The sequence below is a fragment of the Mobula birostris genome, chromosome 4, assembly GCF_030028105.1.
Source record: "Mobula birostris isolate sMobBir1 chromosome 4, sMobBir1.hap1, whole genome shotgun sequence".
Classification (NCBI taxonomy): Eukaryota; Metazoa; Chordata; class Chondrichthyes; order Myliobatiformes; family Myliobatidae; genus Mobula; species Mobula birostris.
In genome coordinates, this window is record NC_092373.1 from 33,539,391 (window position 1) to 33,827,748 (window position 288,358).

General features: G+C 41.1%; 3 protein-coding genes across 3 annotated transcripts; 2 read left to right on the plus strand and 1 right to left on the minus strand.

The window, feature by feature from the left end:
* Positions 1-209: 209 nt before the first annotated feature.
* On the minus strand, positions 210-156,051 carry LOC140197008 (anosmin-1-like). The gene is made up of 14 exons (XM_072256940.1): positions 155,875-156,051; positions 123,361-123,408; positions 85,956-86,018; positions 78,760-78,967; positions 68,744-68,928; positions 66,358-66,487; positions 57,350-57,555; positions 26,202-26,337; positions 25,269-25,424; positions 18,933-19,027; positions 15,805-15,976; positions 12,828-13,069; positions 3,465-3,527; positions 210-350 (listed from the first exon to the last, which is right to left on the minus strand). Exons 1-14 carry the CDS (start codon positions 156,049-156,051, stop codon positions 210-212), a joined length of 2,022 nt encoding a protein of 673 aa, XP_072113041.1.
* A 46,661-nt stretch (positions 156,052-202,712) lies between these two features.
* LOC140195881 (alpha-2-HS-glycoprotein-like) lies at positions 202,713-225,597 on the plus strand. Its single transcript, XM_072254527.1, has 7 exons — positions 202,713-202,978; positions 206,491-206,601; positions 208,202-208,289; positions 209,577-209,743; positions 211,217-211,312; positions 219,391-219,477; positions 225,029-225,597. The coding sequence occupies exons 1-7, from the start codon at positions 202,787-202,789 to the stop codon at positions 225,362-225,364; spliced, it is 1,077 nt and encodes a 358-aa protein (XP_072110628.1). The 5' UTR covers positions 202,713-202,786; the 3' UTR covers positions 225,365-225,597.
* A 6,843-nt stretch (positions 225,598-232,440) lies between these two features.
* Positions 232,441-245,741, plus strand: LOC140195882 (fetuin-B-like). Its single transcript, XM_072254528.1, has 7 exons — positions 232,441-232,657; positions 233,436-233,546; positions 236,669-236,756; positions 238,597-238,763; positions 240,285-240,395; positions 240,612-240,698; positions 245,250-245,741. Exons 1-7 carry the CDS (start codon positions 232,445-232,447, stop codon positions 245,541-245,543), a joined length of 1,071 nt encoding a protein of 356 aa, XP_072110629.1. The 5' UTR covers positions 232,441-232,444; the 3' UTR covers positions 245,544-245,741.
* The last annotated feature ends 42,617 nt before the right edge of the window (positions 245,742-288,358 follow it).

Consider the following 288,358-nt stretch of genomic DNA (forward strand, 5'->3'; position numbering starts at 1 on the left):
CTTTATGATCGAACTAAAAATGTCTCTGTTATTGAAGTAGTATTCAATTTATGCACTATTATCAGACTGTGCTGAGAATAGAGTGCAACAGACAGTGTGTGTCTGTGACGCAAACAGTAACCTTGTCTCAACAATTGTTATTTTCAGCTTGATGTGCACAAATAATTTGATTCACAGCAATTAGACAAAATACAAGATATGACCAACCTTTATAAGGCTATGCTGTAAACTTGTGGTGTTTGAAAACTTTTAACAGTTGCTGGGCCTTTCCCTGTTGTAGTCAGGATTCGAACCTGAATCCAATATGTCGTTGAAGGCTGAAGACTGGGGATTGTTACAAACGGTTGATCCTGTAAACAACAGAAGAACTGCAATTTATAATCTAACCAAGTTCTCAAAAGCATTTTAATATGGAATGCTGGTAAACTGATTAAATTTCCAATGGTCCCCAAACACATTAAAGTAGCTTTGATACAAATCTCCAGCAGCAGAGGTCACTCTCAGAACACAAAGAAATAAAAGTGCAGATAGGAGTAAGGGAAATTAATTAATAAAATTAGTAAATCAGCTCTGACCCTCTATTGCCATTTACATTTGAGTGGCTTAATGATTCTGGACAGAATTTATAGTAGAATGAACCAAAAATACTGACCAAAGGCAAGAGTCATCAGGACAGTACCAGCATATATCAGTCAAATTATGCTGGTGCTCTTTGCAACTATAAAGGTGCATATCAGCTTTAAAAACCAGTAAGTATATGTAGATTAAGGCCTTTGATTTTACCCATAAAGAAAATGTTGAACATAACCTGAATTATCAAGGATTATGCTTTTGTTATAGTAGGAATACAATCTGTATATGTTGTAGTCAGAGAGGAATGATCGTTAAAGTTTCCAGGGATTGAAGTCTGTTATTGGATTTTGCAAAAACAATTAAAAATTAATCTTATTTTTAACATGGAGAGAATGTTTCCTATAGTGGGGGAGTCTAGGACCAGAGGGCACAGCCTCAAGCTACAAGGATGTCTCTGTAGAACAGAGGTGAGGAGGAATTTCTTTAGCCAGAGGGTAGTGAATCTATGGAATTCATTGCTACAAACAGCTATGGAGGCCAAATCATTAGGTATATTTAAAGTGGAATTTAAAAGGTTCTTGATTTGTAAGGGTGGCAAAAGTTACAGGGAGAAGGCAGGAGAATGGGATGGAGAGAGTTTAAATTAGCCCTGATGGAATGGTGGAGAGGAGTCAATGTGCCAAATGGCCTAATTCTGCTCATATTACTTAGGTCTTACTGTGTAGCTTATGTTGTTGTGTCTGTTCTCTTTCAAAGATCTGTCCATTAAAAGATGCAACATCTTTGCTTAAACTATTTCCTGTGGTACAGAATTTATGCTCTGTCGTCCTCATGCCTAAAATATTTTCCTAATTTCTCTCCCCCATCTCTTGCAGAGTTTTAAAAATGTTGACTACTCATACAAAGTACAAAGTAAATTTATTATCAAAATACACATACAACACTGTATACAACCCTGAGAGTCATTTTCTTGCAGACATACACAGTAAATCCAAGAAACATAATAGAATCAATGAAAGACCGCACCCAACAGGATGGACAACCAATGCGCAAAGAACGACAAACTGTGCAAATATGAAAGAGGAAAAAAAATAAACTAATAAGTATCAAGAACTTGAGAGGAAGAGTCCTTGGAAGTGAGTCCATAGGTTGAGAGGTGAGTGAAAATGAATGAATTTACAGAAGTCCTTCTGATTAAAAATCCTGATGGTTGAGTAGCAACTGTTCCTGAACCTGGTGGTGTGGGTCCTCACATTCCTGATTTCTTCTTCCTGATGGCAGCAGTGAAAACACAGCATGGCCTGTGTGGTGGGGATCCAGCAACAGTGCTTCATGTAGCTCAGCTTAATGGTGGCAATGGCTTTACCTATGATGGACTGGGCTGTATCCACTACTTCTAGGATTTTCCATCCAAGGGCATTGGTATTTCCATACCAGGCCATAATACAACCAGTCAATATATTCTCCACCAAACATCTATAGAAGTTTGTGATGTCCTGCTGAATCTTTGCAAACTTGAAAGGAAGTAGAGGTGTTGCCATGCTTTCTTTGTAATTGGACTTACTTGTTGGGCCCAGGATAGATCCTCTGAAATGATAACACAGAGGAACTGAAAGTTGCTGACCCTCTCCACCTCTGATCCCTTGATGTGGACTAGCTCATGGACCTCTGGTTTCCCCCTCCTGGTCAATAATCAGCTCTTTGGCCTTGGCGACATTGAGTAAGAGGTTGTTGTGGCACCATTCAGCCAGATTTTCAATCTCCCTCTTGTATGCTGATTTATTACCACCTTTGATTTGGCCAATGACAATGGTGTCATCTGAAAACATAAGATATGGCATTGGAGCTATGCTTAGCCTCATAGTCATAAGTATAAAGTGAGTAGAACAAGGGGCTAAGCACACAGCCCTGTGGTGCACCTGTGCTGATGGAGATTGTGGTGGAGATGATGTTACCAATCCAAACTGACTGGGTTTTAGAGCATCCAATTGCACAAGGAGGTATTAAGACCAAGGTCTTGGGGCTTATTGATTAGTTTTGAGGGGATGATATTGTTTAATGCTGAGCTGTAGTCAACAAAGAGCATGCTGATGCATACACCTTTGCTGTCCAGATGTTCCACGGTTGAGTGAAGAGCCAATGAAATGGCATCTGCTGTGGACCTGTTGTAGAAGAATAAAGGATTATTTGTCTGATAGCACCAGAGTTGGTAGTACTTTTCCATTATAACCCTTAAAGTTATGAAAATATGAAACTTCCGTATTCTTCTGGTGTTGCTAAAATTTTGCATGTTGTCAGCCATAAAATCAGTCCAGACTAGCCAGTTGAAGGGTCAGCAAAAGGGTTAATGAAGTTTCATTTTTCTATTTGAACTTGGTAACCTAAATGACCTTTGTAACCCAATGTCCTAACCTTAGACTTACAGCAAACAGTCTTTTGTAATCAGGATGTAACAGTACAGATAAAGGAAATGTAATATTCATATGACTTAGTTACTCTCTGTTCTATGATTAAAATGCCTTTGCTATGGATGTACCTATTTGGTTGTATGGGTTTTTTGTGTGGTTAAGACTAAAATTATGAACATCTTGTTTCTGTACTGTATAAAAGAAAGAGCTTTCCACTGCTTATTTGGAGTCCAGGACACCCTGATTGTGAGGCAGACTCCCTGTGATATATCTCGTGAATAAAGTGAGTTTGATCCTAGGCTGCATTTATTTGTCTGATCAAGATAGTTAGCTTCGCTTACACCTGTTGTGCTGGGAGGAAAACTGGAGCAGATCCAAGTCACTTCTCAGGCAGGGGTTGATATGTTTCATCACCAACCCCTCAAAGCACTTCATCACAGTGGATGTAAGTATTGCTGGAGGATAGTCATTGTAGCAGGTTACCTTGTTCTTATTAGGCACTGGTATAACTGAAGCCTGCTTGAAGGAGGTGGGTATCTTAGACAACTGAAATGAGAGGTTAAAGATATCAGTGAACAATCCAGTCAGTTGATCACCACAGGTCCTTAGTATTCAGCTAGGTACCCATCTGGGCCGGATGCTTTCTGTGGGTTCACCATCCTGAAGGATGCTCTTATGTCAGCCTTAGAGACTGAAATCACAGGGCCTTTGGGGGCTGTGGGAATTTGTGAAGGTTCTTCCATGTTTTGATGGTCAAAGCAAGCATAGAAGGCATTGAGCTCACCTGGATGCAAAGTCTTGTCACCTATGCTGTTTGGTTTTACTTTGTTAAAGGTAATAGCATTCAAGCCCAGTCATTGTCATCAAGCATCCCGCAGTGACTTTCCGAAGGTCGTACCTGGACTTGTTGTTGCCAGTCCTGAATGCTTCTGATCTGGCCCTCAGCAGATTGCTGATCTCATGGTTCGCCCAGGGCTTATGGTTGGGAAGGACTCTGAATGATTTTGTGGGGCATACTAGTCTATGGCTGCTTTAATAAAGTCTGTGACATCCATGGTGTATTCTTTCAGATCCTCTGATGAGTGCTTGAGCACAGCTCATCTGCCTTCTGCAACCACTTCTTTGTTGTTCTCATCTCTTTAGCCTGTGCCTGTGTTCAGGTACGAGAAGGAAAGTCAAGTGATCAGGTTTCCCAAAATGCAGTCTAGATGTAAAATGGTAGGCATTCCGAATTGTAGTATAGCAGTGGGCGACTGTGTTGGGACCCCTAGTGCTGCAGGTTATATGCTAATGATAATTGGGCAGAGATTTCTTCAAGTAAGCTTGACTGATGTCCCTGACTATGGCTTGAAATGCTTCAGGGTAAGCTGTTTCTCATTTGGTGATGGCAGCATTCAGTATCTTGAGTGCCTGGTTAACATCTGCCTTTGGTGGTAAATTGCTGTCAGGGTCAAGAAGAATTCATCACTGATTTGCTACGTACAGGAAGTAGTCTTTCCTTAATCACTACCAAAACTATAATCATTTTTAAAACAACTGGGAATTCTCCATGGAAAAAAAAATCAATCACTTTAAATCTTCCCGTCACATCCTGACTTTATCCTGATAAATCTGCTAGAAATATTATCTGTTGGTTTCAAATTTTAATAAATGAGATAAACATATCAAAAGAGCCACAAAAATATAATATAGGAAAGAAAGACCACGGTGGATATCACTGAAGTGAAGATGATTTATATTTATAAACTTTGCAAGCAGAAACTGAACCTAAATTTGCTATTAAATGTGTTCAGAGGATGAATTTATTGATGACATCTTATTCCCAGTTTCCAGTCAGACACCCAACTGTCTGTCTGACTGGGATCTGTCTGCGTCATAGTATTCAGGGCAGCTCCATGAAACACAGATGAACCTGCTGTTGAATCCAGCAAACTCAGAGTATTTAATCTGTTTATTCTTGGTTTTACAATCGCTCTTAAAAGAATGTCAGAAACCAATCAAAATTAAGCAGTATTCTCTAATTTTGACCTTAGACCCAAGAATTTTCCTTGACTAAATTTTAGGCTGGCAATTTTGAGTGTATGTTCTTCTAGACCCAATTGGTACCCGTTTTGGAAGTAAAATTACTTCTGGTTCCTTTAAATAAGATCACTATCAAGAGAGCACTTATATCTCTTTAAAGATGTTTAATATTTACCAGCATCTATAAAAAAAAAGCAAACTTTCACCATAGGAGAAATAGAAGTTGAAGGTTTTTCACCCTTTCCCATAATTCCCATGAGCACAGCATCATACTGCTAACTTACTGGAGACAGTATTTGATATTGGGAGATGGCCTTCTCTGGTGTGACAAATGGTCTGTTAGCAGTAGATATTTCTGACCAATTCATTTGGTACCCAGTGATTAGCTGATGATGTTGGCTTGGTGAAACCTGCCAGTGAATCTCTCCACTGACTGTGCCATTTTTGACAACAAAAGTAGCAGTTATTTTTTCAACTTTTAATGTAACCTTTCCAGAAGTTTTAATGGATGTCTGGCGAAGACCTGAAATCCAAAACAAATGAGTGTTAGCATCTTTCACTGACATGTTCATATCTTAACACACAAATATACATTCACATGTATTTTCTCTTATCCTGAGGTTCAATTCGGAGTTATTTAAATAATCTGCAATATAAACCAAAACTCTTGCTGCTATGCATTTAAGTGTTTCAATCTTCGTTCTTAAAAAATTGAAAGAAATTAGAAAAACAAAAAAAAATGAAGCTAATTAGAACCACACGTATTGTCTGCTGCAAGGAATAAACACCCTCTATAGAATCTACATTCAGACAAAACCATACTTTGTTCCCTTTTCTTGCATTTATTTATTTAGTGTATGTGAACTCATGCATCTAATTCCAACATCGCCGAATACTATCATCAATAGCATGCAAAAGATAATTTAGATAATGCCCATTAATCAGCATCACGAGACATTGGTTTGTCTTCTAGATTTGAAGCTTAAAGTTTGAAAATGGCTCAAAAGTATGTGGCTACCAAAAACGGTGATGTATTGTAAGCCATATGAATTATCAGAAAAAAACAGTGATCCATCTAGTAGAATAAATGAGAGAAATCTTAGATCACATTCATGTAGTTAATAGTGATGCCCTTCAATGTTGGACAGAGACACTGAATAAAACTCTGCTGCATTACTGATTGAAACATAAAATATTTATGAAGGACAGAACATGGATTTAACATGGATAGAATAATTTTCTGTGGTGAAGAGCAGCTGCTGTGCTGCACTGGTGTTTGTGATAATCTGCTTACCCTGAATGATTTATACTGCTTGACATCTTCTTGCCAGCCACCAACCCGAAACTTGGACAAATGGCTGCATCTATTTGAAACAGCAAGACTGCACAGATTTAAGTCTAAACTCAAGATCCTTTTTATAGATTGCATTCTTCCACTCTCTAACTTTGCTAGAGAGTAGCATTTGAGTAATATTGTAAATATATTGTTTGATTAAGCGTTCTTGTTTATTTAAATAATTCATTACAGGTTATATATAAACATAAGTGAATTGTATACATCATCACGTTACCATGTCATATGTGTGCAGCTCACTTTAGACTCACAATGAGTAGTGGAGGACTATTTAGAACTGAATCTATTGTTGATTGCAGAATACTTTAGTGGAATCAAAAGGAAGGGGAATCCATTTCAGTTTACAAGACAAGATTGAAGAGATTGTCCAAGCATAGTCAGTTTGGGATTAATGATGCATTGAGAGATTGTTTAGTTTGTGGAATCTTACAAGAAAGCACGCAAAAATGGCCCCAAGCTGAAGCACAATTTACATTTTAAAGAACAGTTGAAATTGCTGTATCAATGGAAACAGCAGACAAAAATGCATTTGAGTTGCAGTAAGCAATGAAAGTGAGTGTGAATAAAATTGCATTGTCTGAACAGAAACCAGATTGGCTGAACAAATTCTGTTACAATTGCAGCATTTCAAAGATACAGAACTGAAGCCTGCGGATAGCCAAGTAAGAACTTATATGAGAGAAAAGCTAATTCCTTTGGGAATGACATTCATAACAGTGAAATACTGCAAAAACAGGAGGGCCAGCATTTTGGGGGTGTGATTGCCTGAGACAATAACAACTTCTTTGGAAATCCATCTACCATTTGCATGCCACATCCCTGCAATAAAGCCAACTGAAAGTGAATTAAGAAAGGTATTGGTTCCTGGCCCTGTGACTCAGAAGGGTAGGGAAAGGAAGAAGGCAGCCGTAATAGGGGACTCTATAGTTAGGGGGTTAGACAGGAGATTTTGTGGATGCAGGAAAGAAACACGGATGGTAGTTTGCCTCCCAGGTGCCAGGGTCCAGGATGTTTCTGATTGTGTCCACGATATCCTGAAGTGGGAAGATGAACAGCCAGAGGTCGTGGTACATATTGGTAACAACAACGTAGATAGGAAAAGGGAGGAGGTCCTGAAAACATACTATAAGGAGTTAGGAAGAAAGTTGAGAAGCAGGACCTCAAAGGTAATAATCTCAGGATTACTGCCTCAGCCATGCAACAGTGAGTATAGGAATAGAGTGAGGTGGAGGATAAATGCATGGCTGAGGGATTGGGGCAGGGGACAGGGATTCATACTTCTTGATCATTGGGACCTCTTTTGTAACAGGGGTGACCTGTACAAAAAGGAAGGGTTGCACTTGAATCTGAGGGGGACTAATATCCTGGCAGGGAGGTTTGCTAAGACCTTTGGGGAGAGTTTAAACTAGAATTGCTGAGGGGTGGGAACTGAACTGAAGAGACGGAGGAAGGGGGCGGTTGGCTCATAAATAGTGAAAACTTGTAGAGACAGTGTGAGAGGGGGGATAGGCTCAGTGATGGTTCGAGATGTGTCTATTTTAATGCAAGGACTATTATGAACAAAGTGGATGAGCTTAGAATGTGGATCAGTAGTTGGTGCTATGATGTTGTGGCCATTACAAAGACTTGGATGGCTCATAGGCAGGAATGGTTACGTAGAGTGCCAGGCTTTAGATGTTTCAGAAAGGCAGGGAGGGAGGCAAAAGAGGTGGGAGTGTGGCACTGCTGATCAGAGATAGTGTCACAGCTGCAGAAAAGGAGGAAGTCATGGAGGGATTGTCTACTGAGTCTCTGTGGGTGGAAGTTAGAAACAGGAAGGGGTCAATAAATCTGCTGGGTGTTTTTCATAGACCTCCCAATAGTAACAGGGACATCGAGGAGCAGATAGAGAGATTCTGGAAAGGTGTAATAATAACAGGGTTGTCGTGGTGGGAGATTTTAATTTCCCAAATATTGATTGGTATTTCCCTAGAGCAAGAGGTTTAGATGGGGTGGAGTTTGTAAGGTGTGTTCAGGGAAGTTTCCTGACACAATATGTCCATAAGCCTTCAAGAGGAGAAACTGTACTTGATCTGGTATTGGGAAATGAACCTGGTCAGGTGTCAGGTCCCTCAGTGGGAGAGCATTTTGGAGATAGTGATCACAATTCTACCTCCTTTACCATAGGATTGGAGAGGGATAGGGACAGACAAGTTAAGAAAGCGTTTAATTGGAGTAAAGGGAAATATGAAGCTATCAGGCAGGAACCTGGAATTGTAAATTGGGAACATATGTTCTCTCAGGGAAATGTACAGCAGAAATGTGTCAAATATTCAGGGAATATTTGCGTGGTGTTCTGCATAGGTACATTCCAATGAGACAGGGAAAGGATGGTAGGATACAGGAACCGTGGTGTACAAAGGCTGTTGAAAATCTAGTCAAGAAGAAAAGAAAAGCTTACGAAAGGTTCAAAAAAACCTGGTAATGATAGAGATGTAGAAGATTATAAGGCTAGCAGGAAGGAGTTTAAGAATGAAATTAGGAGAGCCAGAAGGGGCCACGAGAAGGCCTTGGCGAGCAGGATTAAAGAAAACCCCAAGGCATTCTACAAGTATGTGAAGAGCAAGAGGATAAGATGTGAGAGAACAGGACCAATCAAGTGTGACAGTGGAAAAGTGTGTATGGAACTGGAGGAGATAGCAGAGGTACTTAATGAATACTTTGATTCAGTATTCACTACGGAAAGGATCTTGGCAACTGTAGGGACGACTTACAGCAGAGTGAAAAGCTTGAGCATACAGACATTAAGAAAAAAAAGAAAATGGCAGAATATAGTATTTATGGTAAGAATCTTGGCAGTGTGGAGGATTAGAGGCATCTGAGTTCATCAGATACTCAAAGGTGCCGCGCAGGTTGACTCTGTGGTTAAGGAGGCATACAGTGCATTGGCATTCATCAACCATGGGATTGAGTTTAACAGCCAAGAGGTAATGTTGCAGCTATATAGGACTCTGGTCAGACCCCGCTTGGAGTACTGTGCTTGGTTCTGGTCACCTCACTACAGAAAGGATGTGGAAACTATAGAAAAGGTGCAGAGGAGATTTACAAGGATGTTGCCTGGATTGGGGAGCATGCCTTATGAGAATAGGTTGAGTGAACTTGGCCTTTTCTCCTTGGAATGGCGGAGAGGTGACCTGATAGAGGTGTATATGATGATGAGAGGCATTGTCTGGTGGCCCAAGAAAGATCAGCAGATTGAGCAGCTTGCCATGCACTGTTCAGGAGGCCAGCATGTTCAGAAGCACTGCCTCTCCATTCCTGTGAAGGCCTACATTGCTGTGGCAGAGGATCTATGGGTTTTGCTGGACCACTCATGGCACAAAATTCTTGGTAGTAGTGAATGCATCTACAAAGTGGTGAGAAGTATTCCCAATCGGCTCCACTATAGCCTTGCACACTGTTGATGTGATGAGAAGGTTTTTCATGAAGACTGGTGTTCCAGAACACTTAGGACAATAGACCAAAGTTTGTGGTGGAACAGCTTCCATAATTCCTGAAAATGAATTGAATAAGACATATTACATCTGCACCATACCATCCAACTACAAATGGCTTGGAAAGGTTTGTCCAGAGTCCAAAGAACACACTGTAAGCACCGCCAGTAGAAGCTTGCCAATTTCCTTCTTCAATATCAAAATGCAGCACACTCCATAACCGACAACTCACCAGCTAATTCTGTTCCTGGGTCATCCCTTATTGTCCATTTATTAATTAATTATGGTTTACATGTAAAAATAAGTGAATTGCATACATCATGACACTACTATGTCATACGTGCATACCTCATTTAGAGTAAAATATGATGTTACATAGAAACATAGAAAATAGGTGCAGGAGTAGGCCATTCGGCCCTTCGAGCCTGCACCGCCATTCAGTATGATCATGGCTGATCATCCAACTCAGAACCCTGTACCAGCCTTCCCTCCATACCCCCTGATCCCTTTAGCCACAAGGGCCATATGTTAGTTGATTCATATTCCCGGCTCTCTTGTTTTCCTTTTAACTAGTCTTATATTTTGGAGTTACAAAACATAACAGTTAGTGATGTGATTTTTGGGTATGGTGACATGGTGATTGTTACAGAACTAGTAGACAGGGTTCTAGACTGTTAGTCCCGAGGCATAAATTCAAACTCCTTTGTGGAAGCTGAGGTATTTAAAATCAAGTAATGAAGTGAACCTGAAATTAATCACGCTGTTTCAGTAACGTTGAAATTAGTGGAATTCGTGTTAGCTGCCTTAGCTCCCACTGAAGCATAGACCTCCCGCCTCCATCATCCTCTAAAGTTGGTATGGTTGGAGTTCATCAATGTTTCTATAGTCTATTGTATCCACTGTACAGGGGATTGGCCTGTATAGCTTCACTAGAACCCCGTTGGCTAGCCTTACCCATTTCCGCCTCTCATGATGGGGATGTAGGGTTGGACTTCTGAAAGTTAAATGCATCTAGTTTTTTAATATTCTTCAACAGTGTTCACAATGAATAAATAAAAATAATATGCGTGCAGTTTAAAAAAATACACCTTTTTCCAATTTACCATTTTTACATCTTGTAACAAGTTTGAATCGGGAGAGGAGCAGTACACCAAGTTGAATTAGTGAACATCAGGATGTTGACTATATTTCTGATGATGTTAACTTTAACTAGTTGTTAGATTTGTATGGTGGTTTCTATCAGAATTAGTTAAACTGGGAAAGAGTATGTTACATTGAATAAAGAACAGTACAGCACAGTAATAGGCTCCTCAGCCCATAGTGTCTGTGCTGACTGTGCTAATTTTAAATAATTCCCTTCTGCTTGCACATTCTCCATGTCTCTGGATTCCCGGTTAATGTGCCTCACTGCCTTTTAAAAATTACTACTGATTCTGCCTCTACCAGTCCCCCTACATGATACTTTCCAGAGATCTCATCAAACGTTTCCCCCTCACCTCAAATCTATGCCCTTTAGTATTTAATATTTCCACCAGAAAGATTCTTGGCTATCAACACCTCTCCTAATCTGAATTGAATTGAATTTACTTTATAACTTACATCCTTTACATACACGAGGAGTAAAAATCTCTACGTTACATCTCTATCTAAGTGTGCAACTTATAGTAATTGAAATACTTCTATCAGGTCACCACTCAGCCCATGATGCTCCAGAGAAAACAATGTCAGTTTATCTAACCTCCCCTTTTCACTAATATAAGCTGCATCCTGGTGAACCTCTTCTCCACCCTCTCTAACGTCTCCACATCCTCCCTGCAAGGTGCTGACCAGAACTACATATTAAATTCCAAATCTGGTCTAACCAAAGTTTTATTCATCTACAACATGACCAGCCCGAACAATGAAGGCAACAGGCCTCCTTTTTCATCATATGCACCTGTGAGGGAGCTACGGATTTGCACCTCAAGATCCCATTGCATATCAATACTCCTGGAGGCCATGCCATTTACTGTGTATTTCTCTCTCACGTTTGGCTCTACAGAGTGCAACACCTCACAGTTACCTGGATTAAACTCTATTCACCATTTCAAACATGAGAAAATCTGCAGACAGTGGAAACCCAAAGCAACACACAAAGTGCTGAACTCAAGAGGCCAGGTGGCATCTTTGAAAAAGAGTAAACAGTCGATGTTTAGGGCCAAGACCCTTCATTAGGTTTGCAAAGAAATAACAACCTTCCTCACTATCCAAAACTCTCCAGTTTTTGTCATCTGTAAACTTATTAATTGTCCTACCTTCATTGTTGTGTACACATAAATGCTATCACAAACAACAGTGATCTCAGCACCGATTTTTGTGCACACCTTTGATCACAGTCATCAAATCAGTACACCACCATTATTATGTCTTTTGTGTCTTAATCTTATGAATTAGCCTATACATCATTCATCTTTGCCAACGCTTCAGAAAACTCAAACAATTTTGTAAGACATAACCTCCTCAACACAAAACCATGCAGACTTTCTCTAATAAACTTATGATTTTCCAGATCCTCTTCCCAAGAATTTCTCCAATAACTTCCTCACCATAATAAGGTTCACCAGCCTATAATCTCCTAGTTTGTCACTACTGTCCTTCATAATCAGAACAAAAATAACTTAAAAAAAAATATTTTTGGTACTTTTATTAGACAATGAAAACTGACATGACGAAATTAATGGTTGGACTTAGCCACACGTTCCAGCTCATCCTGCTTCTTAATGACACACGAGTTCGAAGAGCCCTTAGCAGCATTGATGAGTTCATCTACCAAGCATTCTGCAATGGTTTTAATGTTCCTGAATGCAGCCTCTCTGGCCTGGTGCAGAGCAGCCAGGTAGCCTGGTTGACGCGCCGCAGAGGGGACACGTCGACAGCCTGCCTCCTCACAGTGCTAGCGTGTCCGATTCGTGTGGAGTCTTCCTGGGGTCTACTAATGATGATGACATTCACCAGTACCTGCAGGGGGATCTCACCGGTTAGCAGGTGGATGATCTTGAAAATGTGCTTAACGATGCGCACAGTCATCAGCTTCTTTCCATTGTTGCGGCCGTGCATCATCATGGAGTTGGTGAGGCGCTCCACGATGCGGCACTGTGCCTTGCGGAAGTGCTTGGCAGCGTAGCGGCCCAAGCTGTGGGGCAGGTACTTGGCGTACTTCTCCTTGATGGCGATGTAGTCCCACAAGAAAATGTCATTGACTTGAACATCACCAGTGCTCTATTTACCAAACAGCTTGATTTGGATCCGCCGGCGAAAGGACCTCCTTCGGGTTGCACCGTGATCAAAAATAACGATCAGAGCAAAAATAACGGCTATTCTCCAGTACTCGAGGACCTTACCAGTGGCTGAAGAATTCAGTCAAATCCCCCAGCAGTTTCTACTCTTGCCTCCCCCAATAACCTGGAATAAATCCCATCAACACCGGCAGATTTATCCACCATAATATTTTTCATGAGTCCCAACACCTGCTCCTACTTGATATTAATATACCCTAAAATATTGACATTCCCCTCCCTGATCACACACCACAGATATGAAAGCCTCAGGTTTCCGCTCTGTTCGATTATAAACAAGGTGGGAAACCCGACTGGATGAGGACTAAACCAATCACAAGGGAGAAAGTACAGGGGTATAAATACCACCGGACTAGACATGCCCAGGCATCATACCTAAAGAAGACAGCAAAGTTTGTCATCGAAATATCAGTTACAAACGATACCTGTACCTGGCTTGAAGCCCAAGAAGAGTTTATTCGAGTGTTCGAATCTTTTATGAAGTTTGTATTTCCCTCCAAGTGTAAAATGTTTATGTGTCAATACTGATGTTACAGGTAGAAAATACAGTTAGACCATAAGACATAGTAGCAGAATTAGGCCATTCAGCCATCGAGTCTGCTTTGCCAATTCATCATGGCTGATTTATTAGCCCCCTCAATCTCATTCTTCTGTTTTCTCCCCATAACTTTTGGTGTCCTTACTAATCAAATACTGATCAACCTCCACTTTAAATATAATCAATAACTTGTCCTCTGCAGCTATTTGTGGCAATGAATTTCACAGTATCATACCCTCTAGCTAAAGAAATTCCTCCTTAACTCTGTTCTAAATAGGCACCCCGCTATTTTGAGGCAGGGCCCTCCGGTCCTAGACTCACCCACTATAGGAAATATCCTCTCCATATCCACTCTATGCAGACCTATCAGTATTTGATGTTTCATTGAAATCGTCCCTCATTCTTCTAAACCAGCAAGTACAGTCCAAGAGCCATCAAGTGCTCCTCATATATTAACCCTTTCATTCCAGGAATAGTTTTCTTGAACCTCTTTGGACACTCTCCAATGTCAGTACATCTTTTCTTAGATTATGGGGCCTAAAACTGCTCACAATACTCCACTGGGGGTGGTGCGGTGCAGCGTCCAGGCTGGAGTTGATGCTACCCTCCAGTGTTCACTCGGCAGAAGACAAGCTCTATTGTGGTCAACTGCAGATTTCTGCAGCATTGATGACTCGAGTTTTGGACCCTTTTATTGAGTGACTGTAGCTTACTGATACATTTATGTGCTTGTTACCTTGTACTTGTGATATGTGCTTTGTACTGTGTGTGTCTATTGGTATTGTGTTTTGCACTTTGGCCCTGGAGTAATGTTGTATTGTTTGGTTGTATTCATGTATGGTTGAATGACAATTAAACTTGAAATGAATTGAATTGATTTGAAGTGCAGTCTGAATAATGTCTTATAAAGCCTTAGCATTACATCCTTGCTCTTATAATCTAGTACTCTCAAAATGAATGCTAACATTGCATTTGCCTTCCTTACCACTGACTTATCATGCAAGTTAACCTTTAAGGAATCCCGCACAAGGACTCCCAAGTCCCTCTGCACCTCTGATTTTTGAATTTTATTTCTTCTACCAAAGTGATGACCATACACTTCCCTACACCATATACCAACTGCCACTTCTTTGCCCATTCTCCCAATCTGCTTATGTCCTTCTGCAGCCTCCCTGCTTCCTCAACACTACCTGCCCCTCTACTTATCTTCGTATCACCTGCAAACTTGGCCACAAAGCCATCAATTCCATCATCCAAATCACTGATATATAATTTGAAAAGAAGTAGTCCCAACACCGACCCCTGCGCAACATCAGCAGTCACTGGCAACCAACGAGAAAAGGCAGCTTTTATTCCCACTCTTTACCTCTTCTATGCATACTAGTATCTTTCTGGTAATACCATGGGTTCTTATCTTGTCAAGCAGACTCACGTGCATCACCTTGTCGAGGGCCTTTTGAAAATCTAAGTAAACAGCATTCACTGACTCTCCTTCATCTATCTTGCCTGTTGTTTCCTGTCAGGTAAGATTTCCCCTTAAGGAAGCCATGCTGAGTTTGGTCTATTTTATCATGTGCCTCCAAGTACCTTTGTGTCCTCTAAGTTACAGGCTAATTGGCCTGTAATTTCCTTTCTTCCCTCGCTCGTTAAAGAGTGGAATGGCATTTGCAATTTTACAATCCTCCAGAATAATTCCAAAATCTAGTGATCTTAAAAAGACTATTACTAATGCCAACACAATCTCTTTAGCTACCTCTTTCAGGACTCTGGGGTTTAGTCTATCTGGTCCAGGTGACTTATCTATCTTCAGACCTTTTGTCTTCCCAAGCATCTTTAGTAACAGCAAATACCTTCACTTCTGCCTGAACACTCTTGAATTTTGTGGACTGATGCAAAGACTCTCACTTCTGCCTGAACAGTCTTGAATTTTGTGGACTGATGCAAAGACTCTCACTTCTGCCTGAACAGTCTTGAATTTTGTGGACTGATGCAAAGACTGATTGAAGTTGTATGCACGAGGTACAGGATGGAATGCAAGTTAGATAGAAAAGCTTAGCCAGAATCACATGACAACCATATTGCAAAATCTTTTCAAACATACCAGTCTTTGTACAAAATAGACGTTTTAACACTTTGGCTGTAATGGAACTGCTGCAGTGAGGAGTTGTCACATAGATCACGGCCTGTGGAGCCTGCCCCTGGAGAGTGATGGGTTGCACTGTCACCTTATATTCACAAGCAAATAACAGACCACTGATAATGAAGTGTGTGCCCTGAAGGAAAAGAAGAAATACATAGCAGGATGAAGAATATATTCTTACTTTCCCATTTAAATTCAACATCTGACACAAAGAGAAGCAACTGATAAAGCTGAACCGTGTCTAATCTTTAACAGACAACAAAAGCAAATGAAACAATCTGTTCTCTGGCTTCATAAATGTTGATGAGTAGCCTCAATAATTTCAAACACATCAGTAATCCTACACATGAGTTATGCTGAAAATAATGATTTAGAAAATTTACGTATTTAGAAAAATAATTAAATGGGTCAATTTCATGACAACATCAAGGATTATATCAGAACATATAGGATAGTGAAATCAAGGTGTGGGGTGAAATCAATTGAAAGAACCTCTAAATTGCTAAAAATACACAGCTCTGGTCACCTGTCGTTGGGAAAGCACACTGACATAAGACTGGTATTCAGTTTTGTGAAAATTGTTCTCCTGGATAGATGGGGAGACGATATAACTAAAATGATACAAAATTCCATAATGTCAAAAGAACAAAGGGACAGTTGACATTTTGCAGTGAGCACATCCTATGATTGTAAACTCAGGGACTGTTGGGTTGCTGCAGTGGAGAGATGAGGGGCAGTAAATTATCTTTAAGAGATCTACCTAATTCACGTTCATAGTGGTACTCCAGAGTCTTTAAATTTTGCAGAACCTGCTTCTACATGAGTGGCCTGCAGATGGCGCAGATAAGCCTCAAGTCAATGAAAATCTAGAAATGGCATCCAAACACAGATTTCACATTGCTGGAAGCCAGAGTACATTTCCTGATCTGATGTGCATTATATACCAAAGTTACTATTGGGACCTTCGATTTTTATTATTGCCTGTTTCGTAGAAATTGAGTTACAGAGCACAGAAAAGACTGTAGCCACTTAAGTTCAATTTTGGGCGTAAGCATGCAGTGATCCTTGAATCTCATACTAACACTGAAAGCGAATGGTTAATTTGTTTTTGGAACAATTGAAGATGTAATATTTTCCTAATATTCTAAAAAAGTAGAGTTTATTGAAATAATTTGTTGTTTTTGTGGTAAGGAAGACAAACTAAATCTGTAAGTATCATAGATAGGAACACACACAAAGTCTTGGCGTAACTCCAGCAGTCAGGCACTATCTATGGAGGGGAATAAACAGTCAATACTTTGGGTCTTCATCACTTTGTGTGTGTTGCTTATGATTTCTAGCATCTGCAGAATCTCTTGTGAGTATCATAGATAGAATATTTTGTAATCTGCTTTCAGATTTACTTAATCTTGACACTCTTCTTTTACATTTTTAGGCTGATTTGCACCACTTGAGTTAAGAATCTAACTTCAAACTGATACCTGTACCAGATCAACAACAAGCCTGCAGCCTACCTCAACACCTTCAAACACATTCTGCCAAATTGCCTGTGCACACGCACACACACTTAAAATGTAATGGAAAGAATGCTATTTGTGATCAAAAGACCAGTTTTTTCTATGTGACTAAATAATTTACTTTACTAGTTAGGTAAATCCTCTGTCAGCATAAGGATGATGGATGCATAGACTGAGTTTTTTAAACGGTGTAGTATGATAAGTTTCAGTGAACAAGTGATCCATCTGTACTTTATTATAAACAGATGCCAACTTCAAACATGTTGTAATAGGACCAACGTTACTTGCTGCAATTTCACAGTAAACTGTGAAAATAGAAGCATTGCTCTTGACAATTGACTAACTTACCATCATAAACCAAGGATATTTTTTCAAAATTTGTCCAGGAACAGAGCAATTCATAATAGAAAGTTCTAACCACAGCATTTAATGAAGATTTCCTTGTTAATTTTTGTTATAAATTATAATTCAAAGGACGTAAACACGAGAAAATCTGTAGATACTGGAATTTCAAGCAACAAAAGTTGCTGGTGAACGCAGCAGGCCAGGCAGCATCAATAGGAAGAAGTACAGTCGATGTTTCGGGCCGAGACCCTTCAGTCTCGGCCCGAAACGTCGACTGTATTTCTTCCTATTGATGCTGCCTGGCCTGCTGTGTTCCACTGGCATTTTGTGTGTGTTGCTATAATTCAAAGGATTTTGTTTCAATCCCACCTATTGTACAGGTTGAAATTTATTACTTGTTTTTAGGAGAACTATTACAATTTAATACACAATTAAAACAGTAAGTGGTAGGAAGCAAATTGCAAATGTGCCTGCCACATGAGAAAAATGAATGACAATTGATTGAAGTCCAACCACACACTTATATGGGACTTAATTAAGGAGGAATTACAACATTCCCTTCATGAAGACAAAAAAAAACAATTAATAGGATAATCAGCCACCTAAATAAATAGGTATTTTTGTGTTGCTTTAAGTTTAGCAAATAAATTTTACAAAACAGCTTTTAATTCAGACAAAAATCTTTTGAAGTCATATCAAACTGAAATTAAGTTAATCACAGTTTCAAGTTTTGAAACTAGCCATGATAGTGCAGACTGCAGAACATCGATTGGATGAATTGAAGTAGGTGATCATTTTACAATATCACAGTGGTGTTTTTTAACCAAGGCTCTGAAATGTAATGCAGGACTCACACCGAATATTTTGTTGAACCAAGTTAACTCTAGGTAACCATCCAACTGCTTCATGTCCTTTTCCACTTTAAACTTTTGTTTTGTATTTTCCCTTAAGTGACATAAACTTGGTGTTCAACTTAAAAGTGTGTTGTCTAGGTGATCAAAAACCTCAAGACATCTGACATCTTTAAACGTATTTATGTTTTCATAAGTTATTTTATAATAAATTAAATGTCCAGTGAAAAATGGTGCAAAATTGTCTTCTTTAAACTCAAGGGGAAGCAATGAAGAGGAAGATTCTTTCATACAAAGCAATAGAAAAAATGGAAAAAAGTAATTTATTCTCTTATTTTTACAATATTTAGAAACCAGTCAGATGTATTTTACTTACCTTGACTGTTGCATAATGTTGTATTTGTGAGTTGTTCACAGCACAGGATTCTGGCACCCATGTTAGCAGATAGGTATTGTGGTTCTTGAGACTCTCTGGGGGAATAAGGGAAGATTGTAGGTTTATTAGACACACACACAAACACACACAAATGTCACAACCTACTTCAACCTGCCTATTTAATAGAATTATCCTGATCTCAGGTGGATACATGAATGGCAAGATAGACTACATAAATAGCATTCACCGCACCAAGAAAAATGGTGCAGTGGTTCACTTCCAACCTGGTTAATCTTTTAATGTTAGGAGGCAATGCTATCTACTAACATTAAAGTAATATAAAAATTAAGTTTAAGAAGTGCAGAATTCATTCATTTTGAAGTGTGAGTTCATGCTAGGGCAACACACAAAAAATGCTTGCGTATCTAAACAGCTAGGACGCCATATCCATGGTCAATTCTGATTGATGGGGGGGCCTCCTAAATACGCTAAGATCCCTTAATGCTTCAGAATGTTTGAATATGATTAGACTACTTATTTCATAATATCATTAGTTTTAGTTTCATTAGTTTTTTTATCTTTACAAGGTTGTTCTTCTTTGCTGGTTTCTTAATAAAGTATCGAATATACAAACGTACTTCCCTCGACTTAGAACTTCATTATTTGAGGAACATTATAGTGTCAATCTCCCTGTGATTAGTCTCTGAGTGGTTTTCATTTGTTTAAAAGTAACTGCTACAGCCCAGATACAGAAGAAAAAGTGTTAAGATGTAATTTAGTTTGGAGTCCCTTTGGATATTGAACCTGACTTTTAAATGATAGCCCAAGTCACAAAACTAAAATTATGTTTCCCATTGTAGAATAGTTAATGATTTTGACAGTGCAGAAAAACACATGTGTAACCAAATGTCTTTGAAGCTATCTTAATCAACCACAAGCTAACAATAAATGTCCTTCTTTCTCAACCATAACATATCCTGTGTTTCATATCTGATTAAGGCTTAAAGAGAAATAGTTACACTTACGTAAGTTTATATGTAAAAATCCACCCCTACAACCCTCTGTTGTGGCCTTCCTTCTATTGGTGCTGTTCCCATGCAGATCACTCATGGATATAGCTCATGGCAATGATTGTCACCTTATAATGATGAGGTGTGCTGAAAGCAGGCCAAATACAACAATCTTGGTACATGGAAAAGAGTAAACAGTTGACTTTTCAAGCCAAGACCCTTCATCAGGTTAACTGACCTATAATTTCCTCACTTCTGCCCCTCTCCCTTCTTGAAGAATGGAGTGACACTTCCAATTTTCCAGTCCCCAGGAACCATGCCACAGCCTGGTAATTCTTGAAAGGTCATTACCAATACCTTCACAATCTCCCCAGACACCTCTTTCAAAACCCTGGGGTGTAATCCATGGTGAAATCTATCTGCCCCAGGTGACTTATTCACCTTCAGTCCTTTCAGCTTTCCAAGGACTTCTCCCTAGTAATAGTAATTGCACTCACTTCTACCCGCTGACACCCTTGAACCTCTGGCATACTGCTAGTGTCTTCCACAGAGAAGACAGATGGAAAATAATTATTTAATTCATCCGCTATTACTACTCCTCCAGCATCATTTTCCAGTAGTCTAATATCTTCTCTCATCCCTTTTTTACTCTTTACATATCTGAAAAACTTTTTGGTATCCTCTTTTATACTATTGGCTAGCTTACCTTAATATTTCATCTTTTCCTCCCTTATGACTTTTTTAGTTCCCTCTTTTGGTTTTTAAAAGCTTCCCAATCCTCTATTTTCCCACAATTTTTGCTCAATTTCAGGTAATCTCTTTTGCTTTTATGTGGTTCTTGAGATCCCTTGTCAGCCATGGTTGCTTCATCCTGCCTTTCATACCCTCTCTTCTTTGGGATGTATCTATCCTATGCCTTCCTAACTTCTTCCAGAAACTACATTGCTGTTCTGTCCCCTATCCCCTCTGCCTACCTGCCTGTCCTTTCAATACAATGTGTATCCCAGGATGTTAAGCTCCCAACTATGATCTCCTTTCAGCCACGACTCAGTGATGCCCACAATGTTATTCCTGCCAATTTCTAACTGCACTACAAGATCATCTACCTTATTCTGTTTACTGTGTGCATTCAGATATAACACCTTCAGCCCTGCATTTGTTACCCTTTTAGATATTTTCTCCGTGTTGCACTGCAACTCATCCCACAGACTGCAATTTTGCCCTATCATCTGCCTGTCCTTCCTGACAGTCTCACTATACATTGCATCTCCTTGCATACCAACTGCCCCATCCTTAGCCCTATCACTCTGATTCTTATCCCCCTGCCAATTTAGTTTAAACCCTCCCCAACAGCTCCCTAGCAAACCTGCCCACAAGGATATTGGTCTGCCTCGGATTCAGGTGTAACCCATCCCATTTGTACAGGTCATACATTCCCCAGATGAGATCCCAATGACTCAGAAATCTGAAGCCCTGCCCTCTGTACCAATTCCTCTGCCACCCATTCATATGCCAAATCATTTTATTTTTGCCCTCAACAACACGTAGCATAGACAGTAATGCTCAGATTACTATCCTGGAGATCCTGCTTTTCAGCTCGCTATCTACCTCCCTAAGTTGTCTCTTCAGGACTTCCTTCCTTTTCCTACTTAATGTCATTGGTGCCAATATGTACCAAAATTTCTGGCTGCTCACCCTCTCCCTTTAGAATGCTGTGGACCTGATCTGAGATGTGCCTGGCCATGACACCTGGGAGGCAACATATCATCTGGGTATTTCATGTTCACAGAATCTTGTGCCTACTCCTTTAACTATGGAATCCCCTTTCACTACTGTAGTCCTCTTTCCCCTCTTCCCTTCTGAGGCACAGGCAAACACAGTCACTGTGGCATCCCACTCGGCAGGTTCTCCCTCTCAACAGTATCCAAAGCGGTATACTTATGATTGAGGGGAATGGCCACAGGTGTACTCTGCACTGGCTGGCCATTTCCTTTCCCTCTCCTGACAGTCACCCAGATACTTGCCTCCTGCAACCTAGGGACGACTACTTCCCTGTCACTCCTACCTACCACCCCCTCAGTTTCCCATATGAGCCAAAGGTCATCGAGATGCATCTCCACTTCCTTAACATGTTCTACAGGAGCTGCAGCTATGTGCACCCGGTTCCTTAAGAGGCAACACTCATATCTTCTACTTTGCCTTCGTGAATAAAGTAGGATTGGCATGGTGAATTCCCACGTGAGAAAGCACCTTGTTTGTTGCCAAAATGCTGGACTAGAATATTGATTTACTACCACACATCTGCTGGATATTGAAGGACTGGAAATATTTCTGACTTCAGTACAAAACAGAATATGAACCAATATACAGGTAGGCAGTAGGATAAATTACAAATTTATCTCTATCTGCCTTCCAGGTCTTCACAAAATATAATGAAAATGTAATTCATTCTCTCTGAGTACTGAACTTCAATGATATGATGTCCTACCACCAAGCACATCTTTCTCTCTCTCTCCCCCAACTTTCTGCTTTCCACAGGGATCACTCTTAATGTGACTCCCTTGTCCATTTGTCCCTCCCCACTGATCTCCATCCTGGTACTTATCCTTGCAAATGAGACAAGTGCTACACCTCCTTCCTCACTACCATTCAGGGCCCCAAACAGTGCTTCTAGGTGAGGGGACACTTCAGCTGTGAGTCTCCTGGGGTCATATACTGTGTCCGGTGCTCCCGGTATGGTCTCCCGTATTACAGTGAGACCCGATGTAGATTGGGAGACCACTATGTTGAGCACATATGCTCCGTCCGCCAGCAAAAGTGGAATTTACCAGTGGCCACCCACTTTAAATCCACTTCCCATTCCCATTCCAATATGTTTATCCATGGCCTCTTCCACCGTCATGATGAGGCCACACTTAAGTTGGAGGAACAATACCTTATATTCCGTTTGGCTTGCCTCCAACCTGATGGCATGAACATTTATTTCTTGAACTCTGTTAATGTCCCCTGCTTCACCATTCCCCATCCCTTTTCGCTCTCTCTCACCTTATCACCTTGCCGGTACTTTGCCACCCTCTGGTGCCCTTCCTCCCTTTTCTTTTGTCCATGGTCTTCTGTCCTCTCCTATCACTCTCCCCCTTCTCCAGCCCTGTATCCCTTTCACTGATCAACTTTCCAGCTCTTTACTTCATCCCTTCCCCTTCAGGTTTCACCTATCACCCTGTGTTTCTATCTCCCCCTCTCCCCACCTTTTAAATCTACTCCTCAGCTTTTTTTCTCCAGTCCTGCTGAAGGGTCTTGGCCCAAAATGTTGACTGTACTCTATTCTATAGATGCTGACTGGGATGCTGAGTTTCTCCAGCATTTTGTCTGTATTACTTGGTTTTCAATCATCTGCAGATTTTCTCTTGTATGTGATGTAAATAAATCCAGTTTCAGCCTGGAAGGGTTAGATACTTACAAGTTCATTGTCATAACAGCTGTTGGCAATGTGGTGCTTACCATGCTATGAGTTTGCAGCAGTAGCAGATGTACTATAATTGAGACTGTTCTTATTGAAGTGTTGACATTTCTTGGTGAGGTTCAGGTAAGTGAATGGCTAAGGTTCAAACAGGAGAACCCCTTGGGTAGATACAAGTTCTTCCCCACTCATCTTCATTCCGATTCTAGCAGCTCATCCTACTCTACCCTCTGTACTTATTTTCCCAGTTGTGCTATAATCTCAAGTGAACATCGATAAAGTACCCATGTCAGGCAACAACTGGGTCCATGTGAATGCACAAAGTCAGTAAAAGTCCTTCAGCACCCACCCCTGCAGCCTCTGTAGATTTCTGCAACTTGAATTAGGCTGACTTTCTAGAATCCCAGCAACTGGCCAAAGAAGTCAACCAGAAGCTAACCAGACTCACTTGTTGGGGGTGGGGGATCTTCTGTGCGACTGAACATATGATCACTCTCACAAAGTTAAGAGCAAGTCAGCTGGAGCTTGGATCCAAAAATAGGAAAGTTGGCATCAAATTATCTTGACAGAATGACTGATTCCATTGACACCTGCCACGAGTGCCTCTGGGGCGGGGGGGAGGGGGGGTATACACTTTGTATCTGTTTGTTTTTGCCTTCATTAAGAATTTATGGTTTAAGATGGTGCCGATAAAACACAGTGATGACTTGCTGTCAGAAAACAAAATTACTAATTACCAATCACACTTTTTCTTGAGAATGATCACTCAGTCAATAGCCCGTAACTTCCCTTTTGGAGTTGAGCTGCCTGAGTGACATGGCATTTTTGCGGTGTGAACTGAAGTCTCAAAGGTGCGGTACCGTTGCGGCGTGGCACGCATGGCTGAATCAGGGTGGTGGAGCCCAGGCCCGAGAACGGGGAATGAGACAATGTTTAGCCATTGCTGGAGTGGACTTGGAGCCAATTGAAAGTGGCAGAACTGAGGCAAGGCAGGCTCGAGGTGGTGGGCCTAGGCCCAAGTGCAAGGAGAAACCAAGGTTTAACCGATTTAAGCATCGGAAAAGTCGGGTACAGGCCGAATCAAGGCAATGGGTCACGGTCCCGAGAGTGAAAAACAACCTGCTGTTTGGCTGGTTTAAGCGCCAGGCCAGATTGAAAAGGTCAGGGTGTGGGGGTCGGAGGCGAGGCACAGGCTGGTGTTCAGCTCACTGCTCAGTGAAGTTTACTCATCTCTGCGCTGAACTGAGGCTGTGGCCTGCAACGAATGGGCTCCTGGATCGGCTGAGACTGGCTTTGTGGCTGTGAACTCACTTCCATGAAATTCAGTTCTGAATGCCACCTGCTTAGTTTTATTGTTTGCAAGCTCTGTTTTTTTTTCTGCTCGTTGGGTGTATGATGGTCTTTTTTAAAAATAATTTCTATTGAGTTTCTTTGTTTTGTGGCAGCCTGTAAGGAGACAAATTTCCAGGTTGTAGTATACTTTGATAATAAATGTACTTTGAACTTTAATAAGATTTATGCCCAGATATGTGCATGGTGTGGACGTTGCTTTGGAACTCCCAAACCTGACACTGACAATCCTAATTTCTCACTATAAGGGAGCAGAGATCTGTTCCAGAAGACATCCAATGGAATCTATTTGAAATTCTGATTGTGTTCTTGCTTAATGAGAGTCCTATCTCAGAATGTTATCGAAAAAGAAGTTCCCAGTTTGCAGCTGTAAAGCATAAAATTGGTTAACAAGTGATGGTACTAGTTATAGCACTAACTGTAGTTGTCCTTTCAATTTACATTTACAGAGAAATCTAAAGAACAAAGTACCATTAGAACAATTAATTGCAGTCAAGATTTGGTTGGAGGTCTTACCTTCTTTAGCTTTTTTCCAATGCACTTTAACTTGCAGCTGGTTGCCATGATAATAGGGGGCTGCTGCCTCTAGACTTCCAATATCCAGCATTGGATGAGTAGGTAGAAGTTCATTGGACACTTCTGTAGTAGGGGTGGCATAATTTGTTTGGCTGTCTAAGATAAAAGAACTCAAATCAAGGCCAGTTTTTCTTCCTATTGCCCAACCCTCCCAAACTTTGGTTTTCACATGAAAGAGAGATTTGGATAGAATTTAGTATGTAACAATTGTTGTAAACATAACAATTACAGTACTGAAATGACTTTTGGACATGTACTTGGATGGGAAAGGCTTAGAGAAACGTGAGTCAAACACAGCCAAATGCGGCTATCTGAGATAGGCAACATAGTCAGCAAGGATGTGTTCGTCCAATGGACCCGTTTCTATGACTCTCAATCAGCTTAAGATAGAAACATGAACCTAGTCTCAGCCACACCTTCAAGACTGCTACTGGAATGAAAATACATTTACTGTTTCATTGCTGCACGCGGACATGTCTTTCTAAAGACTGTACGCATCTTTGGAAGAATCCGCAGTCCATCACATTCACTTTCAATGTTATTTTGTTGCTCTCAGAGTTTTTTTAACAACAGGTAAAAGCAGTATGTGAACTGATGGAGTGACAGATTTCCAGCATTTTGTTATTCTATGGTACAATATTTTGAAGTATTTTGGGATATATCATTGAACAACTACGTTTCTGATCTCTCTTGTACTACCTGGGCAAGGAGATGGGGGAAGATCATAGGGATTTGTCATTGGTCATAGGGGACAAACTTTTAAAAATTGTCCACGCTGTCACTGAACAAAAATTTCAGCATTATAAACAACATTAGAGAAAGGCAGAAATGATTTCAGTGTTTTAATATCAGGGAGGGTTCAAGTGTTCTTACCTGTGGAAGGAGTAGTAAAGAAAAGCATGGCTTTGCTGCTTTTTAAGCGTTTTTGTCCCCAATTGGCCACTGCCTGTACTTGGACCAGGTACTGAGTGTTTGGTTGAAGATCTTCAATTTCAAATTCATTTTTCACCTTAAACAACAGCATAATTTGAAAGGGTTTAAACTATTAGGAATGTTAACAACATTAATGTAGAGGGTATTTCCTAATGATATTTATGCTCACCATAGATTAGACCTGCATTTCTATCGAACTTAATTCTCTACAGTTGGAGGAATGGAATGAGCCAGAAAAGAAGAACTGTTTGCCTTCTATAAAGACAGCCCTCAAGATATTCAGAGGTTGATTCATAAGAGGTACAAGTGAAGCAAAGCATAAAATGAAGGTCCCCTTGTAGGATGTTTAATCTGCTGCTCATTCTATTTTGGTACTAAGGAAGACAAACTATACCTGTAAGTGAGGTAAGATATTTTGTAACCTACTTACTGCTTTATTTAATCTTTCTACTTCCTTATTTTACATTTTCTTTATTTTCAGGCTGATTTGTACCAGATAGATATTTTAAATTCACAGCTAAATTTCTGGTGGTAACATCAGTGCACCTTCCAGAATCTCTTATGCTTTTATACTTTATTAGTATTTTGCCAAAATACTTTTAATTGTATCTCTAAACCTTCTTTCACTTTAAACCTGATTTTCAGAAAAACACAAATGCTGCAATTTAAAAATGTCACTTATGGCCAGATTCAGATATGACAGCCTGCAGCACAATTGCAATATGATCATAATATGGAACTCCAAGTTTGCAAAGGTAATCGTGATAGATTATGATCTTGCCACCCACCTTTCCACTGTCCCTCAGAGACAGGATTTAGAATTCAGCTTGAAATTGGAATGGTGGCAGCAATGAAACGAAAGTAGGAATGAATCTGAAACAGAAACTTAAGAGCTGATTTGAAGTAAGGCCAGACAGGACTCAAAAGAAAGGCAAGGAAGTATTCATCTACACCTTAATATTGACACGAAGAAGCTACACAAGAATAAAAGAGTACATAAATTATACGTAACATGCTGTAGGGTTTCACTGCTGTGTAACATGCTGTAAGGTTTCACTGATAATGTAATGGTTTCTCTGTAGCAGCAATGTTTGGGTTATGACTAGAGATAACAGGGTTTGGAATGCTGTTCTTTCTTGTGAGTCTGGAAGACGGATTTTTGCGGTCTTGGCCGGGGAGAGATGAGGAGAGAAGATGCAAATGGAGAGAGTTGGCAGACCGCCGGACGGGGTGTACTTGGAGTGATGATCCAAAGGGCAGTGACGATCAAAGGAGGTCAATTTATCAGTGATCGGCTTATCAGTGAGCTCCAGCATTGCATATAGACTATTTAATAAGATTGGCCCTTTTTTTCCTCCTTTGTTTTTGTTTTTTTACAAACCATATAGTCAAAGTAAGAATTATAAAGCTTAATCGTTTAATCGCATATTGTGTACTGTTTGTTATTTCGGGTTACTGATTTCTAACAGGGGACACATCGCACAGCATCCACCCAAACGAGGTTTCTTAAGTTTGGCCGGGCCGGGGGCTATCACCCACTATATTAAGCTGCGAGCCGAAGCGAGAGACACCATTGTGGGGGCTACGTTCGGGATTGATTCCATTGGATGCTGTGTGATTACCCTGAGCAATGAACCAGTCGGGCAGATATTTGTACTCTGGATGAGTTGTTAATTCCACTGTTAAGCACTGTTGAAGTTGTGATTGTGCGTGGAGGTTTGATAAAATGGCTGGCGCAGCTCTCATTTTAATGCAGACCAGCGCTGAGGTAGCGGTAGCTGGGGGGGCGGAGATTTCAAAGACAGGGTTCTCTCGATTCTGAGGAGTGAGGGGAAAGAGTGGTCGGATTTGAAATGTCTAATTAGTCCACGTCCCCGGAGAAGAGTGAGAATTCTGAGTTAGTACCCACCCTTACTTCTCTGGTGAATAAATGGAAAAGTCAGCTTCCACCTATTCTCTGGAATAATGCCCATCCCTAAAGGGGAGGAGGAGGAGTTGGGTGGAGTGGACCTCTCAGTTGTTAGATGAGTGGCAGTGCTCTGATGACATAAAGTGACAGAGATTGGTTGATGTGCGGCCAGCCTGTTGACATTGTGAGAGCCGTCAGGTTGAAATCTCCTGTAGTGACAGCTGTCAATTATCTGCAAGCACTGGATAATGCTTTTGGCCCAACTGGAAGCCCAATGGAGCTCATGGTGGGGTTTCAGAACATGCGTCAGGAGAAGGGGGAGAAGCTTTCAGCTTTTATTTTTCGGCTAGAGAGGCAGCTAAATTGCTTGCAGTGCAGAGGGGTCATTCAGGTGGCTGAGGTGGATCAGTAAAGAATGGACCAGATAGCCAGGAGCGCCCAGTCCCGGGACCTGATTGCTTGGGGTCTCCGACAGTCTTGTAAGATGTGCCCCCCTTCGTCTTTGGTTGAGCTGATCAGAGAGGTACGGGAAGAGGAGAACGCGGCAGGAGTGCGGGAGGACTCCGTCAGCAGGGTACTTGGTAGTAGTCCCCTGCGGTGAAGCGACCACAGATAGCCTACCCTGGGGAACGGTAGAGGAGATTGGGTCAGAGTTGAGAATAGAGATATGTTGGCTGTAATCAGCAGGTGTGACCCCCCCCCCCCAATATGATGGAGCTGATGTGGGGGTAGATTCCCCAAGAGGGCTTACAATGCAGAGGGCTGCTGGCAGCAGGTGTCACGCCAGAAGGAGAGTGAGCATCCGGGTACCTCAGCAGGTAGAGTCGTTGGGAAAACCTAGAGGAGACCCAGTGAGGGAACGGCCTGGTGTCTCTGGGGGAACATGTTCCTAGCAATGTACCAAGGAACCCCCAAAAGCGAAAGGCCCAATTCCTGAAGGCTTAGTGGGTCCATCCTCCAGTGTGTTGCTACGAATAGAGGCTATGTATGCTTAAACCATACTCAACGCCGGGTCACAGGCCACGTTATTGTACTGTTTGTTTTACAACTGGTATCTGAAGCATTTACCATTTGACACCATTCAAGGCACTGGAGATCTGGGAGCTTAGTGCTAGTGATTATCCATACAATGGTTATTTGTCACTGAAGTTGGAGTTCTTGGAGGCCGATGTGGGAGTGTCTGAGGTCCTTGATACATTGGTGCTGGTTTGTCCGGACCCTGTTGAGAAGGGCGGTGTTTCAATTCTGGTGGGGACCAACATCGCTCTTGTGAAGAGGCTCATGGGAGCCTGCAAGGAGAAAGCTGGGGAGAGCTTTCTGGGAACATTGTCCGTGCACCCGGGGCTTCGAACTGCTTTTGAGGAAGTGCGTGGCAGCATTGGGCCAGATACCGAATTTAAACGAGGGACTGTGTGCTTCACCCAATCGAAGCCAATGGTGGTACGGCCCGGGGAAGTAGCGAGAGTGATGGGGACCGCTAAATTTTCCGAGTGCCTGAGGGCAAAGCCCTCTTAGTGGATGTTCCAGGAGACCACGAGGGGGAGTCGGAACTTCTTGCTGGGGTACTGGTGAGGCCCGAATTGCAGAAACCCTCAGTTGTACAGGAATGCAGGATGGCAGTGATTGTCAGGAACACTACGAAGAGGGAGGTCACCTTCAAGCAGGGGATGCCCCTGGTGCATTTGTTCCTGGTGACGGTAATGTCCAGTGCCCCTGTGAGCCGTGCCGGGGACAAACTATTGGAAAATGGGGGAAAGTTAACCGCTGAGTCATTCAACTTCGGGGACTCCCCAGTTCCTGCAGGTTGGAAGAGGAGGCTGGTAGAGAAGATGTTGAAGCTGGAAGGCGTCTTTTCCACTGACGAGTTTGATGTGGGTTGTTCCAAGAGCACGTGTCACACTATCCGGGTGACTGAGGATACCCCGTTCAGAGTAAGGTCGCGTCAACTGGCCCCTGCAGAGATGGAGGACGTTTGGCAGCATTTGTGTAAGTTGAAGGGAGCTGAGATCATCACTGAGTCCCGAAGCCCCTGTGCGTCTCCAATAGTGGTGGCCCGAAAGAAGAATGGGAAGGTACAAATGTGTGTGGACTATAGGACTCTGAACAGGCGCACCATCCCTGACCAGTATACGGTCCCAAGCATTGAAGACATGCTGACCTGTCTGAGTGGTGCGAAGTGGTTTAGTGTGCTGGACTTGAGGAGTGGATATTACCAGATCCCCATGAGTGAGGCTGACAAAGAGAAAACGGCATTTATATGTCCACTGGGATTCTTCCAGTTTGAAAGGACATCTTCGGAGCTCCTGCAACCTTCCAGCGGGTCATGGAGAAGACAGTGGGGGATATGAACTTGCTTGAGGTATTGGTCTATCTGGATGACCTCACAGTATTTGGATCCACCTTGGAAGAACATGAAGCGAAGCTGCTGAAGGTGCTGGGCTGCCTGAAAGCTGAATGGTTAAAACTTTCCCTGGACAAGTGCCAGTTCTGCCAAACGTCTGTTAGCTACGTTGGGCACATAGTATGGGGTAGCTACAGACCCAGCTAAGATTGAGGCAGTTACCACTTGCCCAAGACCTCAAGACTGTGAGTGCTCTGCGCTCGTTCCTCGGATTCTGTGGTTTCTATCGGAGGTTTGTGAAAGGCTACGTGAAAGTGAGTCACCCTTTGAATCAACTTCTGTGCGGTTACCCTCCCTTGGGTAAGAAAGGGAGGGGGTGAAAAGGACAGGAGGGTGGAGAGTATCTTAGCCTGTCGGAACCCTTTGGATCGAGGTGGAATGCAAAATGTGAGGAGGCCTTTCAGTCACTGAAGGAGCTGCTGACCCAGGCGCTGGTGCTGGCTTTTGCGGACCCCCGATTATCGTATGTACTGCACGCGGATGCCAGCTGAGAGGATTTAGGGGGCACCCTGTATCAGGATCAGGGCACTGGGTTGAGACCCATTGCGTTTGTCAGCCAGAGTCTGTTGCCCTCTGTGAAAAACTATCCCATGCACAAGTTGGAATTTCTGGCGTTGAAATGGGCAGTGGTGGATAAGCTGAGCGACTACCTCTACGGGGCAAGTTTGAGGTGAGGACGGACAACAACCCCCTAACTTATATCCTGATCTCAGTGAAACTGGATGCCACAGGCCATCGCTGGTTCGCAGCGTTATCTGCCTATGATTTCAGCCTGAAGTACTGGCTGGGAAGCAAGAACGTTGATACCGATGCTTTGTCCCAACGGGTGCATGAGGGACTGGACAGGGACGAGGAAAGGGAGAGTGTTCCTGCCCCGGAGGTGAAGGCCCTGTGTCAGTTTGCCATCACCATGAAGGCAGAGGAAAAGGAGGGGCAGGAGCAAGCGGTGGATCAATTGGGAGCTTCTGATGACTCCATTCCCCAAGTTTATTGTAACCTGACTGCTCTGAAGACAAATGACCTGCAGGAATTGAGTTCTGAGAAAGTGGCAGCTGCTCAGCGAGATGATCCGGGCATTGGCACCATTTGGGTGGCACTCGAAAAGGGAGACATAGCTCAGGCGGAGAGGATGAAACATGCTTCGGTGCCTCCATTACTACGAGAATGGCCTCGGCTGGAGTTGAAGAACCAGATCTTATACCGGGTCACGTCACACCCAGACTGACCCCGGCGTTGCCAGCTGATTCTGCCCGAGAAGTATCAGAGGATGGTGTTGAAATCACTTCATGATGATTCTGGACATTTGGGGGTAGAAAAGACCTATGGATTGCTCAGAGACCAGTTTTACTGGCCCCGAATGATGTCGGAGGTCGAAGAATACTGCAAGTTATGCATTCGATGCGTAAGGCGGAAGACACTGCCTACGCAGGCAGCTCCCTTGTCCCACCTGCAGAGTGTGGGGCCTCTGGACCTGGTGCGTATGGATTTCCTGTCAATAGAACCCGATGCCAACAACACGGTGAATATCTTAGTCATCACGGACCACTACACCAGATATGCTCAGGCTTTTCCTACCAAGGACAGAGGGTGTCTATGGTGGCAAAGGTGTTATGGGAGAAGTATTTCATTTATTATGGCCTTCCCAGGTGACTACATACTGATCAGGGATGGGACTTCGAGAGCAGACTCATCCATGAGTCACTGGGCATGCTTGGAGTTTGAGGAGTCGAGGACTACACCCTATCACCCACAGGGTGATCCCCAGCCAGAGAGGTTTAATTGGACCTTGCTAGACATGCTCGGGACCCCAGAGATCAGCAAGAAGAGCAGGTGGAGTCAACATATTCGGCATCTGGTTCACAGTTATAATTGTACACGAAATGAAGCTACTAACTCACCATATTATCTGATGTTTGGGCGCAAGGCAAGGTTGCCCATTGACCTTTGTTTTGGGACTGACGAGGGTGACTTACCACCGAAGAGTTATCTGAAGTATGTGTCTGACATGAGAAGAGAGTTGAAAAGGGCTTATGAATTAGCTGGGGTCGCGGCTGCTCAGCAGACTCAAGGGAATAAGAGAAGGTATTATCCAATGGTGAGGTTCTCCTAACTCCTGTCGGGAGACAGAGTCCTCATAAGAAATTTGAGGCTACCTGGAAAGCATAAGTTGGCTGACCACTGGGCAGCTACATGCTATGTGGTGGAGAGTCAGATGCCAAACCTACCAGTTTTCTGGGTGAAACCAGAGGATGGGAATGGGCCTGTCAAGATTCTCCATCGGAACCACCTGCTGCCTCTGGGACAAGAGGTGCAGGTAGACCCAGAGCCCGACTTGGAGCCTACACCTAGTAAGAGGACTCTTCGGAAACACGGGGTGACTACCGGGCCCCCACCTCTGAGAGGGATACTGATTAGGAGGATGAGGACCTGGATGTGTGGTATATGCTGCCTTTTGCTAACTCCCCAGTGATTGAGAAGAGACTCCCGGCCCTTCTCCCATTGAGACAGGTGAAGGGGCGGGGGGCTATCTGTGGGCAGCCTGGGTTGCAGCGGGACTCTGCAGGGGAGGAAGAGGGGTTTGATCACGGAACAGAGGGCTCCAAGTTGCAGGTGGGCACGTGTGATAGATTGGCGGAGACCTCGCCAGGTAGACTGGAAGTATCCCCGGTAACCTGAAGAGTTAGGTGAGGGGGTGCGGAGATCTCAGAGAATTAGGAGACCACCTGATAAGTTGGCCTATGTAGTACTCAGGGGAACAGAGTGTTGGGGAGCTATGTCACTACCTTTTACACCTGGGTTGGGCTTTGTGCTTTGCAGGAAGGGCTGGCGAATTATCGAATTATGAGGACATGACTAAATTTGGTGGGGGGAGAGTGTAACATGCCGTAGAGTTTCACTGCTATGTAACATGCTGTAAGGTTTCACTAATAATGCAATGGTTTCTCTGTAGCAGCAATGTTTGGGTTATGACTCGAATGTTGATGTTCTTTCTTGTGAGTCTGGAAGAGAGATTTTCACGGTATTGGCCAGGGAGAGATGAGGAGAGAAGGTGCGAATGGAGAGAGTTGATAGACCGCCAGACGGGGTGGACTTGGAGCGAGGGTCCGAAGGTCAGCAACGATCAGAGGAGGTCGATGGTGGATGAATGGCTTATCAGTGAGCTCCAACATTGTGCATAGACTATTTAATAAGATTGGGCCCTTTTTTTCTGTTTCTTTACTAACCAAATAGTCAAGATAAGAATTATAAAGCTTAATCGTTTAATCGCATATTGTGTACTGTTTGTTATTTCGAGGTACTGGTTTGTAACAGGGGACACATCGCGCAGCATCCACCCAAACGAGATTTCTTAAGTTTGACCGGGCCGGGGGCTATCACGCCCTATATTAAGCCACTAGCCAAAGTGAGAGTCACATATAAATAATTAAACAATTATAAAATAGAACTAAAATAACTCAAATCCATATGTAAATCATAATTTTATATAAATAGTAAATTAGTTCACATCAATACTGATAATAATAAATAACTTAAATATATTAAATAAATCTGTAATGTAACCTGGCTGGACGTGCAGCGTATAGACACTTGTTGTGTTGATTCTATCATAGATTATAGCTCGGAAACATCTATGTTGTTAAGCATTCTGTCTCAAATTTGTAGCACAGTGATTAGCAAACACTTTACAGTACCAGTGACTGGGTTCAATTCCCACCACTTGCAAGGAATTTGTGCATTCACCTCATGACCGTGTGGGTTTCATCTGGTATTGCTCCGGTTACCTCCCTTACTCCAAAGACCTACTGGTCAGTAGGTTAGTTGGTCATTGTAAATTGTCCTGTGATTAGGCTAGGGTTAAATCGGAGGCTTCTGTGTGGAGCAGCCAGAAGGGCCTACTCCACACTGCGTCCCAATAAATAAATAAATAGATAAAAATTCCCTGGAGTAGAACTCCAACAGACAAAGAGAAAGAATAACCTAGGTTTATTCAAAGAGAAAGAATAACCTAGGTAGCATTGTTTCAGAACTTAGTTGCTCAACAGAGAAGAATACAGGCATTGAATGAAGAATGATGGTCAACAGGGTAGGGTAAGCTATGGTAGGTAGAGAATGCAAAAAGTGCAAAGACTGATTTAGGATGCAATAGGGATAGGAAGTAGGATGATTAGAACGTTAATAGAGCACTACAGATAGAAAGGAAATCTATGGTGTAAATAGGGTAGCACGTTGCAGAACCTCAAGGTTATATGGAAAATTCAGTTATTTTTTGCATTTATAATTAAGAGTCTCGATTAGTCGAGAAAGAACTGGTAAAACAGAGGAATTAATTGTGATGCTAGGACTAACTGCACAGGATAGACTGGGAATGCCTGATATACAACGCAGTAACACTCTCTCCTCAATACCATTGGCTACCATTTCCACAGAAGCCCACCTAGACGTCCATCTGTCATCTGACCTCCTCCATATCTTCATTGCATTGATCTTTCTCCCCAGTTCTCCTGCTGATCTCCTGGCCTAATTCCTAAGTCCAAATCCCTCCCAATCATCTGATCTTATCTTCAACCAACTTCCTGCTCCATTCTCCTTAATGAACCCCAGTCTGATCCATACTGCAAATAGCCCTACCAATTCTTGCCACAACACACAACACCACACCTCCTCTCAATCCAGTACTTCATACTCTACGGAAATCTAAAATTTCCAATTCTCACAAACTGATGCTCATACCCCCATCCCCTCAATGACCTGAACTTAATTTACTTGATTTCCTTTGTGCATCTACAGTGGTGAAATACACAAAGGAAAGCATTTTCAGAGTATGAAGGTTCTCCAATAGTACGTGGCATTTTGGACCTCACAGGCCATGAAGTTCTGGAGCAGAGGGTCTAGACAGCAAACATTTATTGGCTTACTAGACAACCTCTCATTAATGTGCTCAGACTTTGGATACTGTTGTTTTGTATTTCAAATCAATTTAATTGCCTTGATTTAGGCTCAGAAAACATTAGAGATACAACATTAAAATCTACAAAAGATACTAGACTGGACCACATCTGAGAATTTATGCAATTGTACTAAAATCCAACAAGATGCAACAGATTTGGTGAATGAACAGATAAATGGCAAATAATAATTCATCAGCAAATGAATTTGAAAAGCCGGCCGGTGGTGTAGTGGCATCCCCCGCACTTCAAGGTGAATGGTCCTGAGTTCAAACCCAACTGACTCCTTGCTTGTTTTCCATCCACGCTGGGTTCAGTGTTGAGCTAGCAACTGAGCCTCATAAAAAACAGGTTTAAACAATGGTGAAGAAACAAGAAGGTTGTCACAAGGTGCAGAGAAGAATTTAAATAAAGTCCCATGAAACAAAATTCTGGAAGCAAGAATAATTTGCAAACGAATTAGAGTGAGTTGAGTTTTGTTAAATTGCCAATCTGGATAATTTAGATCGAACTATTGTAAAATTCTCTGCAATTCGCTCAATTACGTGTATAGTTTAATTGAGTTTGGGCGTGTTTAGCTATGATTGTCATTTATGGACTATTATGAGAGACGTCCTCAAACTTCTCAATGTTTTACTATTGGAAACAAATTACTTTAAGATCGTTGTCATCTTTATTCCACTGGAATCTGCATATCAATTGGGTTTTGATATACCAATTTGCCAACAACCAGTTAGAGCAAAATACCACACAATATGTACTGAATTCATGGGCAATGTCAATATGCATTTCCCTGAATGCATATTTACAAATGAAATGGAAGATTATATGCTTCATCCATAGCCTCCTGAGGCTCCATAGGAAAAACAGAGTCAAGTTGAAAACTGTCCAAATAAAACAATCTATAAAAATAGTTGTTTCATGCCAGTCGGTTAGTTAGCATTCAAGAATTAGCATTTCAAGACACTAATGTTGAACATCTGGTTGAAAATTTGAAAACCAAAATAGTCAAGAGAAAAATGGCAGTTATTGAAAATAACAACTCACTCTTCCATTATTTATCGCCCAATATTCCCTAGTCAAAATATGAAAGCACCAATCCATCTCTAATGAGCCACAGGGAGAAACTAGATTTTAATACATCAATTTGAAATAGCTACAAAGAACCAGTGAAGGAGAAGTTTAATTGTGAATGGCAATATATCCAGTTTCAGTTCAGTGACTGTAACCTGAGGCACCAACACAGGTGAATATTAGAACCTGGGCTGTAGGAACTGGTCAGTAATACACTCAAAAATACTAATTTTTCTTCATTCTTTGGTTGTTGAGGCAGGAGGAATAACTTAATATTTCATCAACTATCACGTGTCAGCCTCAACAAGCCTTTGAGCTGTAAGCAAATGAAACAAGATATTACTGATTTTTTTTCTCTCTAAATTAACACCCTCCTGTTTGGCTTGCTGAGATTGCTGACACTGGGTGTGAAGTATAACCAGTGTGGATTCCCCTTCTATGATGATATGACATTGTGCCTTATTGCTGCACTTGCATATTATTTCCAAGTACGTTAAATAGTTGTGCTCAACAGTTACACATAATTTCACTGTAATAATGCCACATTTTGTAATGTAACACAACAGTCTGAAATTATTTCTTATATTTTTTGTTGCTTCAGCCATGCCCACTACCCTGTGCCTCAATTTGACAACATATAACAATATAGTTTACTAATCATGCATGAAACATCTAGAATGTCACTGGCTTTATGCACCTCCTACCTTATTTATTCAACTGCACTGAATGCTTTGGCCAGTCTCTCATCAAAAATGCCTACTTTCAATTCTGGTCTATGCCAAATATTTCACCTTCCTCAGCTGACACAGGTCAAACAACATTAAAACAGGCATGGATGCAACAGTCTTGTAACAGATACTTATGTGAACCTTTGAATTATGCTTACGCGATTATTTTTTTACCCAGATGTGCAGATGAAAGACGATAGTGGAATAAATCAATAGCAAATGCCTAAAGGGTCTCAAAGGTTTAATTTTTTTTAACCAGTTTCCATGGTAGCATTTTGAAAATATACTTTCCTTATTCACTTAAAGAACTATTTTTCCCTTCTGACTTTTGGCCATCAGTGCACAGGGTCTGACGAGGGACAAGCAGGGCAGAAGACTACCTCATTATCTGTTCCTGGACCTGACACACGTGGAAGTGGGTGGATGGCTGGAGGTGGGCAATCCGCATCAGGCATGCATAAAAAGAGCTACTTTTCAATCAGTACGGTGAAAGAAAGGCAGAGTTTTGCTGCAGTTTCTCTGAGTTGAGAAGTGACCGTCAGCAAGAGGCAGTGTGTGAAAAGAGCTACCTTTCAGTCAGGTCCGTGTTCAAGACTTAAAAAGCGGAGCTTCGAGCCAATTTTCTCTGAGTTGGACAATTCACATCAAGGGTGCATAAAAAGAGCTACTTTTATTCAAGATGGTGACAAGATTTTAAAGGCAGAGTTTTGTAGCAGTTTCTCTGATTTGAGGAGCAACCAATCAACAAGAGAGATACATTACAAAAGGACCAATAAGAATAATGCAAGTGCAAGCAGAGCAGCCATTCTTCTGAGTGTGCCAGCCTTTAGAGTGGCTTTGGCTTGGGTGAGGTAGATTGTCTTGTAAGTTACTCTCTCTCTGTTCTTATTTGTTCATTCCTCATCTATTAGAACACAGAACATAGAAATCTACAGCATCTTCAGCCCATAATGTTGTGCTGACCATGTAACGTACTCTAGAAACTGTCTAGAATTACCATACCACATAGCCCTCTAATTTTCTAAGCTCCATATACCTATCTAAGCGTCTTTTAAGAGACCCTATTATACCCGCCTCTACCACTATTGTTGGCAATGCATTCCATGCACCCACCGTTCTATATGTGGAAAAACTTCCCTCTGACATCCCCCCTGTACTTTCTTTAAAGCACCTTAAAATTATGCCCCCTCATGTTAGTCATTTCAGCCCTAGGAAAAAAGCCTCTGGCTATCCACATGATCAATGCCTCACATCACCTTATACTCCTCTATCAGGTCACTTCTCATACCCTGTCACTCCAAGAAGAAAAGGCCGAGTTCACTCAACCTATTCTTATAAGGCACACTCTCCAATCCAGGCAACATCCTTATAAATCTCCTCTGTACTCTATAGTATCCACATCCTTCCTGTAGTGAGGTGACCAGAACTGAACACAGTACTCCAAGTGGGGTCTAAGGTCTTATATAGCTATAACATTATCTCATGGCTCTTGAACTCAATCCCATGGTTGATGCAAGGTCAACACACCATATACCTTCTTAACAACACTGTCCACCTGCTCAGCAGTTTTGAGCGTCTGATGAACACGGACCCCAAAATCTCGCTGATCCTCCACATTTCCAAGAGTCTTACCATTAATACTATATTGTGTCTTCAAATTTGATCAATCAAAGTGGATCACATCACACTTATCTGGGTTGAACTCCATCTGCCACTTCTCAGCCCAGTTCTGCATCCCACTGATGTCCCGCTGTAACCCCTGACAACTCTCCAGACTATCCACAATACCCCTAACATTTGTGTCATCAGCAAACTTACTAATCCACCCTTATACTTTCTTATCCAGGTCATTTATAAAAATCACAAAGAGAAAGGGTCCCAGAACAGATCCCTGAGGCACCCCATTGGTCACCGAGCTCCATGCAGAATATGAGCCATCTACAACCACCCTTTGCCTTCTGTTGGCAAGCCAGTTCTGGATCCACAAAGCAGGGTCTCCCTGGATCCCATGTCTCCTTACTTTCTGAAGGAGCCTAGCATGGGGAACCTTATCAAATACTTTACTGAAATCCATATACACTACATCCCATACTCTACCTTCATCAATGTGTTTTGTTACATCCTCAAAGAATTTAATCCGTCTCATAAGGCACCATCTGCCCTTGACAAAGCCATGCTGACTATCCCCAATCAGATTATGTCTTTCTACATGCTCATATATCTTGCCTCTCAGGACCTTCTCCAACAACTTGCCCACTACTGAAGTAAGATTCACTAGTCTATAATTTCCTGGGTTATCTCTACTCCCTTTGTTGAACAAGAGAACAACATTTATAACACTCCAATCCTCTGGTACTTCTCCAGTCCCTACTGATGATGCAAAGATCATCGCCAGAGGCTCAGCAATTTCCTCCCTCGTTTCCCACAGCAGCCTGGAGTATATCTCATCTGGACCCAGCGACTTATCTAACTTAATGCTTTTCAAAAGCTCCAGCACATCCTCTTTCTTAATGTCTACATGCTCAAGTGTTTCAGTTTGCTGTAAGTCATCCCCACAATTGCCAAGGTCCTTTTCCCTGGTGAATTCTGAAGCAAGGTTTTCATTAGGTACCTCTGTTACCTCCTCCGACTCTATGTACATGTTTCCACTATCACACCTGATTGGTCCTATTCTAAAGTCAAGTCAAGTCACTTTTTATTGTCATTTTGACCATAAACTGCTGGTACAGTACGCAGTAAAAATAAAACAATGATCCTTCAGGACCATGGTGCTACATGAAACAACACAAAAACTACACTAGACTAAGTGAGACAACACAAGGCTACACAAGACTATGTAAAACAACACAAAAACTACACTAGACTACAGACCTACACAGGACTACATAAAGTGCACAAAACAGTGCAGGGCAGTACAATAAACCAGACAATAGGCACAGTAGAAGACGAATTACAATATAATAATAAATTACGTAGATGTCAGTCTAGACTCTGGGCATTAAGGAGTCTGATAGCTTGGGGGAAGAAACCGTTGCACAGTCTGGTTGTGAGAGCCCAAATGCTTTGGTACCTTTTGCCAGATGGCAGGAGGGAGAAGAGCTTGTGTGAGGGGTGCGTGGAGTCCTTCACAATACTGTTGGCTTTGCAGGTGCAGCGTGTGGTGTAAGTGTCTGTAATGGCGGGAAGAGAGACCCCGATGATCTTCTCAGCTGACCTCACTATCCGCTGCAGGGTCTTGCGATCCGAGATGGTGCAATTCCCAAACCAGGCAGTGATGCAGCTGCTCAGGATTCTTTCAATACAACCTCTGTAGAACGTGGTGAAGATGGGGGGGGGGGGCGTGGAAGATGGACTTTTCTCAGCCTTCACAGAAAGTAGAGACGCTGCTGGGCTTTCTTGGCTATGGAGCTGGTAATGAGGGACCAGGAGAGATTCTCTACCAGGTGAACACCAAGAAATTTGGTGCTCTTAACGATCTCAACGGAGGAGCCGTCACTGTTCAGTGGAGAGTGGTCACTCCATGCTCTCCTGAAGTCAACAACCATCTCTTTTGTTTTGTTCACATTCAGAGATAGGTTGTTGGCTCTGCACCAGCCCATTAGCCGCTGTACCTCCTCTTTGTATGCTGACTTGTCGTTCTTGCTGATGAGACCCACTACGGTCGTGTCATCGGCGAACTTGATGATGTGATTCGAGCTGTGTATTGCTGCACGGTTGTGGGTCAGCAGAGTGAACAGCAGTGGACTGAGCACGCAGCCCTGGGGGGCCCCCGTGCTCAGTGTGATGGTGTTGGAGATGATGCTCCCGATCTGGACTGACTGAGGTCTCCCACACGGCTCATCCTTTTGCTCTTCACATGCTTGTGGAATGCCTTGGGGTTTTCCTTAATTCTGCTCACCAAGGCTTTCTCATGGCCCCTTTTAGGTCTCCTAATTTAATTCATAAGCTTTCTGGCAGCCTTGTAATTTTCTAGAGCTTGAACAGTACCTAGTTTCTTGAACTTATTGTAAAATTTTCTTTTCTTCTTAACTAGAATTTCTACACCTTTGTACACCATGGTTCTTTTATCCTACCATCCTTTTTCTGCCTCAATGGAACATACCTGTGCAGAACGCCATGCAAATGTTCCTTGAACATTTACCACATTTCTGCTGTGCATTTCCCTGAGAACATCTGCTCCCAATTTATGCTCCCAAGTTTCTGCCTAATAGCATTATATTCCCCCCACTCCAATAAAATGTTTTCCCAAATTGTCTGCTCCTATCCCTCTCCAGCGCTATAGTAAAGGAGATAGAGTTGTGATCACTACCTCCAAAATGGGCTCCTACCAAGAGATCTGACACCTGATTTCCCATTACCAGATCAAGTGCATTGTAGTTAGTGAGAATGTCTCCAGGGCTGTGTTTTGTTCTTTGTGTGGGATGTGGGAAGTTAGGGAGATCTCCAGTCTTCCAGATAAACACATCTGCACCAGGTGCACAGAGTTGTAGCTCCTGAGAGAACGTTTTAAGGAACTGGAGCTGCAGCTCGATGACCTTCATCTCATATGGGAGAATAAGGATAGACAGGACTTCAGAGAGATGGTTACCCCTAGGTTCCAGCAGACCAATAACTGGGTGACTGACAGGAGAAGGAGGGGAAATGCACAGCCAGTGTGTCCATCCCCTCAATCATCCGTAAACAATTTTAGATACTGTTGAGGATGACCTACCAGGGGGTACCCCAGTGAGCAGGTCTCTGGCACTATGTCTGGTGCTGTGGCTCAGAAGAGCAGAGAGGTAAAGAAGACTGCAGTGTTGATGGGAGATTTCTTAGTCAGAGGAACAGAGACGAGGTTCTGTGGGCGCGATAGAGACACCCAGATGGTATGTTGCCTCCCTGGTCCCAGGATCAGGGATGTCTCGGATCATGTCCATGGTATTCTCAAGGGCGAGGAGCCAGAAGTCTTGGTATAGACTGGCACCAATGACATGGGTAAACAAGGTGAGGAGGTCCTGAAGAGAGATTTTAGAATGCAAGGTAGACAGCTGAAAATCAGGTCCTCCAGCGTAGTAATCTCTGGATTGTTGCCTGTGCCACGTGCCAGTGAGAGTGAGAACAAAGTGATGTGTGGCCTACAAACTGGTGCAGAGGGCAGGGCGAGGGGTTCAGATTTATGGATCATTGGGATCTCTTCTAGGGAAGGTATGACCTGTACAAAAGGGACGGGTTACACCTGAACCTGAGGGTGTCCAGTATCCTTGCAGACAGGTTGGCTAGAGTTGTTCAGGCGGTTTAAAAGTAATTTGGCAGGGGAACAGAAACCAAAGTGATAGTGCTGAATGTGAGATAGTTGGTTTACGGAGGAAACGCATAGTGAAACTCCTAGCAAGGAAGGGCTGATGACAGGGCAAACTTGCAATCAACATGATGAGTTGCAACGTAAAAGGCAGACAAAATCGAAAGGAGTGAATACAGAACTGAAGGTGTTAAATTTGAATGTGCGCAGTATAGGGAATAAACATAGAAAGAAACATAGGAAACCTACAGCACAATACAGGCCCTTCAGCCCACAATGCTGTGCCTACATGTACTTACTTTAGAAATTACCTAGGGTTACCCACAGCCCTCTATTTTTCTAAACTCCATATACCTATACAGGAGTCTCTTAAAAGACCCTATCGTATCTGCCTCCACCACCGTTGCCGGCAGCCCATTCCATGCACTCGCCACTCTGCGTAAATAACATACTCCTGACATCTCCTCTGAACCTACTTCTGAGCACCTTAAGACTGTGCCCTCTAGTGTTAGCCATTTGAGCCCTAGGAAAAAGCCTCTGACTATCCAGACAATCAATGCCTCTTATCATCTTATACACCTCTATCAGGACACCTCTCATCCTCCGCCGCTCCTAGGAGAAAAGACTGAGTTCACTCAACCTATTCTCATAAGGCATGCTCCCCAATCCAGGCAATATCCTTGTAAATCTCCTTTGCACTCATTCTATAGTTTCCACATCCTTCCTGTAGTGAGGTGACCAGAAATGAGCACAGTACTCCAAGTAGGGTCTGACCAGGGTCTGATACAGCTGTAACATTACCTCTTGGCTCTTAAACTCAATCCCATGGTTGATGAAGGCCAATGCACCATATACTTTCTTAACCACAGAGTCAACCTGCACAGCAGCTTTGAGTGCCCTATGGACTCAGACCCCAAGATCCCTCTGATCCTCCACACTGCCAAGAGTCTTACCATTAATACTATATTCTGCCATCATATTAGACCTACCAAAATGAACCACCTCACACTCATCTGGGTTGAACTCAATCTGCCACTTCTCAACCCAGTTTTGCATCTCATTGATGTCCTGCTGTAACCTCTGACAGCCCTCTACACTATCCACAACACCCAACAAACTTTGTGTCATCAGCAAATTTACTAACCCATCCCTCCGCTTCCTCATCCAGGTCATTTATAAACATCACGAAGAGTAGGGGTCCCAGAACAGATCCCTGAGGCACACCACTGGCCACCGGCCTCCATGCAGAATATGACCCGTCTACAACCACTCTTTGCCTTCTGTGGGCGAGCCAGTTCTGGATCCACAAAGCAAGGTCCCCTTGGATCCTATGTTTCCTTACTTTCTCAATAAGCATTGCATGGGGCACCTTATCAAATGCCTTGCTGAAATACATATACAGTACTTCTGCTGCTCTACCTTCATCAATGTGTTTAGTCACATCCTCAAAAAATTAAATCAGGCTCATTAGGCACGACCTGCCTTTGACAAAGCCATGCTGACTATTCCTAATCATATTATGCCTCTCTAAATGTTCATAAATCCTGCCTCTCAGGATCTTCTCTATCAACTTACAAACCACTGAAGTAAGACTCACTGGTCTATAATTTCCTGGGCTATCTCTACTCCTTTTCCTGAATAAGGGAACAACATGTGCAAACCTCCAATCCTCCAGAACCTCTCCCATCCCCAGTGATTATGCAGATATCATTTCCAGAGGCTCAGCAATCTCTTCCCTCGCCTCCTTCAGTAGCCTGGGGTACATCTAGTCAGGTCCCGGAGACTTATCCAACTTGATGATTTCCAAAAGCTCCAGCACATCCTCTTTCTTAATGTCTATATGCTCAAGCTTTTCAATCCACTGTAAATCAACCCTAGAGTCACCAAGATTCTTTTCTGTAGTGAATACTGAAGCAAAGTATTCATTAAGTACCTCGGCTATCTCCTCCGGTTCCATACACATTCTTCTACTGTCACACTTGATTGGTCCTATTCTCTCACACCTTATCCTCTTGCTCTTCACATACTTGTAGAATGCCTTGGGGTTTTCTTTAATCCTGCTCGCCAAGGTGTTCTCATGGCCCCTTCTGGCTCTTCCAATTTCATTCTTAAGCTCCTTCCTGCTAGCCTTATAATCTTCTAGATCTCTAGTTTTTTGAATCTTTCATAAGCTTTTCTTTTCTTCTTGACGAGATTTTCAACAGCCTTTGTACATCACGGTTCCTGTACCCTACCATCCTTTCCCTGTCTCATTGGAATGTACCTGCAGAACATCACACAAATATACCCTGAACATTTGCCACATTTCTTCTGTACATTTCCCTGAGAACATCTGTTCCCAATTTATACTGCCAAGTTCCTGCCAGATAGCTTCATATTTCCCCTTACACCAATTAAGCACTTTCCTAACTTATCTGTCCCTGTCCCTCTCCAATGCTATGGTAAAGGAGAAAGAATTATGATCACTATCTCCAAAATGCTCTCCCACTGAGAGACCTGACACCTGACCAGGTTCATTTCCCAATACCAGATCAAGTGCAGGCTCTCCTCTTGTAGGCTTATCTACACATTGTGTCAGGAAACCTTCCTGAACACATCTAACAAACTCCACCCCATCTAAACTCCTTGCTCTAGGGAGATGCCAATCAATATTTGGGAAATTAAAGTCTTGCACCACAACAAACCTGTTATTATTACACCTTTCCAGAACCCGTCTCCCTATCTGCTTCTCGATGTCCCTGTTACTATTGGGTGGTCAATAAAAAACACCCAGTGGAGTTATTGACCCCTTCCTGTTTCAAACTTCCACCCACAGAGACTCAGTAGACAATCCCTCCATGACTTCCTTCTCTTCTGCAGCCACGACACTATCTCTGATCAGCAGTGCCATGCCCCCACCTCTTTTGCCTCCCTCTCTGTCCTTTCTGAAACATCTAAGTAACTATTCCTGCCCCTGAGCCGCCCACGTCTCTGTAATGGCCACAACATCATAGCTCCAAGTACTGATCCATGCTCTGAGTGCATCCGCTTTGTTCATGATACTTCTTGTGTTAAAATAGACACATCTGAAACCATTGGCCTGAGCTTATCCGTTCTCTATCACCTGCCTATCTTCCCCCTTGCGCTGTCTCCCAGGTTTCTCTATTTGTGAGCAAACCGCCCCTTCCTCTGTCTCTTCAGTTCAGTTCCCACCCCCCAGCAATTCTAGTTAAAACTCTCCCCAACCAGCCTTAGCAAACCTCCCTGCCAGGATATTGGTCCCCCTTGGATTCAAGTGCAACTCATCCTTTTAGTACAGGTCACACCTGCTGCAAAAGAGGTCCCAATGATTCAGAAATCTGAATCCCTGCCCCCTATTCCAATTCCTCAGCCACACATTTATCTCCCACCTCACTCTATTCCTATACTCACTGTCGCATGGCTCAGGCAGTAGTCGAGATTACTTTGAGGTCCTACTTCTCAACTTCCTTCTTAACTCCCTGTAGTCTGTTTTCAGGACCTGCTCCCTTTTCCTAACTGTCATTGGTACCAATTATGTACCATGACCTCTGGCTGTTCTCCTTCCCATTTCAGGATATTGTAGACGTGATCAGAACCATCTTGGACCCTGGCACCTGGGAGGCAAACTACCATCTGTGTTTCTTTCCCGTGTCTATGGAATCAGCTGTCTGACCCTCTAACTATAGAGTCCCCTATTATTGCTGCCTTCTTCCTTTCCCTACCCTTCTGAGCCACAGGGCCAGGCTCTGTGCCAGAGGCACAGCCACTGTTGTTTCCCCCAGGTAGGCCGTCCCCCCCAGCAGTACTCAAACAGGTGTACTTATTGTTAAGTGGGACAGCCACTGAGGTACTCCCTAGTATCTGACTCTTGCCCTTCCCTCTCCTGACTTACCCACTTATCTGTCTCCCAAGTCCCCGGTGTGACTACTTGCCTATAGCTCCTCTCTATCACCTCCTCACTCTCCCTGACCAGACGAAAGTCAATGAACTGCATCTCCAGTTCCCTAACGCGGTCCCTAAGGAGCTGCAGCTTGATGCGCCTCGCACAGATGTGGCTGTCCGGGAGGCTGGGAGTCTCCTGTACTTCCCACATCTGACAACCAGTGCAGAACACCGGCCTCACAGACATACTTCCTGTTTCTATTCCTCACAGGTAACTTACCTCGTCTCAACCTGTTATTGCCGAAGCCCGAATGAGCCAAAGTCCTACCACTCTGCCTCAGATCACTCCATCGATGACCGCTCCTTTGATGATCGCTCTGCTAGGCAGTGTCTCCCTTTTATGCATGAACCATCCCTGCTATTTAGCTCACAATTGGTGCTCCAGTTATAGCCACTGATCGGCCACGTACAATGGACAAACACTCTCAAAGCTCCCTTCTTAAATAACCACCACCAACCTGTGAGAAATCCCTCTTGGTAAAGCTCTGTTGATGACATTGATAGGCCATGTACAATGGACTAATGCTATTGAAGCTCCCTTTTTAGATAACCGTTGCCGACCTGTGAGAAATCCCTCCTGGTAGAGCTCTGTTGATGCCGCTGATAAACCCATGTACAAGGGAGAAGAACTTGCAGCACAATTACAGATTGGCAGGTATGATGTAGGCATCACTGTCTCATAGAAACAGAGAAAATAGGTGCAGGAGTAGGCCATTCGGCCCTTCGAGCCTGCACCGCCATTCAGTACGATCATGGCTGATCATCCAACTCAGAACCCTGTACCAGCCTTCTCTCCATACCCCCTGATCCCTTTAGCCACAAGGGCCATATCTAACTCCCTCTTAAATATAGCCAATGAACTGGCCTCAACTGTTTCCTGTGGCAGAGAATTCCACAGATTCACCACTCTCTGTGTGAAGAAGTTTTTCCTCATCTCGGTCCTAAAAGGCTTCCCCTTTATCCTCAAACTGTGACCCCTCGTTCTGGACTTCCCCAACATCGGGATCAATCTTCCTCCATCTGGCCTGTCCAATCCCTTTAGGATTTTATACATTTCAATAAGATCCCCCCTCAATCTTCTAAATTCCAACGAGTATAAGCCTAGTCAATCCACTCTTTCATCATATGAAAGTCCTGCCATCCCAGGAATCAATCTGGTGAACCTTCTTTGCACTCCCTCTATGGCAAGAATGTCTTTCCTCAGATTAGGGGACCAAAACTGCACACAATACTCCAGGTGTGGTCTCACCAAGGCCTTGTACAACTGCAGTAGTACCTCCCTGCTCCTGTACTCGAACCCTCTTGCTATGAATGCCAGCATACCATTTGCCTTTTTCACCGCCTGCTGTACCTGCATGCCCACTTTCAAAGACTGGTGTATAATGACACCCAGGTCTCGTTGCACCTCCCCTTTTCCTAATCGGCCACCATTCAGATAATAATCTGTTTTCCTGTGTTTGCCACTGAAGTGGGTAACCTCACATTTATCTACATTAAATTGCATCTGCCATGAATTTGCCCACTCACCTAACCTATCCAAGTCACCCTGCATCCTCTTAGCATCCTCCTCCCAGCTAACACTGCCGCCCAGCTTCGTGTCATCCACAAACTTGGAGATGCTGTATTTAATTCCCTCATCTAAGTCATTAATATATATTGTAAACAACTGGGGTCCCAGCACTGAGCCTTGCAGTACCCCACTAGTCACTGCCTGCCATTCTGAAAAGGTCCTGTTTATTCCCACTCTTTGCTTCCTGTCTGCCAACCAGTTCTCTATCCACATCAATAGCTTACCCCAATACCGTGTGCTTTAAGTTTGCACACTAATCTCCTGTGTGAGACCTTGTCAAAAGCCTTTTGAAAATCCAAATATACCACATCCACTGGTTCTCCCCTATCCACTCTACTAGTTACATCCTCAAAAAATTCTATGAGATTCGTCAGACATGATTTTCCTTTCACAAATCCATGCTGACTTTGTCCGATGATTTCACCGCTTTCCAAATATGTTGTTATCACATCTTTGATAACTGACTCTAGCATTTTCCCCACCACTGATGTCAGGCTAACCGGTCTATAATTCTCCGGTTTCTCTCTCCCTCCTTTTTTAAAAAGCAGGGTTACATTAGCCACCCTCCAATCCTCAGGAACTAGTCCAGAATCTAAGGAGTTTTGAAAAATTATCACTAATGCATCCACTATTTCTTGGGCTACTTCCTTAAGCACTCTGGGATGCAGACCATCTGGCTCTGGGGATTTATCTGCCTTTAATCCCTTCAATTTACCTAACACCACTTCCCTACTAACATGTATTTCCCTCAGTTCCTCCATCTCACTAGACCCTCTGTCCCCTACTATTTCCGGAAGATTATTTATGTCCTCCTTAGTGAAGACAGAACCAAAGTAGTTATTCAATTGGTCTGCCATGTCCTTGTTCCCCATAAGCAATTCACCTGTTTCTGTCTGTAGGGGACCTACATTTGTCTTAACCAATCTTTTTCTTTCCACATATCTATAAAAGCTTTTACAGTCAGTTTTTATGTTCCCTGCCAGTTTTCTCTCATAATCTTTTTTCCCTTTCCTAATTAAGCCCTTTGTCCTCCTCTGCTGGACTCTGAATTTCTCCTAGTCCTCAGGTGAGCCACTTTTTCTGGCTAATTTGTATGCTTCTTCTTTGGAATCGATACTATCCGTAATTTCCCTTGTCAGCCACGGGTGCACTACCTTCCCTGATTTATTCTTTTGCCAAACTGGGATGAACAATTGTTGTAGTTCGTCCATGCGATCTTTAAATCCTTGCCATTGCATATCCACCGTCAACCCCTTAAGTATCATTTGCCAGTCTATCTTAGCTAATTCACGTCTCATACCTTCAAAGTTACCCTTCTTTAAGTTCAGAACCTTTGTTTCTGAATTAACTATGTCACTCTCCATCTTAATAAAGAATTCCACCATATTATGGTCACCCTTACCCAAGGGGCCTCTCACGACGAGATTGCTAATTAGCCCTTCCTCATTGCTCAATACCCAGTCTAGAATAGCCTGCTCTCTAGTTGGTTCCTCGACATGTTGGTTGAAAAAACCATCCCGCATACATTCCAAGAAATCCTCTTCCTCAGCACCCTTACCAATTTGGTTCACCCAATCTATATGTAGATTGAAGTCACCCATTATAACTGCTGTTCCTTTATTGCACGCATTTCTAATTTCCTGTTTAATGCCATCCCCAACCTCACTACTACTGTTAGGTGGCCTGTACACAACTCCCACCAGCGTTTTCTGCCCCTTAGTGTTATGCAGCTCTACCCATATCGATTCCACATCCTCCAGGCTAATGTCCTTCCTTTCTATTGCGTTAATCTCCTCTCTAACCAGCAATGCTACCCCACCTCCTTTTCTTTCATGTCTATCCCTCCTGAATATTGAATATCCCTGAATGTTGAGCTCCCATCCTTGGTCACCCTGGAGCCATTCATGGCTGAAAGAAAATTATAGCTGAGAGCTTACTGTCCAAGGATACACATTGTATCAAAAGGTCTGGGAGAAAGGCAGAGAGTGGTGTGGCTATGTTGGTAAGAAATGAAACTAAGTTATTAGAAAGAAGTGACACAGAGTCAGAAGGTGTTGAATCGTGTGGATAGAGCTAAGGAACTGCAAAGGTAAAAAGACCCTGATGGGAGTTATATACAGACCTTCAAATAGTAGTAAGGATGTGGTCTACAAGTTATAACGGGAGTTAAAAAATGAATGTCAAAAGGGCAATGTTACAATAGTCATGGGGGATTTCAATATGTAGGTAGATTGGAAAAATCAGGTTGGTACTGGATTCAAATAGGTGGAATTTCTAAAATGCCGATGAGATGGCTTTTCAGAGCAGCTTGTGGTTCAGCCCACTAGGGGATCAACTATACTGGATTGGGTGTTGTGCAATGAACCAGAATTGATTAGAGAGCTTAGGGGAAAGTAATCATAATATGATAGAATTCACCCTGAAATTTGAGAAGGAGAAGCTAAAGTCAGATGTGTCAGTTCTATGAGGCTTTGTCTGGATGGAGTTTATTGGATACTAGGAGAAGCTGGACAAACTTGGATTGCTTTGGAGTGAGTCAGGATCTGAGAGGAGACCTGATGGAAGTATATTATGAGAACTGTAGATTGTATGGATAGTCAAGGACATGTTGTCAAGATGGAAATGTCAAATATTAAAAGGTAAAGGGTTAATGTGAGAGGAGGAAAGTTTAAAGGAGATTTGTGAGGCAAATCTTTTTTTTAAAACACACAGAATCATAAGTCCCTGGAATGTACTGCTAGGGAAGTGGCAGAAGCAGGTACAATTGCAATAACTAAGAGGCATTTAGACAAACACATGAATAGATGAAATATGAAAGCAAGCTAGCAAACAATAATCCAAATGGATAGTAAGAGATTTTTGAAGTATGTAAAAAATAAAAGAGAGATGAGAGTGGACATAGGACCGCAAGAAAATGAGGCTGGAGAAATAATAACAGCGGTCAAGGAGAGGGCAGATGAACTAAATAAGTATTTTGCATCAGTCTTCACTGTGGAAGACACTAGCAGTGTGCCAGATGTTGAAAGGTGCGAGGGAACAGAAGTGAGTGTAGTTACTATTATGAGGGAGGTGGTGCTCAAAAGGTTGAAAGATCTAAGGGTACATAAGTCACTCGGATCAGATGAACTACACCCGAGGGTTCTGAAAGAGGTAGAGGTGGAGATTGTGGACGCATTAGTAATGATCTTTCAAAAATAATTGGACCTCTGGCATGGTGCCAGAGGACTGAAGATTGCAAATGTCACTCCACTCTTTAAGAAAAGAGGAAGGCAGCAGAAAGGAAATTATATACTAGTTAGCCTGACTTCAGTGGTTGGGAAGATGCCGGAGTCAATTGTTAAGGATGAGGTTATGGAGTACTTGGTGACACAGGACAAGATAGGACAAAGTCAGCATGGTTTCCCTAAGGGAAAATCTTGCCTGATGAACCTGTTGGAATTCTTTGAGATTACACGTAGGATAGATAAAGGGGGTGCAGTGGATCTTGTATATTTGGACTCTTAGAAGGCTTTTGATAAGGTGCCACACATGAGGCTGCTTACCAAGTTAAGAGCCCATGGTATTACAGGAAAGTTACTGGCATGGTTAGAGCATTGGCTGATTGGTAGGAGGCCGTGAGTGGGAATAAAAGGATCATTTTCTGTTTGGCTGCCAGTGACTAGTGGTGTTCTGCAGGGGTCGGTGTTGGGACCACTTCTTTTTATGCTGTCTATAAATGATTTAGATGATTGAAAAGATGGCTTTGTTGCCAAGTTTGCAGATGATATGAAGATTGGTGGATGGGCAGGTAGTGTTGAGGAAACAGGTAGTCTGCAGAATGAGGAGGAGAAGATGGCGGCGCGACGCAGTGCGCGCAGCCGTTCTGAATGAATATCGATTCTGTGTAACTAGGGGGCCGTGCACAATCTGGATTTGATGGAGACAGCCGTGAGAAGCGCAGAGGAACATCTGGAGTAACTTCTGAAATGCCTGCTTCGCTGTCGCTGCTACTGTGCGATCAAGAATCTCCGGAGACGAAGGACCCAAATCCTCGGCTTTGCCTATCGCCTGTTGTTGGGGCTGGGGTTGAAGCGCTAGGCAGAGATGGTGCTCGGTGCCGAAGAGGTGGTCGGAGGCTTGGAGTTTTCGGACGGACTCAGAGTCGGACTGTGGTCGGATGCTTCCAGGATGCTGCATCGGCAAGTTGGCGGCGCTGGAGGTTTACCATCTGTGTGAGATGATGGGACTTTCGACAGACTTTGAGACTTTTACTGTGCCATGGTCTGTTCTTATCAAATTATGATATTGCTTTGCACTGTTGTAACTATATGTTATAATTATGTGGTTTTTGTTAGTTTTTTAAGTCGGTTTGTTTGTCATGTGCTTTTGCGATATCATTCTGGAAAAACATTGTATCATTTATTAATGCATGCATTACTAAATGACAATAAAAGGGGACTGCTTGTCGTCAATCATAATAATAATCACAATCATAATAATCATAACTTAGATTAGGAGAACAGGCAAGAGAGTGGAAAATGAAAAACAATGTTGAAAAATTGGTAGTAGTAGTAGAAATAAATATGCAGACTATTTTCCAAATTGGGAGAAAATCCAAAAATCTGAGATGCAAAGGGACTTGGAAGTCCTTGTGCAGAACACCCTGAAGGTTAACTTGCGGGTGGAGTTGGTGGTGAGGAAAGCAAATGCAATGTTAGCATTTATTTCAAGAAGTACTGAATACAAGAGCAAGGATGTGATGCTGAGGCTTTATAAGGCATTGATGAAGCCTCACCTTGAGTATTGTGAACAGTTTTGGGCTCCTCATCTTAGAAAAAATGTGCTGGCATTGGAGAGGGTTCAGAGGAGGTTCACAAGAATGTTTCCGGGAATCAGATGGTTATCATACGAGGAATGTTTGATAGCTCTAGATCTGTGCTCGCTTGAATTTTGAAGGATTAGGGGTGATCCCATTGAAATCTTTCAAATGTTGAAAGTCCTAGACAGAGTAAATGTGGAAAGGACGTTTCCCATGGTAGGTAGTCTAGGACAAGAAAGCACAGCCTCAGTATAGAGGGGCATCCATTTAAAACAGAGATGCGGAAAAATTTCTTTAGCCAGAGGGTGGTGAATTTGTGGAATTTATTACCACGGGGGCAGCTATGGAGGCCAGATCATTGGGTGTGCTTAAGGCTGAGCTTGTTATGTTCTTGACTGGACACGGCAACCAAGGTTATTAGGAGAAGGCTGGGGAGTGGGGCTGAGGAGTGGGGAAAAGAGATCAGCCTTGATTGAATAGTGGAGCAGACCAATGGGCCAAATGCCCTAATTCTGCTCTTATATCTGATGATCTTATGATTAGAGGGACATTCGGTATGTGCATGCAGATGGGATTAGTTGTTAGATTGCCATCATGGTCAGTACAGAAATCATGGGCTGAAAAGCCTGTTCCTGTTCTATGCTTAGTATACTTTATGTTACAATAGTGCCTTCACCCTTTGTTACTCAGCCCCTTCTGAGCAGATAATCACATTTATTGGTAGTTTCTGGGAGACAAAGCAATGTCCTTGCTTTGATTGATAGATATCAAATAACATTGGTAATCAAGAAGACCACTGCCTTAGGAACACGTAAAACATGTTTGGTTCTTAAAGAGGTCTGCAAGATGCTTGGGTACAATGGCCAGAATTCTACATTGCTGTTTTAAAACTAGCCAATTTTGGCTGCACATCTATTTCTCTCTTCCTGCTTCCTACACCCTTTATTCCAATAATGCTCATTATTGTTGTCTATATTTTTGTTCATTTATATTAGTGGTTATCATTGCGATGCTAAATATATTGCATTTTCTTTTAGTATTTACCTGTTGCAACTCATTTGTTTTTAAAATAATTTTCATCACTTGTTCTTTCTTTGTCTGGTCATTAACCAATTTCCCCAGGGATCAATAAAGTATGACTCTGACTATGACTATGACTATAAAACAACAAATAAACTTCAGCTTTCCAAGTTGATGCTTCAGCAACAATGCTGTCTGTTGTAATTTGCAAGTGTAGTTGTCACTTAAATTTAGGTTTGAGCTCCCTTAGCTGTCCATCCTCTATTTGTTAATGCATTCGTATGAACTGAGTGCCTTTGTTGTCAGCAGTGGCTCAATGAGCAGAACTTTTGCCTATGCGTCCAAAGATAGTGGGTTCAAGTCTCATTCAAAGATAAAAATCTAGGCAAAGATTTCATTGTGATAGATCAGACTTTTGATTGAGACATTAAACCTTTTATATTCCAGTGGACTTAAAAGATACTACGAGAGAGTAGAATTCTTTCTGGCAATAATTTCTCCTTCAAGTTATCCTGTTATTATTAGCTTACTATTTGTGAAAGTTTCCTATGTACAAAATGGCCAAGACATTTTCTACATAATATCTGCTTCCTCTGACTACAAGGACAACCTGGGATAAAGTCATACAGCAGTACAGTATAGTACAGAAACAGGCCCTTCAGCCCACTCATCTTGTGCATTCTGAACTGTTATTCTGCCTGGTCACATCAACCTGCAACTGGACCATAGCCGTCCATACCTCTCCGATCCATGCACTTACCCAAACTTCTCTTAAATGTTAAAAACCAATCCTGCATCCACCACTTCTGCTGGCAGCTTGTTCCACATTTCCACCACCCACTGAGTGAAAACGTTTCCCCTCAGGTTCTCTTTAAATATTTCACCTTTTAGCTATTAACCTATAACCTCTAGTCCTAGTCTCAGTCAAACTCAATGGAAAATACCTACTTGCATTTACCCTATCCATACCCCTCATAATTTTGTATAACTCTATCAAATTTCCTGTCATCTTCCTATTCTCCAGGGAAATACGTGTCCTAAGCTATCCAACTTTTCTCTGTAATTCAGGTCCTCAAGTCCTTGTTTATTTTCTGTGTACTCTTTCAATTTTACTGATACCTTTCCTGTAGTTAGGTGAGCAGAACTGCACACAATACTCCACATTTGGCCTCGAAGTCTTCTACAACTTCAACAAAATATTCCAGCTTCTATACTCAGTACTCCGATCTCTGAAAGCCAGTGTGTCAAAAACTCTCTTTATGACCCTGTCTACCCGTGATGCCACTTTCAAGGAAATATAGACCTGTATTCCCAGATCCCTTTGTTCAACACACTCCTCAGGCCCTACCAATGTCTTGAGATTTTTAAATACATAATAATAAGAGAAAAGGACTCATGTTTATCTAATTTATCATCTATTTGAATAATGCAAACCACAATTATCTCAGTACAAGTATGTTGTGTATTGATTCAGTGTAAAACTGACATTTATAGGTCTACTGCAGATATCTACTGAATAATTGAGATAATATCTCATGCCAAAAAAGCATCTTTTTTATTTTGTAAGGTGAAGCCAGGAGATGGTCTGTCAAAATCGTGACCATTTTATATTTTCAGCAGGACAGAGCTCCAAACTTTAATAGAAATTTGTATAAAGGAAGGAAAGACAGATCAATGCATGCACAAAGTACCGTAGATGCTGAAAATCCAAACTAGTACAGAAAATACTGACATAAGGGATTCTGTGCAAGCTGGAAGTCTTGAGCGACACACATAAAATGCTGGAGGAACTCAGCAGGTCAGGCAGCATCTATGGAGGAAAAACAATCGACATTTGCAAACTGCAACTGTGATTTACAGTTTGGAGATTGTTTAGGTGTTTCACCACTCTATAGTCTGCAAGAGGACTCTGGGAGGCAGGAGCAGCGTGTGTGAACCTCATGGCAAGAAGGCTGTGGGGCATAAGTTGATGTTCGACTCTATTTTGCCAATTAAAGTTTCCATTGATTAAAGTGATGAGGAAGATTGAAACATCAAGGCGAATATGGAAGTTGAACACCGGCTGCTTGCCTGCCTTTCGATTGCTGGTGGGGTCACTCTGCTGCCGGAGAGGGAAGCCTGCCTTTCGATTGCTGGTGGGGTCACTCTGCTGCCGGAGAGGGAAGACTGCCTTTTGATTGCTGGGAGATCGCTCTGCTGCTGGAGATAGAAGACCACCTTTTGATCACTGGTGGAATCGCTTGGCTGCTGCAGAGGGGAAGGCCTGCTGCTCTGCCCAGAGAATGTTACCCAGGCTTTCTGCTTTTTGGATATGGACTTTTTTTTCCAGTCTTATAGTTTTTTATATTCTGTGTTTCTCGCCCAATCTTTCTTATTTTTTTTGTGTGTGTGGGAGGGGATTTGGGGGTTGATGTGTCTGTTTCATTTTTGTTTGTTTTTTTGTGCAGGGAAGAGGAATTTGGGGTTGATGATTGTGCTGCTGTTCTTCTCTTGGTTTTGTGGTTATCTGGAGAAGAAGAATTTCAGAGTTGCATATTTTGATAATAAATGAACCTATGACATTTTGGGGTGAGACCCTTCAATAGGACTGAAGGGAGAAGCCAGCAAAGTAGGTATGGTGGGGGAGGGGAAGGAGTACACACTGGCAGGTCACAGCTGAGACCAGGTGAGGGGCAAGTGGATGGGTGGGAGAGGGGGTATGAAATGAGAAGCTGGGAGAGGATAGGTGAAAAAGCTAAAGTGCTGAAGACAAAAGAATATGATAGGTAGACCATGGGAGAAAGGGAACCAGAGGGAGATAAGGACAGGTGAAGAGAAGTGAAGGGGTGAGAAGGGGTAAGAGGGGAATCAGAATGGAGCATGGAAAAAGAGAGGAGAAGGGAGGAATAGAAATAACTGGAAGTTGGATAAATTGTTGTTCATACCATCAGGTTGGAGGCTACCCATGTCAAATATAAGGCGTTATTCCTCCACCCTGTGTTTAGCCTCATCATGGCAGTAGAGGAGTCCTGGACAGACATGTCATAATGGGAATGGGAAGCCGAACTGAATTGCGCAGACACTGGGAGCAGACAGAGCAAAGGTGATTGACAAAGTGGACCTCCAATCTGCATCGGGTCACAAAAATGCTGGGAAAGCTCAGCCGGTGCAGAGTTCCCTATGTACTGACGCTGATTAAATACTCATAATGTCTCTCCATCTATACAAACTGCCTGACCCAATGAGCATTTCCAGTATTATTTTTAGTATCACGCCCTGCATCACAGTCCACAGTTCAGTCCGAGTGTTTGAGAATTAGTCAGTGCAGCATTTAGCATTTCCAGGATAGATACAGGAGAATGAAAAAGGAAACTGTTCTGGAGTGGGGGTTAGGCTTGAGACACAAAGAAGTCCTCCCATCTTAAAAGTAATTAAAAACTTACTTCATTAATTATCTTCCAGTTTTCTTTCTTTGTAAGGAAAACACTTTTTCTAGAAACCCATTGGCTCCAGTACATTTTGTAGTGGTGAATGTAAAGATCTTCCTCCTGTGGTGGATCCCAGTGAATTCGCAGACTGAAAGTACCATTGTGCCTGGCAGTGAAATTGCCTTTCCTCAAATTACTTGGTGCACCTGGTGGTGAAGGATCTGTAAGGAATGTTAAAGTAATAGGAAATTAGGAAATGATACAAGAAAGAAATTGAAAGAAAGGATTTGAGGGGAGCTGTTCATGTACAAATATCACAAAGCATCTGATAAAGAATCCTGGTTCAATGTGTTTGATGTTCTCCTTCTGCTAAAGGTTACCGGCATTGTTTTGGACTGTTCTATCACAAAATCAGGATCCTAGGCAAGTCTTAGTTATTCCAAAACATTTAACAAGTGCAGATCTTCTAAATGAAATCACTATCCACCAGCTGCACAGAATTTTAATTGAAAATTAAAGTTTAATCCCTCGAACAGGTTGCACCGTTTCTAGTCTCCTGATATTAAGACATGGACAGCATTAAAACTCTACCACTTTCTGTAACTGTGGTCCTAGAGGATTGTAGCTGAGATTCAAATTTATTTATCACACATGCATCAAAGCACAGTGACATGTGTCATTTGTATTAACAACCAACACACCCAAGCATGTATTGGCGACAGCCCACAAGTGTCACACCATATTCTGGCACTAACATCATATGCCCACAATATTCAGCATGTGCTGTTGGTACGATGAGAGAATGGGGATGAACAGTGAACAAATAAGCCTGGTGTACTTCTGGAATCTTTCAGGAGTGTAATTTAGTTTCCTGAGCATGATGCAGCAAGTGATCAATTTGTTCCATGAAAATGACCTTATGAAGCAGGGGTGCTCAAGACCTAAGGAAGAAGCAGTGATATCCTTCATTTTTGGCTACTTATGGATATTCAGTAATGCCATAAAACAGCAATTCAGATTCAGATTTATTTTTCGTATTTACATTGAAACACGAGTGAAATGCACCATTTGTGTTAACAATCAATACAACCCAAGGATGTGCTGGGGACAGCCTGCAAGCCTCTCTGGTGCCAAATAGCATATCCACAATGTTCAGTAGAACAACACAAATAACAACAACCCCCAAAGAAGCCCCCTTTCTCCCTCCCACCGACTCACTCACTTGGTTTACTTACAGTATGCGAGAATAATTTATGTGATTCAAAAAATCAATACTGTGGCTTCAAAATGGGAACATGTTGTACTTTTCTTTATTCAACATTTTGTGCAAGAAAATGGATCTTTTCCCTCCTAGAATGAAATATAATTATGATAATTTCTAATTTGAATAATACCACTGGGCAATTTCATTGGGAAATTAAACTGGGCAATTCCATTGGTGTACTACACTTGTCTGTTGTCATGTTTTCCAGGTCAAATAAGAGGAATAGATAGAGTGGATAGCCAGCGCCTCTTCCCCAGGGCACCACTGCTCAACACAAGAGGACATGGCTTTAAGGTAAGGGTGGGAAGTTCAAGAGGGATATTAGAGGAAGGTCTTTTACTCAGAGAGTGGTTGGTGCGTGGAATGCACTGCCTGAGTCAGTGGTGGAGGCAGATACACTAGTGAAGTTGAAGAGACTACTAGACAGGTATACGAAGGAATTTAAGGTGCAGGCTTATATGGGAGGCAGGGTTTGAGGGTCGGCACAACATTGTGGGCCGCAGGGCCTGTACTGTGCTGTACTATTCTATGTTCTGTGTTCTATGTTAAATGTGCAGAAATGTCATTCTGTGTGCTTTAATGCACATGTGATTGGTGCATGACTTCACAAACACATGGAAGTCAGCCAGTTAGAACAGCAAGAAGAGCTTAAAAGCGAGAAGAGTTTAAAAAGAGACGGTTATTTCTTCAGCGGTTTGATCGGGGCATGACTGCGTAAGCACATGGAGGTCAGCCAGGTAGAATAGCGAGAAGAGTTTAAAAGGAGACAGCTTTATAGAGTGGGCGACAGAGTAGGAGAGCTTTGGCTCAACGGGGCTTCGGTGATAACAGGCATTGCCTGTGTACAATACAGACAGGAAGTATGTGTGTGAGGCTGGTGTTCTATGCTCGGTGTCAGATGTGGGAAGTCTTGGAGACTAACAGCCCCAGATGGCCACATCTGCGCCAGGTACGTCGAGCTGCAGCTCCTTAGGGACTGCATCAGGGGACTGGAGATGCAGCTTGATAACCTTCATCACGTCAGGGAGAGTGAGGAGGTGATAGAGAGGAGTTAGAGGCAGGTAGTCACACCAGGGCCTTAGGAGACAGATAAGTGGATAACAGTCAGGAGAGGGAAGGGTAGGAGTCAGATATTAGAGAGCACCCCTGTGGCTGACCCCCTTAAAAATAAGTACACCTGTTTGAGTACTGTTGGGGGGGGATGGCCTACCTGGGGGAAGCAACAGTGGCCATGCCTCTGGCATAGAGTCTGGCCCTGTGGCTCAGAAGGGTAGGGAAAGGAAGAAGGCAGCAGTAATAGGGGACTCTATAGTTAGGGGGTCAGACAGGTGATTCTGTGGATGCAGGAAAGAAACACAGATGGTAGTTTACTTCCCAGGTGCCAGGGTCCGGGACGTTTCTGATCGTGTCCACGATATCCTGAAGTGGGAAGGAGAACAGCCAGAGGTCGTGGTACATAGTGGTACCAATGACATAGGTAGGAAAAGGGAGCAGGTCCTGAAAACAGACTACAGGGCATTAGGAAGGAAGTTGAGAAGCAGGACCTCAGAGGAAGTAACCTCGATTACTGCCTGTGTCATGTGACAGTGAGTATAGGAATAGAGTGAGGTGGAGGATAAATGTGTGGCTGAGGGATTGGAGCACGGGGCAGGGATTCAGATTTCTAGATCATTGGGACCTCTTTTGCAGCAGGTATGACCTGTACAAAAAGGAAAGGTTGCACTTGAATCCCAGGGGGACCAATATCCTGCAGGGAGGCTTGTAAAGGCTATTGGGGAGAGTTTAAACTAGAATTGCTGGGGGGTGGGAACCGAACTGAAGAGATACAGAAACAGGCAGTTGGCTCACAAATAGAGAAAGGTTGGAGACAGTGTGAGAGGGAGGATAGGCAGATGATTGAGAAGGGACATGCTCAGACCGATGGTTTGAGATGTGTCTATTTTATTGCAAGGACTATTATGAACAAAACAGATGAGCTTAAACTGTGGATCAGTACTTGGAGCTATGATGTTGTGGCCATTACAGAGACCTGGATGGCTCAGGGGCAGGAATGGTTACTTCGAGTGCCAGACTTTAGATGTTTCAGAAAGGACAGCGAGGGAGGCAGAAGAGGTGGGGGCTTGGCACTGCTGATCACAGATAGTGTCACGGCTGCAGAAAAGAAGGAAGTCATGGAGGGATTGCCTCCGGAGTCTCTGTGGGTGGAAGTTAGGAAGAGGATGGGGTCAATAACTCTACTGGGTGTTTTTTTAATAGACGACCCAATATCGAAGAGCAGATAGGCAGACAGATTCTGGAAAGGTATCATAGTAACAGGGTTTTTGTGGTGGGAGATTTTAATTTCCCAAGTATCAATTGGCATGTCCCTAGAGCGAGGGGTTTAGATGGGGTGAAGTTTATTAGGTGTGTTCAGGAAGGTTCCTTGACATAATATGTAGATAAGCCGACAAGATGAGAGGCTGTACTTGATCTGGTATTAGGAAATGAACCTGGTCAGATGTCAGATCTCTCAGTGGGAGAGCATTTTGGAGATAGTGATCACAATTCTATCTCCTTTACCATAGCATTAGAGAGGATAGGAACAGACAAATTAGGAAAGTGTTTAGCTGCAGTAAGAGGAAATATGAGGCTATCAAGCAGGAACTTGGAAGCATAATTTGGAAACAGATGCTCTCAGAAAAATGTATGGAAGAAATACGGCAAATTTTCAGGGGATATTTGTGTGGAGTTCTGCATAGTTATGTTCCAACGAGAAAGGGAAAAGATGGTAGGGTACAGGAACCATGGTGTACAAAGTCTTTTGTAAATCTAGTCAAGAAGAAAAGAAGAGCTTAGAAAAGGTTCAAAAAACTAGGTAATGATAGAGATCTAGAAGGTTATAAGGCTAGCAGGAAGGTGCCTAAGAATGAAATTAGGAGAGCCAGAAGGGGCCATGAGAAGGTCTTGATGGACAGGAACGCATTCTACAAGTATGTGAAGAACAAGAGGATATGATGTGAGAGAATAGGACCAATCAAGTGTGACAGTGGAAAAGTTTGTATGGAAACGGAGGAGATAGCAGAGGTACTTAATGAATACTTCACTTCAGTATTCACTACGGAAAGGGATTTTGGCGATTGTACTGATGACTTATAGCGGACTGAAAAGCTTGAATATGTAGATATTAATGAAGAGGATATGCTGGAGCTTTTGGAAAGTATCAAGTTGGATAAGTCACCGGGACCGGACGAGATGTACCCTAGGCTACTGTAGGAGGCAAGGGAGGAGATTGCTGAGCCTCTGGCGATGATCTTTGCATCATCAATGGGGATGGGAGAGGTTCCAGAGGATTGGAGGGTTGTGGATGTTGTTCCCTTATTCAAGAAAGGGAGTAGAGATAGCCCAGGAAATTATAGACCAGTGAGTCTTACTTCAGTGGTTGGTAAGTTGGTGGAGAAGATCCTCAGAGGCAGGATTTATGAACATTTGGAGAGGCATAATATGATTAGGAATAGTCAGCCTGGCTTTGTCAAAGGCAGGTCGTGCCTTTCGAGTCCGATTTAATTTTTTGAGGATGTGACTAATCACATTGATGAAGGTAGAGCAGTAGATATAGTGTATATGGATTTCAGCAAGGCATTTGATAAGTTACCCCATGCAAGGCTTATTGAGAAAGTAAGGAAGCATTGGATCCAAGGGGACATTGCTTTGTGGATCCAGAACTGGCTTGCCCACAGAAGGCAAAGAGTGGTTGTAGGCGGGTCATATTTGCATGGAGGTCGGTGACCAGAGGTGTGCCTCAGGGATCTGTTCTGGGACTCCTACTCTTTGTGATTTTTATAAATGACCTGGATGAGGAAGTGGAGGGATGAGTTAGTAAATTTGCTGATGACACAAAGGTTGGGGGTGTTGTGGATAGTGTGGAGGACTGTCAGAGGTTACAGCGGAATATTGATAGGATGCAAAACTGGGCTGAGAAGTGGCAGATGGAGATTAAGCCAGATAAGTATGAGGTGGTTCATTTTGTAGGTCAAATATGATGGCAGGAATTAGTATTAATGGTAAGACTCTTGGCAGTGTGGAGGATTAGTGGGATCTTTGGGTCTGATCCATAGGACACTCAATGCTGCTACACAAGTTGACTCTGTGGTTAAGAAGGTGTACGGTGCATTGGCCTTCATCAATCATGGGATTGAGTTTAGGAGCCGAGAGGTAATGTTGCAGCTATATAGGACCCTGGTCAGACCCCACTTGGAGTACTATGCTCAGTTCTGGTTGTCTTACTATAGGAAGGATGTGGAAACCATTGGAAGGGTGCAGAGGAGATTTACAAGGATGTCACCTGGATTAGGGTGCATACTTATGAGAATAGGTTGAATGAACTTGGCCTTTTCTCCTTGGAGCGACGGAGGATGACAGATGACCTGATAGAACTGTATAAGATGATAAGGGCCACTGATCGTGTGGATAGTCAGAGGCTTTTTCCCAGGGCTGAAATGGCTAGCACGGGAGGGCACAGTTTTAAGGTGCTTGGAAGTAGGTACAGAGGAGATGTTAAGGGAAAGTGTTTTTTTTTTTTTTTTTTTACACAGAGAGTGGTTAGTGCGTGGAATGGGCTGCCGGCGACAGTGGTGGAGGCGGATATGATAGGGTCTTTTAAGAGACTCCTGGATAGGTACATGGAGCTTAGAAAAATAGAGGACTATGGGTAACCCTTGGTAATATCTAAGGTAAGGACATGTTCGGCACAGCTTTGTGGGCCAAAGGGCCTGTATTGTGCTGTAAGTTTTCTATATTTCCTAAATCTGAATTTCAGCTACAATTCTTAAGATTGCTTGTCGTTTATAACCCTCAGAACAACCCACTTCAAATAGCAATAAAATAAGCTTCCTCAAGCACATCTCAATTTAACTTGGATAGGTCCTCTTTAACATGATTATTTATCTACGCTCCTTCAGGTCTCCCACTTCTACCCACCTTTCCTAATATCACCCCCTTCAACTGACCACTCGCAAGGACTGGTCTCTCAACCTGCGACTTGTGACTCTCTGTCCTTGATCTGTGACTTTTCTGTCTTATCAGACAATGATTCACAACTCCGTTTAAACCTTACACCCAAATCTCCAATTCACAGGCCATCTCAACCCTCTAAGTACCAACACGACCAATCCAAGTCCTGATCCAGGCAGCCCTCTCAACTCCAGACCCGTTAAGATAACCTGATTTTGACCATTCGACTTCACTCCCTTACATCACCCTGGACTTGCTATTTTCCTTCATGCGCTCCTCAATGATGTGGTACACAGGCTATGTTGTGTTTAGTATTTCCTACTGTGAGGTATTAATGAGTTTTTAAGAGGCACAGCCATAACCAAACCAGTTGCCAACCCCAAGCTCTGCAGCGCTGATAAATAGATGGTTTTGTAGCTCATGTGACATGGCAGTTCAGGTATGCACAATAATAAATGAAATTCAATATCCCAAATTAAATGAACTTTAGAATCCGGTCCCCACATTTATCTTTTTTTAATGTGATTTATCAGATGGTGCTGACTAGTAAAAGGCTGACAGCTCCTTTATCACTCAGATTGGGGCACTAGAATTATACAGAGGTCTATTGTCAAAAATCCAGCTTCAAGGCTTCACCCTTTTGCTCAAATTTACTGCTTATTTTTCCCAGGACCAAAGTTTGTTAGAATGCTGTCTCAGAAAGCAACCAACTGACTGAGATTTACCATTATTTGAAAAATCATCAATGAAATCTTTATATGGTTAACAAGGAATCCTCAATCAGTAATTCTACAAAACTTGTACTGCACCTGTTTAGGTTGTGATCCTTATTCAAGTCAGGCTGAACTCAATAACCTTTAACCTCAGGGCAAATGTTTCATGTGATGAAAAAGAGCAAGTCAGTGCTGGAACAAAGGCCTACTTTATATTAAAAACAGTGATAAACCTTTGATAACATCAAGGCCTGGTGTAGTTTTCAGACCAAAATGTCCAGTTGTCAGCTGTTTCTTTTCTTCACCACATTATCAGCATGGATGTCTTTCATCAGGAGGATTTTTTGGGGTTATATGTGGGAAGCTGCTGTGCAGGACCTCTGACCTGTCATTTTCTTATTTGTACCAAAGGAGAAGTATAGAAACAGCTGGGATATGGTTCACTCTGTAGGTTCTGCCCTTATACCTCCTTAACATCTCCCACACTTGGCCTTCTTGCTTTGCTCCCACCCAATTCATGCAGGAAGAATTCGACACATTAAAAAAAAAACAAAGCCTTGAAACCTTAATAAGTGAGTTCTATTTATGTGAGGTAATTTGCTTGGATTAGACAATGTGAAGAATAAGAGGAGGATGAAGGTTGAGAGTAAAGTAGTGGAAGACAAAATGGTAAAAGAGAGGCATAAAAAAGGTATACAGAGTACAGGGCAAAATAAGAAAGAGCTGGGAAGAAAGAAGCACAAGAAATGTAGTGAAAAAGAGAGTTGGCTGAGAAAACTGTGATTAGGACAGTAAAATGTTTTAAAGAGGTAAGCAGTTTACATAGTTTCTCCTGCTTCTTACTGGCATGTAGTTACTACATCACATATTTTGTGCATACAGAGCCCAGAGTTAAATCCAGTGTTTTTATATGTAAAATAAAACCTTCATCCCATTACACTTTATGAAGTGAAAAGACAAATGAAACAAAGGAAGTTAAATTATGGTGAGGGAGATTAAGAGAGATCAAAAGGATTAAAAGGATTTAAAAGGATTGTATATTTAGAATTTTAAAAGAAACAAGGTGGAGAAGTGATAGGTAGGGACTTCCAAAGAGTTAAACTGAATATCAAAATGTTAGAATTCAGACCAATGGTTTATACAATCCAGTGAGCCTGTTCTACCATCTAAAAGGACTAAATATTGGTGGTGCTGGATATATAAACTGAGCTGTCAGATGAAGCTGTAGAGGCAGATACAATTATAATGTTTTAAGAACACAGGCAGTTAGGTGGATAGAAAAGGCCTGGAGAGAAAATAGCCAAATGCAGACAACTGGGACCAGTTCAGGACGACATGCTGGTTGGCATGAATGTGTTGGGCCAAAAGGCCTATTTCTGTGCCTATTTAAGTTTTCTTTTCTATTATCTAATGCCTCATTTTCAGTAGCAACCACTGAATGGCAGATTGGAGTCAGAAGGAGCACTGAGGCATGAAGAAATGAAGAGTTGGAGATGGGGAAAGGAAAAGAATGATACAAACTTACCACCCTTCAAAACTAACTTTCCAGAATTTCTGAGGGAGTCCTTTAACTCATAAAATGTTACAGTATAGAAGGAGGCTATTTGATCCTCTGTAATAGTGTTTGATATTTGAAAAATAAATTCAATTAATCCTCCCCTTCTCATTACGCTGAAGATTAATTTCACATTTTGATTTCTTTTTGGAAATTAAAAGATGCTTTTGGGCAGCACATTCTGTCCTCAGTGCTCATTGATTATTTTAAAGCAAAGGGTTTTGTATCTGCCATCATTCTTAAATAATATATTTTGCTTGTACTATCTTGAGTTTTGCAAACTATACAGAAAAAAAGAATCAGTGTGCACTGGTAAATGTGGCCATTCCTTTCTCTGTTCCAGCATTCAATTCAATTGATCACCATAACCTGAATGCGCTCTTGGTTTCAAGGGCTCTGCAGATCAGAATCTGAATGCTCTGACAAGGGAGCAGTTGATGTCCGATGGTTCTCCTATCCAAGTAATAATGGTTATTATCACTATTCAGCACCAATCACTCACCTCGAGACGAGTGGAAATGTTTACTAGGAGTGGTGAAACCTCGAGTTCCATGAATGTTGACTGCAGCCACTCTGAACTGGTACCATATGTTTGGTCTCATATTTTTCAGAACAACATGCTCCTCAGTTGTCTGGGTTTGTGGAAAAGGGAAATGAAGACCAATTATTCATTGCGGACTTATAGTGCGATATACAGTATTCATAAAACCCACAGGGACCAAGATAATGAATGATTTTTTTTTGTTTTGTTCTATCTAAAGCATTCCAAAATTAAATGTGTATTGCGGCTTAAAATATTTCATCAGAATATGATGATATGTTTGAATGGTATATTTGTAAAAATGCTGGACATAGACATTATGTCTCACGTAGGATGGAGAGGTACATTTAAAAGATATGTATGGAAGAAAGACAGCAGATTTTAAAATATTATTTTATAGAAGTTTACAAGCACTAATAGGAATGGTACATTGTAGAGATTGTCATTGGTGTTCTATAAATGAGATTGCAATATCTGTAGCAACCTGGAACATCCAATATTTGGGAGAATTTCATCACTGTGCGCTGTATTCTGCTCAATTTACCATTTTAAAATCAGCAGTCATTGGTAGAGGAAGAGCCACGTGTAAACCACAACTGGAGGGACATGAGGCAAGGCTGAACTACAGCAGGTGCAAGAGAATGCTGAAGGACATTGGGCAAGTACCAGTAGTACACCAACAATCTCATTTCCTAGCGAAGGAGAGGGGCATTGTTCTGAGCCTCTCACTTAAAGTGACACCGTTTTGACAAGTAAACTTTGGATCAATCCTTGGACCAGCCAAAGACCTCCCTCTACAATCCTTAACATCAACAAAATAATGAGCTGAGAGAATGCAGATTACATATGACAGCTTCTCACATTTGGTTTTGGAGGGTCACTTGGACAGACCATAATTCATCAATGAATCAATCCACAGTCCAGTTACTGAAATAGCTCTTAACAACCATTTTCAGTGGTGTGCATTGCACTCCCACGTATCTTGTGAAGATATGATATTCAGCTTTCACTTTTCTTGAGGAAGTGGCAGTTCCCACACCTTGAGAAGCTCTTGTGGGACTCTACCTGCAGTGGTTCTTTTGGACATCTAGGACCTCTTTTCAGGCACATATCTCAGTAAAAAAAAAGTGCCAGATCGTATTCAGTGATCTTAGGAAATCTGTCCCTCATTTCTTTGGCTTCTCCCTCCTCCATGGGAGGAATGGTACATATTGCTGGTGTTTGACGGCCCAGGGAATATGTCTGTATGGCTTTAGAACTAATAAACTTAGATTGCTATACAGTGAATTATTGGAGGTTACATTCAACTGTGTGTTGGATATACGGCTGCACATTCGGTTTTAGAACATCTACGAGTGTAAATCCACCCAAAGCTCTTTCAATCATCTTTATGGCCAATTTCACAATTTTTGCAGGGAAACTGAACAGGTGATAGTGCTATACTCAGTTCCTGATTTAAGGTGACAGATGTCCTTCTCTAGTTAATATTATCCCATAATTGGGTTAACCAGGACCAGTATATGAATTTTGGACTCTCTTTATTGCAAGACCATGGCTCTTTAACATTCAGTTATTTTATTTATTTACTGAAATACAGCACAGAATAGGCCCTTCTAGCCTTTGAGTTGTACTGCTCAGCAACCCCCGATTTAATCCCAGCCTAATCACAGCACAATTTACCAATTAACCTATCAACCAGTATGTCTTTGGACTGTGGGAGAAAACCAAAGCACCCAAAGGAAACCTACAGGGTCATGGAGAGAAAGTACAAATTTCTTACAGACAGCAGCGGGTAGCAGTACAACTTTTATTTAAAAAAGGAACCCAAAAACATCATTTAATTATTGGCTGCTAACTGTATTCAACTTCTGCAAATCCGGTTCTGCTGCACTCATTATTTCCGTGTTGCTTGTTCCTCTCTGCGTCTTGTGGTGCATCGGGTGGCAACCTTGCTGTTTCTCTAGCACTTGTGTGCTGTTTCTTTAAGGGGCTCAACACTCAATCCAACACAGATGGAAAGCATACAAGGAGCCTGCCGGATTCAAACCCAAGACCACTCACCTTGAAGCCTGGTGCGGATGCCAGTACACCACTAATCGGTGTCCTTGTGTTACTTGTACCTCATTAATTAGTTATAGTGACACTGCATTTCTAGTCACGAAAACAGAATTAACACTGACTTTGAAAATAAGATTAGGAATTCTCAGTTTCTTATATAGATGGTGGACAGAGAATCTAAAGTAAATTTTCTCACTTTTTTAATAAACACCTTTATCATTTATAACTATTTTAACAAAATGACTTGGGCTATATAATTTGTGAACCATACATCATATAATAAGCTTACATAGGCGACTGTTTCCCATTTGCTGGCATCATCTTCACTTGGATACATTCCTGAATTCCATCTTCTCTGCAGAATATAAAATACTGGTTCCATTGAAACATTAAACCTGGACATCCATGCAACTGACAGCTTTCCATTTCTGTCTTCCACAAAGCTCAATTCTTTCTTGGGCTTTAAGGGGACGCCTGAAAAGCAAAGAAAGAACTTCACCAACACAGGTTCCTAGAAAGTTATACTTGGTATATGGGCACCAATGAAATGAATTTTGGATGCAGAATAGGATGCACAGATACTCTTCTAGCCTCTAGAGGCGCTGTTTATTTCAAATGCAGTTCATTTTGCATGAATGTCACTTCCTATACGTAAGTTGTTTTTATATCTTTCCCTGCATGACAATGTCAGCTTCAATTGCAGAGATCTGGAAGTCAGGTCAGAATGTGACACATTGATCGCATCTTCGTGATGCTCAAGTGAATCCTCGATTAGCATAACTGCAGCACGAGCCGAAGTGGCAAGAATGAGAGTGGCTTATGCTAAACACCAAGTTGAGATGCAAATGGAGAAAGCTAAAATTGACATGGAGAAAGCATGTATAAACATGGCAAGAGCAAGTATAGACATGGAGAGAGCAAGTATAGAGGATACATTGAATGTGCTCATGGAAGAGCATGAAGCTGAGGCTGCCTTAGTAGAGGCAAAGGTGTATGAAGTAGCAATTAACTTAGAGAGTGGTGAGTCTATAACCAGAATCAGTCATGCTTTGCCATCACAACAGCCAATGCAGCTTACTAAAGAATACCTTGTATCGAAACACATTTTAGCTATAAAAAAGACAGTGCTCTAGCTCTACAAGGAGAGGCTGTCCACACCACCCAGCCAACATGCCTTTCACATAGTCCAGGTAGTGCCAGACAAGGTCTACAGCAGCACAGACCCACAATATCTCCTTCTACAGTTTCATCACAGCAAAAACCTCAGTCAAAAGTTGCTACCGATACCAACCCTATTTGCATAGATATGGACAGACTGAGCTTCCATCTATCCCAGGGCACACATTTGGCAAATCAGTCTGCACAATGTTTTCATTCAGGAGCTGAAGGTGCATTAGCTTTGGCTTGGTATCTGGCTCGTCAAGATCTACTTACAGCAAGACTTCAACAACCAATATGCCAGTTTTCTGTTCTGGAAGTCAAGCTTTTACAATGCTTGGAAGGACTAAGTCTTTAACCTAGTGAAGAGCTAGACCTTCTCTGTAAGTAGCTTGATGGACTTGTCAGAACAACATGCAAGAGGGGTGAGGGCAGTTCACATTAAAAAAGCAGCTACGGCTTTGCAAATATCAGAGTCTAGACATATGTTATGGCTCTCCAGAGGCAATCAAAGGATTTCTCTTCAACAGACTCACACAAAGAACCACAGAACCTACAGGAGCTTGCACATCTATTGTTGGAACTGCAATCTGCAAAAAACATGGGTTATGTACTACTCGAACACTGCAAGAGGGATAAACACTTTAGTAGAGAAACTACCGAACAGCATGCAAGAACAGTGGATAACGAAGTGTCCAAGTATAAAACGAAGCATCATGCCCACTACCCACCATTTTCATTCATTGCAGAATTTGTCTGCCGCCATGCAGAAATGCAAAATGACCCTCGTTTTATGTTCTCAACTTCCAGTAACACCTCATTCAAAGAGAGGTCTTCAGTAAAAGGATGGGAAATCAAATCCTCTTATCACGGTGAGCACAAACTGAAGTAGAAAACTCAACCGCAAACTCCTATGGACAATGCCTGGTCCATAAGAAACATCATCCCTTAAGGAAATGCAGAGGATTCAGAGAGAAAATGTTCACAGATCACAGACACTTTCTAAAGGAGTACTTAATATGTTTCAAATGCTGTGCTTTAGCAGCACACCAGGCAAAAAGCAGTGTAGCTATCATACACTGCACTGAGTGCAACAGTGTATCAACTCTTCATTCAGGGTCAACAACTAGCTACTAGTGGTTCCAGCATGCCTGCAGCAGAGCACGGCGGGGAGTCAGCTGAGCTTCCATCAGACATAGCTACGTCCTCATGCACAGACGCATAAGGGAAAGGTTTCCAAGGCAAATCCTGCTCTCAAATATGTCTTGCCAACATCTACACAAAAGGATACCCTGAGCAAAAAACTAAAAACATATGTGATATTAGATGATCAGAGCAATGTGTCATTGGCAAAATCAACATCCTTTGACACATTCAGTATTCAAAGTTCTGTTTCCCTGTACGCTCTAAAGACATGTTCAGGAAGATCAGAAGTTGCCAAAGGAAGGGCCAATGGGTATTTCATGGAGTCAATATGAGGGGATGAATGCTTACCCTTGCCAACCCTCATTGAGTGCAACTGTGCTCCTATCAACAGGATGAAATCCCAACTCGCAAAGCTGCGTGCGTTCATTCCCAGCTTAAGGGCATGGCTGACAAGAGTTCCCCTCCTGACTCTTCAGCTGAGATTCTCCTGTTGCTTGGCAGAGACACTATCTGTGCACATAAGGTACATGAACAGCGCAATGGTCAGCACAATGCACCTTATGCCCAACAACTGGATCTGGGTTGAGTCATGGGGGTGAAGACTGCCTTGATGGTGCTCATCAGCTCATTGTCAGCACATTTAAGATCATCGTCCTGGGGCATGGGTGCACAAGCCTTTTCAGATCCTGTGAGCAAAGAATCTATATGAAGGGGAAGACTGTAGATAAGCAAGCCAAGCACCCTGACATACTTACCTCTGTTCAACTAGATTTAGACAAGCAAGTCTTCTATTACTCAGAAGATGATTATAAGCTGGCACCTTCCATCAAAGGTGATCCCTTCCTTCAAATCATGAAAACTAGTTCAGTAAAGACAAGTCAAACAGTTAGATAGTTCCCCTTCCTTTTTATTCGCCACAACTCCTACCAAATAACAGAGAGCAGGCCCTCAGTCGCACATTAGAAGGAAACTAAAAAGGATAGATCATTACGCAGCGTTCATGGAGAGGCTCTTCAGGAAAAATCATGTTGAGCTAGCACATCCACCAGATCTCAACAAAGAAAACTGGTATTTGGCCAACTTTGGTGTTGATCAACCCCAGAAAACTGCACAAATACGGTTCGTCTTTGATTAAAGTGCGCAGTTTAAAGGCGTATCACTGAACAATGTGCTCTTGTAGAGCCCAGACCTTAATAAGTGTGCTTGGAGTCCTAATGCTTCAGATCTGAGTCTGTATCAGTGATGGTAAATATCAAATAAATGTTTCACAGCTCCCTCGTGAGAGAGGATCACTGAGACTACCTCAGATTCTTGTGGTTTCATGACCACCAGTTGGACAAAAGGATTCTAGACTACCACGAGACTGCATTTATTTGGTAACTGCTGCTCGTCAGCTGAGGGAATCTATGTCCTTAAGAGGACAGCTATTGTGGAGAGGAAGGAATTCGGGACTGAAGCAGGGAGCTAAGTAGAAAGGCATTTCTACGTAGATAATGGGCATAAATCATTTTCTAGTGCACAAGCAGTCAGCATGCTAAAAGCAGCGCAAAACATGTTGACACAGTCTAATCTCAGACTGCATAAGATCACATCCAACGGTGCTAATGCCATGCAACGTTTATCATTTGAAGATCTATCTAAAGGTCTACAGAATCTTGATCTTGGACAGGACCTCCCTCCTATGCAGCGTAGTCTGGGCCTTGGATGGGAACTCATTACCAATACCCTTACTTTTCATGTTGCTTTTACCAAAAGACCCTTTGCATGCCATGGAGTGCTATCAGCTATCAGTCTGTTTGACTCTCTTGGATTTGCTGCTCCAGTCAGTATCCAGGGATGCTTCATTTCAAGAGAGTTGACTTCAGACAGTTATGGTTGGGATGTCCCACTCCCAAAAGAGAAAAATAAACAGTTGCTGCCATGATGTTCTTCCCTTCAAGATGTTTAAAGGCTTGAAGATTTCATAACAATTCCACTATCTACAATGCAGAGCTTCCTTAAGGTTGTTATAGTTGGGGCTGATAATGGGGACAAGCTCCCACTATCTATTAAATGCTCCCAATGGTGTGCATCTAAAATAGCCTCTGACAACCAAGTCCAGCTCCTCGCCTTCACATGTAGCTTACCTAATAAGCCCAGAAGAACCATATCTACTGACAGGAGAAGAGGCAAAGGCGGGTTACTAGCACCTTAAAACCAGTCACTTCGGGCAGATGGGGCTCTTTAGCTGTGGTTGGCAGCTCATCTAGGAGAAGGAAAACTCTGATCTCAAACCTCTGCTGCCTTGTGGCTCTACCCACTCATGGGGAAGGCTTCTGGAGTAAACCCTGAGGGAAAAATCCGAAGCTGGAGTCCCTAAGTCAGTCCTACATTGAGTTCAGTGTTGACTGGCAACACTGCGATGCTGCTGGTACCAAACTGTATTGGTCTCTGCTGTTCCTTTGGGTTCATCAGATACGTGGAGAGGAGAAGCTTGCTACATGGGCAACAGCTTGCTCTCCATATCATACTGCCCTGGCTTGTATATCTAGACAGCGAGGATGCAATATCCATGGTCAAGTCTGACCGACGGAGGCCTCAGTCAATGCAGAAGAGCCAACTGAACTATGTTCCTGCTGATCTCAACCCCGTTGATTATGCCACAAGAGAGCTTTAAGCTAATCAGCTCACCCTCTCCTCATGGTTAACTGGCCCAGATTTCTCACTGATCCTCACCAGGAATATCATCAAACTGAGAACAGTTAAATACCGTTTTCAAGACCAGTCTCTGAGACTGTCCTTCTTTTGTCAAAGACTTAATGAAATGATTACTTAACTTTCGTTTCACTAGTTAATGGTTGCCAGGTGGGGAGTATTCTGGCCTCTAGGGGTACAATTCATTTCATATGCAATTTGTTTTGTATGATCATCACTTCCTCTATGTAAGCTGTTTTTTTTATACCCTTTCCTGCACGGGTCAATTTAGATTTCAACTTGAAGTGCATGGTGGAAAGACATCCATCTCCATCTCCTCTTTATGTACCCTTTGTGACGAGAATACACATAAATTAAGATGTTTGCTGGCCTGGGCTTGCACCAGTGGCATCAGCAGTTGGTCTGCCACCTGTCCTCAGGGGAGGGAGGGATAAGGCACACAATGAAGCAGCATTTGGAAGTGTTAATGAAGGAGCCATCAGTCTGGGTATTGTAAAGAGCGGCTCCCCCTTTGAACCCTGAACTGTTTGAAGTGATGGACAGGCGATACCCCAGCAGGGGGATAAAAAGGGACGGGTTCGCTAAGGCAGGACACACACGACACCCGAGGTAACGAGACCCTGGAAGCGGTGTGCCTCTCACAAGTCGGTGGGAAGTACTGGGCCATAAACGCACAGGGTGGAAAGGTACGATCAGCGGGAACCCGGTGTGTGTCCACCCTCGCTTGGGTGCCGGGTTCACTGCAGAGGATCGACTGCATCTGGAGGAGGGGTCACAGTCGGTGACCTCAGGTGACATCACAAAGGACCCGCCCGAAAGCTGCTTGTGAGCAATATCGCCGGTCTGTGAGTGGAAGCCGTTCTGAATGATCAGTCGTTCTCGTTCTCTCTCTCCCTCCCCCCACGTTGTCCATCGCCATGGCAACGATTACTGCGAACTGAACTAAATTGGACTGAACTTTGTGTCACTTTGAAATTGGTCATTTACCCCTAGACAACGATAGAGCTTGATTGATGCTGTTACCTTAATTCTGTGCACAAGTGTGTGTTTATCATTGCTGAACTGTTGCATTTATTATCCTTTCGATTATTGTGTTGCTTGTTTCTTTAATAAAACTTTCTTAGTTCTAGTAATCCAGACTCCAACTGAGTGATCCATTTCTGCTGGTTTGGCAACTCAGTTACGGGGTACGTAACACCTTGAATCAGTAATGTCTTTTCACAAGTAAGATCTCATTAAAAAACCCTTTGTCTCAGATGATTTTTGAGAAGGTGTTTAATTCATTGCATTGCTTTGTATATATGCACTGCAAGGGCAGTGGATCTACTTTCTGTTTGGTAGTTAGTACTACTGACCAGTGGATGAATTTCTAGGCAAATTGCATTCATGAAGATGATGTGATGATGATGATCCTTGCAACTTCCCTGACCACAGATTGGAGGATAGCAAATGTTGTTCAAAAAAAGTAATAGGAAAAATCCAAGGAATTATAGACCAGTGAGTTTTACATAGATGGGTAAACTAATGGAGAGGATTCTTAGGGACAGAATTTACAAGCATTTGGATAGACATAATCTGATTAGAGAGTTAGCATGATTTATGAAGAGCATGAGCTTGACTGAGTTTTTAGAGGAGTTAACAAAAGAAATTAATGAAGATATAGCAATGGGTGTGATGTTTCTGAATTTTAGTAAGGCGTTTGGAATTGGTTTGTCCACACAAAGCACGGTGTGGTAGAAGAGGAAGAGTATTTTGCCTGGAGGTCAGTGATTAATGGTGTTCAGCAGGTATTTATTCTGGAACCCCCTAGCCTTTGTCATTTTTATAAATGACTTGAATGAGGAAGTGGAAGTTTGGATTAGTAAGTTTGTAGATGACAAGAAGGTTGGTGGTGTTGTGGATAGCGTAGAAAGTTGTCATGGGTTACAGTGGAACATTGACAGGTTGCAGAGCTGGGTGGAGAAGAGGTAGATGGAGTTCAATCCAGAAAAGTATTAACTATTATACTTTGGAAGATTGAATTTGAAGGCAGAATATAAAGTTAATGGCAGGATTCTTAGCAGAGTGGAGGAACAGAGGTCTAAGTTCATAGATTCCTCAAAGTTGTCGCACAAGTTGAAAGGATGATGAAGAAGGTATGTGGTGTGTTGGCCTTCATTAGTCAGGGGACTGAGTTTAAGAGCCATGAGGTAATGTTGCAGCTTTATGGCTAGACCACACTTGGAGTATTGTGCTCAGTTCTGATTGCCTCATTGTAGGAAGGGTGGGGAGGTTTAGAGAGGGTGCAGAGATTTTCCAGGAATGTTGCCTGGGTGAAAGAACATGTCTTACAAGGAAAAGTTGTGTGAGCATGGGCTTTTCTGTTTGGAGTGAAGGACAACGAGAGGTGACTTGATAGAGGTGTATGAGATTATGAGAAACGTAGATAGAGTGAAGTCTGCACTTTTTTCCAGGGCTGCAATGGTCAATAGCAGAGGACATCTACTTAAGGTGAGTGGAGTAATATTTAGGGATGTTATCATAAGCAAGTCACAGGCATGCACTTCTGGGTATGGTGGTAGAGGCTGATGCAATAGGGACATTTCAGAGACTCATGGATGTAAGAAAAATGGCAGTAAAAATATTGGCTAGCACATTGATGTAAGAAAAATGGAGGGTTATGGGTAGTGTAGGAAGAAAAGGTGAGACTGATCATGGAACAGGATTTATGTAGGTCAGCATAACATTGTAGACTTAAAGGCCTGCACTGGTCTATGTTCCATATCTGAGATATGATGAGGGAGAGAGGGGAGAGGGGGAGAAAGAGGGGGGAGAAAGGGGAGGGTGAGGGGGGCGAGAAGGGGGGTGAGAGAGAGGGGGCGAGGAGGAGAAAAAAACAGATTTTTAGGTACTTTTAGATACAAGGAAATTAAAGGATATGGAGTTAGAACAGTAAGTGGTGTCGATATCCTGATGAAGGGTCTTAGCCAGAAGCACTGACTACTTATTCCTCTTCATTGATACTGAGCTGATGATTTCATCCAGAATTTTGTGTGTATTGCTGTGGACTTCCGGCATTTGATGAATCACTTCTGTTGTGGTAAAAGCTCAGCCATGACCTTATTAAATTGTGGAGCAAATATGATGGGTAAATGGTGTATTTCTGCTTTTATTTTTAATGATCTTCTATAAAATGGCACATATTCTCATTCATAAATATTGGAGATGTGTTTTCTATATAACACATCAATGCAGTTAAGATACTGATTAATTATTAGTTAAGCTACTAGTATTCCATGCTCAAGTACCTGTTCTACTGCTAAGAAAGGAAAGGAAGTTATGCAATTAGGATATGTGCATAGAACCTCTTGCTGAGCCTTGCAAAAGAAAAATTACAGAAGATAGTTATTAAAGCAAAGCGTATAATTCAGAAATTAGCTTGTTCATATACATATGATATAGAAATTGGGTGAAAACTGTCAAAGGCTAATTTCCCCAAAGTGAGATTTATCCGCTGAAGGACATTATATAATTTCTGTAATAATGAGAGAGCCATAAAACTCTGTGTTCAATATTATAGTGAGAGTAACACATATGATTTGCCATTCTAGACATTTAGGAGGTGTGAGGATATTTAAAAGGAGCTTGCACAAGCTCTTTCAGCGAAACATCAGAGGGCATGTTGCTTGCCATATGGTCTACCTCAAATGACCTGCTGGCTTTTATGGGACAGTGTCAAGGACAAATATGTGGGGCATATATCTGGATGTATTACAGTGTTCTGGCAGAATTTCTCAGTTCCAAAGGAGAACAAGAAGGTTGAAAACTTGACAGTGTATATCAGTGTATACCTGGGCCTCTATCATAAAATCATGGGCCATCTGCTCAGCTTACTTAACAGCAAGTTAATGCAAAGAAGATTTTGAGGGGTCCTTTCCAAGTGCGAAATCTACCCAGCACTGTGTGTGATATAATAGTTGGGCTTACCACAGGACACTGTCCCTATTGCTATGAGAAACTCAATATAAAATAAATTAGAAATTAGATGGGTCAATTAAGAATGCTCCCTGGGAAATAAAATTAATGTGGAAATTCTGAAAGCATTGTCACCACTTGAACCATTTTTAACTGTGAACAGAGAAATATTAAGTAGAAGAAACTACACTCAGTGCAACTTCAATAGGAAGAACTGCTCATTAAAGCAAATATTTAATCAGCCAGACATGTGGCAGTAAGTCAATGCATGGAGACATGGTTCAGGCCAACCATCAGAATGGCCACCCTAACTGTGGAATGATTGTTGATGCCAAGCAAGGTGGTTTGAGTACCTCAGAAACTGCTGATCCCCTGTGATTTTCACACAGAACAGTCTCTAGAGCTTACAGAGAATGGTGCGAGAAACAAAAACATCCAGTGAGCAGCAGTTCTGTGGGTAAAAAAGCCCCTGTTAATGAGAGAGGTCAGAGGAGAATGGCCAGACTGATTCAAGCTGACAGAAAGGTGACAGTAACTCAAACAGCAACGCTTTATAACAGTGATGTGCAGAAGAGCATCTCAGAATGCACAACACATCAAACCCTGAAGTGGATGGGCAAAAGACCAGAAACAAACGCTCAGTAGCCACTTTATTAAGTTCAAGATGTACCTATTAAACTGGCCAAAGAGTGTATTTTCTCTACACATTTCCTGAAAGTATTAAGAATCTAGGGGAAATTAGACTTTTGCATTTAGTTAGCCAGCAGGAGAGACAGCTAATAACCTGAGTTTGTTATCTATGCTATGCTTTAATAGCAGTCAAATAATCTTAACTATGCCCCTATTTTTCTGGTACAGTCACAGACAGACGATTAAAAAAAGTAAACTTTTGAGATGCATATCCAATGGAAGTGTGTGGTGAAATAGGGTCAAAGACTAATGAAACAATACAGCAACAGGCTAAGCAATTCATAAATCCTGCACCAATGGACTTGCGATGTGACCTGACTTAAACTGTTTGCTCCTCACACTGTACCTCAGAATATAGTGCACACCCTATACTATTAATTAATATAATTAAGGATATTATAAACTTGTTCAAAAGATCAAATTCTCCAATTACTTTTATAATTTGAATCTAAATTTGGGTAATGTTTTGATTTCAATGTATTTGCATCTCTGCAAAAACAAATTTTATTCTACAATAAGTGAAGAGATATTTAAATATACTGTATACCCAGCACAGACACCTCCACATTCTTGAATGAAAGGTATTTAAAGCCCTCTAGATAAATAACAATTCAACAGTGAACTAAGGGCAATTACTTTATCTCAAAACTTCAGTGACCTTACCTTTGAACATATTTGTTGGTGCTTGACAAGTTTGACCACAACCATTTGAGCAACACTTCCTGATACTTGGGCACTCAGTATCTTCACTGCAGCTTTGGATACATGCTGCAGCAAAGCCTGAAGCTTTCTGGGGTGCTGGACAGTTACCTTGTTTCACTGTTCGAATGGATTTCAAAAATTCACAGCTGGTCAAACATTCATGGTGTCTCTATAACACAGAAATGAGATGCAATCCACTGAATTAAAAGAAAGTTTATTCAAGATCAATTGCTTATTTATCATATTAGAAACAAAATACACAATTGTATTTCTCTCTCAGTGTATATGTTATTAACTCAGGGAGATTCCAAAACATAAAACAGCATCATTCAATGGTTTGTGGTAGATGTATGCACTCAGGTACTGGTGGACCAACAATGCAGGAGCAAACTTTAAGGTCTGCTTCAGAGATACTTAAAGGGGAGCTATCTGAGCTGACATGAGGGACACCAGGCACCAATTGCAAAGAGATGCCTTTAAGTTAAACCTCATTATAGATCTCCTTTGAGAATCAGCCTCTGTATCCTGGCCTGGCCATGACTGGACCCCACCTCACTAACACCAAATAAGACCTTGGCACCCTTCCACCCTGTCCCACAGCAATCCTGCTGATTGCTTCACCTGATCTCAAGATCCTGATCTCCCTCTGACTGACACTTTGAAACTCCACTCCTCAACTCTACTAACATCAATTCCTTCAGCAACTTCAAAACAAGTGATAGAAAGTTTTTTGCGCCTGCTAAATGTACTCTATTCTGTGCAAACCTTGACAACACAAGCACCTACATCAGGATGCTGTCATCGACTATAGCTCAGCATTTAATACCCTCCTTCCCACAATCCGGATTGAGAAGTTGCAGAACCTGGGTCTCTGTACCTCCCTCTGCAATTGGATCCTCGACTTCCTAACCAGAAGACCACAGTCTGTGTGGATTTGTGATAACATATCCTCCTCGCTGACGATCAACACTGGTGCACCTCAGGGGTGTGTGCTTAGCCCACTGCTCTACTCTGTGCATACACATGACTGTGTGGCTAGGCATAGCTCAGATGCCATCTACAAATTTGCTGATGATACAACCATTGTTGGTAGAATCTCAGGTGGTGATGAGAGGGCGTACAGGAGTGAGATATGCCAACTAGTGGAATGGTGCCGCAGCAACAACCTGGCACTCAGCGTCAGTAAGATGAAAGAGCTGATTGTGGACTTCAGGAAGGGTACCACACACACACACACACACGTTTACTGCATCTTCATGATGCTGAAGCATTTCTAGGATATTAACTTTTATATAATCAATTTCTACACTATAAAGTTAAACTATCAAGATATTCTTTGCAGATGCTCAAGGGCAAGGGTTTCCCAATGAGTCTATGTGGGGAGTATTTAAAAACAGTAACATACTTTAAGTATTCTTTGTCCAAATTTCTCCAACTAGCTGGAAATGCATCAAAATTCTACACAATGTTGGAACTAAATTAAATACTTAACAAGAATAGAAAAGCTAAAGGAGCAGATTACAGTATTTTTGCAGACACACTAGAGCCCAGTGCCACTCAGTAAGAATAACTGAGCTTTACTTTGTTCTGGCTTGTGGAAAAACTGCTGAAAGACAAGTGTAAGTTTACATTATTCAGGTTGCAAATTCCATTAAATATGTGAATACAACCTGAACGGTTAGCAATAGAGGAGCTGGTACCAAGCAGTAATTGAGAACAATGAAAGAAGTGGGCTAGGGGATAAAGCTTCTTTTTGAAGGATGGAAGGAGAAACGGAGAAATACAGTACAACAGGGTAACAGTGATTTTTGTCTGTTAGCACTATGCATCCTCTCAGTGTAATTCATGGGTATCTGTAAAGACACTAGAACAGGAAACACATTTTAAATGTTCAATCATCAATTAACCACTATTGTATATATCAAATGTGCAACTTTTACTCTGATTTAGTGCATATGATTACTGCACAATAACTGCTGGGCTTTACAAGTAGACCCAGGTAAGGCAATGGTTGGATTGCCACTGTTCATCTCGTCTTGGTCAAGATGTGATAATGTTAGCTGGAGATTTTCTTTCAGTGCAGTGAAAGATCCCTAACATTCAGATGTGCTTACAACTGGAAAAATCTTTGCAAGTTTACAATATGCTGCCATTTTAAATTGCTGGTAGGTATGGTTTCATTCTGCTCAAGTAATGTGGTAGCTGCCCTGAATGGCTTTGTGAATTTTCAAAAGCATGATGAATCATCAGGGCACAGATACACTAAACAAAAGGATAATGGCAGAAGTACATTTAAATGATTGCCACCTAGGAAACTGATAAAAGATAGCTTGCGTGTGTTGGAAGAGGATTTTTCTAATCCACTGCTAAACAAAACACAATTTTGGCCAGGAGGGTTTAAATTGGTGAGGTAGAACTTCAAAGAGAGCAGAGTGTAATACAAACAAAGTTACAGCCAATTTAAGGTGGGTGATTGAGGAAAGCTAAATTGAAAGGTGAGCACCTGTGTTAATAAGTTAAATGGAACAACCTGAGTTCAAAGCCACAAAAAGTGAAGTAATGACACACAACAGCACCTGAGTAAAGTTAAACGATAAAAGGAAGCAAACAGGAAGAATGTAAAAAGAAAAAGACATCAATCCCAAATCAAAGAGGAATATCAAGAGTGTTGAAGACAGCTATATAATCCTTTAAAGTCTGAAAGCCCTTCTCAGGACATTAAGGAATGAAATCTGCCATTCATATCTGGTGTAGCCTAAAAATGACACTAGAGCCAGAGTAATGTGGTTGACTCTTGAATGTCCTGGTAAACCACTCAGTTGTATTTGGTGAAAGGGTATGAGGCAACTGGGGAGGGTAGAAGGGGCAGGAAGGAGCAGGGAAAGGGAATGGGAAAGGAAGAGAGAAGAGGGAGGAGAAGAAGGGGAAAGTGAAGGTGGTTCCCAAGATTATAAAGAAATAAATGAAGCGACTAGAAGACACCTCAACCTTAGACAGAGTTGGTAGGCTATAGAATTCTAGCAAATGTTATACAGGTGAAGACTTAGGAATATTTTAAGAAATAATTGTATCATCGAAGTTGAGAGGGGAGTGAATTAGTACATCTCTCCGTTGATGTACTAATAGGGAGAAACGATCATCTACATCTTCTGATAACTTAAGTAAACACATTCACTTCAATTTCAACCAATTAGTGAATAACAGAAAGAAACTCGGATTTCCTATGAAGCAGTTGATACTGGTAGCTTAAAGACGAGAAACTAAATTTTTAAAAATTAGAGATAAAATCACAAAGATGTATCAAACATGCAGCATCTCTTTGCTTTTTAAAAATTTAACGTCCCTTGGAATTTGAAGCCCAGTATGGATGTTGTGATTAAATATCGCCACCAGAAGATGTACCTGGGCTAAGACAGCAAAACCTCAGTGAATGGTGGTCCCTGGTTAATAACCCTGTAGCAGACTTAAAGGCACATTTGGAGGTGTGGCAGGTATGCAATGTCAAGCAGGAAACATCTTCCTATAAATTTTATTGAACATAGATCAATACGACACAGGAACAGGCCCTCTGCTTCACAATGCCTCTGTTGACCACATTGCTAATTTAAACTAATCTCTGCATATGGCCCATATCCCTCATCCTCTGCCTGTTGAGGTGCCTCTGTAACTGTCTCCCAAGTATTGCTGTTGTATCTGCTTTCACCACCTTCCAGGCAGCACATTTCAGGCAACCCTGAGTCAAAAAAACTTGCCTGGCAAACCTTCTTTAAACTCCCCCCACCCCCGACCTTAAATCTATGTCCTCCTGTATTTGACAGCCTGGACAGAATGATTTCGACCATCTATCCTATCTATGCTTCTCATAATTTGCCCCTCAGCCTCTGACACTCTGAAGAAATAGTGTTTCTTTCTTACCATTCAACACAGTGAGTGACATTGTATGTCCGACCAAGCCTGTAGATTGGTATTCTGTTTTATACTTTTCTGACCTTGTGGAAACCGGCATTGGCATGCATGCCCTCCCTCCACACAAAACAAAACTCTTATTGACTGCAGTTTGAAAACCTATGAATGAAGACATTCAAAGAACCTACTGTCTAGCAAATCAACAGATTAATCAAAAGCAATTGGAGATGTCCAATGTGACCTTCACCACCCCAGTATAGGTAAATAGTTATTTTAAGTTTAGCATGTTGCATAGTGACCTACAGTTGACCATTCTTCTCAAATGTTTTTGACCTGGTTCTGACACAAGGATATGTGTTGTTCTCATTGTAAACATTGTATTTGAGTTAAATGCAAAGTACCTTCAGAATACAAAACCGTCAACAGACACGAGAAACATTTGTACACAGTCAGCTTAATTCCAATTACTGGTTGCCAAGAACCCAGAATTCCAGCAACGTGCTTAAACAGCTGTAAATTCTTCATACATGCACAATTAAGTGGCATTCATTATCGAAAATATAAAAGGAAGATTGTCTAGAATTTGTAACAGTTCCCTGTAAGTCCTCAGCGCAGTCAACAGGCTAATCGGGCATTAGGTGTAACCCTCATTTAATAAATGCTGGACAAGATATTTTTTCCACACTGCCCCAAATTTAACTTAACCGATAAAATGGTTTTGCATATAGTCGATAACCTTATGTCTACCTATTCTGAAATCTCTAGGGTGGGGCATTCAAACACATCAGGTGACTTTCCCATGCTCCTTTTCCACTCACTGGTGCTCTGGTTTCATGGACCCTTTCTACTCACTGGGGAATTTGTTCCCATATTTCATCTCCAGTCACCAAGATCCCGCATTTCAGCACTCTTTCCATTCACCGAGGTCCTGGCTCCTGCATTCCCTTTCCTTTCATTTAGGCCCTGGTTTCCACACTTCATCAGTAATGGGGATCAATTATCTTGAGCAAATATTTTTGTGCCACTTCATATCCTTTTCGCCTTCTCTTTTGTACCTGCGTCCAACAGGCACCCACACTTTTGACGTATGTGTACTTAATAGGACCAGATTTTGTTGGAGCCAGTGACAGCTTGTTTTACCTCTCACCCAAAACCCCCATAACTCTGTTATCACACATATCGTTTGCAGCCTCGTGACTCCTAACTTCTTTCCAACATTGCTTCTGTGGGTTTCTTGTGAACTAGGCCTCAAGTAAATGAATAAGTGCTCCAATGAACTTCTGTCAATTTGTGCTTTCAGGTGAAGATTATAGGAATTTAGACGCAATAGCAAAAATGTACATTATTTAAGATAATTAAAACACTAATATTAATAAAGATAAAGATTAATTTTATCTGTTACATGTACATCGAAGCATACAGTAAAATGTGTCACTTGCATCAAATCAAATCAGCAAAGATTGTGCTGGGTGGCCTGCAAGAGATGCTATGCTTCCAGCACTAACGTAGCGTGCTCATAATTCACCAGCCCCAACCGTACATCCTTGGAATGCGGGAGGAAGCTGGAACATGAGGAGGAAACTCACTTGGTCATGGGGAGAACATACAGACTCCTGATAGACTGTGGTGAGAATCGAACCCTGATCTTATGGTTGGCACTGTAAAGCAACGCGCTAACCGCTATGGTAATGTGCCATATCAGATGAATAAAATATATAGGACAGGTACACTTTGTATGTGGCCCTCAGCTTTATTCTAACCAGAGTGTACTGATATTCCAGATTTCTGCACGCTAATCCTTTGTTCTCTATGGAATCATTGTTTAGAGATCAGCATGACCTGGTCCAATATCAAACTGGTCACCTAACTCTCACACCTCCTCCTTCTCCTGTAGTTGCAGTAAGGCAGGGGATAAAATGGTGTACTGACAGAATAGAGTGCAGACACTGTAGAATCTTAAGCTGAACAAAATCTTTGAGAGCTGGACTCCCCTTTGAATAGCCTTTTCTGAGCATGGAAATTCAGTAAGGCAAGAGTCAAGATGAAAAGCTGACAGTGACCATACACAGACGTAATGAAGTCATCCAGGGTGACCATGGCCCTTGAAAGCCTAGCAACACACATAAGATGCTGGAGGAACTCAGCAGGCCAGACAGCATCTATGGAAAAACATAAAGTTGACATCTTCTTTGTATAGTCTTTGTGTTTAAGCCTGGAAACCTAAGTCACTAAGCATACCAAGACAAAGTAAAGATGCAAATGAAAGATTCTAGGGCAGCACTTACTAACCAACAGTTACCTTATCAATTTTCAAGTATTATTGGCCTATAACACAGATTTAATTAGCTATTAACACTTGAAATATGTATTATGATTGGTATTTAAATATGCAAATGATGGGATTCAGATATGCACAAAGTTTTGGTTGGATCAATAACCTCACAGATATTTATTTATTGATATACAGCGGGGAACAGGCCCTTTATCTGTATATAACTAGTCAATTCCTGTATAAAAATGGCATTTCTTTGTTCAAACTTCAGAACAGTTTGGTGACAGGGGCTAGGTGTTCTCCTTGTGCACAACTAAGTAACTGGTGATGGAGGAACAAGTACAAGTTTTCAGAGTTCAGTTAATTGGCAACAGCACCACCATATTCATGCTCTCATCCTTGTTCATCAGAAACTACCTTTCACTGGGCTGGCTCCTTTATTGTCTTTCCATGTGTATGCTTTGATGGCCATCTTTCTTTCCCCACTCTACTCCATCATTCTCTATGCTGCTTCGTCCATTTTCATTTATTCCTATTCTCCACTCCTTCATCTTTCATCCCCTCAATTCTCCCTTTTCTATTATACACATCAACTATCCTGTTGTTATCCTTTTGACTCTCATTTTAGTCCAATATTGACCCTAATCAGTTGTAGTTAGCATATCTAGCCATCTTTGTCAGGGCAATATGTAATGTTCCTTCCCAGTTCTTCTTGTTGACAAGGTGAACCTACCTACCACTGCTTTTCTAATGGGTATAGCTCATTTGTGAACTGAGTGTGGTCTTGATTTTCTGTTTCCAGAGCCACAGGAGGCCAAAGAATATAAAATAAAATAAAATTGCATTAAAAATGTTTTGTTTTTATTTTCTACTTATAATGAACTCAAATGAACACAGGCGTAGTTGTCATGGGAATGGTCCATTCCTTCTTCAGAGCAAACAGAATTCTTTCAATATTCTCCACTAAAATTTTTCCTACCTCACACTGTTGACGGCATTGGGTTTTCTTCGTATCCCACAACTCCTTGCAAGGTTGCAGACACTGTAATAAAGGGGGAAAAGTATTCCTTAGCTCACTAGTTTTACCACAACAAGACAGACCCGCTCCCAAACCATACAGCATCTTCTTCTTTTGTTTCTTACCCAATTCAAATCATTATTTTTATTGCACATTATCATACGATACAGAATATTCCAGTACTGTAGCCTTTTTAATCATCACCAAGCTGGACACAAATACACTTATGAAAATACAGTACACATGCAATTACTTGACCCAAGCAATCGATGCTGAAGTTACACAACACCTTTATTAATTCAAAGGTAAAAAATAATTCCGATCACAAATAAAATAACTAGTCTATATAAAATTCTTCATGCAAGTCATGCAAATCAAATGAAAGATACTGACAAACAAATCAAGAATCTAATATCTGCAAGGACCCATAAGCGAGAGAGTGTCTTATCACTTTTGCTGAAACCATCAGCAAGCTCACCTTTTCTATTCTCCAGTGTTTAAATATTTCTATCAACCTCACTTTCTGCAGTTTCAAAGTGGGTTAAAGCAAGTGGTTTGAGATTTGAAATGTAATATTTAAAGTATGTTTTGAGGAATTGAATGACAAAACTTGTGTGGTGCAAATAACAATTTGGACTAATTATTCAAAGTTGTATAAAATGAACATCTGTTTTGCATTATCAAAGCAGACCATGTGTCACATATCTAGACTTTATATGAACCAGATCATCTGAGGGCTCTAAATTAAGCTGTCTATCAGAAGAAAATGAAATTTAATGAGATTGCTATTTAAAAATTTAAAAATTTTAAACATTCTCCTTTATGCCTCTGAACTAAGCAAGACGGTAAGAAAGTCTAACAACACTATTCTTCTGATGACATAAAATTCTAAATGTACACCTTACATTAACTCGTATTGACTAATTTACAATATCAATGATATTGCATTGTTTGGAACTACCACAAGTTTACCAAAAGTTTTCCATTATTTATATATTTGATACAAATCTTGTGCATAAATTATTTAATGTTTAATATTTTATATTTTATTCAATGAAGAGAATACAATAACATTGTTTTTAGATGTATCAGTGATAACTTTATACAGAACAACACAGACATGAAGTCAGTTCAATCATTTAACAGAACTGTTAATACATATTTACTTTTGTTTCATGTAGGTTTTTATCAAATTGAGGATGGTGGCACCAGAGAGGTGTAAAAAAAAATAAACCCATTGTCCTGATCACTCCAGACTTGCAAGCACCAACACAGGACCGACACATTTGGAAAGTTAAGCAGTGTCAAGACATTGAAACAAAGGAAAAGAAAATCAGTTGTTTCATGATGGCTTCTTCTGATTTGGCCCTGGAAATTTTCGGGTAACTGTCAAGGCTCAGACTTTGTTCGACAACAATAATTAACCCTCAATTGGCCTCCAGATGTCATACATAAGCATCAGTAAAATTATTTTACCTCAAAGGAACAGATCACGTCAACTGTGACTACTGCGCCTTGGTGTAATAAATTGTGTGCATTATATAATGTAACACCTTTCGTTAAAAAGTATTTGTTATTGAAATGTTCATGAGTCATGCCAAAAAACATGTGTACAATATACTAACGTCTTGGATCTAATACGTTTCCCAGATCCTACAAACATGTTTGCAAGCATGAGAAAAGATAAATGAATCAGTTTATTTTCTCCTGTTTCTTAAACTTCGATGACTTGCTCCTCCCATTTGGGAAAAGGACCCTTAATGTTTCAAAATATGAATTTCAGCCTTATATTATAAAGGAAAAAAAAACTGGAAACAACATTTGGAAAGCAGAGATTAAAATATGGTTATTAAATGACTTGTTAGAGTTTTTAGTTTAGCAATCTTCTGGAGTATCCATGAACATGATGCCAGAGGGCAGAAATAACTACAGCTCAGCTGAAGCCACCAAAAGGTGAATCAACCTTAGTAACTGTAAGAATGTCCTGAATTTGAAGAATGATACTCCAAAGACACAAAAAGCTGATGTAATGCTTCTCATGTGGAACTACTTTGGCAAAATTCTCCTTTAGGAATTGAAGATGGATTATGAGGTACATTGTTTTCTGTAATTCTATCAAGCCCATGATGTTTTTCAAAATTCCGCTCATTCCACATATAAAATATGGTTTCATCTCCTATCTTCTTCATGTTATTCATATATTCTTGGTTGGTAAGTTATTTCCAACCTATTTCTTGGCTGTTAATAGTGAAGGTATTCACTTCTAGCACACAGGTTTTACATCTTTATTTACAACACCTGGTTCAGCATTAAGAACGATTTCCATTGAATTGATAACCTCCATTGAATGGATTGGGACAATTTGTTTTATGGGAATGATGTAATAAAGAAATGGAGGTCATTTAAAGGTGAAATTTTGAGAGTACAGAATCTTTATGTTCCTGTTAGGTTGAAAGGAAAGGTTAAAAGTTTGAAAGAGCCATGGTTTTCAAGGGATGTTGGAAACTTGGTTCGGAAAAAAAGAGAGATCTACAATAAATATAGACAGCATGGAGTTAATGAGGTGCTCGAGGAATATAAAGAATCTTAAGAAAGAAATTAGAAAAGCTAAAAGAAGATATGAGGTTGCTTTGGCAAGTAGGGTGAAAATAAATCCCAAGGGTTTCTACCGTTATATAAGTAGCAAAAGGATAGTGAGGGATAAAATTGGTCCCTTAGAGAATCAGAGTGGACGGCTATATGTGCAGCCAAAAGAGATGGGGGAGATTCTTAACAATTTCTTTTCTTCGGTATTCACTAAGGAGAAGGATATTGAATTGTGTGAGGTAAGAGAAATGGGTACGGAAGTTATGGAAACTATGATGATTAAAGAAGTAGTAGTACTGGAGCTTCTAAGGAATATAAAAGTGGATAAATCTCTGGGTCCTGACAGGATATTCCCTAGGACATTGAGGGAAGTTAGTGTGGAAATAGCAGGGGCTCTGACAGAAATATTTGAAATGTCATTAGAAATGAAGATGGTGCTGGAGGATTGGCATATTGCTCATGTTGTTCCATTGTTTAAAAAGGGTTCTAAGATTAAACCTAGCAATTATCGGCCTGTGAGTTTGACGTCAGTAGTGGGTAAATTGATGGAAAGTATTCTTAGGGATGGTATATATAATTATCTGGATAGACGGGGTCTGATTAGGAACAGTTAACATGGATTTGTGCGTGGAAGGTCCTGTTTAACAAATCTTATTGAATTTTTTGAAAAGGTTACTAGGAACGTTGACGAGGGTAAAGCGGTGGATGTTGTCTATATGGACTTCAGTAAGGCCTTTGACAAGGTCCCACACGGAAAGTTGGTTAGGAAGGTTCAATCGTTTGGCATGGATTCAGCAGTGGCTGGATGGGAGACGCCAGGGAGCGGTGGTGGAAAACTGTTTGTCAGATTGGAGGCCGGTGACTAGTGGTGTGCCTCAGGGATCTGTACTGGGTCCAATGTTATTTGTTATATACATTAATGATCCGGATGATGGGGTGGTAAATTGGATGAGTAAGTGTGCAGATGATACTAAGATAGGTGGAGTTGTGGCTAATGAAGTAGGTTTTCAAAGCTTGCAGAGAAATTTAGGCCAGTTAGAAGACTGGTCTGAAAGATGGCAGATGGGAGTTTAATGCTGATAAATGTGAGGTGCTACACTTTGGTAGGACTAACCAAAATAGGACATACATGGTAAATGGTAGGGCATTGAAGAATGCAGTAGAACATAGGGAACTAGGAATAATGGTGCATAGTTCCCTGAAGGTAGAACCTCATGTGGATAGGGTGGTGAAGAAAGCTTTTGGTATGCTGGCCTTTATAAATCAGAGCATTGAGTATAGGAGTTGGGATGTAATGTTGAAATTGTACAAGGCATTGGTAAGGCCAAATTCGGAGTATTGTGTACAGTTTTGGTCACCAAATTATAGGAAAGATGTCAACAAAATAGAGAGAGTACAGAGAAGGTTTACTAGAATGTTACCTGGGTTTCATCACCTAAGTTAGAGAAAGGTTGAACAAGTTGGGTCTTTATTCTTTGGAGTGTAGAAGGTTGAGGGGGGACTTGATAGAGGTATTTAAGATTATGAGAGGGATAGATAGAGTTGACGTGGATAGGCTTTTTTCATTGAGAATGGGGGAGATTCAAACAGGAGGACATGAGTTGAGAGTTAAAGGGCAAAAGCTTAGGGGTAACATGAGGGAGAACTTCTTTACTCAGAGAGTGGAACGAGCTTCCAGCAGGAGTGGATGAGGCAGGTTCGACGTTGTCATTTAAAGTTAAACTGGACAGCTATATGGACAGGAAAGGAATGGAGGGTTATGGGCTGAGTGCAGGTTGGTGGGACTAGGTGAGAGTAAGAGTTCGGCACGGACTAGAAGGGTGAGATGGCCTGCTTCCATGCTGTAATTGTTATATGGTTATATCAACTTAGTGGTTTTGCATCTTTATGTTATTTTGCTTTTTATTAAAATCCCCATTCAGCAAAGATGCTGGGTAGTGGAACTGCTCCACAACCGCTCTGATACACTTGGCTTAGCTGAGCTCAAATTGTGTAATGCTTCAGCTAACTTTACTATCAACAAATAAGCATCATGAATTCGATCATAGTTTAACCCCACAATCTTTTCACTCTCTGGCAGACAGCATGCCACTTGGGTTCTTTTATAAATTTAAAGCCAAGTAAATCTCTATCTCAGACTTTTTCCTTTGAATAAGCCAGTTCTTAGAAGGGTGTTAAATATACATGACTGATTTGGAATTTGTTCAGATATGAAAATGTGTTTCAAATAGGAAAGTGATACAATTAAATAAAACTTTAGATATAAAGACCATAAGATATAGGAGCAGAATTCGGCCTTTTGGCCCATCGACTCTGCTCCGCTATTCAATCATGCCTGATCCTTTTCTCCCCTCCTCAGCTCCACTCCCCACCCTTCTTCCTGTAACCTTTAATGCCGTGTCCAATCGAGAACTTATCAAGCTCTGCCTTAAATACACCCAAAGACCTGGCCTCCATAGCTGCCTACGGTGACAAATTTCACAAATTCACCATTCTCCGGCTAAAGAATTTTCTTTGCATCTCTGTTTTAAATGGACACCTGTCTATCCTGAGACCCTTTTATCATAGACTTTTACCTCCACCATGAGAAATATCCTTTCCACTTCTATTCTGTCTAGGCCTTTCAACATTCGAAAGGTTACGCGCAAATGTTAATTTATCTGGCAATCCTTAACAATACAGAGCCAGCAATATGCAGCATGTACACAGTAATTTTCTCATCACCATGGGAATAGTTTTACTTGGCAATAGGTACACTTTGCTCCTGAAGACTATGTAATTTATATCCACCTCTGTTTAATAGGCTTGATGAACTTTCAAAGCCAAGATTGGACTCCATAAGCCACTTGAGAGCCCATAAATAGATCAACGGAACGAAGACCATCATCCTCGACCCCGAAGGATAGCCACGACAACGAATAGGCTTGATAGTTCAAACATCACTATAATAGACATGACTTCAGTTGAACAAACATTACAGCAGTTCCAATTCATGAACAAATCTCATCTTCCAAAAAATTGTTACGAGAAAGATATTGGAACAAATTTCAAAGTAACTTTTAAAACATTTAATCATTCAAATATGACCTTATTAGTAAAGTGATAAAGACGTCAAAGGGAATGGAGAGAATGCATCTGTAAGTAACTTAGGGAGATTGACATGAAGGAGCATAATTGCCTAGAAATTAGATTTCCCTTATCTTTTGGTGTGTTAAACTGTTATTAAATAATTATCAACAACCTTGAAATTTCCTGTAAAAAGCTGTGAAATTTGTCAAATAGACATTTGAAATATCTCTAAGGTGATATACACCAGAAAGGATGTTTACAGTACATTTCCTCATGGGGACTGCAGAGAGTTATTGCAGTGGTCACATATTTACCAAGCTTTGTGCAGAAAAGGTCAACAAATGTTAAAGAACTCATCCCCATGGCAGTCACAGACTAGCTGTGTAAAAGATTGCCATGGAAAGGAGGAAAGATGAGGGTCGGGGTGGGAGAGGGGATGGTGGAGGATGAAGTGTTTAGTGTGTGTATCCAAATAGAATGCTCTGTCATGATTGGTCCGATGCTATTTCAAGTTGCAGGTGAGTGATGAGGTTGGAATTACAGCAATATGTACTTAAATGATAAACTAAAAGTACAGTGGATTCCAGTTAATTGGTCCATTGGTTAATTGGGGCAGTCACTTATTTCGGGAAACTCTTAAAGGACAAAACTAATTGAGAAAATAGCTAGGATTCCATTTATTTATTTGGGACAGTATGCCTCTTAATTGGGACAGGAGACTGTTGCCAAACAGTTTCTAACTAGCATCAGTTGCGTGTACTTGTGTGGCTGTTAAGACACTACGTTGTGCTCAGACAGAATGGTTTTTAAATAGCATCAGTTGCGGTTGTTTGTGTTCAAAAAGCAGAGATTTTGTCACTGATAGTTGGCAAGAAATAGGCAGTAAGACCATTCAGAATAGTTGTGCTCACTGCAGCTTCAAGGGATGTTTTCAGACATGGAGATGCAAAAAATGGTCATGTAGTGAAAATGAAACAATTTCACTAAATCAACAAATTAGGAACAATGAAGAATTAATATTTGGAGGATGCAATCGTCAAATGTATTGTATGAAGGCATTCCATTATCTGCATTGATTTGATTCATTTAAAGTTAATCAAAAGAACATGGCAGAGTACATGATGAATTCATCCATCAGTAACTATTTGGAACTAATACATGGTTTAATAGTACTGTAGTAGTATTAACAGCATTCCAATTTGTTCCGTATTTTATTTAAATACATAATTTGTTTTTCAGTTAAACGGTAGTTTGTTTATTTTATACCTTTTTAATTATTTCCGTGGAACTTGGGGCAGCCACTAATTGGGCCAAATTGTACTGGTCCCAATGAACCAGAACCCACTGTACTGCAAGTGAAGGATTGTAAAAGCAATTTGATAATTGAAGTATGAAGATTAGAGATGATATGATCAAAACACTTATGTTTAAATATAGATCCTTCAAATCACATCTCATTAAGTATGGATTTCATTATCTTTCCCACTTCTGACATTAACGGTCTATGGTTCCCTGGACTTGTTCTAACTCATTTTCTCAAACATAAATCATATTAGCCTGTCTTCCGATAGTATTACTGAACCTTTACATATCTGTAGCAGTGCCTATTTTATCTCTTCTCTTACTTCTTTTAATAAATGTGAATACAAGCCATCTATCTGGGATCTTATCTAAAGTAACACACATGATGTTCAAGGAATTCACTGGACCAGGCAGCACCTATGGAAGGAAATGGTCTGTTGATATTTAGGGCTCACACCTTTCCAATGGACCTTATTTTGATTTATCAATCTTCTCCTTTTCAAACCAAAATATCTTTCACATAATCTTTGTTCCTTTCCTGCAAAGCACCTTTGCCATGTTAATTTCAATAATAACTGCTAAGAAAAAACAATTATTTAAATGGTTGAAGACACCTAGTATTTACTGGCAGTTTGGAAGACAACTGCTGGTGAGGTCCTCTTCATGGTTTTGCACTTGCCTGACTTCTGTACTTACACACTGCGGAGTGGTAGTCAGGCAGGAACTTCTGTACTTACACCCTGTGGAGGGGTAGTCAGGCAGGAACTTCTGTACTTACACACTGCGGAGTGGTAGTCAGGCAGGAACCGGAAATCTGGTCCAACTACATCTGACCTCACACTCCGCCCTATTAACAAATAGAAAGGATGTAGTTCATATCTATCCTCGGCTTTTGATGCATCTAGCCCAACCTCATTCATCATCCATCCTTAAGGACACCCACCACACAGGACATACCCTCTTCTCATTGTTACCATCAGGAATGAGGTACAGAAGCCTGAAGGCACACACTCAGCGATTCAGAAAGAGCTTCTTCCCCTCTGCCATCTGATTCCTAAATGGACATTGAACCCGTGAACACCACCTCATGTCTTTTTTATTTGTACTTTTTATGCTACTTACTTAAACTTAACTATTTAATAGACTGTAATTCTATTTTTTCTCTATATTTATTTATCATGTATTTCATTGTACTGCTGCCATGAAGCTAACAAATTTCACGACATATGCAGTGATATTAAACCTGATTCTGATTCATTTGAATGGGTCCACCAATCTGATTGGAAAAAAGTCAGTGAAGGTGACTGGTTTGTTTTACTTTAATATTAATATGTTTAAACAATTTTTATAATCTAATTATGTTTCAGAATGTGATTATTTATGATTTTTAAAGTTTTTAAACTATTTAGACCTACCAATATTTCAACTATTGTACAATACTGTGTATGATCATTTAGGACACTCTCTCTCAAACATGTACTAGTGTTGCTTATTTTGCATAAGTTTTGTATAATTTATGTTAATTTAAGTTTATGCTAACTATGTCTTGTTACATACAATGCTGCTGCAAAAAGATAATTTTCATGGAAAGTATGTCCCATGTATGTATGCCTCTGACGTTCATTCCAGTGTGTGAAGAGCATTACCGTGAACTTGGATGTCTTTGGAGATCAGGCTTCCAGTTCAAATGGACTTGCTGGGCAGTGCGTTTATGTAGCTACCGAATATGCAAGTTGGTGAATGCCAAGTGTCTAGCACAATCCAGCCTCGTATCCTGTCAAATGAATACAGCAGGAGTACTGGAGGAAGAAGAGAGGATAAAGGAGAAATCAAGGCAGGAAAGGAAGAAGGGACTAAAAGGAGAAGGTAAGAAATCCAAGAAGAACAAAAATGCTGATGATGAATAGAACAAAATGATTTCAATCTTCAAAACAACAGCTTTTTCCCTTCCAGCACGAGATTTCTGAATGATTCATGAACCCATAATACTACCCCACTATTGCTCTTTTGCACTATTTATTTTATTTCTTATCATAGCTTAGTTGTAATATTTTATCTCTTGCACTGTAGTGCAGACACAAAACAACATATTTCACAACATAAACCTGATCCTGATCACAATACTTCATTAGGAGTTTGAAGAGATTTGGTATGTCAACAAAAACACTCCAAAACTTCTATAATGTACAGTGGAGGGCACTCTGACAAGCTGCACACTGTCTGGAATGGGGGGGGGGTGTCTACTGCACAGGACCGAAAGAAGATGCAGAGGGTCATAAATTTAGTCGGCTCCATCTTGGGTACTAGCCTACAAAGTACCAAGATCATCTTCAAGGAGCAGTGTCTCAGAAAGGCAAAGTCCATTATTAAGGACTCCCAGCATCCAGGACATGGCCTTTTCTCACTGTTACCATCAGGTAGGAGGTACAGACGCCTGAAGGCACACACTCAGCGATTCAGGAACAGCTTCTTCCCCTCTGCCATCCAATTCCTAAATGGATATTGAATCCATGAACACTACCTCATTGTTAAAAATATATATTATTTGTTTTTGTACAATTTTTAAAATCTATTCTATATACATATACCATAATTTATTTACTTTCTTCTATATTATGTATTGCATTGAACTGCTGCTGCTAAGTTAACAAATTTCACGACACATGCCGGTGATGATAAACCTGATTCTGATTCAATTTAACTGATACATCAGGATTAACTAACATCGATGTACTGAACATCAGCTCTGAAAAACCTGTCGGCAGAGAATATTGTCATGTGAAATGTGAAACTCGATTTGTCTGTGAAGTCATCTCACTTTTCCTAGCCCTCTGAGGTTATATTGCAAACATGTTATTCTAAAACTGCACAGGACTTCAATTTGTTTGGGGTTCAACTTGTTAAGGAGTTTCAAAGCCTTTTGGGATTTCTGCAGTTACAAATATCTATCATGCATGTCCCCTGAAGACTGTTAGTAACAACATTTCATGACAGAAAGGGCAGAAGCCACAAAAATATTTTGACTATAAATTACTGAGAAATTATAGGCACTATATATACACAAAAATGGGAACCAGTGAACTGGCATTATTGAGCTTCCATTGAGGGTTGGGGGGTGTAAGGAACAACCAGGCAGGGAAGTAGGCCACTTAAGTAGAGTCTGATCTTGAATAGAATGAGATCCCTCCTCCTTACATGAGCAACACGTTGAACACCACAGGGGAAGGGACCAACAGCCAGGTTGTCAGGCAATAAAGGGCAGGCAAGTTCTAGTGGTGCACACACTTGTACTCACTTTAGGCTTCTTTCCAAAATCTTGGCAGGATTTATTCTTTCTACAGGGAGGAGTTTAATGGGTTGATCTTTAACCGCTTATGCAGATCGCAATGGCTCTAGGACACGGACCAGGCTGTGAAATAACTTAATATGTGAGGCGGGTTGTGGTGTTACTAATGATAGTAGTAATCAATTCCTTTATGGAGAGGTCCAAAGGAACGCACTTGACAGAATGGATTGCATGAGAATAAATCAAATTTTAAGACAATACAAAAATAAAAACTAATTTTATGTACAAGAATGAAGGTTATTGAACTGCCTCTCAATACTATCTCACAACCCATTTTTCTGCTTCAATAATTTAATGACACTCTTTTGATAGTAATTAAGATTAATTCCATACTTTTTGCTTGATGTTCGATAACCTTCAAGCTGATCTATTACCCAACCATGGTCAGCACTGAGATGGATTGGTGGCAACTACTGCTTTGTATTGATTCAATATTTCATCCCAGCATGTGACACTATGTTATTTGCTGTGTTATACTCCTGTCTCAGCCAGGAATTAGGATTGAATTTAGTAAAGACTGATGGAAAGAAATTCTCTTCTATCAGGTGCAACCATCATCCATTCATTCACTTAATGACACAAGAAATTCTGCAGATGCTGGAAATCCAGAACAGCACACACAAAATACTGGAGGGAACTCAGCAGGTCAGGGGGCATCTGTGGAGATGAATCAAGAGTTGATGTTTCGGATGAAGGGTCTTGGAATGAAATGTCCGCTCATTATTCCTTCCACAGAGTTCCTCCAGCATTTTCAAGTTTAATTATCCTTTAACCATACATGGTTGGACTCAGAGCCAGCCAGAGAAAGACAGACCATGACCCTCAATGCCGAGTCTCCTCCTCCCATCAAGGCATATGGTGTTGACTTACCTAGCACCACTTACCTGGACATCATCATTTGGCAGGATAGCGTGACCAAGGATGACATCCAGTGCAGACTTAGCAAAGCTAGAAATGTCTTCAGATCAACAAGCACCATATGGGGATCAACCAAGTACAGCATCCACACCAAAGTGAAGTTGTACTAGAGCTGTGCTCTGTCCACACTCTTGTATGGGTAAGAATGCTAGGACATGACTGAGTATGATCTTGCCAAGCTATCATCATTCCACACCATGAGCCTCTGGAAGAAACTCTGCATTTTCTGGCCAAGAAAGATCTCCTTCTGGCCCTACTCCTTCAGTGTCACAAAGAGGACATGGCCATTATTATCAAGAGGAAACAATGGAGATGGATTGGGCATGTGGTGAGAAGAGAAGCCAACTCCATCATCAAGGCAGCACTTCACTGGATCCCTGAAGGGTAGAGAAAACGTGGCAGACCAAAGACAACTTGATGCCGTACCACTGAGGCAGAAATGAGGACCCTGAACCAAACCTGGGGCAATAGTTCCAACATTTCGGTACTTTATAGTTTTTGCAGACGGCAGTTACATGGGAGATCTATATACAAGTTCTTCTCTCAGTTACATGTCTTATCTTGGAGATATACTACCATTCCTCCATAACCACTGGAATCTGCAACCAAATAAACTACCAATGTGATATTCACTGCAGAAATCCAAGATCTGTGTGTAATACCCTCTCTTGGCCAAAAGACTCTTCCCAAAGTTTGGTGCTCTAAACTAAACGCAGTAGTTCTCATAATTGCAGATGCACAATGCAGACATTTTTGCTGCTCCGAAATGCCTGGGCTCAACCTATCTATCACTCTTGGATACAAGATCCTCATTCTCATCCTTCCCACCGAGATCTTCCATAGTTTCTATCTCAGTAATTACCTTCTTTCAACTTACCATGATCCCTAACTGGGTGTCATCTACAAATGTGAATGTACAACTCTACTCCTTCAACCTTGATATATTTAAAGGACATTTGAGTAGGTCCCTGTGGAACACTACAATAGGACTGAAGGACCGCGGAATGCATGACTGATTACGGAGGCAGGGTTTCAGAAGTTTAACAACCAAGGTTATACTTTTTGTATAAACTAGACTATAATGGCTGTCTTGATCATTACTGTTTATTCCATATCACCTACTTAATATGAATGATGATAAAGGAAAATAAGAAGTGAAAAACGGCAGTGAAAGAAGCAAGACGAAAGAAAGGCAAAGAAAGAAGAGGGGAGACAGAGGCTAAAAGGAATTTTACAGCAGGCAAGTTTATTGACCATATGCTCACAGTGTGTAGTGTCGCAGGAGATTTACTTTTGCGTTTGAAAATGGTTCTGCAACATGAAGGTTAAAGGGTATTTCACAAAAACTGAAAAAATAAGCATTTAATTTAGTTTAACAACCTTTAGAAATCAAACAGCTAGAATATCAATCATCCTCTCATGGTCTCATCTGGTTTGAGTATATGATGAATAATTCTTCAAGATGCAGCAGTCCTGGTGAACATGTCCTTGTGGCCCAATGACCTCTTCCTAGATAAGCCGTAAAAGAGGCTTGATGATAACAATTCACTGCTTCCAGAGGAGAAGAATGCTATTTGAGATTTTGTTAAATTAATGGAAAATGGTCATGATGTCCTTAATCTCACATAACATTCAAGTAAACTGTTAATAATACCCCACGTGAGCAAAAACTATGAAATACTGAACTATCAGAATTAAAAAAAGAAACGTATCCTTGATCATTAGAATTAAATGTACAGCATTAACTACAAAGGAACTGAATTTCATAAGCAGAGTATAAGATGGTGGGGACTATTCATTTAGTGGTGGTGATGGGTGAATCTTTACTCCAAACTCAAATTTCCTACGTATGACATACCGTTCTGTGCAAAAGTCTCAGGCACACACACACACACACACACACACACACACACACACACACACACACACACACACACACACACACACACACACACACACACACACACACACACGTGTGCAATGGAAATTAAACAGCCAACAGAATGCCGAAGCCTTATGCACAGTACTGGAGTAGGTTTATGTATTGCACTGTACAGCGGTCACAAAAAAAAGATTTCACAGCATATGTGAGTGATGATAAACTTGATTCTGATACGGGTCTCTATTGTGGACTGAGAGTGGGAAGGGGGCAGGGAGAGGGAAATCATGGTTGGGAAGGGAGAAGGGAGGGAGTGGGAAGCACCAGAAAGACATTCTGTAATGATCAAAAAACTAATTGTTTGGAATCAAATGACTTTCCCTGATGTTTCAGGGCAGGGTGTACATGTACATGAACCACCCCAGCCCCTGGCATTCCTTCTCTGCCACCTATCCCACACCCCTCCTGTGACACTCCACCCTCGCCATTCCCAACATTCTTTGCCCCCATCAGATTTACAAACTCACTCTCTGCTCCACATTAACAAATACAGTATTGTGCAAAATTCTTAGGATCTCTGGCTATATATATGTGCCTAAGACTTGCACAGTAATATAGGAGAAGAGAAAATCAGGAAAATTTATCACATGGTAGGAAGTTACTTTGCCCTTTAACTTGATGCAGGTTAAATAAAACAGACAGACACCATTCTTAAAAACTGCATCTGAAATTTAATTTTTATCTTCCATTTTAGATACTGTCAGAACTCGAGTATGCATCTACCATATTCTGCATTTTGAAACTTTACCTTGTTCTAAAACGCTAACTACAAATTACTTTTTCTGTGAATGTTTGGGATTTGTGGATTTGAAGATGTAAAGGAAACTAAAATCAAATAAAATTGCCACCCAATTTAGAAAATCAGAAGGGGGGAGAATATAAGCCGGAGCTGACTATGCTTTACCATACCTTGTTTGGTATCTTTTACAAAAACTTACACCTTCAATCTGTTTCTCTGAAAAATACAATCGATTGTTAAAACAGATTTGAATTCAAAAACAACTCCACCAGAGAAGTGAACATTAATGGCAATCACGATATTGACATCTCCTATGATCCAGTAACCCTAACAGGGGTGTTGTGAGATAAAGACAAGGTCTAGTCATATCCCCTAATGAATGATTTAATTTAACCAGCATTGACAAGCTTTGGTGACTGGTGTTAGTGTTAAGAAATATTACTGCACGTCTGCAATACATCAGCTTAATATAATTCTCAATAGAGATAAGGGCTCACCAATATCGTATCTGTATGAATTCTAAGAAATTGGCATCTGAGGCTGATGGTAGTATTTGTATTTACATATTTTTTGCTTTATGTAAATTAATTGCATTAACTTCAATAACAATGATCTAGGGTTCCCAAAGCATCCAAATGAAAAGGCTTTTATGGTGGAGGCTAACAAGTATTTTGATATGTTTGCTCCCAATTGCCACTCATTGCAAATTTAAGTAGTTATGCAAATTTCTGCAATGGAAATTACACTGCCAACAGAATCTTTATCAGGGAGCAGATCTGTGAATTGTGGAAAGAGAGATGTAGAAACACAGACAGATACAGCACAGAAACAGGCCCTCAGCCCCAGTGAGTCTGTGACACCCATCAATCATCCATCTATACTAATGTAATTTTAATCCCCCTCACCTTCTCATCAAATTCTACTACCCACCTACACGCTAGCGGTGGAATTTACAGTGGCCAATTAACCTATCAAACATCTTTGGGACGTAGAAGAAAACAGAAGTCCCCAGAAGAAACAAAGGAGTTCTTATGTAACAAATCCAATCACAGCAGAAACACACAAGCTCAACACAGACACGCCCAACATCAGGTTGAGTCTCAGGTGCAGTGAGGCAGTGATTCTACTAAATGTGCCACTGTTTTGCACATCAATTTACAGGGGAATCAACACTGTGATGGGAGTGTTTTACTAAGACACTAGACATTGCAGTACCTTCACCAGCTTGTTTATGTCTACTAAGATCAGAGTGTTCACTGATGGTGGTGGAACCATAGGTGTTTTGAATCCATCAGAACATCAAAGGTTTTAGTCTGAGATTTGCTGGATTTTGAGTGAGCTCCAAGGATGGATTGGTGTTTGTGCTTTTGGGGTACAAACTTCAGCATTTATTTATAATTTGACTTCAGGGCACTCCAGTATTCTTTCCCCAAGCAGATTATAAGAACTGCGGAATCCCTGTACAAGGGCAATGATGGCATCTCCTTGAACCATTGGTACTCTCTTGGAATGAAACATTAGTCATCTCATCACCGACACTCCAACAGAGGCCTCGCTGTTGTGTACCAACCAGCTAGCTCAAGCCTCTAATACTTGGAAATGTTACCATACAAGCAAAAGTTAGAATGATAAATTAAAACAACTTTAGGCACCATTCATTGAAGAAGGAATGTTCCTCCTTACACCTGAAAAATTACTAACTTTTTTCATTCAACTTGGTCAGACTATCTTCACCCAAAACAGTGGATTAGGGATTTCTTGAGTAATGGTGGACTGTTTGTCAATTTATCAGAATCAGAATTGGTTATTATTAATCGAGTGATACCTAATCTTAGGGATTGCAATGAAATCAAGCTTCATACACCGCTCATTTTGCACCACTGCCTAAGAAATATCTCAAACTAGGAGATAATAGATATGTTATTAAAATTTTATGATATCTGGGGTATCATAAAGGTTTGTTAATATTGCACGGTGAGGTTTAAACTGGAGTTGGAGGGGGATAGGAACTAGAGTGCCAGAACAGTTAGCGGAGAGGTTGTGGAGACAGATGTTGATAAGACCTGAAAGTCAGGAATCAAAAGGTTAAGCATGGTGCGACTAGTGTCCTGAGCTGCATATGTTTCAATGCAAGAAGTATAATAGGAAAGGTGGATGAACTCAGGGCATGGATCAACACCTGGGATTATGACATTGTAGCCATTAGTGAGCCTTGGTTGTAGCAGGGGCAAGATGGGTAGCTCAGTATTCCAGGGTTCCATTCTTTTAGATGTGACAGAGTGAGAGGGATTGAAGGAGAAGGGGTGGTATTACTACTCAGGGAAAATGTCATGCCAGTGCTTCATTAGGACAGACTGGAGAACTCGTCTAGTGAAGTGTTATGGGTGGAATTGAGAAATAAGAAAGGTATGACCACGTTAATGGGGCTATATTACAGACCACACAACAGTCCTAGGGACTTAGAGGAAGAAATTTGTAAAGAGATCACAGACTATTATAAGAAACATAAGGTTATGATTGTAGGTTCTTTTAATTTCCCACATATTGACTGGGAATCCCATACTGTAAAAGGACTAGATGGGATAGAGTTTGTCAAATGTATTCAGGAAAGTTTCCTTCATCAGTACATAGAACTCCCAATGAGAGAGTGTGCAATGCTCATTCTGCTATTAGAGAATGAGACAAGGCAGGAGTTGGATGTTTGTGTAGTGAAGCACATTGTATTCAGTGACCATAAAGCTATTAGTTTCAAAGTAAATATGCAAAAAGATAGATCTGGTTCATGGATTGAGATTCTAAAGGCCAATTTTGATGGTATCAAAAATGATCTGGCAAGTGTGGATTGGCTGTTTTCTGGCAAAGGTGCACTTGGTAAGTGGGAGGTCTTCAAAAATGAAATTTTGAGAGTACAAAGCTTGCATGTTCCTTTGAGAATAAAAGGTAAAGATAACAAGTGTAGGTAACCTTGGATTTTGAGAGATATTGAGGCCTTAGTTAAGAGCAAAAAGGAGGTGCATAGCAGATACAGCCAAGCAGGAGCAACTGAGGTGCTTATGAAACATAACAAATGCAAGAGAACACAAGAAAGAAATCAGGAAGGCTAAAATAAGGCATGAGGTTGCTCTAGCAGACAAGGTGAAGAAGAATCCTAAGGGATTCTACAGATATGTTAAGAGCAAAAAGAACTGCAAAGGACAAAATTGGTCCCCTGGAAGACCAGAATGATAATTCATGTGTGGAGCCAAAACCGATGGGGGAAGATCTTACAATGAATTCTTTGCATCTGTATTTATTCAGGTACAGAGTCTATAGAAGTGAGGCAAAGTGGCATCAACTTTAAGGACCCTGTACAGATTACAGGGGAGGAGGTGTTTACCAGAGGCAAGTGCAGAAATTGCCATACCTATATCATCCTTAGCGACAGAGGAGATATCAGAGAATTGGAGGAGATCCAGTGTTGTTCTACTGTTCAAAGAAGGCTCTAAACGGAAACAGGAAATTTAGGCCTGTGAGTCTGGCATCAGCTGTGGGAAAGTTATTGAAAGGTATTCTAAAGGATTGGGATAGACATGGACTGATTAAGGATGTTTGCATGGCTTTGCGTGTGGTAGGTTATGGCTAACCAGTCTTATAGTGTTTTTTGAGGAAGTTAACAGGAAAGTGCATGAAAGCAAGGCAGTAGATGTTGTCTACATGGACTTCAGTAAGGCATTTGACAAGGTCCCATGTGGGAGGCTGGTAAGAAGTTTCAGTCGCTTGGCATTCAGGATGAGGTGGTAAATTGGATTAGGTCTTGGGAGAAACCAGAGAGATAGTGGATGGTTGCCTCTCTGACTGGATGCCTGTGACCAGTGGTGTGCCACAGAGATCGGTGCTGGGTTCTGTATTGTTTGTCATCTACATCAATGATCTGGATGATAATGTGGTTAACTGGATCAGTAAATTTGCAGATGATACCATGAAAGGACGGTGCAGTAGACAGTGAAAAAGGCTGTTATTGAGGGATAGAGGGATATAGAGGGATCTGCATCAGCTGGAAAAATGGCAGATGGAATTTAGTATAGACAAGTGTGAGATGATACACTTCGGTAAGACCAAGCAGGATAGATCTTACACAGTAAACGGTAGGGTATTGAAGAGTGTGGTAGAACAAAGGGATCTGGGAATACAGGTCCATAATTTATAGAAAGTGGCATCATATGTAGATAGGGTTGTAAAGAAAACTTTTGGCTCATTGGCCTCCATAAGGAGATGGGATAGTATCTCAAAGTTGTATAAGATGTTAATAAGGCCTAATTTGGAATATTGTGTGCAGTTTTGCTCACCTACCTACAGGAAAGATGTAGACAAGATTGAAAGAGTACTAAGAAAATTTGCAAGGATGTTGCCAGGTCTGGAGAACCTGAGTTATAAGGAAAGATTGAATAGGTTAGGACTATTGACAGGAGATTTGACAAAGCTATACAAAATTATGAGGGATAGTTCCGGTGATGTCATCGCTCAGACTGGCAGCTTAAATCAATAGTTCCTCTGGAAAAACACATATTTTGCCCCGTTAATCCATCAAATATAAGATGTTTCGAAAATATCTGAATTGATAAGGGGGGCAAGAATGGGGAAAAAGAATGGAGATAAAAAAAGCATCACTGCGGAGCCTATGGAAGAGAGAGGTGCAGCGCTCGGCTCTCCTACACGTGCACGTGGCGGTGAGGCTGACACTGGGCCCCGTGCAGGTGAAGCGGCAAATATGATAAGGATTCTGGAAGCGATAAGGGAAGTCCAAAAAGATATAGAACAGCAACTCAATAATATAAAGTCAGAGCTCGCCAACGTCAATCAGAAAATAGCGGTGGCAGAGACTTGAATTGAGAAGGTGGAAGATCGCGTGCAAAACGTGGAACAGATACTAAGTAAGACGATAAAAATATTAAATCAACAGGAAAGTAAATTGCTTGACCAGGAGGGAAGATTGCGACAGAAAAACATCAGGATTTATAATGTTCCCGAAGGAGCGGAGGGATTATCGATGATGGACTTTGTAGACAAGCTACAGTGGGACGCGCAGGAGGTTCCCCTGACTATGAGGTTGAAATTGAGAGGACGCATCGTTCACTCGTCCCGTGGCCTCCTGGAGACAGAGAAAGTAAGAAGCGCTCAATAGTATTTAGATTCCTTCGATTCAAGAGCAAAATGGAGATTCTACGAAGGGCCTGGGGTAAGAAGAGGGTGTTTTGGAACAGGAAGTTAATATACTTCGATCATGATTACCCTCAGCAGTCCTACAGAAATGGAAAGAATATTCTGAAGTGAAATGAATATTAAAGCAAGAAAAGATTAAATTCCAAACCCTGTACTCTGCTAAACTGAGGGTATTTTACCAAGAAGGGATACGACTATCAGATGGTGGAAGAGGCGACTACAGGCATGAAGAACAGAGAACTGCCCATTAGCGTGGTCAAACCAAGGGAAAGCCTGGCTGAGCAATTATCCTGATCTGCTTGGGAAATAGTAAGAGAACCTAGAAAGCAGGAGACGGGAGCAGGACGAGAGAAGGATATTGGGAAGAGACTGTGAGTTCTCCGAGGGCAGCCCTCACCTCCTCCAGAAGAGCCCTAAGGTTTGGTTAACTTTAAAAGTGCTGATAAACTAAACGGAAGCAAAAGTAGATGGTGATACACCTATCTCAAGAACTACGTATCATAATGTGGATCTTATATTACTCAATTTTTAAAAATTCATTTATTCATTCCTTTTCCCCCACCTAAATGAGAATATATACGTGGGAGGAATACACAGGGAAATCATTTCTGTGTAATGGACATAGTTTTTTTAACTTACTTTTATAGGTACTGCAATGGGGGCCCTCAACACACAGGTAGGAGGGGCTATCCCCCACCGCTAGACTTTTCTTCTAGCTCAACCCAGGGTCATCTAGAGAACCCAGCCTTGGAATCACACCTTCGTTGCCTTTTTTTTAAAATTATAGAATAGACTATTTCATAACATTTGGAAAAGATAGAGACAAAATGATCACCTGTGGAATTGGGACAATAGATGTAAGTGACCATGTACCTATATATTTATCTGTTTATTTTGACATACAACCAAAGAATACTATTTGGAAACTAGATTTAAGTCTACTCAATGATCCCTATTTTAAGGAACAAATTAAAAAAGAAATTGGTCTTTACATGGAATTCAATGATAATGGAGAGGTTTCATCTCCCATTCTATGGGATACTCTGAAGGCTGTCTTAAGAGGGAAAATTATAGTGATATCTTCATATAAGAAAAAAAAGAAGAAATAAAACATTAGAGGAATTACAAAATAAGCTGAAGGAACTAGAAGAAAAACACAAATTGAGTTTGGCACAGGATACACTACAGGAAATTTAAAAAATTAGGAATGAAATTACTAGTTTGGCTACATAAGAAATTTGAAAAAATTTAACATTTCTGAAACAGGGACACTATGAAAGTGGATCTAAATCTAGGAAAATACTGGCATGGAAACTTAAAAAAAAGACAGCAGAATATACAATTCATAGAATTAGGGATCCAAGAATAAAAGTGATAAAAAATAAGCTAAGTGAAATTAAAGAAGCTTTTGAAATGTTTTACAAAACTCTATATTCCAAAGTTCCAAGGGGAAGCATAACCCAAATTGACACTTTCCTGAATTCTCTAGAGTTACCCACTTTAAGCAAAGAACAAAATAGAATGATGACTGTTGACATAACTGAAGCTGAACTAAAAACTGCAATTAGTAGGCTTAAATTAAGCAAGTCACCAGGATCAGATGGATATATGGCAGAGTGATATAAAAAGGTTAGAAGTGAGTTAATTCCTATTCTACTCCCCACACTGAACTGGGCCCTAAGAAAGGCGCAAATGCCACCCAGCTGGAAGGAGGTGATAATCTCAGCTATACTGAAAGAAGGCAAGGATAAAATGGAATGTGGGTCATTTAGACCAACATCTGTTCTTAATGGAGATTATAGAATATTTACCTCTATCACGGCCAAACGATTGGAGGAGTTTCTACCCACACTGATACATAATGATCAGATGGGTTTTATACAACAACGCCAAACACAAGACAATATACGAAGGACACTTCACATTATGGATCATATAAAAAAATGAAATAGGAGCAACAGTGATAAGCGTGGATGCTGAAAAGGCATTTAATTCAGTTAATTGGAATTTTCTTTACAGAGTTTTACATAGATTTGGTCTACACGACACAATTATTAAAACTATACAGGCACTATACGACAATCCTACTGCCAGGATTAAAATCAATGGATATTTATCTAAAAGTTTTACCCTAGAAAGGGGCAGGAGACAGGGTTGTGTATGGTCACCACTACTCTTCGCATTATATCTGGAACCATTAGCTCAATACATCAGACAAAATGAAGATATCAGGGGAATTACTATTAAAAGGACAGAGCACAAATTGGCCTGTTATGCGGATGACATTTTGATCTATCTAGGGCAACCAACATACTCTTTACCTAAATTGATGCAATCCTTTCAACAATATGGCTAATTATCAGGATACAAGATCAACATAGATAAAACCCAACTACTTTCATATAACTAGAGCCCACCAAGAGAAATTGGAAAGTAGATATCCTTGGGCATGGCAAACAGAGTCTGTCAAATATTTGGGCATCATTATACCAAAAGATTTGGCAAAATTATCAGAATGCAATTATCAGCCTATATATATATATATATATATAAAAAATTAAGGAATATATAACAAAATGGAACCCAATTCCTTTTCTTGGTCTCAGTTCAAGGACTGAATCTACTAAAATGAATATACTGCCCAAACTACTATATCTCTTTTAGACCCTACCAATAGAGATTAATCAAAATCAATTCAATGAATGGAACAAGATGCTATCAAGATGTATATGGCAAGGTAAAAGGCCTAGGGTTCATCTCAAATCTTTGCAATTAGCCAAGGAAAAGGGGGGATGGGGCCTACCTTCTTTTAGAGATTACTATTTTGCAGCACAGTTGAGAGCTGTGATATGCTGGTGCAACCCATCACATGGCGCTCAATGGAAAAACATTGAGGAGAGGATACTTTCCATCCCCATACAGGCAATTTTGGCTGATAACAACCTATAAAGTTACATAAATAATATTGACAACCTGTGGGTGAAATGGACTCTTAAAATATGGAAAACTATTATAAATAATACAAGGAGGAGGAGAAGATGGCGACGCGACGCAGCGCGCAGCGGCCACTCCGGTGAATGATATCTGTTATCTGTCGAGTAGGGTGCAGTGCACAATCCTGATTTGATGGAGACAGATGTGAGAGCACGGAAGAACATCTGAGAAACTTCTGAAATGCCTTCTTCGCTGCTGCTGCTACTGTGTGATCCAGAATCTCTGGAGGAGAAGGCCCTGAGTTCTCGGCTTTGCTTGTTGCTTGGCGGCCGGGGCAGGGTCAAAGTGCTCAGCAGAGATGGTGCTCGGTGCTCAGTGTCGGAGGCTCGATGTTTTCGGGCGGACTTAGAGTTAGCTGTGGTCAGGAGCTTTCAACGCGTTGGCAGTTGTCGGTGCCTGGAGGTTTATGGCAGGGAGAGTTTCTCCCTTTTGCCGCCTGCTATCGGGACTACCAGGAGTCAATCGGAACTTTGAGACTTTTTTTTACCGTGCCCATGGTCTGCTCTTTATCAAATTATGGTATTGCTTTGCACTTGTATAACTATATGTTATAATTATGTGGTCTTGTCAGTATTAGTCTTTGGTTTGTCCTTTTTTTTGTGATATCACTCTGGAAGAACATTGTATCATTTCTTAATGCATACATTTCTAAATGACAATAAACGAGGACGGAATGTCCTCATAATCTAAAAAAAACTAGACAGAGACATTGCAATTCTTAAATAGTGTGCATATGACTCGGATTTTATGACGAATAAACTGGATGCTAGATTTAAGGACTGGACAGCTAAAGGAATAACAGCTATTTGTAATATAATGAAAGAAGGAACATTGTTCAGTTTTGAAATGCTCAAAGAGAAACACTTATTAGAAAAACAAGACTTTTATGGGTATTTACATATGCGACAGTATGATAATAGGACAGTTAAAAATGTAACCAAGGCAAGTACATGTCTGATAGAGCTATTTAGAAAAGCATACAATTCAGACAATGGTAGTAGAATAATTTCAAGCATGTGTAAGGGTTAGTCAAATCTTAAAACACATTCGACTTCATACATCAAAACAAAATGGGAGAAGGAAGGAGGGATAATAATATCTGAGGAAGACTGGACAATAATATGGAGGTATCAATGGAAGTGTACCAGTTCACAGAAATGGAGGGAGTTCAGGTGGAAAAAGTTGATAAGGTGTTTTATTACACCCTCTCAGAAATCCCATTATTATAGTAACCCCACTGCTTGCTGGAGAAATTGTGGAAATCAAAACGCAAATCATTACTGTATCATATTTTCTGGGAATGCCCCGTTATCAAAGACTATTGGAGTGGGATACATAATGCCCTATGAGACATCTTTAAATGTGAAATACCCTTAGAGAGTAAGACCATATATTTTGAGTGTATACCTTAAGAATGGTTGAAAAGAAATAAATATTTAATGAATGTACTGCTGGTGGCTGGTAAAAAGACCCTTACCAGGAAATGGTTATCACAGGAGAGCCCAACTTTAAATGTATGAATGGAAATTACAATGGACATTTACAAAATGGAGAAGATAACAGGATCTGTTAATCGTAAGTTGGAACAATTTTATTCATACTGGAAAAAATGGTTTAACTACATAACACCTCATAAGCCTGATTTTATTCTCACAAGTCAATAAATGTTGTAAAAAAAAATCACTCCCTACTTTGTACATAGTTTTCTTCTTTTGATTGTTCTTTCTTTCCTCTCCTTTCCACAAGTGCATACCTCAGATAAATATTATGTGGAGATTTGTGACAAATATGATTATATGATATATATGTACAGTATCTGAAATACATCTTATGGAAATATTTGTTTGATGATGAAATTCAATAAAAAATAAATTACAAGAAAAAAATTATGAGGGATATAGACTGAGTAAATGCAAGCAGGCTTTTTCCACTGAGGTTGGGTGGGACTATAACCAGAGGTCATGGGATAAGGGTGAAAGGTAAGAAATTTAAGGGGAACATGAGGGAAAACCTCGTCAGTAAGAGGGTCATGAGAGTGTGGAATGAGCTGCCGGCACAAGTGGTCCATGTGCGCTCGATTTCAATATCTAAGAAAAGTTTTGATAGGTACATGGTAGGGGTATCGAGGGCTATGGTCACGGTACAGGTCGTTGGGAGTAGGCTGATTAAATGGTTTTGGCATGGACTAGATGAGCCAAAAGGCCAATTTCTGTGCTGTAACTCTATTCATCAAGATTCTATAGCTTTCTTTGTTTTGAGCAAAGCCATAATTTCTCAGTAACTTCAACAGTTAAAAGTAATTCTATTGTCGAAAAGATGAAAGCCTAACCTATTTTAATTCTCTTTAAAGTAGAAAACATTAGATACAAAATCACTTGGTGTGACTACTTCCATGTTGTTCTTATTTCAAAGCCAATTGTCAATGGTACCCAGCTAGGTGTAGTGAGTAAATAAATCTCTAATTATTTTAAAAATGAGACAGAATGCACATTCTAGACTTACTCTGCTGTGTTGGAAAGAACCAATCTGCCTGAGATCAAGCTATACCCAAGAGTCTAGTATAACTTAAAGAGCACTAAGTGTTTAGTGATGGATCTGTGCATACAATCCACCAGATGGTAGAACAATATGATCTTGCAACAACTTTTATTACATCAGGTTCTGATATTTGTATGGTAATATTTTATAAAATTTGAAGTGTCATCAAGGCCAGGAAAAAAGGCAAACTAAGCACTAGTGTTTAGTTCTAGAGGGATAAGCTGATATGGAAGTCATGTAAAAAAATTCCATCAAACATGACTTGTTTATACTGATGTAGAAAAAGGCCATTTGGCCCATTGGGCTAATGCAGGATCCTGGGAAACAACCTAGTTCCAGTCCACCTTTCCATATTTGCCTATATCACAAATGACCTTCAACTCCACTTTCATTCTTTGTGCCTGAGCAAATTGTAAAGCAGAAGTTCTGTTTGTGTCATTAGAAAAAGAATATTTAAGCACTGGAATAGAAGAAAAGGATGAATAGAAATGGTCCTTTTACATCGAGTTTTTTAAAACAATGAGGAATTTGTCAAATTGAATTCAAAGAGAATGTTTCTGCTTAGGAGAAGATCATAACTGGAGATCATCAATATTACAGAAACAAAAGTATGCAACAGAGGATTTAGAAGAAACTTCTTTACCCAACAGTGATAGTAAAATGATGTTCACTAGCAGCTGGAGTGGTTGAAGTGAACAACATTGATAACCTTATGGAGAGACTACACAGGTTGGAATAGAAACGGGAACAGAGGATTATGCTGAAATATTTGGATGGTTAGTAAATGAAGGAACTAGTGACATAAATATCATGTTTCTGTGCTTCAGTTATCTTCCTTCTGTAATGTACATCCTACATAACACTTTGTAAATACAAACCATTCTGCATGCATTACATTCAGCTGATCTAAGAACACCAATTTAGTGACCAAGGATCAAAAGCAAATAATTCCAGCTTTACTCTGTTTCTGTCTCCACAGATACTGCATGTCCTACCGAGTACCTCTGGTACTTCCTGTTTTTGTTTCAGATATACAGCATCTGCAATTTTTTGCATGAAGAGCTGTCATAAAGAATATCTCTGTAAAGAATTAGATTAGAATGAACCCCTGTTCTTTTGACAGGAACATACAAACAGCTTAGGTATGTTTATATAAAATTTCATATTGCTGTTTGGATAAACACCATGATAGAATACCGTACATTGGAAGTTCAACTGATAACAGTTTTATATGCTTAGTGCCATAACATCAGCTGAAACTCCTTTTTCAAATGTTAAGGATTCAAAATTGATAGAATTAAGTTAGTTTTGAATTTATAATTTTATATGCATAATTCAATTTTTTTCCAAGGACATATAAAATTATAAATTCAAAACTAACTTAATCCTATCAATTTTGAATCCTTAACATTTGAAAAAGGAGTTTCAGCTGTTGTTATGGCAGTAAGCATATAAAACTGGAGAAAGTGAAGGAAGAGGAACTAATTGCATTATGGTATAAGTTCTATTAACAATTCTTCTAACACAAAATGGAGAAATTATCATTATGGAAGAATAATGGAAACAGAAACTGAAATCATTTTATTAGGAGGTGTATACTGAAATCTGTCTATATACCACAAAAAGAACTCAGAATCTGCACAATTTATCTATGACTGAAGTAGTTTTACCCCTTCCACATTGACTTACAAAGAGAAGTGTGCTGCAAAAGAAAGAAGAGCGGTGAAAAGGTGAAAAGGTACAACACAGCATTCCTTTAATTGGTGTGAAAAAAATTGGTGAAAAATTTCTAATCACACTTAAAAAGTTTTGACATAAGCAATATTGGAACTTAGATGCAATTTTTAGCTTTTTTAATACAAGTTAAAAGGAAGATAACATACTGCTCTTCAGAGTGGTACAACCTACTTAGAATCTTAATCTATAAACCATCACATGTTGCAAGATACTTTTAATAGCTCAAAACTGTCCCAGAAAGTTTAGTTTTATTATGCTGTTACTGGACAAGTCAAGAATGAGTGACTTCAAAGTTTAAAGGAATTAAGATTAACTTTAATTTGCTTATACTGACGAATTTGCAAATAGAAAACAAAGTTGGTGAAAAAATGTACAAGTCATAGTAGAAGTACTCAAAGCGGGTCCAGCTGCACAGCAAAAGGCTAACATTGCTATGGCATTAACCAGAGAGAAGTAGAGCCCATCTTGATCAAAGTGGGTTTTGGTATATGTCTGGAATTTGTATCTGGTTGCAGATTTTATTGCAATCATTATAACAATTTCAAAGATGTCAGATGTTGATGGAGCACACTGTCACAAAACTCACACAGATGGAAGATTTGTTGCATTAGTAGCTACAGGTCATTCCACATCTGCCACCCGATCATGCTCAATAGATGATAATTCCCTTCCCTGTCAGTGTGAAGTGATTTACCAGCTTGAGGTAATAGCATTTTTATTAGAAAAAGGCCGCACAAGAGATCATGCAACACTCAACACAGAACCATGAGAAGACCAGCAGCAACTTTTGCAAGTCGTAATACCCAAATTACCACAATCTGCATATCCGGTGGAACCATCTCTCCAATTTGTATACCTACTATAGTGCAAATTAGATCATTTTTAATGAGACAGAATCTTTTAAAGATGAAAAAATGATTAAAGAAGATAAATAATTTCTAAAAGAGACCTTAATCCTCTTTGAAAGCCATGACATTCTGAAAGAAGTGCTGAAAATCTGACTTTCAGATTTTGCAATTCTAAATAGCACTTTCAGTGTATAATTATCTAGTCAAATGTCTCTCCCACCTACCTCCCTGTTTCTTCTGCCATGCAACTCTTTTTATCCACTCATTTGAGAATGCCACAGTAAAAGCCAACTACAATGAAATGAAAACAGAAAATATCCCCACTTCTCCAAATTAATACACTTCCTTTAAAATTGTGTTTAAGCTATAAAGGTCTTAACAGCTGCAAAAATTGGGAATAGAGGGACAAAAAGCAACATTGGACTACCTGCTTTCACATTAAAAGTATTTGACATTCACTCTTGTGGACCCCTTCAAAAAACTTTATAGCTTGTATTGTTTATACCTGGCTACAGGGAAGGACAAAAAGTCTGCACACTACAACAAAATGACTCAGTAACTCACTGTGGTGTGGAGGCTCATTATGGAGTTCAATTACACAGTGTGGGGACTCAGGAGGGGTGAGAAACTTTGACCCTACACAAGGTTCACTGTGACAGCATTTATAGCTGGTTTTGGGCAATGTGTATAGCTATAAAGAAAGTGTATTACATCAGACATCTTTGTAGAGTATTCATGGATGAAAATACAGATTCAGAATATAATTATTTTGCCTCTCCACTTCAATTATAGGATCAAATCCTGATATTCAGTGCAGATCCAAACTTTCTGATAAAGAATTAAAATGAAGCTCTGATAATTCTCTGGATTTTAAAGACTCCGTACCACAATATGATGAAGCCCAGGTCCGATAATCTACTATTCTGATCAAAGCTCATTGCTTATTTAACATTACAAAACAGGTCATGACCCCGTTGTTTATGTGAACTTGCTTGTTGTGCTCAAATGACCATGTTTATAATTTACACCAATGACTGCCCTGAAAAATACTTCTTTGGCTTACAATGCTTTAGGGTGTCCTCTAAATGAAATGAAAGACGCTACATGAATGGAATTTATTTTTATGTTTTACAGCCTGTCCACCACCCTACTCCCTCAAAACAAGATGCATAAGAGCACATTAAGATTCAGCACATTACAATGCTTAATTCCCTTGGTAATTCTTCTCGAATGATTGAATCCACTATCCAGACAACTGCAAATTAAGACTTAACCACAAATTTGTTTACTTTTAGACTGGTCTAGACAAAACGAATAATAATAATTTTAAAATGGAAACTGATAAATTGCAGGCAATTGATGGTAAGGTAACTCCTGATTAAAATCTCCACTGCTTATGCTCATAACACTTAAAGTCACCCCTTCACTTGCCTTGAACATAACAATTAAACTATATGATTCTGAATTCTATCACATACTCATGATATATGGCACTTTTTTCTTAAAATTTTGTTAAGACAGAACAAATCAGCATTTTAAAGTAATCAGCTTGTTTTGATCAGAGGCATAACATTTGGTCTCCTTTCGTTTTTCACCAGTTTAAGATATAGAACTCCATTTGAAAGCAACCAGGCTATCTCTGTCCTTACTTGAGTGGTACCCATAGCCCTGTAATCTACGAACAGTGGCTGTGGCAGCAATTTTAACCCAGTGTTAGGTGGCATGCTGCTAAATCAGCCCAGAAGACTTCTGGCAGATACATTATTCCATCTCTCTTGTCTTTATTATAACTTGCTTTTTGGATCAGGCAGCTTGGTAAGTGGAGTCCATATACATAATTGCTTCTAATCAGTACTTGTATGCTTAAGCTGCAGGTGTCTGTAAGTTCAAATAATAGATAGAACTAAAACCAGGTTTTGAAACACAGATGCATTACTAGTAGAGCACCCATTTAATAATAGTATTCATTTCATCAACTAACTAACAGAGGAGTTATAATACATTATCAGCAAAGCATGTATGGGAAAGTTTTGTATTTTATAAAATAGTTTGCATGGTTTTACTGTTTTCATTTTGAAGATACTGTTCAATTATACATTTATTCAACTTCTGTAAAAAAAAATTTAACAATTTAAACGCAAAACAAGGCCCTGTTAACTTAACATTCTTCATTTGGAAGGAGAACCCAAGCAGTGCAATATATTATTAGACATTTTCTGCTGCACATTAACCTAAAGTAGATGTGCTATTGAAAGTATGCCTAGGAATCAAGACAGCTAAAGATACACTTAAAGATAATGAAATCATGTAAAAAGATGACCATAGATTAAAAAATTCATTATCCAAAGGAACATCCTGAAAATAGAGAAAGAAAATTGAAACACTTGCTGCTCAGGAATGGCAAATTAATTTCTGATTATTTTCAGTGTATCTGATCTAATATCAAAAAAAGAGATAAGAATTCAAAAGGAAAATGATATGTATGGCTATCTATTTGATGATAACTGGTTCCAGACAAAACTTTTCATCATTTTCCTTTCCAACTTCTCAAAACTAAATTGTTATACATTTCTACAATGATACAGCAAAGAAATTCTGTATGAAATTGTCATGCTACTGTATTCAAATTGAAGATACTTGTACACTCTTTAAGTACAGCTGGAATAGAAGAGTGACAGTGTCAAACAATATGGAATAAATGCAACCAGCTCCAGCCGAGATATTCACCAGTTTACCACAGCAAACTACTTACATTCAAGATATCATGTACATGAATGTGTGATTCTCTGACAATTACTAACTTGGTTAAAGCAGAGTCCACTGACATATTACTGAAATTGGGAAATTCTCTAGCTTTTTTTGATCAGTACTGAAGTACTGAAGCAAGGAAATTTATTTTGAGCAATCCATACGGAGGCTAGCATAATATTCTTGAAATACCAGCCATTATTCCCCAAATTTAAAACAGAGGCCAAATGGCCTCCTTCTAGGTCAAAATGAAACAGAACATAGAATAGTACAGCACAGTACAGGCCCTTCAGCCCACAATGTTGTGCCGACCCTCAAACCCTGCCTCCCATAAAACCTCCCACCTTAATTTCCTCCATATACCTGCCTAGTAGTCTCTTAAACTTCACAAGTGTATCCGCCTCTACCACTGACTCAGGCAGTGCATTCCACGCACCAACCACTCTCTGAGTAAAAAACCTTCCTCTAGTATCCCCCTTGAACTTTCCACCTCTTATCTTAAAGCTATGTCACCTTGTATTGAGCAGTGGTGTCCTGGGGAAGAAGTGCTGGCTATCCACTCTACCTATTCCTCTTAATATCTTGTATACCTCTATCATGTCTCCTCTCATCCTCCTTCTCTCCAAAGGGTAAAGCCCTAGCTCCCTTAATCTCTGATCATAATGCATACTCAGTAAACCAGGCAGCATCCTGGTAAATCTCCTCTGTACCCTTTCCAACACTTCCACATCCTTCCTATAGTGAGGCAACCAGAAATGAACACAGTACTCCAAGTGTGGCCTAACCAGAGTTTTATAGAGCTGCATCATTACATCGCAACTCTTAAATTATCCCTCGACTTATGAAAGCTAACTCCCCATAAGCTTTCTTAACTACCCTATCCACCTGTGAGGCAACTTTCAGTGATCTGTGGACATATATCCCCATATCCCTCTGCTCCTCCACACCACCAAGTATCCTGCCATTTTCTTTGTACTCTGCCTTGGGAGTTTGTCCTTCCAAAGTGTACCACCTCACACTTCTCCGGGTTGAAGTCCATCTGCCACTTCTCAGCCCACTTCTGCATACTATCAATGTCTCTCTGCAATCTTCGACATTCCTCTACACTATCTACAACACCACCAACCTTTGTGTCATCTACAAACTTGCCAACTCACCCTTCCACTCCGACATCCAGGTCATTAATAAAAGTCACGAAGAGTAGAGGTCCCAGAACAGATCCTTGTGGGATACCACTAGTCACATCCCTCCAATCGGAATGTAATCCCTCCACCACGACCCTCTGCCTTCTGCAGGCAAGCCAATTCTGAATCTGCCTGGCCAAATTTCCCTGGATCTCATGCCTTCTGACTTTTTGAATAAGCCTACCATGTGGAACCTTGTCAAATGCCTTACTAAAATCCATGTAGATCACATCCACTGCACTACCCTCATCTATATGCCTGGTAACCTCCTCAAAGAACTCTATCAGGCTTGTTAGACACGATCTGCCCTTCACAAAGCCATGCTGACTGTCCCTGATCAGACCATGATTCTCTAAATGCCCATATATCCTACCTCTAAGAATTTTTTCGAACAGCTTTCCCACCACAGATGTAAGGCTCACTGGTTAATAATTACTCGGATTATCCCTATTACCTTTTTTGAAGAAGGGGGACAACATTCCCTCCCCCCAATCCTCCGGTACTATTCCTGTGGACAACAAGGACGTAAAGATCCGAGCCAGGGCTCAGCAATCTCTTCCCTCACCTCATGGAGCAGCTTGGGGAATATTCCGTCAGGCCCCGGGGACTTATCCGTCCTAATGTATTTTAACAACTCCAACACCTCCTCTCCCTTAATATCAACATGCTCCAGAACATCAACCTCACTCATATTGTCCTCACCATCATCAAGTTCCCTCTCATTGGTGAGTATCGAAGAGAAGTATTCATTGAGGACCTCGTTCACTTCCGCAGCCTCCAGGCACATCTTCCCACCTTTATCTCTAATCGGTCCTACCTTCACTCCTATCAAACTTTTGTTCTTCACATAACTGAATAACGCCTTGGGGTTTTCCTTTACCCTACTCGCCAAGGCCTTCTCATGCCCCCTTCTTGCTCTTCTCAGCCCCTTTTTAAGCTCCTTTCTTGCTACCCTATATTCCTCAATAGACCCATCTGATCCTTTCTTCCTAAACCTCATGTATGCTGCCTTCTTCCACCTGACGAGAATTTCCACCTCACTTGTCACCCATGGTTCCTTCACCCTACCATTCTTTATCTTCCTCACCGGAACAAATTTATCCCTGACATTCGGCAAGAAATCGCTAAACATCGACCACATGTCCATAGTACATTTCCCTGCAAAAACATCATCCCAATTCACACCTGCAAGTTCTAGCCTTATAGCCTCATAATTTGCCCTTCCCCAATTAAAAACTTTCCTGTCCTCTCTGATTCTATCCTTTTCCATGATAATGCTAAAGGCCAGGGAGCGGTGGTCACTGTCCCCCAGATGCTCACCCACTGAGAGATCTGTGACCTGACCTGGTTCGTTACCTAATACTAGATCTAGTATGGCATTCCCCCTAGTCGGCCTGTCAACATACTGTGACAGGAATCCATCCTGGACACACTTAACAAACTCTGCCCCATCTAAACCCTTGGAACTAAATCAGGTGCCAATCAATATTAGGGAAGTTAAAGTCACCCATAATAACAATCCTGTTATTTTTGCACCTTTCCAAAATCTACCTCCCAATCTGCTCCTCGGTATCTCTACTGCTACCAGGGGGCTTATAGCATAACCCCAATAGAGTAACTGCTCCCTTCCTGTTCCTGACTTCCACCCATACTGACTCAAGAGAGGATCCTGCTACATTACCCACCCTTTCTGTAGCTGTAATGGTATCCCTGACCAGTAATGCCACCCTCCTCCCCTTTTCCCCCCTCTTTATCCCTTTTAAAGCACTAAAATCCAGAAATATTGAGAATCCATTCATGCCCTGGTGCCAGCCAAGTCTCTGTAATGGCCACTACATCATAATTCCATGTATGTATCCAAGCTCTCAGTTCACCATCTTTGTTCCTGATGCTTCTTGCACTGAGGTACACACATTTCAGCCCTTCTACCTTACTACCTTTACACCGTTTATTCTGCTTCTCTTTCCTCAAAGCCTCTCTATATGTTAGATCTGGCTTTACTCCATGCACTTCTTTCACTGCTCTATCGCTCCGGGTCCCATCCCCCTTGCAAATTAGTTTAAACCCTCCCGAACCATGCTAGCAAACCTACCTGCAAGGATATTGCTCTCCCTCGAGTTCAGGTGCAACCCGTCCAATCTGTACAGGTCCCACCTTCCCCAGAAGAGATCCCAATGATCCAAAAATCTAAAACCTGTCCCCTGCACTAACTCCTCAGCCACACATTCAACTGTCATCTCCTCCAATTCTCACCATCACTATCACATAGCACTGGTAGCAATCCTGAGAACGCCACCCTTGAGGTCCTGTTCTTCAGCCTTCTGCCTAGTTCCCAAAACTCACACTTCAGGACCTCATCCCTCTTCCCACTTACGTTGTTGGTACCAACATGTATCACGACTTCTGGTTGCTTTCCCTCTTGTACCAGGATGTCATGCACTTGGTCAGAAACATCCCGGACCCTGGCACCCGGGAGGCAACAAACGATGTGGGTGTCCTTCTCATGTCCACAAAATCTCCTATCTGCTCCCCTGACTATAGAGTCTCCAATGAAGACAGCTCGCCTCTTCTCCGTCCTACCCTTCTGCACCACAGGGTCAGGGTCAGACTCAGTGCCAGAGGCCCTGCCACCATGGCCCGCACCTGGTCATCGTCCCTGCCAACAGTATCCAGGATGGTAAACTTATTATTCAGGGGAATGGCTACAGGGGTGCTCTGCACTACCTGTCTACTTACCTGCACTTTCCCCCCTCTGACTGTCACCCAACGACCTGCTTCCAGCAGCCTAGGTGCCACTGCCTCCCTATACCTCTCACCTATGACTACCTCATTCTCCCTTACGAGTCGAAGGTCATCTAGCTGCTGCTCCAGATTCTTTACACGGTCTTCCAGATCGCCCAGCCGTATGCACTTCTGGCAATGTGACTCTGCGGGAGAGGGGAGTTTCCCCCAAGACTGCCACATCTCACATGAGAGGCACATCACCGTCTCAGAAGGGATAGTAAAGACTAACCGTGAACAAGCTGGTCCTCTGCCTCTTCTCGTCGACGCCTCTCGAGTCAAAGCCTCAAAGCTCCACTCCTTCACTGGCCCGCCCACTCACTCACAGGCTGCTGTGCTTGAACTACCCCTCTTATTATTTGCCTGAGCTTTTCAAACCGCTTGGTCACCTGACCTCGAGTGCCCAATCAGCTGCTTTTTGCTGAGTCTGAGCTATTGAAATCTTGATTGACTTGACTGCACAGTCCAACTGCCAAAATTGCCAGAATCTCTCGAGTCAAAGCCTCTAGCTCCACTCCTTCACTGGCCCACTCACTCGCTGGCCACTTTTATAAATGTAAAAATTATATTAAATATTAAGTTATTTTCTAATTATTGCTGGAAAATATTTAACTAATATTGCATAGCACAAGATGTGGTACAATAGACTGTTTTAGTCTGGGCCTCAGCTTAGTTGTTGCTTTTGCTCTAGAAATCTATTTGTTCACAGTGGATACGAAGTAATTGAAAAGAGCAAAAAAAAATTATAGGACAGTGAGCTAGCAGAGTTAATATAAAGTTTATGATAATACATTTTCAGAAGGAGAACCAAGAATTGGTTTATACTGAATGTTTAATGTTCAAGGTTGCAAATGAACAAAGAAATCTGAAGCTTCAAATATAGAATTCCCAATATCATAAGTAACAGGCAGAAGGAGCAATTAAAGTAAGGCCATAAGCTGTTTGTCTCCTATAAACCAGGTGAGTAAATCAATTGCTGCTAATTAAAAACATTTGATATAAAATCTACATATTGAATTGGTGACAGCTAAAGCTTACCAACATCATTTGGGGAAAAAATATGCTAAACGTTTCCAGCCCATATATGACTTCATAAGCAGAAATAATGGGTTTTGACTTAGTTCCATTAATACAATTAGGTACCACAGAAGCTTCAAAACATGGGCCTCCATATCTCCCTCTGCACTGGATCTTTGACTTCCTTATCAGGAGACCACAGTCACTGCAGATCAACAATAATAGCTCTTCCTTGACAATCAACAAGGCACACCTCAAGCCCAGTGCTCTATCTCGACACTCATAACTGTGTGGCTCAGCACAGTTCAAACGCCATCTATAAACTTGATGATGGCATGACTGGTATTGGCAGAATCTCAGAAGGTGACAAGGAGGTGTACAGGAGTGAGATTTATTGAATGGTTGAGTGGTGTTGCAACAACAATCTTGTGTTTAATGTCAGCAACATCAAAGAACTGATTGTGGACTTCAGCAGCAGGAAATCAAGAGAACATGCACCAGTCCTTATTGAGGGGTTGGTGGTGAAGAAGGCGAATGCAATGCTGGCATTCATTTCTAGAGGAATAGAGTATAGGAGCAGGGAGTTGGGGCTCTATAAGGCACTGGTAGGACCTCACTCGGAGTACTGTGGGCAGTTTTGGGCTCCTTATTTAAGAAGGAATGTGATGACGTTGGAGAGGGTTCAGAGAAGATTCACCAGAATGATTCCGGGAATGAGAGGGTTAACATATGAGGAACATATGTCCGCTCTTGGACTGTACTCCTTGGAGTTTAGAAGAATGTGGGAGGACCTCATAGAAACATTTCCAATGTTGAAAGGCATGGACAAAGTGGATGTAGCAAAGTTGTTTCCCATGGTGGGGGAGTCTAGTATGAGAGGAGATGACTTAAGGATTGAAGGGTGCCCATTCAGAACAGAGACGCGAAGACATTTTTTAGCCAGAGGGTGGTGAATCTGTGGAATTTGTTGCCACGGGTGGCAGTGGAGGTCAAGTCATTGGGTGTCTTTAAGGCAGAGATTGATAGGTATCTGAGTAGCCAGGGCATCAAACGTTATGGTGAGAAGGCGGGGGAGTGGGACTAAATAGGAGAATGGATCAGCTCATGATAAAATGGCGGAGCAGACTCGATGGGCTGAATGGCCGACTTCTGCTCCTTTGTCTTATGGGTCAGCGGTGGAAAGAGCGAGCAGCTTCAAGTTCCTGGGTGTCAACATCTCAGATGATCTATCCTTGGCCCAACAAAGTGATACAAACATAAAAAAGGTATATCAGCAGCTCTACTTCATTAGGAGTTGGAGGAGATTGTGTATGTCACAAAAGATTCTTGCAAATTTCTACAGATGTTTGCCATCACAGACTGGTACGGAGGCTCTAATATGCAAGACTGCAAGAGGCTGCTGAGGGCTGTAGCCTCAGTCACCTCCATCTTAGGCACAAAATTCTCCCCCATCAAAGACATATTTAAGAGGAAGTGCCTCAAGAATGCAGTATCCATCATTAAAGACCTTCAACATCCGGGACATGCCCTCTTCACATTACTACCATTTGGGAAGAAGTACAGGATCATGAAGACCCCCTATTAATCTTTTAGAAACAGTTCTCCCTGCTATCAGATGTCCAATAGTCCCGGTTACTGATACCCACACCTCATAACTGAGTAAAATAAATTTGCCATTGTAGGTGGAGGCTCACATTGATGTGGCTCTGCCAACTTGTTTAATGATTTGCTATTGGCCCCTGCACTTTAAACTGTGACAATATTGTAACTAAATGCCTTTTCAGAGACTCAGCCCACTTAAATCCAAAACAAATTACTAGCCTTTCAAAAATATCAGTGGATTAATGGCCTTTCTCTAGATGTCAATACAGTTGGAGAATATGTAGTTTGTGTCTTCTTACTTAAGAAGTGATTTTCCGCTATTGAAGGCACTCCAGAAGATTGACTAAGCAACCTGCAAATAGTAACTGCACACAGAAATTGGAATGCCCCAACTTCACAGTTTAACAAAACCAATTGAAATAATGATTAGGTCACAATATGATAAATCACTTCCAGGTGTGTGGATGTTCTGCACACTATGATGAGTGAGACTGGGTTGCAGTCTGTAAATTTGAAGCAAAGGATATGCTTAAATATAAAACATATAAAATAATTTCTTTTGTCTAGATTCCTTCTGTTCCACTACCAGTTTCCCATCATTTTATCTTCAAGTAATCCATCTGATTCCATCAGTCAATTTTAACAAACCTGTTATTCTGCATGAAAGCAGACCACTGACGGACAGATACTATGTTAAAAAGAATTAACAGACCTAACAATTTTAAAAGCACACATCAAATAGGTATATTTAATGTAAAGTTGCAGACTGGGATGTGGTATAGTCGAGCTCATTGCAACGAAAACGCTAGCAGTACTCACCTGGGTGCACCTCCTGTGGCCCTCGCACCAAGTTAGAATCTCATCATTCTGCAAAACAAGATCAATTCATCAATTTTCTAATACACTCCTGAAAAATTAATAATGCAATCTGATGAAACAGCTAGAATTTAAAAAATATTCAATAATATTAAAAATTTTACTCTTTGCCTCAAATACACTCTTAGTTATGATTACATATATGCAAATACTGAAATACACCTTGGAACTTTTTAATAGAGTGAAAAGCACTACACTGCTTGATCATAAAAAGGTTTATGAAATCTTCCCTGCCAAATCCGTTGGAACTCTTTGAGAACATAACAGGAAAGGATAAACAAAGTGGATGCTGTTTACTTGAATTTTCAGAAGGCCTTAGACAAGGTACCACACATAAGGTTGCTAAACAAGAGCCCATGGTATGACAGCATGGACAGAAGGTTAGCCTACTGGGAATGCATGGGCCTTAAACACAAGGGATTCTGGACTGATGAAGGCTCTTAGCCCAAAAAGTCAACTCTTTATTCCTCTCCATCGATGCTGCCAGGCCTGATGAGTTCCTGCAGCATTTTGTGTTATAAAAGGGGGCCTTTACTGATTGGCTACCAGTGACTAAATGTTCCACAGGGATCAGTGTTGGATCCACTAATTTTCATGTTATATGTTAATAATCTGGAGAATGGAATTCATGGCTTTGTAGCCATTTATTGATGATACATGATATGTGGAGGGGCAGGTAATGTTGAGGAAACTGGGAATCTGCAGAAAAAATTGGACAGATTAAGAGAATGGGCAAAAAAAAAGTCAGATGAAACACGGAAAAGGAAAGTGTATGGTCATGCACTTTAGTAGAAGGAATAAAGACATAAGCTATTTTCTAAACATGCAGCAAATTCAGCAAAAAGGATTGGGAGTTCTAGTGCAGGATTTCCTAATGGTTAACTTGTAGGTTGAGTCGATAGTATGGAAGGCAAGTGCAATGTTAGTATTGCTTTCAAGATGACTAGAATATAAAAACAAGATGTAATGCTGAGACTTTATAAAGTATTGGTCAGACCACCTACGCAGTATGATGAGCAGTTTTGAGGGCTATATCTAAGAAAGGATGTGCTTGCATTGGAAAGAGTCCAATGGAGGTTTACAAGAATGATCTTGGGAATGAAAGGTTTAATGTTTGAGTAGTGTTTGATAGCTTTGGACTTGTGCTCTCTGAAGCCTAGAAGAAAGGGGGGATGGGAGGAATCCTACCAAATATTGAAAAGCCTAGATACAGTGAATACAGAAAGGATGTTTCTGATAGTGGGAGAGTCTAGGAACAGAGGACACAGCCTCAGAATACATGGATATCCTTTTAGAATAGAGATCAGGAGGAATTTCTTTAGCCAGAGGTGGTGAATCTGTGCAAGTTATTGCCACATATGGCAGTGGAGGCCAAGTCATTGGAGATTAGTAAGTTCTTGATTAGTAAGGGCATCAAAGGTTACTGGGTCTTCGAAGGCAAAAGATTAGGGTTGAGAGGGAAAATAAATCAGCCATGATTGAATGGTGGAGCAGGCTTGATGGTGGTGCATGTGATTCCTAATCTAACCATCAAAGTCAACTGCATTTAGCTTGTGATCTTCTTGTTTCCAAATCAGAAACTCTATCCCTATGAAACCGTCATTACCCTTCACTGGATGTAAAGTAATTTGAGCCTATTAGAAGCTACAAGCAAACTACATAACTTCCTCAAGTAATATCTTCAGATTTTATTTGTATTGATATTTAAATATCCTGTTACTTCACACAAGGTTGTGTGCTTAGCCCCCTGCTCTACTTCTGATTGTGTGGATAAGCACAGCTCCAATGCCATATTCAAGCTTGCTGATGACAACACTGTTGTAGGCCAAATCAAAGCTGGAGACAAATCAGCATATAGGAAGGAGATTGAAAATCTTGCTGAGTGTGGTGCCACAACAACAACCTCTTACTTAATGTCAGCAAGACCAGGGAGCTGATTATTGATCAGAGGTTCATGAGCCAGTCCTCATTGGAGGATCAGTTTGGAGAGAGTCAGAAACTTTAAATTCCTACATGTTATTATTTCAGAGGACTTGATTTGGGCACAGTACCCAAGTGCATTTACGAAGAAAGCATTGTAGCATCTCTACTTCCTTAAGAGTTTGTGAAGATTCAGCATGACATCTAAAACTCTGACAAACTTTGAAAGATGTGTGGTGGAGAGTATATTGACTGGCTGCATCACAGCCTGGTATGGAAACAACAACACCATTTAACAGAAAGTCCTGCAAAAAACAGGTAAAGCCCTTGCCACCATTAAGCACATCTACATGGAATGTTGTCGCAGGAAAGCAGCATCCATCATCAGGGACACCCACCACACAGGCCATGATCTCTTCTCACTGCTATCATCAGGAATAAAGTACAGGATCTCAGGATTCACACCACCAGGTTCAGGAACAGTTATTACCCCTTATCCATCAAACTCTTGAACCAAAGGGGAAATTTCACTTAATTTCACTTGTTCCATCACTGAAATGTTCCCATAACCTATGGACTCACTTTCAAGGTCTCTGCATCTCATGTTTTCAATACTAATTGCTTAGTTATTATTATTATTGTTGTTATTTCTTTCTTTTTGTATTGTCTTTTGCAGAATGGTTGTACACCTCTTTGGTGTAGTCTTACATTAATTTGATTATTGTTATTGGATTTATTGAGTAAAGCTGCAAGAAAATGAATCACAGTTGTACATCGTGACATATACGTACTTAAAAGTACTTTGAACTTTGAGTTGAAGCTAATAATGAGCTCAAAATATGCTATTCATAACTGATGCAGAGATCTTTGATTACTATGGTAACTTGAGATTAGAAGCATGGTGACATAAATGAAAACAATGCAGAGTAGATTCCAGTTAATCGGGCTTTTGTGGCAGCCACATATTAAAGATGACTCTTTAAGAACAAAAACTAATCCAGAAAATAGCTGGAATTCCCTTTGTTTATTTGGGACACCATGCCGCTTAATTGGGACAGGATACTGTTGCCGAATAGTTGTATGCACTTGTGTGGCCATTAGACACTACACTGCTACTTAGAGCGAACAGTTTTTCAATCACGTCAGTTTCGTGTGGTATTCAAAAAGCAGCGATTTTTTTCACTGATAGTTAGCAAGAAATATGCAGTAAGATCACTCAGAACTGTTTTGCTCACTGCGGGTTCAAACATCCAGGTTTGATAATATCAAAAGTGTCTGGGAGTGAAAATGGAACAATCTGACTACTTCAACAAGTTAGAAACAATTAAGAATTTCAAGGTATCGACAAGCATCTTGAATGTTGCAATGAAAATGAAAATTTGGAAGATCAAATCATCAAAAGTATTGCATGAAGCCAGTCCATTATATACATTAGGTGTCTGTGCTGATTTTGTTCATTTACAGTCAATCAAAAGAACACAGCAGAATATACTGGGTTAGGGTTAGGGTTATTGGTATTGTTCTAATTTGTCACTTAAATACATAATTTGTTACTCAGTTGAACAGTAGTTTGTATTTTTATATCTTTTTAACTATTTCCATGAAACTTCGGCTAATTGGGCCAAAATGTAGGGATCCCAATAGGTCCCAATTAACCAGAATCCACTGTATGTAACATAAGTTTAGCACAAGAATTGAAAGATGGCAACCTGCAATCCACCTCTCAGATGATTTTCCAAATGCACACAGTTACTTACATCTACCGTAATACTATAATTCTACTATTCTGGTAACAGAATTTGTTAGCATTTTGCTGGTGATTTGACATACTTTATTTTAAAGGAGTGAAATACAAAATCTTCAAAATAGTTGGCTGTAATGTAATAAGTATCACATCCAGGACTGAAGAGCTGAGGACTGCAGAAGCTTTCAGACCACAGAGTATTGGACGTAGTCCACAGCCATGAAGGAGGAATCCCCAGAGATGAACAATGATTGTGAAGTGAGTCCCTCAGTCAGAGCATTGACAGTTTTTCTCCTGTATTTAATCCTTTTGATCTGATAATTAAGGCAAGCCCACCAAAGTACTACTCATGTTTCCACTTGAAACCTGGATTGCTTAAAGTACTGGTACCACTTAGTAAGTTAGTATTTTGCATATGTGACACAGTTTTAAGGTGACCAGGCTTTAAAAAAGTATGATTATTCAGGTATAGGCTATTAAAGGTCATGCATCGATGTTATTAAGATGATGAGGCCAATTTCCAAACAAATCACCCAATTTCTAGTCGTAGCAGGGTGGCCAGTTTGGGAATAAGGTGAGAAGCTATTCCTAGTGCTCTTCAGCATCTGCAGTCAACTCCAGAATGTTGTCTTTAAAATGACTGCAAACGCTGATTACATTTTTCATTCTTTGATGACAGAGAATTAAGACTTGGCTTGTTATGCTCATTGGGCAATCCTCTCATGTGAAAGCAATTTACTGAATCTTCGCTGTGCACCCTCAAAGAGCTGATAATCATTGATTCTGATTTATGGAGAATACTCTTTCAGGACACTGGGAACACCACCTACTCCTCAAGATAGAAAAAAATGAGTTTGTATTTCCGATGACATCGTGGCTTTTTATTAAGTGTTGTTCACAGATTGCAGGCATAAATTAAGAGGTTGTTCTCACACCCCCATCCACGTAGAATAATATGCTGATAATTCAGCTTGTTAGGATTTTACAAGACACTACTGTTGTTACCAAAGAAAAACAAATTTAGAAATAGGGCAAATTGTGAGAAAATTGGCTTTATCACCTTGACCACATCAATGCGTAGTGTACAATGCCAATAATTCCATATTATCATTTTTCTTTAGTCAGCCTAAAGTTATGTCATAAATAAAACATATAAACTTATGTTGAGCATGGAGAGGTAGATTTAAACACAGGCAACAGGAGTAAAAGTACCCGTCTGATGTTAGAAAGATAGATAATAAATATTGATGAAGAAACAAATAGACAACACACGCATTCCTGAAAACGGCCATCCTTGTGGAAAAAAACATATTGATCCTTCCAGAGTAGATAGGGCAGTGGGATTTGAAAAAGGGGATGAGAGAATAGATTTGTATCATTGAAACTAAAAATTTAAAGGGAAATCATAACTTCATTGCAGAAATATTTTACGCCAATTTGTATCTAATTCATATTATTTCTTATTTCTGTCCTAAGTACTGTAATTTTTCTGTAGAGCATAAATCCTATATTAATTGAACACGAGCAATTACAGAAACAAAAACACAAACATTTCCTTGAGGAAAAGATCAAAAAGTTAGTCTTCAAAGACACAGTTTAATAATCAGTCATTTTGTAGGTCATCAGACATCCACTTATACTAATCTTATTTTCTTCTCACATTCCCACCAACTTCCCCCAGATTCTACCATTCACCTATACTTGAGGCAATTTACAGTGGCCAATTAACTGACTAATGTGCATGCAAGACCATAAGAAACAGGAGCAGAATTTGGCCATTAGCTCCATTGAGTCTGCTCCACCATCCCATCATGGCTAATTTAATATTCCTTTCAACCCCGTTTTCCTACCTTTTCTGTGCAATGTTTGATGCTCTTATTAATTAAGAACCTATCAACCTCTACTTCAAATATACCCAATGACTTGGCCTTCACAGCTGACTGTAGCAATGAATTCTACAGATCCACCACCTACAGATTCCGGCTAAAGAATTTTCCTCCTCACCTCTGTTCTAAAAGGATGTGCCTCTATTCTGAAGCTGTGCCCTCTGGTCCTAAACTCACCCAATATAGGAAATATCCTTTCTGCATCCACTCTATATAGGCCTTTCAATATTCGATAAGTTTGAATGAGATCCTCCCTCTTTCCTCTAAGCTCCAGTGAATACAGGCCAAAAGCCATCAAACACTCTGCATATGTTAAACCTTTCATTGCTGAGAACCTCCTCTGGATCCTCTCCAATGCCAGTGTTCACAATACTCCAAGTGTGCTCTGATCAATGTCTTATAAAGCCTCAGCATGACATCTTTCCTTGTTCCAGTCCTTTCAAAATGAATGCTAACATTGCATTTGCCTTCCTTACCACCAACTCAACATGCAAGTTAACCTTTAGTGAATCTTGCACAGGGACTCCCAAGTCCTTTTGCACCTCTGATTTCTGATTTTTTACTCCATTTAGAAAATAGACTATGCATTTATTCCTTCTACCAAAGTGTACTACCACATATTTGCCTACACTGCGTTCCACCTGCCACTTCTTTGCCCATTTTCCCAATCTGTCCAAGTCCTTCTGCAGACTCTCTGCTTCCTCAAAACTAGCTGCCCCAGTATTTATCTTTGTACTGTCCACAATCTTGGCCACAAAACCATCAATTTTGTCAGCTATCATTGACATATAACGTGAAAAGAAGTAGTCCCAGCATCGACTATAATTAATCAGCGGCAGCCAACCAGAAAAAGCCCACTTTATTTGCAATATTTGCCTTCTGACAGTTAGTCAATCTTCTATCTATGCTAGTATCTTTCCTGTAATATCAAGGGCTCTTGTTTCCAGCCTCATAGATGGGACCTTTGGGATCTGGAGAAGAAATCGGAGAACCCCAAAGATCCCATAATCAGAGACGGAACGTGCAAACTCCAAACAAAGAGCATCAGCTGTCCAGCAGGAGCTGCAAGACACTGTGCTACACCCAAATACTGCTGGACCTGGTTACTTACTTACATCCTGTTATAACGATTGAATGATCTGTTATTACAGATCTTAAGATCATCAAATATAGGAGCAGAATTAGGCCATTTGGCCCACTGAGACTGCTCTGCCATTTCATCATGGCTGATCCAATTTTCCTCTCAGCCCCAGTCTCCTGCCTTCTCCCCATATTCTTTCATTCCCTAACTAATCAAGAATCTATCAACCCCCTACCTTAAATATACTGTACATAAAGATTTGGCCTGTGGCAAAGTATTTCACAGATTCACCACTCTCTGGCTAAAGAAATTCCTCCTAATCTCCGTTCTAGAAGGACACCCTTCTATTTTGAGGCTGTGTTCTCTGGTGGTCTTAGACTCTCCCACCATAGAAAATATCCTCTCCACATCCATTCTATCAAGGCCTTTTGCTATTTGTTAAGGTTCAATGAGGCCACCCCTCATTCTTCTGAATTCTAGTGAACACAGGCCAGGAACCATCAGGCACTCTCCATATGACAAGCCATTCAATCCTGGAATCATATTTGTGAACCTCTTTTGAACCCTCTCCAGTTTCAGCACATCCTTTCTCAGATAAGGAGCCCAAAACTGCTCATAATACTCCAAGTGAGACCTCACCAGTGCTTTATAAAGTTTCAACATTACATCCTTGCTTTTATATTTTAGTCCTCTTGAAATGAATGCTAACATTGTATTTGCCTTCCTCATCACAGCCTCAAATTAACCTTTAGGGAATCCTGCACAAGGACTCCCAAGCCCCTATGTGCCTCAGTTATTTTTTGTATTTTCTCTCCATTTAGAAAATAATCAATCCTTTAATTTCTTCTACCAAAGTGGCCCCTGCCATTTCAAAGAGATCTTCTGAACAAAGTTCAAAGTAAATTTATTATCGAAGTACATATATGTCACGTATGCAACCCAGAGATTCATTTTCCTGTGGGCATACTCAGCAAATCTATAGAATAGTAACTACAATAGAATCAATGAAAGATCAACCAGAGTGCAGAAGACAACAAATTGTGCAAATGCAAATATAAATAAATAGCAATAAATAACAAGAACTTAAGATAATGAAATAAAAAGTTCTTAAAATCATTGGTTGTGGAACATTTCAATGATGGGGCAAGTGAGTGTAGTTATCCCCATTTATTCAAGAGCCTGATGGTTGATATGTAGAAACTGTTTTTGAATCTGGTGGTGTAAGTCCTGAGGCTCTTATATCTTCTACCTGATAACAACAGTGAGAAGAGAGCATGACCAAGTTGGTGGGCATCTCTGATGATGGATGCTGCTTTCCTATGGCAGTGTTTCAAGTACAAACGTTTGTAGATGTATTCAATGGTTGTGAGGGGTTTACCAGGATGTATTGAGCTGAATCCACTAAATTTCGTAGGATTTTACCTTCAAATGCAATGGTATATCCATTCCAGGCTGTGATGCAGCCACAGCCTGGTATGGAGACTAGATAGAAGCATTTAAGCTGTTCTAATGCTGACACAGGACATTTAATTCTAAGCAAATTTCCTTCCCTTCCTACCTCCTCTTGCTATTTGCAAACTGTGTTCTGATATTCAGATTGGACATATCTCAATCTCAACACTGTTTAGTTAACTGCCATCTCTCCATGTTTTCCTTATCTCAAAATTATTTTGTCAATCACAATCCCCACCCACTTTTCAGTTACATTTCCATTACATACACTAACTTGTATTGAGAAGTGCACTAGATTCCAATGGTACTGTGACAGAGACTTAGATATGAGCAGATTTCCTCTGTTTATCCCTGTGAGCTATGTTTTCCTTTGTCCCTACCCTGAACCTCCCACCACCTAGATAAACCACACACTGTCAATCCGATTTCATCACCTATGTTTAGCCAACTCACAGAATTGGAAGACTGGAGATCAATAAATCTCATGATATACCTGATCATGTTATCACTTGATATTTATACGTGTATTTCACACCTGTAGTTCAGCAAATTGCAAGGAATGATGACTTCAAATACTATTTTACATACTGCCATAAGTTTTCCTGTACTCTAGTTTAAAAATCTGTGATTTTGTGTGCTTCTGGTTTTAAAACATATGTGCTAAATGGCCCATGATTTATTTGAAATTAGATATAAAAGGCAGACAATATTCTACTAAAATGTTTTTTTTTACTTAAAGTTACATTTAAAATGTAAGAAGATTAGTCTAATTACAGTTTCTAACTACTGTGGGAAAGGGTAAAACTTAACAGAATCCTATGCACCACTAACTGCTTTAATCACAGGAAATACTCCAAAGGATTAAATAATTCCCACTGTCACTGCACCAGCTTTAAATTCTAAAGCTCCAAAAGAAGTAACGATATGGGATACGAAGTTTGAAATTGTTGCTTCATCTAATAAGGAAATCATAAATATCTAAAGAAAGCTTCAGCTAGAAAGTACAGGAGTCAATTTAAATTGAACAGGGGAAGCTTTTCCAATGTCATAATTAACACATTGCACCTTTGCAATAGCAGAGGTCGAATTTCTCCATGTGCCCTCTCTTCCTCAGCTAATTTTGACATTATCTTATCAAGAATCAGACTGCAATCACTGAAGGGGCTCAGACTCCATCAGTTAAAGGAGAGAGATCTAATACACATTGCCACCAGCCTTGCAAACTGTGCCCAACCCAAGTTAACCTTTTCAGTAACAGAAGAGATTCTGCAGAATAATATACTCAAAATGCTGGAGGAACTCAGCAAGTCTGGCAGCATCTATAGAGAAGAATATAGAGTTAATATTTCCGGCCTAGACCCTTCATACAGTTTTGATAAAGGGTCTCAGTCCAAAACATCGACTCTTTATACCCCTCCAAAGATGGTGACTGACCCCCTGAGTTCCTCCAGCATTTTGTATGTTACCTAACATTTTCAGGATAAGGATCACAGGGGACGTATGTGAAAAACTACTTAGGATTTGACAAACAGCGTTTATTTTTATAAACAAAATTAAACTTCAGGCAGTAGGAATAAAATTAATGCGACTTAGCAACTCAAAGATAGCATACGTTATGAAACAACAGCACTTAGGGAAACAAGGACAATGCTTGACTTCCTCCTGGGAAATGAGGCTAGGGAAGTTGCTGAAATGGAAGTGGGGAAGCAGTTTCAAATAAGTTATAAAAGTTTTAAAATAAGTTATGAAAAATGATACATGGAAAATGATTTATGAAAATGAGCACAGCTCCACAGATCAGTTCTAAGGCAATTTTGATGACAGTAGACAGGGACTTCCAAAGATTAATGGGAGGGCTGTTAGCAGATAAAGGGACATCTAGTAAGTGGTAAGCTTTTAAAGCTGAGAGAGGGAGAGTTCAGTGCCTGCATGTAGCTGTTGGAGTGAACAGCAAGGCTGCCAACATCAGGGAACCCTGACTGATGAAGATATGGTCAGTTTAAAGAAGGAGGCAAATATCAGGTAAAGGCAGCTGGGATTAAGCAAATCCCTTGAGGAGTACAAGGTATGTAGGAGTATACTTAAAAAGGAAATGAAGAGCTCAAGAAGGAGATATGAGATATCCTTGGCAGCTAAAATAAAGGAGTATCATAAAAGATTCTATAAGTATGTTACAAACAAAAGAGAAAATGTTCCCAAAAGAATCAGTGTGATAGTTCACATATGGAACCACAGGAGGTGAGTAAGGTTGTCCCCACAAGCTTCAAGATCGCCATCATCGTGCCAGTACCAAAGCATTCCACTGCCACGGGCCTAAATGACCTCCACCCAGTTGCACTCACCCCCATCATTGCAAAGTGCTTTGAGAGACTGGTTCTATCATACCTGAAATCCTGTCTGCCCACTACCCTGGCCCCCCATCAATTTGCCTATCGCACCAACAGGTCAACAGAGGACGCCATCTCCACGGCACTTCACTCTGCCCTGACCCACCTGGACAGCCCCAACTCTTACGTCAGAATGCTGTTCATTGACTCTAGTTCGGCATTCAATACTGTGATCCCCTCCAAGTCGATCGCCAAACATCACCAGCTTGGTATCATCTCATCCCCCTGCAAATGGACCTTGGACTTTCTGACTAACAGACCCCAATCCATTAAGTTAGACAACCCCTCCTCCTCCACTTTCACCCTGAACACCGACGTGTCTCAAGGCTGTGTGCTGAGCCCTCTTCTGTACTCCCTTTACACCTATGACTGCGTTCCTGTACATGGTTCTAACTCCATAATCAAATTTGTAGACGACACCACGGTGGTTGGCTTGATCAGAGGGGATGACGAGACGGCCTAAAGGTCCAGCACCTGGCCGCGTGGTGTGCCAACAACAACCTGGCCTTTAACACCCAGAAGACCAAGGAGATCATTGTGGACTTCGGGCATGCTAGGAGCCACACTCACGTCCCCATCTACATCAATGGAGCTGTAGCAGAGCGTGTATCAAACTTCAAATTCCTTGGTGTCCACATTTCCGAGGATCTCACCTGGTCCCTGAACTCCTCCATCCTTATCAAAAAGGCGCAACAGCGCCTTTATTTCCTGCAGAGCATCAAGAAAGCTCACCCCTGTCCCTGGGTACTGACGGACTTTTACCGCTGTACCATTGAGAGCATACTCACCAACTGCATCTCAGTGTGGTATGGCAATTGTCCCGTATTGGACTGCAAAGCACTCCAGCGTGTGGTGAAAACTGCCCAGCGGATTATCGGCACCCAATTGCCCACCATTGAGAACATCTACCATAAACACTGCCTGGGCAGGGCGAAAAGCATTATCAAGGATGCATCTCACCCTAACTATTGACTTTTTACCCTCCTCCCATCCGGTAGGCGCTACAGGAGCCTCCGCTCCCGCACCAGCAGGCACAGGAAGAGCTTCTTCCCTGAGGCTATGACCCTGCTGAACCTCACATCACAGCGCTAAGCAGTATTGCACCCATATTGTACTGTCTCAGTACTTTTATATTTGTGTGCTGTAGCACTTAATTTTTATTCGCAGTTATTTTGTAAATAACACTATTCATTGCATTTCTGGTTAGATGCTAACTGCATTTCATTGGCTTTGTATCTGTACTCGGCACAATGACAATAAAGTTGAATCCAATCTAATCTAATCTAAATGCAAAGTAGGTCATGGAAGAGAACAGTTAAACCATGAAACCTATCAATATAATTTCAGTCATGTGGACTGCACTGGGTGTGTCAGCACTGCTGCAATGCACTTTGAGAGGGTAAATAATTTAATTCAAGGAAACTGAGTTTGTTTAGACAGGTTTTTAGTAAACATAGTTCAGAATTTTGTTAACAGTTCATTGAGAAGTGCTAGTGCTCTGAGATTAAATCCAGCATTTTCAATTGGAATTATAAGGAAAATATATTCTGTATTTTCAATCTCAAGATGAAAGTATTAAATAACATGCATATTATGTTAGGAACTTTCAATTGCAGTAACTAATATTCGAAGTAGAAGGCATTTTGTATAACCAGAAGTCTAAGCACTGAGTCCAAGGTTATGGGAGGAACACTCAGACTCACTAAATACTCCTCCTGCAATACGTGGGAAATCAGGAAGAATTCTAATACCCCCGACAATCTTGTGTTCAGGAAATGTGCACAGCTACAGTTTCTGAGTGACCACACTGCGTACAGCGTAGCATTTCAACTCAAAACATCAACAATTCGTTTCTTCCCACAGACACTGCTCGACCCGCTGATTCCAACATCTGCAGTCTCTTGTGTCTCCATGACCACACTACACCCTATCTGCAGTCTCTTGTGTCTCCATGACCACACTACACACTATCTCAACACCACTTCTCAATTTCGACAGCACCCACCCCCACCCCATCATAACCCTGACACATCTGCAAATAACAGCTTGTGACCCCTATCCTGAAAGTCTAGCTGAACACCTGAATTGTTGAACCATTCCAAAGACTTCCTGATATTATTCCCCTTCCTTGAATAATTCTCTGCTGGAATATTCCCTGTCCCCCACCCCATATTCCCAATACTTTCAAGATCCAGAATCTGTTTTCTACTATTCAGCTGCAAGGAAGAAGGTTTTTGAGCATATTAAAAGTTCAAGGCTTACTCTATTGTGCAATGCACTTTGGATCTCATGTGCAATAGAGTACTACATTGGAAAACCTTTATATAAGTCATGCAGTGGCCTGCTCTACATTGCCTAGTTTGCATGTCTTTTCTGGCACAACAAGGTTTCTAAGTCATGTTTCTGCAAATTCTAGATAGGATTTCATGCTAAACTTCATATAGATCCTTACAAATGACCTACCTACAGTAAAGTGCAGATCTGACCAAGTGAATAGAACGGATCTGCATGCCATGACATACCAATAATTTGAATGAGCATGACTAAAGAAGATGTAACTGTACTAAAGTAAATTAACATTTAAGCTAATTTTTGGAAGCTCATATAGAAAGATTGCACATAATAACAGTTTAAAAATGTCGCCATTGTCAAAGTTAGATAATAAATTTATCTTGTTGACCTTCCAAATATTTTAAAGTAATCCTTTGAAATATATCAAATAACTGTACCAGCCACAAAAAGGGGTTTGTTCAGTTAAATCATTAAGATTCTCTTCACATGATTCATCCTGACTGTGAAAGATATGGAGAGACCTCCTGTGACCTTTCTCTCTCATTACTACACATTTTAATTATTGTATATCAATGTCTTTCTGATGGAGTGTACTTCTGGAGAAATGTTTTTGTGATAATTTTGACAAAGGAAATTATATTAATGATCAGTCCACACAGGAATTTATGATATAATTCACCTATTACAACTCCACACATGAAGATCAAGTTTCATTAGCATTAGTTTTCTTGTAAGAGTCATATTTCTACCCTTGAAATGGATACTATAAGAGTGGAACGTGATTGATGAAATAGATGAGTTGGATTCCATGTGTACAATACCAGATAAATAGGTGTTCTTTGCCCTCCTGCTTCAACAGTGCCCTGTGGATCTATTGCAGCTCAAGATGTTCATTTATCAGGACAGTGAGGTTCAAATGGTAGCGTGATGTTCAAAACATATGCTGCAGTCAAGTGACAGCAACTTTATTACATTGATTTACTGTAGCCTTTTATATAGGGAAATGTTACAAAATCATGTGAATCTCCTGTATAATGAGAGAAAGCATTAGAATACTGTATTTGGTCAAGAAATTTTTGTATTGAGATGTACGGTACTGTGCAAAAGTCTTAGGTACACACATTGGCATTCAAAAGTTTAGGCGCACCTGGTCAAAATTTCTGTTACTGTGAATAGCTAAGCGAGTAAAAGATGAACTGATTTCTAAAAGGCATAAAGTTAAAGATGACTCTTTTCTTTGATACTTTAAGCAAGAAAACTATTTTTTTTTCCATCTTTTACAGTTTCGAAATGACAAAGAAGGAAAAGGGCCCAAAGCAAAAGTTTGGGCACCCTGCATGGCAGTACTTAGTAACACCCCCTTTGGCAAGTATCACAGCTTGTAAAAGCTTTTTGTAGCCAGCTAAGAGTCTTTCAATTCTTGTTTGGGGGATCTTCACCCATTCTTCCTTGCAAAAGGCTTCTAGTTCTGTGAGATTCTTGGGCTGTCTTGCACACACTGCCCTTCTGAGGTCTATCCACAGATTCTCGATGATGTTTAGGTCAGGGGACTGTGAGGGCCATGGCAAAACCTTCAGCTTGCGCCTCTTGAGGTAGTCTATTGTGAATTTTGAGGTGTGTTTAGGATCATTCTCCTGTTGTAGAAGCCATCCTCTTTTCATCTTCGGCTTTTTTACAGACGGTGTGATGTGTGCTTCCAGAATTTGCCGGTATTTAATTGAATTCATTCTTCCCTCTACTAGTAAATGTTCCCCGTGCCACTGGCTGCAACACAAGTCCAAAGCATGATCGATCCACTCTTGTGCTTAACAGTTGGAGAGAGGTTCTTTTCATGAAATTCTGCACCCTTTTTTCTCCAAACATATCTTTGCTCATTGCAGCCAAAGAGTTTTATTTTAACTTCATCAGTCCACAGGACTTGTTTCCAAAATGCACCAGGCTTGTTTAGATGTTCCTTTGAACCTTTTGAATAGAACTTTTTGTAACTGGCAAAGACATCAACATCCTTACTAAATGCAGCAATCAGAATGGTAAATGAAGCTTCATTTAAACCAGCAGTTGTAAAAGTTCACCTATCTTCCTTGCTTTGATTTTCTGCAATTCCACTAATGCCCAGGATCTCAAATGTTTTCCTTTTGGTTAAGAATCTCTCATGTGTAAAAGAACTGCTTAAGAATAATTAGAGCTATGTACATTTTTATGGTTAATTATGTTATTACATTGCACATTTTTATTGTTAATTATGTTTTGCATTGCGAAGATTTAGCTTTCAAATAGGTCTCACTGAATTTAAATTTGTGGAAAATTTATGGATATACCTAATCTATGTAAATTTAACAGAGTGGAGGTGATACCACACATTCGATGTAGTGTTACAGTTTCTCTCATCACAAAATATCTTTACTTCTTAAGGGGACTACAAATTTTGACAAAATTGGATCCCATGCAATCACTTGGCTTCCTTCTGGCAAAAGGTACCACAACATTAAAGCCAGGACCAACAGGCTATGGGATAGCTTCTTTCTACAAGCCATTAGACTAATAAATTCACATCTGTACGTTGCGCCAGAGTTATAATATCCGGTGCTGCTGGCAGATCATCAACTCGGTGAAAGACGCTCTTTGGTCAGCCCGAAACTTGATGATCTACCAGCACATGGAGATGTCCATGGGAGAATGCTGCCAACTGGCACATTCTCGGCTGCAGGAGTACGTGCTGAGGGACGTACTGAAACTCGGTGCAGCCACCGCAAGGGCCCAGTGCGAAAGGACCACGGTGTAGGTTTCTTCACCCGCGGGAGTGGGAGGGGTCGGGTGGCGGGGAGTATACCCCTCAACAATGATGTGGTAAGGTGAACAACTGGAGTGCCACGTGGGTGGCCATAAGTATGGATATGTACTGACTATAATGGAAACGTATGTAAAGGATGGAAAGTTATTGAATGGTTTATTGTATATAATTTTATTTTTGAATAAAGTATATTTTGAAATTAAAAAAAAATAACACAGAGATTTTTACTGCCTCAGTTTGTGGGATGGATGTAAGATTTAAATAGTTTCTTTAATAGAATGAAATTCCCCATGATACTTAACATGTAACATATTAAAATCTGACACTGTCCAAGATATACTGGATGAGATGATGTAAAAATTGGTAAAAGTTAAGAATTTAAGGTGTGTCTTAATGGTGAAGAAGTAGAGAAGTAATGATATATAAAAAGGGAATTCTTGAACTTAATGTTTTGTTTGTTGGTATAATGAGATTATTTCTCACACAGAATGGGTGGAGTGAGGGGATTCAGGGTACAAAATCCTGATAGTCATTTCTAAACTCTGTACTAACAGCCACATCAAATATTTATCAGTTGGCTGCTAACTACGTTGGATGACATTATTGGGGAAAATGGAGACAGAATAAAAATGATACTTAATAAAATAAGATACAAGTTTTTAGAAAAATAATGTAATTTTAGACCAAGTACAGTACTGTGCAAAGTACTGTAGTAATTCTATCTATTGCACTGTACTGCTGTAGAGGAAGGGACTGAGGAGCACCAGAGAGACATTCTGTAATGATCAATAAACCAATTGTTTGGAATGAAATTACCTCGCCTGATGTCTCAGAGCTGGGAGTGTCTGTAACTGTGCCACCCCTGCCCCTGGCACACTCTTTCTTTGCCACCTGCCCACACTCCTCCCACGGTGCTCCACCCTCACCATTCTGTACATCCTCTGCTGCTGTCAGATTTACAAACTTGCTCTCCACTCCACATTGACAAATACAGTACTGTGCAAAAGTCTTAGGCTTCCCTAGTGAAATATATGTGCCTAAGATTTTTGCACCGTATTGTATTTCAACCAGAATTTACAAAGTTATAATTGGCAGCAGAAATATATGTAGAAGTATTTTATTTTCTAAAGCAATAAACAGTAATCCCAGCAGTTTTAATTTGATAATGCTGGAATGGTACTGAGAAATTCATGGTCATTTATCTAAGATTATATTTTACAATACTGTAGTCATTAAAAATATTAACATAGCACAACTTCTCAATTAAGTCAGCAACACTTCATAGACTATGCGTTCTACTCTTCACAGCATTGCAAACACAGCAGCCAGTAAAGAATTGGACAGAGATTTTACAACACAACATCTGTTATGCTAATTAACATTGAAATTACACTACCTTTGCCTACAGTAAAATTCACTATCTTATTATCTTGGAAGGAAAATATACAATAAATAATCAAATTTAGCTGTAAACAATAAAATGGAACTAAAATGTCTGAGTACCTGAATTAGATAATACAATTAGTAGGAGTTTTCACCTCACAATCTATATCATTATGGCTTTGCACCTTATTGTCTGCATGCACTATACTTTCTCAGTAACTGTAACATGTTATTCAGCACTCTCATTGTTTTCCCTTGTACTACCTCAAGCTGGGTTATAATGATCTTTACAGATGCCAAGCAAAACAATGGTAAGCAGAGGGGGAGGCGTGGCTTTATTGGTAAGAAATGATATCAAATCATTAGAAAGAGGTGACATAGGATCAGAAGGTGCAGAATCTTTATGGGTTGAGCTAAGAAATCGCAGGGGTAAAAGGACCCTGATGGCAGTTATATACAGGCCTCCAAACAGCTGCAGTGATGTGGACTACAAATTACAACAGGAAATAGAAAAGGCTTGTCAGAAGGGCAGTGTTATGATAATTGTGGGGGATTTTAACATGCGAGTGGATTGGGAAAATCAGGTTGGCACTGGATCTCAAGAGCGAGAATTTGTAGAATGTCTGCGAGATGGCTTTTTAGAACAGCTTGTTGTTGAGCCCACTAGGGGATCGGCTGTACTGGATTGGGTATTGTGTAATGAACCGGAGGTGATTAGAGAGATTGAGTTGGAACCCTTAGGAGGCAGTGATCATAACATGATTGAATTCACTGTGAAATTTGAAAAAGAGAGCCAAAATCCGATGTGTCAGTATTTCAGTGGAGTAAAGGAAATTACAGTGCCATGACAGAGGAACTGGCCAAAGTTGACTGGAAATGGACACTAGCAGGAAGGATGGCAGAGCAGCAGTGGCTGGAGTTTATGTGAGAAGCGAGGAAGGTGCAAGACAGATATATTCCAAAAAAGAAGCAATTTTCGCATGGAAAAAGAATGCAACCGTGGCTGACAAGAGAAGTCAAGGCCAAAGTTAAAGCAAAGGAGAGGGCATACAAGGAAGCAAAAAATTAGTGGGAAGACAGAGGATTGGGAAGTTTTTAAAAGCTTACAAAAGGAAACTAAGAAGGTCATTAAGAGGGAAAAGATGAACTATGAAAGGAAGCTAGCAAATAATATCAAAGAGGATACTAAAAGCTTTTTCAAGTATATAAAGCGTAAAAGGCAGGTGAGAGTAGATATAGGACCGATAGAAAATGATGCTGGAGAAATTGTTATGGGAGATAAGGAGATGGCGGAGGAACTGAACAAGTATTTTGCATCAGTCTTCACTGAGGAAGACATCTGCAGTATACCGGACACTCAAGGGTGTCAGGGGAGAGAAGTGTGCACAGTCACAATTATGACAGAGGAAGTACTCTGGAAGCTGTATAATCTAAGGGTAGATAAATCTCCCAGACCAGATGGAATGCACCCTCGTGTTCTGGAGGAAGTAGCTGTGGAGATTGTGGAGGCATTAGCAATGAAATTTCAAAAGTCGATAGATTCTGGCATGGTTCCAGAGGACTGGAAGATTGCAAATGTCACTCCGCTATTTAAGAAGGAGGCAAGGAAGCAAAAAAGAAATTATAGACCTGTTAGCTTGACGTCGGTGGTTGGGAAGTTGTTGGAGTCGATTGTCAAGGATGAGGTTATGGAGTACCTGGAGGCATATGACAAGATAGGCAGAACTCAGCATGGTTTCCTTAAAGGAAAATCATGCCTGACAAACCTATTACAATTTTTTGAGGAAATTACAAGTAGGCAAGGGAGATGCAGAGGATGTTGTATATTTGGATTTTCAGAAGGCCTTTGACAAGGTGCCACACATGATGCTGCTTAACAAGATAAGAGCCCATGGAATTACGGGAAAGTTACATACATGGATAGGGCGTTGGCTGATTGGCAGGAAACAGAGAATGTGAATAAAGGGATCCTATTCTGGTTGGCTGCTGGTTACCAGTGGTGTTCCACAGGGGTCTGTGTTGGGGCCGCTTCTTTTTACGTCGTACATCAACGATTTGGATTATGGAATAGATGGCTTTGTGGCTAAGTTTGCTGATGATACAAAGATAGGTGGAGGGGCCAGTAGTGCTGAGGAAACAGAGTGCCTGCAGAGAGACTTGGATAGATTGGAAGAATGGGCAAAGAAGTGGCAAATGAAATACAATGTTGGAAAGTGTATGGTTATACACTTTGGCAGAAGAAATAAACAGGCAGACTATTACTTAAATGGGGAGAGAATTCAAAGTTCAGAGACGTAACGGGACTTGGGAGACCTCGTGCAGGATACCCTTAACGTCACCCTCCAGGTTGAGTCGGTGGTGAAGAAGCTGAATGCAATGCTGGCATTCATTTCTAGTGGAATAGAGTATAGAAGCAGGGATGTGATGTTGAGGCTCTATAAGGCACTGGTAAGACCTCACTTGGAGTACTGTGGGCGGTTTTGGGCTACTTATTTAAGAAAGGATGTGCTGATGTTCGAGAGGGTACAGAGAAGATTCACTAAAATGATTCCAGGAATGAGAGGGTTAACATATGAGGACCGTTTGTCTGCTCTTGGACTGTATTCCTTGGAGTTTCGAAGAATGAGGGGAGACCTCATAGAAACATTTTGAATGTTAAAAGGCACGGACAGAGTGGATGTGGCAAAGTTGTTTCCCATGATGGGGGAATCTAGTATGAGAGGGCATGACTTAAGGATTGAAGGGCGCCCATTCAGAACAGAGATGCGAAGAAATTTTTTTTGGCCAGAGGGTGGTGAATCTATGGAATTTGTTGCCACGGGCGGCAGTGGAGGCCAAGTCACTGGGTGTATTTAAGGCAGAGATTGATAGGTATCTGAGTAGCCAGGGTATCAAAGGTTATGGTGAGAAGGCGGGGGAGTGGGACTAAATGGGAAAATGGATCAGCTCATGATAAAATGGCGAGCAGACTCGATGGGCCGAATGGCCAACTTCTGATCCCTTGTCTTATGGTCTTATGGTTTTTACTATACATTAGTACATGTGAAGCTAAACCAATTCAATTGATCCTTTTAAATAATGGTAATTTTAAAATGTGTCAAACTTGCTGAAAGTGTCAGCAGTTCTGGCAATTCTCAATTTCAATACAAGAACTTTTGGGATTCTCACACAAATGCAGAATTCCCAAATATTTTGGTCACTATATGCTGGGATTCTGGAGTCTAGCACCCTCGCCACAATTCAAGGTAGAAGGGCATGTACTTGGTTAACTTACACTTTTCAAACTAATTTAGTCAAATTACTTAAGTTGTGGAGATGTCTAAGTGGGAGTTAGTTAAGTATGTAATTTAAAAGGCATTTTCCCAAGGCTGAATCCCAGTACTACATTGTGACCTGCTCAGGCACTGTGTACGTATACTTGACTGACTGAAAGTTTCGGAAAACGCATTTGATGCCAATCCCCAGTGTTCATTTCCTGGCCCCTCCATGTTAGATGGATGGAGGACCCTGAAAGAACAACTGTAGTCTTTATAGCCCTCCACAATCCGATTTCTAAGTGTATCCTTCTGGAAGAAACAAGAAACAAAGCTGATATCTTATGTATGTTTTTAATTAACAACATGTACTCTGGGGATAAATTCAAGTTTGAATTACACCTATGTATAGCATTGGAATTGATGGAATTTTAGTTAGAATACATAGGACATAATGTACCTCCTGTTCTTCCAGATCCTTGTTCCCTGTTACAGGATAATAAAGTTTATTGATTCATTCATTTCAACAGGGTCCATAAGTTATAAAAGGATTTTCACTACTTTTCTCAAGTTATACCCATACATTCTACCTGCCCCTTAAATAACTGATAACTTAAATACAAGGGAACCCTCTGGTACTTTGTTTTCATGGGTCACTTGTTTTTCATTATAAAGGTAACTCAATAATTAAGGATGAGTTAGAAAAACATCATATATGGAACTGTTCACACACAATGCTTGACTCTGTCATGTAAAAATTATTACACTTGTCACTATCAATCCAATCACTGCATCATGTGAAATTATTACACCTGTTTTCTTGAAGGACAGAAATATCTTTTTTTTTAGAAAGATCCACTTAGTTCTGCATAAAACAATGCAAAATATCAAGTTACAGAAAAAGTGCAATTTCAAAAGTTCCTTGGGAAAGTACACAAGGGTCAAAAAAGTAGCCCTACATAGAGCACTTCCAATATTAAACAATTATGCATTCAGCATTGACACAGAGTCTAACGCATTCAAACCAATATCTGGAACCTTGAGCTAATCATTCACAAAATACCCAGTTCACAGGGTTAAGAAAAGTGAGACACACAGGTATGTATTGTAACTAAATGGTTGTTATTGAAGTGAGCTGTCTCTCTAAATAGTTTTTTGATTTGCCTAATAATTGAGATTAAACAAACAGAACTTGCGAAACTCAAAAAAGAGCTGCTGGGGAATCATGTTTTCAGTTGTCTTATTTTACATTTTTGACTTTTTTCTTTAATTCTCCTTTCAGAGACAAATTTCTTCCAAAATGCATTGGTTGTTCCACTGAATGGGTATATAATCCTAACTGTATCAAAGACTGTGATAGTGTAGTGACAGTACCTATAAAAATTTCAAACCATAGCCACCCCTATCAATTTTTCCAAGCTGCATTGATAATTATTCTGCTATTGTTATTTGAACCATCTCTGAATGCAGTATTTGTGCCTTTATTCATTCTGTTACCAACCTCTTTGCCTTCCCTCACTGTCATATTTAAAGCTGTATCTTTCCTGCGTCTCACAAAACGTCCATTAGCTATAGGAGCAGAATTAGACCATTTGGATCATTGAGTCTGTTCTGCCATTTCATCATGGCTGATCCAATTTTCCTCTCAGCCCCAAACTTCTGCCTTCTCCCCGAATCGCTTCACACCATGACCAATCAAGAATCGATTAACTTCTGCCTTAAATATACATAAAGACTTAGCCTCCACAGCTGCCTGTGGCAAAGAATTTCACAGACTCACCACTCTCTGGCTAAAGAAATTCCTCCTCATCTCTATTATAGAAGGACACCCTTCTATTTTAAGGCTGTGCCCTCTGGTGGTCTTAGACTCTCCCACCATACGAAACCTCCTCTCCACATCTATTCTATCAAGGCCTTTCAGCATTCATTAAATTTGAATTAGGTCACCCCTATTCTTCTGAATTCTAGTGAACACAGGCCCAGAGCCATCAGACACTCTTCATATGACAAGCCATTCAATCCTGGAATCATATTTGTGAACCTCTTTTGAACCCTCTCCAGTTTCAGCACATCCTTTCTCAGATAAGATGCCTAAACCTGCTCACAATACGCCAAGTGAGGCCTCACAGGTGCTTTATAAAGTTTCAACATTACACCCTTGCTTTTATATTCTAGTCCTCTTGAAATGAATGCTAAATTTGCTTTTGCCTTCCCCACCACATACTCAACCTGCAAATTAACCTTCAGGGAATCCTGCACAAGGACTCCCAAGTACTTTGCATCTCAACTTTTTTTGTATTTTCTCTCCATCTAGAAAATAGTCAACCCTTTCATTTCTTCTACCACAGTGCACGACCATACACTTTTGACACGGTAATCCATCTGCCATTTCTTTGCCCATTCTCTAATTTAAGTCCTTCTGTAGCCTCTCTACTTCATCAAAACTACCTGTCCCTCTAGTTATCCTCATATTGTCTGCAAACTTTGCAACAAAGCCATCAATTCCATCATCCAAATCATTGACATATAACGTAAAAAGAATCGGTCCCACTCAGACCACCGTGGAACACCACTAGTCACAGGCAGCCAGTCAGAAAAGGCTCCCTTTATTCCCACTCTTTGCCTCTTGCCAATCAGCCACTGCTTTATCCATGCTAGAGTTTTTCTTGTAATACCATGGGCTTGTAGTTTGTTAAGCAGCTTCATGTATGGCAACCTGTCAATGGCCTTCTGAAAATCCAAGTACAGAGCACCAACCAATTCTCCTTTGGCTATCTTGCATATTATTTCTTCAAAGAATTCTAACATATTTATCAGGCAAGATTTTCCATTGAGGAAACCATGATGATTGCGGTCTATGTTATCATATGCCTCAAAGTACCCTAAGACCTCATTCTTAATAATTCACTCCAATATTGAGGTCAGACTAACTGGCCTATGGTTTCCTTTCTTCTGCCTCTCTCCTTCTTGAAGAGTGGAGTGATATTTGCAATTTTCCAGTCTTCCGGAACCATTCCAGAATCTCAGATTCTGATCATTACTAATGCCTTGACAATCTTCAGCCACCTCTTTTAGAACCCTAGAGTGTACACCATCTGGTCCAAATGACTTACCTACCTTCAGACCTTTCAGTTTCCCAAGAAACTTCTCCCTAGAAATGAAAACTTCACATACTTCTGTCCCCTTACACGCTGGAAATTCCACCATACTGCTAGTGTCTTCCACTGTGAAGACTGATGCACAATACTTATTCAGTTCATCTGCCATTTCCTTGTTCTCATTACTACCTCTCCAGCATCATTTTCCAATGGTTCAATATCCACTCTTGCTTCTCTTTTACACTTCATGTATCCGAAGAAACTTTTGGTGTTCTCTTTATTATTATTGGCTAGCTTACTTTTGGGTTCCGTCTTCACATTCTTAGTAACTTTTTAGTTGCCTTTTCTTGTCCTTTTAAAAGCTTCCCAATCCTCTAACTTCCTGCAAATCTTCGCTCTATTATATACCCTCTCTTTGGCTTTTATGTTGGCTTTGACTTCTCTTGTTAGCCACGGTTATGTCATCTTGCCTTTAGAATACTTCTTCCTCTTTGGGATGTACATATCCTGTGCCTCCCAACTGGTTTCCAGAAATTCCAGCCATTGCTGCTCTGCTGTCATCCCTGCCAGTGTTCTTTTCCAATCGATTCTGGCCAACTCCTCTCTCATGCCTCTGTAATTTCCTTTAGTCCACTGTAATACTGAAACATCTGACTTTAGCTTCTCATTTTCAAGTTTCAGAGTGAATTCAAAAACATTATGATCACTTGCTCCTAAGGGTTCTTTTACCTAAGTTCTCTAATCTGTTTTGGTTCATTGCACAACACCCAATCCAGAATAGCTGATCTCCTAGTGGGCTCAACCACGAGCTGCTCTAAAAACACATCTCATAGGCCTACTAGAAAATTCCCTTCTTGGAATCCAGCACTAATCTATTTTTCCTAATCAGGCTGCATACTGAAGTCCCCCAAGACTATTGTAACATTGCCCTTTTGGCATGCATTTTCCATCTCCTATTGTAATTTATGGGCCACTTCCTTACTACTGTTTGGGGGTCTGTATAGAACTCTCATTGGGGTCTTTTTCCCTGACAGTTCCTTAGCTCTATCCACAATGATTCCACACCTTCCAAACCTATGTCACCTCTTTCTAATAATTTATTTCATTTTTTACCAACAGGCAACACCACACCCTCTGCCTACCTGCCTATCCTTTCAATACAATGTCTATCCTTGGACATTAAACTTCCAGCTATAATCTTCCAGCCATGATTCTGTGACGCCTATAACATCATACCTGCTAATCTGAAACTGTGCTACATGTTCATCTACCTTATTCCATATGCTGTGCACATTCAGATACAGCACCTTCAGTCCTGTATTAACCCTTTTGATTTTGTCACACCATGCTCAACCTTTTGATTGCTAACTTTTTCTAAGGTCTTACTAACATTTGCCTCCATAACCACCACTAACTGTTTAAGCATTCTGGCTCCCAGCCCCTGCAATACTAGTTTAAACTCCACTCTGCAGCATTAACAAACCTTCCCACGAGGATATTAGTCCCCCTCCAGTTCAGGTGCAAACCGTCCATTCTGCAAAGGTCCCTTTTCTTTTTCCCTCCCCCACTTCTTTTCCTGTTAATAGACCTGGAAAATTAATACTGAAATGCTAACTTTGATTCTCTGAGTTTCTGCATGGAGTTTTTTTTTGCATTTTCTGCATTTATTTCCATTGATGCAGGAAGTGAAATTGTGTTGACAAATACCAGAGGGAAAAAGGTCTTGAACATAGAATTTTTGAGCATCTGTGCTCAGGGAATAGTATGTCTGGTCACAGATAAACTTAAATTCAATATTCTCAAATATGTTTGCAAAGAATTACATCAAATTACACCACAAAAGCCTATTATCTCTCATATATAAAAAAACCTGTTCAGTGACTGGAATGGATATTTGGCCAGTCTGATTGGAATACTTATTCTGCAAAATTTAAAGTGAAATCCCAATAGACCAAATTATAATCTCCATCCTGAATTACATTGAATTTCAGTGGACTAAAACTCCTTGTTGTTGCATACATCATATAGAATTACTAACCCTTAACATATAATGCAGAAAGCATCTGTTTTTCTTTTAAATGTCCAGCACTGCATTAAATCATATCAATTTAATACATATTTCTCCCAAGAAAGGTCAAAATGATTCAGATGCGATAAATCTTCAGAAGCAGACAAATCATGTCTCAGCATGTTTAGCAGGACTATTGGGAAGATCTGTGAGCCATTGACAATCATTATGATGGAATCAGTCAACACGAGGAGGTAGCATCAAATTGGAGAAAGAGCAATCTGATGTCCATATTCAGATACAGTTTACTACAAGTTAGTCTTATTCATTCTCACATAAAATATTGTGATTACCAAATCTAATTCAGAATATTCCATACATTTTGAGTGTAGATTCCATACTTTATTAATAAACTGTGTTTAGTATGACATAATCCTTCCTAATCCCTGAGGAAGTAACAACTCAAGAGAAGAAATTGGCAAATTTGCACTCAAAACATTATGAATCTGCTGTGAATCACGGTAAGACATGGATTAAAAGGGGGCAAAGGGTGGTAAGCAAAGAATATGATGACAGAAGGAGTACAAAAAATGGTACCAGACAGTATCTATGGAGGGGAATAATCAGTCAATGTTTCCAGTTTAGACCCTTCATCAGGATTGGAAAGGAAGTGGGAGGGCAGAAGTCAAAATACAAAGGTGGGGATGGGCAAAGAGTACAAACTCACAGGAGATAGGTGAAAGCAGGTGGGGAGGAAAATGGGTGGGTAGGAGAAAGGGATGGTTGAAGTGAGAAGCTGGGAGGTGATAGGTGGAAGAGGTGAAGGACTGAAGGAGAAACCTAATAGGAGAGGACGGTGGAACATGGAAGGAGATGCTGAACCAGGAGGAGAAGAAAGAGTGTAACCAGATTTGGGAATGGAAAAAGAATGAAGGGGGAGGGGGATGTAATTACAAGAAGTTAGAGAAATTGATTTTCATGCTATCAAGTTGGAGGCTACCCAGATGGAATACTATACAAGGTGTTGTTCCTGCAACCTGAGTTTTGCCTCATTATGGCAGTAGGGAAGGTCATGGATAGGCATGTCAGAATGGGAATGGTAAGTTGAATTGGAATAGGTAGCTACCGGGAGATTCTGCCTTTTGCGTCAGACAGAGCAAGGGGAGCTCAACAAAGCGGTCCCCAAATCTGTGTCAGGTCTCATTGATGTAGAAGAGGCCGCACTGGGTGCACCAGATATAATAGATGACAATGACGGACTCACAGATGAAGTCCTTTCATAAAAACTGCTTTGATTCCATTAAGCTTCAATAATTCACTTTGTTTGCTTGATTACAGACTTGCCAACAACACTTTATTTGCTTGTTTTTGACTTAGCATTTTTCTTGAGAAATAAGTGGAAATAGACAGTTGGAGCAGAGCACCCCTGTGGCCATTCCCCTCAAAAACAAGTATACTGCTTTGGATACTTTTGTGGGGGGGTGACCTCCTGGGAGAATGCCATGGCGACTGGGTTACAGGCACTGAGCATGGGTCCGTGGTGCAGAAGGGAAAGGGAGAGAAGGGAGTGGTAGTGATAGGGGATTTCATAGCAAGAGGAACAGACAGGAGATTCTGTGGACATGAATGGGACACCCGGATGGTATGTTGCCTCCCAGGTGCCAGGCTCAGGGATGTCTCAGATCACGTCCACAACATTTTGGACAGGGAGGGGGAGCAGCCAGATGTCTTGGTACATATTGGTACCAATGACATAGGAAGGAAAAGCAATGAGGTCCTGAAAAGAGAATTTAGAGAGCTAGGTAGAAAGCTGAGAAGCAGGACCTCCCGAGTAGTAATTTCTGGATTGCTGCCTGTGCCATGCACCAGTGAGGGTAGAAACAGGATGATTTGGCAGATAAATGCGTGGTTGAGAAGCTGGTGCAGGGGGCCGGGTTCAGGTTCTTGGATAACTGTGATCTCTTCTGGGGGAGGTATGACCAGTTCAAAAGTGATGGGTTGCACCTGAACCTGAGGGGGAACCAATAATCTCGCAGGCAGGTTTGTTAGAGCTGTTGGGGGGAGTTTAAACTAACTTGGCAGGGGAGTGGGAACTGGAGTGAAGGGACTCAGGAAAGGACAGATGGTAAAAAAGTAAAGATAGCCTGCAGTCAGACTGTCAGGAAGGGCAGGCAGATGATGGGACATAGTCACAGCCAACAAGCTGAGTATCAAATCGTTAGGGATGCAGAATCAGAAAGAATAGCAAATCCAGTACTCAAGGTGTTGTATCCAAATATGCATAGTGTAAGAAATAAGGTAGATGATCTTGTTGCGATATTACAGATGGCCAGGTATGATGTTGTGGTCATCTCTGAATCATGGCTGAAGGATGCTTATAGTTGGGAGCTGAATTCCAAGGTTACACATTATATCAGAGGGATAGGAAGGTAGGCAGAGGGGGAGGTGTGGCTATACTGGCAAAGAACGGCATCAAATCAGTAGAAAGATGTGACATAGGATCAGAAGATGTTGAGTCCTTGTGGATTGAGTTAAGAAACTGCCAAGGGTAAAAGGACGTTGATGGCAATTATATATAGGCCTCCCAACACTGGCTGGGAGGTGGACGACATGTTACAATAGGAAATAGAAAAGGAGAGTCAAAAGGGCAATGTTATGGTAGACATGGAAGATTTTAACATGTAGTTTGATTGGAAAAATCAGGTTGGTAATGGATCTCAAGAGAGTGAGTTTGTTGAATGCCTAAGAGATAACTTTTTAGAGCAGTTTATCGTTGAGCCTACTAGGGGAACAGCTGTTCCAGATTGGGTGTTATGTAATGAACCGGAGGCGATTAGGGAGCTTAAGGTAAAAGAACACTGAGGAACCAGTGATCACAATATGATTGTGTTCAACTTGAAATTTGATAGGGAGAAAGTAAATTCTGATGTAGCAGTATTTCAGTGGAGTAAGGGAAATTACAGTGGTATGAGAGAGAAGTTAGCCAAAGTAAATTGGAAGGAGCTGTTGGCAGGGACGTCAGCCGTGCAGCAATGACATGCATTTTTGGGAAAATGAGGAAGGTGCAGGACATGTGTATTCCAAAAATGATGAAATACTCAAACGGAAAAACAGGTATAATAGCTTAGACTCAGGCAAGCTCCCACAGCTACACCTTTGATCTGGAGGAAGAGTGTGGGGTTTAAGCGGAAATTGTGAGAACAAGTTCAACCAGGTGAAGATGCATGTTGACAGAATGGAAGTAGTTGTGTCTCTGTTCAAAGAAGAGCATAAGGCCTCTTAATAGCAAACAGGATCTGCACATCAATGACATGAATGAACGCGTTGGGATGAGAGAATATGGACCAGGCCATTTCTGCTCTAAGCTATTCACCTGAAATATTGTTTCAGTTTTTCCTCTTTCATTGGCTTCAATCTGATGAGATCAATGTAATATCAAGGTAATGTTGAGGCCATAGTAATATTTACTATGGCCCCAACATTTGGTTCTTGCTCCATGTTAAATTGGGCTTTAAATAATTAAAAGGTGTAATTTTCATCTGATAATATAGTTTATTCTCACATGTTATGCAATAACAAATGCTAAATATGCTTGTTTATCTTCTGAGAAACAGAAAATTTGTATTTATATAATGTCTTCCAATTTCCTTTCAGATGCTCTTATAAAGTACCTTTAAAGCATACTTAGACATGATAATCAATGTGTACTCAGACACAATAGCCAAATTATGCACGACAAATTTTCAAAAAACAAGTTGATAATGACTGCTTGATCTGTTTTAACAATGTTGATTCAAAGAGAATTATTGTCTGGTATACTGGGGCTTTTTTCCTGCACTTTGAAGCCATCCCATGGGAACTTTAATGCCCATCAGAAAAGAGTATTGCTTTTAAAAAAGACCATCTCATACAAGGTAGCATTACTTCAGTACTGTACTGGAATGTCAGCCTAGATTACTATACTGCACTCAAGTTACTCAACACAACCACAAGGTTAATAATGAGAATGCTAACATTATTAACTGACACAGGGCACTTAACATATATCACCAACCTACAGTAAAATACAGTTGCAAGCACAAGTAAAAGCACAAATATTTTTTTATCTGCATTATACACTGCTACACAAACTACATTTCAAAGCAAATTGCAACTACAATTTCTGTTTTCTGGTATCATATCAATTAACTCAATTTGTTTTAGTCTCTTCAATATTAGCAAAGCTTAATGTAGTTATTGTCCACATTTAACAAATTTACTTTTAAACAAAAATTAAAGAAACTTATATCATGTTGTAAATTCCAGAGATGAATGGGTAGATCTTACAAAACACTGCTCCCAGCTTAAGTCTTTCTTATGGATCAAACACCATTCACAATCAAAGTGCAGAGAGGTGGGAGTCTTGTAATATTAAAATTAATGGATAGAAAATCTCACGGGGCCTTCTAATCTTTCTGCCCAAATTCCTGACATATGTTCCAGGCATGAAAAGCTCCATGCTCTATTAAAAGTTTGTAAAATCAACTCTCTAGTGGCATAAGGACCCACAGTGGAGGTAAACATTTGAGATGTGCTTCAAATTCTACTTGTGATGTACTGTCTGACTAATATATGTCCCACAGGAATTCAATGTAAGCTGCAGTAACTTATAAACACCAGTGAGAAAATTAACAAAAAAGCTTCTGTTGTATTACCCTCACAACCTCCACCCCCTCAAAAAACAGATTAATGTCATTACATTTCAGTGAACTCTTTTTCATGAAGTAAGATGAAAGTGATTTTTTAAAATGTGACCTTGAGTTCAGTACCACTTTTGTTTTTATCCTTCCTCCCTCATTCATAATTCTGCACAGGTTTCTTCTGAGGAGTCTTTAACAAGCAAAAGATGTTTATTATTCAAATTTATATTAAAATATTTCATAAAAGTACAAGACATGTGAACAGATAGTCAGTACTGTACAACATTAAAAAAGTACTCTTCCTAAACGCACAACTACATTTAAGAACAAATTGTCAGGCAGTGCCATTTAACCATTACTTATGAAGCACATTGAAGACTGAGTATGTTTGAGAAGAAGTTAAAATTAAGATGCTGAGTTCCGTTAGTAGTAACAGGAAATGCTCAAAGTTAATCTTCTGAACTAGAATATACAGCTACACAATCATGAACGTTAGTTCCCCATGAAAGCTCACCACTGCTACCCATGAGGACAAAGTAGATGCAAAGGGGATGTTACAATAATCCTATTAAAGATGCAATACATGGTCAAGTTTATTGACTTGTAATTCTGGCAGTCAGATGTTTCTAACTATTTAGAAACTACATTGACTGATTCAATTGTACTTTACATTAAAAGGTAAGCCTTGATTAAGGCTGAGCTTTGCACTGGTAATGATTGCCACATTAATGTCCACAACTGATAGCAATTTGCCACACAGACAGTTACATTTAGAAACTCAGTAGGTACTAAATGTGAGTTCCTACTCCTTCAGAGATGCAACCAACACAGAATCAAAAATTTAGTGCTAACATCAATCTTTACATGATTATCTCACTGCAAATAAAAGTAAATGTTAGTCCTGATTGAGTAAAGTATTGCTGTGTTAACATTGCAAAATCATAAATTTTGCCAAATAACCTCTTCAACTCTAAAAATTGTTCAGCGTTATTATTACTTCCATTCCATGATAAAAATCTGTTTTTTTACAATTTCTTTTTTAAAATATTTAATTGCATGTGCCAGTCTGTATGGAATGTTAACTATAGTTGACACCTTTCTTGCTGTGTGTGGAAGCTCTTCAACATGACTAGATGATGTGCCTGGACACTATATACTTTTTAATTACAGTGTCAGACTGCAAACTCCACCGTGGAAGGTCCCAAGCCTGGCTGTGAAATGGGCAAGGAGTGAACAACCCTATCCCATAAAAATCCAGAGCAACAGAAAGGCCTTATCCCCAGGAGAGGAAGGATCCACGAGCTGCTGTTGGCAGCCTATGCTCCAGTAGGGGTGATGTACTTAAGTAAGTCAGACTGTAAATACAGCAGGAATAGAGAAACTTGATGGCACAGAACCCTCTAAATATACGTGGACAGCCATTACCATATTCTAACATAATATTTATGTTAGTATTATTTCATGGCACAGCCTGTAATTTACCACCTCTTAAAATTAATGATATTAAATTACATGCTCAGTGTTTGAAAATGCCGTTCCTTGTGTTCAGCATAGCAGGTCAGAATTAGCACTTTTATTTGTTCATTTGTTATGTTTTTGGAAGCACATGTTGCTCAGTAGGATAAAAGGCGACAAACAGAAGATTACAGTTTACTCTGTGCCATTTAAGTATATTATGAGGAGGGCAGATATATGTTCCCAAGTGAGGTCTGGGAGATTGTGGTATTCCCTTCACCCCCCTCAGTTCTCTCTCCATATATAGAGGGATTTGCACTTTCCTTTTCTCAACATGTACTTCTTTTCCTATTCCAGGAATCATTCCCTTCCTTTCCCAGTTCCAGGGATTTATCTATTGCTTCCCATCAGATATGAAGATTGATCTTCTCCTTTCTCCAGACTCATGGATCCCCCTTCATCTCATCCCAGTCCTAGCAACTGTTTTTCTCCTCTCCTCAGATTCAAGGATACCCTCCTCACAGACCCAGCAATTCATCTTTGTAAAATATCCAGGGATCCAGCCTTCTCCCTTCTGATCCAAGGACTTCCTCACTACTGTCTGAGATCCAAGGATTCCCTCTCCTTAAACCAAAAGTCCTCCTTGCCTTCATCTCAGACAGAGGGATCTTCCTTCTCTCTCCCCGGAAATACAGAAACTATCTCTACAGCCCTACGGGATTCCACCTTCTACTTTCCCCAGGTCCGTTTCCCCATACTTAGAGATCCTGATTCTTCTCTACCACTATCCCCCCCCCCCACCCCGGCAGAATGAGTTCACACATCCTCCATGGATACAGATCCAGAGATTCCCCCTCTTACCCACAGGTTCCTCCTCTCCCTTTATCCTGGGATCTAGGGATTCCACTCCCCACCCCGTCTCCTCTGAACCAGGGACCTCCCTCCTCTACCCTGATCCAAGGATTCCCCATCCTCTCCTAAATCCAAGGATCCCCCTTCGTCTCTCCTGATTCAGGATCTGTCTTACCTGCAGAGTCCTGAAGCTCGCGCTCAGGTGCGCGATGTGCAGCGCCAGGCAGCGCGAGGTGCACCTGGCTCGCGAGACGCTCTCTGCAGCCGCGCCGTCGCCGGACCGCCGCGCGCCCACCGGCAGCAGTGCGCAGAGCAGCGCGGGGAGCAGCCAGCACAGCCGGGCGCTCGGCATCGCCTGCACCGGCGCTGGGTCCGCACAGAGCTGCTGCGCAACGGTCCGCGCCCGCTGTTGCCTTGCCAGCCGCTGTCAACTTCACCGCGCCCGCTGATGCCCCGCCAGCCGCTGTCAACTTCACCGCGTCCAACTGCGCGATTTTGCACCCTGGCAGTGACCACAGCCACAACTTGTAAGAACTCGACCCACCCCTTTACCCGGAGACCGCCTTCTAGGAGCATCCACTCGCGCTGCCCCGCCCATCAGACCATGCTCCTGGAAGTCTGCCCACGCACCTTAAGAGTTAAAGTTGCCTTTCGGCCCACTGGTCCATGCCGACCAAAGTCCCTATCTCTGCTAGTCCCTTTTCCCTGCATTTGGCCCGAATATGTTTCCTATTTATATACCGTCCAAATGTGTTTTAAGCATTGTAATTGAACCCACCTCTACATTCCCATGGGCAGCTCATTGCAAATACCCACCAACCTCTGTGAAAAACTTGCCCTTCACTTCTAACAGATGCCCTTTAGTTTTAAATTACCTTACTCTGGCAAAAAAGACTGTGACCATTCACTTCACCTATGTACATCATGATTTTACATGCCCCTATATGGTCACCTCTCAGCCATCCACACCCCAGGGAAACTCATGCCCTCCAGACCCACTGACATCATGAATCTTTTCAGCAAGGTGGCTTCAAAAGCACAATTTCTTGCTTCCACTCTTTCCTTATGTCTTTGACATTGGCAGACCCCATTATGTGCAAATGCCACTGTTCTGTGACATTTCAACCGTTCCACTCACATGAAGTATAGTATATTTGCTAAGTGGTAAATTTCCCCCACAATCGATTTGAAATTGATTGTCCATGAATGGCTGGTAGAATGAGTGTCGTGATGAGTTTTGGGACAGGCAGCCGGACAACCTAGAGATTTCTGGTAATGCCACTGGTGAATTATCAATAATTCTTCTTCTTAGGCTAGTTCCCCGAAGTCATGGATGACTTGCTTCCATTGCTGTGCAGCAGATTCCAAGATGGCCGATGCAGGACCCTCATATTCTACTATGGAGCTTTTATTGCTAGAGTGGATTGTAAAAACACAGGAGTTTGTAAATGTTTAAAGTATGGTGTATTTCTAACAGCTTCAGCAAACAAGTTAATGACGACTTGACATTCTGTTCATCATGCATATATGTGTCATGAAATTGAAGATTTCTGCAAGAGGGCAACATTGAGGATGATGCTCTAAAGTTCCTCCAGTTGGATAGTCAAAAGCTTTTAATTGATCAAAAATTCCATGTATGGTAATTGATGCTGCTTCCTTTATTTCTCTTGTAGTTGACGTGTGCTGAAGGAGATGTCCACCAGCGATCCAAATGGGCAGAAACACTGTGATTCAGGGAGTAGTTCTTCAGCTATTGGATGGAAAACCCATGCAATGGTATTCCTTTGTGGCAAATAGTAGGGAAATCCTTTTGTAGTACCCACAATTGGGTTGTTTTCTTACCGTGAAGATAATTATGAAATAGTAACTATGAGATCATCCAATGTATCCTCTTCCCAGATGCTGAAGATGGAGTTGTACAATTGCAACCGAATTTCCTCCATAAGGTCTAGAATTTCAAATGCACTTAAGGCCCTGTTACTTTACAATTGGCATATCACCTTCTCGACTTCTCGTTGGTCACAAATGACAGCATGGCTGAACTAGGGAGTGTTCTGAGGGATAGAATCAAGGGTGGAATAATAGTCGTGCAATTCTCCTTGGTGTGCCTTCCAGCTGGATAAGTGCATTTCTCTTTGTGGCTCTGAGTAGTCTGGGTCCTTGGTGCTTGGGCCATAGTTGGCCTCTGCATTGTTGAAGAGTGTAGGTTATCAGTGAGTAGTCAGCTGATATGTAGAATTCTGACAAAAACCAATGATGTAAATAATTTGTGATTTTTCACAAAGAAAATTATATTATTAAAAGGTCAGGAATAAAGGGTCATTGTTGGGCTAGTAGGCTGTTATCAATTGCATACTCTAGGGATAGTTGTTTGAACTCTCGGTATTAACAATTTGGATTAAGAGGCACAAGATGATGTAAAAAATGGGAAGTAGACTTAAAACTGCAGCCTCCAGGAGATCCTGGCTGGTGTAGTAGACTGAGTGAAGGTAGTCTCCCAGTCTGCTTTGAGTCTCATCAATGCAGAGGAGGGTACAATATATCTAAGTTTACTGATACAGTATTATGAAGCAGTGGCGGTGCCAGAAATTTTTTCTTGCTGGTGCTACAATGGGGCTGAATTATTCAGTAATGGTGCTGAGGGATGTACCTTATGGCAGGGGTCCCCAACTTTTTTGCACTGCGGACCGGTTTAATATTGACAATATTCTTGTGGACCGGCCGACCGGGGGGTGGGTGGGCTGGTATGGTTGCCAACGGACAAGAGTAGCAGTCAAATACATTGCGTTTACCCCGAGAAAGACTACCATGACCATGAAGCCTTGCGCGGGCAGCTATATGCGCTTGCGTGTACGTGCCCATTTTTTTTCTACAAATCGTTTTTGGCAATTCTGTTCAGTGAAACTACACTGCACATACATTATTTCTAATTTATATAGGCTGTGTATTTATCATATCATTCCTGCTTTTACCATATGTTAGTGTTATTTTGGTTTTGTGTAACACAGCGCATGAATATAGTGATAAGTCAATTAATAAGTCACTTATAAGTCAATAGCATCATAACATTTTAAGTAACATTTGGATATTAAACACACAGCACATATTTTCCCTGTATGAACATATAAAATCATTGCAACACACCAATATCGCTGAATCAGTGGGAGCCCTGGGCTTGTTTCCCTGCAACAAGACGGTGCCATTGAGGGGTGATGGGAGACAGCGATACTCGAAGGGGGTTCCTTCTGCAACTTAGTTTAGGTTGCATTCATTGCAGAAAACCCCGCTTTGCAGAGATATGTTAGAAATGGAAGCAATGTTTTCAGTGATTTCGTGGCTATTTCAAGATATTTAGCCTTGACTTTGATCCGGAATGCCGGCAGAGATGTTATGTCAAACATACTTTTCAGCCCACCGTCATTTGCAAGCTTGAGGAGTTGATCTTCTTCCCGCACTGACATGGATGACGCGCGGGCAATGACCTTGCGTGTGTTCAAACTCAACAGTGGGCGTGACAGGGAATGAGGAAAGGTGTAGCTGACTCATATCGCCAAATCATATCATTTCCTCGCGGCCCGGTAGCGCATGCTCTGCTATGTTGGTTGGGGACCGGTGCGCCTATGGTAATACATATTTGCAAGGCCAGACGCATGGTGTTCAAAAGTCAGTTTCAAGCATTATGTGCCTACTCTGTTGATTCGCAAGCAACAGCAACTGATAAATATAATATAGAAGTGAACTGTGACAATGTCAACAGCATCGGAGACAACCCGGGCTACACAGAGCATAAACAAACAAACCAACAGAGCCACCGGACCCACAGCGCACAACATGAATCACGCTCCAAACCCGCAATCAGCGTCAAATGCGTGGTTTTCAACTGAAAAGCACAACACTAACCCACAATGTCCACTGCTATTCGCATTACATAGACAGGCAATGCCAAAAGATACACCATTATTAAAGTCAAATAAGGCAAACAACTGATGCAAGGCTTTACCAGGAGTTGGACAAATAGTACTCTGACCATGCAATACCTCAATTAATTTGGCTACTGAATTTAAAACAAAAATCAACAGAATCACCGCTTGGAAGTCTAAGCAAAACCAGTAGGCTTAATAGCAGTAAATGTAATAGTTTAGGATTTGCAAGAAACATAAGGATTATGGGGTATCCACCACAAAATAATAATAATAATCAGCATTAGTCTTGGCCCAAATTTTAAAAAAATCAACTGCACTCACCATTGATGTTTTCAGAGAAGCACAATCCATCTGTTGTTGTGATTGGTGGTGAAAGCATCAATGATTTTCTTGCTGTCAGGTGCTTTGGTCCTCCAGCTGTTTATGGCCAACGGTGCCAAATTGCTGTTACGAGCATCGCTGCTGCTATTCCTTAGGTAGTTTTTGAGGCGTCTGAGGCAAGAGAGACTCCATTTGCATGAGGCAGATGTCACAGGTAGAGTCAGTGATATGCAGATTAGTTTGTATAAATCTATAAATGCTTCGCGGTAGGGTCTCATTGGAGCTAGAAATTCCACTGTGTCATTCACTGTCTGTCCTTGCTAGAGACTCAACCACAGTTCTCATATACTCACGATTTTCTTGGACAATTTTTGCATGTCCTTTGTCAAGCATATTTCCCAATCTTGAACCGCCTTGTTTTCTCAACCTGAATTCGGCCCATGTCTCCATAGCAAACTTAAGCGCTGCACTTACATGGTCGGTTTTGAAAGCTGTTGTAGCTTTCCGCCAGTTGTGGTAACCGGTGACAGTGAAGGTAGACTCAGAATGGAACCCATGTCCTCCACACAGGAAATGTCTGCATGCGAAGCAGAACATAGTATCTTTCGTGATCGAATATTCCAGTTAGTCAAACCAGCTACGAATAAAACTCCTTTGCTGATTGCCAAACTTGTTGCAAGCAGCGAAGGGTACTTTCTCAATGCTGGGCGACGGGGTCCTTCCTCAGGCTGCTGGCTAACATCGCTAACAGTATTCCCACTAGCACTAAGAACAGCTTCATCCACGTTCTCTTCTGAATCCTGCTCCATTTCTTCTTCCTCTACTTCGCCCTCACACTCCTTCGATGAACTGCTGTTGTCCTCATCCTCATTTACTTCTTTCTGCATGTCACTTTCAATTAAGACATGCTCAGGCTGAGACACCACTGATTCCTCTGGATGAGGTCGTTTTCTCACTAAAAATTGATCCATTTTTCACGCCGCCAAAATAATGCATGAGCCAGGCCGACGCTAGCTTGTAAAAGCACAATGTGTGTGTGTGTGTGTGTGTGTGTGTGTGTGTGTGGCATCGGTTAGTCTCGCGGGACCATGGATCTGTGCCTGGATGTATGCTATCAATCTCTCGTATGAGTGAGAGTGAGTGGCATCACTACCTTAAATGATCATAGATCAGTTTAACTGATCTGAGGACAGCAACGGCAAGACATTGTCAACGAACGAATAAGCAGAAGAGTAGAGTGGATCTGACAGAGTTTACAACTTTATTGCTGCGTGGGTGCTATGGTAATTGGGGGTGTTGTTTCACTAGATCAACTGGAGAAATAAGCTGTATTCAAAACTATACAGAGAAAGCAAAGCAGCTGCAATTTGTAAGTGAAATTTCCGTTAATTTCTTGGTGGTGCTATTGCAATTTCTGCTGGGGCTATAGCACCAGCTAGCACTACCTTAACGCCGCCCCTGTTATGAAGCCAAGTGGCTGCGAAGGCTGTGAGAAGGTTGCAGGGAAGTTTCAGGGAAATATTCACAGATTAGTTGAATGAGTATGGACATGTCAGATCAAATATTATGTGAAAAGATATGTTATTATCTTCAGTAAAAAAAAGGAAAAATACAAATTTTTAAATATAGTTTTGAGGTGTCAGTACTCAGAGGGACCTGAGAGTACTTGTATCTAAATCACTGACAGTAGGCTTTTGCTGGTACAGCAAGAGATTGGAAAGGCAAAAGGTCTGTTGGGTTCTTTTGCTTGAGAATTTGAGTACATGTGTAAAGACCTTTTACTGTAATTATATAGGGCTTTGATGAACATGTGTCTGGACTATAGTGCTTGGTTCTAGTTTACCCACCAAAGGAAGAGACTCAAATGCTCACCAAATTAATTCCTGGAATGGGGTGGGGTTCATCATATGAGAACAGATTAAGCATATTGAGGGCAGAGTGCTGTGGAGACTTTGTTCCTGAGTATCCTCCTGACAATAGATTTTGAAGGTTGAGGAAATTATGGGATGTTAGGTTAGTGCAGGAAAGTACACTGTTATAATATCAATCCATTTCTTATATTGCTGTGGAAAGTATTTACACAGGGCATCATGGTAATGTAGCAGTCAGTGCGATGCTATAATAGCTCAGGCAGTCAGAATTCGGAATTCAATTCTGACATAAACTGTAAGGAGTTTATATGTCCTCCTCCATGGAATGCATAGGTTTTCTTTGGGTGCTTCGGTTTCCTCCTACAGTCCAAAGGCCTACCAGTTAGTAGATTAATTGGTCATTATAAATTGTCCCGTGATTAGGCTAAGGTTAAATCTGGGGTTGCTGGGTAGTGTGGCTTGAAAGGGCAGAAGGGGCTCTTCCTCACTGTATCTCAATAAATAAATAAAAAATATATAAAACCATAACCCCGAATCTAAGTTTAAATTTAACCTCACTTCTCACAGAATGAAAATGCTCTAGGCCAGTCCAACTATGAACCTGTTCACTTCACAATGGGACCCTCAGTTTAACATGGGTCCAGCTCTTAATCTGGACATTTGCTCTGCTGCAACACATACAAAATGCTTGAGGAACTCTGCAGGTCAGGCAGCATCTATGGAAATAAATAGATAGTCAATGTTTTGGGCCAAGACCCTTCTTCAGAACTCTGTTCTGCTGTATGCAAACTTACACTGTAATCTTAAAACACCTCTGCTTTGAAGTTCATCTGTTCTATGCTTATAACTCTAAAACTCCATTAACTCCCCTCAATTCTGTTTCAAAAAGCTGTATAAAAATAATGAAATTTGTTGGGAGCAGTTCTAAAGCAGCACACTTCTGTGAGTTGTCTTCCTCAAGATATTTTTAAAAACACATTTCTTGGTCTGATGAACATGGAACCACTTTTTATTTGCCAGATTTCTTCTAGCATTTCTCACTATTTAATTTAGAAGGGCGACCTTCTGACACCCACCATTGGCGTGGTGACTGCTTGGGCCATCAATTTGAAGTTTTGTTGGCAGAGAGATTTAGTGGCTTTAGAGATGTATTAGAGATGGGCCTGACCTTTCAAATAGTTCTCACATCAAGCTACCTGTTAGAGAATGGTGCAAAATTGATCAAGATCTTTAAAATACTGTCCAAAATATATTTTTGCTGTCAATCTGAAATAGATGCCAGAGAAACACTGCTAGGATACATGAATTTCTTTCACCAAAAGCCCTTTCATATAAATGACTAGCATTAATGCACTCAGAGATGTGCACAGCTTTAGTTAGACTGGATAAAGTGACTTTTGTCAGTGTAAAGCCTATCGCTTAGGCAGTGCACAGTCAGATTTCAAGGGCCTTGGTTCTACAGTTGAAGTCAGAAGTTTACATACACCTTAGCCAAATACTTTTAAACTCAGTTTTTCACAATTCCTGACACTTAATCCTAGAAAACATTCCCTGTCCTAGGTCAGTTAGGATCGCTACTTTATTTTAAGAATGTGAAATGTCAGAATAATAGTAGAGAGAATGATTTATTTCAGCTTTTATTTTTTTCATCACTTTCCCAGTGGGTCAGAAGTTTACATACACTTTGTTAGTATTTGGTAGCATTGCCTTTAAATTGTTCAACTTAGGTCAAACATTTTGGGTAGCCTTCCACAAGCTTCTCACAGTAAGTTGCTGGAATTTTGTTCCATTCCTCCAGACAGAACTGGTGTAACTGAGTCAGGTTTGTAGGCCTTCCTGCTCGCACACGCTTTTTCAGTTCTGTCCACAAATTTTCTATCGGATTGAGGTCAGATTATGATGTCAAGTCTGGTTCATCCTTGGGAGCAATTTCCAAATGCCTGAAGGTACCATGTTCCTCTGTACAAACAATAGTACGCAAGTATAAACACCATGGGACCACACAGCCGTCATACCGCTCAGGAAGGAGACGCATTCTGTCTCCTAGAGATGAACGTACTTTGGCACAAAGAGTGCAAATCAATCCCAGAACAACAGCAAAGGACCTTGTGAAGATGTTGGAGGAAACAGGTAGACAAGTATCTATATCCACAGTAAAACGAGTCCTTTATCGACATAACCTGAAAGGCTGCTCAGCAAGGAAGAAGCCACTGCTCCAAAACCGCCATAAAAAAGCCAGACTACAGTTTGCAAGTGCACATGGGGACAAAGATCTTACCTTTTGGAGAAATGTCCTCTGGTCTGATGAAACAAAAATTGAACTGTTTGGCCATAATAACCATCGTTATGTTTGGAGGAAAAAGGGTGAGGCTTGCAAGCCGAAGAACACCATCCCAACCGTGAAGCATGGGGGTGGCAGCATCATGTTATGGGGGTGCTTTGCTGTAGGAGGGACTGGTGCACTTCACAAAATAGATGGCATCATGAGGAAGGAAAATCATGTGGCTATATTGAAGCAAAATCTCAAGACATCACCTGATGGCATGAACATTGACTTATCAAACTTCCGCTAATGCCCCACCTCCCCCTCGTACCCCATCTGTTATTTATATACACACATTCTTTTTTTCTCTCTTCTTTTTCTCCCTCTGTCCCCCTCACTATACCCCTTACCCATCCTCTGGTTCCCCCCCGCTTTTTCTTTCTCCCTAGGCCTCCTGTCCCATGATCCTCTCATCCCTTCTGCCAATCAACTGTCCAGCTCTTGGCTCCATCCCTCCTCCTCCTGTCTTTTCCTATCATTTCAGATCTCCCCCTCCCCCTCCCACTTTCAAATCTCTTACTAGCTCTTCTTTCAGTTAGTCCTGATGAAGGGTCTCAGCCCGAAACATCGACTGTACCCCTGCCTAGAGATGCTGCCTGGCCTGCTTCGTTCACCAGCAACTTTTATGTGTGTTGCTCTCAAGACATCAGCCGGGAAGTTAAAGCTCGGTCGCAAATGGGTCTTCCAAATGGACAATGATCCCAAGCATACCTCCAAAGTTGTGGCAAAATTGCTTATGGACAACAAAGTTAAGGTATTGAAATGGCCATCACAAAGCCCCCTCCTCAATCCGATAGAAAATTTGTGGGCAGAACTGAAAAAGCGTGTGTGAGCAAAGAGGCCTACAAACCTGACTCAGTTATACCAGTTCTGTCTAGAGGAATGGAACAAAATTCCAGCAACTTACTGTGAGAAGCTTGTGGAAGGCTACCCAAAATGTTTGACCCAAGTTAAACAATTTAAAGGCAATGCTACCAAATACTAACAAAATGTATGTAAACTTCTGACCCACTGGGAAAGTGATGAAAGAAATAAAAGCTGAAATAAATCATTCTCTCTACTATTATTCTGACATTTCACATTTTTAAAATAAAGCAGTGATCCCAACTGACCTAAGACAGGGAATGTTTTCTAGGATTAGATGTCAAGAATTGTGGAAAACTGAGTTTAAATGTATTTGGCTAAGGTGTATGTAAACTTCTGACTTCAACTGTAAATCATTCCAAATCTAGTCCTGATTCTAATCGTGCTCTAAGATGCCCTGTATATGAAGAATCATCCAGTGGATCTTTACTGGATTCTTACCCTAAACCAGAAATTCTAATTTGAAACCCTGATCATAAAAATACCCATCTTTATGTCGGAGCTAAAATACACTAACCACTCTATAACATACTTCTAGTTTTCAGATACCTTTCCAATTTAAATCTCCAACTCACAGGCTCTATCCATGTTGACACAAAACTCTAAAGTAACAATAAGACCATAAGACATAGGAGCAGAATCAGGCCACTCAGCCCATTGAGTCTGCTCTGCCATCCATCATGGCTGACCCTGGATCCTGCTCAACCCTGTACACTGGCTTTCCCGCCATATTCTTTGATGTCCTGACTGATCAGGAAATGATCAACTTCCACCTTAAATATACCCACGGACTTAGCCTCCACTGCAGTCTGTGGCAGAGCATTCCACAGATTCACTACTCTTTGGCTAAAAAAAATTCCTCCTTATCTCTGTTCTAAAAGGTCACCCCTCAATTTTGAGGCTGTGTCCTCTAGTTCTGGATACCCCCACCACAGGAAACATCCTCTCCACATCCACCCGATCTAGTCCTTTCAACATTCAATAGGTTTCAATGAGATCCCCTTGCATTCTTCCAAATTCTAGTGAGTACAGGCCCAAAGCTGTCAAATGCTCTTCATATATTAACCACTTCATTCCCAGAATTATCCTCATGAATCTCCTCTGGACTCTGTCCAATGACAATGCATCCTTTCTAAAATATGGGGCCAAAACTGTTGACAATACTCCAAGTGCGGCCTGACTAGTATCTTATAAAGCCTCAGCATGATCTCCTTGCTTTTATATTCTATTCCTCTTGAAATAAATGTCAACATTGCATTTGCCTTCTTTACCACAGACTCAACCTTTAAATTCACTTTCTGGGAGTCTTGCACGAGGACTCCTAAGTCCCTCTGCATCTCTAATGTTTGAACCTTCTCCCCATTTAGATAATAGTCCACACTATTGTTCCTTTTACCAAAATGCATTATCATACATTTCCCAACATTGTATTCCATCTGCCACTTTTTTTGCTCATTCTTCTAATTTGTCCTGCTGCAATCGCATTGCTTCCTCAGCACTACCTACCCCTCCACCTAACTTCATATCATCTGCAAACTTTGCCACAAAGCCGTCAATTCCATTATCTAAGTCATTGACAAACAATGTGAAAAGTAGCGGTCCCAATACTGACCTCTGAGGAACACTGCTAGTCACTGGCAGCCAACTAGAAAAGGCCCCTTTTATTCCCACTCACTGCCTCCTGCTTGTCAGCCATTCTTCTACCCATGTCAGCATCTTTCCCGTAACACCATAGGATTTTATCTTGTTAAGCAGCCTCATTTGTGGCACCTTATCAAATATCTTCTGAAAATCCAAGTAAGTGACATCCACTGCCTCCTTTGTCCACCCTGCTTGTTACTTCTTTGATGAAATCTAACAGATTTGAGAGGCAAGATTTCCCTTTACAGAAACCATGCTGACTTTGACTTATTTTATCATTATCTCCAAGTACCCTGAAACCTCATCCTTAATAATAGACTCCAACACTTTCCCAACCACTGAGGTTATGCTAACTGACCTATAATTTCCTTTCTTTTGCTTTCTTCCCTTTGTAAAGAGTGGAGTGACATTTGCAATCTTCCAGTCCTCCAGGACCATGCCAAAATCATGACCAATGCATCCATTATCTCTTCAGCAACCTCTCTCAGGATTCTGGAATGTAGTCCATTTAGTCCAGGTGTCTTATCCACCTTCAAGACCTTTGAGTTTCCCTGGCACTTTTTCTTTTGTAATAATAATGGCACTCACTCCTGCTCCCTGAAACCTGCAGACTTCTGACACCCTGCTAGTGTCTTCCACAGTGAAGACAGATGCAAAGTACCCATTAGGTTCATCTGCCATTCCTTTGTCCCCCATTACTACCTCACCAGTATCATTTTCCAGTGGTCCAATATCAATTCTCACCTCCCTTTTACTCTTTATATAACTGAAAAAAAACTTTTGGTATCCTGCTTTATATTACTAGCTCGTTTGCCCTTGTGTTTCAACTTTTCCTTCTTATAGCTTTTTTAGTTGCCTTTTGATGGAATTTGAAAGCTTCTCAATCATCCCACTCACTTTTGCAACCTTATATGCCCTTTCCTTGGCTTTTATGCAGTCCTTAACTTCCTTTGTCAGCCACAGTTGCCTACCCCTGCCATTTGAGAACTTCTTCCTCTGTGGGACATATCTATTCTGTGCTTTGTGAACTATTCCCAGAAACTTCAGCCACCTCAGCTCTGCTGTCATCCCCGACGGTATCCTTTTCCAATCCACCTGGGCAAGCTCCTCTTTATTCCCTCTGTAATTTCCTTTACTCCATTGAGATACTGATACATGTGACTTATGCTTCTCCTTCTCAAATTTCAGTATGAATTCAATCATATAATGATCACTGCCTCCTAATGGTTCCTTTACATTAAGCTCCCTAATAAGATCTGGGTTATTACACAACACCCAATGTAAGATAACCTTTCCCCGAGAAGGCTCAAGCACAAACTGCTCTAAAAAGCCACTTTGTAGGCATTCAACAAATTCCCTCTCTTGCAATCTGACACCACCCTAATCTTCCCAATCCCCTTGCATATTGAAGTCCCCCATTACAATTGTGCCATTACTCTTATTACCTAACTTTTCCAGCTCCATTTGCAATCTCAACCCCACATCTTGGCTACTACTTAGAGGTCTATATATGATTCTGGTAATGGTACTTTTGCAGTTTCTTAACTCCACTCACAAACGTTCCTGACCCTATGTCACCTCTTTCTCCTAATTCCATCTCTTACCAACAGAGCCACATGACCACCTGTACCTTCCTGCCTGTCCTTTTGATACGAAGTATATCCTTTGCTGTTAAGCTCACTACTATGGCCTTTTATCAGCCACGACTCAGTGATGCCCACAACGTCATACCGACTAATCTCAAATTGCACCATGAGTTCGTCCACCTTATACCAAATGCTACGCTTATTTAAATACAGCATCTTTAGTCCATGCAATCTTCACCCTTTTGAAATTTACCTCTGTTGTACAATTTAACTCTTTGATCTGTCTGAATCTGTACCCAATCATTGGCTTGTCCTTCCTTACATCTATGTTACATCCATCATCTACTTGTAAACCTTCTGGCTCATCCTCAGCTCTGTCATACTGTACTAGTTGCCATATTAGTTTAAACCACTCCCAACAGCTCTAGAAAACTTTCCTGCAGGGATATTGGTACCCCTCGGATTCAAGTGCAACCCGTCCCTTTAGTACAGGTTCCAACTGCCCCAGTTATACATAGAACATACATAGAATAGTATAGCACAGTACAGGCTCTTCAGCACACAATGTTATGCTGACCCTCAAACCCTGCCTCCCATATAACTCCCCACCTTAAATTCCTCCGTATACCTGTCTAGTAGTCTCTTAAATTTCACTAGTGTATCTGCCTCCACCACTGACTCAAGCAGTGCATTCCATGCACCAACCACTCTCTGAGTCAAAAACCTTCCTCTAATATCCCACTTGAACTTCCCACCCCTTACCTTAAAGCCATGTCCTCTTGTATTGAGTAGTGGTGCCCTGGGGAAGAGGTGCTGGCTATCTGCTCTATCTATTCCTCTTAATATCTTGTACACCTCGATCATGTCTCCTTTCATCCATCTTCTCTCCAAAGAGTAAAGCCCTAGCTCCCTTAATCTCCGATCATAATGCATACTCCCTAAACCAGGCAGCATCCTGGTAAATCTCCTCTGTACCCTTTCCAATGCTTCCACATCCTTCCTATAGTGAAGTGACTAGAACTAGACACAGTACTCCAAGTGTGGCCTAACCAGAGTTTTATAGAGCTGCATCATTACGTCGTGACTCTTAAAGTCTATCCCTCGACTTATGAAAGCTAACACCCCATAAACTTCCTTAACTACCCTATCTACCTGTGAGACAACCTACAGGGAACTGTGGACATGTACCCCCAGATCCCTCTGCTCCTCCACACTACCAAGTATTCTGCCATTTACTTTGTACTCTGCCTTGGAGTTTGTTCTTCCAAAGTGTACCACCTCACACTTCTCTGGGTTGAACTCCATCTGCCACTTCTCAGCCCACTTCTGCATCCTATCAATGTCTCTCTGCAATCTTCGATAGTCCTCTACACTATCTACAACACCACCAACCTTTGTGTCGTCTGCAAACTTGCCAACCCACCCTTCTACCCCCACGTCCAGGTCTTAATAAAAATCACGAAAAGTAGAGGTCCCAGAACCGATCCTTGTGTGACACCACTAGTCATAGCCCTCCAGTCCGAATGTACTCCCTCCACCATGACCCTTCTGCAGGCAAGTAAATTCTGAATCCACCTGGCCAAACTTCCCTGGATCCCATGCCTTCTGACTTTCTGAATAAGCCTACTGTATGGAACCTCGTCAAATGCCTTACTAAAATCCATATAGATCATATCCACTGCACTACCCTCATCTATATGCCTGGTCACATCCTCAAAGAACTCTATCAGGCTTGTTAGACACGATCTGCCCTTCACAAAGCCATGCTGACTGTCCCTGATCAGACCATGATTCTCTAAATGCCCAGAGATCCTATCTCTAAGAATCTTTTCCAACAGCTTTCCCACCACAGACGTAAGGCTCACTGATCTATAATTACCCGGACTATCCCTACTACCATTTTTGAACAAGGGGACAACATTTGCCTCCCTCCAATCCTCCGCTACCATTCCCGTGGACAACAAGGACATAAAGATCCTAGCCAGAGGCTTAGCAATCTCTTCCCTCGCCTCATGGAGCAGCTTGGGAATATCCCGTCAGACCCCGGGGACTTACCTGTCCTAATGTATTTTAACAACTCCAACACCTCCTCTCCCTTAATATCAACATGCTCCAGAACATCAACCTTGCTCATGTTGTCCTCACCATCATCAAGTTCCCTATCATTGGTGAATACCGAAGAGAAGTATTCATTGAGGACCTCGGTCACTTCCACAACCTCCAGGCACATCTTCCCACCCTTATCTCTAATCAGTCCTGCCTTCACTCCTAACATCCTTTTGTTCTTCACATAATTGAAGAATGCCTTCGGGTTTTCCTTTACCCTACTTGCCAAGGTCTTCTTATGCCCCCCGTTTTGCTCTCCTCAGCCCCTTCTTAAGCTCCTTTCTTGCTACCCTATATTCCTCAATAGACCCATCTAATCCTTGCTTCCTAAACCTCATGTATGCTGCCTTCTTCCACCTGACTAGATTTTCCACCTCACTTATCACCCATGGTTCCTTCACCCTACCATTCTTTATCTTCCTCACCATTATCCAGTTATCCAGAAATCTGAATCCCTGCCCTCTGCTCTAATTCTTCAGCCACACATTTATCTGCCACCTCATTCTATTCCTATCCTTGCTGTTGAGTGGCACAGGTAGCAATCCCGAGATTATTACCTTTGAGGTCCTGCTTCTTGGCTTCCTTCCTAACTCTCTGTATTCTTCTTTCTGGATCTCCTCCCTTTTTCTGCTTAGGTCATTGGCACCAACATGTACCACAATTTCTGACTGCTCGCCTTCCCTTTTCAGGATATTATGGACACATCCAGAAACATCCCGGACCCTGGTACCTGGGAGGCAAACTACCATCTGTGTTTCCTTTTTGCGTCTACAGAATCGCCCATCTGTCCCTGTGACTATAGAGTCCACTATAACTGCTGCCATCCTCTTCAGTCCCCTCCTCTTCTGAGCCATGGCGCCAGACTCAGTTCCAGAGGCTCGGCCGTTGTTGCTTCCCCCAGGTAGGCCCTCCCCAAAACAGTACTCAAAATAGAGTATTTATTGTTGAGGGGGAGGGCCACAGGGGTGCTCTCCACTATCTGACATTCTCCGTTCCCTCTCTCCTGACAGTCACCAATTTATCTGTCTCCTCTAGCCTTCGAGTAACTATCAATGCTTTACTTTCCCTAACAAGCCGAAAGTCATCAAGCTGCAGCTCCATTTCCCTAGCACGGTCTCTAAGGTGCTGCACCTTGATGCACCTGGTGCAGGTGTGGCCATCGGGAAGGCTGGAAGTCTCCTGCAAATTCCACATCCGACAGCCACAGCAGAACAGTGGCAGCTTAGACATACCCCCTATTCTCTTTGGAGTTAATTCAGAATAAGAAATGTAACGGCCTTTGCTCCAACTGACTCCCGTTGCCTAGGGTGGATAGCTGTCGACCCTGCCAAACAGTGCAAATGCTTTGGTGTGGATATGGTGTGAGACGCCCAGTGATCAGCTATGACACAAATATGAAACAATATACCACGTGCAAGTAACGAATTATACTTTATAGCAAGTTTTGGTGATGGGTTAGTAGCAACAACTAAAAGAAAAGGCGCCACATAAGTAACTTATCAGTCTTGTGCACATAATATTTTAATACGTTAGAGCTCACACCTCCGATTCCATCCACAATGTCCTTCTGAGACTCCGGCCACCATCCGAACCACCGAGGTCCGGTATCTGCCGCCCTGGAACCGCTGTCCGTTCCTCACAGGTCCGTCCTCTCTGCTCACCTCCTGAGAAAGCCCGCGCTACTCAACTCAGCACACATATACAAGATAACATAACATGACTTCCATTGGCTAGCAAATGAATACAATTTCCATTATCACATAGTATAACCCAAACATTGCTGTTACAGAGAACCCCTTGCTCAGCAGTTAACAGTACGAGAAGCCATTTTGGTAATAAGTGATTAACAGTTAACAGTCCAGCTAATATTACTGAGAATCCTACAGAAATAAGGAATGAACTTACTACTTACCTTGCCTCTGCCTGTTCTCACCGAAGCCTTGTTGAGCCAAAGCCTGACTACCCTGCCTCAGATTACACCGACAACGACCACTCCCATGATGACTGCTCTGCTAGGCGGTAGCTCTCTTTTATAGAGACTGGGTTTTTAAAGCTCTTCGTCGGACCTGCATGGGAATGCTTCTGTTGCGTCTGCACAGTACTCCAGTCGAAGACTCCCACCAAGAAACTTTCTGGCTTTTAAAGCCATTTGCCAGACCTGCGCAGGAATGCTTCTGTTGCATATGTGAGGTACTCCAATCAACTCCAATCACTGCAAGCTTAAAAGTAAATCCAGGTGATTGTGTCAAACAATGCGATCAAAATGGAAAATCCAGATCATTTAATGGTGCTTGATTTACTGTAAATCAATTCAGTTCAATATCTTTTGTGTACAACTCAAATAAGAATTGTAAATTTCTTGCAATATTGAGCTATATTTTGTACTTTCATTGATCACACAATGAATTCTGTTTCTATAATTTGAGTTGTAGAGATCTCTGTTCCCATGAAGAAATTAAAAGTTACTGTTGCGCTATTTTTGCTAGCAGATAAAAATCATCAAACTTAATGATGGCTTCTATAAGCTATTGAGCAGTCTCCTAGTGCAATAAAATGAACTCTTGATCTCACAGTCTACTTCATTATGGCCTTGTACCTTATTGTCTGCTTGCAATGTATTTAATGCTGCATTCTAATATTGTTTTACCTTGTACTAACTCAGTGCACTGATGTGATATGTGGTTAGTATGAAAAACCAAGTACTTCACTGTATCTCAGTATATGCAACCAGATTACCAGCTTAATTTAACAAGAAGCTAAAACATTATTGCTGTTTTTCTTCCTACAGATGCTGCCTGATCTGTTGAACACTTACAGCATTTCTCTTCAGAATTCTCATCAATCAGATTTTATTTAATTCTATGTAAATGGCTGGATGAACTAAAAAATTGTCCTTGGAACTTGCTGGTAAAATGAGGTGAAATACATATTGCATGTTAAATATCAGACAATCTTCCAATGTGAAAGATGGAAGAGTAGTAAAGGTTGGAGGTAGTAATCAACAAGGCTATTTTCACATTAGAGAGTCTCACTCAAAATTATTAAGTAAGGAGAAAAGAATATTTTTTAATTGAGCACTACATTTATTTATGTTTTGCTTTACTGCAGCTGGAAGATTTAGGATTACTAATTACATTGTTGTGAGCTGTGGGAAAGCTGTGCTTTGAACTGTTTTTAAAAGTTCTTACAAAGTAAAAATAGTTTAGTAATTAGACATAGTGTGATCTATATAAAACGTTAAAGCTACATTTCAGGAAAACATCACAGTTAAATGGTATAATTGTAATGGAATGAAATTTGCCTAAGGTGGTGGTGATGGATGGATAATAGTAAATGATCAGCTTGCTTTACACTTGGTTTCTCTTTGCTTTTGATTTCATTGGGTGCAGCATCATGAATCAGCAGGTTACTCCATAATTCACATTTTACTTCAGAACTTAAGACTAATTTCACGCTAGAGCTTTAGTCATGTGGTAACTTATTTTTATAGACTACAATAGTATTTTAGTAAAAAAAATGCAACCTGAACAACAACTGGACACAACTTCTCCCTTAAATTTCTCCATCTCTAAACCTGAGCTCATGCACAACTCTGTTCTAACTCCCACTATCCTATTTATCCATCATCCCTGTGTAGTCACAGAGCTACATGACAAAGGTCATCAAATTAACTACCACTGGGGACTGGATATTATTTTGCAAGGGTGGATATTCACTTCCTGACTAAGCAACAAAGACAACTAATGTGTCATCACTCAAGATAAAGTTGGATAAATAGTTGAGTGTTTGGAAGAAGCTGTTAGACTTGTGTTTAATACCTCATTTCCACTTGGTAATTTCTACGCATGCATGTTTTTCTTTCAGGAGTGTTTTGTTTTTTGGCTATAATTCATTAATCTTGAAAATTCCTACAGAAAATAAACTTGCTTAAGTGGTGCATACAAAAACTAGCTCACATTAAGTGTCAGCAGGACCAGGGAACTGTCTGTGGACTTTGGGAAGGAGACGTTGGGAGAATGCACACCAGTTGTCATTGAGAGGGTGGGGGTGGAAAGGCTGAGCAGCTTTAAGTTTCTGCCTTACAATGTCTCAGAGGATCCATTATGGGCCCAAAGAATTGAATCAACCATGAAGAAGACAAACAAGTTACTCTACTTTGTTAGGAATTTGGGCAGATTTGGTATGTAACCAAGGACTCTTACAAATTTTTATAAATACATGGCGGAGAATATTCTGACTGATTGCATCATCGCCTGGCATCAAGCCTCCAGTGCACAGGATTGCAAAAGGCTACAGAGGTTCATAAGCTCAACCACTTCCATCATGGACACTAATTTTTCTTCCATTGAGGACATCTTGAAGAGGTAGTGTTTCCTGAAAGTGGCATCCATCATTAAGGGTCCTCACCAGCCAGAACATGCCATCTGATTATTACCATCAGGGATGAGGTACAGGAGCTTGAAAACACATACTCAATGATTTAAAACAGCTTCTTCCTCTCTGCCATTAGATTTCTGAATGGTCCATGAATCCATCATACTACGTTTTTATTCCTTTCTTTTGCAATATTTATTTATTTTTGTAATTTGTAGATTTTATTTATGTTGTACTGTACTGCTGTACAAAACAACAATTTTTGCATCATATGCCAGTGATAATAAACCTGATTCTGGTAACTGAATGTTCTTCAATTGTTAAGCAACAGTTGTAGTAAGTGGATACATTTTGCCATATGTACAATCAAATTTACCAATTTAAATAATACTAAGATTTTTAAGTTACTTTTTTTTGGCTTGAAAGATAAATTGGCATCCAACTGTATCTGTATTATGCACTTTGTTCTCCCTATCATCCTTAAAACTGGTCTCCTTCAGTCCTCCCACTACCCAGCCTTGGCTGTATGGTGTTTCTAAAGAGAATACAGCAGTAGATCATGACCCAACACCAATGTTACCTGCTTCTGCAAGGTCTGTCCTCAAATCCTGCTCATAATGCTCAAACCCAAACAACAAAGTCTCACTTTCCTCTGCCTGCCTGCGCAACCCTAATCATTACCTCAGTATAGTAATACTTTGACCACTTTGACCAGCAATGGACTTTGTTCTTTTGCTTTAATTGTGTTCCTTCTTGTATAATTTGTGGGCATGTGGCTAAGTGGTTAAGGCATTGGACTAGCGACCTGAAGGTCATGAGTTCAAGCCCCAGCCGAGGCAACGTGTTGTATCCTTGAGCAAGGCACATAATCACACATTGCTCTGCGACGACACTGATGCCAAGCTATATGGGTCCTAATGCCCTTCCCTTGGACAACATTGGTGTCGTGGAGAGGGGAGACTTGCAGCATGGGCAACTGCTGGTCTTCCATACAACCTTGCCCAGGCCTGCGCCCTGGAGAGTGAAGGCTTTCCAGGCGCAGATCCATGGTCTCGCAAGACTAACGGATGCCTTTACTTCTTGTATAATTTACTTATTACATGTGGGTGTTCCGCTTCAGATACTATGTGCCCATGATGTAAATTTTCTCATTGCAGCTGTGCATACATATACTGGCACATCTCGCAATAAATCTGACTTTGACTTCAACTTTGAATTTTTCATACAATTCTTGTAACTGAAAACCACTGTGGAAATCTGTACTCTCACAGGCCCAGTGAGAGAAAATTGAGGGTCAGACCAAATTAACTGTTGACATTTGTCCAATATCTTTGAAGCATTAGAGCCAGTAAAAAAACACTATTCACAGTCTGGCTTTGTCAATGAATTTGAATCCAACTTATAATGGTAGGATGAGAGGCATTTCAGTCTAATCCCTGAGAGAGTCTTGTGCTGAAATTGTGCATGATTCTCAGAATGCCCAAGTAGTTGAGAGACCATAACACCAAATACTGCAGTGCTATATCAGCATAAAATTATTCATTTTAAAACAGAGCTGACAACTGGAATAAATGATTAAGAGCATGCTAAATTATTCATCATCCATTCTGTGCCATAAAGGTGCAGCCCATGCATGCCATAAACTGGAATAATGAAATGTCCTTTAAAAAGTCAGAGATCAGACCTTGGGTTTGAAAAAACTCTGGGAAATCCTTACTAAATTGAGAATGATCAAGGAAACTGCAAAGATTAGTATCAACAATTGCAGGTAAGTGAAGTCCCCTTATCTTTCAAGAACTAATTCAGCATCTATTTGGAGGAGTGAGGTGCATTGATACCTGCTGTGTGCCTTGGTAATTGAATCCTGAGGTTAACAAATCTGTGAAAAGAAATAATTTTTGGAGTCTCCCTCTAATTTTGCATGTTGTGCTCCTCTCTACTGTGCTCCCACCCCTATTTAACTCAAATAACTCAGTAACCTGGAGAAAATTATTTGTTTTAATAATTTAAAAAAACAACTTCTCCATTAAAGAAAGTCAATATTCTTGGCATCAATGTGAATATTTAAGAGAATGAAGATTAGAAATCAGTCCTCTGGATTTTATCCAGGTTGGCAATCTCTTTCTATATGCGAGGCGGTGTAATTGGATGCTGTATCTTAATGTGGCAATGACAATAATGTTTGCCACAGGAAACTGAGCTGTTCCATCAGTGCAGTACTTCCTTTGAAATACAGATTGACCTGCTGCTCATAATGAATGTTAAAGGTGAAAAAGGGACAACTGTTGATACTATAGGACTGCAGGGTAATGTAACTGTTGGAATGTAACTGTTGGAAACGTACATAATTCACAACCACCAACATCGAGTTGGTGTTCACTTTAAGAGGCTGGTCTGATGCAATAACATATTCCGTGAAGTTTGGTTACCACATTTTTTGTGTTCAGGTTCAGGTTTTAGAGTATAATAAATGAATTATTAAGTTTATCTTAAAAATAAAATGCCTCACATCATTTTATTGGCAAAAACTGATATTGGTGACCCCGATGCCCTTGGACATTACCAGAGTTGTTTTGAAAGTGCCAGGGTTCTGGGAGTAAAATGCCGTTGTTTGATTTGTACAAGCAGAGGCCCAGTCTGCACTTCGAGAAATTCCCACCAACACCAAATATTTCTATGTGGTAGTGTCACTCAGGAACTCCATGCTGTGAGGGTAGTGAGTCTACTTGAACACCTGCCTGAACACAATCAATATCTGTTGCTAAAAACTCACTTTTTACTGACTTTTGCACTATTGGAGTCTGAACTCGCCAAACAATTGCTCTCCTTGCCCAGTCTCAGCGATGCTAAGCCATCAGAGCTAATGGACCACATACTGTCTCTCCAGGGAAATCACTATCTTTGTTTTATTTTTAAAGAACTCATGCAGCAAGTGCCTGATCAAGTACACATAGGCCTTATTAATTCACCTGTGAAGGACTATAGGGAGCTTGCTAAAATGGCTGATAGTCTACACTCAGCCAGGCAGAGGCACATAATTCCTCCTCTTTTGGAATTATGAATGTTATGGGAGGTGAGAAGGATGTAATAGATGAAATGGGAGATGAGGACCTCAATAAAATCACTGTCACTAAAGAGATAGTGATGAGAAAACTAAAGGACCTGAAGGTAGATAAGTCCCCTGGTCCTGATGGGATTCATCCCAGGGTGCTGAAGGAATTGGCGGAGGTTATTGTAGACGCATTGGTAAGCATTTATCAAAACTCTCTAGACTCTGGGCAGGTTCTGGCAGATTGGAAGACAGCAAATGTCATGGCACTTTTTAAAAAAGGATGTAGGCAAAATACAGGCAACTATAGGCCAGTTAGTTTAACATCTGTAGTCAGGAAAATGCTTGAAGCTGTCATTAAGGAAGAAACAGCAAAACATTTAGAAAGGAGTGGTTCCATTAAAAAAAGGCAGGTCCTGTTTGACAAACATACTGGAGTTCTTTGAGGACATAATGAGTGCAGTGGATAGAGGGGAACAGGTGGATGTCGTATACTTGGATTTCCGGAAGGTATTCGATAAGGTGCCTCACAAGAGACTTATACGGATACATGGAGTTGGAGGAAGTGTATTGGCATGGATAGTGGATTGGTTAACCAATAGATGGCAGGGAGTTGGTATAAATGGGTATTTCTCCAGTTGGCAGCCAGTGGTGAGTGGGGTGTCGACGGGGTCGGGACTGGGCCAGCAGCTGTTTACCATTTACATTGATGATTTGAAAGAGGGGACTGAGTGTAGCGTAGCAAAATTTGCTGATGACACTAAACTGAGTGGAAAAGCAAATTGTACAGAGGATGTGGAGACTCTGCAGAAGGATATAGATAGGTTAAGTGAGTGTGCCAAGGTCTGGCAGATGGAATACAATGTTGGTAAATGTGAGATCATCCACTTTGAAAGGAATAATAAAAGAGCAGATTATTATTTAAATGGTGAAAGATTGCAGCATGCTGTTGTGCAGAGGGACTTGGGAGTGCTTATGCATGAATTGCAAAAAGTTGGCTTGCAGGTACAACAGGTTATTAAGAAGGCAAACAGAATGTTGGCCTTCATTGCTAGAGGGATTGAATTCAAGAGCAGGGAGGTCATGCTGCAACTATACAGGGTACTGGTGAGGCCGCATCTGGAGTACTGTGCGCAGTTCTGGTCTCCATACTTGAGGAAGGATATACTGGCTTTGGAGGCAGTGCAGAGGAGGTTCACCAGGTTGATTCCAGGGATGAAGGGGGTAACCTATGAGGAGAGATTGAGTCATCTGGGACTATACTTTCTGGAGTTCAGAAGAATGAGAGGGGATCTTATAGAGACACACAAAATTTTGAAAGGGATAGATAAGATAGAAGTAGGAAAGTTGTTTCCACTGGTAGGTGAGACTAGAACTAGGGGACATCGCCTCAAGTTTCAGGGGAGAAGATTTAGGAAGGAGATGAGGAGAAACTATTTTTCCCAGAGAGTGGTGAATCTGTGGAATTCTCTGCCCAGGGAAGCAGTTGAGGTTTCTTCACTAAATATATTTAAGAAACAGTTAGATAGGTTTTTACATAGTAAGGGAACTAAGGGTTATGGGGAAAAGGCAGGTAGGTGGAGCTGAGTTTATGGACAGATCAGCCATGATCTTATTGAATGGCGGGGCAGGCTCAATGGGCCGGATGGCCTACTCCTGCTCCTACTTGTTATGTTCTTGTGTTCTTAGACAAGACTCAAGATGTGTGCTGTGCAAGGAACCTGCTGAAGCCAACCAACACATAGTAGCAGGGTACATGATACAGGCATACACTGAATGGCACAACCAAGTTGCAGGAATTTTTACTGTATATTTAATGTTATATACAGTACAATTTTAATTATAAAAAGAGAGCAAGAACAGAAAAAAAACCAGTGAGGCAGTGCACATGGGTTTATTGTCCATTCAGAAATCTGATGGTGAAGAAGCTGTTTCTAAAATGCTGAATGTACAGTATGTCTTCAGACTTCTGTATTTCCTCATTGATGGTAACAATGAGAAAAGGGCATGTCATGGCTGTTGGGAACCCTTAATGATAGATGCCATCTTTTTGAGGCATTGACTTTTGAAGGTGTCCTCGATGCTGGGGAGGCTAGTACCCATAATGGAGCTGACTGAGTTGACAACTTTCTGCATCTTTTTCTAATCCTGTACACTGGCCCCTCTACACCAGATGGTGATGCAACCGAATAGAATGCTTTCCATGGTAGATCTGTAGAAACTTGTGATTCTTTGGTGACATACCAAGTCTCCTCAAACATCTATGGAAATATAGCTACTGTCATGCCTTCCTTGTGATTGCATGAATATGTTGGGCCCAGGATAGATCTTAAGAGATGTTGACATCCAGGTACTTGAAACTGCTCAACTTTTCCACTTCTGATCTCTCAATGAGGACTGGTGTGTGTTCCCCTGTCTTCTTCTTCGTGAAGTTCACAATTAATTCCTTGGTCATTGAGGCAGCTCACCCTGCTCTTCTTGGGCGCTATGATTTTCACCCTTTTGAAGCAGGTGAAAACCTCTGACTGCAGCAGTGAGAGACTGATATGTCCTTGAACACTCCTTTCAGATGGTTGGCACAGATTTCCAATACCCTAACATGTACACCATCAGGGCCAGATGCCTTGCGATGGTTCACCCTCATAAAAGATGCTCTGATGCCAGCCGCTGAGATAGAGATTATAGGGTCACCAGATACTGCAGGGTTCACACAGGTGTAGGTTTATTCTTCCTCTCAAAGCTTGCCTGAAAGACGTTTATCTCATCTAGGAGTAAAGCATCACATCCATTCATGATAGTAGGTTTTGCCTTGGAAGCATTAATAGCCTGAGCACCTTGACAGAGCAGACATGCATCCAATTCCATCTCTAAATTCACTCAGAATTGTCTTCTCGCTCGTAAAATAACCTTCCATAGGATGCATCTAGACTTCTTGTATAGTTCTGGATTACCAGTCTTGAATGCCACAGATCTAGTCCTCAGCAGACTATGAATCTCCTGGTTTATCCATGGCTTTTGGTTTGGGTAGATCCGGAATGTTATCAAAGGCACACACTCATTATCGTTTTATTATTCTCCCCGTACTGAGATACAGTGGAAAACTTTGATCTATGAAGAGTCCGGAGTCTCATATAGGATAGCTGGGACAGGATGGTAAATTTTCTCCCCAGAAGAACACTAGTGAATCAGATGTCTCTTTAATGACTATCTAGTATCTTCATACTTATTCCTACTAAGATAAACTCTTCTAAATTCTAGATTTATTTAGTTACGTGAATTTAAATTCTCCAGGTTCTGTGCTAGGATTCATACTCATGTCTTTGAATTAATGGTCCAGATGTCTGGCTGATAGCGCAGTAACTTAACACTATACAGCAATAATTCAGAACTATGGCTCGTGTTAGAAGATGAAGTTACCTAATACTTATTATTGAATAGGTAAACCAATATGTAAATGATTGAATTTTATATTAGGTTCTGCTACAATATAACTAAATTAACTAAACTAAATTCATAAATGACACCACTGTTGTTGGTAAAATCTCTCAGATGGCAATAAGAAGATGTGCAAGAGTGAGATACATGGGCTGGTTTAGTGATGTTGCAACCATAACCTCAAACTCAACATCGACAAGACCACAGAATAGATTGTGGACTTCTGGAAGGGAAAGATGGGAGAAGAAACTGTCCACATGATGGGTCAGTGGTGGAAAGGATGATCAGCTTCAAGTTCCTGGGTGTAAACATGTCAGAGGATCTATCCTGGGCCCAATCACATGGAGAAGGCACACGAGTGGTACTAATTTATTCGGAGTTTGTGGAGATTTGGTATGTTACCAAAGACTCTTATACATTTCTGTATAGATATACAACGGAGGGCATTCTGACTAGTTGCATCACAGCCCAGTATGCAGGTTCCAAAGGACAGGGTCACAAGATGATGCAGAGTTGTGGATGCAGCAACTTCCATCGCGGGCACATCATCAAAAGGTGAGCCTCGAGAATACAGCATCCATCGCTAAGGATCCTCACATCTGGGACATGCTCTCTTCATGTTACTACCTTCGGGGAGGGACAGGAGTCTGAAGATCCACACTCAATAATTTGGGTACTGCTTTTTCCTCTCCACCATCAGATTTCGGAACAGTCCATGAACCCATGAACACTACCTCCTTACTCCTTGGTTTTTTCTCTGTTACCCATTTATTTTGTAATTTATAGTAAGTTTATACATTTGCACTATATGTTGTGGAAAACAACTAATTTCACTTCATTTAAAACAGAATATAATTTGATTCTGATTCCGATTGTAGCCACTGTTTCATTCAATTGATGCAGTGTGTTAATAGCACCCTCTGGTGACAATAGAAATGCTGCTAAGTCTAAAGCTTCAGAGAGGATCATTCCCTTATTAAGGAATCCAAATCTGTTCACAGTAGTTTAGATGTGGTCTTACTCATCATCGTACAATTGTAGTAAGATTTCCCTACTCTTATACTTCAACTGCCTTGAAATAAAAGAAGACATTTGCCTGGCCTTCTTGATTATTGGCTACAACTGTTTGCCACCTTCCTGAGTTTCATGAATGAAATCAAATCAAATCTAGTTAAATTGTCATTCAAACCATACATAGATACAGCTGAATGAGACAGCATTTCTCTGGGGCCAAGGTGCAAAACATACATGCACATTCAAAATAGTGAGAAAGGAATAAAAAAGCACATGGTCATGTAAGAAAACACATTTTTAGTCCAAGATCCTGAGCAATGTCCCACAAATTGATGGTTCCTGGCTGTCCAGTCTGTACTTCCACTGATCTAACACTGGAGGGCAGCAGCAACGGGACAGGCCACTCCCAACTGAGCCTGGATGCCACACTACAATTCAAGCCCGCGCCTTGAGGTTTAGTCCTCGCTACAACCGAGGCGACACTTCTACCTTGCTGCTTGTCCCCCACCAAACAAGGGAAGCAGGCCTGTGGCAACCAATGTCCAACAGGGCCTTGTGATTGCGAAAAAAAATGTCAAGACGTGAATCTCTTCACACTACAGTTTTAAGCAGTTTTTGTTTCATTTGGAACATGTGGAGGAACTTCTTCACTCAGAGGATGGTGAGGGTGTGGAATGGGCTGCCAGAGGAACTGGTGGATTTGGGTTTGATTTCAATATTTAAGAGAAATTTAGAAAAGTACATGAATGGGAAGGGTATGGCGGGCCAAAGTGTCTGTTTCTGTGCTTTTGCGTTCTTTGACTGAATTACTCTATTTCAGTGTTTCCCCACTTTCTTTAGCCCAACGACACCCTAAAGCACCTTTATACTTGCCAACACCCCACTTAGGCACAATATACTTTCTAGCACTTCTATAGTGCAAAAAGATGTCTGCCAAATGCTAGCATGGGAAAAATGATATTGATCGTCTAGGTATGCCATACTTCCACATAGAAGTTCAATCTTGTTTCCCAAGTTCTTGTCGACTCTGAGCAAAAATTCAACCTCAGTGTCAAAAAGGTTAAAGAAGCTTTGTAAGCAGCAGTCTTTTGACAGCCCACACAGTTCAGTGTGAAGAAGCAAGCGTTCAAACTCTTCATTGTTATCTTGGCATAACTGGCTAAATATTCTGCGATTTAATGGATGAGCTTTAATTTTGTTGATGGCAGATATTACAAGAGTCATGCTTGGAAAATATTGCTGGCTGAGGGTTTTGGTTGCGAGATGTTGATGATGGATTGCAAACAGACTTGGAATTTCTTTTTTCATAAGTGCCACTAAACCAAGTTGGCGACCTGTCATATATGGTGCTCCATCTGTTACACAAGAAATCATGCTCCTAATCGGAATACTTTTATCCTCAACATACATTTTGAGCCTCATCATAGATTAATTCTCCATTGATATTTGTTTTTAACTTTTTACAAAAGAGAATTTCTTCATAAACTTTTCCATTTTTGATAAACCATATATATGTGGTTAGCAGTGCCTCATTGTCTTGCACAGTGGACTTATCCATCAAATTCTGTTTTCTGTAGCTCTGTGCAAAGTTGATACTCAATGTCTTCACTCATTTTGTCAATACAAAGAGCTACAGAGTTATTACATAGAGGAATTGATTTTAAAATACTGGTATCCATTTTGAGAACAGTACTGAGCACTTCTGATATAGCAGGCATTATTAATCTTTCATCAATTGTATGAGATTTTCCATACCGCTATCATTTTGGAAATGTTATAAGAAGCAATGAGACCACTATCAAAGTCATTTTTAGCTTTCTTGGCAAATGACTGGTTGTGCAATGCTTTTCAAATGCTTCTTTCATCTTATGGAACTGAGTAATACCATAAGTAGCCTTTTCAGGGTGTCTTTTACGGAAATATTCCTGCAATCTTGATGGTTTCATAGCATCATGAGAGAGTACAGTATTACAAATAAGACACGGGGCATTGCTGATCTCACGGGAATGGAATAAAACCATACTCCAGGTATGTAATATTGTATTGACACACTTTCTGTAGTTCCTGTTTCTTAACAAGATTAGAATTCAAGGCTTCACTGCCTTCAGGCTCAGAGATCACGCCATAGGTATTTATTTATCATTAATGGAGTTAAATTAAAACAAAAAATTAACACAAACTGGAAATACATATCAGATGTTGACGACAGCAGTGAGTTGACATGGATGGAATGATGGTAGTGGCATGCAAAGGAATGGCGAGGCAAAGATGAAGACGATCACAACAGTAAAAATTATGTTGACGAGAATTCAGATTGGAATCTAAATGTTAGTTGGGATAGAGCTGGTGTTTGGCAAGCTACCTTTGTACTATTCCAGTTAGTGCGATTGACCAATTCAGTAGGGACTCAAAATCCCCAAAGATGGTTCTTGGCCGCATATATAAAGCCGGCATTGCTTTAAGCACCTCAAGAGGAATCCCCGGGATTGGCAGGTTCACTAATTGGCTCTATTTCACCATTTGATTCTGGCCAGTGTTGCATCATTGTGCAACCTGTTTTCCGTAGATCTGTAGAGAAAGTCGAGAGGGTGTACTTGACTTACCAACTGTTAAATTGCATGAACTCGTTCTGTGCTGTGAGTCAAGGGGAACTGTTGGGCACCAATTATTTATGCATCCCCAGTAATATCTGTTTGGTTGGTGAGGTCCGATGAGATTGCCGAATTTCAGGACATGTAATGGACCCCACTGGGAATCATTGCTCTATTTAAGTAACAAGCAAAATCTCCATTGGCCCTCTGTAACATAACAGTTTATCACAGGTTTGTGAGACTAACAAAACTCTAGGCTTTAATAATGCTTTGTGTGAGATTTATCATTACCTATGGTGAAGGTGTTGGTTAGCACTGTTAAGTGCAAGAAGTCTGAACTTTATTGTCACGCATATTACTCAGAGTGAGGCACTGTAGAATTATGGAGACGTTCTGGGGAGGAGTCAGCTCTGGTAAGTTTGTGCATGATACAAAGGTGGGCAAGAAGAGGGTTGGGTTGAGAGACATGGAACTGGTGGGCTTGAGATTGTGGATGTCTCCTATGCTCACACATTCTTAGTGACTTCATCTATGACCTTCCTTTCACCTTGAGGTGTTTGTTGATGACTGTACATAACTAATTCCATTCACAGTTCCTCAGAAAAGGAAGCATTTCAAGTCTACATGTGGCAAAACCCAGATAATATTCAGGAGCAGGCTGATAAGTGGCAAAAACATTTTAAAGTGACAGACAATGGCTACCTCTAATGAGAGAGAATCTAATTGTGTACCCTCACGTAGTCTATACACACCAGCCATGTGGTGAAAAAGGCACAACAGCACCTCTTTCATCTCAGATGGTCAAGGAAGTTTGATATGGGCCCCCAGATCCGAAGAACTTTCTACAGGGGCACAATTGAAAGCATCCTGACTGGCTGCATCACTGGCTGGTATGGGAACTGTACCTCCCTTAATCACAGGATTCTGTAGAGAGTGGTGTGGACAGCCCAGCGCATCTGTAGTTGTGAACCTCCCATGATTCAGGACATTTGCAAAGACAGGTGTGAGAAAAGGGCCCGAGGGATCATTGGGGACCCGAGTCACCCCAACCACATTCTATTCCAGCTGCTACTATCCGGGAAACGGCACTGCAGCATAAAAGCCAGGACCAACAGGCTCCGGGTTAGCTTCTTCCACCAGGCCGCCAGACTGATTAACTCACCCTTATTTGAGTGTATTTCTATGTTACATTGACTGTTCTATTTATTATCAATTATTATAAATTACTATGATTGCACATTGCACATTTAGACGGAGGCATAGTGTAAAGATTTTTACTCCTCATGTCTGTGAAGGATGTAAGAAATAAAGTCAATTCATTCATTCAATTCATCCTTGATATTCACCCAGTCCTGGATTACTGATATTCTGAGGTGTCATCCAACTACTGTACATTAATTTATGTCTAAAAAGCCAACACTTCAAAACACTTCCACCAAAGGAAAAGTTAGGAGTATGATGGAATCTTCTTCAAAAGGCTGGATGACTGCAGCCTCAGGAAAACTCAAAATGTCTTACATCATCCAGAACAAAGCAACCTGCTGGAATTGCACCACATCTATTACCCTAAACATTAATTCAATCTAATATCAGTGCATTGTGTGTGTGTGGTGTCTGTTATCTATAAAATATACTGCAGTCATTTATCCAGGCTACTCCAATAACATCTTCCAAACATTCAGTTCTCGACACTAAGAGGGTCAATACACGGCTACCGTTTCATTGTCAAGAGATGAAATGTTCACAATCCAAACCTAATTGATTTTGGGAGTACAAACAGTAGAATTACAGCAGCATTTGAAGAAGCTGGTTCAGTAATATGTTCACAAAAAGCATCATATATAAATGCTGGTCTAACCAGTGATACACGTATCCCCCTAAAAACAGAATTAAAACAACCTACATACGTCTGTGGTAGCCTTACGTCTGTGGTGGGAAAGCTGTTGGAAAAGATTCTTAGAGATAGGATCTCTGGGCATTTAGAGAATCATGGTCTGATCAGGGACAGTCAGCATGGCTTTGTGAAGGGCAGATCGTGTCTAACAAGCCTGATAGAGTTCTTTGAGGAGGTGACCAGGCATATAGATGAGGGTAGTGCAGTGGATGTGATCTATATGGATTTTAGCAAGGCACTTGACAAGGTTCCACACGGTAGGCTTATTCAGAAAGTCAGAAGGCATGGGATCCAAGGAAGTTTGGCCAGGTGGATTCAGAATTGGCTTGCCTGCAGAAGGCAGAGGGTCATGGTGCAGGGAGTACATTCAGATTGGAGGATTGTGACTAGTGGTGTCCCACAAGGATCGGTTCTGGAACCTCTACTTTTCGTGATTTTTATTAACAACCTAGATGTGGGGGTAGAAGGGTGGGTTGGCAAGTTTGCAGACGACACAAAGTTTGGTGGTGTTGTGGATAGTGTAGAGGATTGTCAAAGATTGCAGAGGGACATTGATAGGATGCAGAAGTGGGCTGAGAAGTGGCAGATGGAGTTCAACCTGGAGAAGTGTGAGGTAGTACACTTTGGAAGGACAAAATCCAAGGCAGAGTACAAGGTAAATGGCAGGATACTTGGTAGTGTGGAGGAGCAGAGGGATCTGGGGGTACATGTCCACAGATCCCTGAAAGTTGCCTCACAGGTGGATAGGGTAGTTAAGAAAGCTTATGGGGTGTTAGCTTTCATAAGTTGAGGGATAGAGTTTAAGAGTCGCGATGTAATGATGCAGCTCTATAAAACTCTGGTTAGGCCACACTTGGAGTACTGTGTCCAGTTCTGGTCGCCTCACTATAGGAAGGATGTGGAAGCATTGGACTCAGAGTCTGATCAGGGACAGTCAGCATTCAAACATATTTGGTCAAAATGTTTAAGCATAAGTCTATGCATTTGATCATATCTTACTTATAAAGCTTAACAGAGAGAAAGATTGTGATCAGTAAAGCAGTTTTGATGATTCAGTCTGGTTATAAGTGATGTGCTAACAGATAACATAAAATAGGTTGCAGCTGAAACTGATCCAAGAGAAGGTCAAAGTGATCTTTGAGTCAGGTGAACATAGCAAATGTGGAAAAGGCTAATTAAAACCAAAATCTGCAAATATTAGAAATCTGAAAAAGGATGACATGCTATAAACACTCAGCTGGTTAGGCAGTATCTCTCTTTCCACAGTTTGTTTTGAAGGCTCCTAGCACAGGTCAAGAGCAGCCCTTGATGGTGAACATTTCTCCTCAAATTTAGACCAGAATGAGTTAATCCTTCTACAGATTTCAAATTTTGATCAAGAGTGGAAGTACCTCTTATAACTAAATAAATAATATGTAAACTCAATTTGCATAAAGAAAAAGAATAAGACTTGTCAACTGTAGTTTGTTTCTATTTTCAGACTTTATAATGAATACAGTTCAAGAATTTAGCAATTCTGTTTTATAATTGTTTTATTCCCAAAACACTAAAAAGTAACCAACAACAATTATATATAAATTATTAAGTAATAAAACATCGTAGATATAAATATAGCTTGTCTATTTTATTGGATGGAAGAGAATTGTAATAGCACTTTTATGGATAAAGGAATAAATAGTACTCTGAGCTGTCTGATTTTTGCAATTGTGTACATGCTTTTGATGTCTCCCTGGAAAATATTGCAAATTTTTCCATATGTTCCTTAATATAACAAATTATTTAAACATTTAATTTTTTTCTTATTCTCTGCACTTTTTTATCAGTTCATGTGTACATAGAACAATACAGCACAGCACAGTTCATGACAGTTTTTAACTCTAAATTCCCGGTTCAAATTTAGATGTGTTTCTCCAACTTTGCTATCAAGAATGTTTTTTTTTGCTTGGCTTGCTTTTAACTAAATTTAAATTCAACAAAAAAAGCCTTTTTTGTGACTGTCTTGTAAGGAACAGCTCAGCAGATTTTCTTTCTGATGGTGGTGGGAGGACGGTTACAATGTGAGAAAATTTGTGATCCAATGAAATCTGATTTTCTTTGATCTTGAATTTACATTTGTGCATGTAATATTTTGTATTGTGTATTCAGCTGGTCCATTAGAACTGGTATCATTTCTACTCATAAATTGTACAGATTCTTTGAAGCAAAACTGAGGTCTTTTATCTGATAAAATTTTCTGTAAAAACTCATTGCAGCCTGATCCCATTAAAAAAAATCAGGTCTTTTTCTCAGGATTCTTCAATTCACTTCAATTTTTCACAATGATCAATTGTTACTCTTTCAACTCCAAAAAATTGCTATTACTATTCTTTTGTATGATATTCCTTGGGTGCAAGGCAATTGATGCTGGAATTTAGCAGCTGACATGACATAAACATATTCCCTATATCTCTGCCCTTATCTAATCCAAACCACAATAGATAACTCCATGAGAGATTCTTTATCAGACACATCACGGGCCACTTTCAATAACAGTTGATACTTGTATTTTTCATGAATCATTCTTCTAGTTCTCCACCTGACACAACAAATCATTTTTGCAAATAAAATATGAGCAATTATCTTCATCTCAATCTGATGAGAGCCAGCCAGCCTTTTGCAATGTATCCATATAAAACAGGGTCTTGTTTGGTTGCTCTACCAATATTATTTGCACCCATTCTTATATGCGAAGTGAACTACTGGGTGTACTTTGATGGGGGCTGGTAATCGTTGTGTAAACTATGTTGATCTGTCTTAATGTGTTGCAATTGATCTGACCTTCAGGTGTGTAAGCATGCAGAAATACAGGTCCACATTTGCTTTAGTGCTGCATTTAACATGGGAATTGCTGAATCAGGAATTCCTGGCCAGTTATGAATGTAAATCTATGATTTACAAATATATTTGGTACTTTATAACCAGAAAAAAAGTAGGGGCATTTTTTTTCTCATTTTATTTGAACATAGCTCTGCTCAATAGTACTGACATATGCGGTACAAGTGCAGTAGGTCTCACTTGCATATCACCTGTCTTATGAAAGGTCACCAGCCAAGTGTCAAATGGCTAGTTACCTCTCATAAGATAGGTGATCACATATTAATTTGATAACATTTGATGTATAGTATGGAATTCTCTACAAGCTGATCTTTTACATCTTGATTACTTTGTTATTCATTCAATTTCATGGAACAACTTTCCTTGATATATCGTTTAATAGATTTACTAAATGTTGCCATATTTGGTATTATTAAGCCCAAAAAAACATCTGATTTCTGAGAAATGCACACATAATTCTGGAGGAACTCAGCAGATCAGGCCACATCTATGGAGAGGAATAAACAGTCGGCATTTTGGGCCGAGGCCTTTCATCATTCAATGAGATTATAAGGATTTCGTAATGCAGCACCTCCTTTTTGTATCAGTCTTTCCCTGGATACCTTCAGTAACTAAACATCTTTTATTCTCTGTCTTTAATATACTCAGCAACTTCATCGCATCCTTGGATGAGATTTTCAAAGATTCAATCACTCTCGGAAGAAGGTACTTTCTTCTTGTCTCTGTTCTGAGTATCTTAATGGTGTGTGTTAACTCTAGTTCTAGACACGGGATATATCAAACTCATTATCAATCACTTCAAGCACCATTTCAATAGGCTTCCCTTTCATTTATCAAAACCCAACCAAGTATAGGCCCAGTATGTTTGGTCTCTCACCATATGGCATTCTCACAATTCCAAGAATCAATCAGGTGATCCTTTGTTGCTCTCTTCCGCTGCAATTATGTCCTCTTCCTCAGGAAGGGTCAACAAGATCCAGGACTATAAAAATTAGTCATGCAGACAAATCCTCCACTCTCTTTCATTTCATGGTTCATATTATAGTACTCTTAAGACAACCAAGAATGTCAATTCTTGAGACCAAAGCATATTATACAAGATAATAACCTGAGATAATTAGCCCCTAAACCACTTGGTTGTTTACTATAAATCACCATGAGTGAATGGCAGAGCACACTCAATAGCCAAATGGCCTAATTCTACTTCTATTTCTTATGGACTTCTGGACTTCTCCAGTACAATAATGATACTGTTAAACAAAATTATCAGTAAATAAGAAAAGCCTGAAAGGATCTTGTGCTTTCCTGGCGTATATGATGAATAAACTCTTCTCGGGCTTCCAGCTGGGTACAGGTATCAATTTTAGCTGATGTTTCAATGACAAACTCTGCCATCTTCATCAGGATCTTCATTAGTTCTGCTTCTGTGTTAAATACCACTGGACTAGATATGCCTAGGCATCATCCCTGATAAAGGTGGCAGAGTTTGTCATTGAAACGTCAGCTAAATTCAATACTAGTACCTGGCTGGAAGTCTGAGAAGAGCTTATTCATAAGAAAAGCCTAGTTACTAAAGTTATTTGGTTTTGGTGCTGGTATTGCAATCCTGTCCCCAGATTCACTTCTTTCAGTAAGCACAAAGTCACAGAACTGATCCTTGTACCCTGGTCTTGTTTAAATTAGAAAGCATACCAGAGGTAGTTCAGAGACCTGAGTAAATCAAAGGGATAAACTGATAATGAATTTCTTCCCAAAGTCAATAAATAACAGTTTATCTGATGGTTGCATTGATACTGTTGTATGCTGTGGGATAATGCCAGATTACGTCTATAAAAAGTGCATATCATTCTTTTCAGTAAGCTGTGATCTTGAATGGAGAAGGCATATCAACAAACAATGCTGAAGCTCATATATGGTTGGTCTGGTTGAAAACTAAACTAAACCTTGTGAAAGAGATGGTTTAATGCTCAAGATGGCAGAAGATGCTCTTGTACTCATCTAATCTGAACAGGTCAGACTTTATTAAAAAATCATATTGATATTGAAGATATTTGGTAACCTCAGGATTAATAGTGGTACATTATGTGTAAAATAAACACCTCTCGAAATCTTGCAACACACAGAAAAGTTGCTGGTGAATGCAGCAGGCCAGGCAGCTTCTGTAGGAAGAGGTACAGCCGATGTTTCGGGCCGACACCCTTCATCAGGACTAGACGAAGGGTCTCGGCCCGAAACGTCGACTGTACCTCTTCCTAGATATGCTGCCTGGCCTGCTGCATTCACCAGCAACTTTTATGTGTGTTGCTTGAAATTCCAGCATCTGCAGATTTCCTCGTGTTTGTGTCTTTAAATCTTGTATTTGTTTCAACATGTTCTCTCCACAAGCTGTTTATTCCTCTTCTTCTGGAGACAGTTACTATCCATAAAACACAAAGGCAACATTAAATGTATTCACCATTTGCCTTTCTTAAATTGATACAGAATATTAATTTGGACATACAAGATTCTAAAGAAAACCTGCTTCAAATGCATTATAATATGTCTACATTCATTATGAAACATTGGGAAGAAGATCCTAGGTTTAAACCTTCCCTACAAGATCTAATCCACCTTGGACTGATTGAGTGTTGACAAGAAAAGATGTTGGCTCTAAACACAGAAGTGAGAAATTAACAGTTACAGTAGCTATCCTTGAAAAAAGACCATTCATATAATGAATTTTTGTCTTTGTGGTGGCAAAATATCCAAGCACATGAAATCATTGAACGAACCTGCAATCTTGACATTTATCTTGTATCTGCTGCTTTAAATAGCCATATACAAAAAGACAAAGTAAAATGTGATTTCAAATGTGCATCATACAAATTGGATAATTGATTAGCAAAAATAATGAAAGGAACCTCTTTTTTTCGAACCATCTTCAAAGAAAGAAGTAGATCCAATTGTGATCATTAAACAATACTGCAGAAACTTAGCAGGATGAAAACATCTGTGGGAAGAAAGGGATTATTGATCTTTCAGGTAAAAGCACTAAATGAGGACTGAGAGTGGAAAAAGAAAATGGCAGTATAACAGGGGGAAAGGTAGTAGTGAGACATAGCCCAAGGTGATACGTGAACTGAAGAAGAAGGAAAGAATTCAGGCTTGTTGCGGCAGGTAGGGGAGACTGGGAGTGTGAGCTGGGTAGAGTTGGGAGGCAATGGCAGGTGAATGATAAATGGAGGCAGACAAATATAGAGTGCTTCCAGCAGATTGTTGCTGCAGTCTTTTGTGTCTCTGTTATAATTACACAGGAATCCCATTCTCTGCCATAGCCTTTTTTAACTGCCTCATTTCTGTGGCTAAAAAACTGTTCATTGAAATGCAGTGTTGATTTTTCCCATCCAAAGTTCAAAGCTCAAAGTCAATTTACTATCAAAGTACATACAGTACAGTATACGTCACCCAATACAACCCTGAGATTTATTTTCTTGCAGGCTTTCCACAGTAAATACAATGAAACACAAAAGAATAAATGAAAGACCACACACAACAAGATGGACAAACAACAAATGTGCAAAAGACAACAAACTGTACAACACAAAAAGAAAAAAAAATTAATAAGCAATAAATATTGAGAACATAAAAGGAAGAGTCCTTGAAAGTGAGACCATAAGCTATGTTCAGTTCAGTGTTGGGGTGAGTGAAGTCGAGTGAAGTTATCCCTCTGGTTCAAGAGCCTGATGGCTGTGCAGTAGTAACTTTTCCTGAAGCTGGTGGTGTGGATCCTGAGGTTCCTACACCTCCTTCCAGATGGCAGCAGTGAGAAGAGAGCAAGGCCTAGATGGTGGGACTCTTTGATGATGGATGCTGCTTTCCTACGACAGTGCTTCACATAGTTAAACTTGATGCAGGGGAAGACTTTACCCACAATGGACTGGGCTGTGTGCGCTACTTTTTGCAGTACAATAGACAAGATCTTCGCTATGTTCGCTGGAGTTTAAAGCAGAGGTTATAGGTTCTTGATTAGTAAGGGCATCAAAGATTAGAGGGAGAAGGCAGGAGAATAGAGTAGAAAGGGATAATAAATAGCCCATAATGGAATGGCAGAGCAGGCCAAATGCACTGAATGGCCTAATTCTGCTCCAATGTCTAGTGATCTTGTAATTTTATGACCTTATGACATAAGCCTCTCCTAATTTTACAGAACTTACTCATTTCACTTCATAGCCTCCATTCCTTCAGAGAAAAGAAACTTGTCTATCCCATCTGAACTCAAGTACTAATATCCATTCAACATCTTTGTGAATATTTTTGGCCCCTCTCTAGATGAATGATATCTTTCCCGGAATGGTGATCAGAACTGCATACAATACACCAAGTGGTCTAACCAATGTTTTGAACAACTGTAACATGATGTCCCAACTCTTGTACATATCCTCAGCTGCTGAGTGCTAACATGCCGCGAACCTTCTTCACCACCCTGCCTAACCGTGTCGCTACTTTTTGGGAACTCTGTACTTGTACCCCTGAGTCTCTCTGCTACACACCACTCTCTAAGATCCTACTGTTAACTGTCTATGATGCTTGTGGTTGTTGGAGGTCAATTATTCCATCCTTAGGAAATCAATGCTGGATTTCTACAGAGCAGTGAACACCAGACCATCTTCATTTTCTGCATAGTTGACCTGCCATGTTAAGGTCAGAAGTGGAAAATTTTGTCCAGGATTTTACAATATTCAGTTCCATTTGTAGATCATTTACAGACGAAAAAGGTCATGCTATTGTGTTCACTCGCCTGTAACTACTGATAAGACCCGAAGCCAGGAGGTAGACAAAGCTGGAACTCTAAATCATCCTTTATTCAGTAAAACCATGCAACTACAAAATCTCAGAAATAAAAACTCAGCTGTACATCCCAAAGCACGACTACTTAAATGGTCTACCCAAAGAACATTCAAGACGATAATTGGTGCAATGACCAACCAGTTAAATTCAGCCTGGGATTGGTTGTTTCAGCTCATTGTAACACCTCCCTCACCTCCCTCTTGGAGATGACTACCTGTAGGATTTGAGCCAAGGATTGAGTTGGATTGGGTCAGCCAGCTTATACTGGTGATCGGTTCTTCTTTGTGGTAACAGGCTGTCACTTTCTTCTCACGGTGTTGCCTGTGGCTGTGCTGGCACTGGTGGTTTGTTCATTAGGGGTAAATCAAACCTTATAGGCGGAGATGAAAGTCCAGCTCTGTATTTGATGATTTATCAATGAATTTGCTGTGCCCTCGGGAGCATGAAGTTGCAACTGGTTGATGTGCAACCAGTGATGTCCAAGCATGTTCCCAATTCTTTTGGCAGCAACAACCTGGCACTCAACGTCAGTTAAATGAAAGAGCTGATTGTGGACTTCAGGAAGGATCACATACCAATCCTCACAGAGGGATCAGAAATGGAGAGAGTGAGCAGCTTCAAGTTCTTGGGTGTCAAGATCTCTGAGGATCTAACCTGGTCCCAACAAATCGATGTAGTTATAAAGAAGACAAGCCAGCGGCTATACTTTAGATTTGGCATGTCAACAAATACACTCAAAAACTTCTATAGTTGTACTGTGGAGAGCATTCTGACAGGCTGCATCACTGTCTGGTATGGAAGGGCTACTGCACAGGACCGAAAGAAGTTGCAGAAGGTTGTAAATCTGGTCAACTCCATCTTGGGCACTAGCCTACGAAGTACCCAGGACATCTTCAAGGAGCGGTGTCTCAGAAAGGCAGCGTCCATTATTAAGGACCTTCAGCACCCAGGGCATGCCCTTTTCTCACTGTTACCATCAGGTAGGAGGTTCAGAAGCCTGAAGGCACACACTCAACAATTCAGGAATAGCTTCTTACCCTCTGCTATCTGATTCCTAAATGGATATTGAAGATTTGGACACTGCCTCACTTTTTTTTAATATAGAGTATTTCTGTTTTTGCACTTCTTAAAAATCTATTCAATATATATAATTGATTTACTTGTTTATTATTATTATGTTTTACTTTATTTTTTTTACTCTCTGCTAGATTATGTATTGCATTGAACTGCTGCTGCTAAGTTAACAAATTTCACGTCACATGCCGGTGATAATAAAGCTGATTCTGATTCTGAAACTGACCTGGTACCCATGGGTCTTGACCATTGAGATACTGTCTGACCCACACTGCAGCTCTGGGCTTGAATGATTTCATCCCTCAACCAAGGTCTGGATGCCTGCCTTTGTGCACCTGACCATCTGCTTTCTTGGATGTTTGGTGCTGTGGCAGCATTGCATTCAACATTGTGTGCAGTTTTCTTCCTAACAGAACTTCAGTTGGAGACTTCCCCTTGAGGCCTGGGTGTGGTGTAATTCAATATGTCACCAGAAATATGTTGAGAACCTCGGGCGATACTCCTTCCCCTCTTGATTTCAGAAGTGACCATTCAGAGATATCCACAAACCTCTCTGCTTTGCCATTAGACTGTGGATGATAGAGGGGTGAGCAACTGCGGATAATTTCACTGTTCTGGCAGATTGTAGCAACCTGCTTCGAACGGAATTGAGTGCTGTTGTCATCCCAGATCAGTTGAAGATCTGTAGCAGCTGTTGAATGGCAGCCTCTGTCATTGTTGAATTCATATATAATAATTCTGGCCATTTGGAATAGGCATCAACTAGGACAAGGTAGGCACACACGTTGATTGGGCCAGCGAAGTCAATGTGTACTCAACTCCAAGGTCTGGTAGCTAAGACCATGGTTGTAGATTGGCTTTACTTGGATTCTTTGCTGCCATAGAGTACTGAGTACACTGCTTGCATATGGATGTGAAATCTTCATCAATGCCCAGCCATTACACAAACTGTTTTGCCAGGGCTTTCATTCAATTGATGCCTGAGTGGACAGAGTGGATGTGGCAAAGTTGTTTCCCATGATGGGGAAGTCTAGTATGAGAGGGCATGGCTTAAGGATTGAAGGGCACCCATTCAAAACAGAGATGCGAAGAAATTTTTTTAGCCAGAGGGTGGTGAATCTATGGAATTTGTTGCCATGGGCGGCAGTGGAGGCCCAGTCATTGGGTGTATTTAAGGCAGAGATTGATAGGTATCTGAGTAGCCCGGGCATCAAAGGTTATGGTGAGAAGGCCGGGGAGTGGAACTAAATGGGAGAATGGATCAGCTCATGATAAAATGGCGGAGCAGACTCGATGGGCCGAATGGCTGACTTCTGCTCCTTTGTCTTATGGTCTTATGGATGACCATGGTGGAATTGTTTCAGTACTTTTGGTTGAAGTGCTTGTGGAATCACTATTCTGTCTCCAAATACTAGGCAGGAGTCCACAGTTCAAAGTGATGCTTGATGTGTGCAAAAGTGTACAAAATCTTCTTCAACTGTTACTGGCCATCTATCAATGAGTTATTTTGAGATATGCTGAAGAATAGGATTTGCAGTCATTTATGTTCTGATCTTGTTGACCATGACCAGAGAACCTTCAGCAGCATCGGATACAACCCAGTGGACTTTGGAATCCACTGAAATGGTAGCCACACCCTTGTCTTCGTTTTCAGCATCCTGCTGGTTCCTAAGTCTGTAGAGGGCATCTGCCTCACCAAGTTCCTGGGTTGATGTGTACTTGATTTCAAAATCGTAGGCTAATAACATCGTTGCCCTCCTTTGTAGGCAGTTAGCTGTATACATCAGCATGCCTTTCTTAAACCCAAAGATGGAGAACAGTGGCTAGTGGGCATTAAGGAGAGTGAAGAATCTACCAGAAAGTGTCTTGTGGAATTTCTTCTCAGTAAAGTTGATGCCCAAGGCTTCTTTCTTGATTTGTCAATAGTTTCTTTCTGCTGCAGTCAGTGATCTGGCTGAATGGATGACAGCTTTTTTGGAAATATCATGGAAAATATGGGATATAACGGCTCCCACCCCATGGTTGGATGCAACCGTCATGACAATGGTTGGTAACTCTGGGTTGAAATGCATCAAGAGAAGGTTGGATGACAGCATATTCTTCACCTGATCAAAAGCCATTTTCAGATAGAAGCCTTGTTCAGCAGAGCATTGATCATGCCCAAAAATTATCATTACGTGCCGACACCTGATAGCGCAGGCATCTTTAAGGTGACTGCACTCATCTATGATGAATCAAAGTTCAACGTTCAAATTAAATTTATTACCAAAGTATGTATACTATATGCAACCTTGAATGTTATCTTTCTACCAGAAGCCTCCAAAACAATGAACGCAATAGAACCCATTAAAAGACAGTCAAACACCCAATGTGCGAAAAAAGGAACAAGTCAACAAAACAATAAAAAGTAAACAAATAACACTCAGAACTAAAGTTCACAAAGGTGATTCCACAGTGATGAAGCAGTTCATCGCTGCAGCTGGTCCAGAAGCTAGTTAGTTACAGACCCTAGTTCAGCACAGAGATTAGTAAGACTTGTGGAGCAGTGAGCTGAAAACTGGGCCGTTCCTTGCCTCCAGCCCCGACACTCTGACCTTTTCTTGATTGAGGAATCAGGAAGTTGCATTTTCTGCCTGAAGACACAATCCAAAGTCTTGTAGTTTGTTAACAAATTTCACGAGACGTGCTGCTGATAATAAACCTGATTCTGAAAATGTGGTCCAGTCATTGGCATCGTTCTATCTGATCCTTGCCCATCACAATGATGTCATTGAGATAAGTGGCAACACTCTCAATACCACTCAACATGGTGTCCATAAGCTGTTGGAAAATTGAAGGAGCTGCTTTTATCCTGAAAGGCAGACAGACGAAGGAAAACAGCCCCTTATGTTTTGTTATGGTGAGAAGCTCTTGTGATTTTTCCCCACTTCTGCATGGAGATAGTCTTCGGCCAAGTCCAAATTTGCAAAGTAGCATTCACTGTTCAATTTTGCAAGGAGATCTGCTGGTACCGGAAATGGGTGCTGGTGTGTCTCCACAGCCTCAATGAGACCAGTTGAGAAGTCTGCACACAACTTCACCATGCTGCTGGTGTTCTTGATAAAGACTATTGCCCATCATGAGTAGTTGACAGCTTTGATCACACCTGCTTGTTGCAGGCGATCTTGCTTTTGCTTCATAATTGGAAGGCAGCATAAGGTACTGGTCTTTTAGGACAGAGGACTGGGTTTGCATCAGGATGGAGATGGAGTTCTGCTTGCATTTTAGCGCAGCAACCTAAACCCTCTCGAAACATTGCTGCATAGCACTGCTGTCGTTATTGTTGTATGGTCTCATGCACTAATGTTGTATGGTGCCGCCTGACATGATGGAGGTGGGGTGGTGGAATGTCTGAATTAAATAGTGAGAAGGGGGAAAGTGACTAGTTGGAAGGTGATTGATGAATCCCAGTCGGTGGAAAAGGTCAAGAGCTGGAGAAGAAAATGTTCTGCGGAAGAGGAGACTGGACAATAGGAGAAGGGGAAGGAGGAGGGGACCCAGATGGAAGTGATAGGCAGACGAAAAGAAGTAAAAGGTCAGAGAGAAGAATGGGGATGGGGAATTTTATTCATCAGAAGGAGAAATCAGTATTTATACCATCAGCCTTCTTATACCAACAGAAGGCCAGAGATTAGGTATGCTAAGGTGAGAGACTAACTTGCCAAAGACAGAAAAACCTTTCTACCATCTACAAACCCAAAACAGGAGTGTGATGGCTTGATGAGTGCAGTTTTGATAAGTCTCAAAAAGTTCATCGTCATTTAGGACAAAGCAACTTGCTTGATTGTCACCTCATTAGCCAAACTAAACTCTGTTCTCTCCAGCTTCACTGCACAGTGGCTACAAAGTATACCATTTACCATTTACTCACCTAGGCTTCTCCAACAGCACTTTCGAAACATGAGACCTCTACCACCAAGAAAGATAAGAATGGCAGGTGCATTAGAACATCATCAGCTGGGAGCTCCCCATCAAGTCACACAACTTATGGAAAGATGCTGCCTGTCTTCCATCATTACTAAGTCCTGGAACTTCCTGCCAGCTAGTAGGACTGCTAACAATTCATAAAATTGGCTCATTGTCACCTTTTCAAGGGAGGATAGAGATGGGCCTAGTAAGTAATGGGTGGCCAGGTCCTGAAAAATGAAAATAAAACGGTAGTATGAGATCTTTAGTTCCAGAGATCATTTCATCTCGTAGGTCTGGCATAACATTCAAATTTTGTTACATCGACAATGTGGGGAAATTGTTCTACTTCTCCACGCTAAATGGACTAATAATGCCTGAAATATAATTATTAAAATTTATTAATTTGGTAGCAATTTACCAATTCTGAAACTTCTCTCAAACATTTTCATTATTTAACAGTACCTAAGAGATAGTGAGAGCTCTGTGACTACCTTTCTGCCAGCGGTTAAGGAAAATATTTGTTATTTTTGCTGTTCATCAGATGTTCTCTTTTTGCAAAATTTGCACATTTTTTTAAAAGTAAATTGCCATTGTCTCCTTGATCTGAAAAATTGATTGTTGAGTTAAAATGTAATCATCGAAGGCTTGAATAGCACATTACTTGAATCTCTGGTCATTCACCTAATCCTGACGTATTAAGGTCAGACATTGTTGGATTAAGGTTTCCTCTATTTACTGCTTGAACCCAAGCCAAATTAAACAAAATTTCATTTGTTCAGTGGTGGTAAATATATGTTGTGGGATATGTATTTATTAATTCTTATGCACTTGCTTAAAATATTTTGCACTTTTACTGAAAGTTTTAAGCAAAATTTTAAATATAAGATGTTGTTTAAAATTCCTACAACCCACATTGTATGATAAAGATGAATTCTTGATCTCATAGCTTACTTCATTGTGGGCTTTGTACCTTATTATCTTCTTACACCGCATTCTCTGCATAACTTCTGTATTCTCTATGTTTTCCCTTCGTATTATCTCTATGAACTTATGTTTTGACATGATCTTTGTACAAAGCATGCAAAACAAATTTTTCACAGTTATCAATTACCAATTAACTTGACAAGGAGGAATTTCAAATAACAACTCAGACATTCAATTACGTTTTGCAGTTTATCAGTGCTACAATGCATGGAAGTTACTCACTTCAGAACTGGAGCATGATTGTGAAATTGTTTTGTTCAGACTATGCCACTCCATTTAGGTTCAGTTGTAAATCATCTTTATGCCATTGATATAATTCTTAAGGAAATCTACATGAGATGAGAGAATTCACTATATCAATGCTCCTTGGCTTGTGAAATTATGTAACAATTATCTGACCAGCAACTATCATTAATCACTCCTGGAGTAATATCATTTTCTCCAGGAGCACTATTTAAAATGGGGGCTCTTGGAGCAAGTCATAAAATAGGATATGGTATTTGAAGGGTTTGTTTGATATGGAATTGCAATCACTCTCATGAGCTAATGGACTTCTTTTGCATTGTTGCACCTAGCTCCATGGGTTTTATCTCCTCATAATGCTTTCAGCAATTATACATTCAGTGGCTACTTTATTAAGTACCTCCTGTACCTAATAAAGTGGCCACTTGGTGTATGTTCATGGTCTTCTGCTGCTGTAGCCAAGGTCCACCATGTTATACATTCAGGAATGTTCTTCTGCAAACCATTATTGTAAAGTGTAGTTATCTGAGTTACCGTCGTCTTCCTATCAGCTTGATCCAGTCTGGCCATTCTCCTCTGACCTCTCTCGTTAATAAGACATTTTCACCCACAGAATTGCCATTCACTGAATGTTCTTTATTTCTTATACCTTTCTTTGGAAACTGCAGAGGATGATGCGTATGAAAATACCAGATCAGCAGTTTCTATGGTACTCAAACCGCTCTATCTAGTACCAACAGTCAAAGTCACTTAGGTCATATTTCTTCCCCCATTCTTATGTTTGGTCTGAACAACTGCTGAGCCTCTTGACCATATCTGCATGTTTTTATGCATTGAATTGCTGCCACATGATTGGCTGATTAGATATTTGCATTAATGAGCAGGTGCACAGGTAGCCACTGAGTGTATTTGTTTTCTCTAGCTTCTGATAACGTACCAGGAAAACCTCTTGGCTGCCCATTGCTACAGGTTATCCTCCTTCCTTCCCATTTCCTCATCAAGGTCCTCAATGCAATATCCTACGCTCTACAGTGTTGTGCTATTTTCTAGGTCAGATTAACTTTCCAGAGATACAGGCTAGCTTTAAGTAGTACACCTTAGGTTTAGCTGGAACTAGCCATTCAAACTCAACTGCCTCCAGCTGCGATGGTTAACGTTGGCTGAGTGCTGAAGGCAGCCACATAACCCAACCTGACAAGTACCACTTCCCCACTTTTGCAAGTGTCTGTAGATCTGCCATATGACTTTCCAATTGACTCATATGTGGAATGGAGGTACAGTACTGTGCAAAAGTCAGGTATATATAGTTTATCAATCTGGTGGGAACAAAGGATGTTGGGAACAGCGAGGGTAAAGCTCCACAGGAGGAGTGTGGGACAGGTGACAGAGGAGGAGTGCCGGGGACCGGTGGGGGTGGGGGAGGCACCAGGCAAGGTCATTTAATTCCTTGGTTTATTGATCATTGAAGAATGTCTCTTTGGTGCTTCCCATTCCCACCCCTCTCCTTTCCCCTTTTCCCAACCATAATTCCCCTCTCCCTGCCCCTTCCTATTCTTAGTCCACAATAGAGACCCATATCAGAATCAGGTTTATCTTCACTAACATGTCATGAATTTTTTTTTTTGCGGCAGTAGTATATAATGCAATACATAAAATTACTACAGTACTGTATAAAAATCTTAGACTCCCTAGATGTGTGTGTATCTATATACACACACACATATAAACTTTTGCACAGTACTGTAAATTATCCTTGAAACTGAGGGACTGCTAAAGGAGAAGCAAAACTACCAATGGGACTGATATTTTGTGCATTGTAATCCTTCGTTATGGTTTAATGATTGGTTTGAATCAATAACCTGGTGAACCCCTGTGCACACCTTGTACAAGACTAAATTTACTTTGCTGAGGCTGACCTTCATTGTATCATTCTATTCCAGTAAGGTAAATTCTGTCTCTGATTTTGTAATCAGTCTTGTTTTTTCAAGCTTTGTTTTTTGGTCACGTGACTTTCTTTTAATTGATATCTTCCCAAACCCAGCGTATTTAATGCAAACAGTCATTGTGAGCTGTCACTGACAGTCCTGTCATCTTTCTGGTCTCAGTCAGGCTGCAGTTTAAAACAGTGCAAGTTTTGTGAGTAACATGAAGTGGCTTCTTGCGTTTGCAGCTTGTTTGGAGCTGTTCACACCTTGGGTTGCATCATATTATGTAGCACTGCCGTGCACTGGCCAAGAAGCTCTTCAAATTGCAGAAAAGGCAGTTGAACTCATCAACGCGGACCGGAAACGGGGATACAAATATGCTCTGGACAGAATAGAGAATGTTCAGAGGAAGGTACAGAAACAAGAATGAATGTTATTTCCATGATTAGTGATGTTCATAATTAATCAAATAGCAAGCTGTGTTAAGGGCAGAAGTGCTGGTTCCTGGTCACACTGTAGTTTCTGTAGAACGAGCTCTGCCCCAGGGCAATGGGTAGAGTGTGCAAACGACAGGAAGATTGGCGGGGCAAGAGCATGGAGATAGTAGGAATGGAGAACAGCAGCCATCACTGTTGCTTTTATGAAGCTGCAGAGGTAGTTGGTGAACACCTTACACCTGAATGAATTCACCAAAATCTATGTATTGCCTAGCCAAGAGCAGATAGAGCATGAATGGGGCACAATCCCCCAAGTTCGGTCCTAAAAGTTGCATTGAGCCCCTGTCTGCATAATGCTCCCTGCAGGTGGCTGCCTGAGCCGCCTCTTTGGAGGACCCCGTCAAAGATGGAGTTGGCGACAGTGAAAGTGAAGGGGGTGAGCAAAGCAGGCAGTTCTTCAATGCTACCACCCTCACTATTGGCGCATGAGAGGCCTCAGAATGCAGCCCACACTGCCACAGGATGCAAGATGGTCCCCAAATCCTCATGTTATTCAACTCAGAAAAAGTCAGAGATGCAATTTTAAGCCATGTTGAATAAACTACTGTGAGGGCAAGAATAAGCAATTGAAGTTTAAATTTAATTTTAAGGTTTCTTCAAAAGACTATTGTATTTTCAATGGAGCCAACAAAAGGTTGACCTGGATAATGTTACCAATGGGTCTAGAACAAAAGAGGAGGAGGAACTGACCAGCACTGCAAGGAATAGTGTGAAGAACTTTTAAAGGAAAGCACTGATTTTTCTTTATGAAGAGTATTTTATGCTAACCAGAAAAGCTGTAATTACCCAGTCAATGCTATACTCTGCGGCCACTTTATTAGGTACCTCCTGTACCTAATAAAGTGGCAACTAAGTGTATGTTTGTGTCTTCTGCTGCTGTAGCCCATCCACTTCCAGGTTCAATGTGTTGTCTGTTCAGGGGTGCTGTTCTGAATAGCACTGTTGCAATGCGTGGTTATTTGAGTTACTGTTGCTCTCCTCTTAGCTTGAATCAGTCTCCTCTGACCTCCCTCATTAACCAAGGCATTTTTGTCCAGAGAACTGCCATTTTCTGGATGTTTTTTTGTTTTTCACATCATTCTCTGTAAACTCTAGAGAATGTTGTGCTCAAACCACCCCATCTGGCACCAGCAATAATTCGACGGTCACACCAAATACTGGTGGAACGCAGCCGGCCAGGCAGCATCTCTAGGAAGAGATACAGTTGATGTTTTGGGCCGAGACCCTTCGTCAGGACTAACTGAAAGAAGAGCTAGTAAGAGATTTGAAAGTGGGAGGGGGAGATCCAAAATGATAGGAGAAGTCAGGAGGAGGAGGGATGGAGCTAAGAGCTGGAAAGTTGATTGGCAAAAGGGTTACAAGGCTGGAGAAGGGAGAGGATCATTGGACGGGAAGCTTTGAGAGAAAGAAAGGGGGAGCTGAGCCCAGAGGAAGATGGAGAGCAGGCAAGGAGTTATAGTGGGAGGAACTGAGGGAGAAAAAAGAGAGAGAGAGAAAAAGGGAAAAATGTTGACTGTACCTCTACCAATAGATGCTGCCTGGCCTGCTGCGTTCCACCAGCATTTTGTGTGTGTTGCTTGAATTTCCAGCATCTGCAGATTTCCTCATGTTTGCGTTTATAATTCGACGGTCAGTCACTTTGACTATATTTCTTCCTCATTCTGATGTTAGGTCTGAACAACAAATCAATCCCTTTATTATGTCTCCATGCTTTGAGATGTTTGCAGTAATGTAGAGGTGTACATAATAAAGTGGCCCTTGAGTATAGGTGGATATATGGTGAAGAAGCTGTTTGCATGCTTGCCTTCATTGTTCCAGGGAATGATTACAAGAGGTGAGTCGTCATGTTATGGCTGTAAAATACATTGGTGGACTGCACTTGGAGAATTGCGTGCAGTTCTAGTCACATGAATATAACAAGATTGTCATTCAGGAAGGATGTTGCCAGGACTCAATGGCTTGAATTATAAGGAGAGAATGGACAATATGAAATTATTTTCCCTGGAAACCGAGGGTGACCATATAGAAATACGTAATATCATGAGGGGCCTTAATAAGGTGGATGGTCGCAGACTTTATCCCAAGGTTGGGAAGTCTTAAACTACACAGCATAGTTTTAAAGTTAGAGCAAAAAGATTTAAAAGAGACCTGTGGGGCAATTTTTTTCACCCGGTGGATGGGGACTACGTACAATAGATTGTCAGAGGAAGAGGGAGAGGTAGGTATATTTACAACAGTTTAATCAGGTACATAGATAGAAAATGTTTGGAGGAATAGGGGTCAAATACAGTCAAATGGGAGGAGCTGAAGTTATCATCGTGGCTAGTATGGACAAGGAAGTTAGCATTGTGGCCGTATGGACAAGGAAGTTATCATTGTGGCTGGTATGGACAAGGAAGTTAGCATTGTGGCCATAGGGACAAGGAAGTTATCATCGTGGCTGGTATGGACAAGGAAGTTAGCATTGTGGCCATAGGGACAAGGAAGTTATCATTGTGGCTGGTATGGACAAGGAAGTTAGCATTGTGGCTGGTATGGACAAGGAAGTTAGCATTGTGGCCGTATGGACAAGGAAGTTATCATCGTGGCTGTATGGATAAGGAAGTTATCATCATGGCTGGTATGAACAAGGAAGTTAGCATCGTGGCCGTATGAACAAAGAAGTTAGCATTGTGGCTGATATGGGCTCTTTTCCATGCTGTAAACTCTATGACTCTATGGAGGTTTTGTGAACTGCTTTTCCTAAGATGTGCAATTTTTTTTACACCAGTGTAAGCAGGTCTGACCTGTTGTAACTCTTACTGCTTCCTACCTGCTTTGTCAAACAATGGGACTTGTCAGCTGGATAGAGCAGCTAGGTTCTCAGCCAGGCATCTCTCTCTCGCTAGATATCGCTCCTGCAAAAGACAAGAGGGAGACCAGCAGCTCGCTGTTTCGATGTTACAATCTGCAGCTTTGCTTAGGGCAGTATCAGCTTGTCTCTTGCGATACATATGGGCTAAGATGGGTGTCTGACCAGTAAGATTAAAATCACACCTGCAATCTTAAAGTGAGTAAACCATTCACTTTCTTTAACATGGTATCAAATATATACCAAAAGTACAATGTTATTAATGTCATTGAACTCATGAAAAACTCAGTAGATACAGATGTGAGGACTCACACTCATCCAGAGAAATTCAGTTCTGCTGCACTAATATCAGATATTATTTTAAAGATATTATTCCATTGTGACTGCAGTGTTGTTATTTTGTGTCATTGGGTTATTTTATTGCTTTTTAGAACATTGTTTGCATATTCTGTTGGTTGCTTGAAATAATAAAGAGTCAGGCACGATATCTTCATTCTATTATGCAGCAATCTGTGTAATAAACCACTAATTTGGAGCTAAGTCACTGGGAGGATGTAATAATCATTTCTTTTTCAGAATGTTGGAGATGGAAGCTACTATTTAGACATTGAAGTTCGAGAAACTGTGTGCCACGTGCTGAACCATAAACCGCTGAGCAGCTGCAACATTCGATCATTCACGGCTACCGTGAGTCTTTCAAAATAGAACAGGGTCGGGAGAGGAAATAGGCAGGACAAGATCAAGAAGAGCAAATCTCTGATGAACTTCCCATTTTTATAGTGGCAAAAAATAAGCCAGGAAAAATGTAGTTTCTTCCTAACTAATGTGCATTTGATATATTTTAAATTCTGAGGCAAAGGTATTTTTATGAACTTCCAATGCGGGATAAAACTAGAGAATAGATCTCAAACTGATAGTTGAGACTTTGTCTATAATGATGCTAGTTTCTAGTTAGATGGGGAAAGGCTAATTCCTTCCCTATTGCTCCTCTGGCACATTGTCTTGGTTATTTTCTGGGCCATTATATCCTTATGTTGGAAAGAATGCAGACAGGATTCACAACGATTTTGCTGGGACTTGACAGCTTGAGTTATAAGGAGATACTTGATAGGTTAGGGATGTTTTCCCTGGAGTGTAAGAATCTGTGGGGGTGACCATATAGAAATATCTGAAAATAACGAGCAGTATTAATAAGGTACCCCAGGATTCTGGCTTGTACATTCCTACCTGACTACAGCAGAATACTCTCCTTCCACATATTCCAAAACTTTAAATCACAGAGGGAACTCTGCATATTAGTCCTCCTGAGTCATGACTCCATTAAGGTCAATCTGATTTCTAGTGCTTTTCTTTGTAGCACGTGTTAGTTGTACAGTGATATAAATGATTTTGTCTAGAGATTGGGATAGGATTTGTAGCTTGTGCATTGTTGGATAAAGGGTAAGGATTCATTATTATTTATATATTTAAATAGACAAGTTTTGATTTGCAAAACCCAAGTAATAAATACTTATGAGTTCAGTTCTTGAGAGTGCTATTGTTATTGTAATTTTTCTTCTGGCCCATTCAAACTTTTTGTGATACATAAGAATAAATAAGCAATTCAAACTGATGTGAAAATGTAAAATTTGGCTTCATCTGGTAATTGCCAGTTAAATTTTTGGTCAGTGAAACATCTGGGCACAAATTTTCTACCGACTAAAACTTAGAGACTAGTAGTATTCTAGCATCGCACAAATCAATAGTAAATTTGTCTCCTATTAATTCCATTAGAAGTATGTATGTGGAACTACAGGATCTCTTTTGCTGTACTAAAAGATTCAAGATTGTTTAATGTCATTTCCAGTACACAAGTGTAAAAGAGAACAAAATAATTGTTATTCTAGATCTGATGCAGCACAAAAATAAACACACAATAAGATAAAGAACACAATATTCAGAAAATGTACAATAAATATAAATACATATATGGGTGGGTTTTAGACTCCTCCTCTATTGGAAACACCCTCTTCATGTCCACTCTATTTAGCCTTTCAATATTTGAATGGTTTCAATAAGATCCCCTCCTCATCCTTCTGAACTCCAGGTAATAGAGGCCCAGAACCGTCAAGCCCTCCTCATACGTTAATGCTTCTATTCATGAAATCACTCTTACGAACCTCCTCTAGATTTTGATTCCATTATCACAAATGCACCTCATAATATTTGAGATGCCACTGTGATTGATTAGTTGATATATTCTAATCCAATTTAAGAAAAATTATATTTTCCCTAATTGTTGCATTAGAAAGCAGACGGAGATTGCGACGTACTCATAGAAACTACACCTGAAGGTACCAAACATTTGGATGGCTACAAGTGTGATGTGTCTCCAGGTACGTTCTTGTTTTTCTTGAGCTGGCAAGTACATTTGAGAGTTGCGTGAGTGAATGTTAAGAATGAATTTGTTGCAAAATTGATGCACAGAAATGACGGCGATTCGGTCAGATTAGAGGAAGTAGCAGCTCAGGATACCACACTATGGTGACTGTATCTAAATCAGGAATTCCCTACTGGCAACACCACAAGAATAAAGACTAGAACAGTTGAAGCAGACGAATTATCACCACCTTCCCAACAGCCACTGGAAACTGGTGTTAAGGTTCAAAGTTCAAAGAAAATTTTATTATCAAAGTACATATATGCCACCTTTAGAACCCTGAGGTTCATTTTTTGTGAGCATACTCAATAAATCTATAGATTAATAAACATAATGAAAGACCACCCCACTAGGGTGTTCAACCAGGGTGAAGTCAACAAACTGTGCAAATACAGAAAGAAGAAATAATAATAACAAATAAATAAGCAATAAATATCAAGAACATGAGATGAAGAGTCTTTGAAGGTGAGTCCATTGGCTGTGGGAACATTTCAGTGATGGGGCAAGTGAAGTTGAGTGAAGTTATCTCCTTTGCTTCAGGTTGAGGGGTGATAATTGTCCTATGTCTCTTGTACCTGCTTCCTGATGGCAGCAGTGAGAACAGAACATGTTCTGGGTAGTGGGGGATCCCTGATCATGGATGCTGCTTTCCTACAGCAGTGCTCCATGTAGATGTGCTCAATGGCTGGGAGTCACCTGTGATGACTGGGCTGCATACACGGATTGTAGGATTTTACATTTAAGAGCATTGGTATTTCCATACCAGGCTGTGATGCAGCCGTTCAATATACTCTCCACCGCACATCTATAGAAATTTGTCAAAATGTTGGCTGTCATGCTGAATCAATGCAAAGACTCAAGAACGCAGAGGCACTGCTGTACTTTCTTCGTACTAAAATAATAACACCTGGGAATTTAAAGTTGCTAACCCTCTTCCCCCCTCTGCTCTTCTGATGAGGACTGGCTCATGGACCCCTGATTTCCTTCTCCTGAAGTCTATAATCAGCTTCCTGGATCTTGCTGACATTGAGTAAAAAGTTGTTGTGATGACACCACTCAGCTAGATTTTCAATGTTCTTCCTATATGCTGATTCATTACCACCTTTGATTCAGCTTGTGACAGTGCTTAGCATAAGACTTGGCAGAAAGTAGCTACAAAGTCTTCTGTTAATCTCAACTACCTGCTTTGTTGGATACCTGTTGCAAACAGCAGGATGCATAGTAATACTATAATATTTTGCAGATTCACATGGAGATATTGTTAAAGTATGTCCTGACTGTCCAGGTCTAATACCATCAGACAGTGAATCAGCTATAAATGCTGCACTGGTCTCACTGAAAAAGTTCAATGATGAGTCCAACCATATGCATCGTTTTGAGCTTCAAGAAATAGGAAGAAGCTACATACTGGTTAGTCAATTTGTTTTTTAACTATCCCTATAACTTTTCATTGTAATTATTATTGGTGTTCAAATTTCATGTTCATTCTACTTTTAGTGTTCAAAGGAGAGTGCAAGATATAGTGTAAGACCAAGATCAATGTTGCAGACAGTCACCAGGAAGTATTTCTACGACTGGAATAGCATTGCCATTTCAGTTGCACTTCGCCTCCATTAGGAATCACAATGATAGTTTGGTAAAGTTTAATTCAGCAACTAATTAGCAACTGTAATATTTATTTTTTAGAGTAATTAGAAAAGACACCACTTACTGAACACTAATGCACATTTTTATCATTGTTAGATACTTTTGCACAACTAATATGCTTTCTGAATCTGCCTTCTTGCCTTTGGGAGGCTTCGTTAATTGTTTCAGCTGTAGATTTAATGACTCACCTACGGTGTCCTAAACTGACCCAAGCTTCCCTGCTTGCCCCAATATCACTTACATCAAGTTTGCAATTCTTCTTTCTCAGAATTTAATTTCCATTCTATCAAAGAGCTTTGGATGAATATGTTCGGCCGTGAGGCCCCACATGAGCTAGATAGACCAGAGTGGTGTGGTAGGTTCTTTAATTCAGCAAAGTATCCTCATGCCATATGTATAACTTTTAAATATCTCTGATGGTGCTGAATTAAAGTGGATCTCTGATGTGTCAATAATTTTTTTTGAATGGGATACCAACTGCAGGGGGTTAAAATGAACCAGCATTGCATAGACATCCAAATGGCCATGTTATCACTATAATTTACTCCCTCTACCTCTATGATGTTCCAAGTAACTAAGGAAGACTTCAATGTATCCAGCCTGTGTTTATCCTGTCATTCTACACAAGTACATTTTGAAACAGCCTCAATCTGATGCTTGCAAAATGCTGACAAGGTGTGAGGACGTAGCCACATCACAGAGAGTGGGGTATTTTAACAGCTTTTTAATCTAAGAGAAGAATAGTTGGATTGATTAGAATATCATCCAGCCTATTGTGGGTAATGTCTCTGACCGCTCTGGGTGATGTAAGGATTCTTTGTGAAATGAATATGGATGGAAAAACAACTCTTCAATTTATGCCAGTCTTTGGAATAACATTTATTTTTGTTACTTCAGTGCTAATTGGGAATGATTGAAATTTTTATTGACAGATCAATCCGATGGGGAAAATAGGAATGCATCTCAATGTTTCATGTTGGAGTTGCTTGTGTTTAAACATGTTCTCACAGCCTAATTGATCCATCCTGTTTTTAAACTTTGGAGATAACCGATGTGACATGGAATTCACTATCTTACCAACATTTTTCAAGTCCTATTTCTCCTTCAGGTGGTCCTACCAAAAATGGATATTACAATTATCCTAATCATGTTGATGTTAGGGTTTGCAATCAAAATAAATGCAGCAAACAAACCAATCTGCTATTCATTGGAAATATTACTGTGGTTATGTTTCAGAGAATGTTGAATCGGATAGTAGTAGAATATGTTTTGAGAGAGACAACATGTTTGAAAAACAGTGATATATGTACTCTCCAACTTCTTCAAAATCCTGTGAGTATAACAGAGATTGATAAAATATATAATCCTAACTAAATTACAGATTATAATCATTCAAAATGTTTAGGTAGTTTATAAATAATATTATCAATAATTAGTTACGGTTTGAAAAATAATTCTGATAATTCTGTTCAATAATGGATAGTGGCCGAAATTTATTAGTGTAACAAAGGATGTTGAATGAGATCCTAATAGTGTAGCTTGAACAAACATACAATGCTTATATTGGAGAGCATTTGAGTTTGGAAAGTGAATCACAGGCACTAAGTATGAGTTATTATGTGCAAGGAACATTGGGAAATGTGTTTGTAGAGACTGTAATAGGCGTTAAACACTTATGGATTTACCAATAGGTTTCATGGTTATATTTGTTGACCAAATTATGATATCTTCCAAATGTCTATCTGATCATTTCAGGACATGTTTTATCCAGATAAATGAGGTGATCATTGCCAGCATGTTCGGATTATCTAAGCATTTTTGGCTTGAATTGATGCAACTGTTGATTACCTTTTGATTAGTTGGTGCTTCTGAATTGTGATGAGCCCAGTTTTTTTCTGGCCATAATCAGAGTTTATAATGTAGCACTGTTGTCAAGCATATTCAGGCACACTAACCTCACACATATAGCTATTATCTCGGATGTTGCTGTATCATCAGTTGACCTAAGGAATTAGACCCATTCAGCACAGCTTTAATTAAGATTCTCTGTGAAAGAAGCACATAGGGCTAGTTTTGCCAAAGCAAAATTTATAATAAATTGTCAAACATAATATGAAAATCCTACTTACAACATTCTATATTAGTACGAAGCCATGAGAGAGAAATTTCAAGGTTTTCTTTCCAAAATGAATCAAACTCCTTACCTGAAAAAATGCTGGATTCCAGGCTAATTTTTATAACTGTCACGAAAATAAACTTTTATGAGGTAAATTTATGAAAGAACGTAGAACAGAGTGAGCAAATGAAGCTGGGTGGCTTAGCAGTTGAATTAAAGTAGGACAAGATGAATGTCTTGGCCCTGTTTCTCTGTTTTAATATTTCTCTGAATTCCAAAGACAATAAACATTCTTCTCTGTTGGTACCTGGTTAGATAAACAGCACCTAAGATCCTTAGGCTTGCATTTTGATAACTGCTGGATCTTAATCAATTCAAATACAATTGAACATAAGTTTCTACATAAAATGGGAGCAGGAACAGGCTATTCAGCTCATCAGGCCTAATCATTATTGATAATCTTTACCACATTTCTTATCTTATCTCTTTCCTCTTGATTCTTCTACTATTCAGAAATTCATTGATAATCAGTTTTGAATTCAGTCAATGACTGACTTTCCATTCACCAAGATTCTTCAGAAGGGAGTAAAGAAATTCTCATTCCTAAATGAGTTATCCCTTATGTTAAGGGTGTGACCACAGTGCAGTCATCTCAGCTGGGGATACATTATCTCTGTATTGTAGCCTACTAAACATTTCACACAATTCAATCTGGCCACCTCCTATTCATCTAAATTATAAATAACTGAACCCTAGCTACTCAATTGCAAGGATCAATGTTCAAAGTAAATTTATTATCAAACTACATATATATCACAGAATACCACCTTGAGATTCGTTTTCTTGCAGGCATTCACAATAGATAAAAAAAAAGAATCAATAAAAAGATACACATAAGCACAGACTGACAAACAACTAACATGCAAAAAAAGACAAACTGTGCAAATACAATCTTATGTAATAAGTAAATCAATAATACTGAGAGCATGAGTTCTAGAGACCTTGAAAGTGAGTCAATAGGTTGCGATAAGATCATAAGATATAGGAGATAAAGTAGACCACTCAGTCCATCGAGTCTGCTCCACAATTCAATCATGGGCTGATCCAATTCTTCCAGTCATCCCCAACTGCCCTACCTTCTTCCCCATACCTCTTGATGCCCTGCTTAATCAAGAACCTATCTATCTCTGCATTAAATGCACCCAATGACTTGGCGTCCACAGCCGCTCATGGCAACAAATTCCACAGATTTACCACCCTCTGACTAAAATAATTTCTCCGCATCTCTGTTCTAAATGGACGTCCTTCAATCCTGAAGTCATGCCCTCTTGTACTAGACTCCCCTACCATGGAAAATAACTTCTCCATATCTAATCTGTACAGGCCTTTTAACATTCAGAATGTTTCTATGAGATCCCCCCTCATTCTCCTGAACTCCAAGGAATACAGCCCAAGAGTTGCCAGACATTCCTCATATGGTAACCCTTTCATTCCTGGAATCATTCTCATGACTCTTCTCTGAACCCTCTCCAATGTCCTTTCTAAATTAAGGAGATCAAAACTGCACATAATACTCCAAGTGTGGTCTCACAAGTGCCTTATAGAGCCTCAACATGACATCCCTGCTTTTATATTCTATACCTCTAGAAATTAATGCTTTCTTTAATTGCATTAAATTTAATTTCCTGTGTTACATAGGTTATGCAAGTTATACAGGTTTCCATCATTCAGCAGTCTACCATCCCAGGAAATATGAAACATGCTAAAGTACGAGTATCAATATTGTTAATCATTAAAGTCCCTCTGGACTAAGTATAGCCTTCTTTAGCTAAGGAGACCAAAACTGCGCAATGCTCCAGCTGTGGTAGCACTTAGGTTCTATACATGTAAAGTAGAACATCCTTTTTCCCCAAATTCTCTAGTAAAGAGAGGCCAACATATCATTTGCCTGTCTAATAGTCTGATGAATCTCACATTAGTTTTCAGTGTTTGAGTATGAGGATACAGGATACATACATCCCAAAGAGGAAGAAGTATAGTAAAGGCAAGATGACTCAACCGTGGCTGACAAGAGAAGTCAAAGTCAAAGGGAAGGCACATAATAGAGCAAAAATTTGTGGAAAATTAGATGATTTGGAAGTTTTTAAAAACCAACAAATGGCAACTAAAAAAGTCATTAAGAAGGTAAAGATGGAATACGAAAGTAAGTTACTCAGTAATATTAAAGAAGTCTCTTCAGATACATGAAGTGTGAAAGAGATGTGAGTGTGGATATTGGACCACTGGAAAATGATGCTGGAGATATAGTAATAGGGGACAAGGAAATGGCGGACAAATTGAATAAGTATTTTGCATCAGTCTTCACTGTGGAAGACACTAGAAGAATAGTGGAAATTCCAGATGTCAGGGGTCATGAAGTGTGTTAAGTTACCAATACTAGAGAGAAGGTTCTTGGGAAACTGAAAGGTCTGAAGGTAGATGGTGTACACCCCAGGGATCTGAAAGAGGTGGCTGAAGAGATTGTGGAGACATTAGTAATGATCTTTCAAGAGTCACTAGATTCTAGAATTGTTATGGAAGACTGGAAAATTGCAAATGTCACTCCACTCTTCAAGAAGGGAGTGAGGCAGAAGAAAGGAAACTATAGGCCAATTAATCTAACCCCAGTGGTTGGGAAGATGTTGGAGTCAATTATTAATTATATCTCAGAGTATTTGGAAGCACATGATAAAATAGGCCATAGTCATCATGGTTTCCTCAAGGGAAAACATTGCCTGACAAATCTGTTGGAATTCTTTGAAGAAATAACAAGCAGGATAGACAAAGGAGAATCGGTTGATGTTGTGTACTTGGATTTTCAGAAGGCCTTTGACAAGGTGCCATACATAAGGCTGCTTAGCAAGCCTTGAGCCCATGGTATTACAGGGAAGATTCTAGCATGGATAAAGCAGTGGCCAATTGGCAGGGGGCAAACAGTGAGAATAAAGGGAGCCTTTTCTGACTGGCTGCTGGTGACTCATGGTGTTTCACGAGGGTTTGTGTTGGGACCAATTCTTTTTACGTTACATGTCAACGATTTCGATGATGATAGAACTAATGGCTTTCTGCAAAGTTTGCAGTCAATACAAAGATAGGTAGAGGGGCAGTTAGTAGAGAGACTAGAGAAGGACAGACAGATTAGGAGCATGAGCAAAGAAACGGCAGATGGAATACAGTGTCAGGAAGTGTATGGTCATGTAATTTGGTAAAAGAAATGAAAGGGTTGACTACTGTCTAAATGGAGAGAAAATACAAAAAAAATACTGAGGCACAAAAGGACTTGGGGGAGTCCTTGTGCAGGATTCCTTAAAGATTAATTTGCAGGTTGAGTCTGTGGTGAGGAAGGCAAATGTGATGTAGCATTAATTTCTAGAGGACCAGAATATAAAAGCAAGGATGTAATGTTGAGACGTTATAAAGCCCTGGTGAGGCCTCACTTGGATTATTATGAACAGTTTTGGGCCCCTTATCTTAGAAAGGATGTGCTGAAACTGGAGAGGGCTCAAAGGAGGTTCTTGAAAATGATTCCAGGATTGAATGACTTGTCACATGAAAGCGTTTGATGGCTCTGGGCCTGTACTCACTGGAATTCAGAAGAATGAGGTGTGACCTCATTGAAAACTATCGAATGTTGAAAGGCCTTGATAGAGTGGATATGGAGTGGATGTTTCCTATGGTGGGAGAGTCTAAGACCAGTGGACACAGGCTCAGAGTAGAAAGGTGTCCTTTTAAAACGGAGATGAGGAGGAATTTCTTTAGCCAGAGTGTGGTGAAGCTGTGCAATTCTTTGCCACAGGCAGCTGCAGAGGCCAAGTCTTTAGTCATAGTCAGTCATAGTCATAGGCATAGTCATAGTCTTAGTTTATTAATCCCGGGGGAAATTGGTTTTCATTACAGTTGGTCCATAAATAATAAATAGTAATAGAACCATAAATAGTTAAATAGTAATATGTAAATTATGCCAGTAAATTATGAAATAAGTCCAGGACCAGCCTATTGGCTCAGGATGTCTGACCCTCCAAGGGAGGAGTTGTAAAGTTTGATGGCCACAGGCAGGAATGACTTCCTATGACGCTCAGTGCTGCATCTCGGTGGAATGAGTCTCTGGCTGAATGTACTCCTGTGCCCACCCAGTACAATATGTAGTGGATGGGAGACATTGACCAAGATGGCATGCAACTTAGACAGCAACCTCTTTTCAGACACCACCGTGAGAGAGTCCAGTTCCATCCCCACAACATCACTGGCCTTACGAATGAATTTGTTGATTCTGTTGGTGTCTGCTACTCTCAGCCTGCTGCACCAGCACACAACAGCAAACATGATAGCACTGGCCACCACAGACTCGTAGAACATCCTCAGCATCATCCAGCAGATGTTAAAGGACCTCAGTCTCCTCAGGAAATAGAGATGGCTCTGACCCTTCTTGTAGACAGCCTCAGCGTTCTTTGACCAGTCCAGTTTACTGTCAATTCGTATCCCCAGGTATTTGTAATCCTCCATCATGTCCACACTGACCCCCTGGATGGAAACAGGGGTCACCGGTACCTTAGCTCTCCTCAGGTCTACCACCAGCTCCTTAGTCTTTTTCACATTAAGCTGCAGATAATTCTGCTCACACCATGTGACAAAGTTTCCTACCATAGCTCTGTACTCAGCCTCATCTCCCTTGCTGATGCATCCAACTATGGCAGAGTCATCCGAAAACTTCTGAAGATGACAAGACTCTGTGCAGTAGTTGAAGTCCGAGGTGTAAATGGTGAAGAGAAAGGGAGACAAGACAGTCCCCTGTGGAGCCCCAGTGCTGCTGATCACTCTGTCGGACACACAGTGTTGCAAGCACATGTACTGTGGTCTGCCAGTCAGGTAGTCAAGAATCCATGATACCAGGGAAGCATCCACCTGCATCGCTGTCAGCTTCTCCCCCAGCAGAGCAGGGCGGATGGTGTTGAACACACTGGAGAAGTCAAAAAACATGACCCTCACAGTGCTCGCTGGCTTGTCCAGGTGGGCGTAGACACGGTTCAGCAGGAAGACGATGGCATCCTCAACTCCTAGTCAGGGCTGGTAGGCGAACTGGAGGGGATCTAAGTGTGCCCTGACCATAGGCCGGAGCAGTTCCAGAACAAGTCTCTCCAGGGTCTTCATGATGTGGGAGGTCAATGCCACCGGTCTGTAGTCATTGAGGCCGCTGGGGCGCGGCGTCTTCAGCACAGGGACGAGGTAGGACAATACAGGAACCCTCTGGAGCCTCAGGCTCATGTTGAATACATGGCGAAGTACTCCACATAGCTGAGGGGCACAGGTTTTGAGCACCCTGGTACTGACACCATCCGGTCCTGCAGCCTTGCTTGGGTTAAGACGTTTCAGCTGTCTTCTCAGCTGTTCAGCTGTGAAGCCCACCATGGTGGTTTCATGTGGGGAAGTGGTATAGTCATGAGGGCAGGGTGGGGGACTGAGGAGGGTTAGGAGGGGAGAGTGGGACATGTGTTGGTTGGGGGCCGACAGCAGATGGCTCATGTGTGGGATAGGCAGGGGCCACAATGTCAAATCTGTTAAAGAACAGGTTCAGATCATTGGCCCTGTGCACACTGCCTTCAGCTCCTCTGTTGCTAGTTTGCTGGAACCCAGAGATGGTCCTTATCCCCCTCCAGACCTCTCTCATGTTGTTCTGCTGGAGTTTCCACTCAAGCTTCCTCCTGTACCTGTCTTTAGCCTCCCTGATCCTGGCTTTCAGGTCACTCTGTATTGCCCTCAGCTCCTCCCTATTTCCATCTCTAAACGCCCTCTTTTTAGCGTTCAGGATGTCCTTAATGTCCTTTGTCACCCATGGCTTGTTATTTGAATAACAAAGGACAGCTCTTGTTGGAATATTGCAGTCCACACAGAAGTTGATGTAATCAGTGATGTACTCTGTGAGCCCATCAATATCCTCTCCATGTGGCTCACAGAGTGCCTGCCAGTCCGTCACCTCAAATCAACCCTGGAGCGCCTCATAAGCCTCCTCCGACCATTTTCTCACTGTCCTCGAGGTTGCAGGTTTACTCTTCACCAGAGGCACGTAGCAGGGTTTTAGATGCACCAGGTTGTGATCTGACCGTCCCAGTGGGGGGAGGGGAGAGGAGCTCTTTAATTCTTGAATTCTTAAATATGTATATTTAAGACAAAGGTTAATAAATTCTTGATTGGTCAGGGCATGAAAGGATTTGGGTTGAAAGCAGGAACTTGGGGTTGAGAGTAAAATTGGATCAGCCATGATGAAATGGCAGAGCAGACTCGATGGGCCAAATGGCCTCATTCTGCTTCTATATCTTATGGTCTTATCATCTTATACTAAGGACTCCTTGAAGATCTTTCTTCTCCAATTACAGAATGCCCAGTATGACTGAAGATGATAATCTCACATTTTCCCAGATTGTACTCCGTCTACCATGTCATTATCAAGTCACTCAGATTTTATGCATCCTTATGAAGTCACTTACATCCTCATCAATATTCCCCTTCTCACTTACTTTCAGACCATCATGGGCCACATGTAAATTCCCTTACAAAGACCTCAGGCTTGAAAAATGTTTATGTTCACTTTGGGTAAAGTTTTAGGCTACACGGATCATTTTAGGAAATATTTTGAGGTATTTCATAGGGTTTTACTACATCACTTAAGAGCATAAAACTATAAGACTATAAGGTATGGGAACAGAATTAGGCCATTTTAGCCCATCGAGTCTGCTCTGCCATTTCATTATGGCTGATCCATTATTCCTTTCAGCCCCAATCTCCTGCCTTCTCCCATATTGATTCATGCTGTAACCAATCAAGAACCTATCAATCTCTGCTTTAAATATACATAAAGACTTGGCCTCCACAGCTGCTTGTGGCAACAAAATCCATAGATTTGACCACTCTCTGGCTAAAGAAATTCCTCTCATCTTCGCCCTAAAAGGATGTCCCTCTATTCTGTGGCTGTGAAAACACTCTTGTTTAGGATCAGCACAATAATGTTCAAAATCCAATTGGGAAACATTTAAAGGAAGGGAAAGCAAATGGTAATACCAAAGTATTGTCCAATTGTCCCATTGATTTTCCTCAAAGGGCAGGACAGTGAATGGAATTACCATTTGGGCTTCAGTATTCTGTTGAATTTTGTCTGTGTTCAATTCTGTTGAAAATAGGTACGAAAACACAATGCAAAATAATTGAACAGAACTCAAATGTTTAATCACTATGTTTACTCCCGTATTTTACATTGTTGTAGGAAATTGTGTTCTGCAAATCCAATGTCGGCCAAAGAATGTCTGCTGCAGCGGACATTGAGCAGAACTGTGAATTCTTCGGCAATCAGGTAATGCTTTAGTCCTTCAACTAAATATATTTGCCAATTATGTCCCACTGTTATTATAGGACAACTATAGTATATGGCAAGGCTTCACAATATTCATTTTCTGTACACCACCAAACCTCTGTATGAATATACTGACCCTGAAGCAGATATCATGCAGATTCACCAGACCGAAACAAAGACGTTCAGGCTTAGGTAGGCTTGTATACATGCAGTATATATTTGCATTCAGTTGTGTTCAACTGATAAAGACTGATGTGAAAGAAATGGTTAAAATGATACAAGGTCTTGATCTGAAACACCAACTTACACATTTTGCCTCCACAACTGCTGCTTGACAACTGAATTCTCCAAGTGAACCCCCACCCCCAACCCAGACTGTGGTATCTGTAAGTCTGTGTTGTCTACCTGTTTGGATAAATAGTGATTTATTAGGCTGAAATCAGCACCCAAAGGTGATATTCATGAAGAGTAACATGAAAAAGGAAGTTACTTCAGACACTGAGATATCCTAGAAGAGTATAGGAGGAGTAGAGATAAAATGGGGAAGTAAATCAGAAAAGAAAACAGAAGACACAAAGATGAAACAGTGAAGTGAAAAACTAGGCGGTATGGACAGAAAGTAATCAGTAGAAGAATTATAGGGGAGATGAGTAAAACAAAAATGGCAGTTTTGTAACTGGATGATAAAGAAAGAAGCCTCATCACATTGAAGTGGCTTCTGGAAGACTGCAGACATTTGACTTACAGGGCTACAGTCTGGGTGTTGGAAGGTGGGTTAGGCATGATGGATCTTTTTCCACTAGCACAAAATAAGTGACTGAAGCGTCTCCTCCTGTGTCATTAGCACAGTAGTATAGCAAATAGCATGATGCTATTACAGCTTGGAGTGTTGGAGTTCAGAGTTCAAAGTTCAAAGTAAATTTATTATCTAAGTACATACAGTACATGTTACTATATGCAACCCTGAGATTCGTTTTCTTATGGGCAACCACAGTAAATGAAAGACTGCACCCAACAAGATGGATAACGACCAAAGTGCAAATACAAAAAGAAAGAGAAGAAAATAAGTAATAATATAAAATAAATAAGCAATAATAGCAAGAACATGAGATGCAGTGTCCTTGGAGGTGCGTCCATAGGTTGTGAGAACAGTTCAGTAATGGAGTGAGTGAAGTTGGGTGAAGTTATCCCTTCTGGTTCAAGAACCTGATGGTTGAGGCGTAATTACCCTTCCTAAACCTGGTGCTGTGCGTCCTAAAGCTTCTGTACCTTCTTAGTGACGGCAGCAGAAAGAAGAGAGTACGTCCTGAATGGTGGGGTCCTCGATGATGGATGCTGCTTTCCTGTGACAGTGCTCCACATAGATGTACTCAATGGTAGAAAAGGGCTTTACCCGTGATGGACTGGACCATATCCACTACTTTTTTGTAGGCTTTTCTATACAGGGGTATTGGTGCTTCCATACCAGGCCTTCATGGAACCAGTCAATATACTCTCCACCACACATCTGTGAAGTCTGTCAAAGTTTTCGATGACATGCTGAATCTTCATAAGCTTCAAAGAAAGTAGGGGCTTGCTGTGCTTTCTTCATAATGGCACTTACATGTTGGACCCAGGACGGACCCTCTGAAATAATAACACCGAGGAATTTAAAGATATTGACCCTCTTCACCTCTGATGCCCCAATGAGGACTGGCTTTGGACCTTTGGTTTCCTCCTTCAGAAGTCAATTACCATCTCCTTGGTCTTGCTGATATTGAATGACAGGTTGTTGTTGTGGCACCACTCAGCTAGATTTTCAATCTCCCTCCCATTCTAAATCAGGCAAATGAAAGTCAGCAAATGTAATGCATTGGAGCTGTGCTTAGTCTTGCAGTCATAAGTGTAAAGCAAGTAAAGAAAAGGGCTAAGCACGCAGCCTTGTGGCGTACCTGTGCTGACGGAGATTGTGGAGGAGATGTTGTTGCCAATCCCAACTTACAGAGGTCTGCAGGTAAGGAAATTGAGGATCCAGTTGCACAAGGAGGCATTGAGCTTAGGACTCGAAGCTTATTGATTAGTTTTGAGGGGATGATAGTAATAAATGCTGAGCTGTACTCACTGAAGAACATTCTGATGTATGCATCTTTGCTGTTCAGATGTTGCAGGGTTTAGTGAAGAGTCAATGAGATGGCATCTGCTGTTGGCCTGTTGTGATGGTGGGAAAATTGGAATGGATACACTCTAATTTCAGATCTTATACAATGAAGTTTGTATACCCTTCTTATGAAACCTCTAGGTGCTCCAGTTTCCTTCCTCAGTCCAAAGACATATCAATTATTAGGTTAATTGGTCATTGCAAATTGTCCTGTGCATAGACTGGTGTTAAATAGGTAGGTTGCTGGGCAGTTCAGCTGGAAGGGCCCATTTTGTGCTGCATCACTAAATAAAATAAAATAAAATAAATAAGCAACTCATTTCCAAAAGCATGAACTGGGCCATTCCAAACGCATGTTTACATAACGTGCATATGTTTTATCTACTGGAGTCTGTGGGAGAGAAATTGGTAGTGTCTTGTTATAATAAGTATGTATTCAAGGTGGATAAATGGATTAAAGGGAGATGTCAATCAGCTATGATATTATTTCACTGATAGGGCAGGATCAAGCAACAGAGTGGCCTGTCTTGTCCCTAAGATCTTTTGCATGACATTACACTTTTGATTGTTTAGCAACTGTTCGTCAAAAGCATTGATGCAGCAAAATTCCGCATCTGTTAATCTTGCGAGACCATGGATCTGCGCCTGGAAAGTCTTCACTCTTCAGGGCGCAGGCCTGGGCAAGGTTGTATGGAAGGACCAGCAGCTGCCCATGCTGCAAGTCTCCCCTCTCCACGGCACCAATGTTGTCCAAGAGAAGGGCATTAGGACCCATACAGCTTGGCACCAGTGTCGTCGCAGAGCAATGTGTGATTAAGTGCCTTGCTCAAGGACACAACACGTTGCCTCGGCTGGGGCTTGAACTCACGACTTTCAGATCGCTAGTCGAATGCTTTAACCACTTGGCCACGTGCCCACACAATTTGTATACCTCTATCAAATCTCCCCTCATTCTTCTACGCTCATATATTTGAACCAACTGATAATGCAATCTTGGTAAAATAACAACATTTGCACTTACAAGCTTAAAGAGGAGGTGAAGCCATCAAGAGTATAACTTCTCTTCATTTCCCCAAACCCCACCCAATTATTAAGCAGCACAGGAGGTGTGCTGGCTAAAGAACATTTGAGTATGATATTTGTCTATTTAAAGTGCCTGAGAACTGTTTGCAACCTAACCTTTTTTTGAGGGGGAATGCAGCTGTCCAGCAATATATTTAATTAACAAAATGCAAAGAAAAGGCAATGTCTAGATAAACCTGAGTGTTTAATTGACTCATTCATATTTCTCTACAAGATGCAATGATGTTGCCATGAACCACGTTCCCACATAACTACCCCAACAGCCACTGGCAAATCCATCCACTGGTCTCCCGAATACTCATTAACAGTTATCCTTAACTTGAGCATTCATAATATGGGGAGGACCTGTATTTCTATTTAAATTTTTGTGTCTCTACTCCATGGAATATTTTGTTATCCTGGAGCTTTGCAATAGTATTGAAGCACACTTGAATTTAATCTTTCAGTTCATGAGTGGATTACTCATGATCCATAATATTATCTAGAGAAGCATTGCATTCCAGCCAATGGCTTTTCTGGCTAGAAAACACAGGGTTTTCTGGATGACCAGCACTCAAAGGAATGAGTTCCAAAGACCACTGATTCCTGAACGTGTCATTAAGTGAGCTCTCTCATGAAGTGACCTCAGTACTTCCCTCCAACATCCAAAAATATGCTGGTAGCTTAATTGGCTACTGAAAATTATCCCTTCAGTGCTAAAACAATCAAACAGGAGTTGATGGAATTGTGCCAGAAAAAATAAATAAGAATGTAGATCAAAGAACGTAGTACAGTTCAAAGTTCGAAGTAAATTTTATTATCGGAGTACATGTACTGTAGGTCACCACATACAACCACAAATTTCTTTTTCCTGTGGGCATACTGAACAAATCTATGGAATAGTAACCGTAACAGGATCAATGAAAGATCAAGTAGAGTTTAGAAGGCAACAAACTGCAAATGCAAATATAAATAAATAGCAATAAAGGCGGACATGAAATAACACAATAAAGAGTCCATAAAGTGATAATATTGATTGTGGGAACATCTCAATAATTGAGCAGGTGATTGTAGTTATCCTCTTTTGTTCAAGAGCCTGATGGTTGAGGGGTAGTAACTGTTCCTGAACCTGGTGATGCGAGTCCTGAGCTCTTGCACCTTCTACCTGATTGTGGCTGCAAGAGGAAAGCGTGGCCTGGGTGGTGAGGAACTTTGATGATGGATGTGCTCAATGGTTGGGAGGGCTTTACCTATGATGTACTGAGCCAAATCCTGTACATTTTGTAGGATTTTCTGTTCAAAGGCATCGGTGTTTCCATACCAGGCTGTGATGCAGCCAGTCAATACACTCTTCACTACATATCCATAGAAGTTTTTCAAAGTTTTTGATGTCATGCCGAATCTCCGCACACTTCTAAGGAAGTAGACACTGTTGTGCTTTCTTTGCAATAACGTTTATGTGATGGGTCCAGGACAGGTATTCTAAGATAATAACACCTAGGAATTTAAAGTTACTGACCCTCTCCAACTCTGATCCTCCAATGAGGACTGGCTCAGGGATTACTGGTTTCTCTCTCTTGAAGTCTACAATCAGTTCCTTTGTCTTACTGATATTGAGTGAGATTTTTTTGTTACGAAATCACTCAGCCAAGTTGTCAAGCTCTGTCCTATTACGGCCCACAAGAGTGGTGTTTTCAGCAAACTTGAATATGGTGTTGGAGCTGAACAGTATAGCTAGTACAGGCCCTAGGCCCATGATGTTGTGGAAACCTTTTAATCTACTCCAAGATCAATCTAACCCTTCCCTCTCATATAGCCCTCTGTTTTTCTTTCATCCATTTACCAATCTAAGAGTTTCTTACATTTCTAGCACCATCCTGGCAGTATATTCCATGCACCTATCACTCTCTTTGTAAATAAAACTAACTACCTCTGTCATTCCCCCTATACTTTCCTCCAATCACCTTAACATTTTACCCAATAACTTAAGAACTGAGAATGGCTCCACACCAATTAGTCAAGTTGGCTTCATAGCTATAGGTTTGCCTATTTCATTAAAATCTTTCACAGAGGGCACAGGATATAATTACACACAAAGCAACCAACTCTACAGCTGATGTAATGTGATGCGATATTCCATCCAAAATATACTGGAGTGGTTTCACATTTTAATTACCGCAGAGTAATGTAGAAACTACTCCTGTGAATTTGTGTGTCTGATCACTTAAGATCTTCCAAACAAGAAATAAATCTTCTCAAATTTGGAGCTATAGTAAAGATAATATGCTTCGTTACAATCTAGCAGCACAATTGTCATGCCAACAATAAAAAACAATTGTTCTGATACTACAGCAGGCAGCAGTAGACAGGGTTGGTGCTGCTCCCGAAGGAGAGGGTACTGCTATCCCAGAAGCAGGCGGGTCCATGGCTCCTCCAGTAGCAGAAGACCAGTTGGTTACTCATGACGATGTGGTCTATGATCATCTTACTGCACAACCTGACACTGAGACGGCTATCCTGCAAGCTTCAGGACCTCAGACTTTTCCTCCTAAGCGCAAACGATCAGCGAACAGTGAATCATCAGAATCTTCTGAAGAGATCATCCCTAAGGTTACAGTTGTATTCCCTAACCTTCCTGCAGATCCGTCAACCTGCCCAGGAAGACACAAATATCACGAATACAGTTAAAAAAATCAAAACCCATTCTTAATAACAATGCTGTCATGTACTGATAATTAACTGCACCAGAATAGTAAGATTTCCATTTACTTCTTAAGGAAATTTAAAATAATAGAACTAAACATTTATTTGAGAATTGAGCAAACACAGTGTTGCCCTTTAGCAGCAATTGTCACTGGAGTTCTTGAAATTTTCTCATCTGATTTTTCCTTTGTATGTGCAATAAAATATATTTGAAATTAGTCGTCTCTTAGCATAAACGTTCATTTGCAATTAAATATCATTGAAGTTACAGAATTGAATGAAAATGAAAACAATCATTAAAATTACCAGAAGATTGGAGGATGACAAATATTAGTACTTTGTTCAAAAAAGATAAGAGGGATCACCCTGGGAATTATAGACCAATGAGTATTACATCAGTGGCGGGCAAACTACAGGAGTCAATTCTTAGAGACAGGATTTACGAGCATTTGGAGAAGCATAGTTTAACTAGGAATGGTCAGCATGGCTTTGTGAGGAGCCAGTCATATCTCACAAGCCTGACTGAATTTTTCAAAGAAGTAACAAAACAAATCGATGAAGTTAGAGCAGTGGATGTGGCAAAATGAATTTTAGTAAGGTGTTTGGTCAGGTTCCCCATGGTAGGCTCATTTAGAAAGTCAGGAGGCTTGGGATCCAGGGAAACTTGGGTGAGTGAACTGGGGATTAACTTAGCCACAGAAGGCAGAGGTTGGTAGTACATGGAGTATATTCTGCTTAGAGGTCGGTGACTAGTGGTGTTTTGCAGGGATCTATTGTGGACATCTATTCTTTGTGATTTTTATAAATGACTTAGATGAGGAAGTGTAAAGGTGGGTTAGTAAGTTTGCAGATGACTTGAAAGTTGGTGGTGTTGTGGGTGCTGTAGAGGGTTGTCGTAAGTTACAGTGGGACATTGATAAGATGCAGAACTGGGACGAGAAGTGACAGATGGAATCCAATCTAGAAAAGTGTGCAGTGATACAATTTAGAAGGTTAAACTTTCAGACCGAGTCAAGATTAATGGTAGGATTCTTAGCAGTGTGGAGGAACAGAGGGATCTTCGGGGTCTGCGCCCATAGATCCCGCAAAGGTGCTATGCAAGTTGATAGGGTTGCTAAGAAGATGCATGTTGTGTTGGACTCCATTTATTGGTGGATTGAGTTGAAAAGCTGCGAGGTAACGTTGCAACTCTAAAATTTTGATTAGACCTTGCTTGGAGTATGGTGTTCAGTTCTGGTTACCTCATGTTGGGAAGGAATGTAGAAGTCTTAGAAAGGATGCATAGGTGATACACTGTGATGGTGCCTGGATTAGAGAATTTATCTTATAAGAAAAGGTTGAACAAGCTAGGGCCCCCTAGCATAGGATAGTAATGGATTCTGATGGGTATGTGAAGAGAATAAATCGCAGAAAAATTTTGAGTGGGGGTGTAATGAAAATGTGCTATGCTTGGATAAACTCAGATGGCTGAAAGGCATCATGGAAAAGCAAAGTAAATTACTTTTTCTTTAGAAAATGAAAAGATATCAAGAACAAAATTAGATTCATATGTGGCAAACTGTGGTACCCGCTCTTAACGAGCAGGGTTCCATACTGCTTCAACTTGTTAATTTTGCAGCATATATGTACTCTCACTATCTCATAGTCCATTATGAGATGATTATTCAAATTAGCATTATGCACAGCATAACAGCCAGCTATTTCCTAAACCAATTCTTCACATTGGTTATTCTTGTCTGGTCCTTCACAACAAATGCTGCAGACAAATGTCTGCAAATAAAAAAGGAAACATAAATAGGCCAAGTAATCCCTTGAGCCTTCTTAATCACTCAATACACTTATAATGGATCCAATTCTTGTAATAACACCATTATAAATTTCTGTTCCCTTATTCTTGATTTCTATATCGCTGAATCTTTGCCTTGAACATATTCCATATCTCAGCTCTTACAGCTCCCTAGAGTCATGGCAAAATGATAGAATGAATTCTTCCACATCTCCTTCCAAAACAGGTGATGCATTATTCTGAAACAATGCCCCATAGTTGTAGATACTTCAGCTAGGAGAAACATCCTCTCAACATCCACTCTTATACAGTCCAATGAGTATTGGCCCAGCACGCTCAAACCTTCTTCATAGGTCAGCACCTTAATCACCGGAATCCATCCAGTGAATGCTCTCTAAACTATTTTCAATATGAGCACATCCTTCCTTTAATATGTAGACAAAACAGTGTGCAAAACCTGCTGCCTGCAAAACAGCATCAAAAATTTCTTTCTTTTCTACTCCATGTCCCTTGCCATAAAGGCCAACATTCCATATGGCCATAAGACATAGGAGACGAATTAGGTCATTCAACCCATTGCGCCCACTCTGTCATTCCATCATGGCTGACTTATTATCCCTCTCAACCCCATTCTCTTGCATTCTTCCTATAATAGTTGACATTTTGACTCATCAAGACCTGTCATCCTCTGCTTTAAATATATCCAGGGACTTGGCCTCCACTGCCATCTGTAGCAAAGAATGCCATAGATTCACCACCATCTAGTGAAGCAAATTCCTCTTCATCTCTGTTCTAAAGGGCCATTGTTCTATTCTGAAGCTTACCACTGACTCAAAGACACAAAGGTAAGGAATACCAACTATTTCATGCCCGGACTACATTTTGGTAAATTGGATTACAGGTTTCCCTCGCCATCCGAAGGTAGAGCGTTCCTATGAAACGGTTCGTAAGCCGAAATGTCGTAAAGCGAAGAAGCAATTACCATTTATTGATATGGGAAAATTTTGTGAACGTTCACAGACCCAAAAATAACCTACCAAATCATGCCAAGTAACACATAAAACCTAAAATAACAGTAACATATAGTAAAAGCAGGAATGAAATGGTAAATACACAGCCTATATAAAGTAGAAATACTTCTCTACAATGATTGCCTGTACAGATCTCCGTAGCGAAAATCTCACGCAAGCGCTCTCGGCAGAAAATCTCACGCAAGCGCTGTTGGCATAAACGCGCTCTCCAGTAACCTTTAAACTATGAAGCTGCCAAATCTACCTAATAACACGTTAAAATACACAGCCTATATAAAGTAGAAATAATGTATGTACAGTGTAGTATCACTTACAGGAATTGGGAAGGCATCGAGCACACTGATGATGGTGTGTTAGACTGAGTCGTTGCAGGCTGGGTGGTGTAGTGGCCCCCACCCTCCAGGCCGCCGACCCGATACATTGCCGCGAAGCACGCAGGGGTAGCCAGGAGGCACACAGCACATCTTTAAGAAAAAAGCCGAAATAAACATCCCAATTAATTAGGTGCTGCCTGGCACGTAAATGTTGGCACAGATCAGAGGTGATTGCCGATTGCATCAGCACTGATCTGGGCCGACAATTACGTGCTAGGCGGCACCTAATTAATTAGCATGTTTATTTCGGCTTTTTTCTTAAAGATGTGCTGTGTGCCTCCCGGCTACTGCTGCATTCTCTGCAAATTGGTACAGTATCTGTCCGGGGCCCGGGGGTTGGGGTGGTGGGACACGGGGGTGTCATCTCATCGTTGATCAGGGCAGGCAGCTCATCTTCTCCTATGACTGCCTGCCCTGATGTCGAAGGTCGATGTTCATCGTCTGCTGTGGCTGATGTGGAAGGCTTGCTTGACTGCTGAGCCTCAAGCATTTTTCTATCACACAGTTCTTTGTAAGGACTCAAACCATCCTGCAAATATCCCCTAAACCTACGTACCCTTTCAAAATTAAAGTCATACTTTATCATTGCAGCGAAAATCTCACGCAGTTGCTTCACGTTCAGTTCCTGGACGACTTCACTTTCGGTCTGTTCGCTACTGCATTCGGTTTTGATTGTTATCCTTTCCTCTTCCAATTGCATCAGCTCTTCACCTATCAGTTCTCAAACCTCTTCAACATCATCTTCGTCAGCTTCCACAAGCCAAACTCACTTTGTCCTTGCTTCGTTCACCACGATCGAAACGCTTAATTATGCCTAGTTTTACGCTAAGTGTAACACCCTTACGAGCTCTTTCAGGCTTTTCCGACACCTTAGAACTCATCTTGCAAACGGCTGCTCACAGGCTTGCGTTTAAGCAATGCTGTTCCGAATCGGGGGAGAGCGGCTGCTTGGGGCGCGCAGCCTTTTATCGCGCGCTGCCTTTCTTCGTAACAATGAAAACACCTTCTGAAAGCGAAAACAGGGTACTAATGTAGGTCTTTCGTAACAGTGAGGTCTCGTAAAGCAAACGTTCGAAAAGCGGGGAACACCTGTACTTGGCTGTCCTTCTCCCAGCTGCCTATAGGCAGAGGCTAAAGAGCAAAGCTACATAGATTAGGACAACAGTGAGATGGTTGCGGGAGTCAGGGGAACGGCTACGGGATTGCTACGAGTCAGAGGACTGAGCCGTGTTCAAGTATTCATCTAGGGATCTGAATGAATACACCATGGTTGTATCAGACTTTATTAAAACAGATGTAGATGAGTGTGTCCTCACTAAATCTTTCAGAGTTTTCCCTATTCAGAAGCCCTGGATGAACCATGAGATCTGATATCTGTGGAGACCCAAATCATAGGCATTCAAGTCTGGTGACCAAGAAAGTTACACGAGGTCTAGGTACGATCCCTAGGAAGCCATCTCACGGCGAAGTGGAAACTTTGGACCAAATTTGAATCCATGAAAGATGCTCAACAGTTGTGGCAGGGGTGATTACTACCATCTTCTATAAAGTTAAATCGTGACATGGGAGACAGCAGGCCTTCAATTTCAGATGACCTCAATGACTTTCATGCTCACTTTGACCATCAAAACACGGAGGAACCATCACGACCTCCCACATCTCCCAATGATCCTTTGATTAAAGTCTCTGAAGCCGATGTGTGAGCTGCCTTTAGGGAGATGAACCCACTAAAAGCATCTGGCCCAGACGGGGTAACTGGCCATGTTCTAAAGACCTGTGCTGATCAACTGGCTGGTGTGTTTACTACGATCTTTAACCTCTCACTTCAGCAGTATGTGGTATCCACCTGCTTTAAACAAGCTTCAATTATACTGGTGCCCAGGAAGAGCGTGGTGACCTGACTATCACCCAGTAGCATTTACAGTAACAGATTTGAAAGGTTGGTGATGAAACATATCAACTCCTGTGACTTAGATCCACTCCAATTTGCCTACTGGAGCAACAGGTCCACAGTAGATGCCATCTCTTTGGGTCCTTACTCAACTGTGGAACATCCGGACAGCAAAGATGCATACATCAGGACGCTCTTTATTGACTACAGCTCAGCATTCAACATAATCATCCCTTCAAAACTAATCAATTAGCTCCAAGACCTTGGCCTCAAAATACCTCCTTGTGCAATAGGATCCTGGATTTCCTCACTTGCAGATCCCAGTCAGTTCAGATTGGCAACACAATCTCCATCAGCACCAGTGCACCACAAGTCTGTGTGCTTAGCCCCCTGCTCTATTCGCCTTATACCTATGACTGTGAAGATAATGCCCTGTTTAAGTTTTCTAATGACATCCATGTTGTAGACTGAATCAAAGATGGTGATGAATCAGCAAGTAGGAGGAGGTTGAAAATTTAGCTGAGTGGTGTCATAAACACATCCTCTTTCTCAAGAAGCTGATTATTGACTTCAGGAGAGGGAAACCAGAGGTCCATGAGCCAGTCCTCATCAGAGGATCAGAGGTGGAGCGAGTCAGCAACTTTAAATTCCTCAATGTTACTATTAAGAAAGACCCGTCCTGGCCCCAGCACATAAGTACAATTACGAAGAAAACGTTGCAGTGCCTCTACTTCCTTAGGAGTTTCTGAAGATTTGGCATGACATCTAACACCTTGACGAACTTCTATAGATGTGCAGTGGAGAGTATATTGACTGAATGTATCACACCCCAGTATAGAAACACCAATGCCCTTCAACAGAAAATTCGACAAAAGTAATGATACAGCTCATTCCATCTCGAGTAACCCCCTCCCAACCACCAATCATTGAGTGCATCTACGTGAAACGCTGTCACAGGAAAGCAACAACCATCATCAGGGTCGTCAGGTGTCCTGATGAAGGATCTTGGCCCGAAACGTCGACTGTACCTCTTCCTATAGATGCTCCCTGGCCTGCTGCGTTCACCAGCAACTTTTATGTGTGCTGTCCATCATCAGGGACTCCCTCCACCCCGGACCTGCTCTCTTCTCACTGCTGCCATCTCACTGATATAAATGAGTCCACACCGGGAGCACTGGACACAGTATATGACCCCAACAGACTCACAGGCGAAGTGTCGCCTCAGCTGGAAGAACTCTTTGGGGCCCTGAGTGGTAGTGAGGGAGGAGCTGTAGGGGCAGGTGTAGAACTTGTTCCGCTTGCAAGGGTAAGTGCCAGGAGGGAGATCAGTGAGGAGGGACGAATGGACAAGGGAGTCGCGTAGTGAGAGATCTGGATCCTATGGAATAGCCTTTGGTATGTCAAATTGTTGGGTGAACGATTAGCTTTTGTTGTACTACAGATAATGGTCTTTCTTGGGGGCTTTGCTGTTGCTTGCTTGGGAGCTGGACAGTGCTGATGCATTTTTTGCTGAAGGGGGAGGATCATTGTTTTGCTGCGGCTTGTGCATGGGAGGGAGGAGTGGGGGAGGGGTTTGGGGCTCTAATGTTTTTATTGTCACTCTTTCTTTGGGGTACTCTTTTTTTTGTGGATGTCTGTGAAGAGCAAGCATTTCAGGTTTTATATCCTGTACATTCTCTGATATTAAATGGAACTATTGAACTATTATATTGATTAATTCTGTGCACATATTTCAAATGACCTTTGTTTTACAAGTGACTTGGTCAATGCCTGATGTTTCTTTGACTCCAGCAATTCTCATATTTATTTTTCAAGTTTACAAATTTGTTTTTCCCATGGCCAATGTCTCTACTGAATTCGGATTGTGTTTAGTCAAATTGCTGCATAGCTGATATTTGCACTTTTACTTCTACTGCAGTGAGTTTCCTAATGTTGGAGAGACAATTCATGGAGTCCCTCGAAAGTCGTGCAGCTCCATCATTCATGTTCTCAGGTAACATGAAACTATTGTTGGTACTTGTGGTCAGCACTCAACTCTTCCAGCCCTCTCCTGCAGCCTCCTTCAGAGCCCTTGCCTGCAATGAGCAGTGGGTGGTGAAGGCAGCAGACCTGGCAGTCGAACACATAAATGCTGACCAACCAGGAGAATACAAGTACGTGCTGAACAAAATCGAAAATGCCCAGGAAGACAGAAGGGTGAGTATGAAACTAAGTTATTACAGAACATGAGAAACACAGAGTATTTTTGTGAAACAGAAAATTCTTTTCTTGTAAAAACAGAAACAGATCTGGGCGAAGAGCAGTGGTTTTGAAGAATTTTTTTATATGTCCCTGACATCAACGTGGTGCTGTGATTGGTTCATTACAGCACTGCAAACCTGGGATAAACCAGAGAGTGGCAGTTTTGACAAATCAGATATAATCACTGAAATTTAAATCTGCCATTCCTGAAGCAGACACGTCTGCTGTATACTTTCATTTTCTGATATAGATAAGATATGATTATAGATTTTGATCAGGAAATTATGATGACTATTCATGAGAAAGTTCGAATAAAACAACACCTTCGCAGGGCAGCAATTTTTCATTGTCTTTGTCTTTCCCATACAAGCAGTTCCTGTCATGGTGATCTCCCAGATTTGCCATGTCTTACTGGTTAGCAAAGTGTTGCTCATTGTTGTTAGGGAATATTTATGTTACAGCTATTGCTGTTCATACATTGTCCACTGAAGTTTCATGAAATAGAGCAGATAGAATTAGCAATTTATTCTTCTGTTAGGCATGACAGAAAGTGTACAGGTGAATTAAAGCTGTTTTTTGATGGCTAGATGTTAATATTGGGGTTAATTGTTGTTTTCTGTTATGCAAATCCAGGGCAAGAATTTGCAATGTAGTTCCTTGACTGCGCTTCATTGCAAACACAGATGAGACTGGACTAATTTCATTACACTACACATTTTTATTTGTCTTTCAGAAGCAAGCCACGCCTTCTGTTTACTTCGAATTTGAAATACTAGAAACTAAATGCCACTTACTGAACCCCAAACCTGTGGCACAGTGTGAAGTACGATCAGGTCCTGAAGCTGTAAGTTTCCCATTTGAATGCTTTTATACTTAGCAAAGTTGACATTGAGGGGTAATTATGGAAAAGCTGCCCACTCAGCCAATATTTTTCCCTACAACATACACAAATGCTGGAGGAACTCAGCAGGTTAGGCAGCATCTATGGGAATGGATAAATCAGTCGGCATTTTGGGCCAAGACCCTTCGTCAGGACAGGAAAGGAAGGGGGAAGATGACAGAATGAAAAGGTGGATGGAGGGGAAGGAGGATAGGTGAAGCCAGGTGGGTCGGAAAGGTAAAGGACTGGAGAGGAAGTTCGTAGGACAGGAGAGTGGACCATATGAGAAAGAGAGGGAGGAGGGGCACTAGGGGGAGAGAAATTTTTTTTACCGGAAGGAGAAATTGATATTCATGTCATCAGGTTGCAGGCTACCCAGACAGAATATATGGTGTTACTTGCTTCTCCACGATGGCACGAGAGGAGACCATGGACTGACATGTTGGAATGGGAATGGGAATCAGAATTAACATGTTTGGCCACTGGGAAATTCTGCTTTTGGCGGACGGAGTGGAGGTGCACAACGAAGCGGTCCCCCAAATTACGACTGGTCTCACCAAACGTAGAAGAGGTTGCATCAGGAGCACTGGACACTGGAAGGTCTGTTTGGGGCCCTGAATAGAGGTGAGGAGGAGATGATGGGTAGGTGTAGCATGTCGGCTGCTTGCAGGGATAAGTGCCAGGATGGAGATTAATGGGGAGGGATAAATGGACAAGGGAATCATGGAGGGAGCAATCCCTGCGGAGAGGTGTGGTGGGGGGAGGTAAAGATATGTTTGGTGGCAGAAGTTGCAGAGAATTATGTATTGGATGCAAAGGCTCATGGGGTGGTAGGCAAGGACAAGTGGAATACCATTAAGGTGTCAGGAAGATGGGGTGAGCGTGGATGTTGGGAAATGGAGGAGATTGGGGTGGGGGCAGCATCAATGGAGGAGGAAGGGAAAACCCCGTTCTTTGCAGAAGGAGGACATCTCTGATGTCATGATATCATTCTTCCTTACAGATTGACTCCGTCAACACCCAACTGCAAATGTAGTCACTCACTTTAACATCAGAACTGTTTATTATCACTGTTTATCTGAGGTGAAATTTGTTGTTTTGCGGCAGCGATACATGGAAAGACAAAATCTGCAAATCAACTGCATTTATAGTGTTAAATGAGGGTCAGATAATGTTCCACCCAAGAATCAGCAGGGATAACCTTAAAACATTTGAATTTTGGAGCATCTTGGCTTTACTACCATTGAACCAGATTTTTTAAAATGCCATCCTTATGGAATATTAGTTTACAACTTAATTATTGACTTGTGGTCAGATATAAATAATGCAAGGATAGTTGGGGCAAGAATAGACTATTCCGCCTCTCAAGCCTTCCTGCTATTTGATATGATATTCACTGATCTACTCCGGCCACAACTTCTCCTCTGCGCCAAGTACTTTTAATGAGGGATGGATGGCACGATGTGAGCCTACAGAGGTGGGACATAGGGATATTGATGGCTGCTTTCTGTTGCAGTACCTACTTTGTCCTTGGCAATACAGGGGCTGCAAAGAGAAGAGCTATCAGAACCATCAAGATTCAAAAAAATTTATTGTCATTCTAACCATACATCAGCTCTGCAGGGCAGAATGAGACAGCGTTCCTCAGGGGCAGTGCAATCATAACATAACAAACGCAACACTAAATAATAAACATAACAACAAATAGTAAAACACAACAGCCACATGTCAGTTAAATCAGTTATAAGTGTCCAGTGCAAGTTAAAAGTGTCCAAAGCAGAGTCAGGTGGAGCAGCTATTTAGCAGAGAAATGTACATACTTAGCAGAGATATTACATCACAGAGGCTGCTGAGCAAACCTCCAGATTGCTATGGATTAAGAGGTGTGAACCTTGGACCAGTGCTGCTGGGACACAAGCCGGGGCCTGTTCAACCTTGGCTGTGTTGCCTAGGCGAGGGTGTCAAATGCTGAAAGACGTGCAACAGCCGATGACCCTAGGTTACTGGAATGATGATGTGTCCCAGTACATCCTAGGATGTATCCCAGCATCAATGATCGAACCTTCAGAACCGTCTGGGGTAGAGAAGGCCGGAGATTCACCACCCTCTGCTTTAAATGACTGATTTTCTTACAATAATATAACAACAATGACTTCCTTTTAACTTAATAGCATATTGCCTAAAGCTTCTTTTCACTATATGGACATTCTAATATCATCTCCCTTTCAACTACATGCTATATTCAATATACTTATCAGTTAGTAAAGTTGTGATCAAGTACTTTAGTTATATATTTACTAAGCTATTGTTATTCCTGGTGAGTCATTGTACTATTTATTACCATTGGGAATTATCAAAGGATTTTTATCATGAATCCTCCCTGCCACTTTTCACTAATGTCAATCACCCTATGCTTCTGGTAGTAGTCACATGTGAATCAAGGTGGCAGATACTGACAAACTTTGACGGGCATTTTCCTCACCCGGCTCTGAGCACACTGCACTGAAGAATGTTCTGAAATGGGAAAATTGTGTCTTCTTAATTAGGAGCCACAATTGTTTTACCATTAAAACATCAGTAAGTTCCACATATCAGTGCATTAACACCCAAATGGGAAAATCTGAGACTAAGGCCAGTCTCGCAGCACGTTCTGCTTTTGGATACCACCTGGAGTCCTTCGGCAGAGCCCAGTCTTGGCAGAGGAACTTAGAAGCAGTAACTTGTTTCAAGATTCCCAACGTGGTTCTGCAGCCCTTCTCCAGACTACAGGCACTGTGTGCTCTAGCGTTGGACAGTTTGGGTGTAGGGATTAGCCTAGTAGTATCTGGCTGCTTACGTTTTTAATGTCATCCTAAGAATTAGATATTGCAAAACCGAGGCTGGAAGTAAGAGAGGATGGTTACTACCTATTTTTCAGCTGTATTCTGGTTGGAGGACATTCGTGCAGAAAAAGGAGACCGAAAGCTTGCACAGCTACTTGTTTCTGTACATTACTCTGCATGGCTGCTCAGCTCTCACTTCTGTGTTAAAATATAGATGAACAATTGCAAGCTGTAAACAAATAATAACAGACTTTTCTGTGTTAGATTTCTGGTGACTGTAAAATACAGTTACAAATGAACAAAACTACCGGATGCATAAAGGTCGACAGGTACTGGTGCTTAATATCACCAGGTGAGTCAGAGGTTCTGTGAATGTTACCTTTATTGGGTCGACCACTTGTGACAATTCTTTTTGATCACCAGGGCATTATTGCTCAACTTTGAAAGATTCAGCAATAAAATAACTCAGCAACCCGTGAATTACTTTTTATTAGTTTTCCTCGCGTCATAGAAAAATACAGCACAGAAGCAGGCTATTTGGCCCATCTAGTCCATGCTGAACCATTAAACTGTCTAGTCCCATTGACCCAGACCATTGTCCTCCATACTCCTCTCATCCATGTACCTATCCAAACTTCTCTTAAATGTTGAAACCAAAATCACATGCATCACTTGCGCTGGCAGCTCGTTCCACACTCTCACCACCCTCTGAGTGAAGAAGTTTCCCCTCATGCTCCCCTTAAATATTTCGCATTACACCACTAATCCATAACCTCTAGTTGTTGCCTCAGCTAACCTCAGTGGATAAAGCCTGCTTGTATTTACCCTATACAGACATTTGATAGATATCTGTATACAGCTATCAAATGTTCCCTCTATCTTCCACATTCTAGCCTATTCTAACCTATTCAATCTTTCCTTATAATTCAGGTCCTCCAGTTCCGGCAACATCCTTGTGAACTTTCTCTGTACTCTTTCAACCTTATTTACATCTTTCCTGCGCACAATACTCCAAATTAGGCCTCATCAACGTCTCATACAACTTCAACAAAACATCTGAATGATCTAGAGGATCTCTAGTCTTCATATATTAAATCTTTGCTAATATAGTCATTATGAGAGTTGCAGTTAAGATTATCTTGAAATCTGCTCAAGGCTACGCATAGCATTGTGCTGAAACTATCCAATTACTAAACAAAGACGTACAACACAGAAACTGACCATTTAGTTATGTAGGCGGCTGGAAGCATTTAGGGACTTTGTAATATTTTGTTTCATCTAATTCCATCAAAATATAAAGCATCCATTCTTTTTTTTTGCCAAATATTTCACCTGGTGGCAAATTTGATGCTTATGGCAATCACTGTAATCTATATAAACTGCTGTTGTCATAGCTTATGAAAATATTGCAGTCTCTATATTTTACTTGTATCTGCTTCTGTGTAGCCTACTGGAGAATCAATTGCTCTTAAAAGATAAAATGGAAGATAATCAATCTCTGGTTGATAGCAAGCATTACTGATCAGAATTTGTCTTTTAAGACTATGGTTGCCGTTATTTACAGTACTGTGCAAGAGCCTCAGGCACATGTACAGTATATAGCTCGGGTGCCTAAGGCTTTAGTACAGTATTTTATTTGTCAGTGTGAGGCAGAGAATATGTTTGTTAATCTTGCGGAAGCAAAGGACATTGCCAATGGCAAGGGTGGAGCACCACGGGAGGGGCGTGGAACAGGTGGCAGAGAAGGAGTGCCAGGATCGGCGGGGGAGGGGGATTGGTTGGTCTGGGTGCAGACACACCCAGCTCTGAGACACCAGGCAAGGTTATTTGATTCCAGACTGGTTTATTGATCATTACAGAATGTCCCTCTGGTGCTTCCCACCTCCTCCCCTCTCCTTTCCCCTTTTCCCAACCATGATTCCCCTCTCCTTGCCATCGCCCCACTCTCAGTCCACAATAGAGACCCATATCAGAATCAGGTTTATCATGCTCACGTATGTCATAGAATTTGTTTTTTTTTGCTGCAGCAGTACAGTGCAGTACAGAAAATTTCTATAGCACTGTGCAAAAGTCTTGGGCATCCTAGCTACAGGCTGTACATAGCTAGGGAGCCTAAAATTTTTGCACTGTGCTGTACTTAAAGAAGATACTTCAAGGTGCTTTTATTGCTGCTTCCTGTGCTTTCATTGCAGATTCGGACGACATGGTTCTGAGACCCTGTCGAGACTGCCCACATCGTATCGCTTTAAATCATTCTGATGCTAGTTCTGCTGTTACAGCAGCCTTGCACAAATACAACCAAAACAGCAGCAAGCCAAATTACTTTGTTGTACAGAAAATAACAAGAGCTTCCTCCCAGGTAAGGCTGATGGCAATTCTATTGCTTTCAGCAAAACCTTAGAAATAAAAATCTGAACTTTTGTAGTTCCATATGCAAGTAATATGGGAAAAGAACTAGGGAAATGGAAGGGATTTCTATACTAAGAGCTGGCAAGTACTTGTTGTGAAAAACAGTCTCGTGCTGTAACAATTTGATAATTTTATTCTATGGTTCTATTTTATATATAATCCGTTAGAACCTTTGCTTCCATAAATAAAGTCCTGCAGAAATCTCCAGCGTTTGAGAAACACAAGTGTAATTTTGGCACCGTTAAGTCTTAAAGTCAGTAAGAAATATTTCAACAATTACAAGTAAGGCAAACTTGACATCGTCCCCAGGGTCTCACTGTAGTGTATGATGACATACACATATTTTGATAATAAATGTACTTTGAACTTTGAAATTTGAAGTTGCTCAAGCCTCAGAAAAATTTAAATTTGCGCAGACTTTTGCTCATGTTTGTACTGAGCTGGCCAAGATACGCAGGAACATAGTTTTTTGAGGCTTGATACAGCCAATCATTAACTCTACTTCCCAAATTGGCAAGTAGCCCACCTATGTTTAAATAATATCCTGTTCAGATCATTGTACAAGGTTAAGATCAGCTGTTACTATAACAATCTACCAAACACCATGTTAAAGATCAGATCTGATACTAATAGAGCAAAATATAGTGTTTAGAACAAAAAATGTGCTGTTGTCTTGTAACTTGACACAAAAGGACTGGTGGTAGGAGTTTTTGTGGTGATGGTAGCACATTGGCATGAAGATCAGGAAAAGCATCAAGTGAAAAGTATGAGAAAATTTGAAAAATGTGAGAAAGCATGAGCAGACTTGGAATATCGTGTTCAGTTCTGGTTGCTTTATTGTGGGAAGGATGCAGAGGATGCAAAAGATAGTACTGCCTGGATTAGTGAATCAGGCTGAGTGAGCTGGGGCTCATCTCTTTGGAGCAGGGGAGGATGAGAAGTGACTTCATGGAGATGTACAAGGCAATAAAATATATCGATCAAGCAGACAGCCAGAGACTATATCCTAGGGCAGAAATAGTTAATACCAGGCAGCATAATTTCATGTAATTGGGGGGAAGTGCAGCAGGGATGTCAGAGGTAAGTTCTTTACGCAGAGAGTGGTGGGTGGGTGGAACTCTGTCAGGAGTGGTGGCTGAGTCAGATATATTAGGGGCATTTAGGAAACTCTTAAACTGGCACATGGATGATAGGGAAAAAAAGGGCTCTGTAGGAGATATAGGAGGGAAGGTTTAGATTAATCTTAGAATAGGTTAAAAGGTCACCACAACATCTTGGGCTGAAAGGTGTGTACCGCTATAGTTCTATGTTGTCTGCTCAGTATGCAATTAAACTTGCTGCTGGCATTTATTTAGATTTAATAATATTTAATCTAAACAACTGCTAGCAGCAAAGATGGATGTTGAAACTTGAAGCTGATAATCCATTGTTACTTATTGCTGAATAGTTTTTTCCCTGTGTTTTTATTCAGAAGCTTGCTGGGAAGAAAGTATTTGTTGAATTTGTAATCCAAGAAACTACATGTCCTAAAACTTCTAGTCTTCTGAACTGTACAGCAAATAAAGGCAAATTTGCTTTTCGTGTAAGTATTGCTGCTGTACAGACCACTAGTCTAATTCATCATATGAATAATACCGCAAAATTCCGAGTGTGGATTTGTAGAGGAAACTCCATCTATTTCTGTAATATGGAGAAGCGTAAATCTAAAGAAAAACATTAAAATCAGAGAATACTAGAAGGGGAAAACTGGCTGCAAATTTTGCTGTGCATTTCCTGTCTTTTTTTTTCCCCTTTGCAGAATAAAGGTTTCTGTACTGCCTCTGTTTATAAACCCATTACTGGGCAAGAGGAAGTGGAAGTCAAATGTGAACATTACAGACCAAAGGTAATCAGTTGCCGTGGAGTTTGATTAAACTTTAAAACAGGGATCTCAAAATGATTATCAGTTATCTTTCTATCTCAGTTATCCATCAGTCCTATCTTTGCAATCTCCTTTAGCTTCACAAACCTCTCAGAATTCTTATTTTTTTTTGGTCATCACAGTGTTGATTGGCAGACATCTTTCAGCGAACAAGATGCTAAATTCTGGAAGTTATCTCTCATTCTCTCTGCCTCTATACCCCTCATTCCCTCTTTAACCTTACTCTAAAATATACTTCTATGACTAAGTGTTTTTGTCACCTGATTTAATAGCTTCATTTGTGGCACTGTTCCAAGTCTTATTTCTAATTCCACTACAAAGGATTTTGAGCAGTTTTGCTACATTAAAGGTGTTAGGAAAAACATTTCATTAGGATTGAGCTTCATGAACCTACATTCAGAAGATGTTCAGAGAAATTAGCCTGGAAATAACTGCCATCTCTTGAGTGCTTACTGAACTAAACGATGTGTCAGTGGATGTGTCAGTTTCCAGTGATACTCCTCAGAAAAATACACATCTCACAACTTCGAGGGAATATTGGCAGCATCACAGTGAACTTGGCAATCAGAAACATAGGACAATAAGTTTCTGGCAAAGAAGGCAGCTCATCAGTTGCTCATCTTGTCTCTGTTCTGCCTTTTGATGTATCTGTGACTTTACACATTTCATGGCTATTGACTAATTACTTGATACAACACACACACACACACACACACACACACAATGCTGGAGGAACTCAGCAGATGGTGGAGGAATTACTTGATGCTTTTGTTTTAAATGACATACATTTCCAATTCAAATTCTTACTCTTTTTAAAATTTATTTCCCTTTTGCCTTTCATTCTCCTCTCAGTTCCACACATTATTCTAACAAAGCAGCATAGGTTAGTCTATTGTCACAACAAGGTTAATTTCAAGCTATTCAGCCATACAAACTATTATTTCTCAAGCATCTATATTATCTCCTTTTTAATGCTCTGAATGATTCTGTTTTGCATTGCATTCACCTTTCACTCTTTAGTCATATTTTTAATTCAATGTGTCTGCACTTTGAATCTCCATAATGGAAGGGATTCCTTCTATGTGTTCACAATATTTGAGTCATGGAATTTGGGACCTCCAGCAAACTTCTTATGCCCTTCTTTGCGAGTTTGTAAATTTAGTGGGAAAAAAGGACGTTGGGAATGGCAAGGGTGGAGCGCCCTGGGAGGAGTGTTGAGGAGGGAGGCGACAGGTGCCGTGAATGAGAGTGGGGGGGGGGGTGACTTGTAATTGGCACAGGTTCAGATAGAGTACACTCAGTCCAGAGCCAATAGGGAAGGCTATTTGATTTCAAACATTCGCTGTGAAAATGGGGGACACCTCCCTCTTCCTTGCCAGGGAGAGAGAGAATCTTTGGTTTGTCGATTGTCGGATGAAATGCAAAGCTTTTGGGGTAACTTTGGTCTGTGTCTTTGCTATTGCTTAGCACACGTTTAGGCTCGGTGATGATACCAATACGCTTTTTTTTTGCTAGCGGGGGAGGGGGGATTGTTGCTCACTGCCACTTACGCGCGGGAGGGGGAAGCTGGGGAGACACTTTGGGGTTCCCATGTTTAACTGTCATCCATTCTTTGGGGCACTTCTGTGATTTCGTGGATGTTTACGAAGAAAAAGCATTTCTGGATGTAATTGTATACATTTCTCAGACATTAAATTTGGCCTTTGAACCTTTGAATTACAGAATGTCTTCTGGTGCCTCCTAATTCCTCTCCCCTTTTCTCTTCGCCTTTTCCTAACCATAATTCCCCTTTTCCCCCACACATGATTCTCCACTCTCTATCCCCTTCCCACTCTTTGTTCACAATAGAGACCCATATCTGATCCAGGTTTATCATCACTGATATGCCTTAGGCCCACACCATTAGGTTCAGGAACAGTTGTTACCCCTCAATGATCAGGGTCTTGAACCAGAGAGGGTAACTTCCACTTGTCTCATCATTAAACTGTTCCCACAACCCATGGATTCACTTTCAAGGACTCTTCATCTCATGTTCTTGATATTTATTGTCTATTTATTATAATTAATATTATTTCTTCTTTTCTTTCTCTTTGTATTGCACAGTTTGTTGTCTTTTGCACATTGGTTGTTTGTCCATCCTGTTGGGTGTGGTCTTTCATTGATTCTATTCTGTGTCTGCAAGACAAAACATCTCGGGATTATATATGGTGACATACATGAACTTTGATAATAAATTCAGTTCAACTTTTGAACTTTGTTTCAAGGAGGATAATTTCAAATTAGATTATAAGTTTACATGTGTTACCACTGTCAGTGCTCAATCTTCTTATAGGACCATAAGACATAGGAGCAGAATTAGGTGTCTGCTCCATCATTCAATCATGGCTGATCCTTTTTTCCTCTCCTCAACCTACTTCTCCTTGTAACCTTTGATACCATGTCCAATCAAGAACCTATCAGTTCTGCCTTGAATACACCCAATGACCAGGCCTCCACAGTTGCCTGTGGTAACAAATTCCATAAATTCACCACCCTCTGGCTAAAGAAATTTCTCTGCATCTCTGTTTTAAGTGGAGGCTCCTCTATCCTGAGACTCTGTCCCCTTGTCCTAGACTCCCCCACCATGGGAAACATTCTTTCCACATCTACTGTGTCAAGGCCTTTCAACATTCAAAAGGTTTGAATGAGAATCCTCCTCATCCTTTTAAATTTCAGTGAGTACAGACCTAGAGCTATCAAATGTTCATCGTATGATAACCCTTTCATTCCTGGAATCATCCTTATGAACCTCCTCTGGACCCTCTCCAGTGCCAGCACATCTCTTCTAAGATGAGGAGCCCAAAACTGTACACAATACCCAAGGTGAGGTCTCACCAATGCCTTATATATCCTCAGCATTACATCCTTGCTCTTGTATTCTACACCTCTTGAAATGAATGCTAATATGGCATTTGCCTGCCTCATCACCAACTCAAGCTGCAAGTTAATCTTTAAGTTGTTCTGCACCAGGACTCCCAAGGCCCCTTGCATCTCAGATTTTTGGATCTTCTGCTCGTTTAGAAAATAGTCAGCACATTTATTTCTACTACTAAAGCGCATGACCATGTATTTTCCAACATTGTATTTCATTTGCCACTTTCTTGCCCATTCTCCTAATCTGTCTAAGTCCTTCTGCAGCCTGCCTGTTTCTTCAACACTACCTGCCCCTCCACCAATCTTCATATCATCTGCAAACTTGGCAATAAAGTCATCTATTCCATCATCTAATTCATTGATATACAGCATAAAAAGATGCAGTCCCAACACCAACCCTTGTGAAACATCACTAGCCACTGGCAGCTAGCCAGACAAGGATCTCTTTATTTCCACTCACTGCCTCCTACCAATCAGCCAATGCTCTAACCATGTTAATAACTTTCTTGTAATACCATGGGCTCGTAACATAGTCAGCAGTCTCATGTGTGGCACCTTGTCAAAGGCCATCTGAAAGTCCAAATATACAGCATCCACTGCATCCCCTTTATCTCTCCTACTTATAATCTCCTCAAAGAATTCCAACAAATTCATCAGGCAGGACTTTCTCTCAAGAAAACCATGCTGACTTTGCCCTATCTTGTCCTGTGTCACCAAGTCCTCTGTAATCTCATCCTTAACAATTGACAACAACAGCCTCCCAACCACTGAGGTTGGGCTAACTGGTTTACAATTTCTTTTCTGCTGCCTTCCTCCTTTCTTAAAGAGTGGAGTGACATTTGCAATTTTGCAGTCCTCTGGCACCGTGCCAGAGTCCAATGATTTTTTTTTTGAAAGATCATTGCTAATCTTTCCACAATCTCTAGACCTACTTCTCTCAGAACCCTAGGGTGCAGCTTGTCCTGTCTGGGTGACTTATGTACCCTTAGGTCTTTCAGCTTTTGAGCACCTTCTCTCTCGTAATAGTAACTGCACTCACTTCTCTTCCTTCACACACTACAATAACTGGCACACTGCTAGTGTCTCCCACAGTGAACACTGATGCAAAATATTCATTTAGTTCATCTGCCATCTCCCTGTCCCCCATTATTATTTCTCTGGCCTCATTTTCTAGTGGTCCTATATCCATTCTCATCCCCCTTTATTTTTCACATACTTGAAAAAGCTTTTACTATCCACTTTGCTATTGTGTGCTAGCTTGCTTCATATTTCATCTTTTCTCTGCTAATGAATCTTTTAGATGCTCTGTCGGTTTGCAAAAGCTTCCCAATCCTCAATCTTCTCGCTAAATTTTGCTTTGTTGTTGCTCTTCTGTTTTCACATTAGCTTTGACTTCCTTTATCAGTCACGGTGTTATTATTTTACCATGTGAGTATTTCTTCATTTTTGGAATACGCCTGTCCTGCACCTTCCTCATTTTTCCCAGAAGCTCACACTCTTGTTGCTCTGCTGTCATTTCTGCCAGCAGCTCCTTCCCAATTTACTTTGATAGGTTCTCCCACATTCCACAAAGTAGTTAACTTAATCTTTGTTTTATTGAAGGTTATAAGCTCGACTAAGAATAAAGCTGCAAATTGTATCCAGCAAAGACTTCGACACAAGGGACAAGGAAAAAGAAATAAGAGGCATGCCATTCAAAAAAAACAACTTGGTAATAAAAGGGCAAAACTACGTGACGGAACTCCCAAGAGAATTGAATCATCTGAGGAAGTACGGGGCGCACTGGGTTTTGAAATAGGTACAGGTAGTAGAAGAAACTTTCTGAGACTGCCTGCTCCACGAAATATATGCCCGGGCAGAGCTCGGTACTTTGCAGGACCCACTGTGTCTATTTGACAGGTCTCTGAAATAAATCCAGATAAGAGAACACAACAGACTGAAAATCTATTCTTTTTTTTTAAGGTTGAGATATAGTTTATACTGATTGTGTAAGGCACACACCTGAAGCAGTTTTACATTTGAAGGAATGATACGTATTAGCTTGAAATTAAATGATTTAGCTTGAAATTAAAAGTCTGAAATAAATACTACTCTTTTTAAAAAAAATTAATACACACCATTCCTGTTTATGGTATTCAATACATGCACACTCAGTAATGACACTTCAGTTACAATATGCTCTGTCATTTACGTTACCCTCACTAAAAGCTATCTTGCTGTTAAAAAGCTAATTGTGCTGTTTGGCCTTTTTTATTTATCTGAAGTACTGGAAGTACAAAATATAATTTTGTCTTTCAGCTGTTTCGGCCAGCAAACTTTGCCTCATCAGCTCATTATAAAATTGGACTTTTTTTTTGTTCTTTACTCCGTAACAACATTTCTTTGTTTGGATCCATTGTACTGTACAAAGTTTGAAGTCTAGTGACCAACACACCTCCTCATTATAAAGTCCTCTCTACCTACCCGTCCCACTCCTCTGTCCTGATCATTCCATAATCACCCTTATTACAAAGAAAGCCATCCAAACTGTTTAGGTAGTTCTTTATTTATTTTTCAGCAACACACACACTGGATTGAATAAATAGGTTTTGCCATCCTTTATGCTCACAGTTGTCCATAGCTTTTGTGGAGCAGAAATTGGCACAGAGGTCCAACGTGAGAGCGAAGAATGCAGTTAATAGATAAAACGACATTGTACCTCTTTGGCCAATTAACTTGAAAATTCCTTACTCAGCTGTCAAATGCAGGAAGCAAAATAAAGACAGGGCTTGGACAGAATTAAGAGAATATAAAAGAGTAAGAAAAAAAGCTAAATAATAATTAAAAATTCCAACAGTAATTAAAAGTTAATTGAGTGGAACTTCATACTTGTAAATGCAAGTACCCAAGAGTGGTTGGCTGGGCAGCAATAATAACAAATAAAATTTCATGAAACCCTAACATTTGCTGACATATTTGATGATTATCTAACAGGATTTGCCTCTAGCCCATCTTGATATACTGTAATCTCGGTGATGTACCATCGTAGTGAAGCTTTTGAAGTAGTAGAGAAAATATGCTGCATGCTCCTTATTAAGAATGCAGCCTGATGTTTTATGAATCTTAAGAATAACGTGGTTTACCTATTTTGCTTAACTACCTCATTAAATATTTAAAACTGAATTCAATGGACTGAATTTCAGAAATGAATAAAATGACCTACGTAATTGATGCTTTCAACCAGCCATGAACAAATATCTAAATTATTCATCCAAATTAGTTTTTTACTGAATGACAGAATCAGGCCCACGACTTTTTTCAGAGTGCAGACAACTGGAATTTTCTTGCCCAGAGAACTATGGGAAGGATAATAATAAGGATACTTTAAAGAGGGCTAGGGAAAATTGTCATAGAAGAGGAAATGAAGCCTAGGAAGACACTCCTATGATGTTTTGTTTTTATCTTGACCTTCAAAGCTCTCAATATAAATGAATGGACTTTCTCTTCCTGTCCCACATCTAAGATGGCACTGGTTCCATAGACATAATCTACAGCTCTCTAGTGCTGGATACAACAAAGCAGTCACAGTTGGTGCACAGTTTAGACATTGGTGGTGATAATTGGCTAGCAAGCTTTGGACTTCTGTGGTTCACATGGGAGTCAGAAACTGGATTGCATGGCAGTGAGTAGTTAGTGCTGCTGACTCACAGCTTAAAGACCCTGGCCTTGATTTCTGGATCTGTCATGAAGTGTTAGCACATTCTCTCTATGAATTCATTGCTTTCCTCTAACATCACAAAAATAAGCTGGTAGATTAACTGGCTACTGAAAATGATTTCCTCATGGGTAAAACAATCAAACAGGAGCTTGTGCAAGGAAGAATAAATTAGAACATAGAACCGTACAGCACAGTACAAACCTATCAAACAGTTGGCAATGTTAGAAGTTCTATGGATACCCCTGTGTTCTTTCATATTGATAAGAATCCTGTCATTAAACCCATATTCTGTCTTCAAATTTGACCTTCCAAAGTGAATCACTTCTCATTCTTTTGGGTTGAATTCTATCAGACACTTCTCAGCCCAGTTCTGCATCCTGTTGAAGTTGCATTGTAACCCATGACAACCGTCTACATCATCCAATCTTTGTGTCAACTTACTAACCCACCATCTCACTTCCTCATCCACATCATTATTAAAGTCATAAAGAGCAGGAGTCCCAGAACGGACCTCTACAGAATACCACTGGTCACAGATGTCCAGGTAGAATATGCTCCATCTTTAACCAGCCTCTGTTCTTTGGGCAAGTCAATTCTGAATCCATACAGCTAAGTTTCCCTGGATCCCATGCCTCCTGACTTTATGAATGAGCCCACTGTGGGGAACCTTATCAAACACCTTAATAAAATCTATATCCATTACATCCACTGCTCTACCTTCATTAATGTGCTTTGTCACATGCTTAAGCACTTCAGTTAGGCTTATGTGTCACAATCTGCTCCTCAGAAAGCTATGCTGACTATCCCTAATCAGTCTATCTTCCTCCAAATGCTTGAAAATCTTGTCCCTGTAAATCTTCTCCAATTATTTGCCCATCACTGATTAAGACTCACTGGTCTATAAGTATCATCCCCGTTCCTTTTCTTGAAACCAAAATGTTGAAGGAAATCAACAGGTCAGGCAGCATCTATGGGGAGGAACGAATAGTTGAGGTTTCAGGCTAATCCTTCATTAGGAATGGAGGGGAAGGGAGAAGAAGCCAGAATAAGAAGGTGGGGGGAGGGGAAGGAGTACAAGTTGGTAAGTCCATTTGCCATTCTCCAATCATCTGGTACTACTCATGGGGCAGTGAGGGTGCAAAGATTATTGTCATAAGTGCAGCAATATCTTTCTTTGCTTCCCATAGTAGCCTGGGGTATATCCTGTCTGGCCCCATAGATGTATTTATCCTAATATTTTGCAAAAATTCCAGCACGTACTCTTATTAACATTGACATGTTCCAGCATATCAGCCTGTTTTACATATTTGTCACAAATGTCAAAGTCCATTTCACTGGTGAATATTGAAACATGGTATTCATTAAGGACCTCCCGTCTCTCTTCCAACTTCAGGCACATGTTTCCTCTTACATCTCTGATCAGTCTAGTCATCCTTCTGTTCTTCACATAGAATGCCTTGGGATTTCTTTAATCCTGCTACCCAAGGCAGTCTCATGCCCCCTTCTAGCTCTCCTGAGTTTAGTCTCAAACTCCTTGCTTGCTTCCTTGTAACTCTCAAGAGCCCTGTCTGATTCTTTCTTCCTAAACATTAAGTAAGCTTCATTTGTCTTCTTGACTAGGTGTTCCACATTTCTTGTGAACCATGACACCTTCACTCTCCCATCCTTGCCCTTCTTCGATGGGGCAAATTCCTGTGATCCAGATTCCTGTGCAAGTGCTCCCTAATCAATGTGTGCGGTATCTGAGATATTGATTTGTACCAGCACCAAACAACCAACAGCAACCAATTTGTCTGTTGTGTGAAAAGATTTTTTTTTCAAGTGAGGCATTAAACTGTCCAGGTTCCTTGAACATTCGAAGAGAATGCACACTGATAAAGCAAACAAGAACTTAGCTTATTTTCAATCACTTTGTGAAAACTTTCCTTTGTAAAAGCCCTCTTACTGATTAAGATGGGCATGGTGTTCATCCAGGACTGGGGTGGCATATATACAGCACCACATATCAACTGCATCACCCTACGGCAACCACAGGTAGGCATAAGAACTGCATATACAGTAAGTGCCATTCAGCATCCAACAAGTGCTCAACTTCACAACACTATTTGACATAGACACAGCTGTCCCAGGATACTTTTCCTGCTCACACTTGTCATCCACCTTGCATCATGTACCTGAACTCAACATATCACTTACATGGGGAAATCACTCCATGAGTTAGGGCCTTCCAATTAATGGTACGTAGGGAAACACCAGCCCTTAAAGCACTGGGGCTATTAAGGCTCATCCCTTAAGGCTGTTAACATATTCTGGATTGAGGTTGAGGAATAGACTACTCCCTCCCAGTTCCCGCAAAACAGAATGCCAAAACCCAAGAAGCCAGATAGTTTCTCCCAATGGTCTTTTTCCTTGTCAAAGGGATCAATAGTAGTGACATCGGTTCCACGATGTGACGAGTCCTCATTCAAATTCAGCAATCCGACCTGCTGATCCAGCACCCAAATTCAATTTCCATCCTGAGAAACATATCACAAGATCTCCCACCACATGTCAGTATCCACCCTTTGCCATTCTGTAATGTAGAATGCACTCCCTCCTGATTAGTCACTGGATATTTAGAAAACACAAAGACAGAACTACTGGAATTGCTCCCCAAATGCCGATGTCCCTCTGAAATGTGGGCACCTATTAATCAGAATTAAGTTACCCAAATTTCTACCCCTTTGATTCAAATTTCATCTGGCCAGTATGAAATACGAGTCATCCCTCAAACTAATTGCATGGGGAAACAAGTACCAAAGTAACAGATTAAGACAATAAACATGTGACAGGTTAAGAAAACAAGAAACAAAGTAACAGATTGGAACCCAGGCTGTACTCCTGTTCGTTAAATCTTCATATTGAATTGTAAAAATTTAAAATAGACAATTAATTTCTCACAGAGAAATAGCACACTTATCAGAGAACAACTGAAAAGGAAAAAGCAGCTGGGTGGGGTCCAACACATCCACAGAGCGTTTTAAAGGCAAAGTCCTCACACACACAAAAGGAAACTGATGCATGTGGCCACACCTCACATTTCTCTGCATTCAAATCATTAATAAGGAAGAGGGATGCAAGTTCAATGTCCACCCTTCCTACAACAATGAGACACGAAGGTGCTAACCACTCCCTTATTCCCACTACCCCTGAACGTCAGCCAAGGTCCTTTGCAGGGATTCCAGAATGGAATGCGAGGAATCCGGCAGAGGGCAAAAGGAGACCTTATCTGCAGGGGGCTTGAAGAACAACTCTTCCTCCTCGAGACCTCCCTTTTTTGCTTCCCCGGACAGTACTTCATCCATATACCATAGAGAGTGGGGATGGGAATCCCATTTACCTGCACCTCTGGGACCCCAGCTTTGAGCAAAGCTAAAAACATTTCTTCATGGAATATGTGGGATCCCCCACTCCCCATCTACTTATCTAACTTCCGTACCTGACTACATGCTGCTCTTCTAAATACTCTAAATCTTGTAAGAATTGAATTGCTGTACTTACTGGATGACCAACAGCTGGTACTATTGAAGACAACACTTCCCTTTTGTTTGGGAAGTTGCTGCCATAACCATATGCCCTATCATTCCAGAAGTTAATTCCATGCATTACTGATTGCATGTTGGGACACGAGGCTTCCAAAAGCACCTATTCCTCTGTTAGATAGGATCTCTCCGGTACCCCACTCATCCCATTTCCTCAATAACCACGCGGCCATAGTCTACCCCACTTCCGCCTTTTTTTCTGTACCTGTCCCCTAAACTCAGTAATTTCTAAGCAGAGAATTCTCCAACCTCTGTTGTCTCGAAGAGGCCCATTACACCATCTTCCACACATTTCTGATCCTCCTCCCCCTCCCCCTCCTGAGGGGAAGAAACTGCAGGCTGATGCTCTCCTCGGTGGGTGTGGGAACGTGTGATCACTGGCCTGGCCCATACTGTTTTGGATAGGCAGGGGAGAGAGTGATAAATTCAAGGAATAAACCGAGGGGTCACGCTACCCTCGCTCCCTCATTTTCATCATCCAGTCAGACATTCCCATCCCCCAGCCCCAATGTAGGATCATTGCTCTGCCTCATCATGGCTTGAACCTTAACAGGGTTGGGCTGCCAACCAGCTCGGCGTGCAGTGTCCAAGTGCTGTAACTTCATTAGTTAACAAACTATCACTATATTCTTATCCTCCAACTTTATAGCTGAAATCTGGGCCATCAACAATGATTCTCTCAGAATAGTACAGCGCTGACTGAGATTTTCCAATTCATTCTTAAGACTCGCTATCATTTTATACTGATGTCTTAATCAGCTAGAAAGCAATCCACTGGCTATCCTTTCTCCTGGGAAAACCCAGCGGTTTAAGTATGGGAACAATGTGGTGTCCCATTTCAACCCCGGCAAAACCCAACTGGTCTGATCAATCCACCGGCATTCCATAACCCATCAGTAGGTTAGTGAGACTTCCAAAGTCTGCACTATTACCTGTCCACTCTAGGGCTCTCTATCTTTCATACAGTCCTCTCTGTTAAATAACCTTTTAAAGAAATGCATTTCTGCTAAAAAAAAAAGTCAGACCCTTCTAAAAGCAGTGCCAAAATGTAACACTGAACCAGGTTCTGGCAGGTGAGATAGAAAACAATCAGAATCAGAATCAGTTTTATTAACACGGGCATGTGACGTGAACTTTGTTAGCTTAGCAGCAGCAGTTCAATGCAATACATAAACCAGCAGAGAGAGAAAAAAAATAATAATAATAATAAATAAACAAGTAAATCAATTACATATACTGAATAGATTTTTTAAAAAGTGCAAAAAAAGAAATACAGTGTGTTAAAAAAAGTGAGGTAGTGTCCAAAGATTCAATGTCTACTTAGGAATCGGGTGGTAGAGCGGAAGAAGCTGTTCCTGAATCGCTGGGTGTGTGCCTTCAGGCTTCTGTACCTCCTACCTGATAGTAACAGCGAGTAAATGCATGCCCTGGGTGCTGGAGGTCCTTAATAATGGACGCCGCCTTTCTGAGACACCGCTCCCTAATGATGCCCTGGGTACCTTGTAGGCTAGTGCCCAAGATCGAGCTGACTAGACTTACAACCTTCTGCAGCTTCTTTCGGTCCTGTGCAGTAGCCCCTCCATACCAGATAGTGATGCAGCCTGTCAGAATGCTCTCCACAGTACAACTATAAAAGTTTTTTGAGCGTATTTCTTGACATGCCAAATCTCTTCAAACTCCTAATATAGTATAGCCGCTGTCTTGCCTTCTTTATAACTACTTCGATATGTTGGGACCAGGTTAGATCCTCAGAGATCTTGACGCCCTGGAACTTGAAGCTGCTCACTCTCTCTACTTCTGATTCCTCTGTGAGGATTGGTATCTGTTCCTTCACCATACTCTTCCTGAAGTCCACAAGCAGCTCTTTCATCTTACTGACGCTGAGTGCCAGGTTGTTGCTGCAGCACCATTCCTCTAGTTGGCATATCTCACTCCTGTACGCCCTCTCGTCACCACCTGAGATCCTACCAACAATGGTTGTATCTTCAGCAAATTTATAGATGTTATTTGAGCTATGCCTAGCCACTCAGTCATGGGTATACAGAGAGTAGAACAGTGAGCTAAGCACACACCCCTGAGGTGCGCCAGTTGATCGTCAGCGAGGAGGATATGTTATCATCAATCCGCACAGACTGTGGTCTTCCGGTTAGGAAGTTGAGGATAGACAGAGGGAGGTACAGAGGCCCAGGTCAAGATTGTGGAAATGACGCTATTAAATGCTGAGCTATAGTCGATGAACAGCATTCTGACATAGGTGTTTGTGTTGTCCAGGTAGTCTAAAGCCTTGTGGAAAGCCATTGAGATTGCGTCTGCCATTGATCTATTGTGGCGATAGGCAAATTGCAATGGGTCCAAGTCCTTGCTGAGGCAGGAGTTCAGTTTAGTCATGACAAACCTCTCAAAGCATTTCATCATTGTTGACGTGAGTGCTACTGGGCGATAGTCACTAAGGCAGCCCACATTATTCTTCTTAGGCACTGGTATAATTGTTGCCTTTTTGAAGCAAGTGGGAACTTCCACCCATAGCAGTGAGAGGTTGAAAATGTCCTTGAATACTCCCGCTAGTTGGTTGGCACAGGTTTTCAGAGCCTTACCAGGTACTCCATCGGGACCTTCTGCCTTGCGAGAGTTCACTCTCTTTAAAGACAGTCTAACATTGGCCTCTGAGATGGAGATCACAGGGTCATCAGATACAGAAGGGATCTTCACAACTGTAGTTGTGTTGCCTCTTTCAAAGCGTGCATAGAAGGCATTGAGTTCATCTGGTAGTGAAGAATCACTGCCATTCATACTATTGGGTTTTGCTTTGTAGGAAGTAATGTCTTGCAGACCCTGCCGGAATTGCTGTGCATCTGAGGTTGCCTCCAAGCTCGTCCGAAATTGTCTCTTTGCCCTTGAAATAGCCCTCCGCAAATCATACCTGGTTTTCTGGTACAGGCTTGGGTCACCAGACTTGAATGCCACAGATTTAGCCTTCAACAGGTTCTCCTGGTTCATCCACAGCTCTTAGTTTGAGAATGTACGGTAGGTTTTTTGTGGGCACACACTCATTCACACAGGTTTTAATGAAGTCAGTAACAACTGCAGCATACTCACCCAGGTTCGAGGATGAATCCCTGAATACAGACCAGTCGACCAATTCAAAGCAGTCCTGTAGGTTCTCCTGTGCTTCCCTTGTCCAAACCTTCTTGGTCCTCACTACTGATGCTGCAGTATTCAGTCTCTGCCTATAACAGGGAGCAGAAGTACAGCCAGGTGATCAGACTTCCCAAAGTGAGGGTGTGGAATAGCACAGTAGGCGTTCTTGACAGTGGTGTAGCAATGGTCCAGTATATTGTTTCCTCTGGCATTGAAAATGATCTGTTGATGGTAATTGCTTAGTGATTTTTTTCAGACTGGCCTGATTAAAATCTCCCAAAAAGATGGTGAAGGCGTTAGGGTGCGCTGTTTCATACCTGTTGGTCCCATTGCTCAGATCATCTAAAACCTGTTTGACATTGGCCTGAGGTGGAATGTAAACTGCTACCAGAATGACCCCAGAGAACTCCCGTGGTAGGTAAAAAGGACGGCACCTTACTACTAGATATTCCAGGTCTGGTGAGCAGAATTAGGACAGCACTGATATATTTGTGTACCAAGAAGAGTTGATCATGAGGCATACTCCTCCACCTCTGCTTTTGAGAGACTCTATAGATCTGTCCTGACGGTGTATAGTAAATCCATCGATCTGGATCGCTGCATCCAGTACGGAAATGGTTAACCAGGAAACTCTGAAACAAATGACACACATGGTCCTAATGTCCCTCTGATTCAGCACCCTTGCTCTGAGATCATCCATTTTATTCACCAGAGACTGCACGTTTGCCAGCAAGATAATCGGTGTAGGGAGTTTAAAACCTAGTTTCCTTAAATGCATTTGTAACATTGATCTACACCTACGCTTCCTCCAAGGTGTCCTCCATGGCCGCTTCCAGCCACAATCAGTGTTGTTTCCATCAGTTTTAAGCAACAATAGATCGTTTAAACGCATTAAGACATCTTTGTTGACTGTACTGACTTGCAAATAAGTATATTCATCATTTATTTACAATCAGTAAAGATTCAACCAAACATTCATGTTCCCCATGTTACAGACACTACAAAGCTGAATATTTAGCAAACATACATTCAACAAATATAATTAGCAAAAAACGTATGTGGAGCATACCTTCCCGATGGCTATGTGCACTGCTTATCTTAAACAAAGGGAGAGAAAGCAAGCCCCTTGCACGTGCTATTTTATACCTGGATATTTATCCAGGTGGCTAACCAATGGAAAAAGCAGCTGCATTTTCTAAACTAACCAATCACAATGGAAGCGACTTCTGACAGTCAGAATAAGCCACATCCCCCACAGGAAATATGGTTGAAGAGTTGCTATTTGCAAGGGAACTAGAAGCAGATACGAAGAGGGAGTCAATATTTCAGGTTGTTGAGCAATTTTTCTAAGAGAATGACATTCCACTCACCAACATTCTTGTATGTGCAACAGATGTGGGACCATCAATGACAGGATGCCACCATCCAATTATTACTTTCTTGAAAAAAGCTGTACCTAACAAATTTAACATTCACTGCAGAATTCACAGATAAGATCTGGCTGCAAAAAATACTAAGTGATTGGCTACACAAATCATTAAATACTGTTATCACATTTGTAAATAAAATTACGTCCCATGCTCTCAATTCTCAACTATTTCAAAAGCTTTGGATTGAGAACGATGAAGAGTTTGAATGTTTGCTGTTGCACACAGAAGTCAGATGGCTCTCAAAAGGAAACTGCTTAAGATGCTTTTATGTGCCTTTTGAAGCTGTGACAATATTCTTTGAAAACTTAATTCAGTAATCAACAGAAGAATATGAGCTATGACACTGCTTAGTTTCAGAATTATTGACTAAGTTTAATGAAATCAATCTTCAATTGCAAGGAATTAATGTGAATTTTATCAAAGTCAAACCAGTCGTCTCCAGACTTCTGTCCAAGTTAACCCTAGTTAAGAACAACATTGGCCGTCGTGACCTTTTCCAATTTCTGAGCCTCTTGGAGCTGGAAGAGATAGAAAGAATATCAGATGATGATCTTCATGTATATTGTGCCACTTGGGTGAGCTGCATAAAGATATGCCAGAGAAGTTTCAGGATCTTGTCTCGATCCAAACTCCAGATTGGGTAAAATATCCATTCCTGAACACTAGTAACAAGGAATTCACAGGAAGGATGGAGGAAGAATTGATCTCGCTACAAGATGACTTTGAGCTGAAGCCGAGGTTAAAAAATTTGTATTGAGACTTTTGACTGCAGGAAGAAATCTCTGAACACTATCCTGAACTGTGGGAAAAGGTCAAGGCATTCTTTATTGCCTTACCAAGATAATACTTAGTGGAGTGAGGATACTTAGTGGAGTGAGGTTTCATTGTAGACGCCAAATTCTTTCAAAGTAACAAAATTAACTGCAAATTACTGAACATGGGGACCTGAGACTCCTTATGAGTGACATTTAGCCTGATGCTGAGAGCTTGATATCTGTACAAAGCCCAGCCATCTCATCGAAAGGTGAAAAAGCAATGAAGTAGTGAATAGATGGACTACTAATGTATGCTATGAAATTGTGGATGAAAATTGTTTTTACTGGAATTAAATAAAGGAATAATTTATTTGTAGCTTTAAACAGATTTGAATAATTTTTGCAATTATTTGTCACTGATTTGAATTTGCAGTTCCTATTTTCTTTAAATGTGCATTGTAAATCAAAATTCTTTATAGCTTTTATGTAATGGCTGGGAAGGGAGAGGGGAGCACAGGATGTGGTCTGGGAGGCAAGGGTATGGTAACTTAAAAAAGTTTGGAAACCACTGGTCTAGAACATAGAACATAGAATATTACAGCATAATATAGACTCTATTTATTTATGGTTTTATATTGCTATATTTATACTCTATTCTTGGTTGGTGCAACTGTAACGAAACCCAATTTCCCTCGGGATCAATAAAGTATGTCTGTCTGTCTATCTATCTATCTATTAATTCACTGTCTTGTGCCAACCTACTCTAGGATCAATCCTTGCCTCCTACATAGTCCTCCATTTTTCTATCATCCATGTGCCCATCTTAGAGCTTCTCAAATGATCTTAATGTATCTGCCTCTACCTGGCAGGGCATTCCATGCACCCACTATTCTCTGTATAAAGCACCTACCTCTAGTATTCCCTTCTATACTATCCTCCAATGACCTTAACATTATGTCCCCATGTATTAGTCATCTCTGCCCTGGGAAAAAGTCACTGGCTATCCACTTGATCTACATCTCATCATTTTGTACACCTCTGCCAGTTACGTCTCTTCCTCCTTCACTCTGAAGAGAAAAGCCATTGCTTGCTCAGGCTATCCTCATAAGACATCCCCTCTAAACCTGGCAAGTCTTCTCTGCATCCTCTCTAAAGCTTCCACATCAGTCTTATAATGAGGCAATTAGAATTGAACACAATATTCCAAGTATGGTCTAATCAGGGATTTACAGAACTACACATACATAAGTTGGCAGATCTATGGCACATAAACAATTAAAATACTGAATATCAAAATTATTAGTAATTTTAAAGTTCTCAGAAATGTTCAGACATGTACTAGGATAAACTTGAGAACAAAACAGTGATTTAGAATTCCTTCCAAGGACTGTTCATTTGAATGCAGGTGAAGAGTAAGAATGGGAGAGAAGATGATGCAAGTATGTCACAAAATTATTGACTTGTCTATTAAACAACAGATTTAGAATTCTGCTCAGTGTATTAAGGTGGTGATTCTGTTTTTTTATATTGACAGTCATCCATTTTGCTGTTTCTTTAGTCAAGCGAACAGTAACCTTTGCAGCTTTTTCTCAATGACCTCTTTTTAGGGCAACTCGATTTCACAATAACTCGTGGAATCCAAAAGAGAAACTTTATTGCACTGATTGAACTTGAGCTAAGTCAAACAAACGAGTTATTATTATAGAAAGGTCTGGAACATGGTATTTACTGAAGGTTTTCAGTTAAAAGTGAAATTCATTTCTACTGTGTCAAGGTACGGAAGGTTGTAAAAAATCATTTTATCTGTAATATTCTCTTGTATGCATTTATTTTCTTGGAAGTAAACGTGTGACTAGTATGCTCTAGCCTTTAGGTCCCATGGATTGGATAGTCATTTTAGTGATGTGCGATCTGCTCTGTAATTCCTGCATACTTGGTTATCACCAAGTGGTCACGTTTTCTGCAATTCCTTGCGATGCAGTGGGAGCAGCGAATGCAGCTGACCTTGCAATTCAACACGTCAATGACGTTCGACGAGAGGGATACAAGTACAGCCTGAACAAGATCATAAATGCCCAGGAAAAGCAGGTGAGTTGAAGACATGCTCAAGCTAGTAGATCAATAAATTTGTCGTGATGGATTTTTTTTGCTGGGATACTTTTGTCTAGCCTATGTAAGGACAGTATAGAAGCATATTTAGGTGCTGATTCATACAAAAGTGTAAGACGTTTTCAAAACCTTTGAATCATCACAGATCGATTTTACATGCATCATACTGGAATATTGTAAGTGATGACAATACCCATACTGCAACTTTTCAGAACCTTATGGAAATGCAGTTTGGAGTGGGGTTAGTGGTGTTTTGAAATTTATCATAAAAATCTTGCCCAGTTGAGGAAGACTGTAAAGCGTCGCTTGGTCATTAACCAGAAGAAAGAAACACAAGGATCCTACCACAAAACCTACATTTAGGGCTTGCTTTACAACTTCACCTTAATGGAGGAACAGTGCGTGAAGCTCTCTGGTGCTGCACTACGTCATGTGCTGCAGTACCAACTGGTGACTCTTGCCTCTGGCACCACTTGTGTGCCCCCTATCAATCCTTAACCTGTGCCACGGTAATCATCTCACGCTGCAACAGGTGACACGTGTCCGTCACTGTTTTGACTGAAATCATTTATTCTGAGAACCATTTGAGGAGCAATGGGCTTGTGAGGCAGCCTTTTCATGGGTGCTGACTGTCATCATATTGGGAACTCTGCATAAAGATGCAGAGTCATATGTGACCAGAAATTGTTCCCACTCTCTGAATGTCCTGCTAAGATGAGGCGACAGTCCCTGCATTTTGTTTAATGACCAGGCCTGTCTTCCTGATCATTTTAATATTGACTTTATCATACTAACCTCAGTAGTTCTTCCCAATATTCATTGGGAACAAGAGCAGCATGCGTGTAAGTAAACTGCAGAAAGACGTAAAAGTAATAAGACAATTGTAGTGGGGAATTTTAACTCTTCCATTCATTGGGATTACCTTAGTGCAAAGGGGTTAGACAGGACAGCATTTGTTAAGTGCATCCAAGATAGATTTTTAGATTCCAGAGACAGGACACTAATCAAGCTCATGTTTGAAATTAAACAGGGATCATGGTTGCAGTGTCCATAATTCTGTATGTTTCAAGGTAGTTATGGAAAGTGTAAGGTTAGTTCTCAGGTCTTGACTTGGGGGAAGACAAATTACACTAGCGTAAAAAGAGGACGTAGCAGAAGTAGACTGTGAATGTGCATAAAAACCCATGACTCTGTGACTTTCAACTAGGTGCTGGGCTGGCTGTTGAGAATGAATGTTTTCCTGTGGCTCAAGGCTTCTGTTTGAAACTAAGGCCCAGGTGAAGTACAATATGAACCATGGCTCCATTGGAGATCTGATATAAGAAGCCATCATTCTATGAACCAGAAATTCAGTAGTTGGAACTGGCCTGGAGGTGTCTCGCTGTTTCCAGATTAATCAAGACCTTCTACGTGATTGATGACTAGAACATACTTTCAGGTAGAGTGAAAGAAATAAACAAGAACGAGAGTGTAAATCAACAGGGTGATGAGGTTTCCTGAAATGTACAAGGTCGACAATTCAGTCCATTGCTGGAACCATCAAAGCATCGAAGACTTCAGATTAAGAAATTCTGTTCCTCATGTAACAATTGTCCTTTTTAAAACTGCAATAAGATCCTTAAATATACTAAAAAAAAGACTGGTACCTCATCAAACATACAGGTTTGTGAGGAGTGTACACTGTTACAGACCAGGATTACTGGCCTCTTCCGTGTTGTAGAGTATAATTTATGTATGTTAAGACAGCAATTAAATTAAAGGTAATGTAAAAGACGTCAAAAAACCCGTAAAATGCTTCATCAGTATTCCAGAATCATGACATCATTGTGAGGCAACAGTGTGGACGCAGTCTATTCTGTCCGTCCAGCTCATCCTGGCTCTCCGAAAGAACAATCCTATTCTTCCCACTTCCCCATCCTCTCCCCATAACCCTGCAAAATCTTTTCTTGCAACTCCTTCTTAAATGCTGTTATTCATTCTGTCTCCATTACCACCCCTGACAATGCATTGTGCTTACAACTTGCTGCTCAAAAGAAAATGCTCAGGTTTGTTTTTTTTTGCCCCTCACTTTCATTCTACACCCTTGTTTCTGAACTGTTCTAGCAATAAGATATTCTCCCTCGATCTAACTTGTCTATGTCTTTCAAGATTTCCATCAGATCTCCTTGTGTCCTTTTCTGCTCTAAAGGGAATTTTAACACATCTCTTCTGCACCCTCTCCAAAACATTAACATCTTTCCTCAGGGTGGCTCCAGATCTGGACCCAAACTGCAGTTGTGCTTCATAAAAGATTCATCATGACTTTCTTGCTCTTGCACACAATTTGTCTGTTTATAAAAGTCCAAGATCTTGTTTGTTTTTTTCAACCACTTTTTGAAACTAGTCTGCCACTTCTAACACATTATACACCAAGGCATTATGGACATAAATAAATTCCAGGAAAACGGAAATATTAATCACTTCTGCAGTGATTCTGGGAGATATTATGAGGTTCTTTACCCACTCCTTCATTGTGGAAGCTATAACAGATGTTGAATTATCACCGTTCTGCTTGGTTTGGATGTTTGACAAAAGAGGGTCAGCTGCCGGCTACACCAGTTTGCTCTGGCTCAATGCACTTATTTCATTTTCTTAACTGATTTTAGGATCAATATGAGTTCATTTATTATTTGGTGTTTGAAGTCTTCGAAACCAGATGTCACGTCACGAATCCCAAACCATTGAAAAGCTGTGAAGTTGAATCATTTCCCATGATGGTAAAGAGCTGATTAATTATATTCTCTTATCTCAATTTTTTGCAGAATATTAAAAGGTCTCAGGTAATCATTCATTGGCTAAGAACTGTAGACATGAATGTAACCTAAACCAATAGGTCTGAAGAGAGGTTATACATACCAGAATGTTAATAATTTATTTTCTTGCTATACTTATCATACTTCCTGTTTTTTGCATATTTCAGGATTACAAACTTTGTTTTTTGTTACCCTGCAAATACTAGAGTTTCTTAATAGAACATAGTTGTAAGAATTATTTGACTACCTGAGGTAGTGCAAGAGGTGGTCCACAATGTTTAGTAGATGTGATATGTTTAGGTTTGTGCAGGTCTCTTCAAAACCAGATAGTTGTAGGGAAGTCTGGTGGTGTAGGATTTAATGCTTCTCTGCCTCCTACCTGATGGTAGCAGCGAGAGAAGGCTTGACCTGGATGGTGGAGATCATTGACAATAAATGCCTGCTTGTTGAAGCAGCATCTCATGTCAGTGTTTTCATTGGTGGGGAGGGTTGTTCCTGTGATGGACCTGGATGTGAATGCCATCCCCAGCCATGATGCAACCACTCAGTACAATTTCAATAGCACATTCTGTACAAGTTTATTAGAGTATTTTACAACAGTGGTCCGCAACCACAGGGCCGCGGACCGGTACCGGGCTGCAAAGCATGTGCTACCGGGCCGCGAGGAAACGATATGATTTGGCGATGGGAGTCAGCTGCACCTTTCCTCATTCCCTGTCACGCCCACTGTGGAGCTTGACCGCATGCGAGGTCATTACCCGCACGTCATCCATGTCAGCGCGGCAAGGAAATCAACTCCTCGAGCTTGCAAATGACGGCGGGCTGAAAAGTATGTTTGACATAACATCTCTGCCGGCGTTCTGGATCAAAGTCAAGGCTAAATATCCTGAGATAGCCACGAAAGCACTGAAAACGTTGCTTCCATTTCCAACATATTTCTGCAATGAATGTAACGAAAACTAAATTGCGGAACAGACTGGACATCAGGAACCCCCTTCGAGTATCGCTGTCTCCCATCACCCCTCGATGGAACCGTGTTGTTGCAGGGAAACAAGCCCAGGGCTCCCACTGATTCAGCGATATTGGTGTGTTGCAATGATTTTATATGTTCATACGGGGAAAATATGTGCTGTGTGTTTAATATCCAAATGTTACTTAAAATGTCATATGGTTATATAAGTGACTTATATAACCATATAACAATTACAGCATGGAAACAGGCCATCTCTGCCCTTCTAGTCTGTGCTGAACGCTACTCTCACCTAGTCCCACCAACCTGCACTCAGCCCATAACCCTTCATTCCTTTCCTGTCCATATACCTATCCATATACCTATCCAATTTTTCTTTAAATGACAATATCGAACCTGCCTCTACCACTTCTACTGGAAGTTTGTTCAACACTTACTTAAAGCTCCCCTGTCCTCCCCTAATAATTGACTTACCACTATATTCATGCGAGGAAAATTTGCGCTGTGTGTTTAATATTAAATTCATTAGATAAATGCTTTTAGAAACGAAATTGAGTGTATTAGCCACTTATCGCCTATATTCCGGTCGTGATTAACACCCCCCCCACCCCCCGCGACAGAATCACCAAAAACGATTTGTAGAAAAAAATCGGCATGTACATGCATGCGCACTGGTGCCCACGCAAGGCTTCATGGTCATTGTAGTCTTTCTCGGGGTAAACACAACGTATTTGACTGCTACTCTTGTCTGTTGGCAACCCTAACCTCCCCCACCCCCCGGTTGGCTGGTCCGCAAGAACATTGTCAATATTAAACCGGTCTGTAGTACAAAAAAGGTTGGGGACTCCTGTCTTATAATATGCCAAATCTACTTAAGCTTCTGACAAAGTAGAGGTGGTGGCACACCTTATAGGTGATTATATCTACTGTATGCTCTGGGCCCAGGACAGGTCATCTCAGAAGCTAATACCCAGTGATCTGAACTCTCCCCACCTCTGACTCACCAATGAGAAGTGGCATGAGATGAAGGTTGTTGAAATGGAGGCTATAGTTCAAATGTTGGGACTGTAGAAATGATACCTGATGTACTGTAATATGGCTATTATAATTGAGGTTTTATCTTTATAATGGATATTAAATACAATTGTTAAAACTGAATTTACATCATTGTAGTTTCTTCCTTTGATGATAATTAGCTCTAGGATGATACAATGTAGCAGATCAATTTGTCAAAACTTCCACTAATCAAATATTATCTTTTCTATACTTTTGTTAGAAAGCATTTGGCGAATGTAAAATCATCATTCGTATCTCAAAAGGCTTCCTGCACATGAAGGATTATCAGTGTTCTAAATACCCAGGTATAATATTTAAAAATAGCATATAATACTTTTATTACGTGTGTATTAGGAGGTGACACTTGAGAGTTCATTCACCTGTCACTAAACTAAATGGTCATCAAGTTCGAGAGTTTAGTCAATAAAAGTTGAACTTTGGAACTTTGCAGTCTAGCACAGGCTGATAGGAATGACTTCATATCCAACTGAAATGAAGTTGGTACATAAACTCATAGCACCAAACTGCTCTTAAAGTGTCTGCTAAACACCTGTTTGGTTTGAAGTTGTAGATTGGAAAACTTTAGTTCCCAATCAGCAAACAAAAATGCTGAACACTCTGCTCCCACAAATCTCTCAGATTTACAATCTGATATCAGGAGCAGAGATGACTGTATTTGACAGTTGGAATATGCACACAGTTAGAGTGTCTACACTGAGGAAGATAGAGGACAACTCTTGGGTCTTTGGACATCCTTAACTGCTGTCGGGCCTTATCTAGACATCCTCGAAAAATTATTTAATTGTTCAGCAATAAAATATATTGCTGGATGAACTGCAACAAATGTTCATCCCAGTTTGGCAAAAGAATAAATCAAGGAAGGTAGTGCACCCGTGGCTGACAAGAGAAATTAGGGATAGTATCAATTCCAAAGAAGCAGCATACAAATTAGCCAGAGAAAGTGGCTCACCTGAGGACTGGGAGAAATTCAGAGTTCAGCAGAGGAGGACAAAGGGCTTAATTAGGAAGGGGAAAAAAGATTATGAGAGAAAACTGGCAGGCAACATAAAAACGGACTGTAAAAGCTTTTATAGATATGTGAAAAGGAAAAGACTGGTAAAGACAAATGTAGGTCCCCTACAGACAGAAACAGGTGAATTGATTATGGGGAGCAAGGACATGGCAGACCAATTGAATAATTACTTTGGTTCTGTCTTCACTAAGGAGGACATAAATAATCTTCCAGAAATAGTAGGGGACAGAGGGTCCAGTGAGATGGAGGAACTGAGCGAAATACATGTTAGTAGGGAAGTGGTGTTAGGTAAATTGAAGGGATTGAAGGCAGATAAATCCCCAGGGCCAGATGGTCTGCATCCCAGGGTGCTTAAGGAAGTAGCCCAAGAAATAGTGGATGCATTAGTGATAATTTTTCAAAATTCGTTAGATTCTGGACTAGTTCCTGAGGATTGGAGGGTGGCTAATGTAACTCCACTTTTTAAAAAAGGAGGGAGAGAGAAACCGGGGAATTATAGACCGGTTAGCCTAATGTCGGTGGTGGGGAAACTGCTGGAGTCAGTTATCAAGGATGTGATAACAGCACATTTGGAAAGTGGTGAAATGATCGGACAAAGTCAGCATGGATTTGTGAAAGGAAAATCATGTCTGACGAATCTCATAGAATTTTTTGAGGATGTAACTAGTAGAGTGGATAGGGGAGAACCAGTGGATGTGGTATATTTGGATTTTCAGAAGGCTTTTGACAAGGTCCCACACAGGAGATTAGTGTGCAAACTTAAAGCACACGGTATTGGGGGTAAGGTATTGGTGTGGGTGGAGAGTTGGTTAGCAGACAGGAAGCAAAGAGTGGGAATAAATGGGACCTTTTCAGAATGGCAGGCGGTGACTAGTGGGGTACCGCAAGGCTCAGTGCTGGGACCCCAGTTGTTTACAATATATATTAATGACTTGGATGAGGGAATTAAATGCAGCATCTCCAAGTTTGCGGATGACATGAAGCTGGGTGGCAGTGTTAGCTGTGAGGAGGATGCTAAGAGGATGCAGGGTGACTTGAATAGGTTGGGTGAGTGGGCAAATTCATGGCAGATGCAATTTAATGTGGATAAATGTGAAGTTATCCACTTTGGTGGCAAAAATAGGAAAACAGATTATTATCTGAATGGTGGCCGATTAGGAAAAGGGGAGGTGCAATGTGACCTGGGTGTCATTATACACCAGTCATTGAAAGTGGGCATGCAGGTACAGCAGGCGGTGAAAAAGGCGAATGGTATGCTGGCATTTATAGCGAGAGGATTTGAGTACAGGAGCAGGGAGGTACTACTGCAGTTGTACAAGGTCTTGGTGAGACCGCACCTGGAGTATTGTGTGCAGTTTTGGTCCCCTAATCTGAGGAAAGACATCCTTGCCATAGAGGGAGTACAGAGAAGGTTCACCAGATTGATTCCTGGGATGGCAGGACTTTCATATGAAGAAAGAATGGATGAACTGGGCTTGTACTTGTTGGAATTTAGAAGATTGAGGGGGGATCTGATTGAAACGTATAAGATCCTAAATGGATTGGACAGACTAAATGCCGGAAGATTGTTCCTGATGTTGGGGAAGTCCAGAATGAGGGGTCACAGTTTGAGGATAGAGGGGAAGCCTTTTAGGACTGAGATTAGGAAAAACTTCTTCACACAGAGAGTGGTGAATCTGTGGAATTCTCTGCCACAGGAAACAGTTGAGGCCAGTTCATTGGCTATATTTAAGAGGGAGTTAGATATGGCCCTTGTGGCTACGGGGGTCAGGGGGTATAGAGGGAAGGCTGGGGCGGTGTTCTGAGTTGGATGATCAGCCATGATCATAATAAATGGCGATGCAGGCTCGAAGGGCCGAATGGCCTACTCCTGCACCTATTTTCTATGTTTCTATGTTTCTATATTGTATACATCTTAATGCGGATCCAGGCTAAGGCTGAATCACTCTGTCAGTAATCCTTCCTTTACTATGTATTGGAATATTTTAGCCAATTGGACTGATGAAATTCCTGATATCACAATTAATTCCCCTCGGCCTCTACTTTCAAACCCTCGGGCCATAATTAGGTTGTGTTACATCCTAAAAGTTTCAAATCACTGGTAAGCAGGAGGCTGTGGCCTTTCAGCAGACGGCCAATACTTCTAAATTGTGTTTGAATTTTGGACCTTATTCACCAAAGATTCAATACACTAGTGACTGCAGGTGCTCGAAGAACTCAGCAGGTTGAAGAGCACCAGTGCAGGCATATGGATGGTCAACGGTCTGTGCTGAGATCCTGCAGCAGGTCCGACGGTGCGGAGGGAAGATAGCCAGTGCAAGAACTGAGAGGGAGAGGTGAAAAGGAGGCTGGAAGGTGACGGGGAGGGGGGATGGAACTAGATGAGAGGGGGTGATGGAGTCAGATGAGTGAGGGGATACTGAAAGTGAATCTAAGAAGAAACCCTAGGTATATTGATGATGGGCAGCTGGAATCAGGTGGAGAAAGTGATGGATCTACGTAACGAAGAGGGGGGGGATGGAAAAGACCATTGTTCACCATTATTTGTTCTCCTTTATTTAATTATTGAGATACAGCGAGAAATAGGCCCTCCCGACTTTCGAGTTGTGCTGGCCAGCAACCCCTAATTTAACCCTAACCCAATCATGGGACGATTTACAATGACCAATTAGCCTACCAACTGGTATGTCTTTGGACTGTGGGAGGAAACCGGAGCACTTGGGGGAAACAAAAACAGCTACGGGGAGAACGTAGAAGCTCCTTACAGACAGTGGCAGGAATTGAACCCGGGTCGCTGCTACTGAAAAGCATTGCGCTAACCACTACGCTACCATGCCATCCATCCATTACCATCCAACCGGAGCTTTACCTTCCATGTCGTTTTCTTTCTTAGTTCACCTTTCCTATCAGACCCCTCACCAGGTTCCATCAACCCATCATCCATCCCTTATCTGGCTGCACCTTTAAACATTTACCTAGTGATACACGTCGGTTACAAGCTCATCTGCCCACACTGCCCAAATACACCCATATGACCAATCATCCTGCTAACCCCTATGCTTTTGGAATGTGGGAGAAAATGGACACTCATGGGATCACAGGGAAAACGTAAAACTCCTAACAGATGGTGGTGGAATTGAACACGTGCTGCTGACATTTCACTAACCGCTACGCTACTGCGCCACTCCTTATCACTTATCAGATTTTGTCTTTACCTTCCAGCTCCCCTCCCCCCATCCCACTTGCTCCATCTCCCATTATTTCTTCTTTTCCTATACCTCTACCTATTGCCTACCAGCCTCTGTCTGGACACGGCCCCCTGCAACTGGCACCATCTGCCCATCATCACCTACCAACGTCGATCTCTCTCCTCCCTCTGACCTTTTCGTACTGGCTGTGTTTCCTCTACACTCCCAGTGCTGATGCAGGGTCTCAGTCCGAATCACCACCCATTCCTTTGCTCCACAGCTGCTGCTTGGCCTGCTAAGTTTTTCCAGCAATTTAATCTTTGCTCCACCAAACAGTCTTCTGACAGTTCTTGGTGCCGATGCAACGTTTCAGTAAGGGAAATCTTGATTCAATATACTTATTTTTAAAACCTATCTCTGTTCTGAACATGAGTAACACACACAAAGTGCCGGAGGAACTCAGCACCCATTGAGAGGAGCAAACATTCAATGCTTCGGATTGGGACTCTTCATCAGCACTGGAAATGAAGGCAGAAGAAGCCAGTATGAGAAGTCAAGAGGAGGGGTAGGGGTAAAAGTTTGCAGGTGATTTGGGAAGCAAGGTGAGGGGGAAAGTAGGTGGGTTGGAAGTGGGATGAACTAAGAGGCCGGGAGGTGATAGATGGAGGAGGTAAATGGCTGAAGAAAGAGGAATCTGATAGGAGAGGACAGTGAATTGTGGGAGAAAGGGAAGGCGGACAGGCACCAGAGGGAGGTTAAAGGCAGGTAAGGAGAAGGGGTAAGAGGGGAGCCAGAATAGGAAATGACACACGCAAAGGATTTAGTAAAATGACCCAACATACAAGATTATAAATTTAAAATACATTAACCTCCCTCTGGTGCCTCTCCTCCATCCCCTTCTCCCACGACCCACTCTGCTCTCCTATCTGATTCCTCTGTCTTCAGCCATTCAATTCTCCCTGTCCCTTTTCTCTTACGATTTTCCAGCTCAAAATATGATATTTTACATAACTGATGAAAGATACAAATCATTGATGAGGGTCTCAGTCTGAAATGTCAACTGTTTATTGGATGCTGCCTGAACTGGTGAGTTCCTCCAGCATCCTTTGTGTGTTGTACTGATTTCCAGCATCTGCAGAATGTCTTGTGTTCATTCTGAACATCTTTAACATCAGGAAGAGTGTTTTGTGTCTCCTCAGCTTCGGCTGGAAATCCATGCCCAGGATGCTTCTACACATTTAAACCATTAAAGAGTGGAGATGTGGATCATGCTGTTAATATTGCTATTCAAAAATATAACAGAGAGAGCAAAGATACAAGCTACTTTTCTATTTATAATATCACAAAGATTTTAACAAAGGTAAGATTGTTAAATCGGCATGCCCATTTTCATTTTGCAAAGGAACTAGAATTCTTTTAAAGGGCAATATATCTGATTGGTCCTTAATTTTCTTTAAATGCTATTGTGGCTTCAGTGCAACTTCAATTTTGTTTTAAATGATAGAAGTGCTTTTTGCAGTTTAGAAATAAGAATTTCCCCATATTTAGCTCAATAAAGCAGCTTAAATCTCTTTTAAACAGCAAACAGATCTTACTGACTTTACATAGAATGAATTCACAAAATTAGGCCATTCTCATTTTCTCTCAGATGATGTTTCTAGTTATCAGACTGTTCTGTCTTATCTCTCTTACCTCTTTCTTTATCACATGTATTCATCCTATTTTTGTTTTGTATCTAAGCTATTTGTACTTATATATAGCAAATTTTATATTTAGATCATTAGCTGAGTAAAAGAATTTCACCCTATGTTTTTATTGTGTTTTGTGATCAAATTTACATTTCAATGTAATGCTGTGCTACTGAGTTTCCTTTTGTGTCCTTTGTCAACGTTTCCACAAATATATCTTTTAGTTTACATTTCTGGAAAAGTATGACAATGCTGGAAGTACACTGAATATACCACTTAAGCAACATCAGCATTATTTGTGGACTAATTTCTGTTATCAGCATTGGACAGGAAGAGTGTGGTGCATTAATAAAAATTGCCGCAAAGCCATGTTGTGGTTCCAATTTTTCACCATTGTTTTAGAGGTTTGAAGTGGATGGCTGAAGTCACATACAGTTTTCTCATGAATGCACACAAATTGGTGGTCCCATGATACTAATAGGATTCCAATGCAAATTTGAAGTATCAATTATTAGAATGTATATGGTGCCCCATGTGGACTTCCCATTGCCTTTGGTACAGAGCAACTTAACCAGTTGAATGAACAATTGAAGGTTAGCCCACAAATCCTAGCAGAATAAGATTCTCTATGAGAATAAAGCTACAAGATTTCATGCTGTCTCTGATTGGTAAGTATTCCTCCTGGCTGATAGAAATGTATGCTACGTTAAGCTGGCGCGATTGACAACATCGATATTCTTGCCTCAAGTTACATTTGGGAGTAGCATGGGAAAGAGGGGAATAGAAAATGTAATTTAAAGAACATCTTCTTGTGCATTCCAGGCATCTAGCCAGATGACGTTTGTGGAATTCATTATCCAAGAAACTAATTGCCTCAAAGATGATTTCACGGTAGTACTTTCAGCTTGTGTTCCAAAGCCCCATAAATTTGCAGTAAGTATTATTTGAAGATCACTTTATACATAGAATTACATAAAAGTCACAACCCAGAAACTGGCTATTTGACATGATTAATACGTATGTATATTTATTTTCTGTATGTGCATTTTGAGGTCTCTTTCTAACCATCCCATCTCAACCTTTCAATAAATCCCTTTCTTCCTTGTACTTACCTTTATTGTTTTAATGCATTTAAACCACATACTTCAGCTGCTTCCTGTTCATATTTCCATAGTAAAAATAATTCCTCTTACTTTTAAAATTTGATTTATTTGCACTATTCTATAATTATGCTCTGTAAGTTTTAGAAATATACACTTTACCTACAATCTTTTTGAGCGCTCCAACTACAATGAGGAGTAATTATATACAACCCTTTACGTTACAAAATGCCTGATGGAGACCAGTGAAATCTAACAGGAGTAGAGGTGAAATTGATGGCTTAAGAAGTTGATAGGAGAAGCAGTAAAGTTGAAGGAGAAGTGGCCAGAATGTAGAGTGGCCAGATGGAAATGCACAGAACATCACAAGATGTACTTTGCCTGCTTTGCTCCAAGGAAATCTAACCCAGCCTCTCCAGTCTCTTTTCATAAGTGAGACATTCCATCCTATACAAATTTCTCCAGCACCTCTCCAATGGAATCACATCCTTCCAATAATGTGTTGACCAGAAAGATTTACAATATTTCAGCCATCATACCCAATATTATAAAGTTGTGTCCAGGCTTCCTTGCATATATTTTATGACCTGGTTAATGTAGATAAGCATCTCATGTGCCCTTTCACCACTCTGACCATCTATGATGCCAGCATCAAAGATCTACAGACTTTAAAAAAAAAGGACCCTTTGTGCTCAATACTTTCTCAGACCTTACATGGTATATGTCCCATCCTTATTAGACCATCCCCAAAACAAAAACATCATGACATACACTTATCAGGGTTACATTCCATCTGCTAGGCCAGATCGACTGACCAGCTGATCAATATCATTCTGCAGGGTAAATCTACCCTCTTCACGATCAATAACACCACCAATTACCCTTTACTTCAGTCGTCCAAAGGGTGTGTCGGTCTCTTGAAGGCAATGGAGAATTTCATCATTGATGTGGCTCCTGAGATATAGAAAGTTGTCTACGTTTCCAGAATCTTGTTGAGAACCTTCAGTTTGGAAGGCAGTGTGGAGCAATGCAAGGAGCTTGGTGGAGGACATTTGTAATTCCCATCCCCTCCCATGCTTTGGTGAATGAATGGTGGATGTCTTGGAGCTCATGTAGAAGTGTTGTCTACATATTGCAGCCTGACTACTTAGCTTTGTGAGACTTTGCTCAGTGTAGACTAAACAGCTTCCCATTAATTCTGAAGATTAGCTCCATTCCCATATGAAGCTTACTGGACAAGTGGTGTACTACTACAGCAGAAAAGATTGAAAACATAGCCTTGTTTGATTAAAGATTAGTTTTATTTGTCAGTTGTTCATTGAAACATTAAAACATACAGTGAAAAGTGGTGTTTTGTGTCAAATCAAATTAGTGAGGATTGTTCTGGGGACAGCCTGAAAATTTCTCCATGCTTCTGGTGTCAATGCAGCATGCCTACAACGTACTAACCCTACACATAGATCATTGGATTGTAGGAGGAAACCAGAGAACCCAGAAAAACACATGCAGTCATGGATCGAATGTGCAAACTCCTTACAGAGAGTGATTGGAATCAAATCATGATTCACAACTATCTTCACTGAATTTGGCTCTGCAAGCGGCCTGTTGGCTATTATCATGGCTTGCATGCTGTCATGGAGCAAACATAAAATGAAGGCAAATTTTTCTCTGGAGAGCTGTCCATAGTCTCTCCATATGGAGTGAGTCACAGGCTTTAGTGAGGTCAAAGAAGGCCAGGTGCTGTTTCCTGCATTTTTCCTGGTATTGTCACAAGACGAAGAAACTATAATATCAATAGTTTCAGTGGAATGAACAGGAGCCTTACTCCCAAAGTTCAAAGCACAAGGTAAACTTATTATCCAAGTACATATATGTCACCATATATAACCCTGAGATTCATTTTCTTCTGGGCATACTCAATAAATTTATAGAATAATAACCATAACAGACTCAATGAAAGACCCCCAACCAGAGTGTTCGACTGGAGTGCAGAAGACAACAAACTGTGCAAGCACAAAAACAAGAAATAGTATTAATAATAAATAAATAAGTAATAAATATCGAGAACATGAGATGAAGAGTCATTGAAAATGAGTCAGTTGCTTCTGGGAATGTTTCAATAGTGGGACAAGTGAAGTTGAGTGAATATAGAACATAGAAGAGTATAGCACAGAATAGGTTATTTGATCCACAGTGTTGTGCTGAACCAGCTACAAAGCAAATCAAAAAGATCCAAACACTATTCCCTCCTACCTATACCATGACATTTTCAACCTCTCACTGCTACAGGCAGAAGTTCCCACTTGCTTCAAAAAAAGCAACAATTATACCAGTGCCTAAGAAGAATAATGTGAGCTGCCTTAATGACTATCGCCCGGTAGCACTCACATCTACAGTGATGAAATGCTATGAGAGGTTGGTCTTGACTAGACTGAACTCCTGCCTCAGCAAGGACCTGGACCCATTGCAATTTGCCTATCACTACAATAGGTCAAAGGCAGATGCAATCTCATTGGCTCTTCACAGGGCTTTAGACCACCTGGACAACACAAACATCTATGTCAGGATACTGTTCATTGACTATAGCTCAGTATTTAATAGCATCATTCCTACAGTCCTGATTAAGAAGTTACAGAACTTGGGCCTCTGAATCTCCCTCTGCAATTGGATCCTCAACTTCCAAACCAGAAGATCACAATCTGTGTGGATTGGTGATAATATCTCCTCCTTGCTGACAATCAACACTTCTGTACCTCAGAGATGTGTGCTTAGCCCACTGCTCTACTCTCTCTATACCCATGACTGTGTGGCTAGGTATAGCTCAAATACCATCTATAAATTTGTTGATGGTACAACCATTGTTGGTAGAATCTCAGATGGAGACGAGAAGGCGTACAGGATGGAGATATACCAACTAGTGGAGTGGTGTCGCAGCAAAAGCCTTGCATTCAACGTCAGTAAGACAAATTGTGGACTTCAGGAAGGGTAAGATGAAGGAACACATACCAATCCTCATAGAGGGATCAGAAGTGGAGAGAGTGAGCAGTTTCTAGTTCTTGGCTAACCTGGTCCCAACATACAGCATTGATAGAGTTATAAAGAAGGCAAGACAGTGATTATGCCTCATTAGGAGTTTGACGAGATTTAGTATGTCAACAAAAACACTCAAAAACTTCTATAGACGTACCATGGAGAGCATTCTGACAGGCTGCATCACTGTCTGGTATGTGGGGGGGGGGGGGGAGCTACTGCACTGAACCGAAAGAAGCTGCAGAGGGTTGTAAATTTAGTCGGCTCCATCTCGGGTACTAGCCTACCCAGGACATCTTCAAGGAACGGTGTCTCAGAAAGGCAGCGTCCATTATTAAGGACCTCCAGCACCCAGGGCATGCCCTTTTCTTACTGTTTCCATCAGGTAAGAGGTACAGAAGCCTGAAGGCACACACTCAGCGATTCAAGAACAGCTTCTTCCCCTCTGCCATCCCATTCCGAAATGGACATTGAACCCTTGAACAATACCACACTTTTTTAATATATATAATTTTTGTTTTTGCATGATTTTAATCTATTCAATATATATATATACTATAATTGATTGGTTTATTTATTTATTTATTTTCTTCTATATTATGTATTGCATTGAGTTGCTGCTGTTAAGTTAACAAGTTTCACGAGACTTGCCAGTGATAATAAACCTGATTCTTCTATCCTCCTTATATCCATGTGTCTATCCAAATATCTCTTAAAAACCTCTTTTTTAAATTAATTTTTTTAATGAGTTTCTACAACACAACAGAAAAAAACCCACCAGCAAAAAAGAGATTTATACAGTGCAAAACAAACATGTCTAATATATAATTCATAACAGAAAGGAAAAAGCACCCAAAATAAAATCATATAAAGTTAACATTGTATCATTTCTTAATGCATGTATGCATTTCTAAATGACAATAAAAGAGGACTGAGTGTTCTCAGGATCTAATCTAAAAAACCCTCCCACTATGCAACTCCAAGCCAACCATTTTGATGTAAAGAGAAGTTAAACAGAGCTTTTGTCACCACAGAGCTGTAAATATAAAAACAAGTATATTGCCTAATACATAAACTATAACATATTTCACACGAAAAAAAACGTAAAACTTAACCAGAAAAAAAGGCTGAAAGTAAGGGAATAAAATACAAAAAAAAGAAGGATAAACCTTTAATCTAAAGAGAAATCGTGAAAATACTCAAGAAAAGGTCCCACACCTTTTGGAACTTTATGTCTGAATTAAGAAGTGAATAATGAATCTTTTCAAGGTCTAAGCAGGACATAATGTCTCTAAGCCATTGAGCATGAGTGGGTGGGGAAAAACCTCTAATGTATTTGCTTGCACCACCACACCAAGCAGTGCATTCCAGGCATCCACAGATCTCTTACATCCCCCTTGAGCCTAGTTCCTCTCACCTTCAATGCATGCCCTCTGGTATTGGACATTTCAATCCTGGGAAACAGATTCTCTTTGTCCACTCTATCAGTGTCTCTCATAATCTTATAATCCTCTATCAGATCTCCCTTCTGCCTCTGATGCTCTGTACAACACAACCAAGTTTATCTAGCCTCTTGTGATATCACATGCTCTCTAAACCAGTCAGCATCGTGGTATACCTCTTCTGTACCCTCTCCAAAGCCCCAACATCCTTCCTATAGTGGGGTGACCAGAATTATATGCAATACTCTGGAAGTGCCCTAACCAGAGTTTTAAGAGGTTGCAACAAAATCTCCTGATTTTGAACTCCGTGCCTTGACTAATGAAAGCAAGTGTTCCATAAGCCTTCTTAACCACCTTATTGACCTGTGTAGCCATTTAGTTTGAGCTGTGAACTTGGATCCCAAGATCTCTCTACTTTACCACACTGTTAAGGATCTTGCATTTCTTCTACCCAGGTTCAACACCTCCCATTTATCTTTGTTAAACTCCATCTGCCATTTCTCAGCCCATATCTGCAACTGGTCTATAGCATTCTGTATTCTTTGCCAGTCTTGTACACTATCTACAACTCCACCAATCTTGGCATCATTCGCAAATTTACTAATCCACCCATCTGCATTTTCATCCAGATGATTTATATACATTTCAAACAGCAGTGGTTCCAGCACAGATTGCTGCAAAATTCACTAATTACAGATCTCCAGCTCGAATAAGTCTCTTCAACCATTACCCTCTGTCTTCTATGTGCAAGCCAATTCCGAACCCAAACAGTCATTTCACTGCAGACCCCATGCATTTTAACCTTCTGGATTAGTCTCCCATGAGGGACTTTGTCAAACGGCTTACCAAAATCCATGTAGACAGCATTTACTGCCCTACCCTCATCAATCTCTCTCATCACCTTGTCAAGAAACTCAAGGCAAAACTTGGTAAAACTTGCCACGAAAAAGGACGTGCTGGCTCTCCCTAAATAGGCCATGGGCTTCCAAATGCTCATATATCCCATCCCTGAGAATTTTTCCCAGCAATTTCTCTGCAACTGACGTAAGTCTCACTGGTCTATAGCTCCCAGGGTTTTCCCTTGTTCCCTTCTTAAGAAGAAGTACTACATTAGCCATTTGCCAGTTCTGTGGGACCTTGCCTCTGGCTAGAGAAGACACTAAAGTACTTGCCAAGGGCTCAGAAATCTCATCTCTTGCATCCTTCATTAACCTGGAGTAAAGCCCATCAGACCTTAAGAGGCCCAACGCTTCCTCCTTTTGATCTCTAGGCACCATAATATATTTATCCACCCACCTCTGAACTCCTGGTCCTCCATATCCTTTTCCTTGGTAAATACTGAAGCAAAGTACCTCACTCACATTCTCTGCATCCAAGCAAATGTTTCTCCCTTTATTGTTGAGTGGTGCCACCCTCTTCCTAATTATCATTTTACTCAATGTATGTATAGAATGACTTGGGATTCTCTTTAATCCTACTTTACAAGGACTCTCGTGGCCCCTCCTGGCTTTCCTAATTCCCGTCTTTGGTTCCTTTCTGGCTTCTTTATAACCCTCATGTGCTCCGTTTGATCCTAACTTCTGAAGCATTACCTACTTTTCCTTTTTCTTGATTAAATTCATCACCTCTCTGGACATCAAAGGTTCTCTTATTTTTCCATTCCAATCCTTCCTTCTAACAGGATAATACCTTTCCTGTATTCTGAGCAATTCTGTATTCTGATGTGGACTTGCAAAGAAAAGGTGTTCCCAATTAACGCTTCTTAGTTCTTGCCTAATGGCCTCGTAATTTGCCCTACTCCACTTTAAAACTCTCCCACAAGGACCATACCTATCCTTATCTATAGCTATCCTGAAAGATAAGGAATTGTGGTCACTGTCCTCTAACTGTTCATCGACCGAAAGATCAGTCATCTGGCGAAGCTCATTACCCAACACCAGGTCCAGTATACTGTCTGCATACTGATTTAAGAAACCTTCCTCGAAACATACATAGACATACATAGAAAATAGGTGCAGGAGTAGGCCATTCGGCCCTTCGAGACTGCACCACCATTTATTATGATCATGGCTGATCATCCAACTCAGAACCCCGCCCCAGCCTTCCCTCCATACCCCCTGATCCCCGTAGCCACAAGGGCCATATCTAACTCCCTCTTAAATATAGCCAATGAACTGGCCTCAACTGTTTCCTGTGGCAGAGAATTCCACAGATTCACCACTCTCTGTGTGAAGAAGTTTTTCCTAATCTCGGTCCTAAAAGGCTTCCCCTCTATCCTCAAACTGTGGCCCCTCATTCTGGACTTCCCCAACATCGGGAACAATCTTCCTGCATCTAGCCTGTCCAATCCCTTTAGGATCTTATACGTTTCAATCAGATCCCACCTCAATCTTCTAAATTCCAACGAGTACAAGCCCAGTTCATCCAGTCTTTCTTCATATGAAAGTCCTGCCATCCCAGGAATCAATCTGGTGAACCTTCTTTGTACTCCCTCTATGGCAAGGATGTCTTTCCTCAGATTAGGGGACCAAAACTGCACACAATACTCCAGGTGTGGTCTCACCAAGGCCTTGTACAACTGCAGTAGTACCTCCCTGCTCCTGTACTCAAATCCTCTCGCTATAAATGCCAGCATACCATTCACCTTTTTCACCGCCTGCTGTACCTGCATGCCCACTTTCAATGACTGATGTATAATGACACCCAGGTCTCGTTGCACCTCCCCTTTTCCTAATCGGCCACCATTCAGATAATAATCTGTTTTCCTATTTTTGCCACCAAAGTGGATAACTTCACATTTATCCACATTAAATTGCATCTGCCATGAATTTGCCCACTCACCCAATCTATCCAAGTCACCCTGCATCCTCTTAGCATCCTCCTCACAGCTAACACTGCCACCCAGCTTCGTGTCATCCGCAAACTTGGAGATGCTGCATTTAATTCCCTCATCCAAGTCAGTAATATATATTGAAAACAACTGAGGTCCCAGCACTGAGCCTTGCGGTACCCCACTAGTCACCGCCTGCCATTCTGAAAAGATCCCGTTTATTCCCACTCTTTGCTTCCTGTCTGCTAACCAATTCTCCACCCACACCAATACCTTACCCGCAATACCGTGTGCTTTAAGTTTGCACACTAATCTCCTGTGTGGGACCTTGTCAAATGCCTTCTGAAAATCCAAATATACCACATCCACTGGTTCTCCCCTATCCACTCTACTAGTTACATCCTCAAAAAATTCTACGAGATTCGTCAGACATGATTTTCCTTTCACAAATCCATGCTGACTTTGTCCGATCATTTCACCGCTTTCCAAATATGCTGTTATCACATCCTTGATAACTGACTCCAGCAGTTTCCCCACCACCGACGTTAGGCTAACCGGTCTATAATTCCCCGGTTTCTCTCTCCCTCCTTTTTTAAAAAGTGGGTTACATTAGCCACCCTCCAATCCTCAGGAACTAGTCCAGAATCTAACGAGTTTTGAAAAATTATCACTAATGCATCCACTATTTCTTGGGCTACTTCCTTAAGCACTCTGGGATGCAGACCATCTGGCCCTGGGGATTTATCTGCCTTCAATCCCTTCAATTTACCTAACACCACTTCCCTACTAACATGTATTTCGCTCAGTTCCTCCATCTCACTGGACCCTCTGTCCCCTACTATTTCTGGAAGATTATTTATGTCCTCCTTAGTGAAGACAGAATCAAAGTAATTATTCAATTGGTCTGCCATGTCCTTGCTCCCCATAATCAATTCACCTGTTTCTGTCTGCAGGGGACCTACATTTGTCTTTACCAGTCTTTTCCTTTTCACATATCTATAAAAGCTTTTACAGTCCGTTTTTATGTTGCCTGCCAGTTTTCTCTCATAATCTTTTTTCCCCTTCCTAATTAAGCCCTTTGTCCTCCTCTGCTGAACTCTGAATTTCTCCCAGTCCTCAGGTGATCCACTTTCTTTGGCTAATTTGTATGCTTCTTCTTTGGAATTGATACTATCCCTAATTTCTCTTGTCAGCCACGGGTGCACTACCTTCCTTGATTTATTCTTTTGCCAAACTGGGATGAACATTTGTTGTAGTTCATCCATGCAACCTTTAAATGCTTGCCATTGCATATCCACCGTCAATCCTTTAAGTGTCATTTGCCAGTCTATCTTAGCTAATTCACGTCTCATACCTTCAAAGTTACCCCTCTTTAAGTTCAGAACCTTTGTTTCTGAATTAACTATGAAACTCTCCATCTTAATGAAGAATTCCACCATATTATGGTCACTCTTACCCAAGGGGCCTCTCACGACAAGATTGCTAATTAACCCTTCCTCATTGCTCAAAACCCAGTCCAGAATAGCCTGCTCTCTAGTTGGTTCCTCGACATGTTGGTTCAAAAAACCATCCCGCATACATTCCAAGAAATCCTCTTCCTCAGCACCTTTACCAATTTGGTTCACCCAATCTACATGTAGATTGAAGTCACCCATTATAACTGCTGTTCCTTTATTGCACACGTTTCTAATTTCCTGTTTAATACCATCTCCGACCTCACTACTACTGTTAGGTGGCCTGTACACAACTCCCACCAGCGTCTTCTGCCCCTTAGTGTTACGCAGCTCTACCCATATCGATTCCACATCTTCCCGGCTTATGTCCTTCCTTTCTATTGCGTTAATCTCTTCTTTAACCAGCAACGCCACCCCACCTCCCCTTCCTTCATGTCTATCCCTCCTGAATATTGAATATCCCTGAACGTTGAGCTCCCATCCCTGGTCACCCTGGAGCCATGTCTCTGTGATCCCAACTATATCATAATCATTAATAACAATTTGCACTTTTAATTCATCCGCCTTATTACGAATGCTCCTTGCATTGACACACAAAACCTTCAGGCGCTCTTTTACAACTCTCTTAGTCCTTTTACAATTATGCTGAAAAGTGGCCCTCTTTAATGCTTGCCCTGGATTTGTCGGCCTGCCACTTTTACTTTTCTCCATAGTACTTTTTGTTTCTACCCTCACTTTACACCCCTCTGTCTCTCTGCACTGGTTCCCATCCCCCTGTAGTGAACTAACCTCCTCACGCCTAGCCTCTTTAATTTGATTCCCACCCCCCAACCATTCTAGTTTAAAGTCACCTCGGTAGCACCCGCTAATCTCCCTGCCAGGATATTGGGCCCCCTAGGATTCAGGTGCAACCCGTCCTTTTTGTACAGGTCACGCCTGTGCCAAAAGAGGTCCCAATGATCCAAAAACTTGAATCCCTGCCCCCTGCTCCAATCCCTCAGCCACTCATTTATCCTCCACCTCATCGCATTCCTGCTCTCACTGTCGCGTGGCACAGGCAGTAATCCCGAGATTACTACCTTTGCAGTCCTTTTTCTCAACTCCCTTCCTAGCTCCCTATACTCTCCTTTCAGGACCTCATCCCTTTTCCTACCTATGTCATTGGTACCTATATGTACCATGACCTCTGGCTCCTCACCCTCCCACTTCAGGATATCTTGGACACGATCAGAAATATCCCAGACCCTGGCACCAGGGAGGCAAACTACCATCCGGGTCTCTGGACTGCGTCCACAGAATCGCCTATCTGACCCCCTTACTATCGAGTCCCCTATCACAACTGCCCTCCTCTTCCTTGCCCTACCCTTCTGAGCTACAGGGCCAGACTCTGTGCCGGAGGCACGGCCACTGTCGCTTCCCCCGGGTAAGCTGTCCCCCCCCAACAGTACTCAAACAGGAGTACCTGTTGTTAAGAAACACTTCACAAACTCTGCTCCATCTTAACCCCTTACACTAAGAGGGTCTGATTTTATATTAGGGAAATTCAAATCCCCCATGACAGCTACCCTATTATTTTTACACATTTCCTTAATCTGATTACATATCTGTTCCTCAATGTCCCAGTAACTATTAGGAGTTCTGTAGTGCAATCCCATCAGTGTGATTGCACCCTTCCTGTTCCTGAGTTTCACCCAGATGGACTCAGTGTCTGACCCCTCCATTATGTCTCCTCTGAGTGCAGCTGTGATATTGTCCCTGATTAGTAGTGAAATTGCACTTCCTCATTTACCACCTCCTTTATCGTCTCTAAAACTTCAAAAACCTGATACATTAATCACTCATTCCTGCCCCTCTCTCAACTAGATCTATGCTCTGTTCATCACCCATAACCCATAATACTCCGAGCATTGAAATATATAAACTTCAAACAATCCGACCCATCAACCCGTCATATCTGTTACTTTGATCTTGCCTTTTAATACTTTTACCTTCTGGTCTGATCCTTCCTTTACTGACCTGGGGCTCTGGTTCCCAGCCCCCTGCATGGCTACTGTAAACTCTCCCAAGTAGAATCAGCGAACCTCCCAGCCAGGATACTGGTTCCCTTCCAGTTCAGATGCAATCTCTCCCTCTTGCACAGGTCACCCCCCCCCCCCCCAGAAAAGGTTCCAATCATCCAAGAATCTGAAATCCTGTGCAGCCACTCGCTCATCCGTGCCATCACCCCATTCCTACCTGCACTAGCCTGTGGCACTGGCAGTACATCAATCCAGAGATGACAACCTTGCAGGTCCTTCTCTTCAGCCTTTTTTGTAACTCTTTAAACTCACTGCATTGGATCTCTTCCCCTTTTCTACCTATCTCATTGGTGCCAATGTGCACCACGACCTCTGGCTGTTCCCCTTCCTCCTGGAGAATATCCTGGAGAAGCACCCAGGAGGCCATGCACCATTCTGGTGTCTCTTTTGTGGCCACAGAATCTCCTTTCTATCCCCCTATAACAACCGCACGGCCTGACTTTACCCTTCCCTCTTGAAGCACAGTGCTGGCCACAGCGCCATCAGCCTGGCAGCTGCTGCCATGATCTGATGGGTCAACCCCCCCCCCCCCCACCTCCCCTGTAGTATCCAAAGAGGGAAAACTTGTTGCTGACGGGAATGGCCACAGGTAAACCTTACACTGACTTATTAATTCTGTTGCCTCCCCTGATAGTCGCCCATCTAACGCCTGAAGCCTGTACTCTGGGTGTGACCACCTCTTCAGAAAGTCTCACCTATAAATCTCCGGCCTCCCGAATGGTCCTGAGTACATCCAACTCCAGCTCCAACTCCTTGACTGGTCAGGCGGGTGCTGAAGTTGGGTGGACTTCCCTCAGACGCAGTCACCAGGGAAACCGTCAGGCATCCTGAATTCCCACATTTGACAGGAGGGGCATTCCATCCTGACTACTCTAAAACAAAAAAGAAAAAGGCTTGCCTCTTCTTAACTGTGCCTTCGCCTGTTAGGCTCTATCACTGACACACTCTGACCGTGGCTGCTCCGTCTGAGCCTACCCTCCTGTTATTTGCAGTTGAGGGGTATTGACTTTGGTTCAAGAGCCTGAAGACTTAGGGGTTGTAACTGTTCTTGAACCTGGTGGTGTGAGTATTGAAGCTCTTGTACCTTCTTCCCGATGGGAGCATGTCCTGGGTGGTGGTGGAGGTCCCTGATGATGGACTCTGCTTTCCTGCAAGTGTTCCATGTAGGTGTTCTCAATTTTCTCAATGGTGGGGAGGGCTTCATCTGCGATGTACTGAGCCATGGCCAGTACTTTTTGAAGGATTTTTCGTTCAAGGGCTTTGGTGTTTCCACACCAGGGTGTGATGCAGCCAGTCACTATACTCTGAAGTTTGTCAATGTTTTAAATATCATGCTGAATGCTCCTGCTACTGGTTTCTTACCAGTAGAGGGAGCATTTGATCATTAAGTAGCATATTTCTACCATTGACATTCTCAGCAATAAACATAGAACATAGAATAGTACAGCACAGTACAGGCCCTTCGGCCCACAATGTTGTGCCGATCCTTATACCCTGCCTCCCATATAACCCCCCCCACCTTAAATTCCTCCATATACCTGTCTAGTAGTCTCTTAAATTTCACGAGTGTATCTGCCTCCACCACTGACTCAGGCAGTGCATTCCACGCACCAACCACTCTCTGAGTAAAAAACCTTCCTCTAATATCCCCCTTGAACTTTCCACCCCTTACCTTAAAGCCACATCCTCTTGTATTGAGCAGTGGTGCCCTGGGCAAGAGATGCTGGCTATCCACTCTATCTATTCCTCTTATTATCTTGTACACCTCTATCATGTCTCCTCTCATCCTCCTTCTCTCCAAAGAGTAAAGCCCTAGCTCCCTTAATCTCTGATCATAATGCATACTTTCTAAACCAGGCAGCATCCTGGTAAATCTCCTCTGTACCCTTTCCAATGCTGCTACATCCTTCCTATAGTGAGGTGACCAGAACTGGACACAGTACTCCAAGCGTGGCATAACCAGAGTTTTATAGAGCTGCATCATTACCTCGCGACTCTTAAACTCTATCCCTCGAATTATGAAAGCTAACACCCCATAAGCTTTCTTAACTACCCTATCTACCTGTGAGGCAACTTTCAGGGATCTGTGGATCCCCCTGCTCCTCCACACTACCAAGTATCCTACCATTTACTTTGTACTCTGCCTTGGAGTTTGTCCTTCCAAAGTGTACCACCTCACACTTCTCCGGGTTGAACTCCATCTGCCACTTCTCAGCCCACTTCTGCATCCTATCAATGTCTCTCTGCAACCTTCAACAATCCTCTACACTATCTACAACACCACCAACCTTTGTGTCGTCTGCAAACTTGCCAACCCACCCTTCTACCTCCACATACAGGTCGTTAATAAAACTTATGAAAAGTAGAGGTCCCAGAACTGATCCTTGTAGACGCCACTAGTCACAACCCTCCAATCCAAATGTACTCCCACCACCACGATCCCTTGCTTTCTGCAGGCAAGCCAATTCTGAATCCACCTGGCCAAACTTCCCTGGATCCCATGCCTTCTGACTTTCTGAATAAGCCTACTGTGCGGAACCTTGTCAAATGCCTTACTAAAATCCATGTAACTCACATTGACTACACTACCCTCATCTATATGCCTGGTCACCTCCTCAAGGAACTCTATCAGGCTTGTTAGACACGATCTGCCTTTCACAAAGCCATGCTGACTGTTCCTGATCAGACAGTGTTTCTCTAAATGCCCATAGATCCTATCTCTAAGAATCTTTTCCAACAGCTTTCCCACCACAGACGTAAGGCTCATTGGTCTATAATTACCTGGACTATCCCTACTACCTGTTTTGAACAAGGGGACAACATTCGCCTCCCTCCAATCCTCCGGTACCATTCCCGTGGACAACGAGGACATAAAGATCCTAGCCAGAGGCTCAGTAATCTCTTCCCTCGCCTCGTGGAGCAGCCTGGGGAATATTCTGACAGGCCCCAAGGACTTATCCATCCAATACCTCCTCTCCCTTAATATCAACATGCTCCAGAACATCAACCCCACTCATATTGTCCTCACCTTCAGTAAGTTCCCTCTCATTGATGAATACCGAAGAGAAGTATTCATTGAGGACCTCGCTCACTGCCACAGCCTCCAGGCACATCTTCCCACCTTTATCTCTAATCGGTCCCACCTTTACTCCTGTCATCCTTTTGTTCTTCACATAATTGAAGAATGCCTCGGGGTTTTCCTTTACCCTACTCACCAAGGTCTTCTCATGCCCCCTTCTTGCTTTTCTCAGCCCCTTCTTAAGCTCCTTTCTTGCTACCCTATATTCCTCAATAGACCTATCTGATCCTTCCTTCCTAAACTTCATGTATGCTGCCTTCTTCCACCTGACTAGATCTTCCACCTCACTTGTCACCCATGGTTCCTTCACCCTACCATTCTTTATCTTCCTCACCGGGACGAATTTATCCCTAACATCCTGTAAGAGATCCATAAACATCGACCACATGTAATCCCAATTCACACTTGCAAGTTCTAGCCTTATAGCCTCATAATTTGCCCTTCCCCAATTAAAAATTTTCCTGTCCTCTCTGATTCTATCCTTTTCCATGATAATGCTAAAGGCCAGAGAGCGGTGGTCACTATCCCCTAGATGCTCACCCACTGAGAGATCTGTGACCTGACCCAGTTCGTTATCTAGTACTAGGTCTAGTATGGCATCCCACAGTCGGCCTGTCAACATACTGTGACAGGAATCCGTCCTGGACACACTTAACAAACTCTGCCCTGTCTAAACCTTTGGAACTAAGCAGGTGCCAATCAATATTAGGGAAGTTAAAATCACCCATGATAACAACCCTGTTATTTTTGCACCTTTCCAAAATCTACCTCCCAATCTGCTCCTCAGTATCTCTGTTGCTACCAGGGGGTCTATAGAATACTCCTAATAGAGTAACTGCTCCCTTCCTGTTCCTGACTTCCACCCATACTGACTCAAAAGAGGATCCTGCTACATTACCCACCCTTTCTGTAGCTGTAATTGTATCTCTGACCTATAATGCCACCCCTCCTCCCCTCCCCCACCCATCCCTTTTAAAGCACTGAAATCCAGGGATATTGAGAATCCATTCCTGCTCTGGTGCCAGCCAAGTCTCTGTAATGGCCACTGCATCATAATTCCATGTGTGCATCCAAGCTCTCAGTTCATCACCTTTTTTCCTGATGCTTCTTGCATTGAGGTACACACATTTCAGCCCTTCTACCTTACTGTCTTTACACCGTTTATTCTGCTTCTCTTTCCTCAAAGTCTCTCTATATGTTAGATCTGGCTTTACTCCATGCACTTCTTTCACTGCTCTATCGCTCCGGGTCCCATCCCCCTTGCAAATTAGTTTAAACCCTCCCGAACCATGCTAGCAAACCTATCTGCAAGGATATTGTTCCCCCTCGAGTTCAGGTGCAACCCATCCAATCTGTATAGGTCCCACCTTCCCCAGAAGATTTCCCAATGATCCAAAAATCTAAAACCCTGCCCCCTGCACCAACTCCTCAGCCACGCATTCAACTGCCATCTCCTCCAATTCTTACCATCACTGTCACGTAGTACTGGCAGCAATCCTGAGAATGTCACCTTTGAGGTCCTGTTCTTCAGCCTTCTGCCTAGCTCCCAAAACTCACACTTAAGGACCTCATCCCTCTTCCTGCCTATGTCATTGGTCCCAATATGTATCATGACTTCTGGTTGCTTTCCCTCTCATACCAGGATGCCGTGCACCTGGTCAGTGACATCCCGGACCCTGGCACCCAGGAGGCAACAAACCATGCGGGTGTCCTTCTCGTGTCCACAAAATCTGCTGTCTGCTCCCCTGACTATAGAGTCCCCAATGACGACAGCTCACCTCTTCTCTGTCCCACCCTTCTGTACCACAGGATCAGACTCAGTGCCGGAGGCCCTGCCACCGTGGCTCACCCCTGGTCGGTTGTCCCCGCCAACAGTAAACTTATTATTCAGGGGAATGGCTACGGGGTGCTCTGCACTACTTGTCTACTCACCTTCGCTTTCCCCCCTCTGACTGTCACCCAACGACCTGCTTCCGGCAGCCCAACGACCTGCTTCTGGCAGCCTAGGTGTGACTACCTCCCTGTAGCTCTCATCTATGACCGCCTCATTCTCCCTTATGAGTTGAAGGTCATCCAGCTGCTGCCCCAGCTTCCTTACACGATCTTCCATATCGTCCAGTCGCATGCACTTCTGGCAGATGTGACTCTGCGGGAGAAGGGAGTTCCCCCGAGACTGCCACATCTCACATGAGAGGCACATCACCGTCTCAGGAGGCATTGTAAAGACTAACTGCAAGCAAGCTTGTCCTCTGCCTCTTCTCGTCCAAGCCTCTCAAGCCAAAGCCTCAAAGCTCCACTCCTTCACTGGCAATAAAGCAATAAAACCTGCAATTGCTAGAATCAGGGAAGAAACACAGAACTAAATGCATTTAAATCATTAAGCAGAAGAAAGGATGTGATCAGCCATTAACAAGTGGTACAAAGATCATTGCAGAAGAAGCTGGAGACTTCTGGATTTTTTGCAGAAGCATTTAAGAATTAGCAGTACTCCTTTTTACAAAAGGTGACAAATGAGGTGAAAGACAGGTAAAAACAGCAGAGGTGAAAAACAGGTAATGAATGAGAGTTCAGATTTACCCCCAAAGTGTAAACGTGAATCTTGAGCATTGTGCTTCATTATGCTTCAGTAGAGTATGTGGCTATTGGGCCTGCCAACTGAATTCCAAGCAATCTGAGCTTAATTACACCTGTTACTTTCTGAGCAGAGACTTCCATTCACCATCTACAGTTTTTTGCCACTCTAGGATGGCCTTTCATTTTATGATCCTGATCAAGTTTTCAGCTCTTCTTCTGCTGGTCTCTTAAACTTAAACAATCTCCCTCAAAAGAAAACTGGTAGGTCAGCATTTTTGAACTATGCTGTTATACTAGAATTCAATACCTAAAAGAATAAGGAATGCAGAATCATTTGACACTTTTGTACGCCAGCTCAAAACTTGTTCATTTAACTTTGCTTTTAATTAATACCTTTTTATCTTTCATTGTCATTTTTGCACTTTATCCCATTGTAAAGAACTTTGATCTACGTTGTCTGTATGAAAAGTGCCCGACAAATGAATTATTATTACTACTGTTATAAACGTCTTTGATTTCTAATATCTATTTAAAGACCATAGATAACCTGCACTTTACACTTGGGTCATAAGACCATAAGACATAGGAGCAGAATTAGGCCATTTGGCTCATCAAGTTTGCTCTGACATTCCATCCTCTGAAACCCATTCTCCTGCCTTTTCCCTATAACCTTTGATATTTTTACTAATCCAGAACCAAAAAACTGCCACCTTAAGTGACCGTCTGCAGCAATGAATTCCACAAAGACAATACCCTCTGATTAAAGAAATTCCTTCTCACCTCTGTTCTAAAGGGACATTCTTCTATTCTGAAGCTGTGTCCTCTAGTCCTACACTTCACCACTATTGGAAATATCCTCTCCACATCCACTCTATCTAGGCCTTTCAATCTTTGATGGGTTTAATGAGATCCCCCTTCATTGTCTAAACTCCATTGTGTACAGGCCCTGAGTCATTAAACTGCCCTCATACATTAACCCTTTAATTCCAGAGATCATTCTTGTGAACCTCCTCAGGACCCTCCCCAATATCAGTATATTCTTCCTTAGATAAGGGGCCCAGAACTGCTCACAATGCTCCAAGTGTTGTCTGACCAATGCCTTATAAAGCTTCCTCAACACTACCTTCCCCTCCACTTATCTTTGTATCATCCACAAACCTGGCCACAAAGCCAAAAATTAGGACATCCAGATCATTGACATACTGCATAACATGAAATGCATCAGTTCCAACACTGACACGTGTAGAACTCTACTAGTCACCTGTAGCATCCAGAAAAAGCCCACTTTATTCCCATTCTTTGTCTCCTGCCTATCAGCCACTCTTCTGTCCATGTAAGTATTTTTTTCTGTAATACCATGGCTCTTGTTTAGCAGCCTTATATGTGGCACTTTATCAAAGACCTTCTGAAAATCCAAGTTAACAACATCCACAGTCTGATCTTTGTCTATTCCTCAAAGAATTCCAACAGATTTGTCAGGTAAGATTTTCTCTTAAGAAAACCATGCTGACTTCGGCCTATTTTATCATGAACCTTTAATGTTCTGAAACCTCATCCTTAATAATGGGCTCTAACATCTTGCCAGCCAACCACTGAAGCCAGGCTAACTGGCTTACAATTTCCTAGCTTTGGCTTCCTCCCTTCTTTTAAAGAGCGGCATGACATTTGCAATTTTCCATTCCATTAG

Bases quoted from the DNA above. Each gene is read 5' to 3' on its own strand.
- LOC140195882 (XM_072254528.1), top strand. From the start codon at position 232,445: ATGTTCTCAGGTAACATGAAACTATTGTTGGTACTTGTGGTCAGCACT. The intron at 233,547-236,668 runs GTAAGTTTCCCA...TTTCTGTGTTAG, and splicing joins TACGATCAGGTCCTGAAGCT to ATTTCTGGTGACTGTAAAAT. The intron at 240,396-240,611 runs GTAAGTATTGCT...TCCCCTTTGCAG, and splicing joins AAGGCAAATTTGCTTTTCGT to AATAAAGGTTTCTGTACTGC.
- LOC140197008 (XM_072256940.1), bottom strand. From the start codon at position 156,051: ATGCCGAGCGCCCGGCTGTGCTGGCTGCTCCCCGCGCTGCTCTGCGCA. The intron at 78,968-85,955 runs GTAGGAAAAATT...TCTGTGTTATAG, and splicing joins AATGCCGTCAACAGTGTGAG to AGACACCATGAATGTTTGAC. The intron at 26,338-57,349 runs GTAAGTTTTTAA...CTGTTGTTTAAG, and splicing joins ACTGGAAGATAATTAATGAA to GTGAAAAATGAATTTGAAAT.
- LOC140195881 (XM_072254527.1), top strand. From the start codon at position 202,787: ATGAAGTGGCTTCTTGCGTTTGCAGCTTGTTTGGAGCTGTTCACACCT. The intron at 208,290-209,576 runs GTACGTTCTTGT...AATATTTTGCAG, and splicing joins CAAGTGTGATGTGTCTCCAG to ATTCACATGGAGATATTGTT. The intron at 209,744-211,216 runs GTTAGTCAATTT...GTTATGTTTCAG, and splicing joins TAGGAAGAAGCTACATACTG to AGAATGTTGAATCGGATAGT.